The 243,793-nt window shown below is 30.5% G+C and overlaps 2 protein-coding genes across 9 annotated transcripts; one reads left to right on the forward strand and one right to left on the reverse strand.

Annotated features, from left to right (window-relative positions):
- Positions 1 to 66,384: 66,384 nt before the first annotated feature.
- Naus (cortactin binding protein N-terminal like nausicaa) lies at positions 66,385 to 178,967 on the reverse strand. 6 transcript variants are annotated; one of them, XR_012756052.1, is made up of 12 exons: positions 178,635 to 178,967; positions 171,300 to 171,401; positions 165,948 to 166,187; positions 160,891 to 160,995; positions 154,448 to 154,627; positions 148,319 to 148,479; positions 144,629 to 144,843; positions 125,975 to 126,094; positions 119,130 to 119,254; positions 111,327 to 111,801; positions 76,872 to 77,047; positions 66,385 to 67,040 (listed from the first exon to the last, which is right to left on the reverse strand). XR_012756052.1 is itself a non-coding variant. In XM_075362576.1 (11 exons), exons 1-11 carry the CDS (start codon positions 178,761 to 178,763, stop codon positions 66,991 to 66,993), a joined length of 1,902 nt encoding a protein of 633 aa, XP_075218691.1. In that variant the 5' UTR covers positions 178,764 to 178,967; the 3' UTR covers positions 66,388 to 66,990. The 6 variants fall into 6 exon arrangements, 2 of the variants coding, with proteins under 2 accessions (XP_075218691.1, XP_075218693.1); XR_012756054.1 differs by having other exon boundaries at positions 66,386 to 67,040; positions 76,872 to 77,044; positions 111,415 to 111,801; XR_012756055.1 differs by having other exon boundaries at positions 66,387 to 67,040; positions 111,415 to 111,801.
- A 348-nt stretch (positions 178,968 to 179,315) lies between these two features.
- Positions 179,316 to 236,699, forward strand: LOC142323222 (N-acetylglucosamine-6-sulfatase-like). 3 transcript variants are annotated; one of them, XM_075362579.1, is made up of 11 exons: positions 179,316 to 179,476; positions 179,560 to 179,669; positions 188,038 to 188,311; positions 198,055 to 198,114; positions 201,387 to 201,590; positions 202,865 to 203,017; positions 204,706 to 204,879; positions 214,269 to 214,470; positions 222,896 to 223,221; positions 226,298 to 226,417; positions 233,161 to 236,699. In XM_075362579.1, the coding sequence occupies exons 3-11, from the start codon at positions 188,195 to 188,197 to the stop codon at positions 233,305 to 233,307; spliced, it is 1,503 nt and encodes a 500-aa protein (XP_075218694.1). In that variant the 5' UTR covers positions 179,316 to 179,476; positions 179,560 to 179,669; positions 188,038 to 188,194; the 3' UTR covers positions 233,308 to 236,699. The 3 variants fall into 3 exon arrangements, with proteins under 3 accessions (XP_075218694.1, XP_075218696.1, XP_075218695.1); XM_075362581.1 differs by lacking the exon at positions 202,865 to 203,017; XM_075362580.1 differs by lacking the exon at positions 179,560 to 179,669.
- Positions 236,700 to 243,793: the final 7,094 nt, after the last annotated feature.

Here is a 243,793-nt window from a genome sequence, read left to right on the forward strand (position 1 = left end):
GCCGGATCTCACGGGATCACCCTGGGGCTTAGAGGCCATGGCACCCGCTAAGGTTGCGCAGTGCTCCTGCGCAGGACCAGCCTCGGTGGTAAGAATAGGGAAAAAAAGAAAAAAAAAGTTTGAGAAACGCTACCCACCGGATTGGTCTAGTGGTTAATTCGTCATCGCTAATCAACCGATTTCGATGTCGAGAGTTCTAAAGTTTAAATCCTAGTAAAGGCAGTTACTTTTATGCGGATTTGAATACTAGATTGTGAATAACGGTGTTGTTTGGCGGTTGGGTTTCAATTAACTACACATCTCAGGAACGGTCGACCTGAGACTGTACAAGACTACACTTTACTTAAACTCATACATATCATCCTCTGAATTAATACCTTACGGCAGTTCCGGAGGCTAAACAGATAAACAAAGAAAAGTTGCAAAACGCTGTTATAGACTGATCAATCAGAGAGTATTCTTCTACGCCCGTAAATTGGGCTTTGCGTTTACAGGGTTTACTCTATACTCCTTTTTTAAAGGCATTTTTCCATGTAAAAATAGTAGTCTGACTCTACAATGCCCCTCTGAAAAATCTCACATTATTGATAATTTGATAATTTTTCGTTTATCAGGAAATAATCGATAATTGATTTTATATCCCCTATCGGTCTACATAAATTTATGCATATCTTTGTTTAAAATATGTGATTGTAATTTTTCTAAACTTCATTGTTTTTAAATTAAAAATGTACATAACACACCGCATAGAAAAATAACATCTTAGGATTACTTGTAGAGTTTAAAGATTAATTACTTTTAAAAATAAATTATATTCATTTGTTACGGGAGACGAAATGTTTTTTATCCATATTCATTCAACATAATCGGCGATCACCATTTTGTATATAACGTTATTAATATTTACCAAATTTATTGCACTCTATTTTGAAAATTCTTTATAATTTTCGTTTATCCAGTGAAATGTGAACGAAAAACGTGAAAGGAGTTTCCTGTATGCATTTGAATACACGAAATTTGTACGTATTCATACGTTAGAATGAGAATTTCCTCGTACGAGAAAATAACGTGTGTGTGTGTGTGTGTGTGTGTGTGTGTGTGCGCACACACACACACACACACACACACAAAAATACACAGAGCTTAGCAATAAAATTTTCCAATATTCTAATAAAACTATTTATTTATTTTTTTTGTAATAAATAAAAATGTAGTTTTGGTAAATATTGGTAAATATTAAAACTACTATTAATCTGTGTATGTCACAATATGGAAGATGTTAGAAAACATGTTCATAATTTAATTATTTGGTCCCTTTTTATGCAGGAAAAAATTGAATTTAATATGCAAATTATAAAACAGTTGTTGAATAAGAATGTTAATTTCCACGAATTGACTAATTGGATGTAAGGTTTTAAGTAAAAAAGAAATATATTAGGTTGTTTCCTTTTAAATATTTATCCTCTACAACTGTATACGTAGACTATTTTATTCAGAAAAAGACTGGTTATTTCAAACTTGTAACGATATTCTTATAATTAGAGCTATTATGTACTCGTATAAATAACTACTATCCTTAGAATACCACAGACTCCTATTACAAAAAAAAAGTTAACTCTAAATTAAGACTAATCTCTAAGTATAATGAATTTTCTTAAAATGCAAACAGCATATCCTTCTATTTGTGTCAAGCGATTAATTTATATCTCTTGTTTCAGATTTGGCTTCCATCCGGTCAGTAAGAATTATTATTGTACTCGTTACACTTATCATCTCCGTACGATTACTGCACCTTTTAGATTGTAAAAAGGAAGTAAGACTGAAAAATTTAATTATTTTTAAGTATATATATTTATTTAATTTTTCCTTTAACTTTTTAATGTTACCGATTAAAGTAGATGACAGTATAGTAAAACGGTGATATTATCAATGAAACGTACAAGCATCCTTTCGCAAATAGATTACCGACCGATAGATTCGATTTAAATATTTTCATAAAGGTACGTTTTTAATTAACCACATCCAGCCCTTGCGTCCTTTTGATGCTAAAATTAATTTCATCATGCATTCGTATACGAGTACTTCATTCTTGTTCGAAATTTAATTAGTTATACGTGAGTTCGTTCAAGCGACTGCGCTTTTTCGTAAATCCCAGTTTTCAAAGATACATCGATTGAAGAATTGTTTTTCACAGGAAAATAAAGCTAGAAGAAGTCGTCCGAAAAAGAAAGAATAATCATCAAAACGCACTTAAGGCATCCGTACAATTGAGAACACTACGATCCATCTGCAAAGGAAGGGGCTATACGTGGATCCACTCTTTACCGTTCAACGAATTAAGCCTGTTTCTATGTCGCATATGGAAGAAGGCTCATCACAGAACAATCTAAGTCGTTTGGAGGGACTGTATAGCAGAAAAACATTTTTTTTTTCAACGCTAATATTTATTTAACAGAAATATGACATTTTCTTGTTCATAATCGGAACGATTTGAAAGATTCTTGACTACGTTCACCAAACTTGAAGTAAAATGTACTTATTTGACATATAGGAGTGCGCGCATGCACAACATACTTGTGCACACACCCGTTCATATAGAGTTCGTTATTTTTTTAAAAATATTACCCCTTGTGTTTTACCGTTAATCTTCAAATAATCACACTCATAGACGTTCCCGCCCACAAAATTATTTGTACAATATATATATTAAACTTTTACTTCCTCATACATAACCTCCTATTTTATGTTGATTCATACCACTCATACTCTGAACTCCTCACTATTTTACGATCGATTATAGGTTTACCGGCGTTACTTCTACTATTTTAAATGGATCTATTTGTAGCGAAATAGGAACAAATCTATTCCTAGGAACTCCTACTAATATTTAATTAATGAATGGTCATTATTTATATAAAGACAAAAACGGAAAACTAAGTTACAATACAAAAGATTAAAGAATGGATACATCCTATTAAACTATAGTCGAGTATGTACCCCCATGACGTAAATAAAGGTATTACATATTAAAATTAGATTTGGCCTGAATTAAAGTAACTCGGGAAAATATTCCCTTTTTCCCGAGTCGCACCTATCCGAGTCGTTATTTAGCCGTATGATCGTTATGCCAAGAAGTACCCGTAAGTTATTATAGTCATCCCGGTAAATTTAGGTGATTAGCGGATCGACCTCCCAAAAGGGCCGAGGCTTCTCGACTTCAGCGGTGATAATTGAACTCGGTGAACTTATCGAGGAACATTTCGGCTCGCGTCACACATTAATAGGTCATTTTTCTTCCTTATCTTGAAGTTCGTGGATGATACCGTATCGAGCACTTTCCGAGAGTTGGGCAGTGAAACATAAAAACTTCTTTTGATCGGTTCATTCCTCCACAAGAACAATATTCATCAGTAATAGAACAAACCAGTTCATATATCAGACAAAATTACCACGGTTAGAAAGAGGGTTAGAGGTTGTTACTCTTACACAAATACCAGACACTACCGTCACTGAAGTCTGATACAAATCTATGTAAGAACCTTCCCTTAGGTGAACCATTTTATCGGTCCAACGGTGTTTTCAAAAAGAATGTTTCAACCCTCTTTTTAAAGGCAGTGTAAGACAACAGTAAAATTTGGAACTGCAGAATCACAGGCTACGCTTTTGCGGGGCAGAGTTTCATTGACTGGGAGTCTCTTACCGAATACAGTTCTGTCTTCTGGCCTCTTTGCAATTTCCACATACAGCCCGCATCTTCATAATGTAATCTGCTCGGAAGGTCTTCTCCAGAACGTTAGTAGCTTCCATGGATCACGTTTTAACAAATCAATATATACGATTAGGACTCTGCGTAGAGCATTCAATAAATGTTAAATAAAGCTTTTGTTTAAAAGCGCACACCACGATCGCGTTGGTCTCTAACGCAAGACAACAATGGACCTCACACTATTGTTTAAAATACCGCCGGATTTACTGCACCCTGATCGTTTAAAATCAAATTTTCGGTTTTGCCACTATCGCACCGCCTTTAGTCACGAGACTTAACCCTGCATTCCAAGCGGCTCCTATTGCCGTATGTACATTTCTCTGGTAGTATTCTAATGTATTTTGATCATTATGATTCAGTGAAACGCCTTAGGAACGATACATCAGCATCTGGAAAACACGTCTCCTCTTTTTTTAATTATCCTAGCTAAAAAAATGTCGTGAGACAAAATATCTAGTAATAGAAAACCGGGTAATCCTAAAACTAATCTTTATAAGTAACCTGTTAAACTAATGTAAGAAATGAACTTTACTTAGAATAAAACAATAAATAAAATATTAAAATTAGATTTTACTGACCGAGCGAGAATGTTTTGACACCTTGCCAATTTCTATTAGCCATCCGGTGCTTGGATACATGTTTCACTTATCAGATCGTTTATCACGTCCGATGATAACCAGTGGCGGCTCGTAGCTAAAATTAGTAGGGATGCTGCTCCAGAAAATGTTTTTCCGGGCCTTCTCAGGGCCATGGTTAAAGTTTTCTGTAAAATAAAAGAACCGAAAAAATGAATCAAATAGAGTAGCTGGAAGCAGGATAATAATCTAATTCTACACTTTATCATACTCAAGAATATGGTACACGGTTTAACCTAATAAATAACAAAATGTCAATACAGATTATATTTTTTAGTATTATTCGATAATAAAATGTTATTATTATTATAATAACTTAATAAAATGTCCGCTTAAAAACACTATAGTAAAATTGGTGCTTAATTTAAATTTCTATGTACACAGAAAGAAATACATAATTAGTTTTTACTAATTACCTTCTCTTTCGCCCTTTCAGCGTTTTTTAGACAGATTTCGCAATGAAAGCGATCTTGCTTTCCATCATTTTCTGAGCACCACTGAAAAAACAATTAAATCACTTTCATATTCCTTCCACCGATTAAACTAGAAAAGGGAACGAACAAGGAAAGTTCCATACACACGCAGAGTAAAAAAAAACTACCTTCCACCAGCACGCCAGGTTCGGCACTGCGGGAGCGACAGTTCTTTCTCTCCTTCGCAGCCTCGCGTGCAGCTTCCTACGTGCTCATGCGCACACCAGCCAAACGCCACGCACAGTTCCATACAAAGATTTTTGTGTATTTTTTCATAAACTGGGGGATGGCTACTGACATTAAGCTTAAGGATTATTATATATTGTACAAGTATAAAGAAAGAATTAAAGAAAAAAGGATTCGTTATATTAAATGTTATCGATAATATCAAGTGGAAATAGTGGGTGCTGCAGTTCCACTCTGCCTGTACGCGAGCCGCGACTGAATGTATGGTTTTTTTTATAATTGGTTTGCTTGGCATTTCTCCCGCCACTACCCCACTCGGTCGCCCTAAAGCATAAGACCAAATGTCTGTCGCAATCTCCACATGGCTGCCCGAACATTCACCACTAAATCGATTGGGAGAACGTTTCCCAATACGGTGGTAGACTCGTAGGAGGTTGTTTTAAAAACACCAGTGCGTACAATTAAGGCTCTGTGCTCTAAATGTTGAACAAGTGCTCTATTCATATCCAATCTATGCGCCCAAACCGGCGTCGCGTATGAGCTCATGCTTTCGAAGACGCCTCGGTACACCGTGTATATTTGACGGCCTGACAACCCATGGTCTTTTCGAGTAATCCTCCTAAGTTTGTGCACTACTGAGACGGCGTCCGCCGCTATTTGCCTAATGTGGTTGCTAAACAGTAACTTTTCATCAAACAAAACATCTAGGCACTTATTAACTCTAACTCGGTTGATTACACAGGCTTTATATTTAATGTAAAGGTTCGACTGTAAGATAATTTGTCTGCACTCTTGAGAAGCATAAACTTCGTCTTGGGCACAGAAATCTTTAAATTTTGAATCTCCATCCAGCCCTCTGCGGTTGACAAGGCCGCCTGCGCCCGGTCTTCTAGCTGTGGTCGTGAATTACTATGAACTAAAAGGAGACAGTCATCGGCGAAAGCCTGGGCCATGACCCCTTCTGGAAATGTCAATCCCAGAAATCCGTCGAATACCAGGTTCCACAACAGTGGACCGAGAACGGAGACCTGCGGGCTTCCCCTGACAACGGAGTTTTACACAACTAGGTGCGCATCCTTAAATAGAGCCGTACGGTTAGACAAATAGTCACTACCACGGCCTGCAGGGCTACGGGACCATTGCGGCGTTCCAACTCATAGAGGTCAGAACTCCAACAGAAGGAAGGAAATGCTGCCTGTGTCTATAAAAATTGCCAAAACATATTTACAGTCGGCGCTTTCCACCTCGGCAAGAGCATTTAAGATGCAATCCTCGGTGCCAAACCCTTTCGTGAAGAAATACTGACCTCGATGTAGAAAACAGTTCACCTCAATGCTTTCCCAGAGCCGTTCCACAACTAACCTTTCAAGCAACTTGCCAATTAACGGCAAGAGGCTGATGGGTCGATTACTGTCGACCTCACTAGATCCTTTCCTGGTTTTAAGACCACTCTCACCAAAGCCACTTTCCAACAAGTCGGGAAGCAGTCCCAGCTTAGGCACCCCGAGAACAACCTATCAAGCGGTTCTCTTATGGCAGGCAGTAAATGGTAGAATATATCCGGGTCAATTTGGTCAACCTCCAGTACCTTTTTCAGTGCCATTCGAGAAACCACTTGTTCTATATCAACGGGATCCACAGTCCTTACGCCAGGGAAGGGTATAGCTTTGCCCTAACGCCGACCTCTGCTTCACCTTCCGGAGCATTTGAAAACAGAGTATCGAACGCCTGGTAAGTCGCCACAGATGTGAAAGTTATCATTTAAGAAGCCAGTCTCTTTCGTCTCAGTTGTTGCCGCGCCTGCGCCTAAGTGGGTTGGCCCACCGCCGCCAGTTCAGGCGTCGGCAGCCAAAATTAAACGGGCCACTGTGAAGGTGGTCCCGCTTAAACTTGGTCCGGGGGCTTCGTCGGTAGCGACGGAGCTAACCCTTAAAATGGTTTTGGATCCGAGGAGAGAAAGGATCCAAGTCTCCTGGGTCACAAAAACAAGGGACCATGGCGTAATCTTGGAAGTCTTTAGTGAGCGGCAGGCGAAGCAGCTGCTGAAGGCAGACGTTCTGCAAAAGAACGGGCTGAAGGCTCAGTTGCTGGCCGAGCGGAGGCCGCAGATATTGGTATATGACTTGCCAAGGGCGACAACGGTAGAAGAGCCCGAAATCCCCAGGGCCGTGCACGGTCAAAATCCTATCTTGGATATGGTCATCGAGAACTTCCTTAGGGAAACCAAGTTGGTTCGGCAGCTGGGGAGGAAGGAAGCTCGAAAGAGTCGCTGGGTTTTAGAGACCTTGCCTAATATCCGGCAGGTCTTGGTGGCCGGTGGATGTCTGTTTTTCGGGTGGACCTCATGTAGGATTTTCGATCATATAGAAGTCGCTCGATGCTTCAAGTGTCAAGGCTTTGATCACACCTCTCTCCGCTGCAGAGCGCAGTCGGAGATGTGTGGATACTGTGCTCTTCCGGGGCACAGGACAGCCAATTGCCTGCCAAATCTGCGCCTGCCAAGTGTGCCGCCTGTACCTTGGTGAAAGGCAGCGATGCTGGACTCCGGGTCGGGGGTAGGCAGTATAGGGCGTATGAGATTGCTCGGGCGAGAGCAGTAAAGAATACAGCTGATGGCGACGCCTGAATTGGGGGAAGCCTTTGAGGGCGGAATTTACCATGTCGAACGCTTGCGCCTGAGGCAGTTAAACCTGCATCTTCCCGGGCAGCCACCAGTGAACCCATGAGGCTCCTTGAGGAGTACAACCTCGAGGTCCTCTTGGTCTAGCAGCCGTATGCGGTCGGTGGTAGGGTGGTCGGTTTCCACGGGGTGATGTTATTCATTCTCGTGGGGACGGCCGCTCTTCGCGGTCGTGGTTGGCTCAGATTCGTTGGGTATTGTCTGGATGCTCCATTGGTCTGATGAGCAATTCACCGTCGTGCGAATCACGAGGGGTACGCTCGATGTCGTACTAGTATCAGGATACTTCCAGCTTGGATGGAGTATCGATGACTTGCTGGCAAAGTTGGGCACGATTCTAGACGGTCTCCCGAGTATCAGAGTGCTGGTTGCTCTGGACACTAACGCTAAGTCTCCCGCCTGGGGTTCACCACTCACTGACCGCAGAGGCGCTGGTCTCGAACAGTTCGTGGAAGCCAGGACCTCTACTTGATTAACGACGTGGTCGTGTAAAGAGCCACTAATTGATAACTAACGTTTAATTCAGTGGATTTCAGAGTAATATCTAAAAGTCGTTCCTGAAACTAAACTAATCTATCAAAGAAAGAGTTCGAGCATCTATGTTAGAGGATAGTAGCCCAAATCTTTTCTGAATTTAGATTTCAGTAAACCCACATACATAAAAAAAAGCCGGCCAGAGTTGAATAATTATCACGACTTTGCACTCGATAGATCTTTATTTCCAATGCTCCATCATACGTTAATTACACTGGGGAGCAAAAAAGAATATTTTTGTCTCGGGAAGAAAAGTGTGTGATTCTGAGAGTATTTTTCCTCCTGAATTCAAATATGATATCGGTTTTTCCCCATCATGCAAGATTTCTGAGAGACAGGCTTTTATAGTTTCAAACATTTTAATCTTTCTGCATTCTTAACTACACAATATTCAAACATTTGTCTCGCCTAGAAATTAAGAAATGACGATCTGCTATATTTCGCTTGTGGAGCATCCCTCTTGATGGTCCAACAATAATCAGCGAGTATATTGGGATCCCATTTACCTTGATACATCTTTTCCATAGCTGAAATCTCCTGATGAAAGTGTTCCCCGTGATCATCGCTCACTGTACCAAGATTTTCCGGGAATAAATCTAGGTGCGAGTGCAGGAAGTGTACATTTAAGGACATATTACAGCCCAAACTTTTATAAGATGTTATAAGATCGTTGACAATATCACGGTAATTTTCCGCCTTTCGATTTCCCCATAAACTCTAAGTAACATTTTTGAATTCTTGCCAAGCTGCTTTCTCCAGTGAATTCAATAGTTCCTCAAACTTTTCATCATGCATTAGCGATCGCATTTGTGGACCCACAAATATTCCTTCTTTAATTTTTGCATCACTAATTTTAGGAAACTTCTGTTTAAAGTACATGCAACCAACAGTAATGTCCATGGCCTAGACGAAATTCTTCATTAATCCTAGTTTGATATGTAATGGAGGTAGATACACATTTTTAGGACTACACAATGGGTCATGTTTCACATTTTTCTGTTCAGGAATGAGCGATTCGCGTTTAGGTCATTCTTTTCTAATGAATGGTTTTGTCTGTCTCTACTATCCCATTCACACAAAAAACAACAGTACTTTATGTAACCAAGCTGCAGACCAAGAATAAGTTCAGTTATCTTCAAATCACCACAAATATTTCATTCATACACTGCATATTGAAGCTTTTCCCTAAATTAAAAGTTTTGATATGTTTAAAGTTAAAGTTTTGATATGTTTCTTTCATACTAGCAGAGTGAGCCACAGATACTGATAGGAATTTATTGCCATTATGCGGAAGCACAATTTTAAAGCGTTTCAGACTTTTTTTTGGATAACTTTAAATCTCGTATGAGATCGTTAAGATTTTCTTGAGTCTGTAAATGAGACTCAGATGAACAGCTTTGTTTAAAAGTTGTATCACCAGAACATGTTTCTTTTTCTTCTTTACTTCCATCAGACTCTGAGCTCTCTTCATCTAATGTCAGATGTTCTGGAGGCTTTGATACGGACAATTCTTCGCAGTGTGGAACTGCTCTCATTGCAGATTGCCAGTTAGGGTACACAACTGTATGTTTTGATTTTGACGTAATCCCTTTAATGTTTGTTAAGCAAAAATAACAGTCAGAAGAGTGATCTTTGGGTCCCCTCCAAATCATAGGGATAGCAAATGGCATGTGCTGTGTACCATTTTTCTATACAGTGAAAAGCCTAGAACACAATAAACAACAGATATTTGGGACCCAGGCCCTTATTTGGTCCTCGTCTTTACACCCAAAATAAAGTTCATAACACATTTTCATTAATGGAGTAAGGTTTCGCCTTTGGGATTTGAGCGTCACTTCACCACATACATAAGAATAATTGTTAGGATGATTTAAACAAACTCTAGGCATTTTGTAACTAACGACTAATTAAAAGAAATGAAGTTTTAAATATGTAATACACAAATTCAGACACACAAAGCAGTCTCAATGACGTTTACTCGTTCACTACTATCTCACAACTGACATCATTCTGATGAATGTTTGTTATACTAGAACATGTTTGTACATGTCTATACGCGTCTGAACCTCACAACAGTAGCAATGCTACCCTTTGAGTTAGCTCATTTGGCTCCATCATATTTACAGTGTTCTAGGAGCTTTTACTTGATAAGGGACAAATGGACGAAAAACGTTTTAAAATATTCAAAAAAATAAAAATATTCAAAAAATTTAAAATAACAAAAAAACTGTGGGTGATGGACAAATTCCTAATACATATTTGAAAACAGATAAAAAACTGCATTAGGTACACCTATTGGTACTCGTGAGATAAAAATCACGTTGACCAGTGTTATTAATGACTCAATTATGCAGTATTTAGTATTATAAGTTCGATAGCAACATAGATTTAAAAATTCAGTAAAAAAATTGGGTTCGTTTTGACCCCTCTTGACTAAAATAGCGGCACTCTATTTCTTCACTTTATATTTAAACTGGCCTATCGAAAAAGAAAAAATAATTTAATTCTCTTTAAAAGATTTTTTTTCTTAATTATTTTTCGAAGTAAAGACTAAGTGTTAAGTAAAATGATGTTACAGAGAACAAAACCAAAAATAACTCTGATATGTTTAGCCTTTTCTTCAAAGAATACCAGGGAAAATGAATGTTACGCTTCATTCAATAAGCATCCTTAACAAGCATGTTATGTTTATTAAGCGCGTTATGATTATTTCATTAAGAAAATGTAAAGACAAATACCGTAACAAAGTTATATAAAACTAGCTTTTACGATGAACGAGTTGCCTTGACCGCGAAAGGAGATTGAAGTCGTGCTCTCGAAGCATCATGTGATACGCATAAAAATCCATGCAGGAAACTTTTTTATTGGGAACTGGCTGTCTTGTTGGATTAATGACTGGAATATTGAAATGATATCCTGGCTCACCTTTACTGAAAATTAACGGGTACTGCAAAGCATCATAAAATTTAGTATCGGCTACGCGTTTCAGCGTATTATCATGTGCCCGTAACACTATGTCTCGTGGAGAGCATGGGTCACCAGTAAGCAAAACACCAACTTCATTGATCATCGGCGCATTATAACGCCTCTCATGTTCGCCACGTGGAGTCCGATCAGCATGAATGACCACTATGTAATTATCTGGAGGCCAGTTTTCTATTGCACTTTTAAAGGTATTTACCAACAAATTTTGGCTGTGTAACATTCGTTGAATTTTCAATACTGTATCTCTTTCGACTCCTTCAATATACTGACAACGACGGTTTACTTCATTTTCTTCATCACCCATAAAATACACCTGCAAACATTTATGCTATTCATTATCTGCTGGAAAAAGTGATCCAATTTGATGATGTATCTGTCCTTGTACAGTAAAAGTTGGTGAAAATCCGGGCATTCTTATCACTTTATCTACTCCAAAGGATCTCATTTGGAAGCAAGCGTTATACTTTCTGATTTTACTTAAAAATTGCTTCGACTCATCTGTAACGCTTAAATATAGAGTTTTCAAAGGCTCCTCTAGTTGACCAAGTAAGGTAGCGAAACTTTACCACTGGAACAGCACATTCCAGCAGTTTCATCTTTCCATTTCAAAGCATCGCAATGCTGACATTTTCTATTCATTAAGCCAATACCAATTAAAGGATGCTTATGGTATTGAAGTGAAGGATCATATTGAAGTCCAGAATTATTAAATACAGACCGATTTTTACGCATGAAATTTCGACGGCGCGCGATTTGCATTTCTGCATGAACGATTCTTCTCGCCTGCGATTGTTCTGGAGTTTCTCTCGCTGTTATAGCTGCCTGCTGTTCAGCTTGCCTTTCTGAACGAATTTGTGTTTGAATTGACGTTTCAGCTGCTCTTAAGGTAGCTTGGCGTTCAGCTTGCTCATCTAACCTTTCTTGTCTCTGAGAAGTTGTTTCACCAGCCCTCAAAGCACACTGTCGCCTCGCTTGTTGTTGTCGTCTTAGTTCTGCGTAAACGGAAGATTCTTGAGTTCGAGCAACGTTTGCCGCCCGGGCCCGTGATGAATCCCTGGACAGGTTAGATTTGCGCTTCCGAGGCATTTTAGGAAAAAAAACAGAGTAAAAACTGAAAATAGCGTTAGAAGTAAAACAATAAACAGGCACCTAACTCAAAAACTGGAAAAGTTTTAGTATTGCTTAGAAGTGACAGAAGAATAACAATAAATATAGAAGGATTCGAAACAGCAGAAGCACTATACTCAATTGAATAGTGACTTGACCGTCGGTATTACAATGTTGGATTGGCACTTTATTTCATTTACTTACTGGAACGCCAGATGGCGTTGAATTTGGTCAAATTTTTTGTCAGGCGATCATACCTACCGATATAAATTTTTTTACCCTCCCGAAAAAATATTGTTTTTTTTTTTACTAAAAAGTGTCCTATGTTCTTCGCAATACCTTTGAAAATATGTGTACGAAGTTTCATGATGATCGGTTGAGTAGTTTCTGCGTGAAAGCGTAACATACAAACAAACTCACATTCACATTTATAATATTAGTAAGGATTAACCATAAAATATCGCGATTAGATGACTGAATTAAATGGACTGGACCAAAATATAAAACAATTTACTGGAAGGCATAAATCTGTATAAAAAGGAAAATAATAATACGTAAGCTGGCATCGACATTTCTGAATTTTTCCGATTTTTCATACAGCTTAATATTTAATCCAACCAGTATCATCTATATAAATAAAAATGTAAATGTTCGTTTGTTCAAAATCTTAAATCTCCGAAAGTTCTTCACCGATTGCTTTGAATTTTTTACAAAACGTTGCATTCGAATGAGCGCGTGTTTTTATATACCTAAGATATCACACCTATGGCAGGTAAAAACATGCTTTTTTGAAACAAAAGCGCTATCTGTTGGATGTAAAAGCAACACACGCTATACTAAATATTTTACGATTCGATTTCAATGTTTCCGATATGTGTATCTGCTATAAACTAAAAAACTACCGGATCGATTTACGCGCGGGGAAAAAGGGAAAAATCGAAAAAGGTAAAAGAAAAGAAGGGGAAAATTAAAAAAAGGAAAAAGGGGAGAACGGGGAAAAGAAAAACCGAAAAAGGAAATGGAAAGGGGGAAAAGAGGAAAGGGACGAGAAATAAGGGAAGGAAAGGGAAACTAGGAGAAAGGGGGAAATAGGACGTGGGAACAGGGAAAGGGAATAGGAAAAATGGGGAAAGGGAAAATGGGAAAAGGATGAAAGGGTAAAAGGGAATGGTTAAATTTTGTGAAGTTTCGTAATGCTCATTTTGTTAATGTTTTATCAAACTTTCAATTTTCATTTAATCTACATACGATTATATACTCTGATCTACCAATAGCGAAGCATTGCCGGGTCTGCTAGTAAATAATAAAGTTCAAAATCATGTACTATACCCGTTATATACCGATTAAGATCTTACTTAATCCTTTATCCAGATAATAATAACTAGATTGATTTGTCATAGCGGTAAAAATTACAAAATGTAGGAAAAATTCAATTCTCTACTAAGATATACTTAACGAATTGAAAAATTATATGCAGTTAAAGCATCTCAAATGGCAGTATTTTGGGTTATTTGAAAAAAATAAATAAATAAACAACAGTATTTTTAGATTACATTCTATAAACACACACACACACACACACACACATATATATATATATATACGTATTTATATAGCCTATGACACTCCCAGAAACGTAAGGATTCATATACACTCCTGGAAACGCGGGGTCATATTCATCTAAATCGGTTCGGCCGTTGAGCTGCTACGGTGGAACATACATACACCCTAAAAACATTACACTCCTTTTTGGGCAGTTTTGTAAAAATAGAGAGATTGAAAAAATAAAAATTGCAAAAAGGGAGAAAAATCACATTTTTAGAAGTGGAATTAAAACGTTTTCAAAGAGTTTAACAAATTTCATTTTTATTATATTTAATCCGTCTCTATTGATTTTATTTATTGACAAGCTAAAAAATACGAGTAATTTTTTTAAAATTCCAATCACTAGAGTCACAGCGCCACCCCTAAGTCACTTAGTTCCTCACCCCTAAGCCAATTTTTTAAGAAATACCTGTATTTCATACACCCAATCTTCCTACAACACAAGCTACTATTTGATATATATTAAACAGTTCCTAACTTATAGAGGAACACAGAGAAACACGTGTAAATACATTCAAAATTTTGGAAGCTACGTTTTTTACTTTTGACTCGGGTACCGTAAAACGATAAGAAATACAACGATTACTTATCACTTTTTATAAATAAAATACTTACCAGGAGGTGATCCAGGATATAGATTAATTAATAATCAAAATTCTGTACAAAGTGTACACAAATATGTGCTCAAAATAATTTTCATTATCACCTTTTGGAATGTGAATTATTTTGTAATTTTTTTATATTTCATGTTAATGAAATATACACCTTAATATTATTTCATGTGCTTGTATTTAAATAATTAATATCTACTTTAATCATATTTTTTTCGTCTCTATAATTTGTTTTTATACCTATAATTTATCTTACAATAATTAATCTATACAGTGTATTATTATGTACTGATCAGCCTGACCGGGTTCGAACCCAGAATCTTCTTGATGAAATGCAAAGATGCTACCACTCCACTGCTGACTGGAAATATGCCAATATGTATATATGTCAATATATATATATATATATAAATATACAATTTTGTATGTGTGTGTGTGTGCGCGCGCGCGCTCGCTTAAATTAAGGCAGCTGCGTCCATATAAAAAAATTATTAATATACTGGTAGCTAACTACGCAACTCCTCTCTGATGGCAGAGATTACCTCTTTGTTATACGTATTTTAATAATCTGTCTAGACAAAAGATGTTAAGGAAACGCCCAGTCTCAGACATTCTGTTTGTTGTATAGTTGTCACCTCGGACACGATAACCGCCTCATAACTTATATTGGAATCATTGGCCTACAGTTTGGTGGTCGACCGGAATTACTTCACAGTCTTGAAATAATCATTCCTAAGGATTTTGAGCGTTAATTGATTAGAGCGTAAGATTTTGTTTATTCTTGTTTCCGATACGATGTGTTTTCTTCGATTAATTCCATAATTAACCTACGAACAAAATTTTTTTTTTATCGGTCTACTTTAATCCTAGATGTTTTTTAAAATAATCTCTCTGTAACAGGGACTGTGCTCTTCTTTTTTATAATAAGTTACTTTAATTAATCTTCAATCATTCGTTTTTCTCAATAGCCCCTCTTTCAATGAATTCGTGACTGCTGTTTCTCATTAAAAAAGAAGTAGTTGTACATTTTTTCTCATAAGTTATAGATTTTAGAATAAATAAGTAAATTATAGGTAATTAAATTTATAATTTAAAAGACTGTAGAGCATTTCTCTATCGAAATAAAAGTATAATTTGATACTACGGTAAATAAAAACTTTCATACAATACACTTTGATTTTTAATAATGTGTATGTAAAAATTCATTTTTAAGTATATTAAAATTCATTTTCGGAGGAGTAACAAGCTTAAACTGACGTTCCTCGATAAATTACATTAAATTGACTTCATGTTGGTCTAAAATTCCAAGGATAAAAATTTTTTAAATAATAATAGGAGGATAATTTAAAATTAATAAACATAAAATATATTTGATAATGACCTTGAATTTGCTACAACAGAAAGAAACAAAACATTGCGGTTATGCCAAGGGCTGCAAGCCTTAAAAAGAGCCATTGGTACTCCCAAGGTTATCGCTTAATACGTATGTACTACTCTGACAGGACTTTCACTTCCTCTTTAATAAATAGTACTACGCTCATACGAACCGATTGAGTCAGATAAAATTATTATAATATAAATATTCATTTAGATCTTTCTTCCTTTGATATCTCATTACTTCGTAAAACTTCCTTTCTCTTTTCTAGAAATCGGTATAAATAAAATAAATGTTACTCCTTTAAGTAATTAATGTATCCCGTAAGTGCTAGCAAATCTCTTTAACAATTATACTGTTATACTATCGCCCAGTACACCGTGCGGTTTTGTCAAGACTGTATAGCAGCATTAATTCGAACCGGCATCGTAGCCGATAACCGTCTACCCGTGATAATTTAGTAGTAATATCGGTATATTATTTTTAACGGAGAAATCATCTGTTTTTTTTAATTTATCGATACCATCTTTCCGGTAACCTACTCCATTAGAAAAATACGGTTTAAACATTTCATTTGATTCTATATCCGGAACAAAGAATATTTTGAACGTTTCAAGTATACATCAAAGATCAACTTTTACCGCAAACAATTAAATACTTTTTAATTGTAATTGTTGAAAAAAAGGTCCGAACATTCATATGTATTTGAGCGAATAGAATTCCTCACTTTCGTAATTAATACTTTATCTTCGTACGATTATCTGCCCTGCGTCAGGTCTCAAGCACTGTGACCGTCTTCATTTTCTCATACTTCCTGTACAAACGTCTGTCGGCTGTAGACAAACGGATCAAACAATCTTCAACTAGAGAAATGATTTTTTTCCGATAAGAACCAGAAAAGAAGTTTGTTTTTAAGAAAAACGTATGTCGTTTCACAATAACCTGACGTGAAAAATTTGTTTCGACACGAAAGCTTTTTCAATATTTTCGGGCTTTATTCGATTCTGAGATCGATTTTTTTGCGGTCGCAAGGTTTCCATATTAACTATCCGCAGTATCTATTTCGTAAAAGAGATGTGCCTCTCTTTGTTCTGGCCCGGGACGTACTACTTTACGTACGGTAGTTCCACGGTGTAGCGATTTTGTCTGTACTAATAACCCGGAATCACTCGTTTCCAGTTACGGTTAGATCTGTCCGTTTGGCGCAAGGGTAAAACTTTCCGCTGAGACGACGACGGGACGATGCCGTGCGCATTGAAATTAATTAAAAATTTTACGGCTAGCCGAAAAAAGCCATTATACAGAATTGTTTGCAAATAGATCCGATTCCGTGACTCTCGCCGATCCGTCAACAGAACACGATGTTCCACTTTGTTTTGAATTACACAGTAAAAATTATCATCCGGTCGGCCGGCATCTGTCTATAGACTTCATGTCTGAAGCACTTTGCATCGTGTATTAGCAGTTGAAATGGCGATTTTAACGGTTTAAAAATCACGCAGATTAGATACTCTTAAGAGTCGGACTTAGATCTTTGGCGACCCCGTTATACCGGCGGGTAAAGATGGTCGTTTCAATGAGAGGTTGAACACCAGAAATCCAGCTTCTGCCACCGCTTACCCGTAAAGAATAAAAAAATATCTAGAAGTCCTTAAGGTGACGGACTCGAAGGGGTGTAAAGGATGATTAATCTGTATGCGGCTGTACGAGCGGTATCAGCTTAAATGCTTTAAATAAAATATATCCTAACTTATTCGTTCTAAGTATCTTAGCTATTAATTATTTAACGACCATACTATAACTGAAACTACACACGCTCAAAAAAGCAGGTGCAATTAAATATTAAACTACGATAAAAACAAATCGTCCGAAAAATCTTCTTTCGTACCCGTGTAAACACGTAGTGTATAAATTTTATAACCTGTTATAATATACCGATACGGTTTTCCCGTATTTAAACTTATACCTATAGTTTCCTCATTTACGTTTTATCGTAACACTTCAGATCGTAGTTCTCTTAAGTACGAGTAACACACCCCTCGTAATTATTGACACCGTAAAAGAATTTTTTTAACGGATATCCATCGGCAAACTAGTAAACCTTAAATAAAGTTAGACGCGATAATAAAGAGAAGGTCAAAGTACGTTAAAATCAATGATTTTACTTTAGGCTTCTCATACGATTAAATCTTATCGCAGGAATTTATGTCAACAAAAATGTAAGCTCATCCACGGTCCAGTGATGCCATTGTATATCCTGCAGACGAATGATGATTTGCGTTTGTTGTAATTAAGAATCTACGGTGTCAAGGTGCATTTCGATCGGGAAGTACGAGTCTTTCCGATACTCAGCGATAAATACTAATTATAATTACATTATAACAACGATAATAAATGAATTTGTAAGACATCGTAAAATTAAACACGGTTATCGGTGTGACGATAGATAATTAATTATATTACTTCTATATGTATATGAGATTATCAGTCAGATGGCAATTACAACCTCAGCGTTGACAGCTATTATTCAAAGCCGGTACTGCACGGAGGTGTTTTTGGACTTACTTTATGAGGTTCAAAGATTGGAAGTTTCTTTCCAAAGACATTAAGATCGAATAACGTTACGATAATCTGACTTTAGCAGAATAACAGCGTATACTACAAAATTAAACTAAAACTATTTAATTAATTATTCAAAAATGAAAATCCACCTTACCAACAAATTAAGTGCGACTCGAAATCATTCGGTTTGTTTCAAAACCATTATCAAGAGTTAAAATGTTTTAATTAAGTTAAAAAATTTAAATAATGCAAAGGTTAAAATACTTATGTGGTCATGACTGTTTGCATTCTAACAGTATACTGAAAGCACATAAAGATACTCTTGTGGATTGAAATGTAATTGAAAGGAAAACCATGTTATCAGGAATGATATTTTATTTGATTAAATTATTATTTCTTTATATCTTTATTTAGGGCGTGTTTAAAAAATGTATCATGTTTAAAAAATTTTGCACAATTTTATTACTGTAAATGTGATATTTTTCTGAATTAGATGTACAGAGTGATTCAAAGAAACGGGAAATTTAAAACAATAAATAACGTTAATGAAAAATTTTTTTAAGAAAATTAATTTTATTTCATGTAATTGTACAAATGTTGCCATTTTAGGAACATACATTTTAGTTTATTTTTTAAAGATGACATCTTCCAGGTGACCTCCTCTTCTACGTAAACACTCACGAAGTCTCTTCGTTAAATTGTTCATGGTTTGACGTAACATTCAACTGGAATTTCCGCAATTGCTTCTCGGATTTTTGCCTTCAGGTCTTCCGTTGTAGCAGGTCTACTGTGGAACACTTTGCTTTTAAGGTGACCCCACAAAAAGTAATCGCAAGCTGAGAGATCAGGCGATCTGGGAGGCCATCTAATGTCACCATTTCGTGAAATGACACGTAGTCCAAACAGTCGGCGTACAGCTGCCATCGATATTCGTGCAGTATGTGACGTTGCTCCGTCTTGTTGAAACCAGGCTGTGTTAAGAATCGGTGGAAATCTCTTTTGTTGTTCCACAACAAAGGTTTCAAGCACGGCTACGTAACGAGCTGACGTCACTGTAATCGCAAGACCGTTGTCATCCTCAAAAAAATAAGGGCCTATAACACTGTAAGATGACATAGCACACCACACGGTCACTTTCTGGCTGTGCAACGGACGCTGGTGTAGCTGCGTAGGATTTTCTTGTGCCCAGTATCTGAAATTTTGCTTGTTAACAAATCCACTGAGGTGGAAATGCGCTTCGTCTGACATCCACAGTTCATGAACAAACTCTTCGTTATCGTTTATCTTCTGAAGCATTACATTACAGAATTGTGCTCGCATAACTGCATCGTTCGGTTTCAGTTCCTGGACGATCTGCAACTTGTATGGATGGAATTGCAAGTCCTTCCCTAACATTCTTCGAACGCTTGAACTATGCAATTGTAAAGATGCTGAGAGACGACGGATTGACCGATGTGGACTTCGTGTGACAGCATCTTGTAAAGCTTGAACATTCTGTGGTGTATGGACGGTTCGCTCACGGCCTGGAGGTTTATATTTCATTGCCGAACCGGTTTCCTCAAAATTAGATATCCATGTTTTAATTGCATGTGCTGATAGAACACGGTCGTGCCGTCCCAGATTAAAATGACGGTGAAATTCTCTACGCGCTCCCTCCACACTGTCATTGTTTTTGTAAAACGCTTTGATAGCAAATGCACGTTGCGCACCACTCCAAGGATCCATGAAAACTAAATGGCAGGTTAGGTTAGAGAGGCTGGTGCCACTTATCAAGTAGTACCAATCGCCCACGGCTACCAACACAACTTTCAAAATTTCCCGTTTCTTTGAATCACTCTGTATTATAATAATTGTAAGAAATGTCTAAGATTTTCATAAAATTTTTAGGAATGTATGTATGACCATTAGCAAAGTGGGAATTTTCTGGTTTATTGTTTTCAATACGGTCCATGTGTTCTTTTGCACATATAGAGAATTTACGATTGATCATACCGACATATATCATACCGCAATCCTTACAACCCAGATTATATACCCCTTGTTTATCAAACTTAGCATCAATATTATATGATATTTTATTATAATTATTATTAATAGGTTTAATTAATTTATTATTTGTAGTATATACAGGTGTTATGCTAATTTTTTGACTAAAGGAAGTGTATTAATTTTTTATGTATAATAGGTAGATTTTATAAGAAAGCAACCTGTTGTAATGGGTACCATGATTCCACTTCCGGAAAATTTCTCACAATTTTTTTTCTCTTAAAATTATTATAATTTATCTAATTTGGAAAAATATCACATTTACAGTAATTATAAAATTCTATCTAATGAGCAGAATTTTTTTAAAGATGATAAATTGTTTAAACATGCCCTAAATATAGATATATCTTTTACAATAATTTGGCTTACAAGAAAGGACCTTATTGTGCTTCTGTAGCATTTTTAATAAATTACAGAACAATTTTTTTTTTAATTTTCCTACCAATTTATTTAAAATACTAAGAAAAGATTATGTTTTACAGAAACAATATTACTCTGTCAATGAATTAATAAATAATACCGATTAAAAATACTTTTTAAAAATGCCTTTTATTTTCTGCATGCTGTTTTCAATGTATACATAACACCTTTTAAATTGTAAATATTTTGTGGTTATTTTTTACATTTAATATCTTCATGTATTAATTTCAATTACCTTAACATTATTTCATGTGGTTATATTTTAAATAATTAATGTGGACATTACACACATCTATTTTTTATCTCTATTATTATATGTATTCCTGATGTGATCTACATAATATATTATGTATTGATCAGAATAAAAGATTTATTTATTTACAGGTGTATAAAAAGGCTACATTAGTGTTATTTATATGAAGAATTATTAACTTTAACTCGGTCTAGTAATATATAATTCAAGGTTAGGATATTCAGGGTCAGACATGGTCTTATGTATTTTATTCTATATAATTTACAACTAAAACAGAGAAAATTCACTATTTAACTTATTAATAACAATAATTTTATCTCATTTAGAACATTTGTAACTTATTAGCAAAGCACAATAAGATTAAATGAAACCGACTTACCTTTCTGATTTTAATTAAGAAAAAAAAAGACGAGATTAATTTTTTTTTTCTATTAAATCTATGAAATTATTTATCTACATCTTTTATTTATATGCTAATTAAACATCGGTACAAGACAACCACTTTTTAAGAGTCATTTTTGTTATTTATAAAGTACTGAAGGAGAAACAATAATTTATCATCAGTCAAATAAAATAATTGGCCTTTTTTTAATGAATCTTGAGAATCTGGTTATATTTCAGAAATTTCTCCTGCTACGAATATACAGAACTGATGTTCTCGGCAGGAATTAATTTATTAATGTTTAATTACAGAGTAAAAATTTTAGTGTTGTAAAAAAAAATTATTACAGTGTTTCTCCTAATTTTGAAATAAATCATTCATTTACCCCACCAAGTTTCAGAAAGTTCCTTAGTCACTCTTATATCATAAGGTGTTGAGATTGAAAGAGCCCTCCGACTTTTTCTTTCTTGTATCATTTGTTTCATACTTTGCTCATCACTTCTTCTGTCTCTCTTTCTCCACAAATTTCTGAAAACCGACTTTTGATCTTCTTCATTATATCCTATCCTCTCTCATTTTCACCTAATTTAATGCACATTGTTCTTTGTTTTTGTTACAGCCAAGTATCATATTCAGTTAATTAACTGAGTAAACCAATAAAATGTCAACGTTGTCGTCGATGTTGGTGCATTGGTGATTTGCATCTATTGAAACAGACAGTTGGTAAATGCTGACTGTACTTTGCCACAGAAAGCTTTGAATTCTATATATACACAAAATTTGACTGAATCTTAACAATATGAAATAAGTAAACACCAAACAAACATTTACTAAATGAACAAATAATCGATGTCCAACAAAATTTTTCACCAACTAAAAACCATCAACAATGAAACATGTGCTCCTGTTTTCACCAGGTGAAAACAGGAGCTTCCTCACCTGCACTGCGCAGTAATTCTGCAGGTATTCTGTCTATTCCAGGAGCCTTTTTGCCATTCAAATCTTTTAATGCTCTCTTAAACTCGGATCTCAGTATTGTTTCTCCCCTTTCATCCTCTTCAACTCCCTCTTCTTCCTCTATAACACCATTTTCTAATTCATTTCTCCCGTATAACTCTTCAAAATACTCCACCCAACTACCGACCTTTCCTTTTGTATTATAAATCGGTGTACCACCTTTATTTAACACATTATTCGATTTTAATGTATGTACCACAAAATTCTCCTTAACTTTCCTGTATGCTCCGTTTATTTTACCAATGATCATTTCTCTTTCCACTTCTGAACACTCTTCTTTAATCCACACTTCCTTTGGCAAATTTGCACTTCCTGTTTACAGTATTTCTAATTATTTATAGTTTTTTTTTAATTGTCGATAGTTCTTTTTACCTTCTTCATCAATAGCATTCTTATACTTTCTACATTCATCCATCAGCTGCAATATATCCTCTGATATCCAAGGTTTTCTACCAGTTCTCTTTGTTCTGCCTAAGTTCGCTTCTGCTGATTTAAGAATTTCCTTTTTAAGATTCTCCCATTCTTCTTCTATATTTTCTTCCTTACCTTTTTTACTCAGACCTCTTGCAACATCCTCAAAAATCTTCTTTACCTCCTCTTCCTCAAGCTTCCCTAAATTCCACCAAGTCATCTGACACCTTTTATTCAGGTTTTTAAACCCTAATCTACATTTCATTATCACTAAATTATGGTAGCTATCAATCTCTGCTCCTGGACATGCTTTGCAGTCGACAAGTTGATTTCTAAATCTTTGCTTAATCATGATATAATCTATCTGATACCTTGCAGTATCGCCCGGCTTTTTCCATGCATATATCTTCTATTATGATTTGTAAACTGGGTGTCGGCAATTATTAAACTATGCTTTGTGCAAAATTCAATAAGTTGGTCCCCTCTTTCAGTCCTTTTGCTCAGTCTGTATTCAACCACAATATTTCCTTCCGTGCCTTTTCTGATGCTTGCATTCCAATCTCCAACTATTATTAAATTTTCATCCTCTTTTATGTGTTTAATTGCTTTATCAGTTTCTTCGTATACATATTCTACTTCATCATCATCATCATCATGAGCACTTGTAGGCATATAACTAATTAATTCCACAAGTAAGGATGTGTAACTATAGAGTTACAGGTTTCAGTGAATGTCAGCTATAACAACGTTGTATTGCAAAACTTTCCTAGTGCCCTTTGTATATACTGTACATAGGTATATAGTATATAATACCAATAGTAGTATAACCAGTTTTTTGTTATAAGAAAATTCAACTTATCAACCTGTCAAGAGTTTAGAGTAAATATAGCTTTAAACAATCTATGAAAGCATGCCAATGCTCTTTAATCAAAAGGGTTACTTTTAATTATTGGTTTAAGGGTTAACTAGGTTTATTCGTTGATGAATTACCAATTTTCAAAATTTAATTATTTTCGTAATTATATACAGAATGCTTCAAAGAAAAGGGAAATTTAAAAAATTAAATAACATTAATGAAAAATTTTTTTTAGAAAATGAATTTTATTTCATGTAATTGTACAAATGTTGCCATTTTAGGAACATACATTTTAGTTTATTTTTTAAAGATGACATCTTCCAGGTGACCTCCTCTTCTACGTAAACACTCACGAAGTCTCTTCGTTAAATTGTTCATGGTTTGACGTAACATTCAACTGGAATTTCCGCAATTGCTTCTCGGATTTTTGCCTTCAGGTCTTCCGTTGTAGCAGGTCTACTGTGGAACACTTTGCTTTTAAGGTGACCCCACAAAAAGTAATCGCAAGCTGAGAGATCAGGCGATCTGGGAGGCCATCTAATGTCACCATTTCGTGAAATGACACGTAGTCCAAACAGTCGGCGTACAGCTGCCATCGATATTCGTGCAGTATGTGACGTTACTCCGTCTTGTTGAAACCAGGCTGTGTTAAGAATCGGTGGAAATCTCTTTTGTTGTTCCACAACAAAGGTTTCAAGCACGGCTACGTAACGAGCTGACGTCACTGTAATCGCAAGACCGTTGTCATCCTCAGAAAAATAAGGGCCTATAACACTGTAAGATGACATAGCACACCACACGGTCACTTTCTGGCTGTGCAACGGACGCTGGTGTAGCTGCGTAGGATTTTCTTGTGCCCAGTATCTGAAATTTTGCTTGTTAACAAATCCACTGAGGTGGAAATGCGCTTCGTCTGACATCCACAGTTCATGAACAAACTCTTCGTTATCGTTTATCTTCTGAAGCATTACATTACAGAATTGTGCTCGCATAACTGCATCGTTCGGTTTCAGTTCCTGGACGATCTGCAACTTGTATGGATGGAATTGCAAGTCCTTCCCTAACATTCTTCGAACGCTTGAACTATGCAATTGTAAAGATGCTGAGAGACGACGGATTGACCGATGTGGACTTCGTGTGACAGCATCTTGTAAAGCTTGAACATTCTGTGGTGTATGGACGGTTCGCTCACGGCCTGGAGGTTTATATTTCATTGCCGAACCGGTTTCCTCAAAATTAGATATCCATGTTTTAATTGCATGTGCTGATAGAACACGGTCGTGCCGTCCCAGATTAAAATGACGGTGAAATTCTCTACGCGCTCCCTCCACACTGTCATTGTTTTTGTAAAACGCTTTGATAGCAAATGCACGTTGCGCACCACTCCAAGGATCCATGAAAACTAAATGGCAGGTTAGGTTAGAGAGGCTGGTGCCACTTATCAAGTAGTACCAATCGCCCACGGCTACCAACACAACTTTCAAAATTTCCCGTTTCTTTGAATCACTCTGTATTATAATAATTGTAAGAAATGTCTAAGATTTTCATAAAATTTTTAGGAATGTATGTATGACCATTAGCAAAGTGGGAATTTTCTGGTTTATTGTTTTCAATACGGTCCATGTGTTCTTTTGCACATATAGAGAATTTACGATTGATCATACCGACATATATCATACCGCAATCCTTACAACCCAGATTATATACCCCTTGTTTATCAAACTTAGCATCAATATTATATGATATTTTATTATAATTATTATTAATAGGTTTAATTAATTTATTATTTGTAGTATATACAGGTGTTATGCTAATTTTTTGATACCAATCGCCCACGGCTACGAACACAACTTTCAAAATTTCCTGTTTCTTTGAATCACCCTACTAACAAGTTATAAGTTAATAAGTAATTAAACAAATTTTCCCTAAGAAAAATATATTTATACTTTTTTAATATTTTAAAAAATAGACCTGTTTATTCATATGATACAATTAATAGAGTTACTGGAGCACTGTTGTAGCAAAAATTGTGTTTTAGACACTAAATTTCAACTGCCTGGGATAACTATTACACAACTAGACACAATTTCTATTGTTTTTTTTTTTTGTCATTTAACATTAAAATGGAAATTTTCTACTGACATTTAGAATTGGGAAAAATTGCTTTTGTGAATCATATGATCAAAGTATGTTAACAAAGAATGCATATCATATTCTACAAATACACACACACACACACACACACACACACACACACACACACACACACACACACACACACACACACACACACACACACACACACACACACACACACACACACACATCATATAAGACATATTTTCATGTTCACATAACACAGTCATCATAAAGCATTGTTTCATAACAGTTAAAAATATACATTGATATGTGATCTGTAAAAAATGCTTCATTCATTATAAAGGTTTGAATTGGGTGAAGAATTGCAAAAAGTATTAATTAAATACTATATTCATCAGTATCATCATACATTTTCATAAGTAATATTACACTTTATACCTTAATAAAAACAATAAAAATGCCAAAGATTACGATTATTAAAACTAAACATGATTTTGAGAAATTATTTGAATTAAAATAAAACATACTGTACTTTCAAATTTATTTTCTAATAAAATTTTCTTAAAAAAAATTAAGGTTTCATTCTTTCTTGAAACTTAACTTTCTTGAAACAATAGTAAATTATCTTCACTATTAATGCTAATATTTTAAGAATTTTATAGTACAATGTTTAAATACTGTACAAGATTGCTACATGTTAAAAATATACAACATACACAGGCTTCATGAGTTCAGTCTCTTTTTAAAATTAAAAAAATGTCACAATATAAAATTCATTTACAGAAAAAATGGTGTTTTGACAAGTATTTATTTAGAGGCATATTTCAACTTAACAATATTAATCTACAAAACAAAATAATAAAGTTATGTTTTACTGATTTATTTTTCTCAATATAATATTTAAATAATTGTGAAAATCTATAACTGGCTCTTAAAGAGAAAAAAGTTCATATTAAGCAATTGGATTCATGAATGAAAATTATACATTTTCCCAGTTTAATGAAGTGGAATGTACTTTGATAATCCAAATATTCATATAATAAAGAACAATTTTTAAAACTGTGCATATTTTATTACTTTTTTTTTTATTATATTGTTTCCACAGTTTATATCTTACCTAATCTTTCTATTTGATGTAAGAAAAAATCATACACAGAGATAATATGCACAATGTTTTTTTTTTATTTTCAGGAAATTTAAGGCATACTTATACTCAATAAATTACTGAAAAAACACAATTCCTAAAAAGGGCATAAACCCATCTTTAAAATAACTAAGTGATTTTATTGTTTTAAAGAAAAATAAGTAAATCAGAGTTACTGAGAGGTTGATAATGTAAATGTAACTTTACAGCTCTAATGATTTGACACAATCAAAGGCTACTTAAAAATATCTAATAATAATGACGTGCAAAACATAATTATTAAATAAACTACATAATTTTATTCACACAGATATCTGCACGTACAAACATATTCAACAAAACGATGATGTGTTCCAAAATTTCCTTTGGTGATCATATCTTTAATAAATATTAGTTCACACTGGTGTTTTGTGATAGAAGTAAATAATCATTTACTTCTACTGCTAGATGTCATAATTCAAAATGACCAGATGATCAAATGATAATTATAGTACATGTCATGCCAGATGCACATTTAATTTACAACAAATTGGTCTTCTATAACCATACATTCCACAAATCAGTTCTTAACCAAGTAAATTGTTCAGTATTTTTCTAATTTTTGTTGAATATTTATCAGATAAATATATATAATTCTATTAAACATGTTAGCCAGTGTATTGCAATTAATAGTTATTAACCAATATATGGAGCTTAATATAAAAATTATCCATTCGTACAAAATAGTTCTTTGAATCCATGGATTCATCAACATTATAAAATGTCAGGTAATGCGTTACCATCATTGCACGTAAAAGCTGATAGGTATTGTGTCAATTCAAAAGTTAATGGGAATGCATTATCTGATATAATATTTTATAATAGATGATGATTTATGTATATATATATATATATATTTTTTTTTTTTGATACTTCAGTTACATATTCACCACTGTGTTAAAATAATTTAATATTAAATGTAATATAATATTCAGGATTATTATAATATTCTGTTTTGAATATTACATACTCTAAAACAAATACTACTCATACTTAAATGTATGCATACTTTAAAACAATATATCGTTTTAAATATTACATCATTTCAGTAATGAACAGCAGAATCTGCATATTCATTCATAATAAATTACAAAATTTTTAAAAAAGAAAAATATTTGAACAAATTTGACAAATTATAAAATAAATATATTTTAATGTAATTATAGAATTTAATAACTGAAGATGCAGGATCCCACAGAAATAGATTCTTGGAGTTAATATGGTAAGTTTAACTTATCTGTTTACTGTGTTTTGGTGGTTTAAATCTCATTTAATATATATATATATACATATATATATTTATTTATATAAATAAACATGTTACATACTCTGTAAATTAGAAATGATTGTACTGTAACTTTTTTTAATGACTTTAGAATATCTCAAGAATCTAATAACATGTTTTAGTTAATAACAACACAGTTATAAAATCAGAACCCATAATCAAATAATCAAATAATAATCAAATAATCCCTCCTCTATGAATCATGAGACCTTGCCGTTGGTGAGGGGGCTTGAGTGCTCAGGGATACAGAGTAGCTGGACCGAAGGTGCAACCATATCGGAGAGGTATCTGTTGAGAGCCAGACTAAGGAATGATTCCTGAAAGAGGGCAGCAGCTCTTTCAGTAGTTGTTAGGGGCGTGAGTCAGGACGACTTAAACGGCCGTATCAACATCACTCAGTCCTCTGAGTATGCGCAGCTGAAAGCAATGGAAAACTACGGCTGCTTTTTTTCCAAGAAAATGTGGCTCTCTGCATTTTCACATAGCAATAATGGAGGCGCCTTCCTTGGTAAAATATTCCGGAGGTAAAATAGTCCCCCGTTCGGATCTCCGGGTGGGGACTACTAAGGAAGGGGTCACCAGAAAATTAAAAAATAACAATCTACGAGTCGGAGCGTGGAATGTTAGAAGCTTAAAAAAGGTTGGTAGGCTAGAAAATTTAAAAAAGGAAATGGGTAGGACAAATGTGGATATAGTAGGAATTAGTGAGGTTCGGTGGGAAGAGGAAGGCGACTTTTGGTCAGGTGATTTTAGAGTAATTAACTCAGCGTCAAATAATGGGCAGGCAGGAGTAGGTTTCGTGATGAACAAGAAGATAGGGAGGAGAGTGGAGTATTTCAAAATGCATAGCGATAGAATCATTGTAATAAGGATAAAATCAAAACCTAAACCGACAACGATTGTTAACGTCTATATGCCTACAAGCGCCCATGATGATGATGAGGTAGAGTGTGTATACGAAGAGATTGATGAAGCAATTAAACACGTAAAAGGAGATGAAAATTTAATAATAGTTGGAGATTGGAATGCAAGCATTGGAGAAGGCAAGAAAGGAAATATAGTGGGTGAATACGGGCTGGGCAAAAGGAATGAAAGAGGGGACCGACTTATAGAGTTTTGCAAGAAGTATAATTTAGTAATTGCCAACACCCAATTTAAAAATCATAATAGAAGAATATACACTTGGAAAAAGCCAGGCGATACTGCAAGGTATCAGATAGATTATATCATGGTTAAGCAAAGATTTAGAAATCAACTCGTTGACTGCAAAACTTACCCTGGAGCAGACATTGATAGCGACCATAATTTGGTGATAATGAAATGTAGATTGGGGTTTAAAAACCTGAAGAAAAGGTGTCAGATGAATCGGTGGAATTTAGAGAAGCTTGAGGAAGAGGAGGTAAAGAAGATTTTTCAGGAGGACATCGCAAGAGGTCTGAGTAAAAAAGATAAGGTAGAAAATGTAGAAGAAGAATGGGAGAATGTTAAAAAGGAAATTCTTAAATCAGCAGAAGCAAACTTAGGCGGAATAAAGAGAACTGGTAGAAAACCTTGGGTTTCAGACGATATATTGCAGCTGATGGATGAACGTAGAAAATATAAGAATGCTAGTGATGAAGAAAGTAAAAGGAACTATCGGCAATTAAGAAATGCTATAAACAGGAAGTGCAAACTGGTGAAAGAAGAGTGGATTAAAGAAAAGTGTTCAGAAGTGGAAAGAGAAATGAACATTGGTAAAATAGACGGAGCATACAGGAAAGTTAAGGAAAATTTTGGGGTACATAAATTAAAATGTAATAATGTGTTACACAAAGATAGTACACCAATATATAATAAGAAAGGTAAAGTCGATAGATGGGTGGAATATATTGAAGAGTTATACGGAGGAAATGAATTAGAAAATGGTGTTATAGAGGAAGTTGAGGAGGATGAAATGGGAGAAACAATACTGAGATCTGAATTTAAGAGAGCATTAAAAGATTTAAATGGCAGAAAGGCTCCTGGAATAGACGGAATACCTGTAGAATTACTGCGCAGTGCAGGTGAGGAAGCGATTGATAGATTATACAAACTGGTGTGTAATATTTATGAAAATGGGGAATTTCCATCAGACTTCAAAAAAAGTGTTATAGTTATGATACCAAAGAAAGCAGGGGCAGATAAATGTGAAGAATACAGAACAATTAGTTTAACTAGTCATGCATCAAAAATCTTAACTAGAATTTTATACAGAAGAATTGAGAGGAGAGTGGAAGAAGTGTTAGGAGAAGACCAATTTGGTTTCAGGAAAAGTATAGGGACAAGGGAAGCAATTTTAGGCCTCAGATTAATAGTAGAAGGAAGATTAAGGAAAAACAAACCCACATACTTGGCGTTTATAGACCTAGAAAAGGCTTTCGATAACGTAGACTGGAATAAAATGTTCAGCATTTTAAAAAAATTAGGGTTCAAATACAGAGATAGAAGAACAATTGCTAACATGTACAGGAACCAAACAGCAACAATAACAATTGAAGAACATAAGAAAGAAGCCGTAATAAGAAAGGGAGTCCGACAAGGATGTTCCCTATCTCCGTTACTTTTTAATCTTTACATGGAACTAGCAGTTAATGATGTTAAAGAACAATTTAGATTCGGAGTAACAATACAAGGTGAAAAGATAAAGATGCTACGATTTGCTGATGATATAGTAATTCTAGCCGAGAGTAAAAAGGATTTAGAAGAAACAATGAACGGCATAGATGAAGTCCTACGCAAGAACTATCGCATGAAAATAAACAAGAACAAAACAAAAGTAATGAAATGTAGTAGAAATAACAAAGATGGACCACTGAATGTGAAAATAGCAGGAGAAAAGATTATGGAGGTAGAAGAATTTTGTTATTTGGGAAGTAGAATTACTAAAGATGGATGAAGCAGAAGCGATATAAAATGCCGTATAGCACAAGCTAAACGAGCCTTTAGTAAGAAATATACTTTGTTTACATAAAAAATTAATTAAAATGTCAGGAAAAGATTTTTGAAAGTATATGTTTGGAGTGTCGCTTTATATGGAAGTGAAACTTGGACAATCGTAGTATCTGAGAAGAAAAGATTAGAAGCTTTTGAAATGTGGTGCTATAGGAGAATGTTAAAAATCAGATGGGTGGATAAAGTGACAAATGAAGAGGTATTGCGGCAAATAGATGAAGAAAGTAGCATTTGGAAAAATATAGTTAAAAGAAGAGACAGACTTATAGGCCACATACTAAGGCATCCTGGAATAGTCGCTTTAATATTGGAAGGACAGGTAGAAGGGAAAAATTGTGTAGGCAGGCCACGTTTGGAGTATGTAAAACAAATTGTTGGGGATGTAGGATGTAGAGGGTATACTGAAATGAAACGACTAGCACTAGATAGGGAATCTTGGAGAGCTGCATCAAACCAGTCAAATGACTGAAGACAAAAAAAAAAAAATCAAATATTCAAAGACTGACAGATTCCAGAAAATTGAAAGAAAATTAGAAGAACTTACATTAACAAAAAGTACCAGAAAAACGGGCAGTGGTGGATTATGCCCAATAAATTTATATATGAAGAGTTAGAAAGCATCACTGATACCATGCGTAAGAAGAGATTAGGAATCTTTGGACACATCATGAGTATGCAAGATTGTAGACATCTGAAACAGGTGTTACAGTACAATCTAGACTTGAAAAACACCAACACAGGATGCAGATGGGTCAGAGAAATTACAAAGGATTTGAAGGAAATTGGCCTTACACCAGAAGACACCACAGACAACATAAAATTAAACTAAAAAATTCAGGAAAAAAACACTCACAAGAAAGAAACTCACAATATGAACATTTTCAACACGAGAAAGGGCATGGAGATCAGAACTTATGAAAAATTACAGGAAGGACCACAAAGCAAGAACAGTCCCTTTGAAGAGACTTTGATAATGGACTGTCTAAAGTGATCCTATGCAGTCATAAAAGATGAAAAAAAAAATGTTTTAGTTGGTCTCAGGTTAGATTAATGATCGAGATCAATTATTTTTCATGTATAATTTCATTTACTTACGTTGCTTGCTAAAATAACACATAAACTCATGTTTCAGCTTGAAAGAGACATATAAATCAATAATCTGAATGTAGGTGCTCTTTTACAAGTGGAAGTATGCCAAATAATTAAAACATTACCATTTTGGTCAATCACAATCTTGAGAAAACTATTAACAAATGATTTTCTTGTTAAATATTTATTTTTTTTACGACCAAAACAAAAAAAGTAATGTATGCATTAAAGTAACAAGTTAAATATATTCATGGACTAAAATATTGTTAGTTTCGGCAGGAAAAACAAAGAGATTGAATATAATATCAATTGTAAACCACAGTAAAGGATAAAGCATGCTCAGTGATGTCTGTTGCCACTTTAGCCTAATGTAAAGAGTGGCCTAGCCTGCATAGATTCCAAAATTATTTTAATAATTTATAATGTACTTTACAAGTAAACTGCTTTAATTATACAGAAATAGTTGATTCTGGTCATCATGCTGATGAGGTTTAATCATGCTATGTCGTTAACAAAAGACATTTTTTTCTAACAAAAAATGTTGCACATAATTAACAATGATAAATTATGCTTTTGTTACTTGTTTAATTTCAAGAGATCTTTTTGCTATCAGTCTTTTTTATTTAGTTTTAAGGAGAGTAACAACACTGAACTGACCAAAGCTACAAACAGATATGCTACACAAAACATCTCTACTCAATAAATGTCTTGCTCACAGCAATCTGCACAATAGTTTTTAGCAAAAGATTTAATACCTACCTTTATACTACCATAATTTGTATTGACTTTTAAGTCTTATGTGATTATGGAATTCAATAAAAATGGAGATAAAATTAATTCAAAATATTAGAAAAATAATGTAATTCATGGAAAAATAATAAAAGCTTCACTTACTTGTACAGAAAAAAAATTATAATTTTCATTTTCTTATCTGTCTACAAATAATTATAATGCAATAACCTGGAGAATGAATTAATCACCACTAATGAATTAAACCTATACAGATGGATATTTAGAAAGCAAATTATTAAAGTAATGACTAAGACAACAAGGCACCGTAATACAAGGCTACAGTACCTTATTTTTTCATTAGTAAACAAACTTTAATCTCTTCAAATTATTTTAATTAAAAAACACATAGTAAAATCTGTAACTTATAATTCTTTTAGAGCTCTAGCAGCTTTTTGAGGATATCTTTTATTATGATAAAAGAAAATCAATGGATTTCTAAATGATTACATGAATATTGATAAATCAAATGGTTGTATTAACTTTTACATCAAAATTAAATTTGCACAGAAGACTAATAATTTGGTCTGGGGGATTTTTTTTAGAAGAGTTTTGATTTTAATATGAATTTTTGATTCTAACAGATTAATCTTTACTTTTATTTCTAAAAAAAAGAAGATTTTTTGTTAATTCTATTTTAAATAATTTTTACTTGTAACATAAGAGGTTTAAAATTATAATAGAATTATTCTCTTTCTTAAAAAATACAAAAACTCTGATAATAATATATAAAAAAAATTCTCCAGAATACTTTTATCTTGCCAATTTAAATTCACTAATAAGATTCAATTTTTTTTTGGTTGTATAGTAAGTAAACAATTAGCAGAATTATAGCAAACCCTTAGAGCCCTAGAAACTCCTAAAGGTAGAACCCTATTAGATAAAAGAAAAATTATTTATTAACCCTCATTCAGTTATATATACACAAAACTAAGAGTTCAGTGTTACCAGATTGAGGGCTTCAGGTACCACAGAATTGTTTTGACTATCTCCTAGATACCAACACTAAACACAGGAATGTATCCTTGTGATAAAAATTGCAACCAAACCTATGTAACAATAAAGTAATAAAAATGTGCAACTTAAAAAACTTTACAATGTCAGGGGTTTGCATACACGAAAATTTTAACTTTAAAAATGATTGCATCATTGATGAACTTGATAATTATGACCTGATTAATTATGAACTTGATTAAAAGATTACATCATTGATCCATAGCATAGGCTTACTGCTTCATGACAAAAATTAATTTTACTTCAAAAAGAGTATAGCACTTTAATAGTTCTGTCATACTTTTTTTTTTAGACAGATCAGTAAGTCAAAATATTTATTTTTTTTTTCATTTCTGTCAGCTAACAAATATGTTACTTCTCATTAACAGGTTACCCAAAATCAAGTAGTATAATTAATGCAAATGATAACAGTTCCATATAAACTTCCCTTTAATGTATTTAATTATCATTAGCACAGCTTCTAGATTATGAAAAAAACAGTTTTATAAAAAGACATACAACATATAAGTAATATTTTAGAATTAATAAACTTCTGATACTACTAAAGTAGAAATCAAACAGTAATTTATGTTACTCAACATTACCTAGAATAGTTGACATCTGGCATAAACTAAATACTGCTTTCAATGCACCTTACAAATTTTTAAATAATCTTACATTTAAACAGAACTATATTCAGTAATATCAATTACTCTAACATGTTTTAATCTTATGAGAAACTAAACATTAAAAGAGGCACTGAATAAATTAAGAAAACACCAGATCTTTGCTTTAAAATACTTGTAATATTAAAATAACAACAGTTACCATTATTTTTAAAATTACAATACTAATTTATATAATTATACTTCAACATTAAATTTTGTAAGTACAATTCAAGTGAAAAGCTCAGTAAAACTGCTGATAGTAGTTATAACCAAAATAGTTATCTAGAGTTATATTTTAATGATTTACAATTTATTTTTTACACTGAAGTGAATGGATCTGAGCCTACCTTCAAATCATATGCACATGTTCCCTCTCTGACAAATCATTTGCAGTTATTATAAATAATTAACATAAAAAATAAAATACACAGAAAAACTGGTTATGGTACTAGCCATACCAGCCTTTCCCTACTTGCTAAGTCATAAGATGACTTTTAAGATGAATCTTTTAAGTGGTATTTGTAACATGAAAACAGTAACTTGAATACAAACTGATCTGGTGACAGATTTCAATGAATTAAGGTACAATAATAAAAATATAAAAATACAGTCAACCAAACAGTTTATATAAAACTTTTCAAGTGTAGAATGCATTAAGAAGGGATTATCTTGAAGTTCCTCCACTACGAAAGGTGAAATATAAAAAAAAAATTATAAAGAATAAAATTAATAAAGGAATTAAATTGAATATATATAATTAATGAATAATTTATTAATAAATTAATTTACTCAACAACACATTCACTCATTTACACTTACTTATTTTACTTATTGTTTTACTGCGACTTCATTATTAAAAGTGGGAAATGTGTACTTTCATGGCAAATTAATATCATAAAAAGTACTGTACTTAGACAATAAACTGAAAAATTGTATTCAAAGAAACAGAAAAAAATAGGGAACAAATATGAACATTTACATAAAAGTTGTAAGTTATTCTGCAACAGGTTTAGTACACATTTAAGTCACTTTTGATCCACAACTACTTATTTTTGTTTTTGTTGATAATTTTTATCCACACATAACACTAGAAGCATAACAGTTATTGAAACCATAGTATATGAGTTTTTTTTCTAGTTATTTTAGGAAACTCTTACAATTGTTGGCCAATACTAAGAGCATCCTCATAGTTTTAATTTTAATTTCTACATAGGCTTGTACTATTATTAAAATAGAAGAAAGTACATATAAGACAAGTTAGGTCTGACAAACATTTTTCTTAAAAAATAAAAGGATCATTTGGTATATTAACCAATACCATATTAAACTGAATTAGCTATTATCTAATTGATTTTTAAACCTGAAATACTATGATAAAAATATCCAAATTATTGTTAAAGCATTTTATAGTAATGAAAACAAAAATCTGTTCTGATGAAACTAATGATAGTAGTAAGAAAGAAATAGTCAAAAATGTAACCGTTAAAACCTACAAAGAATCAACACCAAAAAGATGTATATATAAATTTGGCTGAAATTACAATTTTATATGAAAAAAATAAAAAGATTATGACAATAAATACACTCTTAAAATTGTAAATTAAAATCCACACAAGATACTTCCTTAAATTAAATATATATTATGAATATTTTAACATTAAGGTATTTTCTAATGTTTTATTTTATTTTTTTAATCCTGCAAAAGATTTTTTTCCTTCAAACATTTTTTGATGTAGTATAATAACAAATATTTATTAGGAAATAGTTTCTTAAATATTACCTTACCATCAACTTCAATGAAAAACTAATTAATTTTACTGTCACCATTTGTTTGATTTTTAATTTTACCAAATCATTCAATCTCATAACTTAACAGAAATTTATGTTTTTATAAAAAAAAATCTTCATAGTATTTATTATTATATCACATCTACTCGTAAATCAAAAAAAGTAATTTTCATTTACCTAAAATTTAGTCATAAAATTTATGCAGCACACTGGGCATGCCTGAATTGAGATTATAAATTTGCAAATATTACAAATTTTGAAAATTAGAGAGATAGTACAAAAATGTTTAATCCCCTGAATAAGTTATAAAAGTCAGCAAAATTAATATATGTGAATGGGTTGTAACTATTTTTACATTCATGGTTGGCTCAGATCAAAAAACAAGAAAATGTGAATAAACAATAATTAATTGTAAAAGGTCAATCGACCATATTTTTTTACAAAACTTGAACTTTCTTTTTTTTTCCTGTTTAGCCTCCGGTAACTACCGTTTAGATAATACTTCAGAGGATGAATGAGGATGATATGTATGAGTGTAGTAAATGAAGTGTAGTCTTGTACATTCTCAGTTCGACCATTTCTGAGATGTGTGGTTAATTAAAACCCAACCACCAAAGAACACCGGTATCCATGATCTAGTATTCAAATCCATGTAAAAATAGCTGGCTTTACTAGGACTTGAACGCTGTAACTCTCGACTTCCAAATCAGCTGATTTGGGAAGACGCGTTAACCACTAGACCAACCCGGTGGGTTACAAAACTTGAACTGACTACTATCACACCATAATTTAAAAAAAAATACACTACACTATAAATTTAATGTCGCAATGAAGCAGTCAAATAAATATCAAGTTGTTGCAGATAATGAATTGATTCTAAGACACTAAGCGGTACATCCAACCAATTACAACTGCAAACTATCAATATTATCAGTACTAATAAGTAATGGTAACTATTAACAAGCAGTTTTTATAGAGTTTTTTTTATTTAATGAAATGTTTGATTTCAGTAAAGCTCTTGAATCACTTAAGGGTCATTTATTTTATTTCCAAAAAAAGCAAATGAAATAAAATTACTGATTTCTAATAAGTACTAAACATCAACAGAGTATATAAAAACACTATGTATTAATTTTATGACATATTTTACAAATGATTACAATGTAGGTGATTGAAATCTGTAAATATGAATCAAAAGCTGTAAGTTCATTTTAAAAAAAATTTGTCATAACACAAAAATGTAATAAATAAATCAATCATAGTATTCATTTAATAAGATAAATACAAAAAATTATGAATACTTATAGTAACCTAGCAAAATTTATCAGGAGTATATCTAGAGACCACCTTAAAGAGAATAAGAAAATAAACATCAACTACAACGAGAGTACAATGCCCTCTGTTCTACAAGCCTTAGCAGACAAATAGTTACTGATGTGGTCTTCAATTGCATCCCCAACTGTATCTGAACTAGATCTGGGTTTATCAAGTCATCTCTGTATTTAGTGAAATTATTTTTCTCAAAAAACACAGCTTCTCCTACTACTCCTTCCCAAGATTTACCCCTACAATTGCTATTAAATTAGCACTTACTCATTTTTGCTCCATGCTCAGGATGTATCAGTGTAACATCTTACAACATTTTCTTGTAAGAAAATAAGGAAGTGAATAGCAAAATTAGTGATAACAAGTGCAGAATTAAAGTATCCTGGTTTATCTTAACAGTTTGTCGGGGTTTTAGTTTCCTGAACGCAGAAGCAAGTTTCTTGTTAGGGTACTACACAAATGTTAATGATACTTATTCTCATTCCAAAAATCTCAAAAACTAAGCAACATTACAGCACAGTCAAATACCTGTTTTAATTCAGTGACTGGCAAATAACAAAAAAACTGTTTTACTGAAAACAAGATTTTAAGCCAGAATACAAAATAATATAATAAATAGTTGATGTTAGATAAATTAAAGTGAAAAATGTTCAAACCTAATGAAGAAAAAATCGCATAAAACAGTTGATGTAAATAAAAACCTATAAATATAGTTCTCAAAATCTCACATATGTTTTAGATTCACTCTCCCTGCACTTTCAGCTAAGGTATACCTGTATTTTAGTTATTTCCACCCACGTTCTGAAGAATATTTTCTATCCTTATCGTTTCAAAATTCCTCTCTCTAAATTACCCAGTCGTCGCCCTTCTACAACTTTTTTTATTTCTAAACTGCCTTAAAATTTGCTCTTTTACCAATTTTATTTTTTATTAATAATTTTCTTCAAGAAATCAAACATTAAAAGAATGATTGGAATTTAGAACTCCAGATAAACTGTTCAAAAAAATTTCAAACACAAACTATTCATACATAATTCATAGAATACCATGAATTGAAAATTAATTATTTAGGAAGAAACTTGCATTCTCAAGATGGAACACTAATGATAGCACATGTTCATAGTTCGTAGAAAACTAATTAACAGATAATATATTTATAGTCTGTAAATCTATTCAATCTTACATCAATTACTCTCCCACAAAAATATTTTTTAATATGTAATACACTCATAGTCTAAATTGTTTTCATTATGGTAACTAATCACATGACAACTTAACTAAATCCATTTAAAAATTTACTTTTTAATACAACACAATTCACCTAAACAAATTACACAGTCAGTTTCCACTTACAGTAATCATGGCGAAAAAATTCTGATGTACTGTATGTAAAATGAACAGTATATTGTAATAATGAAAAATTACTCTAAACTTGTATGTTTAATTTACCAACACATTAGAAAAATTCATACACATATCTTATCTATTAAAATTCATTCATATATACATATTATCTGCTATATTACAGTAAATATCATTAAAATAAAATTTTTAATATTTTAAAATAAATTATAAACGTATACATAAACTTTTAAATGCAAAGTAAAACTTTTACAAGTTTATCATCAGAACAATTTCCAGTCAAATTATAACAAATGTCTTACATTGTTCAAAACAAATATACTCATAAAATATTTTAATAAGACTTTCCAATAGCAGTTATTCAGAACTATTATCCATTCACTAAATAAAATATTTGAATTCAAAACGCTTATTAAATTCTAACACTTATGACTTGACAATAGCAGTCATAACTAAATTGTATTAGTACTTATATATTGAAGACAGATGAAAACAACAATATCTAAATTCAATGATCATCAAACACTATCACCTTAATATGCCAATTGTGTTATATATTTTAGACTTTTTAAATTCATTATGGATAAAACCAAATTAAATTGTTTTATAAACTTATGTTATTCTTAATAATGTATATTTAAATTTCCTACAACACTAAAGAACAATAAATACCAAAAATCATGTTCATTTTCTCATCAACCGTATATCCTAATCAATGAATATAATTCTTGTGTTCCTAGCCTTACATACACACGTATTAAGAGGCCTGGTGATATTCTTGTATGACTACCACATGTGAAACAGAATCTCCAGATAGCGCCATAGATTGCACAACCCACAGTGGGACCACCATAAAGATACTAACAACCCCTCCCATCAAAACAGTGAAGTGAATCCACAATCTCTCAAGGCAGTTGCCATTTCTTCATCTGCCCCACAATCCCTTTGAAGTAGAGTATCTTTACCTATGATGGATGCACATTGATACCAAACAATAATTCTGTATTGACAGGCTCAAATATATAGTGTAAAAAATTCCTATTTTTGAAGATAGTAAAGAGCCAACTAAGACCAAGCTAAATCTTCTATAAGAAAAACTTTGCTGATCACTGAAACTGTCTGACATGAAGGTATCTAATTCACTTATAAAGCTTATTCAGCCAAACCCCCATCAGTGGATTCACTGCCCATAAATATGAAAGAAAGTTGCTCTATATTATATTTTTAATTTATTTTAATAAAAAAGGTAGCTTACACCTGCTGTAAAATCAACAGGTGAATTAAATTTTTAAATAAAAAAAGGTAATGCCTAAAGCAGTTTACTTTCCTGATCGATTACTATTGATTAATGATTGTACTAATCGTTAAAGTATACTGCCATCAGTACATAATGATGTTATATTTTTTCATATGAATTTAACTGGAAACTGCATCAATCATTATGTTGCAGTGTTTACTGATGTAAAAGAAAGATTGTCTTACTTCACAAGTCTAGACCTAGAACATCTTGCCAGTACCACCTAAGCTTGAATAACAGTTGACATAGCACTGATGATGATCAATTAATATAATTACTAATTGAATGTTAGAAATCTATAATGAATTTACAATGTTTTTCCACCAGAGACAACACCATTTTATGATAACAAATTAAAAAACGAAGACTGAATCATACCTATAATAAACATTCTTTGTAAATATTAATGCAAAAACTTTTCAGTTTGTATTACAGAAATGATTATAATACAAAATATTTATCCTATTATGAAACATTTGTGCTAATGCTAGTGATTCAAAATACTCTACATTAATCCTTCAACAACATATTTACCTTCCATATATGTTATTTACACAAATAAAATGAGTTTACATGTAGAACATCTGTCTGTATATTCCTATTAACTCATAAACATTTAAAGTCTAATAAAAATTTTGCATATGTACTTTCTACTAGAATTATATACTCCCATGAAATCTAGAAACTACATCTCTCCAATTCTTTTGGCCCTTGACTCTTTGCACAACACTTTGTGAAGTAGTGCACTGGCTTGAGACTTCCATCATTATAGCAGTAATGGAATACATAAATGCAAGGGGGAGATAACCAAAGCGAGGGGGGGGGAAGTAGAGGTTGAACTCTTACTTGGACAGAAAGGCCTTACCAAGTCAGCCAGTAACACATGAATTTGACACTGTGAATGGTAATCAGTTAATAATAAGAGGTGCCATAGCAAAACAACAAGGAGTAGAAGGAAATATCCTACTCTATAATAGCCTATAGTAGCCATGTCAAACTGTTCATGTGATCATGTGAGCAAACTGTTATCGTCTGCTACAAAAATACACAGAATCAAGTGCAGAACACTATAGACCATAAATACTACTTATACATCATAAGGACTATTAATAATCATTAATTATTTGATTATTATTAATAAAAACACATGAGAATAAATGTTTGTATGTTTTAAGTATTTCATTATTTCTTGAAAAAATTAGTAAAAAAAACTTACCTGACCTGCTATTATATTCATCTAGTCAAGAATGTCTTTTATAAATATGAGGGATATCTCTAAAATAAAGACCGCTGGGAAATTTGTCTCCTTAAGGTTGGCAAACTTGTGTCGTTTATGGCCACGTTAGTAATGTACACACTCCATTCTTATCTGTAAGTTGTCGCGTTGTGGTATCTTTGATACGTTTAAGTTATTATGTTATAAAATGAATAGGAAAATCAATTTTGCCGCCAACTATGAAATACATGGAGTCACGTTTTTTAAACCATCAAAATGTTAAGCCAGCTGAAATTCATAGGCAGTTGGTTGCTGTGTACGATGATAATGTAATGAATGAAAGAGACATCCGAAAACAATGTGAAAGGTTTAGAAATAACAGAATTAATGTGCATGATGAAGAACGTTCGGGAAAGTCCTTGATAATCACCGAGGACTTGTTAAAACGCATCGGTGATGAAATCAGAAAAGATCATCGTTCAATGATTTCTGATCTGGCCCTTCTTTTTCCTGATGTTTCAAGAGTTGTTATTGGTTGCATTGTTCATGACCATTTAGGCTTCAGAAAGGCTAGTGCATGTGGGTGTCACACGTCTTAACGGAACATCACAAAAGAATCCGAATGGGATCTGCTTTGGAATTTTTGATGCGCTCACAGAAAAAGGTGATGGGTTCCTTAATTCAATTGTTAATGGTGATGAAACATAGATTTCATAATACCTGCCAGAACGAAAACATTAGTCAAGCGAATGACGTCATCCTCAATCACCAACCAGACCAACAAAAGTCAAGCCACAGCCATTTGGACACAAACTGATGGCCACAGTTTTTTGGGATCGGTTTGGCATACTGCTAATTAATTGATTTCATGGCACATAGAACGACTATAAATGCAGAAATCTACTGTGAAACTCTACGTAAGTTACAGCCGCCATTCAAAATTGGCAAAGTGGGTGGCTGACCAACGGTGTTGTCCTGCTGCATGATAATGCATGTCTACATGTTGCAGATCTGACATGGGATTTACTGAGAACATTTGAATGGGAAATTTATATTCATCCACCATATAGTCCAGACTTAGCTCCTTCTGATTACCATTTATTTGGGAAATTGAAAGAATTTTTGAATGGTAAACAATTCGCGGGATGAACTTAAAAATGCTGTTAATCAGTGGCTAAATGGAGTGATAGCAGAAGAATACAACAAGGGTATATTGAAGCTGGTGTATTGCTACAATAAATGTCTTAATCCATGTGGCGATTATATAGAGAAGTAGTATAAGGTATGTAGTTTAAGAGAAATAAAAAATATTTATAAAGTTTTCAAAATAAATTTTTTTACAATGAAACGGTCTTTACTTTAGAGATAAACTCTTGTAAAATATAAGGATTCATAAAAAAAGAAGGTACAGTCATATATGTTCAAACTAACAACACCAAGCCAAAAAATACATCTATTTATAATAAAATAGTAATTATTAAAACATGCAAACCAAGCTGTCTAATTAATAAGTAATTAATCTTTGATACTGCATTTAAACAAAGGTCATATCAAAATGTAAAATAACACATAACTTTTACAAATACATATCTTTTAGAGTGTTACACATATATATCCTTACACTTCAAACTGTAAACTTGGCCATTACAGATATGCAGTTGTCAAGTAGTAAAAAACAGATTATATTAAAAACTAAATCACCATCTCCTTCTAATCTAAAATGAAATGATATTACTTCTCCAGTACTGCATACAGGTTATATAGAAACTAGTAATGCATATAGTAATGTAATTATCTAACCATAAACAACCAAAAAATTGAATGTATTCAGAGGATGTGAACAGATAACTGGGAAGATCTAACTAAAAACTGTATTTTAAAAACTGCTAAATTGATATAACATGTAATCAATTCAACAACTTTTTTTTACTAAAATGTTATAAATACCCTCTTAAAATCATAAATAATCCTCTAATTTAAATTGTAAATGTAAGTGTAGTAGAAAAATATCATAGCGATACATAGTATTAAATAAAAACACCATTGTATTAATCACAAAAAAGGGTTTTTACATAAAATCATAAAAAAAGAAGAATGAAGATTAATACATTAATACACAAAAAATGAAGTATAAACTAAAGTGTAGAAAATTTATAATTTTTCATCAAACACTTATGCGGTAGGTTTTTTTCATGTAAAATCATTTGACACAAACCATTAAATATCATCATTGATATCCCTATACTCAATGATCAGCAACACTTTTGGATAAGAATTCAGTTTTATACATCTAGATTCCATATTAATACAGAGTATATTTATTCAGTATGAAACAGTCATCAATAATTAAATAAATTTACAAATAGCAACAACCATCCTGATATCAGTGATTTATCTAAGTAACAAAAACTAACTTTCTCTTCTAGAAATTAATTATTTGAGGCTAAAAACATTAAACTTGTATAACTATAAAAAAAACTAACCATAACAACAAACTAAGAACTATAATCATGAACTAAAATGAATTACATTTTTAAATACTAGTTTTTTACTTGAGATCCATCGTAAATACAAGTAAATAATTTAAGTTGTGCAAATAAATAATCATATATTGGAGCATAAAGATAAAATAATAATTAAAATAAATAAATTACATTAAAATGAGATTTGCTTATTTTAAGCTACATTAACTCCAGTGGTTATTAGTCATTCCCAAATCCCAAATGTAAATACTTGCATACCTAGAAACCTACACAGAGCATTCTCTACTTATAGGTCATCTTAAGCTAAGTTGGGAATCTCAATCTGGCTAGTAGAAAATTGATAACGTACCTCATGTGTGAATCTAAATTAGTCACAACTCACTGCTTGAGCTAATCAAAATAAAAAACATAACAATTATGATATTTATAAAAATAGTGTAGACAGTGATAATCTAATAAGTTAGATGAGCAAAACAGTGATTATCTCATATCAGTTGCTCAATTTTTTATCTTTCAGCAGTTATTTGTAAAGTTGTGTAGTTTCTTTCTTATTTTATCATTACATTTTTAAAAATGTTGCACAATGTAATTACTGTAAAGAATACCTTCTTACTTATTTTTAAATCGACTAATTGTCACCATTCAGATACAATGGGACTGAAATATTCATCAGGAACTTTCTTTAGGAGGAGCTCCAGGAATATATTTTTATGATTTAGGACACAAATGTATTTTTTCAATAATGCTAGAATAATGACTAGTGGATTGCATAAGTGATCTACTGACTTAGTAGCAAGTAATCACTAAAAAAACTTGAAAGTACTGTAATGACGATATCCACTGCACACTTATTTAAACTTGAAGTTATGGTCTATTCATTTCCATCTGCACATTAGTTCAGACATGCTAGCAAAGATGTCACACTTGCTCAGAAATACATCACCATTCACAATTATGGAACTGTGCTCAGTAATAAGGAAAAACAATAGTGACCATTTTTGGGAAATATTTTGATAAAATTTATTATACATCAGTGAGGGGATTTTCAACCATGGACAGACATTCTTTAAGAAACTAGAAAAACAAGAGTGGATTAGATCAACAAGGAAGCCAATCAAGGAAAAATTACAATACCAGGCAAAGAATGACTAATAGTGGTAAGGATCAAAAGATTAAAAAGATGTGATGGCTTCACTGAGATCTCATCAGGCACAACTTTCATGTTTAAAGAAAGTCAACCTCCAACTTTATCAGCTGTTATTGAGCAGATTAATTCAGATGAAACCCTACCAGAGATACAATCCATCAATACTGTCATAATTTAAGTTTTGTTTATGAACACAAAAGGAGCAATAACTGTTCACTGAAAGAAATAATCTCATGATTTGGGGAAGGCACTATCTGAAAGTTCTTTGACAACTATGGATTGTAAAAATAGATTAATCTTCTATTTGGATTAAATCAGCTCAGTATGCTTTCCTGGAATGAGAAAGAACTGGACCAAAAATTTACCATGGAAAATGCTAAATTATTATTCTAGTGGGAAATATGAATTCTTGAAGGGTCACAACAAAAGATGGAAGACTCATTACCAAGCAAAGAAAAAACATAGCTTATGTGTGTTTAATGCAACAAAATGACTGATGCCAGCTTCAATCAGTTTGAAAGGAGAAGAATCATCAGAATTATTTTTGTGAGAATCAGTTCTATTATTTTAATCCTGTATTGAAAAATTATTACAATCTTTCCAATTTTTTTTTTATTATCTTAAACTTGGACGGAATTAATTGGACAAAACATTGGTGAAAGATTTATTCAAACATGTGGAATTCCAAAAGGGATAGTGATGAAAAGATACCATTAGTAGATCATCCAAATAAAGAAAACCTCTATTTGTTTAACCTCTTATTTTTATTCTTTAAGTGCTGTTGTTACTAGCCGCTAAAAAATTTCAATGCATTTAGTGAACATTATAACCAACATTCCTAACTTTGTTGATCTACAGTGGCTCTGAACATTAACATTTTAATCAATGGATGAAGCCTTTACTTGGAGTATTCTGTACATAACATCTGAGAAAGATACTACATATTGAAATAACTGTCATTTTATAAATGTATTTTGTGAAAATCAAAAAACTAATTTGTTTTTATTTTCCAATTTTGTTATTAACATTTTACTTTAGTTCAAATCCTTCAACTTTCAGGCTGGTATTGCCTGAAATATTCCAAGTGTTGCAGAATCATCAGTTGTAAGGAGATGTATTTTCCATCTCACCTAGGATCAAAAATGTTAATTAAAAAATCTTGCCTGTTTGTTGCTTTCACATTATGGATATGCTTTTATAAAACAGTCATACACAGCAGCTGATCAATAAACAACACCAACATGTAAAAAATAATAAATCAAAGTTTTGTGCAATATACCTTCATAGAAATTGAGATGTAACCTATATCTTTAACTACTCACATCTAATCGATTTAAAAAAAAAAAAAAATAGTTTATTTTTTCATTCTGTATGTATGTTGTTTATTTGCCTATGCACAAGTAGAAACTGAAATAAGAAATTTTTTTGGATCATGAAAATTCTGGCAAAAATGGTTTTGTGTGGCTACAAGACCTGAACTTCTTGGATAAATAAAGTTATATATATGATTTGTACTATTACTACCTGAATAAAATCAATCCACATAGTTATCTTGTTACATTATTAATAGTTAGCTACATTATTACCTATTATCTACAGTAATGTAAAAATAGCAATTAAAAAGTAATAATAAAACTAATAACATTTTTTTTTTAAATTTAAATTAAAAATACATACAATTTAACTTTAATTTAACAATAAATAAAATAATAATAAACAAACAAAAGAGGTAAAATAAAAATCTGTTGATAACCAAATGATCTCCTAAATAAAAGTAACATAATAATGCAACTTTTATCCATAATAATAAAACCACTGGAGCAAATCATATGGTATTCTGATAAGAAATAATCAGAATTTAACATCATAAAAATTACAATACTGCAAAATGCTGAAGTATAACATTATTAGTTGTGATTATAAGTTGTAAAAACAAAATGGAATACGTAAGCTCTTGGGTAGGAATATAAAAATCTAGAATTAAAATTACTTCCATGGTAAAGCAGTAACAGAGCCTTTGATCTGGGGGGGGTCCCCTGGGTTTCAATCCTAGTCATTCATGGCTTAAGTGTGTTAAGCTTATGTGAAGTTCATACAAAAGGCATTCCAGATCTGAGTAATGAATAAGATTAAGACCAAATACCTTCAAATTATAAAAAAAATTCAGATCTTGCACCTAGTTGATATGTTCCCCAAAGTTAAAAAATGTTACAGATGATCGGTTAGTATGTGTTCAGTTGTAGTCATCATTTTTAGGGCGGTCTCCCTTGGGACTACTCCCTCAAGTTCTATTTAGAACGAGGTGGTGATCATTGGCATTTGTGAGGGGGCTTAGGTATACAATTGAGAATGAGTTTAAGAGGCTTTTTGTCTTTGAATTGTGTTACATTCAATATAATTGTATACTGTACTAATCATCCTGATACCTACCTACTTGGTAACTTTAACACCTGATGATGATTGCTTTTATTTCTCTAAAAAGGAATATAAAAAAAATTTGATTAAAAAAATTAAACATCTTATTCAAATCTTTTATCAATGTGGTATTCTTCACATGTCTTAAGATTCCATTATCAGTCCTTTCATAAAAAAGTTCTGCAGTTGATTTAAAAAATTATAGACCTAATTTTGTTAGTATCCATATTTTCTACTCCAGAAAAATTTATAGACTGTTTTTTTGAAAATATATTACCAATTTTTTTATTAAATATATTACCAATCTTCAGCATGGTTTTAGGAAACATTTTACTACAGACTATTTCCGAGTATTCAGAAAATATTTAAATAATTCTATTTTTTAATATTTACCATCTCATTAAAGCTTTTGATTTAGTTCTACACTTAAGAAAACCCCATTTTTTACAAATTTTCTTTAAAAAGTAGTCTTCCACACTCTTGAGAAAAGTTAGTAATAATGGAATCACATAAGCACTTTACAACTGATTAGCCAAATAAAAAAAAAAGTAGAATGTTGTGTAACCCATGAAGTAGCTTAAGTCCATCACTAAAATTTATGTTTAATAAATAAAAATGTTTATAAATATATTTATTTATTTTTATTTATTCAATGTCATTAGATTTCTGGCCTTCCATTCCATCAGACATGTTTTTATAATCAATCAGTTCTTTACATATTCTTAAATGTCTGCAATTCATTAAAGAACCTTCACTTCTACAGATAATACACACAGGAGATGTGAGGATTTTCATCTTGAAAAGATGTACTGCAAGGCAGTGATGACCCATAATAATCCTGAAGACTGCCACAGATTCCCTTTGAGGGTTGTCAGGAATTATATTCACACCATTAATTAGAGCTATATACTGCTTACCTTCCATCTGAGATGCTAGATAATTCAGGAACTTTCATTTAAACCTTCGGTTTATAAAATTTTTAATGGAGTGGTAAGACAAATTACATGTGTTAGTCATTATTCGGGTTCCTCAGTTTGCCAACAAGCCAGCCTTCTCATTTCCTTCAATTCCAGTGTGAGATGGTATCCACTGAAAAATAACTGAAATGTTAACTTCACCTAATCAATCACAGACCATCTCATTTCAGATATTCTTGGCATTATTGGGAGAAAATATGATAAAATCTCTTGGAGAACACATTTAAGATCTCAAAACAAAACAGCTTTCTGGGGAATTCCAGATCTGGTCAGCAGCTGTTGTAAAGTGATCAGAAACAACAATCAGTACCAAATCTTACTGAAAAACTAAAAAAATTATATAAAGCCATTAGAGATCGAAGACTCAGAAGATTGAGTGATGGGGTCATTTTTCTTCACGACAATGAGCTCATGTGATAAAGCTTTTGATTTTCTTCATTCAGCTCATGTGATAAAGGAGTTACTGCAAAAATTCAAGTGGGAAGTGTGGTCTCAGCCACCTTACAGCCCTGACCTAGCACCCTGCGACTACTACCTGTTTGGTCCTCTGAAGCGAGACCTGGAAGGGTAGTGTTTTACTTATGATGATAAGCTGAAGGAAGTGGTCCTTAAATGGTTGAAGGAAATTGGACAAAATTTTTATGAGAGTGAAATTGAAAAATTTGTCACAAAGTATGAAAAGTGTTTAGAAAAACTTGGTGATTATGTCGAAAAATAGATAAAAATATGTAGTTTTTTATTCAATTAAAAAAAAATTGTCTTATAAATATGTGTTTGTTTTGTAGAGGGGGTGTAACTTATTTTCTGATCATTCCTTGTATATTAAATTCAAACATCAAAACTAGCAACTCTTATAGATCTGTTTACACTTTATCAAAACACAAAAAAAAATTATAAAGGATTTAATGAATACCTATCAGGTAGATAAACTGTACCATTCTAGTTCAAACCTCCACAAAAGCCATTCTACTCTATCCAAAGTATTACCACAGTATTCCTAGAAAACCCTTAAGAAAGATATGAAGACATTTCCTTTCTATAATGTTAATGACAGTCAGTGATGAAGATTATAAAAATTAATAATAATAATAATACACACCAAATGTATTTTATTTGAAATTATTTTAACAGTCAGTCACAAGAGTAACTGAAAATGTTATAATGAAAGTACAAAGATTATTTGAAGTAAATTTGGTTTGAATTGTTACCAAAAATTAATAGTTTTATACAACTTTTTACTTTTTTTTAGACAAAACTATAAATTTCTCCACTCAAACATATTTAAATAGTGAACTATATCTTTACAACATTAATATCTATTGATTTATCATTAATACACCCCCATTCTGAAGACAAACCAACTTGATCTGAGTGTATGCTTATCATATATTTTTGTCAGGCTAGTCAAAATAGTCAGTAAAATATTGTAAGTTTTATGATTTAAGTCAATGAATTGTGAAATACAATTAACTAGATAAGATAACATTAAACAACACTTAAGCCCATTTCTAGTTTCACTAGTTCATGCAGTATCCAAACTGCAAAGTTATCAAATATTGCAAACATATTTCCTAAAGTTTTTGACAGTGTAATAAGTATTAAATAAGAATAAATAAATAAAAAAAAATATATAGATTACAAGAAACTTATTTTCTAGTTTAAATAAAACTTTTTACTAATTAAATTTCTAAGAAAGGTCACAAGAACAATTGAAATTTTTAATGCAAATATAAAAAAAATTACACATAAGTTTTGTTCTGTTAATATCTGAAAATGTAAAAAGGTTTGTATAAGTTTAACCACCTTACAAATTAATAAAAATCAGGATTCTTGCAAGTTTTTTCTAATTTTACTGACATTTTTTCATACCATAAATTACTAAAGACCATTATAAATGTGTCTCAGACAAGAGCAGAAGCAAAATTGACTACTGATAAAACTACTCCATTAATCTACAAAAATGAGATCTCTTCACATGATTTTTGTACTTAACACCATTTACACAACGAATTAAGCAGAATCACAACCTAAAAATACCAAACAGGTAATGACAATAACAATGGTTCCATGACACTATTTTGAATAATTTATTTTCTTTATTTAAAAATAATTAAAATAAATTAAAGAAAAACAAACAATCTTTTACCAAAAGTATAAGTAAAATTAGTATAAGTATAATTATACCAAAAGTATAAGTATAATTTACCAAAAGGTAGAAGTATATAGAAGCGGATAGATACCATTCTGTACTTTTTTACATATCTTCAGAGAGTTAATAGCAATATTTTGTAAGCTCTACATGAAAATTACACAAGCATTTCAGGAAAGACAGTAAGAACAAAAAAATAAAAGTTAATCCTGTAGTTACAATAGATATTTTAAATACTGCATTGTTTACTGAAGAAAGTGCATAAAATATTACACAAAATGACCATGTTAAACATAACTAACAGCAAGTTACACTCAAAGCAAGTTACTCTTATAACAATTTAATCATTAAAAGTTCATAAAATAGAGAACACTAGTAATGAAAATTAACTGTTTCATTGGCATAATACTAATTATAGTTATAAGCATTATCTTGATAAATTCACAGATAATATTTGTAAAAATTATCAATTACTATGTCACTGAATAAAATATGATAACTTTATCATATCACTAGATCAATTCTAGAACAATCACTAGATCAATTCAAAAAATAAAAATGTAATTTTCAGCTCTCCATAAACAAATTTAATCTGAAAAAACAACTAAATTATTATGACCCACATACAGTTTTTTGAAACTTATTTAAATTTTACTCCTTCTTCAAGGCAAGACTAGCAGGACTGAAAAACAAAAAGCAGAACTACTCAAAGATCAACCTCTCCAGAACAGAAGTTAGTGGTTGTGATTTAATCAAGTATTTTCAAAAAGTAATTCTTTTCTTTAATTTAGTAGGCGCAGGTTCTGATCACATTCTTACAAACACATTCCTCTGAATTTTATTTCTGGTTTCCAGTTTGTTTAAATCAAGTGCTAAATCAGTTCTGTGGACATTAGTCAACTATATTTCAGTTACATCGATCCAGCAGCAAATTATAATAAATTGGAAAACAAGAATACAAATCAAAATCACAAACCATTTACACAAATTTTAATGAAAATTTTAATCTTTTATAAAAATTTTTATAAACAATTTTAAACAGCAATATTATTTCCAGTTTATTTCAATTACAGTTTAGCATAGCTCTTTATTTATATTATGCTAAAGTATAGAAAAATTGTTGTATTCTGTTTAAGAAGTAGTTATTTTGATTAGTCATAGAACATATCAGCTGTCCTACTGAGAGAAATCATTTTTTCACAGATTAGCTGGGCTGTGAATCAGAGTTACATACAATCTAGAAAAATTTTGTCAAACAGCAAGACAAAACAAGATTACACTTTAAAATGATTAAATATTTAACACCTCACTTTCAAATACTGGTACTTTTTTATCCATAGAATCTTTCAGAGCAAATTAACTCCTTAAATAAAGTTACTGGAAGTGCTGTTAATGATACTGAAGACGATGCTACTAATACCTACAAAATCTAATGAAGAAAAAACCAATAATTTGAAAGTAAATCATCTAGCATTTAATAATTCTAGATTTTTTATTACAAGTTGTTATATTTTATCAATAAACTATGCAGAATATATGGAAAAAACTTACAACCTGAAAACAAAAATTTGATAAAAACTATCACGTGGTTGACACCTACCTACTTACTCCAAGCAATACTCATTATAAATAAAATGCAGGATCACAGTCAGGTGAAAAAAGCAATGCTGATATAATTAAAGTAGACACAACAAATAAAAAATAAAGAATAGAAGATTATGAGGGTGGTATTAATACATGACTAATTCTGACTCCAGTACAACATTAAGCAACTTTGTTTACCACTATTTTAATTTCTAACGGGCTTTATAATAGTTTCATACATATTGGAAATAATATAAAAACTTTAACTTTCAACTCGAAAAATATAATACCAAAAATGTTATATTATAAAAATATTAAGAAACATTTTCTCACAATCAATATAGTTTAAAAAGACCTGTTTTCACAATAATCAAAATGTGATTATATAATAAATATTTATACCTAAAGCATTCATACACAAATGCGTACGCATGTGTTCACACATGCACACACACACACACACAATCACAAATAACTACTTATGTGAGTGTATGTTATGTAATTAATTAGGTATGTACATATGCATATAAATATATATGAAGTTTATACTTCATATATATTATGACTCGCTAAACATGAAATGTAAATGCAGTTTGAGTTTATACTACCATTTGTTACAATAATTATAATTACAAATAAAATATCATATTTTTAAATTGCTTATGTTAACACAGTGTAAATGTTTTTTGCTAAACTTTAAATAAATAACATATGTACAATGGATTTAATATTTACAATTATTAATGGTTTTCCAGTAAAACTAATGCATAATATGTTTATACAATAAATCTATTATAATTTGTATTGTCAAATACTAATTAAGAATAGCTTGTACTAATTAAATAACTAATAAATACACAATAAGACAAATTTACATTAATTTACACGGCAAAGTTGTTCTTTAACAATTCATTCTTACATAAGTATATAAAGTTATATCATTTGGTGCCTTACTAGTATAACACTGTACAGAGTAATAACAGACACAAAGTTTTTCACGTCTTAGCAAAGAGGAACTTAATAATGTTAATGTACAACTGAACAACAGCAGAATGTAGCAATAATTTGCAGTTTTACAAAACTGCTTTTACAATGCAGAATGCAGTACAAGTCATACATTTAATTTACACAATTGTCAATGAAAAATAAAATAAATAAAAAAATATTATGTGGTTTACACATTAGATATATTATCAAGAATACAATGGTAGAATAATTTGTAGTAATTAAATATTTGAGAAGGAATAGTCAGTAATTTTAGATTTTAGTTTTCATAAAAAATAATTACACATGACTTAGAACTACAGGCAGAACTACATTCTAGATTCTATAGTAAATTTATGAAACTTAAAATGACCACTAAATACCTAAGTGCTGAGAACCTAAAACAACTTTTAGTTTTTAGGGCACTAAAAACTTTACTTTAATGATACAGTACAACCCTGTTAGCTCAAATTAATAGTGACTTAAGCCTGAATAATTTTTTTTTTTAATTATTCTAATTGTTAAAAATTTGGATTATATAGATGTATGTATATCAGGTATAAAGATGTACAGTGTGGGATCCCTTACCAGATAATATATGTGAGTTGCTGAAATTGTCAGTAATCCCTCTACTAAAAGTGCCGCAATAATGCTTGATGGCTATGTTTCAATTTTTCTGATAATTGGTCACTCACTGTATTTACTTCATAAGTGTCAGGAAATTAACAATGTTATTTGATTGAAGGGGATAAAATTTTGTAAAGAATAGTAACTTGCAATGAAAGCTGAATCCATCATCCAAGTGTCAAATCCTGGAGTAGGAAGAAACATCTCAATTCTCTGATCAGGAAAAATAAAATCCTGCAATCAGCTTGTAAAGTGATGCTAATAATCCTTTGAGATGGAAAAAGTGTAATTTTCTGTGAATTTCAAGGACAGCATTTCAAAGAAATGTAGAAGCCAGTACTACAAAAATACAGTTGAAAGTAAAGTGATACAAAAAAAGATGTGGTTTGCAGAGAAAGAAGTACTTCTAATTTAGCACAGTGCTTGTCTGCAAAGTACGTGATCCAACATTTGAAACCATTGAAAAATTATACTTGCAATCCTGCTTTAAAGACCAAATCTCTTTTTATTTAGTCATACAAGTGTCATTATATGGACTCAAGGTTTCATTAATGAAGAAGCAAAAACAAATGTATAAAACTGGAAACGTTAAGACAAACAATTTTTTACTGCTAACTTAAGAAAAGTGAAAGATCAATCAAAACAGTATAAAATAATAGACAGGAGTTATACTGAAAAGTAGTTAAATTGTTGAATTTATTTAATGAATCATATTAGAATAAAATTCAGTCATCTACTTACTGAAAAACACTTAAAAATAGATATTTAAAAAAACCAGTAATTATCTGATAACTTCCACTGATTTTTAAATGATTTGAGCTTATAACTACATGCAATATACCATTTCACCAAGACATTAAGTGAGTAAGGAACTGTAAATAAAAGAAGAAAAGAAAAAGTGATGTCAATCCATCAATATTTATATTTAATCTTATAGTATCAAGGTCTATAGACTTTAAAGTGCCACACATAAAACTGACTTAATGAAAAAAAAGAAAAAAACCACAAATAATTTCTGTACAGACCACTGATGTACAGATTACCATGTTTGATTCAATTTCCAGTCCAGATCAAAAATTAAAAAAAAAAAGTAATGTAAAAATTCAATCAGTCTATCTTCTAATCAACCTTCCATAATGATAAATTCCCCAGATAGATTAAGTCTTTGTTCTGATTATAAGTCTTGAATACCTTTTTCTTTTTCTGCTTAGCCTCCGAAACCACCGTAAGGTATTACTTCAGAGGATGAATGAGGATGATATGTATGACTCATAAATGAAGTGTAGTCTTGTACAGTCTGAGGTCAACCATTCTCAAGATGTGTTGTTAATTGAAATCCAACCACCAAAGAACACCAGTAACCACAATCTAGTATTATTCAAAACTATATAAAAGTAACTGCCTTTATTAGAATTTGAACTTTATAAGTCTTGACTTTGAAATTAACTGATTTGTGATGATGAGTTTACCACTAGACCAACCCAGTGGGTTAAGTCTGAAATACCTAGCATATCAGATGGAAGAGTTTACAATTTTTTTTAATTAATCAATCGATTGGTTAATTGAACATTGGATCAATTAATTAATTTTTTCCTTTACCTATATTAAGATTAAACCATTAACCAATGTATAATTTAATTTAAAACATATATGCCTTTCTAAAATCTTAAATGGAACATCCAGACTGCCAAACTACCAGTGTTGTACTGTAATGATTAATAAATAAATTAGTAGTAAATCCACTTTACAATTAATTGGAATAAACGGGGAATGACTACTTCTGTTAAAATTATTTACAATAAAAATTTATCACAAATAGCCAGAGTAAACAAAACATAAATATATTTTGAGTTTATATTTTGTTAAATAATATTTAAAGCCTTTTTTTTAAATACTTGGTGAAAGCATTCATTTTTAATCCGTAACAAGTTCATAAAACACAAATTATATAAATAAAGTTTCACACATTATTTAACAACCAAATGCAGTTTCGCTACAATATAAATGGAGGTATGTGTATAAATAGTCCATCGACCACTGAAGTCCACATATAATATTTAAAAGCAGCAAGTTTATCACATCTTTAAAGCCTATATGCTCCATTCCCTGAGTTATACATTTAATTATTGCTGATGTTATCATGAAGGTGAACACTCATTTATAATAAGTTACAAAGATAAGTAAAAGAACAGATAATTAGGAATGTAAGGCTCTAAAGGTATGATAATTTCATTGTATGTAACAGGAGAACATAAAATATATCCTCCAACATCCATCATAAAGTGCATGGTTACAACTAAATTTTTCACTCTATAGATATATTTACGGTTGCTATTTTTCCCTACATTGATTTTAACAGTTAACATCAAAATCATGCAACAGAGAACATTTTATATATATATATGGATGGCATGGGCATTGGTTCTGATAATAAAAATATAATTAAATAAAGAAACATACACCATACATATATATATAAAATCATGAAAAGACCCGTTTGCTACATAACTGCAACTAATATGATGCAGTTATTACTAAACTCAAGTAAGGCATATTCAAGTACCTATATATAAGCAAAAATGATATATATTATTTTTCAGAATCATCAACTTTTTCTCATTCCTAATAAAAAGAAAAAAAACAATCTGAATTTTTCTTTTTGAATTATTTCTTCCTATAAGCTATGTACATTTATTAATTTAGTAAGAATAAACAATTATAGGAAAACTGTAATCTTTCTTATTGCACTTCTTTATACTTACTGCAGTTGCAACAAAGTGTAAGAAAAAATGCAGTCATTGTAAGAAAAACTCATTAAAAATGAATAAAATCACATCAATAATAAGAATCAATAAATATATGTAGAAAAGTTTGGTAAAATAATCTAAATAAAAGACTTTCTTTTATTGTCAAAGTAAAAATAAATTTTATTAAAAGTTACAGTAATGTGGAAATTACACTGCTATAGACATTTAATACAGAAACATTTTAGTAGGAAGGCAGTATTTGTTTTGCAAAAATTAATGTATAAAATTTACACCATTAATTTCAAAATAGGTATTTTTTGAGACTGTTCTATTGTCTCCTTGGTCTGATCCCCTTTCTGTCCCTGAGTCAAAAGTAGTAAGGAATTTGTATAAGGGGAGATGGGAGGTTGTCAAAAAAAAATCTTATTTTCTTTACATGGTGATGCTTCCATAAAGATTCCTCATTACATACAAGCTGTATTCACATCAATGCAGTTAGTATTCTGCACTTAGTAGCTGGGTGTCAGCATACATCTCTACACAAGTAATAAGCACAATTGTGCAATCCAGTTGCTTCATCTTACATGAAAAAGAGAATCTCTAATCCAAGTTAAATGGATCAGTACTAAAGTCATATATATATATATACTCATTTTAAATCAATTGTACATCTTGGTAACATAAACAAAAGAATTGAAAATCTTTCATTTTGACCTCTTTCACTATTATTAAGCCTTTTCATAAAAAATGTCCAAGTTTAGTTATGCAAATGCATACATCTGCAATGCAACAGCACACGAACATAAAATGATATATTACTATTAGTTTATATACAATAATATAAAACAATATTATACATATATATATATATATATATATATATATATATATATATATATATATATATATAATAATAATATTATATATTATAATACCAATGAATAAAATCTTATTTTTAATTTTATTAATTTGTGCTTGAACATTTTGTAGAACCTCATACGTTATTTCTTATAAACAAGCATTACAAAGTAATATAATTATCCTACATTAATTAACTACAAAATTTATAGGTACAAAATAATCTTAATCAGCGAGACAGTTCTAAAGAAAACTTTTAACACTGACTACTTAAATGGGCAAGTATTACTAAATCTTTTCCTGAACATCAAACCAGATTTAGCCCTGATAGAGGTTGCAATGATCTTTCTTTTATATTCTATCTTTAAACTACATTTATTGATCTGAAGCAAGCATTCAAATCTGTGCAGCATTTTTTATTATGGCAACAGCTGATACAGTTTAATGTAAGTCTTATGTTTGTTAGAATACTTATAGATTTATACTCAAAAACTAAATGTTCTGTGCTAACTCTTGATGGACAGATGACTCATCAACTTAACAATTGGAGTATTACAAGGAGACTCTTTGATCTCTACTGTTTTTGCACTTTTCATTAGTGTGATATTGAGGAGTATTTTACAATGAATAATGCGGCAGGTGTCTATGGGTAGCAACAAATGAAATGATTTTGCTTGTCAATGCTGATGATCTGATTTTATTAGCTGATACACCTCAGGATCTACAAAATAAGATAAAAATACTACAGTCTTATTGTCAAATGATCATGTTAAAAAGACTACGACTGTAATTTTTTCCTCATTACAAAAAAAACCACTCATAATTTTATTATCCTAATCAGATGTTAGAGATCATAAAATCTGTCAATCATTTGGGTGTTATATTCTCTAACAGAGGTTCATTTAAACAAAATGCAGATATCCAAAGGTTATAAGATATTCAGTGTGCTAAGAAAATTGCTTCATAAAAACTCGCTCTAAATTGTGAAAGACAAAGGAAAGACTTTTACATACTATTACATTTTCTGTGTCACTCTTCTCGACCGAAATATGATTCCTGACTTACTTAAATAAATCTGAAACTATCCCTGCTGTCTTTTATTAACTATGAAGCTATCTTTCAGCAGCCATTGTGCAGAGCAGGTTATTTCAATAGATTATAATCCCAGGATAATACCCTTCATTGACAACTGTTATATAAGATGATATCAAATTGTTAGACATGCCAATAAACTGATATCTGAAGATGTGTAATAGAAGATTATATCTGCTGGATATGACCAACTTAATCAAGTGATCAAATTTAACTGAATCTCTCAAATGAGACAGCTCTTTCTTCTGTCAGTAAGGTGGAGTTGTTAAGTTCTCAAGATCCTTGATTAATACATAATTGTAAACCTGAGCTTACGAGGCCCTGATCACAAGGAAGAAGCAAAAATAAGAGAGAACAATAAACTCTTTATAAAATCCAAATTACCTGTTTTTACCTTCTATTTATTCATATCTATACTATAATAATATTGAAAAAATTTGTCTTACCAGCTAGCTGCAGCTTCCCAGTGTAAGGTACAAGTTAAAAATAAAAATAATTGTGTTGAGAAACTAGACCTAGAAGAAGACCATATCTATGATGGCAAGACAGAGGAACCCCTCAGCATGTCTTTTGGTAATGTTCAACTTACTACCAGATTTGTGAGAGATAATTAGCTGATATTCCTATGCCCATTACTCTCATCATGTCAACACACTTTATTACTGTATATAAAAGCTTTGAAGTCATATAATCAATATCTAGTCTATAAAGTCATATAGTCAACAGCTATGAAGTCATTCTAACAGTCTTGCAGTAATAAGCTCATATTCATATTTAAATTCAATGTGTTTAATTCAAACATCTTTATTCTTTAACTTTTTAAATTATTGATTGATTTGATAATTAAATTTTGAATGAATTATAAACAAAATTCATAAACCTGATATTTTACTGAATAAATATTGTTAGTTTATAATATATGGCTTGTTCATGCCATGTTTAAGCTTCACTTAGAAGGTTGACCTAAATAGTTTAAACTATATATTATATTTTGGATTTGTTCAATAAGGGGTCTAAAAAGGTGATTATTAATTTCTTGAACATGGTACCGCTGATATGTTAATTAATAAAATAATATTAATAATTAATAAAATAATATTAATAATTAATAAAATCCACCTTGCCAGCTCATGAAATAATCTCTAGATCTTAATTAAATAATATTAACAATTAATAAAATCCACCTTACCAGCACATTGAGATAATCTCTAGATCTTTTAGTTTACTTGAAAGCCATCATCAGGAGTTAAAAACATTGTTTGAATTTTTTAGATATAAAAATACATAATAATAGAATAGATAACAAAATAAAATTAGAAATATATCGTAAAGATTCATTAAATAACATAATTAATTACCACCATTCATTACATTGTTTTATAAATAAAACATAAAATACCTCAATCATGATAACATTTCCTTAAATAAAGAAATATAAATAATTAAAAGCATTGCTGTTGCTAACAGTTATAAAGTTGGCACTATAAACAAATTATATAATAAAATAATTATTAAAATTAATTTAAACAACAATACCAAAATAATAATATAAAATTATTTCCAGATAAAAAGGATAAAATATATGTAAAAAATGAATATACACTTTTACTCAAAAAATTGAAAAAATATAAAAAATGGCATAACACCTGCATATTCTACTAATAATAATTATAATAAAAAAAAAAAACATAAAAATGATACAAAATTTGATAAACAAGGAATAAACAGTCTTGTTTGTGAGGACTGCGACATGATATACGTGGGTACGACCAAACACAAATTTTCCATATGTGCAAAAGAGAACATAAACAGCATTAGAAAAAACAAACCAGAAAACTCCAGCTTTGCCAAACATATACATACAACCATAATAATTTAATGAAAATCTTAGATATTTCTTATAAATATTATAATACTTCTAATTTAGAAAAATATATTTATTGTAATAATAAAAATGTAATTAATGAACAACATTTTTTTAAAGAATATATATTATTTAAAATCATACTAAATAAAAATACAAAGAAATAATAATTTAATCAAATAATTACCTCATTGATAACATATTCCCATTTAATTTCATTTTAATCCACATATATTTCTTCAGTATACTAGTAGAACCGGACGATCATGACTTTATAAATTTTAACCTATGATTTTTTAATTTGATGTAAACTTCTGATGATGGCTTTCAAGTAAACTAAAAGATCTAGAGATTATCTCAATGTGCTGGTAAGGTGGATTTTATTAATTGTTAATATTATTTAATTAAGATGATTATTTTTAATTAACTTGTGATGATAAAAAGGACTGAGTTTATTTTAGGAACCATTTTAGTTATTTTGTATTGTTTAAAGCAAATCAAGGTATCTGAATTTGTTTAGTTCTTTAACTCATTATAAATAGCTGTGTGAAAAATCAGCTTTTTTTACTTTGAATTTTAATGTTGATATCTTACTCCCAGTAAAAAAGATTTTTCTTTTGCACAATAAAATTAATAGCATTCAGTTTCAGATGGGAATTTATTTATAAATTTGTTTATAAGCAATATGCTTATCTATTATTATCAGTTTTACAGTGAATCTACAGTTGACATAATGTGTTGTTTAATTGAGACAATTTTGACATGGAAAGCAGAAGAAAAATAATATACCTTCATGCAAAGCGATCACAACCACAACCCTTCCTTAAAACAAGTAGTAACTCAATCAGTAAAACCGAAATACTTACATAATTTTCAGAACTCATGGTGCACAAGTTATTCTTGGTTATGAGATGGCAGGTATTAAAAGAGGACTCAATTTAGAAAAAAACTACATAAACATTTGGTTCATAATAGTTGATTAGAAATTAAATAGCATTACAGTTGATAAAGTCTTTATTAGTAACTCAAAATACTGGTGAAAATGAAATTCTTGAATGCATTGTGGAATACAATGAAGATTTCTATTAATACACAAATACTAAAAATAAATTATTTTCTGAGCAAGTGATATGATATAACTGATATCACTAAAACATCACGGCGCACCATACCGTTAAGACACACTTGGAAAAAAGGTTTTGAGTGATTACTTGGAATATTTATCATGTCAGTTCTGACCATATAGCTTATGTTATATTTGATTTACTACACCTTATTTTAACAACAGTAACAGATTAATATTGCAATGCTATGGTGGAAGAAGTGTAATGTCTGGTCATTTGAAAAGTTAAGAACAAAAATCCTCAGCTTCAGGAGGTCAGTTAAGACCAAACTTCACAAGCACTATTTTTAAAGGTCAACTTTTTTTCAATCTAAATGGAATTCCTACATTCTTCTGATTAGCTACAAAAACACACACAGCTGATTCAGGAATAGATAGATGTATTTATTAATTTACTCATTTTAATTTAGCAACATATGTAATTACGAAGGTAAGTCAATTATCATCCGCAATTTAGTTATATTTTTGTTTATGTTGGTAGTACTGTCGTGTTGTGTAGATGAGGCATGCGTGGTTTAATTGTTGTTACGTCTGTGCAGGTTTGATGTTGCTAGGTTGGTTCCATCAATGCTGCCCTGCCGTTAACCATGGCTGCTCCGCTTTCTGTTTGCACCAAAGAAGAGCAACGTTCAATGATCCGTTTTTTGTGGTCGGAAGGTGTATCTGGGGCCAAAATTCATTGAAGACTTACAGTACAGTACGGGAACAGTGTGTTGCCGCAACAGAGCATCTACAAATGGATTGAAAAATTCAAAAATGGTCGCACAAGTGTTATGCACGACAAAGGAGCCAGACGACCGTTTACCGCCACAAATGAGGAAAACATTGAGCGTGCACATGACATGGTTTTCTTAGACAGACGAGTAACGATTGATGAAGTGGCACTTCATCTGCAAATTAGTCACGGCTCTGCTTACAAAATCATCCACAACAGACTTGGGTTTCATAAAGTCTGTGCAAGATGGGTCCCGAAACAACTCACACAGTTGCATAAACAAACGCGCTTGGACATCTGCCAAAAACATTTGGATTGCTATGGTAACGAACAGGACATCTTCTTAGACAGAATAATCACTGGTGACGAAACATGGATCCATCATTACGAGCCGGAGAGTAAACAGTAGAGTATGGAATGGAAACATCCAAATTCACCCTGCAAAAAAAAGTTCAAGATCCAACCATCTGCAGGAAAACTGATGCTTATGGTTTTTTGGGACTCACAAGGTCTAGTACTGGAACATTATGAGGAAAGGGGCACAACAATAAATAGTGCGCATTACAGTGAGATGCTTACTGCCAAGCTAAAGCCTGCAATTCGAAGCAAACGCCGAGGACTGCTGTCGAAAGGTGTTGTGTTGTTGCACAACAATGCCCGTCCACATACTGCTGCCCACACTGCTGAAACGCTCCTGAAACTCAACTTTGAAGTACTGGCTCATCCTCGGTATAGTCCTGATCTTGCCCCTTCTGACTACCACTTGTTTGGTCCACTAAAAGAGGCATTAAGGGGCAGTCGATTTACCTTGAATGAAACAGTGAAAGAAGCGGTGCATTCCTGGCTCGCAGCTCAACCGAAAACCTTCTTTTATGAGAGGATCAGGAAGCTTGTGCAATAGACCAAGTGCGTTGAAATGCAAGGGGACTATGTTGAAAAATGATGTACATGTACGTTTCCTATTTGTATTGCAATAAAATTTATAACTACATTGCGGATAATAATTGACTTACCCTCATATAAAAAAAAAATAACCAACTAGTTAAATGTAAACAAGTATTTCTGATAGCTCTTGAATTTCTGCATAACTAAATTAAAGTTGAGGTTAGCAGTTTTTTTATTTTTTGTACTCATCAGTCACTTGACTGATTTAATGCTATTTTTCATTCCTTTCTGCATTAATTTTTTAACTTCAACAAATTTACTACTTCCTAAATCCTCAATTATCTGTTTTATATATTCCAATTTTTTCTTCCTCTACAGATTTTACCCTCTGCAAGTCCATCTATACCAAACTAATCTAGTGACTCTTTAGAGATTTATGCAACAAACTTCTCTCCTCTCTTATTCATATTAAGTCCTCTTCATTTTAAATTTTATCAACTTGCCTAAATTTCAACAACCTACTGCAACACCACATTTCAAAGGACTCCAATCTTTTCTTATCTGTTTTTTTCTACTGTCCATATTTCACTACTTTAAAACATTCCAAACTAATATTGTTAAAAATTCCTTTCTAATTCTAAGATCTATATTTAATAATAGCATATTTCTTTTCTTCATGAAAGCTCTCTGCTTATACCAATCCACTTTTGATGTCCACATTATTTCATCCATCCTTTGTAATTTTATTACCTAAATAATAAAATTCTTCCACTTCTGGTGTATGATATGTTCACCTACCTTAATATTTAAAGGCCAAAATTGAAAATTTCTATCCTTCAAATATGAACTAATAATAATATACTCTTCAAGATGTATGAATACTGTTCTGTTTTCATATTTCTGGTTTGAAAATATTCATTTTACTGATATCCTTTATTCTGTATGTTACACCATTATATATAATGATACCCCTATAAAACAATGAATATAAACCTTTTTTCTTTTTTAGGCTTTACAAACATATTACGTTTTGCTCTAGTATTGTAGTTATGATGGTCCTTATTCAATTTAGTAATCATGGGATACTCCTTTTAAAATTTTATAAATTAACAGAATTACACTATAATTAATCCACTGTTCCACATATAATCAATTTAACCTAGTCAGTGAGCATTAATACCAGTTTTAATCCTACATTTAAAATCATTCTCAAACAATAATTTTCCAGAGTTGCAAATCTTGAATTCGAGATTTACTGCCTTAAAATACTACAATACAACAGTAATTTAGATGAAAAGATATGATAGTTTGTAGACTATCATCTTTTCAAAATTTAAGTCAGTATTATCTCTTCCTTCTAATTTCTGATAAGCAAGGCAGTACTAAATTTATAACCACAAACTGCCATAGCCCACTGAACAGTGAAACAGTGACTGCCTGTCAAATACTAGAAGATGCAGTATGACACCAGAGATGGAACTGAGGCAATAGCTGACTCAATTCACATCATATTCATCCAAGGAAAGATTAATAAAGGAAAGAGAGAAAGGGGAAGATCAACACAACAAAGAGACTGCATCAGAAGCGTTAAATTGGAGTACTATACTGTCTTCTCTAGGATCCACAAGTAATATACTCATATCCCCTGATTTGAGTATGTAGGTAAATAAGAACAAGTAAGTACAATGAGTAGTTTGGTTTTTAAAAGTTTGCATACAATTCTCAGAAAACCTTTGAAATACATACACGTACAAGGTATTGAACAGATATTATTAAATTCTACAAATTAAAGGATTTCTAAGACAAAAAGTTAATTCACAGTGCAGCTCCAGGTTTGCCAAAGAAAAATATCAGATTATGAATAAAATTTAATATCTCAACAAGCAACATCATCTTTGAGGCTTTTAATTCTGGAAAATCATTGGTACAAAAATCACATTTCAATAGGTACTTATTGTGTGGTCACTGGAGATATGATAAGACGCTTTTTTTGTTCAGAAGAGCTTTTTCTGTTTTTAGATTTTATTTTATTTTGATGTACTAAAACAATCACTCTGTTTCATTCAGCTGCTGAATAGCTATCCGCAAAAATGAAATGACAGACTTCTCACATTCTGCATATTTTTGTTTTTCTACAATATTAATACTGTTTATGAAAAGTAAAAATGAGCTTTTTCAATAAGATGAATTCAATATAGATAAATAAATTACATAACACAAAAAACCGATAGAACTAACTATTTATGTGTGAATTAAGCAATTTCCACACTCCAAATGTCTACACGTGTTGTAGATTCTGCTCACATTAGAAGAATATCTCTAATTAAATCTTGATAAAACAAATGCATACCTCTTAAGTATATATAAGACTGTACAGGCCTGCAAATGTGTAAATATAAGCAGTAAAATAAACGAGTCAGATAATCTTAGTATAGAACTTCCTGAAGAAATGTAGTTAATTTTGAAGATATGGTATTAATCAAAGCAAAAGAAGAAACTTTTTAATGCAGTTCTTATATTTTTGCAACTGCACAGTTCATATGTAACAATAATTCTGACATGCAAGATATTCACATTCTGGAAACATAAATATTTTTGTAAATTAGTTTTAAAGATACTGAATAAATATTACTTGAGAAATTTTCCTTCGTTATTTGTTACGATAATCTATTATCTAAAATTACCATAAACTAAATGAAATTCAAAATTATTGTTCAAACTGTTAAAATATGGGTAAACATAAAGTCAGACAATAAATAATAATTTTATCCTTAACAAAATTAAGCATCTTATTTTACAATATATTTTACGAAGGATGTAAAAATTTACAGTTATTAAATGTTGTGTACCATAAAACAGGAATTTTAATACAATGAAAATTACTTCATTTCACAACATGAGAAAAAGTAAATGCTTCTTAAAATCCTAACATCATAACATCATAATATACAGCATGTTCCAAGACGTCTGTACAAAGCTTGTTAATAACCCACTTACTGCACCTTTATTAACTGCTACCCTAATATCACCTTCAACAATTAAACTACTATCTCAGTTTAACAGTAAGCACTTAAATAAGAAGTAATCATTACAGTTGCAACTAATGCGGATGTGATAAGTGGATTATAACAATTTACCTTTATTTTTATATCCTGTCAATGAAAATTGATATTAAGTTCTGTCAAAGTTCTATCTTTATTATAAGTTCTATCAAATTATGCAATTATACATGCTGAACTGCGATTAATTACTTCTCCACTTAGTTTGTTGCTTTTATATATATATATATAAAGAAAATAAAACCTGACTCAAATTATCTTCTTCTGATAATTATGTGATTTTATTCTACCATAAAATAGGATGGCTTCGATTAGAACTCGAACGACCATCCGAAGTTCCACCCACCATGCCACTTTTTACCTATAATAAAAAAAACAAAGAAATCACTTTACGTATAAAACTGAAGGTTGTAACAAAATGTTCATTTACATTTTATAACAAGAAAAAATTACAAAAATCAAGTTCAAAATTGTAGATGTTAAATAATGGCAAAGCAAGACATATAACATTAAAAAGCAGACATCCTTTAGTAAAAGCACAGAATGTTAACAGGTATTTTCACAAGTTAAATCAAACCATCACACAAAGATAAGTAAAAAACCAAGAATATCAATTACTGTCTTATATTCAGAGTTAGAATTAACAGCAAACTATATACTGCAGAAAAGTCAAATAATGGCTGCCTAAATACTGCAAAATCCAAAAAGTGCTTACTGCTTACTGAGTGTGTATTGATATTTGTGGTTATTTAAAAAATTATTCAATAGTTTTAAGATGAAAGAGGTGAAGAGACAGAATAATATCATAGAAATTATTTATAATTGAGTGAATAAAAGCTGCACACAATCTATTTTAAAATGAAAATTACATTGATATATGAAATAAATAAATCTATAGACTATGTAAACAGCAGCAAATCTTTTAAAATTTTCAGATTAAAAAATTGTATATTTATTTCCCAAACCTGTAATGTATATACATCCAAAAACTGAAGAGTGCAGAATTAAATTAGCTCTAACAATATTATGTGTATTGAGCTGTAAAAATGTTTGAGTACATAAAAGTGGCTAACATTTTAAATGGTAATATTTCTAAGCATTTAAAAGATTTGCTAGATATCCCATAAATGTTAGCAAACTAAAAGTTTGATGTGTAACTTTTGTTTTCTACAATAACTGAAAATATAACTGGTTAGCTCCATATCCGTCATAGAGCAGGTAACTGCTCATACTATTAAATAATTTTACAATTAGATATTTACTGCACAAACTTCTTGGTAAAATTAATATGCTTCATGTAGTGATTCATTTTTCTTTTTCTGAATGTTTTCAAGTTTACCTTCCCTATAATTAAATAAAAAATTTCTGATACTAGTAAAATAATTTTACATTAATAAGAAATAAAACATCACATGATATGATATATCTGATTGCATTAACAGTTATTTATCCGGTTTATTAAGTGATATGGCTCGGTGTTGTATTTTTAAGTAACATTGGCAGAACAAGAGAGAGTTACGAGTTTAAAAGTGTATTTGTTCTCACCTACCACCAAAAAATTAATTTTTTTTTGTAAAAAAAGTGGAACTTTATGTATTTCCATCTTCTAGTGCTGATACTTTAGATCAGAAGCATGCTGAGATATAGAAAAACGGCATACATATTATGCATTACACCGACTAAAACTTAGTAAAAAGTATCCACTGAAGTTTAATTGTTACAAAAGTGATATTTTTTGTGATTTTATAAACCAGTATTTTTTAGCATTTCAGAAAAGTTTAAGCTAACTGATAAGGTTGAAGGATCAGTAATTTCAAAGTACAATCAATCCATTAGGTCAGAGGTCGGCAACCTTTTGCTAATAGTGTGCCAACTAAGGGTTTAAAATCATTCAGTATGCCAACATTCATATTTTTATACAAGTTAAGGTCAATATATCTGTTCTACAATATCTTTTACACAGTAATATAATACAATAATATTTAAACTACAATGATAGAAATAAACTGTTTTTAAAAGGTTTTTAAGTTTTTATTATTAATGGGAGCCTTGCCCTTGCATGGTCTTAGCCAGTTGTTCAATATCGACAACATGCTTTGTTACTTTGAGTTTTACACAATTTTCTAAATGTTCAGGTGTTAGGCAACTTTGTTGTGGACTTAACAATGATTTCATGTGTGAGAAAATTTGCTTACAGGAATCAGTTGAACCAAAAGCCAAAAGAAGAGCAAAAGCAATTTTCTTCAAACAGATGAAAGATTTTGGGAGGGATGTCCAACAGTTGAGAATAGCAGCAGACTTTTCTAAATTTTCATCTTCCAGAGACTTCCTTAGTTCAACAAATTTTGGTTTCCATTATTCTGAAGACCAAAATTCAACCTGTTGTATTTCAAAATCATTAATAGCCATCCAACTAAAAGTTCCAATTGGGTAGTTGTCAAATCAAGTATGTCAAGCTTAATGAGGTATCCAAATAAGAGTCAATTGATCTTGCAGAAACTAGTATTTCTCGAATTTGAGATAGTATAATCTCATTATTTGGTAAATCACCAAACAAAATTTCAGCACTGCTCAAAAAAGTTTTTTTAATGTATTCTCCATCTGTAAAAGGTTTACCTTTTAAAGCCACACATTGAGATATTTTGTAACTACATTCGTCATTTATTCAGATTTATTCTTCACTCCAACTGCTTGGCTTAAAATACCAGTTTGTTTTTTGAAACCAGAAATAGCTTTTTGATAGCTTCACTTTTCTCTTCTGAGGTTTTAAACTTATATTGATGTTTTATTTATGTTTAGTTTGAAAGTATCTTTGTACACTAAATGTGCGACACACAAGACTTGCACTACAGAAAACACACAATAGCATGATCATTTAGTTCTACAAATCCATATTCTTTTGTACAGTTTTCTTGAAATGGATGATGATCAAGTTTCCTTTTCTTTTCGGCCATATTTAACACAAACAGTATTCTGAAAATATAAATAAATTAACAAATATCAATGTTGATATTTATATATAAAATTTAACTGCATTAAAATAATAATAAAAATATTTTTAATTTGTTTAAATATTTATTATTTAAGTAGGACTTATTGTATTTACAATTCAAATATATTTATTTTAAAACTCACCAATTAATATCACTTATAAAAAAAATAACCTATAAAAATGTAAACTTTTTGTGAAACCTATTTTCGTCCACAGAGTGATGAGCGATCTTCAATTGTGATATGTGTTATGGAATTTGGGTAATGTTTTGAGTCACCATACTCCCGAGTATACTTTTCAGACAATACCAACTTAGCTTGGTTGATACAAAGTAGAAAGAATCAAAGAAATGACACTGTTAAATTCTGAGAACTGACTCATGATGCAGCTCTTTTATAGTTCTGAATTCTGGGTCAATCATAAACAAATTATTGATATGCAAAACTTACAGCTTCTGCAAGCCATTAGAAATTGCTTGGAATGCCAAGTGTGGCACAGGTGTTGCCGACCCCTGCACTAGGTAATGCTCATTATAGTATACACAGTCTTACATACCATAAAATACTAAATTTTTTTTTTTTAATCAAAAACCAACAATAGTCTGTGAAATCAGCTTCAAAATATTTGATCCAAGATATTGCAGTTAGCTTTAATTAATTAATTACACTATCTGACCAGTAGACAGCTTTAATTACAATTTTCCAAAATAAATACAGCAGCTATATCATTTTATTTAAACAACTGTAAAGATATACACACCAAACTTCCTGTGGAACATAAATATGAAAAGAATTTTTGATCAAAGGTCTACGGACTAGCTAACAAATAATTGTTATGATTTAAAAAAAAGTAATATAAAATAAAGGATGAAAAAAAGTTATTGTTTATGAAAAAAATGCTTTTGCATAAGTATGTTTCATCACCAGTTAAAACATTTGAAACTAAAGACATTATGATATGAGAATAAAACATTTGTTAAATTAAAAATTTGGTTTGTCTTAAACATTATCAGCATCAAAATAAATGAGTATACATTTTAAAATATATAATACATATACAAAATTAAAACATAAATGATTAGGATTTCTTAAAACAATAGAATCTCAAACTTAATACATTACCTTTTCCAATATTTTTTGCTAATCTGTACACACATTTTTCAAATACAAAATACTAATAAATTTGTTGAAAATGATTTGTAAATTTTCACTTTATATTTTCATGTAAAAAAGAGATTACAATTTCACTTTAAATCCTTTGAGATGATATAATAAAATTACGATAGCTTTGATTAATAATAAATAGATTTTAATGCACTATGATTTTACAAAATCTAACTTCTGTATTAATGAACTAATAAATAATATACAAGTACTGTTAAGATTTAATCCTTTACAAATTTCACTCACCATAAATGTTACAGTTACAACTTCATTTGTTTAAAACTTTACAATTTAATCTTGGCATTAGTAAAATATACAATTTACATATTTATGATGTATATCCACTAAATATGTTATTGATCACAAGAATGTTTATGTCAGTTTGCTTACTTCTGATGACCAACAACTATCCATTCACAAATCCACGATCAGATTATTTTTTTGCAATCTTACAATTAAATTGATAAAAATTCCATACAGCTCCTTGACAAGTATAATTTAAGAATTTTCATAGGAATAATTTTGCTTTTAAATAAAAAGTATTACAACTTAAGTGCAACACTGTATATATATATATATATATATATATATATATATTAATCTATTGATCTTGAACTTCAGTAATTCACTGAAAAATTCATTCCACTAATCTATTAAGTAATAAATTCAACTTGAGAAGCTGATATCACATCCCTATATACTAATTTTCTATGTAATAATCTGTGAGAATTGACCCAATGAAATGGAACCTTACAGAGTAAAATACCTTTCTCATGTATTTCCTATCAGGGGAAATATATATGGAAAGGTATAATCCCCCCATACAGGGGTCATAATACACCCGTAATAGAACTGTATAACTTTATGAGGAATATATCATTAACATAAGGTCATAACACTAATGTATCATTACTACGGAGACACGCCTGAATCTTTTGTAATCCAGCCCTATTGAGCTCAGTCTGTTTCATGATATATAGCCCAACTGGATTCCAGGCTAATTCAGAGGGCAGATCCAGTATAATATATAGTTAATTTTTCCTGTAAAACTGCTTCACTAGTAGATAAGAAAATAGTTTAATAGCCCATAAGAGTGCACACATTTTATTGGACTAACACAGCTTGTACAGATACAAAGACTTCTTTGTAACTTATCAGTTACAACTACTCAGAGGTGATAAAATCCTCGGAACTGAACACCTGTGGACATTTTGATCCATTTCCTAATTTGACTTCAGCAGTGGATCCTAGCAGAAGCCTGAACTTTTAACAATGGCCTAATCTGCCACTTCATGTGCCTCGACTCAAGTTGTCATTCAAATATATATTTATTTATTTCATTCTGTTTTCTTTAGAATTCTACTAAATGAAGTATTTTATATGAAGAACAAATGATTGCATTTAAATTATTTGGAAAAGAATTACAAATTAGACACAACACAAAGGAAAAAACTGCCACAACATAAAAACCTAATTTTATTACATTTAGTTTTTTTAAAAAATTGATATTGAATGTTAAAAGAATTAAAATTTTTTCCATTGCATTGTAGATCAACAAGTAGTAAAATCTTAGCAGAGAGTAACAATTTGCAAACAGGTGAACAAATAAAACATTTATTTAATACAAAAATTCTACTTCATTATAATGATAAATATCACAGCAGTAAAATGGGCCAAGGAAAAAACACAAGCTATTTTCACAGACATCATCTAATTGTGGTAAAAATGCTTTCATAGTACAATGAATCATCAAATTTATATAGTATGGTACACAGAGGTGGAACTCAGAAATAAAATTCATCCTCAACTAAACTACCCTGATTAAAGGGAAACTACATCTGGGTTGATCATCTCCTTCCTCTAATCTTCTCCTTCATCCCTTCTATCCAATATTTTACCACATGAATAATGTCAGCTGCCACTCAGGCACCATCTTAACATCTTCTGTTAACCAGGGGATCAGCTACTTCTTTACTGGACCTAACAGAATGATTCTGCTTGTGGGACTGCCTAGACACTAATTTTTTATCTAGGAATTGGATAAATTACCAACTAGTGGCTAAAATGTCTTATCAGGTAAAATCAGACTTCCTATAATAAAATCCCTAGTTTTGAGGGCCAGTGAGTTTCCTGCATTTTATTGAATATTTACTTCAATAATTATAATTGTTGCAAAAAACAGCATTTTATTACGTGCCTAAAAAAAAGGTAATCTACTATTTTATTAATTTAAAACAATGTTAATGTTTAGTAAGATGCTTTTACAACATCCTCCTGAAATTTCTACCAAATTCCTGAATGTCTACTACTGTCAGAAAAAATCATTATTATATTTTGGAACCAGCAAGTTTGTTTTAAGTAATAAAAATTACACATGCGATATATGAGGTGTGGCAGTTAAATGACAAGACTAATGCTGTAAAATTTTATTTTAAATTTTTACATATTTAGTTATTATCCACTTCAATATTCACTCCTCCTCTATTCCTACAATGCTCCATGTGTATTTTCCATTGTTCGAAACAATGCTGGAAGTGTTCTTCTGTGAGGTCTTTCATGACGCATGCCACTTTTTGTTCACAGCTGCAACGGTCTGAAATCGTGTTCCTTTTAACACAGATTTGACCTTGGGAACAGATAAAAGTCACATGGTGCCAGGTCAGGTGAATAAGGAGGATGTTCTAACACTGGGATGTTATACTTGGCTAGAAATGTCTGACAGACAATGCAGTATGAGCCGGTGTATTGTCCTGATGAAAAACCTAATTTTTGCATGTTAAAATTGTTATGTAAAATTTGCTTTAGGTATTCTTTGTCAATTCCTATAGTTTCAGCAATCGCACGAATAGTTAACCGATGGTCAGATCAGATCAGATTACCAATTTTTTCAATATTTTTATCCATTTTTGACATCGAAGGGCAACCCGAGCAAACATCATCTTCAACGTCTTCTCGACCATCTTGGAAAAGCTTAAACCACTCAAAGACACACGCACCAGATAAAAATCCATTGCCATATACCTTTTATAATAAAAGAAAAGTGTCAGTAGTGGTTTTTCCAAGTTTCATATGAAATTTCATGACAATTCTTTGCTCTAATAAAACACTTATCATTTTTTCGGCAAAACAAAAAAAACAAATGTTATCCAAATGAAGGCCACGGCTAGACTAATATGTCTACAGAAACTGGAGTGGCAACAATCAAAAGAGAAGGCTTCACGCTACACAGCTGTTGGTCATATGAATTAGGTGCACGTGCATTTCTTCTGTAGCAGCATTAGTCTCGCTATTTAATAGCCACTCTTCATATAAGCAAAGGAAAAAATTAAAAAAACATTTTACGTATGATTTTACATGTATTTAACAACACTTGCTGCAGAATTCTGAAAGAATATAACTGTAATGACACTAAAAGGTTTCAGTATCCACGTTGGTTATTTATTTTAACTACTATTTCTCATAACATATGCTATAATTGGATTATTACATTACAAAAATTCTTTCACGTTATAATTTCCCCTCATAACATTCTTTAACGTGCATTAAAACTGATACATGGGATCAATTATTAAGGTTTAACTCACCAACAAGATAAATAGACTGTATTATTTTTTTTTTTTAAAAGGGCAATTCTAATTAATTAAATAAAAATGTTATGAATACTAAATGGATAATCTAATGTATATTTATTTTTTCTGTAAAAGTATTTTTTTCATTTCTGCCCATTAATAGAGTGCGTTTTAATCATTTTGTGAAGTAACTGATTATCTTAGTAAATGAGTTTTTATCATTTAACAGGTTTCTATAGAATGACTTCACGATCAAACTTTACTTTGACTTAATCTTTAAAAGCTAATAAGTGATGTTAAGAACATTGAGATTTCAAATTTATTTAAATTAAAGTTGTGTAAAGTGATAGTTTCCTCCCTGAAAATAAGGAAAAATAATATTAATAGTAAACCATTATTTACTTCTATATACTTATATTTTGTTTAATCTCTTCTTCAGTCCAATTTGCATAGCTAAACTGATTCACCCAAAAGCCTGCTGGTGTGAACATGTATTTGCACATTTGTTTGTGTGTCGTAAGACATTCCTACTTTCTAGGTGAAAAGGACAAATCATACATACTCCTGCACTTCTAATTTAATTTATTTTATAACTTATCTTCTGTTGTCAGCATTTTATATTTTATTCAAAATTTATACTATATTTTCTGGAGATAAGTCAAGTTTTATTTTTAATTATTTTGTAACAATATTCTTATTCTAAAACTTAAAGGATGGTGCAGTAATAAACAAACATGGTGCTAAACAGTAGCACCAGTTTTTAAGCTTGTGTTTGGCGCTGTAGTATATATTGCAGTCACTTACATCATTGGAATATGTACATATAGTCCAGTCCTCAAAGAAAAAGTTTTGACAAAAATTATTTTAATACAAATTTTACAGACCATATTAAATTCACATAATTTTATAAAAATTAAAAGCAAAATAGGCAGAATTGGTGCTTGTTTATTGTTGTACAGGAAAACTTCTAAAAATTAAGAACAAAAAATTTGGCAAATAACAAGAATATAAAATCTGTATTTTACTTAACATTTTCATCTGTCTGCTGCCTTTATCATACATATAACAAATTAAAAAAATATGACTGATAATTTTCATTGATTTGTTTTACATATTTACTACAGTCATTTTTTCACTACTGCGTTAGTACAAAACATAATATTGTTAAATAAAATCATCAAAAAAAGTAAATGCTCTATATATTTTTTTAAATCTATATTTTTTTTAAAAATCAAGTTTTTTTACATAAATTAAACAAGTGATAAGTAAAATTTTGATAGTTTACTCTATGGATAAATTACACAAATGAAATCAGGTGCTCTGAACTGACAAACAAGAAACCTGTAAGTGATGATTTGTATTTATAATGAAATGTAGTCCATTGTGAATTCTTGCACTTCAAAAAAGGGCCTCAAATTAAAGAAAAGCAATGAAAATATCAACACTATCCTAAAATATGGTTTTGGTTTATTCAGCAAACTATTTTTAATAATGTATTACACATATTTTTTAAAAATTAAGTCCATGTTATTCAATGAATTTTAAAATTATTTTTATATTAAAATACTGGGTTTCTTTCAAATAATATTGTTTCAGTCTGCATAAGCAACAACAAAGCAGTGCCAGGTATACATTGAAATCCAAGCACTATATAGTAGCAGTATGAAAGAAAACATATTAAGTATATAACTGCTCGACATAGTTCTCATGTTACAAAATTAGTCAACTTTTAATGTATAGTATATACAGTGATGTATTTCAATCGGTTTCCCAACTAACATATTCGCTCTGGTTAGTAACAGTCACCTCATAATAAAGAGAGCTCTAGTAAAACATTACTAATACAAAGGCACTACACCACTATTGTAATGGATCACTGCAGTTCTTCCAATTATTAGAACTCCAAATAGACCACTCCCCATGAATAAAATAAAAATGGTTTCAATCCTGTACAAAATTATTTTATAGAAATTTAACACCAGCTTATTAAATTTCTAGAGAAATCTATAAAAAAATTAAGCATGAACATTCAATTTTTCATTCTTTAAAAGCTGTTTTTCATTCTTTGGAGAGCTGCATCAAACCAGTCAAATGACTGAAGACAAAAAAAAAAAAAAAAAAAAAAAAGCTGTTATCATTTAAAATAACTATAAAAAAATTGCAATCTATTTTTTAAAGGAGTACAGATTTTGGTAATTTTTTTAAATTTCCTTATACAAAAAAGTGAACTTTTTCCAAAAATTTAACAATGCTATTTCATAATAACCTTCAAACACATGTATATGATTTTGTTCGGGTTAAAACCTTTGGGGACTGTAAATATAAATCACTCTATTAACAAAAAACACCATTACCAAGTAAATAATAATACATTTAAGCTGAATAAGATTAAGTCAAAAAAGATCTATACTTACCTTATTTTATTAAGATTTCAATCAATAAAAAGTAAATATAATACAGAAACTTACCAATAAATTAAGATTATACATTCTCTGTGTAGCCTAAATGAAGAATGCTGATATGCTGATGGTCCCAATTTTAGCAAAGCAGTGAAAAAATAATGATATATGTTAAACATCTATTACTGGGCACGCACTCCTACAACATTCCTTCAATCTCTCACACTTCGACTACTGAGGATCTACTGGAAAATATATAACAAAACAACTTTTTAACCAACTACGATTAACTAATACAGCTTGAACCGATACGGATTAAGCACTATTTCATTAGCATAAGTGCAAATCAAGTAAACAATTCATTAAAAAAATATTCACTAATTTACATATAGACTGCAGAACTACAATTTTTCTAATTAAGCACTTCTTGTTAAATGTTAATTTGATACAAAAAACAGCTAGCTCTGTGATGTACCATCACATATTTAGTTGCACAAATTGCATAAAATCTTAAAGATGCAAAATATTCTGCTACTGCTACAGATATCCCCAAAACTGCATTTTCCATTTTATCAGTAGTTAAACTAATTGATTCATAACTTTTTATTAAGTTAAAATAATGCTGAACAACAAAATGGCATAAGTTTTCCACTAATATGGTATAAAATGCCAGAAACATATTTGCATTGCATAGGTACATCTTATTCTAAAAGAAGGTTTTGATTCCATACATTTTTTAACCAAGATTGATAATGTTAATTCAGATAAATGATAAAATCTGCCAAAAGGATACAAAAATATGATTCAGAAGGGGAGTGCCTCATAAACCAAAAAGGATTATCATTGAGCAACATTATACCAATTACAAATTATTATCAACATTTTTTAAATTAAGGAAAAATAACTACGCTTATAAATTACATATAAATTATTTTTTTATTCATTAACACCATAAATTTAACAATTTAACACCATTTAATTGAACAATTTAAATTTACAAGGGTTGTCTGAAACGTTTTGAGCCTCAACATGAAGATGGCAGCACTCATCAACAAAAGTTAGGGAATGTATTCGCACATGCGTTGAAAGGTACTCACTAAAGTTTCAGCCATTTTGGCTCAGTTGTTGTTTGATAATCATTTGAGTAAATCATTGTGAGTGTTTTTGTGAAAGTGGAAAAAAATGAATTTAAACATGGTTGTACCAGCTTGGTTGATGATGAGCATTCGGGACAGCCAAAATCTGCAATCACCACTGATATCATCGAAAAAGTTCACCAAATGGTACTGGAAGACTAACGAATTAAGGTTAGAGAGATAGCAGAGGCTATGGGCGTATTAAAAAAAACGTGTCTGTCATATATTAAATGAAAAATTGGATGTAACCTATCCATGAGTTGGGTGCCATGTTTGCTCACTCTGGACCAAAATCGCATTCAAATGAACATTTCAAAGGTCCTGCTTGGACCAAAATCGCATTCGAATGAATATTTCCAAGGTCCTGCTTGGACCAGTTTAAGCAAAGCGATTCAGATTTTTTGCATCGATTCATAACTGTAGATGAAACGTGAATCCACCGCTACACTCCTGAGATGAAACAACAGTCAAAACGATGGACTGCAAAAGGTGAACCTGCTTTGAAAAAGGCAAAGACGGTTCCATCGACTGTTTTTTTGGGATAGCAACAATATTTTATTGATTATCTTCAAAAAGGTAAAACAACAACAGGACAGTATTACACATCATTACTTGACAAGCTGAAGGCAGAAACTGCAAAAAATCGACCATATTTGAAGAAGAAAGTGCTTTCCAACAGGAAATTGCACCTGCTCACACTTCAACAGTCGCCATGGCTAAAATTCAGGAATTGCACTTTGAATTGGTTGGCCACACACCATAATCACCAGTGACTTTTTCTTGTTTCCTAACCTTAAAATTTCACTTTGAGGAAAGACATTTTCATCGGACAAGGAGATTATCGCATACATAAACGCCTATTTTGGGGAGAAGACACCAGCTACTATTTAGAAGGGTTAAGAGGTTAGAGCATCACTGGAAAAAAATGTATTGACTTGAAAGGAGACTTTGTTGAAAAATAAAACTATATTTGACACAAAAAACAAATCTTTCTATGTTAGGCTCAAAACTTTTCAGACAACCCTCATATATTACTCAAATTCATAAGTAATTATAACTTTCATTATAAAATTCAATAAAGCACACAATAGCCTCAAATCCTTAGAACATTCCAAATGAAATAATACTACAGGTTCTTGCAGCATTCAAGGTATCTCAACAGCAAGGAAAGAGATTCTATTAAAAAATAAAAAATGTTGTGAATTTAATCAGCAGGTAATGCAGAGGAATGAAGTCAGACATCTAATTTAATGCTCAAATTAGACTAATAATCACTAAACGGCATTGTTTTTGTCTGACTAAAGGTATTTCTATAAGAGTAGTGTTAAAAAATATAACTACTTAGTTCCATAATGAACAATTTATAATTGTTTATGACATATATTTTTTTACACTAAACAAAGGCAAGGTCAGAAAATAAAAAGTAATATTGAAACTATCCCTTCCCTTTCCATCAGAATACCTAACTTAATCAGATATTGACAGCAGCAATCAGTACTGATTAAACATACAGACAAAATTCAGCATACAACACAGCAGTGGCTCTCATTTTTCTGGATAACAAAAAATCATGATACTTACTAAATAATGGAAATATGACTTAAGATCTTTTCAGGACTACAGCTACTATGGTTTAGTATCGCTTGATATGAAAATCAGCTACTAAAAAATGCCAAGAGCAAGCAATAAACTGCACCCAGTAATCTTAATACTGATCAGTATGGACCAGTTCCATTAAATACTGCTTTGGCCATTTGGATTTTTTCTTGCTTATTCATTTCCTGGATTCTAATCCCTCGAATATTCAAGGTTATGGGGAACAGTTAGATTTTACCATCTCATCCAGGATCCAGTGTTGTAAATGATACTTGTCTTTAAGTGATTACAAAACTTGTTTAGTATGTAACCAAACTGATCTTAATGCATGTTGTGTTTGTTCATTAATTATGTGATTTTTTGTTAAGTTTAATGTGTGAAATTAAAAAATAATGTATTCAGTAATCACCACCTTCAAAAATGAAATGCAGAAAATTTGTTAAATCACTTTTTTAGTTTATTTATATAAACCGTTAGGATCTGAAATCCATTTAATTTTTTCTAAGTGAATTGCTCTCACTAGGTTTTGTTGAACCATTCTGATGATAATCACATGACCAGTTAAGGCAGAAAATGCAGAACCTAATCTGCCAAAGTAAGCAGTTTAAGTCTGCTACAAGAGATTAACTATCTGGTAACCATATAAAAAGAATATTCCGATTACAAAATTTTCAGGTTTTCCAAAAATTGATAATATAAAATTACAAAAAAAAAAGAAGACTGAAACCCTAATTAACCTTGAAACTAAGGAGTGTAATAAAAAAGAAATAGATTAATAAAACACTCTGCAGAATACCATTATTTTCAAAATACTTCTCGTTTCACAAAAAGAAAGACCTAAGTCTTTACAGTAAATATGTATTACACATAATGAAGTTAGATATAATTAAAAGGTTTTCAGATCCAAAAATATGTCTTAAAACCTTGTGTCATGCCAGCTTTGTCTGTAATTATCAGCCCTAAAAATTCAAGTTGCTTTCTCTTATCACCAATAGCAAGAAAACAAGGATTTTGAGAGAGATTAAGTGTAGTTTTTGAAATGTAACAGCTATTCAAGAGATAAGCAGAATGACCCAAGTAAAATTCACATTGCAATTTTTTTTTAAATGCATATGATTGTTTTACGGTTATTACAAAATCCATGTAATGGTGGGTAATTTGCAATTACTATGACACCATCTGATTATGGTTCAGGCATACTATGCATATTGTATTAAATTTTATTTTCTGTACAACTTTTATGACCAAAATACACTCATCAGATACAAGTACATATGCATGTAAAAGCAATAAGAAAGCCAATGCTTCCCTTGATGCTAGAAACTTTATTATTAATTTTCTACATACTCAGATCAATAGGTTTTTAAAAAATATATTTTAAAATTAACTTATTTTAATATTAATAAACGGATGTGTTATGAATTCACAGCAAATCTAAAAATTCAATTTCATATCCGAGAGCTCTCTGTTAAAGATGACAATACTCAGTAAAATGCAATATGAGAAAAAACTATAAATATAACAAAATTGAACAACCTTACTTCTATTAAGGTAGGTCAAAATTGGATAACCCCATTCACCAACTTCAGAGGCAATCAAAGTTGTCTTTTACATAAAAACTAAAAATTGTCTTAATTTATGTTCATACCAAAAGGTAAAGTTTTTGAAATTCTTTACTATGATCAAAATAGTTCCTTAAACCTTACATAGTCAAGGTAAATCTACTTTATATAATGATCACAAAACATTCTTTTTAGTATGTAATAAAATTCTGTACATAACAAACTAATATGCAATAGTATACATAATATTATTACAATAGTACACCTGCAGCAACTTGAATACAGTGTAGTGAGTTATGATAGAGATATCTTGTCATATAGTCTAAGCTTAGCACACTGTAAAGCTTTTATGAGAACTGGTAAATACTTTTCACATCAGTTGGTAATAAAGTCTTCTGTCTCAATGCTAAAAAAAAGTTGTTCATCAGATTAATATTAATTTGTTATCTTTTAGTGCAGTTAATAACCAGTTCATTTACATGGTTTAATTTAATTTTTTATTGAAGTAAAACTTTAATTTTTTTCTGATTAACCCATCATTTAATAAATGTGAAGTCTCAAATAGACTTTTCTTTTATGCAATTTTTTTATGTTCTATTGTTTTTAGTTACACTATGAAACTGTTGCAAAAAAGTGCAAGATAGTTGCTTTATAATAATTGTTACAAGTTATTCAACAACTCAACAAGATGAAGCCGATACATAACTATCAGCTGAATTTAATACTGGCAAGTTAGCATTTAGTTAATAAAAAAATTATAAAGAAAATACTGTAACGTTAAAAACATTTCAAAATAATACACAGTAGTTACTACTGTAACTACTTAAGACAATGACATAAACAAACAATACAAAATCCAGGCGACCTAAGGGGTATATTTGTTTTTGTAGATGTCCAAATAGCTCATATATGTGTATATTATGCACTCCCAAAATCCTATTAAATCTGCAATAGTATTTCTGTTCAAATACAAACTTTTAAATCACCTTAAAATAATGAAAAAGTGAGTGATGTAAACAGATAATTTGACTCAATGAATATTTATCTTAGATGCTAAAATTTTTCGGTGCATCCGATGCTCAAGTCAAACAGAAGTCTAAAGAAGCAGGAGAAAAGGTGTGGGAAGATGATGAAGAAGTTCTAAGAAAAAGAAAATCCAGGTGTGAAACAGAATTACCTTTATTTATTCTTAATGATCTTTTTATGATCACAGAAGTAAAATTTTAAATGTCACTCCTGAAACTGATAACACTGCAATGATTTTCATAGCAATTATAGACTTATTTGTAACTAGCTGACCCGGCAATGCTTCGCTATTGCTATATTTGATTATATATGATTAAATTAGCACAATTGAAAGTTCAATAAAACATTAAAATACTGAACATTACAGAACTTCACAAAATTTAACCTTTCACTTTTACCCTATTCCCTATTTCTTTCCAAACTCCCCCTTTCCATTTATCATCTTTCCCCTCCCCATTTTCTCTTTCCCTATTTTCCCGCACATAAATCGGTCCAGTAGTTTTTCAGTCTACAGTGGACACACATACGAACAATGCCTTTTACATATATAGAAGAAGAAAGTCTGTATGTATATTTGTTTGTTTCGTAAATATCTTGACACCGGCACCACCTAGAGGGTATAGTTTTTGCAAAAGTTTTTTTCACGTAACTAATATATATTCTGAATATGAGCCAAATCAGACTATAAATACAATATATATATAGATTACATGAACACAATTAAAAGTTTGATAAAACATTAAAAACTAGACATTATGGAATTCACAAATTTAACCTTTCGCTCTAATCCTTTTCTAGATTTCCATTTTCCTTTTCCAAGGATTCGTAAATCGATCCAGTAGTTTTTTTTAGTCTATAGCAGACACACATACGAACATTACCTTTTATATATATATAGAAGTATAAAGTCTGTTTGTATATTTGTTTGTTTCGTAAATATCTCATCACCAGCGCCAGTCACGTGGTGGATATACTTTTAGCAAAAATTTTTTTTTCACATAACTAATATATATTCTGAATATGAACCAAATCGGTCTATAAATACAATTTTCCGAAATATCTCGACCCCAGCACCACCTAGCGGGTCCAAACTAATTTAGAAACCTTCACAGGCATGTGCACAACTCACCAAAGTTTCATCGGAACCGAATGAATGGTATAGAAACGCATACAGGACAAAAATTCATTTATATATATATATAAGATTGAATATAAATTTGAAAAGAGTGATTTTATTACAAAAAAAAAACAAACAGTTTACTATCTACTGTAGGGAGACGAGATCTAACTTGTCTTTTTTTTTTGTAAATACTACTCAATAACATAACAATGGCGAATTGTATCATGGTAGGAAGTATAGCCTCTTTTGACCAACCCACTCTCTCAAGCATTAATAATAATAAATGCCAAAATAATAAAGATATCAATTATGAAATGATGAAAGTGGAGTAACTTTTTGAATGTTGAAAAAAAAATTAATATCCGTATACAAATGGCCAAGATACAATGAAACTTTGTCTGCGGAACAAGTAATAGTCTTTTTTTCCCCAACAGATAAGTATCACAATCACAAAGTTAACAAAATTTGTTTTACAAAAAAAAATTAAAGGTCAAATAAAACAGTATTTTAAAACATCTTTATCTATGAAGATTCTATTCACACATGAATTGTGCAAATCAGTTGGTTAAAACAGAAATCATGCTGACAATTAGATTCTGAACATTAATCCTGAACTCAAATTACTGACTATGAATATTACAGTAAATAATTACTGAAATAATTAACTTTTTGAAAAGTTCTACTACTTTCACCCACATCCTAAAAACGTAGGCTTTAGAAGTTATTCAATAAGACTGGTTCCATGAATTTCTAGAAAAAGTTTCTAAATTTTATTTCTAGTTTTTAATTTTTTATTTGCCAAAATGTAAGGCAAGAGTATTTTAATGTACTTAACCCATGTTTTTACAACGGGCAGAAAAGATTCTTGATTTTAGGGGTCTCATTTTTAAATAATTTACTATGGTTACAACAGTCGTTAGCACAATATTCATACCAGGACTCATTTCTTTGGAAGCCAGAGCTTCTCTGTGGATCATGCAATGTGTCCAGACACAATGTTGAGATTTTTGTTTCACTAATGCTTGTGTACTTTGGAATCTTCCAGATATTGAACGGGCATCATCAGTGCATATTCCAACCTAATTGTTCCACTCTATGTCTGCCTCATTTATAAAATCATTTAAGATAGCAAATAATCTGAGTTTTATTGGTTTGCAGAAAATTAGTTCTTCTACTGCTGACACGCCATCACAAAATCGAACATAAGCAATGAAATGAGAATCTTTATTGCTATCTGTTGCCTCATTAAACAGAGTTGAAAACAATTTGTCACACAACTTCCTGAAAAGCTGATGCTGTACATCTTCAGCTATATCAATTCAACAGGCAACAGTATCAGGAGCTGCACACGACCTTGTGCGACAGATGGCTAACAAATGTGACGGGGATTTCCTCATCATCACAAAGCCGAATTGGGCTCAGGTGTCCACTGATCCATGGTGGACAGATAACGACTCAGATGTGGCAATTGTGAATGTCTTGGGGCAGTTTGCTGTGAAGTAAGTCACCTCTTGTGGTAACCTCATCGTGGATGAACTCACTCACTCTGTTGTAGTGAGTAGATACGCCTTCCTGAACTGGGAACAGTCAGTTTTCAATAAATTCCTTAATGATGTGGAGGGTGTCAGGAGACAGAAAATCCCGAGGGGGGGCTCCGAGATGGTTGCATATGCCAATGATTTGACTCTGTTGGTGGCTGCAAATACAGAGACTGGGGTTGAAGAGCTGGCCAGCAAAGCTATAAGGAGAGTCAGTGGCTGGCTCAGAGAAAGGGGGATGGAGTTGGCTCCCAATAAGATGGCAGTGTTGCCGATGGTTGGTTGACAGATAATGAAGAATATGACTGTTGTAGTAGATGGACAAATAATAAAGGAGGATAAGGTATTAAAGTACTTAGGGGTATACTTGGAGAGATCCAGGAAATTTACTACCCATGCCAGGGAGGCTGTTGCAAAACCTGAGAGGATCATTATTGCTCTAACGAAACTGATTCCAACAAAGTCTGGACCCAGAGCTGGTATAAGGAAGTTTATTTTATCAGTAGCAACATCTGTACTGTTATATGCGCCCCCATTCTTAGATCAGTCCGAGAAATTAAGAGGAGCTACGGGGGCTTTTACAGCCATTCCAGCATAGACTGACGATTGCATCACCGAACAGCATCCGGGAAAGCAATCAGAGTAATAGCTGATGTGCCACTGATTAGCCTCAGAATTAATTTGATTTCCAGAATTCATGATGGGGTTCCCAAGAAACAGGCAAACCAAATACTGCTGGAAGCAGAATGGCCAGGCGTCCTGGGAAGCCTAAACTAAAGAAGCATGAACCAGGTGTCTGATTCCCAGACTTGAACCCTGAGTCCAAGGAGGTGTGGGGGTGTCATACTTCTTCATGCAGTTCCTGTCGGGCCACAGGGGATTTGGGGCATACCTAAACAGATTCAAAAGAAGATCCTCACCTGACTGTATATATTGTGGAGCGGAAAATACTCCTGAACATGTGTTCTTTGTTTGTGACAGATGGGTCTACCTGAACTAGCCAGTGACAATGGAAAATGTGATAGAATTTATGTTGAAAGAAACTAGACAATAATAACTGGTATCAAGTATGGTAGCAAATATTCTCAGTTCAAAGGAAATAGAAGAGAGAACTGGAATGCTGATTGACTGAGCTGGGTACTCAGTAGGATTTCTACAATGCCACCAGTAGAATTATAGTTTCTGGGAAAAGTCCTCTGAGAGAGGCAGAAGAGCACGACTAAAGGACAAAGGGGTGAAGTACAGCTCCCTGCTGAGCTGTCACTAGGCCGCGCTTGCATGGATCGGGGACTGTTGATGCATGGGGACTCTGAATCCCGAGTCCAAAAGCTCCCGCCGGGCCGTGGTAATGCTTGAATGCCGGTCTGGCCCTGGATGGACAAAGTTGGTGAGGGGTTTAGGTTTAGTCAGTAGAGTGCACAGGAACACATACGCACTTTAATTACTACCTTGCAGAACGTGTGGCTGACACTGCCCGTTATAGGGCATACGTAAAAAAAAAAAAAAACCGTATCATTGGACTGCAATTTTTTGGCAAAATTATCTCTAAACATAATCTCTACAATCTCACCTACAGCTGGCAAAGTAAGCTCTTCACCACTGGTGTGGGGCTTTTTACATCTGGCTATATGAAACTTTGTACGAGGCAAGTAAATATGTTTCATTTACAAATTTATTTTTAAAAATGATGTTTGCTTTTCATATGATTTTAATTTGAAGAATTTTCATGGTTTGTTAACGAACTCGCTATGAAGCGTTTCCAAACGTCATTTAAGTTTATTAGGTTTCACGGTGTCTGCTGCCAAATATTTTGAGCAAATGACACACTGGTCTTTCTTCCTTCTTTACTTCAGTACTGGTAAACCCAAAATTGAAGTCTTCTTGAGATTATTTTCTTGATTTATTTTTGGAACCACACTTGTCTGTGCACATGTTGATGCTTCATTATCATTTAATGCTTGCTCACGCCCACATAAAAATTTATCCATGATTCTGTATAAATCTGCTGCTGTGAACTTTTATACCGTGAATTGAAATTAACATGCAAATTACAACACACACATTCACGATAGATTCCATGGCAATAGAAGGATTGAGTTGACTGAGACTGGCTGGAATTGAATGCAGCATTTATACACGTTTGTGCAGGCGGTTGCGCAGACGTTCCTTAATGTTTGAGACAAATCGGAACTTGAACTATCAGACATTTTCGCAGCTTTTTGCAAACTGCGAAAATGTCTGATATGGTGGACATAAGTCAGAGAGCAATAGAGAGGCATCGATTGTGGTTTTGTCAATGCACTGGATTGGTGTTACCAAATATCAATAACTTTACTTATTCTTGGTAATTTGTAAGGCTTGTAATTAAGGTGGTAGTGTAGCTTTAGCATCAAAATACATTATTATTGTATACACTGTTATAGTATGAAAGGGGGGGTGCGATGAAAATTATGATTGAAAATTGGGTCGCAAATACTGAAGGTTGAGAAACAATGTATACCGTGTATAATGTCAAAAAACATTAATGTATAAAAAGTACCCTTTATTCCAGTTAATACTGATTTTATACCACTTAAAGAATGTTTAAGTAACTCATTTCGTTAAAACGTTTTAAATTAAATGTCATTTAGTTACATGAATCTTTCTAAGCAAGGTAGTTTTTGACTCTAAATGTTGATCATGTAATTTTAATAAACAATTTAGTTTAATCTGTGATCAAATTTAATTAGATACTGATTAAATCATACAAATAATTTCAAAGTAAAAAGAAACTCCAAGATTGATTTGCAATGGAATATATACGGTTTTATTATCTAGATTACCTTACTTTTTATGATAATCTGTAAGTGAATTTTTATATTCAGTAAAAAAATGGAAAATTTATTCAGTCCAATAAAATTCCATTAAATCAGGTTTTACTGAACCTTAAAATAAATTAAAATGGAATTAATTTGATCATATATTAATAAAACTGTCAAGAAAAAATATGATTCTTAGAAAATTAATGTAAAACATTATGCTAAAAACACATAATTAAATACGTTATGTTCTACTGCCTGACAACCACGAAAAAACCAATTAAACATACAACACAACTACAAATAAACATACACAGGAAAAAACAACAGAGGAAAGCAGGAAAAATATTTTAAATTAAAAAAAAAACTTTTTTTTAAATAAAATCTTATTACAAAATTAACTGGTAAATATTAATGACAATTACAAAACAATAATATAAATTAAGTATTAAACAGCACAGTACTGAGACAGACAGTAAATTTAAACAAAATACACATACGTGTATACATAATGCAAAAAACCTATGTTGTAAATAAATTTATTATAATACATCTGTGTTTCAATATTTAAATAAATAATAATATAAATACATTAACCAATATCACAGTACATTACAGAATGTTAAAATACTGATGTAAAGAAAAGATATTCCAAGACCATACTAGTAACATATTTAATACTTTACAATCCATTATATATACACAATTGTACATAAATTTATTATCATACTCTACAAAAAAATAAAAAATTGCTATATATTTCATGATATTGCTGATGAATACAACTTGGAGATTCATAAGTATTGTTTTCTTTTAACTTAAAACTTTACTAAGAAATTAAATTTATAACCAATATGGTAACGAGAAAATCATTCTATTTATACATCCAAAATTGAATAATGTGACAACTTTCATTTAGCATTTTCATCACTGAAGGCTTGTACAGATTCCTTTTTAGCAGAAAATACAAAACATTTCAGCAGCATATATAAAATCTAACTTTTTTATACTTTTAATCTAAAATCACTTTTTATAAGCAACTTAAAACCGGAACAAAGAAAACATATCAAACACTTACTTAATTGATATGATTTTAAATATTCTGTTAAAGCTCCATCAAACAATTAGCATCATATGTTTTAAGAAAGGATGATTTTCATTCTGTTGGTTTATTTACAAAAAAAGGAAATTCCAGACTGCATTGAAGCTATTTTAACATTTTCAGGTTTCCTTTCTATATAAAAATGTAAATAAGAAATTCAGGTTTATTTACATTATATCAGCGTACTAACGCAAAAGTTTTTTATTTATAAATTAATAAATTTAAAGGCTTTTCTCCTTGCTTAATATTGTGAATGAAATTCTAGGTGTACATATATTGCAAGTCACTTGCTAGTTAATATTTTCCAAAAAAAATCTAGACACTTCATGAACAGCAGATGACACAAAAATGAAATTACATTACCAGTACGTGCTTTTACAGAACACCAAATCTAATGGTATAAGTAAAGTTCTTGTTTTTTGTTTTTTTTACACACCGAATGCAACATTTTTCACTAAAGACATTTTTAAAATAAAACATGAACAACAAAACTCCAATAGAATACTGCAGTGTACAAGAATTACACAAATAGAAAAATATTTATCTAGACTTCTGTTTCAACTAAAAGCGAATGCTTAAACCAGAAAAGCAGGTTGGTTTCAATAATAAGGAACAGAACTTTCACTTTCATAATAAAAATTATGAAAATGTATTTATAAATATTACAATTTTAGTACAAATCAATTTAAATTTAGCTTTGTAATTCCCTGCAGATAAAAATTGGAAAAAATTATTAAGTAAAATATTTAGAAGAGTACAGCATTTTCCAAAACCAGTAAGACCATTTTTATTGCTCAGTAAAATGCCATAGAATAGCACTTTCTGTTTTAAGTGTATCATAATCATCATGTTCAAAGTGAAAATTTAATGAAAATATATAGTAAAAAATACAATTAGATTCATGCATGTACAATAAGAGTTACAGCTACAAAATATTTTATTTCACCTCTGTTCAAACAGGTTTCTGAAAAAAATAAAATCAAATACTTTTTCTGCAGCTGTAGTAAAAGCAGGTGTTAGAAACCCTCACACCTGCTTTACTTCTTTTGTTTTAACATTACTAAGACATTTATTAATATGTTATAAGAATTAGGTTCTTTTCCACTCATTACACAACTTTTACTTGCATTTAAAACTTTCTTGTTATGCTGGAAAAGTTCTACAATAATATGTATGCAAAGTGAGCAGTAAGGTCATAATGTAGTAACAAGTGCCCTCACACCTGTTTTATCAATTTTTGTTTTAACATTACTAAGGCGTCCTTGTTAATACTATTCAAGTGCCAGATTTTTTCCACCCACTACAAATATAATATAAGGAACATAACATCCACATCAGTTACTTTCAGACAAATTATATGCCAATGCCACTGCCAGAATTCTTTGTTGAAGAGTTTTTTCTAATCCACACCTGTTGTAAATGTTCTAATCCATATAATATTTCAGTACCTTCACTACTGCAATTTGCATTGACTTACCAGTGTCATAAAATGAAATCAGACAGTCCTGATTTTCTGATGTAAACTAAACTCACTAAAAAGAAAACTAAATACTTCTGCAAGGATGATTATCATTGTATCATATCAACTTTTCAAAATTGAACTGAAAAGGTTACTGACTGCTCACAAAATCAGAAGAAAGAGAATGTCACATATCTGTAGATCAGATAATTGGAACAAGTGTAATAAATTTATTGTTTTAGCTACAATTCTTATTATGCATGAAGAATCCATATGAATCAAGCAGTACACAAAGTTCAACTCAATGAACTTAAATTTCAGAATGTATTTGCTTCTCTGTTGTTCTTTTTGAATGGTACAGGTACTCTTCAAATTCAAAACCTAAAGAAAAGATTAATATACTTACAAAAAAAGACTCTTAGTTTTGAATAAGATTAATAAATCCCGGTCTTTTTTTGACTATAAAGAACATTCAAACCTCTGATAGACAATTTTAACATCAGATAAGCAGTACAAAATGAAAAAAATTCTTGAATAACAAGCAAAGACATATCTACAAACAGCTTTTTATGTTATTTGCAGAACCTAATTTTCATAGAGAGCAGGGAGCCTCCTAATAGGCATTCAATTTACTCTTGATACCAAACTTTCATTGAAACAGGTTCTGTTAAACATACAAAATCACCAGGATGCCCACGCATCCCTGAGGCAGTTGTGGAACAACTCAGAGAAAGAAATACTCAAAGTCTGAAGAAATCAACTCCACATGCATAATGTGAGACTGGCATTACATAAACAACTGTTTGGTGTATATTACATAAACGACTGCACTTGAAGCCATACAAACTCATTGTGGTTGAACACATTACAGATGAAGACAAAGTTACTCGGCTGCAATTTTGTGTGGAAATGATGGATAGAACTGCAGACAATGTAATTTTTAGTGATGAGACAATGTTTCAAATCAGCGGCAAGGTCAGCACCAATAACTGCCAATAACCCTCATGAAACTTTGCAGCACATTCGTGATAGCCTTAAGGTCAATGTTTTTCATGTCCTAAGCAAACAAAGACAATACAGCCCATTCTTCTTCCAGGAGGCAACCATAAATGATATTGTTTATCTGGACATGCTTCAAAATTTTAATTCCTCAGTTAAACGATGATGACCCAGATGGACTCCATTACTATCAGTAAGACGGGGCACCACCTCATTACTGCCTAGAAGTTTGAGATTTTCTTGATACTTGATTCCAAGGTCAAAAAATCAGTTGTGAAGATCCAATTGCATGGCCATCTCACGCCTCAGATTTAACCCCGCTAGATTTTTTCTTGGGGTTTCATTAGAGATCAGGTTTATGGGCCTTTTGTGCCTGTTGTTCTTGTTAAGCTAAGACTTTGAATTAATGCTGCAGTTGCAGAGGTAATGCCCGACCTGCTGGCTACAGTCTGGAATGAAACAGACTTCAGGTGGGGTGCATGTCGCATTACAAATGGAAGCCATATCAAACCAAAGTGAATGTCGGGTGACAAACTTGATGCGTTTTTCTATGAAATGAGACCTCAACCGAATCTGTAAGTTATATCAATAAATTTTTATGTTTTATATATTTATGAAGTCCTTTTTGAATCACCAAGTACAGTGTTACCTTTGAACACTGCAGATATGTGTAGGTAAGCCAATAAAAACAAATATTAATAGGACTAAGTGATTTTACTTTTCCTAAACTTAAATTCATGGAAAGTAAAAAAGTCTACAAAAGCTTTATTGGAGTAAAAATATTAAAGGTTTTTAACAATGCTCATAATATTCAATTTAAATTTAAAAAAAAAATCACTAACATACTTGTTATCATGGTTCTCTCAGATTTTAAAATTCTTTAATAAAAAAAATTCTCAAAAATAAAATTGCTGTAGAAACACTGGGTGACAATTGAGCTCTATTGCCAACAAAATAGAATATGTTTCTAGAAAACTTTTGATAGTTGTTTGACGTTATTTTGTAAAGAATTTTGTGTACCTACAAGAATGTGCATCTAATATATATTTTTCTAATGGGCAATCTCAGCTGCATGGAAAACCTTTTGGATCAAATTTTTGGAATATTCAGTATTTTAGAAATTGATAAGTTCTAAAATACAAATAATTTTAGCATCATGAATACTTTTTTCTACTGTATTAAATACCCCAAAAAACAAGAGATATCCTTTATTACTTTATTTAAGCCAATAAAGTATTTTTAGTACTGTCTTATTCATTCATTATTACAAATAAAAAACAACTTCACGCATTGGTAAGTTTTCTTAAAACCTGGCTTACAGCAACTGTAACAAGGAAAACCCTCTTCCACTTCAATAGTGTTTGGAGTTACACTCTATTAAACATTTGTTAACTCTATTTCAGTTATTATTTTGTACCATTTTTGAATTTAAGAAGTATAATTTATGCAGGAAGAAATTACTAATAATATGCATCGCACCGGTACATCAACTAATTGAAACCTTGAACTTAATCAGATCGTAATAAACTACATTAAACTTTCTGTTATTTAGTTACTGATTAAACCAAAATCGATGTTTATATATTTCAACAGAAAATTCTCATTGATTATGTTTTAATTGATACATGCTTTTATAAATTTAAATATAAAAATTTCATTCACATTAAGATTTAAGAAAAATTTTTTCTTAGGACATACTGCTGTTCTCTTAAATAACAATTACAACAAATTTTAAATAAACGTAAATATCATAAATAATAGATAATATTTCTGCTACCACATTAAAAAGAAATATAAAATAAATATACTACTGACTACTGATTAAATTGAACGCAATCAATCAGTTTTTCAGAAATGATGTTCAAAATATCATTATAATTTTCCTTTTATCAGAATCCATTAAAAAAAAAAACAAAAAAAACCAGCAAACGTTGTATTAATATTCTTTCACCCTTACAAAAAAATTACAATATGACAAACAAGACTAAAGTGCTACACTATATTTAGCTAATTTTTACTATATTTTCTTGGAAAATTTTCTTTACTATAAATAAAACACATTTTATTACACAAAAATTTCTTGTTAGATAAGTACTGTGTATTTGGTAAACACAAATCATACTTTGGAAAAAGTAATTAAAATAAAAATACATGCTCTCCATAAATCTGACTACAACTAATAAACGCAAACAAAACACAATAAATTTGACAGTGCCTTAACTAGTAACAGCTTACAAGCAAAGCGACAGCAAACAATAAAATACATTTATCACATTAAATATTAATAAGCATAAAATAATTAGATTACAATAATGACAATGAACAGTCAGAATTTTACAATCTAGGGTGCCTCACCAGTCCATAAATGAAACAAAACTATATAAATAATAATTAGTCATTAAAATTTAGCATATGACACAAACTTCTTTCTTTCAAAATAATGTAAATTTTATAAAACAAAAGCCTGTGCACTCAATGTAAATAAAATAAAAAATTTAATTCAATTACTAATATTTTTGAATGAATGCTTGTAGACACATATGCAGAGAGAAAGTAGAAACTGAAAAGAGAAATAAAACCGTGAAGTTGAAATCAGATATGTAGAATTTTGGATAATGTATAAATGTATTTTTTTAAAAAAAAGAAGGTTAAGAAAAGGATAACTTAAAAACATAAATAATTCATGTAACTCGCACAAAATATCAGATTTTTAAAAATATAAAGGATGTATATTATTAGACATATTGATTTATATATATATATATATATCTATATACACTAGAAGACCCGGCAATGCTTTGCTATTGCTAGATTTGAGTATATATATATATATATATAGATTAAATGAACACAACTGAAAGTTTGATAAAACATTAATAAAATGAACATTACAGAACTTCACAAAATTTAACCTTCCCTTTTCGCCTTTCTCCCCTTCCTTTTGTGTTTCCTTTTTACCATATTCCCTTATCCATTTTTTCTTTCCCTTATTTCCCTTTTCCCCTTTAATTTCCTTTTCCCGTTTACTCCCTTTTTCTTTTTTCCATTTTCCCATTCTTCCCTTTTACTTTTTCAACTTTTCCCTATTTCCCTTTTCCAATTTTTCTCTTTCTCTCTTTTTCCCCATGCATAAATCGGTCCAGTAGTTTTTTTAGTTTATAGCAGACCCACGTATCGGAAACACTGAAATGGAATCGTAAAATATTTAGTATAGCGTGTGTTGCTTTCATGTTCAACAGATAGCGCTGTTTTACAAAAAAAAGCATGTTTTTACCTCTCACAGGTGTGTCATCTTAGGTATATAAAAACATGCGCATATTCGAATGCAACATTGTGTCAAAATTTCAAAGCAATCGGTGAAAAACTTTTGGAGATTTAAGATTTTGAACAAACGAACATTTACATTTTTATTTATAAATATATACTCAAAGAAAAACAAATTTTTTCACATTTAAATATTCATGTTTTATACTTTTATGTACAATAACAATCTCACTTGGACAAAGAAAAATGTGTGAAGTATGTTTTTGTGGTTATTTTTTTAGTTAAAAACCATTATTTTTTATTATTTCACAAAAAATTTTCACATCTTTGGGTTTAAATATCTAGCGATCACTTATGTCTTAACCACAATGAGGACAGCTCATAAAAATTCATGGCATCATTTTACAAAATGCTTATATATTACTTTTTTAAACATGTTGTCCTGTGTGTTGAATTAAAATTAGTATTTATAAACCACCAGATGCACATATATAAAGCAAGATTGATCTTATCTTCAATCTAATAAGGGCTTTTCAAATCCTTTAGATTCATCATCAGTTATTAAAAATAATACAATTAATTGAAATACCTCATCAATCATGTCAACCATGATTAAAATTATTAGTTGGATATTAAAATTCTATTACAGGCCTACCAATTTGAACAGATTATCCTGCTCAAAATTTACCTGGTGGTTTATTAAATTAAAATTTTTATATTTATTAATATAATATTTCTCTAAATGCTCCAGTTTGTTTTTAACGTTACAAATTTCTAATATTTTAAGATAATTTTATGTCCATTTGAAATCAAGCGACCTGCTATATTTGAAAAACTTTTATTTTTATTTTTAAATGCTCTTAGATGTTCCAAGAATTTTGCTTTAAATGATCTATCAGTTTTATCCATAAATGGCATCACAGTCTGTGCATTTAATTTTATATATACCACTTAAGTTAAATTTGTCAAAATTAATAATTAGTGTTATAATAAAATATTTTTTTTGAAAATTTTTTACTGGTTTATATGCAATTGTATATTTTCTTTATTATAAACATTCACTATTTTATTTGTGTTTTTGTTTATATAATTGTATAAAATACATTTTCTATCATAATTTTTAGAACCATTCACTGGAATAAGGGTAGTGTTTTTGTTATTATATTTCTTCTTTAAATATCCCCTGAAAAGTTGTAAAATTCCTAACTTGTTTATTAATGTTTTTACAATTTTTAAATAGTTATTCATAGGGTCTTTCATTTCCCTGAATCCATTTTCTTTAATGTAATTATTAATTTTGTTAATAAAAGTTTCTATATATATTTTTAATGGAGTATTATTTTTATCCGACTTTATAATTATGGCATTAAATTTTAGTAACCTTTGTTTCAATTTAATTATATTTTTTATTTTAATGAAATCACGGTTTTTATTCAATTGTTTATGTTTCTTGTTCAATGGTTGATGAGGTATCTCAATGCTAATGTTAATTGTATTTTTTATAATTGATGATGAATCTAAAGGATTTGAAAAGGCCTTATTAGATTGAAGATTGAAGGTAAGATCAATCTTGCTTTACATGTGTGGTGGTTTATAAATACTAAATATACATATATATATATATATATATATATATATATGTATATATATATATATACATATATATATATATATATCTCAAACAAATTAACCACCAAACACAATATCAGTAGGCATTGAAATTGGGTTGTTCATGTTTTATGGTTGTTAGGGTTAATGTTTTCTAAATTTTTAAGTTTTTATTTCTTTTCTGTTTTTGTTTTTTGATGTAAGTATAGAATTATGTACTGAATGATGATGTGGGATCACATGAAAGTTGTTAATATTTGGTATTAGGTATTTTAGGTTTTTCTGTTTGTTGAATAATTTGTTCTTGTTTGAGGTTAATTGGCACAGTGGTCAGTATGTTGATGAATTATTAGAATTTTGAGAAAGTTTTATATATATATAATATATAAATTTACTTAGATGCTAATTTGTTATCAGCTAAGTTACATTTACTTTCTAAATATATTTTAAGTGTTGGCCAACTAGCATAAACACATTGAGATGGAATAATAGACTGTGTATAAAATAGCCCCCGCTCTGAAAAATTCACATGTAAACAATAAAAATATCATTATAACAGTTAATGAATGAATATCTATACTGATATAAAGGTTTTGGGAAGAGAAAATAATTTCTAATAAAGTGCTAATAATGTTATTTTTGAATATAAGGCAAGAATCTTTCAGGAAAAATAATGCTTTGTGATTATATCTTTTTTAAATGAATAATCATTAAGGGTCCATGTTCCATGACTGAGATGATATGAAATATAAATGACATGCAGTCTGTTAACAGAAAACTGTTCTCTTCAATACAGCATTTTCAAAAACTATACAAAATATGGTGATATATTTGGGCAAAACAGAATTTTTAATTAACAGATTTAATAAAAATAAATACAAATAAATTAATTGAAATTTAAACAATTAAATTTAAATTAATCAATTAAAGACTTTTATAATATTAAGTAATTTTAAAAATTAGTACCTTTATGCAAAAAACTGAGTAGGGGAGAATGGAAGAACTGTGCGCATCATTACAACAAAATTTCTAACAGCCATAGATGTCTCCAGTTGGTGCTGAAACCTAGTGGTAGACAAATAAACTACACCACCACACCGGCTTCCCACCAAACATACTGTTGTGACCATTAGTGCTTTATTATTGTTATTTGTGTATATTGTTGTTATGTGACTTACTTGGAAAATTAGAAGGTATGCCTTCCACAATGTTTTTATTCACTTTAGCTATTCATATTTATAATGCATAACTCTTTATTAACATCTACATGTATAATAATTTAGATATTAGCCAATAATTTTGACAGGGTAGAGCAATACATTCCTTTGTACATGATTGGGTAACTGTGCATTGTAGTGCACATGATTCAGCGCTAAGTACTGAGTAATACAACTCTTATTCACTTGAAACCCTGTATAAAGCACTTCATGACATTCATGAGAACCATAAAAATTAGAGAAGTGGAGAGAAGTTATGGAATTCTGGAGTCAACTCTGTGAAAGCAACTGTTATTAAACAAACCCTATGTAGAACCACTTGGGTAATAGAGCTCTGTTTTCAGTGAAAACTGAATTAGAGCTTAAAGATTATATTTAAAATTTTTGTAACTTATTTTATGGATTAACACCTAAAGAGTTGAGACGCCTAGTTTTTAAGTAGAGAGGTAAAACAAATTAAAAATAGTTTTAACAAGGAACTATGTTTAGCTGGCAAGGACTGGCTGTACTGCTTCTTAGACACCCAGAGATTAAGCTGCAACAGCCTGAGGGCACAAGCATCAATAGGATAGTAACCTTTAAAAAAGAAGAGGTGGGGCTTTTTTTTTATCAAAACATTGAAGAGATTTTTAAAAGGCATCCTTTCTCCCCTCACAAAATATACAACCAGTACAAGACTGGCATCAGTCCTGTTCAAAAGAAATGTCCAAACGTTTATGGACCAAAAGGGGCTAAGAAAGTAGGAGCCGCTTCAGCGAAAAGAAGTAGGAATATTATGGCCTTGTTTACTGTTAATGCAGTGGGAAGCATTACCTCTGATGGTCTATCCTCACAAAAGGATGTCAACTCAGTTGCAAAGGAATGGTCCAGTTGGAGCTGTCTCTACTTGCTCATCAAATGGATGGAGCAATAAGGAAATTTTTTTAGGGATTGGCTCATTTTAAAATGCATGCTCACCCTACTGAAAGTGATCCTGTCCTACTTATTTTTGATAATCACAGCAGCCATGTCTCCCTTGACATTTATAACTTCTGCAGGGCAAACTTCATCCACATGGTTTCTTTCCCTCCCCATACTTCCCATCGGCCACAGCCTTTATTTTATAGATTTAACATTTTTTAGTCCCTTAAATAACACCTTGTACCATGAGTATGATTGCCATTTGACAACAACAGGCCATCAAAAAATAACTGAATACTATATAGCTGAGCTGTTAAATAAAGCTTTTATGAAGAGAGCAACAAGGAAAAACGCTATTTCCGGGTTTAATGCAGCTGGAATCTTTCCTTTTGATTCAAATAAGTTCTAAGAAAATGAGTTTGTCTCAGTAAGCATACCAAATGATCAAGAAATCATTGCGACTAGCTGTGAAACTCCACAGAATGGTAAAAATCTAATGGAACTAACATAAATTTCTAATGAAGATGGTTTGGATAATTCATCCTCGTGTGATGTTTCCAAAAGTGGAGGGCTCATACTCCAGAATATCATCTATGACAACCCTAAGCTGTCTACCTCAAAGGACAACTCTTTCCTAGACTTTAGCCACATGCCAGTAAAGATGAAGCCTATGCCCATTGAAAAAAAAAAAAAAAAAACAGATTCGTTGTGAGAACAACTTACCTCTACACCAATAAAAGTAAAACTACAAGAAACCGAAAGAAAAAGAAATGTGTTCAAGCAAGAAAAAAGAATGAGAGATTAGAAAAGCTGCACAACTATTAAATTTAGAAGGAGAAAATAAATCTAAGATTTCAAAAGGCAAGAGACCTACGGCTAAAAAATACGGGGAAAAATCAGAGAAAATCATTGTGGAGGACACAAATTTTGATGAGTCTGAGGTTGATATTAAATTTTTATGTAAAGATCATGATATAGACATTGACATGACCGATATTGTAGACCCAAATACAGTTGAGAAGACTTCAGCAGAACATATTCTGTATGTAATCATGTAGCGAAAGAAGGGAAATTGTGGTACCAATGTGTATATTGATCTTCCTGGAGTCATGCTGTATGCACTGAATGGGACTCTCCAGAGAATTACATTTGTGATTTTTGTAAAACTAGCCAAATTTGTTAAATTAAAATAATAACAATGTATCAATATATTTTATGGTGACTGTAAAATATTATTAAACCTGTATATGTATAATTATAACTACATGTAACTTTGTAGAAATAAAACATCAGTTTAAAAGAGTAGCATCTCCTCATTTACCCAGAATTGTACTTTCTGCACACGGTTACCCGAGGGTCGGGAAACCATGTGCAAATACATACTTGTAAATTTGTGATTATGTAAAAATAACAACTACTATGATTGAAATGATTTTTTACCCTAAGAAACTAAACTAAATAAGGAAAGGTTTGATAGGTTTAGTATTAGTTTTTATATGAAGATTTTGGTGTTATTATATATTTTTCTTAGGTGCGCACAGTTCCCCCACTTTCCCCTACCTCAAAAAAGATGTTTTTCAAGGTAAAATAAGAATGAATCATTAAGGTGAAGAATATTTGTTAAAATTTTATTTCTTAGATAAGCTCACTAATTTTGATAGAAAATATTATTAAACAAAAAGTAGCAGTATTCATTATAAAATGTTTGACAAAATCACACACACGCATGCACACAAATAATTCTGAAGTTTATTAGTATAAAAAAAAAATGTAAATATTTCAGTGTAATTGGAATTCATTCTACCATGTAATGTGATGTACAAAGGTGCTGATATGTTACAATATTACAAATGATGTTACAGATTTAATTAATTTGTAAAATTTCTTCAGCATAAATAATAATTTTTTTTAAAAATTTAAACAAAACAGTTTCTAACACTGACTTAAGAAATAAGTATCTAATGATATAATACTGAAATTATTATGGTAAATATACATTATAATATTTGGTATAATTTCACCAGTTTAGAGTGAACTGAAATTCTATAAACAAAAATCAGTAGTAATAGAAAGCGATTAGTAAAATACTTTGATGTACTATCTGTCAAAATTAATAGAAGTTTTATTACTTATGAACTAATGAAAACCTCTTTTTAAATAATACAAAAACAACACATAATCAAAGGAAAATCTGAAAGTACAAAAAAAAAAAATGGATAAGATAAAATAATAAAAATTATTAATCTTATGTAATGAGAACCTCGCGGTTCTCATGCAGGGCAAGTCTATTGTGGAAGTGCAGAATAAGTCAGACAAGACTATGAAAATAATCGGACAATGGCTGGTCTCTAATGCATTAGAACTATCAATAGATAAATCCTAAATACAATAACATTCACCGGCAGAAGACACTTGGACCCATTGAATATTAAAATAAACGGCAGTACTATACAAGGAGTGACATCATTGAAATACTTAGGTGTAATATTACAAAAAAACTGCAAATTTACGGAACTCATAGACAGGGTTTGCGAAAGAGCTGAAGGTACGATTAAACGACTGAATCTGATAATGTCCACGCAAAGAGCACCGAAAATGTCTAAACGTAAGCTGATGGCCACCTCTGTGGCATCCTCTCTAATGTACGCAGCACCAGTCTGGTGGCCAGCGTTAAACATACAAAGAAATAGAAACAAATTAATAAAGGTGCATAGAAGGGTGCTTCTGGGGGTGGTCTCAGCGTATCGTACGGTCTCGTACGATGCGCTGTGCATGGTGGCAGGAGTACTCCCCATAGACTTGACCGCGAGGAAACACGCGGAGAGGGCGAACGGGGGATGAACAAGGGACTAAAAACACGATCTCATGAAAGACTGGCAAGACAGGTGGATGGAGGCGGGAGTAGCACGCTGGACGAAGGGCCTCATCCCGGACATAAAGTCTTGGATTGAAAGGAAACACGGCGAAGTGGACTTTTTCATCGCACAGTTCCTCACAGGACACGGTAATTTCAATCATTACCTACACAAGGTGGGAAGAAGAGTAGATTCTAACTGTATGTACTGTGAGGAATGTGACGATGTTGAACACACGTTTTTTGAGTGTAACAAATGGGCAAACTATAGAATTACAGATAATATACAGGGAATGAGTCCCTTCAACACAGTAAAATATATGTTGGAGAATGAAAACAATTGGAGAGAAATATGCGATCTTATAAGGAAGATTATAATACAAAAAAATGAGGACGAGCGGCGCTTGGGGTTTTAGTGTTAGGGATGGGTGGACAGCCTCAACAGGGAGAGTTGGCATGCCGAGGTGTGCCGGTCTCGAAGAACCGTTGGGGACTCCAAAGGGCTGAGATGTAGGTGATGTAAAAGACCCGGCACCAAACTGCGACACTTAAGGTATAGTGTGGTGTCAGAAAAAGGGCAACATTGTCTCAAAAGATCGGAACCGGTAAGCCGACCTGCCATGCCGGTATATAGTTGGTAGGCAGGGAGGCTTATTAGAGTCTTAAGACACTAATGAGCAGACAAAAAAAAAATTTTGTTTTTTGGAAAGAATTTTATTTATTCGTCTACATTAGTGTTATCCCCTTCAAAATAGTCCCCATTAGATATTATACACTTATGCCAGTGCTTTATCCAATCTCCAAAACACTTCTCGAACTCGAACTTTAGAACAGTGTTTAGCTCTTTCAGCTATTTGCTTTTAATCTCATCTATGCTTGTAAAACAATGGCCCTTTAAGGTTCTCTTTATTTTTGGTAATAGAAAAAAGTCACACGGGGCCATGTCTGGTGACTATGGTGGCTGAAGTATCATTACAGTGGTTTTTGGGTAAAAATTGATGAACAAGCAATGAAGTGTGAGCAGGCGCATTATCGTGGTGCAAAAGCCATGAATTGTTTCGCCACACATCCGGACATTTTTTTGGATTGCTTCATGCAAACAGCATTGAACTTGCAAGTAATACTCCTTATTGATCGTTTGACCTTAAGGCAAGAACTCATGATGCACTATGCCGTAAAAATCGAAGAACACAGTGAGCATAATCTTCACATTCAACCATACTTGTAGCTTCTTTCAGTCTTAGTGATTCAGAATGCCTCCAATGGGACGATTGAGCCTTTGTTTCGACATCACATCTATAAACCATGTTTCATCATCTGTTATGACACGTTCGGTAGTTCTGCATCGTTATTGACTTCATTTAGCGACTCCTGAGCAATTTCCATTCGCCACTTCCATTTCTACGCAATTTCCATTGTTTTTGTTCGAAATTCAACAATTTTGGAACAAATTTCGCTGTCACACATCTCATACCCAAAACATCTGAAAAAAATTTCATGGCATGAGCCAATTGATATCCCAAAATCATCAGCGACTTCTCTGATTGTGATTTGGCGATCATTCATAATCATTATTTTCACTTTTTCCATGTTTTCATCGGTTGTTGATGTGCTGAGGCATCCAGGGCACTCAACATCTTCATGACCTTCTTGGTAATGTTTATACCACTCATAGCAGACAGACTCACCAAAAGCAATATTTAACATTTTTAAAACATTGCTATACTTTACTCCATTCTTATAGCAAAATTTAATACAAATTCTCTGATCCATTATTTATACAAATAAAAAATCGTAGAACGTACCAAAACACGTGTGTTTTCCTTTTGACAGCTGACAATAGACTAAACACACAATATGGCTAAAAATGTACAAATACTTTTCAGACATGTTTACCAATACAAAAATGAAAAAATCCCAAGAATCGGACTAATACAACCTGCTAAATTTCAATATTCTCGTTACCTTTTGAACACACCTCATACATGACTATTTTTAACCACATGACTAATTATCCACAATGTACTCAGTTTATACTTTTTGTTGAAAATAACTGCCCCTATGAACAATAATATGTCGTATTGAACATAATTCAAAGGTCACTCATCCCGATGTATTGTGCAATTAAAATAACAAATATTTATCTTTTCCCCATTCCCTTAACTTGTTTTTTTTACCAAGAGGTCTTCAAAATTCTCCCTCACTCTACCAAATGAATAATCCCCATCACTTAGATATTGTCTTCAAGTTCAAGTTATCACTTGAGTTATGTATAAATCTAATTCATGATTCAGTGGTTTAATATGTAATTTTTATTTTAAATCGCCCTTATTTATTTTTATATTTTTTCAATATTTTAAATTCAAAAAATTAAATTGAGATTTTCATGTAGATTTCTTTTATAACCTATATTTTTATTTTCATAATTTAGATTCTTAAATTATTTAAAACAAAGATTTACCTAAAAATAGTACACTTTTATACAAATTTATGATACGTATAATTTTTTAAAATAAAATATGTGATCAAGTGAATAAAAAGTAGTATTCATTAAAATTATTTTTTTTAAGCTTTTGTACGAGTAAATATATTGTATAAATTATTAGGCCTAGTAAGAGCCAGAGATTTTTCAGATACCTAGTTATTACTTAACTCTATAATGTGTTTATTACTTTTATTATTTTTTACTATTTATTAGTGTGATTATTTTTTAACAAACTGACCATAAACTGTGATTATCTATCATTAAAAACTTGCAAAAATTTTTTTTTCAGTTTATACTGAACATGTAATATAATTATATAATACAAAAGAAACATATTTATTTATATTATTTATATAATGTGTTATATATGAGATGCCATAATGATACTGCATCTTTGATTAGTGTTTATATAAAAAAAATTATTACTTCAAAATTAATGAAAAACATAACACAAAGCTAACTAAAAATTTATGTAACCTTTTAAACAAAAATAATTTTGTAAAAAAAAATAATATTAGAAAACTGAAGAGACATGTTCGTAATAAACAAAAAAAAACACAGTTTAATTGGCCAGAAGTTTCAAATCAGCCATTTATAGTCAGAATACCTTATTATAAAATTGTAGATACGAAAAAAAAACATTCTTTATAATCCTGCTCCAGCCAAGTTCATTTTGGTCAAAATTATGGTAGTAAGAGAACAGCATATAATGGCATGTCAAAAACTAAGGATCTGGTTCATGTAAGAGGTAATCAGTATAACACGACGAGTGAAAGAGTTAAGACTGTGACAACTAAAAAATAGTAGTAACTTATAGGGTATTTCTGAGTGTGGCTGAGAGAGCAGCTTATTTACCAGTTAGTTGCAGCTGTGGCTGTGGTTAGTTTATGGGAAAATTTATCCTGAATTAGGAGAAATAAACTTAACTACAAAAGCTCATGATATGAAAGTTTAATTGTTATCAGCCGCCAATATTTGTTCAGAAAACAATGAAATATATTGTAAAGTTCTTATCTCAAGAAAGGAGAATTTTCTCAGTTTTCTTACAATCCTAGCTATCAGACTGGGATAACAAAGGATATCAGTAATCACTGATCAACTGTATGTAAAACTTGATTTTCTGATAAATTGGATCGTAAAAAAAATCACAAGATTGAATTTGCTTCCCTCTACATAAGCAGAAATAGACAACACCAAAACTTTATGGCAGAGGTGCTTTTGTTTGTAAACAAAAACAAGGGCTTTAGACTGCACACATCTGAAAATCTTAAAACCATAATTATTTAAAGACATGTACATTAACTGAAAGGGTTATTCAAGTATAAACATAAAAGTTACTTGTGATTCCGATGATAAATTTACAAGCATCAGCACTGAGTGACCAGGCGATGTCCTTGACACAAGAATCTGTAGAGGAGAAACCTTCTAAGAAATACTAATACTACACATTATACTACTATTTCATGAGATGATGGATAAGCATGTTTGCTTGGTGACTCAGGCAATGGAATTTCACCCCAGTTAATTACTCTCTTTAAAGCACCCTGCAACAGGGTAGAAAGGCATTTCAATTTAATATAATCGGAAAAGATCATCATCAAATTATGTTACCGACAACTAAAAGCACACTTTAAAGTTTTTAGAAATTATGTTAGTTTACCTTAATAGAATAAGGTATCAAAAGAAGTTGTTTGTCGTACTGTTCTGTACAATGTTTTAAAGGAGTTAAATTAAATATTAGAAAATAAGGATAATGAAGTATTAAATAAGTTGAAGGTGATCCAAATAAAAAGGAAACTGGTGACCACTAGAATGAAAAGTTAGCAACCAAAATCCAAAATGAATAAAAGCATAAAGAAATTTTATAAATCAATTGAAAATCCCAATAAAAATCACAAGATGAATAAATAAAAAAATTTTTTTTTATATCTGTAAAATAAAAAAAGCAATAATAAAATGTTGTTTATTTCATTACTTTAACATGTATTATATGAGAGTATACAAGTAAGATTGTTCTTACACACACACACACACACACACACACACACACAATCACTTACAGCCACATACAAGCATATTCTAGATTTATTATATCTCTTATTTTTTTTTACTTTATTTTTGACTAGTTATTTTATGAAGAAGAATTATGGGAAGAAGAATATTTTTTTCCAACTATTCCAAAAATATAAATTAGTCACACACCAATTTGAGTGGAGTTATTACAAAGAATTTCGTTAATGGTTCAAATTCTTTCTTTTTCTCATTCCAAGGGAAGAGGTTTAATGACAGGGTCTGCACCATGTTTGCAAATGCTTAAAATTTTGCAAATGACAGTACTATACCTAACTAATACTACAGTTTTCCCGAATACATTTATTACTACTCTATTAGTAATATTAATACTGCAGAAGCTTTATATAACAATAAATTAGAGTCAAAAAGTAAAATTTAAAATAAATGAAAACATTTACATGGATATGACACTTACAAAAGAAACTCTAAACAGATTCATACTGAATTAAAACATAAGCATTATTGTCCTAGAATCTTTTATGTGAATTATGGCTATAAAAGAAAACATTGATGAAAATGTAACAAAAGGCCAATCAAAATAAGGAATATTTTATTGCTTATGGAGTTTTAGAAAAACAATTTATGAAATTTTTTCTTGAAATCACGAGATGAGTCAATTTGTCTAGATACTGTAGTCCACATAGTATAAGTTTAAACAGTTCAGCAAAGTTTTCCATCTCTATATTACTCACAAACTAACACACCAAAGAGTGAACATCAGCAAAATGTTAATAACTTTATCATCTATGACATTGTGCAAAGTGCTGATGCTCAATTTTTATAAATAAAAAAGCAGATTAAAATTTGAACTTAATTCTAAATTTCTTTTGCAGATTGCAACTCTTATAATATTATATCTCTTACACATGATGACTTTGGCACTAAATATTTTATTGTACATAAAGAAAAATGTAATTGTCAGAGACTGATTTGAGTGTTATTTTCTGCCCTCCCTGACATTGCCACAAACATTCGTAGTTGATGTGTTTTAGAGTACCTCCATTCTCAAAACTACTTTTAGCAATGGCTAAAATTTAAAGTTCAGGAGATAACTAATGAACAAATATAAACATCAATCTGATGTAATATTATTAAACATTGTTAAAATAAAGAATCAGAAGGATTAGTTTCAAGAAACTGTATAACGTTTCATTTGAAGTTTTAACATACATCATAAGAAGTTTTAATAAGTTTCATAAAAAGGAGGTACAAAGCAGAAGAGGCCATGACAGTAGGGATGGGGAATGGAAGGAGCTTAACATCACTATTCGACAATCCCAACTCAGGAAGACCGAGTGCTAAAAGCAGTTTTAAGAATGGAGGTACTCTGAAACACATCAAAAACAAATGTTAGAGTGACAATGCTAGATAGGAAGGGCAGAAAATAATACTCAAATCAATTATAATATTCCTAGCGGTAGTAAGCTTAAAATTACACAAAATCAAAAGCCTCTCAACAATTAATTAAGCTGCTACAAGGGCTGTTCAAAATGTAATGATGATAGTGATCCTGAGGGAAAATGTGTTGCGAAGGATGGTAATACTACATACCGACATGTAGCCCATTCTTTTAGCCATCTAAAACGATCTTTCAAGTCAATCGGTGCAGTGAGTGGACAGATGTGACGATTCACATAACATGTGTTAGATATTTGCCTACCATGTCCAGCATGGATAAAAAAGTAATGCTGTAATGAGAAATTTTTAGTCAAACTCGGAAAAACCGAAAAGACACATATGAATTATTAACTACAGTGTATGGCGAAGATGTTATGAACCAGGTGACCTTCTACAAGGAGTATAAAGCGTTTGAGGATGGTAGAGAGAGCATCGCTGATGAGTCATGTGAGGGGTGTCCTTCAACGTCTCGCACAGAGGTTGTTAAGAATACAGGTGCCTCTATTGTCCAAGAGGAACAATGAATTACCGTTAGGAAGCTCACCACATGTCTAGACATTTCAGTTGGTAGCGCATTTTTGATATTGTAGAATAATTTGCCATGCGACACGTGTCTTGCAGATGGGTGCTGCGCCTGCTTACACCGGAGCAAATGCAACATCGTGTCTCCATATACTCAAGACCTGTTATTGCGGTTTGGTGGAAAAGCAAACGAAGAAGTGAATCGAATCATAATCGTAGCTGGATCTTGGATGTATCACTACAATCCAGAATTGAAACAATAACGTTCTCAATGGAAAAGGGCACAGTCACTACCTCCGGAAAAAGCAAAGATGATTCATAGTGCTGGTAAGGTTATGATGATAATCTTCTTTGACTTCAAGGGTTTTTTGTACCAACATGCTGTCCCTAAAGGCCAGACAATCATGGCAGATTACTATAAATCGGATTTGATCACGATGTTGTGCCATTTTAAAAAAACAGTCACACAACAACATTAACGCAATTTTACTGCATCATGACAATGGCATCACTCTCACTGCAGTTGATTTCTTGAACACTTGTGGCATTGCAACTGTACCTCACCCACCATACAGTCTAGATTTGGCCCCTTGCGACTTCTGGCTGTTCCCAGAAGTCACATTTCCGCTCAGAGGGCGGAAATTCAAGACCAATCACAAGGTCATCAAAGCTGTGGAGGTCGAGGTCATCAAAGCTCGAGAAAGATGGTCTGGCATTCATGTTTAAAAAGTAGCAGGAATGGTGGAAAAATTTATTAGAACTGAGGGGAGTTACTTAGTAAAAGAGCATTTTTATCATTACTTTTTGAACAGCCTCCATATAACAGAGATTGTAAGAACTAAACATCACAGGAATATTTCACTATATTGTTTATAAGTGATTGATAAATGACAAATTATGTTCTAAAACTCAGAATACTAGCAACTAACAATGTCTAGCCCAGTCGATACAATTTTACTACAACTACAAATGAAGAAGGTAAAAACTAACAAATTTACAAAAAGATACTCTTGTGAGATTTTATCAAAGTAAATTAATTTGTTTTAAATGAGTAATTCTCATAATTCTTACAAGAATTATAAGTAAAAAAAAGTACATAATGTTAAAATCATTTATATTTTATACCTGTTTTTTTAAACGTTAAAAAAAATTACAAAAGTTTTTAGGCATGTACTTGACTTGTGTTCATCACTCTTTGCTAACATGACAAAGAAGTACTGCAGGAAACAACAGAACTTCACCTCAGTTCATGATAATCTTGATGGTGTTAGTATATAGATTACATTAAATCAGAGCTCTTCACTTAACTTTGCAAACTGAGCATTGCTGTTATAGTTACTTCTGTAAAATAGGTCTTATTGCCAACATACATTATTCTATCAGTTATAACAGTTTTTAACTGAAAAACAGTTTGCATTTCACATGAGTATCTTGTAGCAAAATTTTCAACTGAACAATGGCTATAATTCATTCTCCATTAACAAAGTACATTGAAAAAGAAGAATTTATCAGTTAACATATAATTATAGAGCGTGCATATTTATAATAAAAAAGTAGGCACTGCTAACAAAATTTGTAACAGAATTCATAATAGAATTTTTTTCAACATTATAATTTGAATTGGCAGGAATATCATCAGGAAATTTCAACAAAACTATTATTTGTTTTAGCTGAAAATGTCATTGATTTTGACAATAAAAATTCATGCAGTACAAGATACCAATTACTTTTTCAATAATAGGCAAATAAATTCCTATTTCATAAACTGTACTAAATTTAGAACAATTACCTAATTAATTACATTTAGTACAATTACCTAAAATTACAAGATAAGAAAAAATCAAAGGAAAATAATTTTTTTGTTTCTGTTTCTTTCACTTAAACATCCAGCTTTACATACTAACATTCAGTTTTCTGATATTGATAGTTCAATTATATAATTGAGTTTTTGATATATAATTATATCAATAATTATATATATATATATATATATATATAACGATGCCTACAGCAATATAAAATAAAATTACAAAAAAAACTGGAAACGTAATTTTTTTTACAGTGAAAATGAACATACACATTAGAGACTATTCAATACACACACATTCGCATTTGTGCACAAACACAATTCCATTCCCAAAGACATTCAAAGTGTAATGGAACTACACAGCGGTAAGAGAAGGCAGATACTGTCTTGCCTAACATACCAAAATAAATTTGACTTGCGTAGCTTACTCTAGCTGGCATTTGTAAGATTAAATAATTACACTTTTTACTAGTATTTCTGTTACACTGAGACTTCCATGACAATGTATGTTTTTTAAGTCAATAAAGGTTGTTTTGGAGTAAACGCCTAAAATGATTTATAAACAAGTAGTAAACTAATATTTACATGACTATGGACCAAGAGAAAGAAAATAACAGAAAGATAAGCAACAACAACCTCCTTTTATAGATTTAAAATCAGTTTTAGTTCATAAAAATTTCAAGATTAAAGTGAAATAAAATGCATGCCATGAATGTGAATTTGAAATCAATAAAGAAATTTTTTATCACTGGTGTCACAAAGTCAACACAGAGTTAGAATAAAAATATATTAACAGGAGTTACACTGAATTTACTTATAAATTATGTGTTGTTTATTCTGAACTAAGCCATTATTCAAAAATAAATACTTTTTCAAATAAGAAGAAAATGCTAATGATGATTAATCATAATTTTGAAACAGTTTCACAGTTTTACATCATCAATCTATTTGTTCAAAAATAGTCATTCTTTTAATACCTATGTGAACTTTGTAAAATTATTTAAGCAATATCAAACAACCAACTGATTATAACCAGTAAATACACAATTCTGATGAAACAATTTATCAAATAAAAAGTTGATATAGTTCAGATCACTTAAGAAAAATTATTTAACTTATACAAAAAAACAGACTGATGATGAAAAAATGTCAAACTGGTAAGTAATAAATTACTACCATTAATATTGTATTTATACAATAATAAATACATAAAAAAAGTATTATTTGGATATGACAGTGGAACTGTTTAATGTTTGGTATATATATAAAAAATATATATAAACCACCAGAACAAGTAAATAAGTTAAGTTAAACTTACCATATTAATTCCAAGAATAAATTTTAGCAGGATCCTGCATCTTCAGTTGTTATTAAATTGTATAATTATATTAAAACATATTTGATAGAATTTAACAATCGATGATGCTAAAATCAATTCTTGGAATTAATATGGTAAGTTTAACTTATCTATTTACTGTGTTTTTGGTGGTTTATATTTCATTTATTATTAAACTTTATTAGCACAGTGATCAATATGTGATGAAAAAAAAAAAAAAAAAAATATATATATATATATATATATATATATATGCACGCGTGCACACACACACACACACACACACACACACACACACACACACACACCTTCATTTTAGTTTTTTCTCAATTCTCAATTTTTTTTATAAAATCTGATAAAATAAAAAAAAGTTTTTACAAAACCTATGCTACATACATCATATACACTACACACACTGAAATTTAATTTTTTTTTTTTTAAATCATTTTAAAGAAATATTGTCCGGAGAAGTAAGGTTTAATCTTAATTTAATCAATAAACTTAATAACTTAGAAAGCTGATTTAAAATTTTCACTCTAATTTTTCCAAATCAACTAAAATAGTAATTTAAAATTAAATATCAGGAAATAAATATATTTAAACATAATTTAAAAGAAAAAGTATACAATATAAATGTCAGTGAATAATAAAAACTGATCGATACAATACAAGGACTGATAACCACCCTAGAATGAGTGCTAAGAGGCAAAGTGTGATGGAGTACCTGTGGTCAACAAGTGCTGGAACGTGTCTAGATCGTTTTCTGGTTCATGCAACCGTGCAACAGCACATCCAGGTTCAGAATCACCCACCTGTACATCTCTCCTGCTTCCTTCCTCTTCCTCATTCCCAGAAGCAGATCCTACTTTTCCGGCCTCCTTTGAAACATTTATTCCAAACTTAAGGCCTTGTGTTGTAGCTGCTGCTGCTGCAGGCTTCTGTTCATTTTGATCCGATGCAATCCCACCATGTTCAGTTCTACGTCCAAGTATCGCCTCTTTCTTTGGAGGAACAACTGGTTTGTTTGGAGGTACCGGAGGAGGGACGCCTCTTCCCACCCCTGTCTGCTTTTTGGTTCCATCAGCCGTGCCTGGATTCACAACTGTGCCAGACTGAACATGAAACATCACCTTACCACCCTGACCAGGATAATGCTTCACTGCTGGTCCAGCCACTCTAGGTACAGTTCTCTTTTCAGTCTAAACACAAAATAAAAAATAATTAAAAGAAATTAATATTGATTAAACTGGGCACGTCATGAATAATAGTTGTTCTTTCCATTTTAATAAGTACAAAACCAATAAGCATGTCAGAGATAAAGTAATAAGTATTGTCAGTATACAAGGGTTGTCTGAAAAATTTTGAGCTTCAACATGAAGATGGCAGCACTCGTCAACAAAAGTTACAGAATGTATTCGCGCATGCGTTGAAAGGTACCCACTAAAGTTTGAGCCATTTTGGATGCCCAGCTGTTGTTTGATAACACTGATAAACATAATTTTTGTTTCCTAACATGCGATACAAGATTTCATTCTGTTTTTTGATGGTGAAAACAAATATGAACTCAGAATCATTCTACAACCCACTATTTTTTAAAAATCGTTTAATTTTAATTAAAGGATTTTTTAATTATTCAACGTACAGTTAGCATTTTAAGCTCCTATATTGTATTTTGTTAGTTCATTTTTTATTGTCTAACGTTATTAACATAATTTGTAAGCTACAAATAAACAATAATAGAAAAAGAATTAAATCATACCATAGTCATGTATTATGACATCATACCTTATACTGAACAGTGGGCCTTCATGGAAAAGATTAATCATGTCTGTACAGGTAAAAACATGTAGCTGAAAACAAAGCTGTGTTGTTTGTATTAAGCACTGGATTTAGGAATGAATTAATTTTGTTCAGTCTTATTGCTGTTGTAAGTTTGTTAACAGTGCAGTGTCATAATGCCTTGAAATTGTGGAAATGGTGTGAATGCCTTTTGTTATGCATGTGGTAATTTTACCGTAAAATCAAATAGAAAAACAATTACATCTTTAATTAAAAGAAGCATATCATTTGTACTTTCAGTGTAAAATTGGTGATCAGGATTGGTAAAACGTGGGCTCCTCATATAGTATGCACTAATTGTTCTGTATATTTAAGAGGATGGCTGAAAGGTACACAGAAGGCTTTGCCATTTGGTGTACCTATAGTTTGGCTTGAACCAAAGGATCATGTTACTTTTGTTTAACAAGTATCTCTGGAATTTCTAAAAAAAATCTTAACATACTGTAAAATATCTTTCATTGCAATCTGCAATCAGACCTGTACCTCACAGTGAAATTATTTCAGTTCCTGAGCCACCTGTGAATGTATGTTTCAAAAGCAGTAATGAAGAATCTGGCAGTACTGAAGAAGACAACAATGTTTTGATTTTGAATTATCTTCCAATAAGCCACATCTTATATCACAAGGTGAATTAAATGACTTGGTTAGGGATTTAAATTTATCAAAAAATCAAGCTGAATTGTTAGGATCAAGACTGGATGGTTGGAATTTACTTAAAACAAAATACAAAAATTTTGGGCTTTCGAAGCTGTCAAAAAGAACTTTCTCAGTACTTTACTGATGAAAATAATTTGGTTTATTGCAGAAATATTGATGAGCTTATGTTGCACTTCGGATAAGTTCATAAACCTGAGGACTGGCGCTTTTTCATAGATTCATCCAAGTGTAGTTTAAAAGTGGTTCTTCTACACAACAGCAATAAATATCCTTCAATACCAGTCGCTTACGGTATTAATTTGAGTCATACAATGTGATGAAAGATGTTCTTGGAAAAATAAATTATAAAAAACATAGCTGTAACATATGTGGTTATTTGAAAGTTATAGCTATTTTGTTAGGCATGCAGTTGGGCTATACTAAGTATATGTGTTTTCTTTGCGAATGAGACAGCCGAGTTAGGGATAAACATTATGTTACCAAAGAGTGGAAGAAACGAGACAACTTAACTCCAAATGGGAAAAATATTATTCATGAACCCTTAGTTGAACCCAAAAATATATTTTTATCCCTTTCCATATCTAGCTAGGACTAATGAAAAATTTTGTAAAACCAATGAAGAAGGATAGTCCCGGATTTTTGTACGTCAGGCAGAAATTTCCGTGTGCAAGTGAACGAAAAATTAGAGAAGGAATATTTGTTGGTCCTCAAATAAGAGAGTTGATCAAAGATGATGTATTTAACTCAATGTTAAATAATATAGAAAGTGCAGCTTGGGTTTCATTTAAAGACATCTGCAAAACTTTTTTTTTCTCGGTAAACAAAAATCCAACAACTACCATGATATTGTTAATCAACTTCTTACTTCATACAGAGCATGTCTTTGAAAATACATTTCCTCCACTCACATCTGAATTTTTTCCCAGACAACCTCAGAGACATGACAAACATGGTGAATGTTTCCACCAAGATGGAAAGCCGTTATAAAGGGAAATGGAATACTAACTTGCTAGCCGATTAATGTTGGATATTAATTCAGGATGTGCCTGAGGCTATTAATAAAAGAAAATCATCAGCGAAATCATTGTAACACAGGTATGGCCTATATTTTCCTTTAATTTTTTTTTAAGTATAATTTATTTAAAATAAGGGTGATAGAAAAATTGTATTTACAGATCTCTAATGTAAAAAAAATGCAAAAAAACCAATTGAAGAAATGATATCACACTAAGTGAAACATTGAAAAAAATTTTTTGTGTATCAGTGTAATCATTTGAGTAAGTCGTTGTGAGTGTTTTTGTGAAAATGTAAAAAATAGAATGCCATACCATGATTAAATATTTACATTTGAAAGGCAATACGCCTACACAAATTAAAACTGAGTTGGACACTGTTTACAGGGACTCTGTCCCATCATTTTCCAACATGAAAAGATGGGCAGCTGAATTTAAATATGGTTGTACCAGCTAGGTTCATGATGAGCGTTAAGGATGGCCAAAGTCTGCAACCACCACCGATATCATTGAATAAGTTCACCAAATGGTACTGGATGACCAACAAATTAAGGTTAGAGAGATAGCAGAGGCTATGGGTGTAATGAAAAAACGCATTTGTCATACATTAACTGAAGAATTGGAAATGCTTAAGCTATCCGCATGTTGGGTGCCACATTTGCTCACTTTGGACCAAAAACGCATTTGAATGAACATTTCCAAGGCCCTGCTGGAGTAGTTTAAGCAAAACAAGTCAGATTTTCTGCATCGATTCATAACTGTAGATGAAACATGGATCCACCACTACACTCCTGAGATGAAACAACAATCAAAACAGTGGACTGCAAAGGGTGAACTTGCTCCGAAAAAGGCAAAGATGGTTCCATCATTTGGGAAGATGATGGCAACTGTTTTTTTTGGAATAGTAACAGAATTTTGTTTATTGATTATTTTCAAAAAGGTAAAACAATAATGGGACAGTATTACGCATCATTGCAAAAAACGACCACATTTGAAGAAGCGCTTTTCCATCAGGACAATGTGCCTGCTCATACCTCTGATGGTCACCATGGCTAAAATTCACAAATTGCACTTAGAATTGGTTGACCACTCACCGTATTCACCATATCTAGCCCCAAGCAACTTTTTCTTGTTTCCTAACCTTAAAGTTTCGCTTGGAGGAAATAGATTTTCATCGGACAAGGAGGTTATCACATACATTAACACCTATTTTGCGGAGAAAGACACCAGCTACTATTTGGAAGGGTTAAAAAAGTGAGCTGGAAAAAGCTATCGACTTGAAAGGAGATTTTGTTGGAAAATAAAACAATATTTGACAGAAAAAATATGTCTTTCTATGTTAGGCTCAAAACTTTTCAGACAACCCTCGTAATTCAGTAATCCTACTAAAAGATTATTTTATTTTAAAAATCTAATTAGTCACGATACATATTTCAAAGCTAGATGCTTCATTATTGATTGACAAGCAAGTTTAAATTTAATAGATAGATAACAATTACAAAATATCATGTTACAATATCAGATATGTATTGAATCAATTTTTAATTAACTAATGTTCAATAGATGTAGAATTTAATAAAATGCTATACAATTTAATAAATATAACACACACACATTCATATGTATTTTTAAAATAACATTCACATGTATTTTATGTAAAGAATTAATATAATTAATTTTATGAATTATATCAGCATGTTTTGTTTTATAAGTGAAACACCACCTTAACAGAAAAACATGCATCTAAATAAGCATGAATCAATCTGTGAAGAAGCAAAAATATTTATCGTAAATAACATAAATTAAAATTAACAATGTTTATATCTTCACTTAAAAACCATTTATTAACTTTACACAGCCTCTGTTTACTTGAGAAAAAAGTTTCACCAGATAACCAGAAATTAAATAAAAAAAAAACAAAAAAAAAAAACAGCGATTACAGTCTTAAAATAACATAAACTGTACACAATATGTACTATTTATAAAAAATTATTTTCGAGTGTTTTATTAACATTATAAGAAACTTTATTGTACTGCATTGTATTCTATGTATTGTAATTTGTTTCATTACTACATGCTATGGTATTCTTGTACATCCAAATCTTTATGCATCCATAAAAATCAACATTGATGTTTCTATCATTTATATTAGTATTTTGAATGACCAACTTAAATTTTCCTTCGGTCACTGTACTGCTCTAAATATGCTACTCCTCACTAACTTATAGCAAATGCTGAAAAATTAACATTTTTATCAGAATAACATACAGTGTTTCTAAGATGGTGGGCTGGATATACTTTTTCGGATTCTACTTGTAAAATTAAACAAAAAATATCCTTGGGAAAAATGGCAATTTCTCCTTCGTTCGCCATTTTGTTACTTCTATAAAAAAATTTATATTTCAAGTTCGGATATAGAAATCACATTAATATTTTATAAGCATCTTTATAATAAAGTTTTAAAATTAGCAAAAAATCAGGACCTTTGCAAATACAAAATGGCAGACATTTTTATTTTTCAATCTGTAATATCTCCATAAGTATAAGTTTTATCAAAATGTGTGTTTCTGTTAAAATATTAAGCCTTTTATTTTGAGCAAAATGACATTTTATGTTTTAAAATCGGTTAACAAATAGCCGAGTGATGGCAGAAAATTGATGTAACTTTGTGACTGTTTTCATGTCCTCCACTTTAAGTTCAATTTGATTAAATATTAATTGTTTTTATTTATTGTTAATTCTGATATTGTAAGTTAGTATCAAATTAAATAATAATTTTCTCACAATAAAATTTAACATTACATAATAATAAAACAATCGATATTAATTTTTCACTTTTGACTGATTTTACACAGCAACTATTACTGCTGATCATGTTAACAATGTAAAAATTAAAAATGAAGCTTCTTTCAACAGGAATGGTGTTCAAAACTATCACAACCAGTGTATCTGGAGCGATGAGAATCCTCAGTGTACCCTTTCCAAAGTAGCCATCAACAAAGATTTTCCCTGAAACATATGGGCAAGTATTTTTAATGACTATCATTTGGGTTTTTTCATTCTACCAAATCATTTAAATGGAGAAAATTATCTTGCTCATTAGCCAAAAATCTTTCCCCATTTTTTGGAACCTCTACAATTAAGAGGAATTATGTGGTTTCATCATGATAGAGCTCCAGCACATTTCAGTCAGTTGGTGTCAGATTTCCAGCAAGAAACTTTCTATGAAAAACTGGATAGGCTGTGGAGGGCCAGTACCCTGGCCTGCCCAATCACCTGACTTAACCCCTCTTGATTACTACCTGTGAAGCCATTTGAAACATACTGCTTATTCAACTCCAATACTCAACATTGAGGATCATCAACAAAGGATCCAAAATGGATTTCAAGAAATTAAGAATACTCCTGGAATTTTTAACGGTTAAGACAATCTCTCAGAAAAAGACTGGAGACTTGTGTAATCTCTAATGGTGGAAACTTTGAACATCTCTTATAACTTTGAACAATTGTTAACTGTTTATTTTTTTTTAAAAATGTTTCCCTAATATTCTACAACAATTAATGTAAGATTATCACAGGTAGTTGTTTATTTTTTTAATTATTAGGTCTATTATTGTGAGAAAATTATTACTTAATTTGATACTAACTTACAATATCAGAATTAACAATAAATAAAAACAATTAATATTTAATCAAATTGAACTTAAAGTTTGTGGTACTGAAGTCACTCACTCACAATGGTGTAGAGCTGACCTTGAAATTTCAGGAAACGAATCACTCAATACAGAAATTGTGAACAGACAATTTTTTTGAATTACCTCATCCACTCGCTCAACGAGATTATCGGTTGACACTGGCTTCCTTCCCTTACCGCCTGCATCATGAACATCTGTACGTCCTGCTTTAAAGTTCCTGCACCATTGTCGCACTTTGCTGTCACTCATTGAAGTTTCACCGTACACATTACTTATTTGTCAATGAATTTCAGCTGCATTACACCTCTCAGCCTGAAGAAATTGAATTACCACATGCACTTCACACTTGGCAGGAGATGCTATTGTTGTAGACATCTTTACACGCTAGCTGTATGTTCAGAACTAAACGAAGTGACGTGGCGTGATTGAAGGCCATACTAGAGACGCTGCACAACACATATGCGCAAAGGTTCATCCGATTTTTGCGTGGGTTTTTATTTCACGACCGATCGGACCTTGAAAAAAAATAACCCTCGTAGTTTTACAAGTAGAATCCAAAAAAGTATAGCCAGCCCACCATTTTAAAAACACTCTGCATATAAATTAAAATCACTTACAATATTTAGTAACTAACTTAATAACTTTATACTTTTCCCCTTTTTCTTTCCTTTCTTCACTCTTTTTTAGAATTTGTATTAAAAATCATAATACTATTTCCAAATAGTTCTCAACTAACATAATTTACATCAACATTAACGAAGTCTAAAGTCTACCTAGTCGATTAGGGGTATGTGTGTGTGTGTGTGTGTGGGTGGGGGGTGTGGGCATATGCGTGCTCATATGCTTTGTGTCTATGATAAAACAATGCAATACTCAGAAAACTTGAAAGCAATTACAAGACAAAATTTATTACAGTTGTAATTTTAGAAAATGAATTCAACAATGATTTCTACATTGGCCCCCAAATGTCACAAACCAAGTACGCTCTGAAAAACCCCTATGAAATATTGTAAAAAATAAAAAGCCAAAAAATGTTCATATTTTTGCGGTGAAAAATCACAAAAACAAAAAAATGTTCAGTAATTACTACTTCAGTAATGGATTATTTTACCATAGAGGTGATATAATGCCAATTAGCAGATTTATTCAACAAAATCTTACAATGAGAAAATGAAATCTCATCTGTAACTTGTCAAATTGAAATGTATTCATATTGTTGCTGAAAAATCTGAATAGTCTATGTAAAAATTTAATTTTGTGAACAGATGCACATACAAATTAGATATTAATGTTTTTTATTTTTTTATTTTAGCAATCATGTACCTCTGCAGTTGTGCTAGGCGTAGGTGGTGTTGTAGAAGCAATAGTTGTTGAAGATGATGGAGGACAATATGTGGCAACACCTCGAAGACCTTGACCCGGAGATACAGATCGGGCTACTCCTGTTGCTGTTAACAAATAAACTGATTACATCTTAAGATTGTAAACAAAACAGTAAAGTTATCTAGTTATTTTGCCCAAAACACGTTACATCACACAAGTGATTTTCATAATGATATCAAATATATGTCATAATGGTTCTACAGGAATTAGTTTCTTTACTTCAGTAAAACAGTTACAGTATTTTTTATATTGAACTTATTTAACCATCTTCACACAATCCTGATGGATCAGCTAATCAGGAAACACATGTGAGAAACATGGCCAACAATCGTATACAAAAAACACACACTTCTGTCACACTATAGCCATTGTTTGAAATTTTTTGCCTGATTTGGACAGTTTTAACATAAATGTATAATTTGCTTCAAGTTTTAATATAAATGTTTTAATAGAACATTTAAAACATTTATATTTGCATTAAAATATAAACATTTCTATTCACATTAAAACATTTATTATCATATTTCCTTCATAGTGATTATTACTTAACAATATAATTTTTGTCCATATGCAATTCTAACTGACAACTCTACAGTTATAGATATTTTTTTATTATTATGACCTGAAGTTAAAGAATGAACAATATATATATATATATATAAAATTTAAAAAAATTACATTAACAAAACAACAATTTCAATAATATTTTCAGTATAATGAGTGTTCAAAGATATATATATATATATATATATATATATATAGGGTAAATAAGAGAAAGATCATCCAATATATTCATTTGTATCCCTAATACAAAAAACACACTATAGAAGAAAAAGGTTCCTCTCTATACACCCACAGATTAGAAATACCCTTTTATCCAACTGGCCACCACTTACGTTTTTTAAATAAGAATTTTTATAACCAGAATGATTTAACTATTTTACTGAAACTCAGAATAGCTTTTTAATCTAATATTATTCATAAAATAGATATGAAGATTTTATGTTTGTAAATTTTTAATTAATCTACCTATCTTTTTTTTCACTCAGCATACCTCAAAAACACTATTTTTTCCAGACACCAAGTTATAAGTTAGTGCGAGTATTCTCAAATAACAAAAAATAATTTTGTGCGAGTTTTCATCTTAATCACTACTCAATAATATTTGTCAGTATCACTCAAATAGTTGATAATCCTCAAACACCACATATAAACACATAAACAATAAGGTATGCCACTTTTAAGCTATTAAAGCAGAATATTTCTAATCTGTCAGTTTTCTCAATAAATATGAGGAAACAAGTACTCATACATTATGACACTGACGTACCAATAAAATGAACAAAATTACAAGACTTATAAAATGCTGCAGGGTACAGGAAATATAGTGAAGAAAGTTGCTAAAAGGCAAGATTCTACTCTGATATAAGTTAATTAAAACTAAAGAAATAGACATATTAAAAAAAAAATTGGTTATAGTTTATTTATTTATAAATAACTAAGTACATTTAATTCACAGCCAAAAACATTCAAGCTGCTTATAGAAGCTCTTTCAAGCTTGCTCGTAACTGTTCTTGATTACATTGATTCTCATTAAATATTATAACTTCCTTATTAACAATAAAGAAAAGGAAAACAACAATTATTTCATTAATTAGAATCGCACACTTCTATTATTATTAATAAAAGTCATAATTCATTTTACTCAATCCTTAGAAAAAATTCTAATTTAGGCACAATTTGATGCTCAAATTATTTTCAATGTACCATTTGTTTAATTTCTTCTTTAATAATCTCTTCATACTGTGATATTTCTTATATCTTCTGGTAACAAGTTGTAAGCCACAGACCCAATATATTTGAATATGTCCCATTGTAGTGCTGAATTTCAAAACCACAACATCTCTATTGGTTTGTCTCCTAGTCCTGACATCATAAGATTTACTTATAAGCTGGCTCTGATTTATTTATACATTTCAAAATAGAAGCAATTACACATCAATTTCATATATTTGGTATTTCACTTTCATTGTATAATGCTTGCGCTATATCCAATATCTTTACAGAAAATTATTTTCAGGACCTTATTTTGCAATGTCTGAAATTGTATTAATGCATTATTACATGCTGATCCCAAATTATTAGTCCATAATTTAAAACTGAATGTAAAAATGCAAAATAGATCTTAAGTATACTGCTTACATTCATAATAGAACAGAACTTTTAATTAAATACACCATCCTCCTTAGTCTTTGCAATATTGAGCTAATGTGCTTCTTCCACTTCAGGTAACTATCAATATACAATCATAAGAATTTCAAAGAATCTGTTGCAACTCTCAGTTGCATTTTCATCTACACGCATTCTGTTTCTAATGCTATCATATACCAGTAGACTATCCATATACGTTCCAAATGGAATAAAATAGGTCTTAATGAAATTAATCATGCAAGTCATTGGCAAACTAGAAAATGACTTCTTGATATCAGCTCGCACTAGCTCCAACAGTTCTTCCCACGTAGTAGAAAAATACAATAGAGTTGTATCATTTCTACCATCCACATACACACAAGTTCCCCTACAGCTCACTTCCTTTAGGTAATTAATATATAACAAAAATAGGAATGGTCCAAGAACGGTACATTGTGGAACTCCATACTTCAATAGTCTTTGTCACCTCAAGTATTATTAAATCTACAATTTGGGTTCTTTGGTTCTAATAACTATTTATAAATTTATGATCATTCCCTAAGAAGATATATCTTTCCAATTTGTTCAACAAGTGTTTTTTTGTTTTTTTTTTTAATGATTAATTAACCATATAAGCAGGAGCTTGTGTATGGGAATATGAAATGGAAATTTTGTGGAAAAATGCCATAGCTGATCGGGATTCGAACCCAGGACCTCCAGATGAAAAGCCATGACACTCCACCATAGAGATTTGAAGACAAATTGTGTCAAAAGCCTAGTTAGATTGAGAACAACTGCTAATACTTTGCCTCCTGATTCATCTTCTTATAAATTTGATCTACTACTAAAATCATAGCATTTGAAAAAATCATTTTCCTAAAACCACACAGCTTATTTGATAATATTTTGTGCTTATCTATAAATGACTCCATCAAGATACCAGATATTTCTCGAAGATCTTATTTTGACACAATGTGATTGCAATTGGTCTATATTTGCAGCAATTCCTGCAATCACCATCCTTGTACATAGGACTAATGTACCTTGAATGCTACTGGAAATGTACACCACTCAAGATTTTTATTAATATTTGTGGAGCCAGGTTCTGCAAGTATGTTTGCTGCCTGTTTGAATACTATTACTGATACCATCAGGACCTGTAGCTTTCTTTTGATCTAGATTCCCCAATATTTCATTTATTTCAGCAGTTGTTGGTTTAAGAAAACTATAGCTGCTTCAACATGTTTTATTATTTTACCCGATAAATTGTTAGTGCCTGGGTCACCATTGGCTACTGGAGCTCTAATCATAATTTCACAAGATTAGCTTCATTATTCTTTTAGGTTCCGGATTAGGTAAATCTTTAGTTGCCTTCATAAAGGAATCTGCTATTACTGGCAAGTGATCAGTGAATTCATTTTTCAAGATTATTTCAGTTATTTTATTTGTAATCATAGAGCTCTTGATAAATGTATGACCTATACAAGTTTTAATGTCACCATCCACTCTTGTTGGTTTACTGATCATTGGCAGATACTTTCAATACCGAGTGTTCATATATTCATCGACATTATTATTATCATCATCTGCCAAAATAACAATATTCAAGTCCCCCACAAGCATAGATATTCCATCATTACTACTCTTAGCAATTAGTAAGCTTATGAATCATTATTAAATAGGTCAACATCAGAGCTCAGAGGTCTATGCATATCTAACGATTGTATTTTTAGTTTTACTTGATTAAATTCTACCTTAACAGCTTGAAAATCAACAATCTGCAACAACCTTTTCTGGAATATAATATTTTTCTTAATATAGACAATACGTCCATCGTTTTGATTGAACTTACTTTCACTGTATATTAGATTATAATCTTGACAACTATATACATGGGCATGGGCATTATCAATTTCCCATGTCTTGGAGTAAACAATAATATCAAATCTGTTTTTATACATCTTAATATAGGTTAAGAGCACGTCAAAAATTTATTTAAAAATTTCACACAGAAATGAGCAACATTATTTTATTGCTACCCTGATCCAAGATGAATTAATATTTTTGCAAGCCATCTTTGGTATACCTATATTTTGAATTAAATCAATTATAACCTATTTCTTACACAGTTTTTATTAATAATCAATTCCAGATCTTAAAATTTCAAAGTTCTGATCCGAACGATTCACATGCTTTTGTATCACACGCCTTGTGATTTATATTCCTCTTCAGTATAAAACTTATATTTGCATCAATACAATTTATACATTTTGCTAGATCTGTGTGCTCACACTCATTAGAGTCATGTTCACCAGCACAGTGTTTACAGATGCCACCCGATGACAGACTTCAGCATTGTGACCATAAACGACATTTACAGAATATTGTCAAGGTCTTCATATATCTTGCATACTCCCCATCCAATGAATATTTTTTGAGTTACCATAACCTGCTTATAGATAAAATGGCCCACCTCCAAATAAGCTGTCTATTTCTCCATTGAGCTGGTTTCTTTTGATTGATTTACATTCTACCTTATGAATGTACATTACTTTACAGCATTTATCCACATTACGCGTGAAATTCTGATTCATTATCAATGTTTCTAGCTCTTTGTTTGTATACTTAGTCAAAACGCCTACAGTTTCAACTTTTAGAATCACAGACAATTACTGCATTACCATCCTTATTAAACTTTAATCTTGCTTTGGCTCTTGTTCCAACAAGATTAATACCCTAAGCACATCCCTATTTATTACTTCACTTGTTTTATTAGTTATCATGTGCCTTTCTCCTCTCCTTTTTAAACAACTTATGTGGTTAAGTGAATAATCTATACAGATAACACTAACTGGTGACTTATTTTTGCAATATGAGAAAAATCGTATGACGAGTTTGGCATCTATTACAATGCTGCCCACAATTATAATGACCAAAAACAAAAAACAATTCAGTAATCAATTAATTTTAACAATAATCAATTTTTAAATATTTTCATTTAACAATTATTTTCATTAAAATAGTAATAATATTAGTTACACAATTAAGGCCAAGTCAAGAGAAATAACATTATCATTGAACCTAAATCATACATTCAAACATTAAAAAGACACCAAAATATGAGTTATTTTTATATTCATTTTTTTTTTTTTAAATTCAATCAGGTTTTAAAAACAATATTTTTGAAAAATTATAGAAAATAATGACTGCAATAAGTAATAGTTATCTCTACTATAGTAATAGTTGCATATAGACTTATTTTACCTTATTTTGAAATACTGTACTGTATTTTTTTGACTTTATAAATGGATTAGACTGTATTTCTAGTCAGAATTACTATGCTGTGTGGGAAAATTTGGAATGAATAAGTTTTATGCAATAAGTAAAATTTACAAAACTGGAGAAATAACCTGATTTAAAAAATTGTTACTGCACCAAGAAAGCAGGAGCAGACTACACCACACCATCAGTTTAATATTAATAAGTCATGCACCAAAATACTTACTAGAATAATTTACAAGACAACAGACAGTGTGAGAGAAGATGTAACAGATGAACACCAACAATTCAGTTTCATAAAAAAAACATAGGTATAAGAAAGGGCATTCTGGGTGTCAGAATATTTTTTTAAGAAAAGCTTAAAAAGAATAAAGTTACCTACTTGGCATTTACAGATCTGGATAAAACACCTAATAATAAACAATGAAATAAAATGTTTAATTTTTTTTAAAAAGACAAGTAGAGAAAGGTTATTTACTTAAAATCTGTATAAGAATCAGGTAGCAGTTATAAGAGTAGAAAATGAAGAAAGGTGTGTGTGTGTGTGTGTGTGTGTGTGTGTGCATATATTGCGTGGTCTTTAACCAATATTTTAATCAACAATTAGGAAAAAATTATAAAAGTAATTCTATAAAACATAAAAACTTAAGAATTAAACTGAGCACTCAATACATGATTCAAAAGATAAATGACTGATCCAATTTGATACGTATCAACTTCTTTAAAAAGTGAAAAATATTATGTGTACAAGTTTGGCAGCAAAATTAAAAATCTGGGTTTTATCAGTATTTTAATGCTACCAAAATACTTCATAGATTAATTAAATAAATAACTTGTAAGTGTTAAATAAGATAAATTAAAAACAAAACAAAAAAAAATTTAGATTTCAACTTTACTTTAAACGAACAAAATTGCGTTATTTATTACTTTAACTTATGTTGTTCAAAACTGTTTTCAATGTTCTAAAAGAATAGTAAAATCTCTTCCTTTTTCACTCTATTTTCTACACACTGTAGAAAATGGAGTTTGATAAAGATCAGCGATGTCACTAATTCACTTTCAAAAGAGAAAAAAATTCCACTATAACAGATATGACAAATTTTATCAAAATTCTTAAAATTTAATTTTGTGAAAAATAGAAAAATAAATGATAAACATTTCAACAAAAACGTCGGTGACTATTAACACAAAACTTAATTTTCTTCTGAAGGTAGTAATTAAGTAGTAAACCTACTTCACATATAATAAAATGAAAGAAAAAAAGATGACCAAAAACAGCTCCAAATGTAACTAATTAAATTATATCGCATACTTACTAGGGCCGCAAACAGGAACACTAGAAACCGTTGCAGTAGGCTGAACCACCTTTGCAACACTGCTCATCATAGCTTGTGCTTGAACCTGATCTTCTACCCAACCGCTATTAAGCGGTTTACCTGACAACACAGAGCAGAGTGAAGCGATATAGCATTTCATAAAAATCAATTTTTGAACCGGACAAAAATTATTTTTAGCAGTAGTAAATTTAACTTTGCACTACTGAAATACTACGCAAGTCAACCTCAACTGGCATCTATCTCCTGTGACAAACTGCAGTGCAGTGATGTGCACTGACCTTGTTCTAATTATATTAATTTCAAACAAAGATGCCAGGTATGATGTTTTACAGGGAAAGTTTATATATTTAACTTATTACAGTGTCAAAAAAATTGTTTATAATGCATGTAGTTTACTTAATTTTTTTTTTTAGAAATTATAAACAGTTTTTCTAATTTTTCTCATGAATCATTTAATTTGAATTATAAATTAAAAATAACAAACTATCCAAACAGAAAAAGTAAATGGTTTACCTACCTAATGTCTACCTAAAATGTTTATAGCTAATTTCATAATAATCAGAGAATTAGCAAAACATTTTCTAATTTTCGTTAAAAATACAACATAAATATAGTCTATACCAGACATTTTATCACACTAAGAAATTTAAACAAAAATCATTATTATCAATATAATTTGGTGGTTAATTAACTTATAGTTATATTTTAAATGTATAATTTTTTTTTAAATGTTCTAATTTGTAGCTATTATTATTATTAATTTCTAAAATTTAAAGATATTTTCTATAATGATGAAGTATGTTTTTTAACTGCTCTGCTGCAAAAAATAATTTATATTTGCCATTTTAAAATGCACCCTTAGTTTACTAACATAATTTTAGATCTGTTTATTTTTTGTATACAGACTGTTGCATTGGTCACATGTGATTTCTAAATACCGCATTAACCATAAATATTTATAGTTTGTTTTATTATAGTTTTTCTATTTATGTGATTCTTATGCGATTATTAGATTATTTTTATTGAAAGGTTTTTTTCTATTTTTCCAGTTATCATAAGGATGTTAGAATAAAAAAAATTTACAAAACATTCTATTGCGAATTAAAAATGAGTTATTGACTTTATGTGAAGCCTAATATATTTCTTACACATTATATTATAAAATTAATATTATAAGCATTTTAAATGGCTATTTTTCATATGAATTCATTGTTTTTAATTAATTTTTGTTTATTTCTAGAGTAATTGTGACAGCTCTGTGTACCATTTAGAATAAATATTAATTTTATGCATTAACGAACAGCGAAAATTATTATTTACTGTAGTTTTAGTGTTAAAGGTTTAAAATAAATATAAATTTCACTACTATTATTTATACTTATGTTAATGTCTAAAAAACTGTTTTACTTTTACTCGTTTCAACAGTAAAACATAAATATTTAAAATACAAGTTTTATTAATTCTATGTTGGTTTGTATAGATGGATCAAAGATAAATGAAATATCATCTATATGAAACCCAAAACAGTAGTTTGTGTTCAAACACTATACAATATTACATTACCTCATCCTGGTAGTAAATTCTGACATGATTTCTAATAAGGAAGAAACATTGACAGACCACCAGATTATAAATAGAATTTAATATTAAGTTAAAAATAGTTTGACTGTAAATATTGTGAATTAAAGCTAAAATGATGATGTTGTTTATATCTATATATCAGAATGTTTGCGACAACCTACTCGTGTATTGCCAAAAACAAAAATATGTTGTTTTTTCTTAGCTGATTTATACCTTCAAATCCATTTATTTAGATTCAATTTAGTTCTTACTATCTCATTAAAAATTCTTTAAGTAAAAGGGTACAGTAGCAAATCTATTTAACTATGTATTGGGATGTCACCTGTAATCTGGTAAGGTATGAAAGACTATTAAAAGTTCTGTAACTTTTTGTTATTAGATTCATTATTTTTCTTAAAAAAATTCACGCTTTTTTAAGATTCATATAGTTTTCTGACAAATCTGATTTTTTTCATAACTACAGGGATACTGTGCTGTTTTATCCAAACCAATAGCAAATAAATTCTTCATTTAGTTTTTTGCAATCATAAATTTTGTTAATGTCATTTGTCATCGCATTCTAAAATAAGTTTATTAATGTTATAATTTATGTTATCACGCATTTTGCTACTGTCTTTTTCATATTTATTTCAATATATAAGACAAACTTTATAATGCGGATTTTGTTATTATTAATCCAATGATGTCATATTTAAATGCCTACACAGCTGACTTAGAAATCCTATTTAAATCCGCTGACAGTATGTTGGGGAACACAGTAATAAATCAACCAATCAAGATTTTTCACTGAAAATTTGTATGCATATTACTGAAACAATAAACTCACCTCCAATGATGTCTTAGTATGTTTGTTGAGTGTGGTGCACCTCAAAACAAATATGGGTTGTATGACATGATCAAATATGGGTGTGTCAATGCATCTATTTTTACTCCAATACAATTGGATATGCGATTTTCACACCTGCGACATCAAAATTACTAAAGCAAAATAAGCCCTAATTTCATCTGCAGTAGTTTGAAATCATTTATTGTCATCTTTCAACTTTTTCCTAATGGGATTGTTCATTTGCTTCGTAACATATGCATTAATTTCATCACAAATCTTATCAACCAAAAGTTCCATGTATTCCGAAAAAAATTTGAAGTTCTGAAGATGGATCTGATTTAAACTTATTCAATATACCTTCACAAATGCCACTATGTTCGGTAAAAGAATATATAATTGGGTTATTTTAAGTTTTTGTCCAATTCCAATCGCTTTGTTTTTTCTGCATCACAGTACATATGCGCTTAGAAGGGCCTGGTGTGTCATCATTATTATTACTATCGCTTTCCTCACTAGGTTCATTAGAACTATCACTACAACTTTCTTCAGACTTTGATTCATCATCAGAAAAATTACTACATTCATTATCATTGTTTAGAACGCTTTCTAAACGCTTTGTCAATTCTTCCTCATCACCACAAAACCCTTTCTCCACCATAATGACTACTGAGGTCATCAAAAAAATACAATCAAAGAGATTATTTTATTTCAATAAGAAGCAGTGAATGAGGCTAAAAAGGGGATTTACGAAAAGTACATGTCAACACTTCACTTTAGAATACATTACTACAATGTCATCTATGCATATATATGGAGCACTGCACCATTGCAACCTGAGGTCGTCATATGACTTATGTGCCAAAAAATCGCGCGACAATCTCTGGGCATCATATGATTCAAATAGGTTAAGCAAATTAAATTTAAAAGCATCAGCAATCAATCAATTTCCACTGTCGTCATCATCATAACTATTATATTTTCAAAATATCACTCTTACTTAAGATTGTAATTTCACTACTTACTAGCTCCCTGTCACAGCTTCACCGCGCTATATAATTACTTGTGTTTCCTGTAGCAGTCAATCTTTTTATTTTATGTTTTTTAGTCACGTAACCGGAGGCAGGTGCAGCCAGTCACACTTACAGTAACAGTGGTAGTGACTGTGTTGGTTTAGCAACAGCACTGTATACCTTCGCACCTGCTAAAAAAATTGGAATTGAAAAAACTCAAAAGTAGTTTTTAAATATTTAGCTGAAGAGTATTTGCAAGCCCAAATCTACAGAATATCTCATTTATTATACGCAGGACTGGGAAAAGTTATAATCATTGTTAAATTTTTTTTTGCATTTCTTCATCCTTCTTCAAGGTCGAATTTAATAAATCTAATAATTGGTTTAGTGATGTGAAGATTACATTCACCAAAAATCAGGTTGAATTCTTCATTTGTTACTGAGAAAATAAAAAATAAGTGTTTAAAAAAAAATACAAAAATCCATTTAATCCTTGAAACTTGGAATTTCAAAAAATCTAGAAATTGATTTTAAGGTATTTATAATCATTCAGTTCAGATCCAGTTAACACAGTGATAGACACTCACAATTCATTAAAGTTCATGCTTCAACCGGCAAATCTCCACTATGACATATGTATATACTTATTTTTTTGAGATTATATATATCTAAAAACCTTCTCAGTTATGCCAAGAAACGTGGGTAAAAATTTGGTTGCAACAGATCAGGTAGTATTTTTGTTTATCCCGAACAAACAAAAACCCTCTTCCCCTTTATATAATAGTATAGAAACACAAACACAATCTGATTTTTTCACAACTATTATAATGTAACATTATAATAATATTTATTTAAACCCCACTATTCAAAAATAAATACATATTTGATTTTTTTCAATATATTAAAAAAAAATTAATGGAAAAAGTTATTATAGAAAATACTGAAAATGGTAACACTTAATAACCACACCTCAGAAAATTATACATTAAAGATATGTTACTAATCACCAAATTATTATGAAATGATGATATACTTAGATTGGTAGCACTGACAAACAAAATTTTTGTTTTCTAACAGACGATACATGATTTTAATCTGTTTTTGATGCTGAAAACGAATATGAACTCAGAATCTTTTTATAACCCACCATTTTTGAAAAAATTTTTAATTTTAATTAAAGGATTGTTTTTAATTTTTCAATGTACAGTTAGCATTTTAAGCTCCTATATTATATTTTGTTAGCTCATTTTTTATTGTTTAACTTTGTTAACATAATTAGTAAGCTATAAATAAACAATACTAGACAAAGAATTAAATCATATCATACTCACATATTATGACATCATATCTAATACTAAACAGTGAGCGTTCATGGAAAATATTAATCATGTCTGTGCAGGTAAAAACATACAGCTGAAAATACAGTTGTGTTGTAAGCACTAATCCAGTGCTTACTGTTAACAGAAAGACAGCAATCCGCTGTCTTTCTGTTAACAGTGCAGTGTCATAATGCCTTGAAATTGTGTAAATGATGTGAATGCCTTTTGTTATGTATGTGGCAAGTTTACCGTAAAATCAAATAGAAAAACAATTACACCTTTAATTAAAAGAAGCATATCATTTGTACTTTCAGTGTAAAATTGGTGATCAGGATTGGTAAAACGTGGGCTCCTCATATAGTATGCACTAATTGTTCTGTATATTTAAGAGGATGGCTGAAAGGTACACAGAAGGCTTTGCCATTTGGTGTACCTATAGTTTGGCTTGAACCAAAGGATCATGTTACTTTTGTTTAACAAGTATCTCTGGAATTTCTAAAAAAAATCTTAACATACTGTAAAATATCTTTCATTGCAATCTGCAATCAGACCTGTACCTCACAGTGAAATTATTTCAGTTCCTGAGCCACCTGTGAATGTATGTTTCAAAAGCAGTAATGAAGAATCTGGCAGTACTGAAGAAGACAACAATGATTTTGATTTTGAATTATCTTCCAATAAGCCACATCTTATATCACAAGGTGAATTAAATGACTTGGTTAGGGATTTAAATTTATCAAAAAATCAGGCTGAATTGTTAGGATCAAGACTGGAAGGTTGGAATTTACTTAAAACAAAATACAAAAATTTTGGGCTTTCGAAGCTGACAAAAAGAACTTTCTCAGTACTTTATTGATGAAAATAATTTGGTTTATTGCAGAAATGTTTATGAGCTTATGTTGCACTTCGGATAAGTTCATAAACCTGAGGACTGGCGCTTTTTCATAGATTCATCCAAGTGTAGTTTAAACACACCTCTACACAACAGCAATAAATATCCTTCGATACTAGTCACTTATGGTATTAATTTGAGAGTCGTACAATGTGATGAAAGACGTTCTTGGAAAAATAATTTATAAAAACATAGCTGTAACATATGTGGTTATTTGAAAGTTATAGCTATTTTGTTAGGCATGCAGTTAGGCTATACTAAGTATATGTGTTTTCTTTGCGAATGGGACAGCCGAGCTAGGGATAAACATTATGTTACCAAAGAGTGGAAGAAACGAGACAACTTAACTCCAAATGGGAAAAATATTATTCATGAACCCTTAGTTGAACCCAAAAATATATTTTTATCCCTTTCCATATCTAGCTAGGACTAATGAAAAATTTTGTAAAACCAATGAAGAAGGATAGTCCCGGATTTTTGTACGTCAGGCAGAAATTTCCGTGTGCAAGTGAACGAAAAATTAGAGAAGGAATATTTGTTGGTCCTCAAATAAGAGAGTTGATCAAAGATGATGTATTTAACTCAATGTTAAATAATATAGAAAGTGCAGCTTGGGTTTCATTTAAAGACATCTGCAAAACTTTTTTTTTCTCGGTAAACAAAAATCCAACAACTACCATGATATTGTTAATCAACTTCTTACTTCATACAGAGCATGTCTTTGAAAATACATTTCCTCCACTCACATCTGAATTTTTTCCCAGACAACCTCAGAGACATGACAAACATGGTGAATGTTTCCACCAAGATGGAAAGCCGTTATAAAGGGAAATGGAATACTAACTTGCTAGCCGATTACTGTTGGACATTAATTCAGGATGTGCCTGAGGCTATTTATATAAGAAATGAATCAGCGAAATCATTCTAACACAGGTATGGCCATGCAAAATTATAAATTTTACAGATTTTAACTATATTTTCCCTTAATTATTTTTGAAGTGTAATTTATTTAAAACTAAGGGCGATGGAAATATTGTATTTACTGATCTGTAATGTACGCAGAAAAGAAATTCAAGAAATGGTATCACACTTAGAGAAACAGTAAAAAATTTTTTTTTGTCTATCAGTGTAATTGCTAAGTAACTTTCTTTTTAATTTTTTTAAAATTACAATGTGTGAATAATTACTTGTTTGATGACATGTTGAAAAATAGTTCAGATATATAATTAGTATGTAAACCATTAACAACTTCTGTTCTGATGGTTCATTTTCTCAATAATTTTATATTTCATCAGTGAAGATATGTTTAATAAAATTAATTTTATTTTGGTTAGCAGTCAAAATGTAATTTCTCTCTTTTTCAATCCTGTATTTAAACATGTTTTTATTATATAATTTTTATAATATTTTTACTTAAATATAGTCAGCTGTTCTGTAAACAACTAATACCTATGTTTTCATGATTTAATTAAGTACTATTTCTATTCATTAAAATTAGTTTTTCAATTAGTTCTAACTAATATTACAGGTGAATGAAATTTTTTTAATATTTACATAAAGTAACTCATATTTTTGACTGAATAAATTGCAGAAAAAAATTCTTTTACGTTAATTTCTTGAATTTAAATTAAAACACAAGCTGAAAATTGTTTTAATCATCTTAAATTTTGAATAATAACAATTACACATAATTTCATACATGTTGACCTATCTGGTGCCCTTCTGGCTACTAAATCTTATTTATTACCTAGAAGCAAACACTTAGTCAAAATTAAAAAAAAAATGTAGTTTGTAATGAATTTTTTTTCAACTTTATTAGCTTTAATCCATCTAAACCACACAAATAAAAAATTATCTGTCCCAGCAAAACCATGCAAGGAGACTCTATTTGAAGTTTCAAAAAAATTACCACGTAAAGCAATAAAAATTGTACTTCCTTTCATTTTCATTGCCTGAATGTAAAATAAGAAAATTTTATCATAAGAGAAGCAGGTTTAATTTTTTATTATATTACTTTTCTTTTTTTTTTGATCCCTAGCTGGCGTTTGGATTGGATTGACTATGCTGCTGTGGGTGCCAATGGTTGTCTGATTCTTTAACAAGAAGCTTCCATGTATGACGATCCATGGTTGGTGACCTGGCCTCATTAAGGTTTGGCCTGCAGTTTTTTTATATCATCATCGACCTACTTGATCCACATTTTCTTTGGAGCTGTTCATTGGACTCTCCTCCAATGAACAGGTCGTTCATGCCAGAGGAGTTTGTATGGTAGTCGGTTTCCACTCATTCTGCAGACGTAGTCAAACCACTGCAGTCTTCGTTTTTGAATATGTTCCTCGATTGTTGGCTGTTGTTCACAGCAATGGTAGATATCTTCATTTTGGATGTGATCATGAAGTGAGACTGATGATCTGGTGTAGGCATTGCATTCGGAACACTCATTGCATCTTAACACATTATATTACTTGTTGAACTTCAAACAGGTAGCAACACAGTCTGACTAAGGTTTGGATATCGACATTCTTTCAAAGAGGTTGATTGAGCAAATTCAAAATTTACATTTTTATAGGTTGGTGCTTCTTGTATAACCATCCAATTGCAACTGTTGATCTAGTCAACAGATGATCATGCTTGCTTTTTGAGTGATCAGTCAACTAATCTATACAAATTTTACATCAGTCCCTAGACAAAAATTTAACAGTGCTAGCGCTATGATTATCATTTATTTTTTTATTGATAGAGTACTATCAGAATTAGCCACTAATAAATACCTACAGTATGCAGTGAAAATACACCCAGTGCCATTTATGTAAGTGATATACAGGAACCAGTTTATAAAATGTGCTTTTTGCTGTTGGTATTTTACCTACTTCATGTGATTTGATCTCCAACATGTTACTCCCTCAGACATTCCAGATGTTGCAGAACAATCAAGTTATAAGGAGATGAAGTTTATGTTCTTATCCTGGACCGAAGTGTTGTTACAGTTCTATTTAGTTTTTAACCATAATTTTGTGCTTATGTTTATTATTGCTTATGTTTTATATATATTTAATAACTAATGAGTAAAATGAGTTTAAATTATTATAATGTTTACTGCATATGCATTACTTGGTAAAGACTGTATTACACTTGGTAAAGACTGTACGCAATGCATGATTTACCTACCAATGAATTACCTATTTTTACCAAAAGCTGAAATAGTAATTTTTGTTAAAATGGCCATCATATTGAAACCAACAATCAGAAAATTTTCAAATAACACTTTCTGTTATTTAACAGGTAAAACTCTCTTCATTAATACAGCTACACACCAATAATTATTTTTACATGATATAAAAATTAAAATACGGAAAATTAAAATTCCATAACCAGAAAACAGGTGAAAAAGTAATTTTTCTACATAATATGCTATAATTTTAACAAGTTTTCTTCAGATAAACTGAAAACTTTATACCAAATTAAAATAAAAAAGAAGGTAATATTGAATTATTTGGTACACCAGCATCCCTTTCGCGGCTTCGCCCATGCTATATGCATACAGAATTTTAAAAATTAAAAACAGATTTTTATTAACTAGGTGTGGGCTATTGGTCTCCGAGTTATCACTAATCACAACTTACTGGATAAAACAGACTGTAACTTTTCAATAAAATAGAATTACATAAAACTGATCACTGAGAGAACTATAAAAAATCTGGGAAAATTATATTCTTATTTTATTGCCTGTTGGTATCAAGATTATCTGGTTGTTTGAATTTCCATTTCTGGAAAATTCTAAATTTAATTAGCCATGGGAGAAACACTCTAAATGTTGATCCACTTAAACGTGATTGAAAGTTTGACCTTGCGACTTGTTAAAAGTAATGGCAAAAGAAACCCTGACAGGGAATTGTAAACATTTAAAGTGAAATGGTAGATCTGTAGGGATCATAAGGATTCAAAAAATAAATGCAATCTCTCTTGTCACTAGCCTAGTAAAAATTACAGCTTCAATGATACTGTTATGCACAACTCTGATCTGTAGTCTGGTACAATTACACTAACTGGGAGGTTGAAGGTTACATAACATGATTGGAGAACTAACTTTTAATTCAGCGTATGAGGTGGAAATCCTGATGGATTGAGAGTATTAAGAAACTCATTCAGATAATGAACTACACCATCGGTGATTAAAACTGTATCAATAGACAGATATTCACGGAAATTACTGTCTAATTTTTCAAGAATGATATTTATTTCTTCTGCCGTTATATTCCTCGTGAAATTATGGATTTTTCACACAACAAAAAATACAAATTATTCAATAAATCTGAAATATCAAGAAAAAACTTCAGAAATCAAATCAATTACTAACAATCTTACCTATCTTTTGATTGACAGTTATATAACCGTTATCATTTTCAATAGTTCCACCACAAATTTTCAATAATGCCATCAGAAATTCAGGGTCACTTCCCCCAAGATGAGCTCACAAGTTTGTGTGTAAACTGAGTTTTTCGATATTTTTCCAAATATTCCAGTCAATTTATTCAGGTACTCAAATGTAACATGGTACACCTCCATAAATAGAGTGAATCATTTTCAATAGTTCCACCACAAATTTTCAATAATGCCATCAGAAATTCAGGGTCACTTCCCCCAAGATGAGCTCACAAGTTTGTGTGTAAACTGAGTTTTTCGATATTTTTCCAAATATTCCATTCAATTTATTCAGGTACTCAAATGTAACATGGTACACCTCCGTAAATAGAGTGAATCAGTTCTGCTGAGGGTTAGACCCTGTGCGCAGATCTGGATATAAAATTTACAAACCATACAATATTGTACAAAAAAAAAAACAAAAAAACTAAAAAAACATACATATATATATATGTATATATTAACTTAAAAAAAACAATTCTTTTGTTATTGTGTTTGTCCATATTTCCCTCTGTACTAATATCTCAAAGACAAAAGTATAAAAATCGTTTAAACCAAGAAATACAGAATAAAATAATGCTTCTTATCTTACTTACGCTTATTATTTTTTTAATAGAGGTTTCAAGGTTTTTCCTCAACTTAATTACTTAATTGAGTGCAGTATTATATGTGTGGCTAGCCACATGATAAAAAATTTTTAATTTTATATATCTTTTAATATATTATAATTTTAATGTTTGAATTTAATGTGCGATTTGAAAAAAAAATGATGATGATGAGAAAACCTCAAAACCGCTATTAAAAAAAGAAGCATAAAGTAAGAAGCATTATTGAATTCTATACTCTTGGTGGTAAACGGTTTTTATACTTTTGTCTTTTTTATATATAAAACAAAATTTAAAAAAATTATTTACTAACTTCTAACTACTAAGAACTTTTCTTTTTTTATTATTTACTTAAAATATATCATTTTCGATTTATTGCATTAAAACCAAATTTTTTATTTTATTTCTCACTAATGTGGATTTGACTGATAATGCTTTGTACGTACTGGACAGTCTATTGAAATCTAATATAGCAAGCAACATATACATGATTTTTTCCTAATGTTCAATCTAATAATTGGCAAGTTCGGAGATTTGTTTCTAATAGTGCTATTTGATGTCAGAAATTTATTTTTTAATTTTTCATAGTGAATGCTTAACATAAATATAATATAGATTTGTTTTATTGACAGAGGTTCTTTAACAGTATTTCTTCCATTATCTGTTATTTTTTTCAAAATTTTGTTTTGAAGTTTGATAGTAAGTTTAATGCATCATCATACGCTGATCCCCAAGCTATTATACCATAGCTACTTTTAAACAGTCTGTAGTATAAGGAAAGCAGCATCTTTTGAGTTCAAAAGCCTTGAAAGCTTTGCAAAAATAAACAGCAAGTATTTTGTCTTTTTGGTTAAGTTTTCTATATGTTCATTCCATTTTAAATGTGAATCTATAATTATTCCTAAATGCTTGGTATACTAACCTCCTTTTATTTCATGATCTTGAATTTTTACAGAAACATTTGTGTAACTTGTAGAATAGTTTGACTACAGTCTAAAGACTGCCTATTCAATATTTATTGTTAATTGGTTTTCAATTAACCATTCATTTACAAGAGCAACATACGTATTAACTTTCCCAAAAGTCTCTTGCCAGGTTTTTTCTGAGCTTAATGCTAATGTATCATCAACATAAGCGAAACTACATACTTAGGTAAAATTTTGAAGATGTCATTCATCAATATCAGAAACAGAAGTGGCCCTAGTATTGCTCTGAAGAACACCTATGTTTACATTTTTTATATCACTTTTTGTTTTATTTTTTACAGTTTTGCACTGTCACTTAGCAATAATTTGTGTGCTATATCTCTTACTACATATTTGTATAGTTTCTTTAGCAAACTTTTATGACTGATCATGTTAAAGGTTTTGGTAAGATCAATGAAAGCAGAAATGATTGGAACACTAACAAATTTAACTATTACAGATTTTTTTCTGTTAAATTTGCCAAATCTTCGTTAGTACCTACACCTTTTTTCAAACCATAATAGGCTTAATGATATTACATTACGTTTCACAAAGAATTCTATTTATTATCTGATAAAAAGTACTTTTTCAGAAACTTTAGATAAATTTGAAACCAGTGCAATAAGATGATAATTTGAGATATCACTTTTCTTTTCTGATGGGAATTAATTCCGCTGTTTTGAATTGCATAGGAGTGATGGCATTGATTTATTTATATAGCAAAGATTCATTATATGTGATATTGTTATACATATTAATTAATTAATTTATTTATTTTTTTTTTTAAATATCTGTATGTATTCCATCGACCCCCCCTTTTTTTATTATGTTGTATATTTCATTTCTGTCTGTTAGATTCAAAAAGATTTGAGTCAGAGACTGTTTAAATATTATCAATGTATTGCTGCTTATCTGATTTTGTAACTTTTCTGCTAACTTTACTATGATTTTGCTAAAGAATTTATTATTAAACTGATTTGCAATTTCCAGCTGATTCAATAGTACTGCTCTCAATCACTATATTATTTATAAAATTTTTTTCTTACCTATTTTATTATTCACATAGATCTATATTATTTTTTTATTACTGTCACTTGCAGAATGGAAGCTAGTTTTGATCGCACAACTCTTTGGCCTTGTTTACTAAAATATTCAGTTTGTTTGCATATTGCCTACATGCATTTTTCAAGTTTAAGTTAGTAATATTTTCTTGCCATTTTCTGTACAGATTTTTAATTTTACAAAACTTTATTAAACCTTTAGTTATCCAAGGTATTCTAGCTTATCTTTTTTTGCTTGTTTTACAATTCTGTTTGTTTGTTAAAGAGTCTAAAGCCAATAAGGATCTGTTTTGTGCTAGTTGTCCCAATTTTCCAGACAAAAGAATGACATTAATTTATTATAATCAACAAAGTAATAATATTGTGTTGCTCTAGAGACTTGAGATTCATAATCAAGATGGATTAACATTCTGTAAGATTGTAATTCAATATATAAGACTGATATTCAGTATTTTTTGTTTTTAAAAATATATTGTCTATACAAGATCTGGAACCAATGGTTAGAAGATATTCTCTTGCTAGGTAGTTGTGTATAATTTTCTGTACCAGTGTCTAATTTTAAAATGTCTGCATCGAAATTTCCAATAACAGCATGATTACAATAATTTTTGTTTGAATCAAGAAAAGATTTTAAAAGTTCAATCAATTCTTGCTTTTTGATATCTTGGCATCTGTAAATAGCACTTATTTTAATTATTTTTTCTTGATTGTTTTTAATAATAGCACGTAAGATTTTTAATGTACCTATTGACTCGGCTTTGGTTTTGTATATAAGCGATTTTTTTTTTACATAAAAAACTGCTCCATTGGCCTGGTTTACTTTGATTTCATTATAATGTAAATTAGAATTATTTAGTTGACAGAATGATGGGCATTTAAGATACTATGTTTCAAAACAAAGAATTTAACTGGTTTGATGGAAAAACTGTTGATTAGTATTTCTAATTTTTCTAGGTTTTTATTTAAGCTAAGAATATTCTTGAGTAAAACAATTAATCCATGTACGTTATTTATCTAAGCATTAAAATGTTGAACGTTTTAACAAATTTCTAAGATATTCTTATGTCATAAAATTTACTGTAAAGATCGCTATAACTCATAACAAAAAATATGTAAATTAAAATTAAGTCTAGAAATTTAAATTACAAATCTAATTTTGATAACTAATCGCAGAGAGTAACTAATCAAAATAAAGTTTATTTTTTGTACTACTCCTAGTAAATAGTTTTACATATCTTTTCAATAATTGATTAACAACCTGCTAAGTAATTAAAGGGTTTCTATTAGATGTTGTTTTACCAACTGCAAGATTTCCAATATTGGTTTCTGTATTTAATTCATTCTGTAGAGTATCTCCATCATCACCTTCTTTATAATCAGTTACTTCTGTTGATTTTACCATGCCTAGGTAACGTGAGTAGTAGATTTCACTGGATAGCCAGTGTTTGCAATAACATTGTTAGTTTTGGATTTGAAACTTTCACACTGCTGAGTATCACATGTTATGTGTGATGTTATGATTTTTTTTTTAAATCTTTAACATACAGTTTGCACAATTAGACTGCTTGGCACGATCATAATCATTAGCTTGATGATTTTGTGCACAGTATAAGCACTTTGGTGGATTTCTACACTTTTTGGGGCTGTGATTACAACAGGAAAAAATATTACAAGGCATGAGATTGATATCATTGAACACTCTGTAACTTGGGTGTTCTATGTATAACCTACATTTATTATTGCTCACATGTTCATATAGATCAACTGAGACTTCTAGTATTGCAGTGTGTTGTTCGGACAATCAAAAATGTGTAAAACTTGACATTTATTTTAATAATTAACATTCCTCTCATTGATATCAAACTCAATAATTCTTTAGTCATATTACTTTTAATTCTAGTAATTGCTTTAAATTGTAATTTGTTTTAATTATAATCTTGTTTTTTTTTTCTTCTTGTAACATAACCTCTAAATTTTTCCCAATTTTTCTTCTAGATTTTCAGTTCTTAGTACGTCTTCATTTTTTTTAACATTTTACAATCGTAGATAAGTTTTTCAATTGGACTACCTTTTAATAGGTAGTATAATTTCATTGAATAATCTGAATGTTTGTGTATATACTGTACGTTTTCACTATCAGTGTTTAAATCAAACACAATGTCAGTTGTATGTATCTGAATGAGTGTTTTGGTTCTTACCACATCAGCATACGTAGAGTTATTTAATTCCAGAAATTCTATTTTTTTCAATTAGCAAAGCATTTTTGTCTTTGAGTTCAATTGTAAGTTGCTTGTAAAGACTTTAAAGATGCTTTTATAATATCAGCTTAGTTACCTTTTGGAATTACTGATAAGTCCATCTAAAATTTCCAGAAAAAATGAAGGTTACGCCACCCATAAGTTTATTATTCGATCCAAGAACTCAAACTGTTTGATCAATGGCTTCAATGTGAACCCTTTGACTCATTGTACTCAAACACCATATTATGAACGATGTTTCTAGATTTTTCCAAGGGAACCATTTTTGTGAATTGGACTAACAGATTGGCCTTCCCAAGATATATTCAATGATAATTTTAAAGTCAAGTAAGCAGTCCTACTTCCACTGAGAAGGGTCATTGCAATACCTGTTGATGCTAGAGCCAATACCATACCCCCTGCAGATCTTACTTGAGCCAGCAATAAATTGATTTAAAAAGTTTCCCAGTTCCACTAGAAGCAGCTACAAAAAAAACTACCTCAATTGTCAGTCACAATATTAATCACATTAAATGAGTATCTTGTCATCGACTAATTTACTTGTACAGTATTTTTTTAATTCATTAGTACCATGAGGATGCCTAAAGAAGTAATTATAAAGATTATCAGAGGTTTGTTCATCCTGAATCTGTGAATGTATTTCAAATTCAGTGAAATATTTTTCAGAAAGACAGACGACTATTTCAATCAAACCCTAATTAAAAATTTCTTCAAAATACATTAATTCCATGTTATTAAATTGATTGCATTCTTGATGTTGTACATTTTCTCAAGAATCTGTTTGAAACGTTTCCCATAAAATTATAGGTTCAGATGGTTGACAGAAAACTAAAATCATTGCAAATAAATCTCTAAACTTTGAGGCAGTTTGTGATATGCCGGAATCAGCAAGAGTACCTTTCCAATAATCATCATTTTCCAACAGACTGAGTGCATGTTAGACAGCTTTGAAAGTAGGATGATGATACCATTAATGGTCTTCAAGCTCTCAAATAAAGTCTGGCCTTGAATGTGATGTAATAATATCGTCAGGTGAAAATATTTAATTTGATTAGGATGAATAGTGTAAACTCTATCAAGTGCTGTATCCTTTTTGATTCCAGGATGGCCTTCAAGATCCTGTCCGTGCTTTCTTCTAGAAAATTTATTGTTAGACCATAATATCATGAAACTTCATAATTTAAAAGTGCAAAGTCAATAGCAAAATTGACTGATGAATACTATTAAAAAAATGCAGTCAGGGTTGTTTTCTATGGATTGCCAATAACTTATTGAATATTATTTTCAGTGAAGTAGACTCACCGATTATTTTCAAGATGTATGACTAAATAGATAACAGCTGGATATCTTTTGTGAATAGAAAAATTGCCAAAATGCTTCTGATGTACCTATGTAACAACCATTGAGAAAGTTGTTCACCTCATCTTTTTCATTCTGAACAGAAGACAAAGCTTGATCAGATCCTTTATTCACATACTTGCAGATATATTTAATTGCTTGGACTGAGTGACCATACTCAACGTTTATGTAAGCACCAAAACATCTTGATAGTGTAGGGCAATACGATAAAACCCAATGATTATCTATTCATACCACATTACCACGAATATTTACAGTAGCCGTATACCTTCAGGAAATCTGCGTCGATGAGAACATCGATACTAACTGCACCTCACAGATGTATATAATCTTCTGCGTGTAATTTCATCTCACTACGGCGTATGAAATTCACTTTGAGAAATCATTTTGACCACCACATCAGCACTACATTGATTAAATAATTTCCTGTAATAATGTGGGTAATTCAGATTGTGTTGTCTAACCATAAAATGCTAGGAATAAAATTGCCTGCAAGATACTGTTTTCGCCTGGTTAGTATTATTCTATTGTTGATACTGACACAATATCCTTCTTCTCCTTTTATTAACACCAGAAGGTACTGTAACAGATTATATGAATGATGAAGCCCAGAAACATATTGCAACTGACCATCATGACCATGTAACACAATATCTCTAGGACCTTTGCCTTCATCCACTAATAATGGAGCTATTTCATCAACTGTACGGGCTTTACATCGGCCTCTAGGTTTACTTACCAGAATCTGGTCAGCATGAATAATCAATTTCAGATTGTTTAATTCATTATAGATCTCGAATCAAGATTATAATTCAAACTCTGAATAAGACCATTACAATCTTGCAAAACATTTTGCTATGATTCAATGAGTTCACTTTTCAATGATAGACTTATATTTGATAGAGTTCAGATAAAATAAATCTTCAACAAATTTGGGAATATTTTCAGATTCAGGGAGTATACAAATCAAATGATAAACCCAGCCCTGTACTTTAAGAGCAGACATAAAATTCCCTTCTTGTATCTCTTTTGCTCAAATAATGTCATTTGAAATAGGATATTATTTTTTTTTTCTGGTGAGTAAACTGATAAAAAATGCCATTTACACACGCCTGGGCAGGCCCAGGCAGTATCAGACTCGCACAGGTTCAGCTGGATGACGTTAAGAACATGTGTATTCTTGAAAGCTGAACTTGATTTTGAACCCAGCATATACGTTGTTTTTCAAGTCTTTGAGAACACAAAGGCATAGATTCACACTGTCTACAATCATAAATTCTAACAGCCCCAAATGTCTTTCTTATTTATGACCTCACCAATCTAGGCATTATGAAAATATTAATATCATATTGAAAGTTGAACCTACTCCACCTATGTGTATGGCTTACCCTGATGAAACTTCTTAGTGTGATAAACTTGAACTGTGGTAATCATTCTGGGGGGTCATAAAAAAGATACAGTTAAATTTTATAATGATTAGTTCAGTAGTTTTTGCGGTTATTGGAAATAAACAAAAAAGATGTTACAGAAGTAAGCCAATTTTCTTTTCAAGTAGTTAGTTCATAGGATGGATGTAACCCTTCTAGACAAACGTTTTTCTTTAGTGCACAATATTTTATTTACTTATTTCAACAAATTCATTACAGATATTTCTGACCCAATTGCTTATATCATGTTAGTTACTCCAGTAATAGTAATAGTATCATTAATTTATTTACAAGTAAAGTTATTATTGAAATTGTAATTTTAATTGTTCAAGTAATAATAAATATTAATTTGGAACTATTTTATCCCTGAGCAAGGTGCTACTCTATAATTCCTAAACTTTAAATTTACTGCTAAAAAGAAGTGTGGTAGAAAACTGTGCTAGGAGTATCCTCCAATATCATTAATGAATGTGTCGTGCATGAAAGCTACATTAGTTTACATTGTGCTAATTTGAGATATTGTGGTCTTTTCATGACTGACCTGAAAGAGAAGATTTTATGATAAATTTTGTTTCAAGCTCAGGAAGACAACAGCGAAAGACACACCAAATGTTGAAACAAGCTTTTTCATGATGAAGTTATAGATCAAGACACAAACCTACAAGAGTTTTAAGAGTTTCAAACACGAAAAAATATATATAAAAATAATTTTTAAACAGGCATCACCACATTTTATCTTGTGAAAACAGTCATCATGTGACGGGCAACCACCGTTAGAAGAGAAAAATATTTACATTATTCCAATAAGTTCTGACTAATTTATAAAGACACATTATTACAGTTTACATGCAGGTTTAACTATACAAAAAGAAAATCTTTATATAATTATGAATCCATCAATAGGCTACCTGGTGTAGGTGTTGCAACTCGTGGAGAAGTTTGCGGAGGAATAATTGCAGGTTTAGTGGGAGGTTGGGGAGGTCGGGTATGTTGATGTACCATTGGTGGGCCAAGTGTGGTATTTGCTTGAAACATTGCTACCTGATGTGCTTCAACCAACTGCTTTTCAAGATTAGCAACCTCTCCTTTTGCTTTTTCTAACTCTAGTTCCAATTCTTTAACTCTGTAAAATAAAAAGAAAAACAATTATTTTACAAATAAGTTAAAAAATAATATTCCATTCATAGAAGAAATCTCATCATTTTACCTGATGGAGATGCACTTGGCTTTCACGAGTAAAGTATAGATTAACCATTAATTTCTTAGTTTACATTAACTGGGACAAATAAAACTGGTCAACATGATTTTTGTCTCACGAGTACCAATAGGTGTACTTAATGCAGTTTTTTATCCAGTTTTCAAATATGTATTTGGAATTTCTGCATCCCCACAGTTTTTTATTATTTTAATTTTTTTTAAATATTTTAAAACGTTTTTTGTTCATTGTTAGGTAAAAGCATCCAGAACATCTGACATTAGATATAGAGAACTCAGAATCTAATGGAAGTAAAGAAGAAAAAGAAACAGATTCTGATGATACAACTTTTGAACAAAGCAGTTCATCTGAGCCTCATTTGCTGACTCAAGAAAATCTTAATGATCTCATACGAGATTTAAAGTTATCCAAAAAACAGTCTGAAATGCTTGCTTCCCGGCTAAAAGAATGGAATCTTTTTCATAAAATACAAAGATATGTACTTATCGTAATCGTCATTCTGAATTTAGACTATTTTTCTGAATAAAATGGCTTAGTGTTTTATAATGACATTTCTTCTCTTATGGAGACACTTTGTAATGAACATAACCCAACAGAATGGCGCTTGTTCATCAATTTCTCTAAAGTTTAAAAGCTGTGCAGAAGCACAGCTTTTGGGATAGTAGGGACAGAAAAAACCATTTCATTAGAAAAGAATGGCCTAAACACAAATATCACTCATTCCTGAACAGAAAAATGTGAAACACGACCCATTGTGTAATCCTAAAAATGTGTATCTACCTCATTATATATCAAACTAGGATTAATGAAGAATTTTGTCAAGGCCACGGACAATACTCCTGGTTTCAAGTACTTAAAACAGAAGTTTCCTAAAATTAGTGATGCAAAAATTAAAGGAATATTTGTGGGTCCACAAATACGATCAGTAATAAATGAAAAATTTGAGGAACTATTGAGTCCACTGGAGAAAGCAGCTTGGCAAGCATTCAAAAATGTTACTCAAGAGTTTTTTTGGAAAATCGAAAGGCAGAAAATTACTGTGATATTGTCAGTGATCTTATAACATCTTATAAAAATTTTGGTTGTAATATGTCCTTAAATGTACACTTCCTGCACTTGCTTCTACATTTCTTCCTGGAAAAACTTGGCGCAGTGAGTGATAAGCATGGGGAACACTTTCATCAGAAGATTTCAGCTATAGAAAAGAGATATCAAGGCAAATGGAATCCTAATATGCTGGCCAATTATTGTTGGACCTTGGACCATCAAGAGCGATGCTCCACGTACAAAATACAGCAGAAAATTGTCATTTCTTACCACCTAGGTGAGTCAAATGTTTGAATATTATATAGTCAAGAATGCAGAAAGTATTAAAATGTTCAAAATTTTAAATGCCTCTCTCGAAAACCTTGCATGATGGTGAAAAACCAATATCATATTTGAATTCAGGAGAAAAAAATATTATCAGAATCACATATTTTTCTTCCTGAGATAAAAACTTCTTTTTTTCCCAAGTGTAATGTAAAATGATTAGGAGCTATTAATAAAATTTTTTTACATAAAACTTATAATCTGCTTATGCTCACTCTAGCTTAATCTGGCTCCAAACATAACAGAGGAATGTTTAAAAAAAGGAATTAATTATTAGAAAATACATTGTCACTCACCATTCAGTGTATGCTGCTTTAAAACTTTAGCTTTTAATAATTAATTGGGTGTATAGTACTCAAGAATTATTTACTTTTATGACTAAATTTATTTTCCGGTCTAGATTGTTATTAGTAGTGTTCAAAACACTAATTCAAACCAGTCTAGATGAACTGGTCCATGCTAAATTCAAATGTAAATTAAATTAAATCTACCAACAATATCAGATAATGCTTACCAGTAACAGTTGGATAACTTCCATAAAATCTTTCTTTTTCATAATGAAGTTGATGAGCAAACCTTCACACACCAATGCCAAGCATGGATACAAATAATGGCTCCATTACAACTTGGAGAGTTGAGCTGTGCACATCAATCTCCAGATAAACCCATTTTCAAAAAATTAATAACAAGATAATTAGAATAATAAATACCATTTTGTTTTCTACTTATTCTTCAATGTTCTGGTTTTCAATCCTTAATATATTATTTTCCTTTTAATCATAGGATGGCATAGGTTAATTTCAATAGTTTTTTTTTTTTAATATGAAGTATTCTTCCTTCAAATGTACTATCAGATAAAATCAGCACTTAATAAACAACAGATAAATGAAACATTGAAGGGAAAAGCAACTAAGGGATAACAAAGCCACTAAAATTTATGAAAAATCAGAAAAGAACTATTTCAACATTCTAATACAAAAAGTAAACAAATGTGTATCAGTAGTTTCTTGGACACAATAAAGATGAAATATTGTTTTAATTCTCAGAATAAAAACAAAAATCACTCTCAACCACATTCTGAGCTGGACAATTTTCCACTACATAAGAGAGAAAAATGCTGGCAATTAAAGAAATTATGTCAAAACAGTAAAAACTATTCAATGTAGAGTATCTTCTTTAATTCATGGAAAATACTTAAAGCATCAAGATTTCATTTTAAGCATAAAAAAGCTTCATAAACATGTGATATTATGCAATGCTCTAATCAGTTTACAGAATTTCTATCTCTTTTAGAACAAATAATACTAGAAAGAAACTTTCTTTCTCTTCAGTTCAGATGGTGAACAGTATGATTACACTAAATGATCTATGATCCTTCATGGGTGGCAGGTCAACATGATATCATACACTGCGCTAGCACTTCACTTCACAAAAAACACAACAGCTGGTGAATAACAATGAAAACTACAAATTATACTGTTTTGCAATTAACAAACAGGCATTATCAACATATGTCAGACATACACAAGTTATTTTTCTTAAATTTACAGGGAATCATAAAGCAGTAATTAGATCCACCATAAAAAAATCTATTATGCAGAATAAAAAATGTTCCATCATGGAAGAAGTTATAATTGGTCCAGTAGTCCAGTTCATATATGTCACCTAAGGATTAAAACCATTAGCCCACTGTTTGAAAATATAAGGTCATATAATAACACTAAGCAGGATTTTAAGTTGCATCAATTGCTATGACTACTGACACCAAAAAAAAAGTAGCATAGCATGCACTGAAACTGAACCCAGCATTATTTTAGTTTGGTAATTTACAAGAAACAGTTTATTAAACAGGACTTTATCTTATGACACTTAATGTTAACTTCAAAACATTTAATTTCCAACAAGCTACTCCCTGAAATGTTCCATAGCAATATTACAGAACCATAAGATTCTTAAGTAATCTAGTTTAAAATCTTACCCAGGACCCAAAAACAGATAATGATAAAATTACCTCTTTTCTTCTTTCAAAAGACTGGCTTTCAATTGTTGACTTTCAGTGTCAAACTGAGCAAGCTGTTTCTCCAGCTCAGCTTCCATCTGTAGCGATTTTTTACTTTCCTCTTCTAAGCCCTCAGCCATAGAATCCGTTCTTCCTTTTTCTTCAGTTAACATCTAAAAAAATTAGTTAAAAATTATCAACTCTATAAGCAATTTAATAAATATGAATGAAATATCATAATAAATTAAGTTGTATTATTTATTAATACACAAAAGCTTTTATCAAAATATTTTATTATAATAAAAACAAAATAATACCGATTTTCCCCCCTACAGTTTGTTGTAAAACATATTTTAATAAACTAAATTCATTCATATTTAAAATGACTGAAAACTTTTAAGATGAATGATAATCTTGCAAAACAAAAGCACACAGACTTGATACACAGTACTATAATCACAAGTAATAATTTAACTACTAAACCAACTAATGGCAACTTAAAAGGAACTAATACTTATTTAACTTAAAAACATAACATTTCAACACTGAGCTTTATCTGGTTCAACTTGTAGATGTGCTTTCAACCTGGTGAATTCCCAACACTGAAACAACCTAGGATGCTCTGTGACCATCAGAATTTATTGTTTAGAGCTACTGCAATCTACTTTACAGACAAGTTTAAAACAGAACCATATTATATAATTAAAATTCTGTATACATATTGTTCTGTAGTAGTAAACCAAATAATGCATTAATGCCACTTTTTGTATAAGTAATGAGTTTGAAAACTGTGACTGCATACAACAAACATTGATTCTAGAACATTCTGAAAAACAACTATTATAATAAAATTACTAGAGACAATGGTCACCCACCATCACTGAAATAATCACCTAAATTACCTGAAATTTGATGAGGGTAGAGACATAAGCCCACACTTTATATTTAGTCAAACTCTGTTTACTGAATTGCACAGCAGCAAGTGGATTTTTTCATTTGTTAAATTCATGCCATAAAAGGTATCCACACAATAAATGAGATGTATGAAAATTTTAAAGATAAGGTACTGTATTTATTAATAGACAACAGAAAATAAAAAAAATAAAATATATATATATATTTATATATTTTTTTTAAACTAATTTTCTACAGAATACGAAATAGTAATGAACAAATTTAACTGACTTACACACTACTGTACATTAGCCTACACTTGACTCACATTACAAAAAAATATAATAATATATTAAATAAATAAATTATTATTTTAATATAATCTGAATCTTGCACATTGTATAAATCTGTGATTAAAAAGACACTTATATATATCAGTTTAATAAAAGTCACCTCAATCTAGAAAAAATATATGGCACTATAATGTTCTTGGAAATTTATAAGTTTACATGTAAATTAAACGACAAAATGGGTTTATTTTCCATTTTAGAAAAAAAGAACAAAAAATAGTAAAAACTTACAAACAATAAAAAATGAAAATCAATAAGCTATGTTTTGAAAAAATTGTCAACTGTCTGAGTTGTTTCCTAATGTATTTCATTTCTATTAAATCTCTTATATCATTGTAAGCTTCTTCTATACTAACCAAATTAAAATTTTTTACAAAAATAAAAATTTAATTTTTGAGCTTTTAAAAATAAAAAATAAAATGAAAGTTAGGATTTGCAAAACAATGTACTAAGACTATGCTAATTGATAAGTTTACTTCCTAAGATTGCTCTCTCGAGTTTTACAAAAAAAAGTACAGTAACTCAGCCCATCAAAAAATGTTATTAACAACAATAAATAATTATACATTATTTATTCATTATGAAACAAACTATATATATATATATAAAATTTAAAAAAATAACAAATAATAAATAATGAACACATTTGACTTAGAACACCCATTATTAGTATACTTGAAATTCATAGAAACCTTATTATTTATCTACTTGAACATATCAGAATTTCACAAATCATCTTATTAATATGGAATTGGCCAATCTGAAATTAATTCTAGTTATAATTTTGAATTTAATTTATCATTATAACAAGTAACACTTTTAATATTTATTTATAAAATATCGACGGATTAGTAATTTTGTAATGGATCCATGAAGAATATTTACAGAGAGGCCTTTAATAATAGTTTCTCATACCTGTATACAGAATAAAACATAAATTGCAAACCTCCCGAACAGTTTTTGAACAAAGTCACCACACTCAAAACTAACACCAACGAATCCCAACACAAACTGCATCTTTTCGATGGTCTTCCAGTCCAACCCCCACCACAATTTCTGAGAATTACTCAGTCTGTGTGAGTGCGTGTATGCACACTAACATAACGCTTTCTGTGAGAATAGCTTATTCCCATTGCAAGCATGTCATACTACAATAAAATTTTATTTTTAGAAAGAATGTGCGATAAGAAATTAATCATGCCATGATTATCCACAATCAATCTTCTCTGAATAAATCCATTTAACCTTGCGTTTTAAAATTGTCCATCGACATAATATAAAATTTATAAAATAAAAAGTATAAAATACTAAAGTAACCAACTTAATTAAGCCCTATGAGCCTAATTTAGACAAAATTTATTATGGTTACATCATCTACCCAATGGAATGATTCTTCAGTAGTGTCACATCTATATTCTAAATGTCCAGACTAAAGATCTGAAGCAATGTCCACATATTTCCACATGAAGGTTCTCCTGATGGCTGTATTTTCATCTGATTCAGAACAGCTGCTATCTTATACGATAATGAAAATGTTCTGTAAGACTTCATCACTCATTTGAATTACTAGCCCACCGGACTGGTCTAGTGGTTAACTCGTCATCGCAAAGCAGCTGATTTTGAAGTCAAGAGTTCTAAGGTTCAAATCCTAGTAAAGGCAGTTACTTTTAAATGGATCTGAATACTAAATCATGGATACCGGTGTTCTTTAGTGGTCGGGTGTCAATTAACCACAAATCTCAGGAATGGTCGACTGTACAAGACTACACTTCATTACCAGTCATAAATATCATCCTCTGAAGTAATACCTTACAGTGTTTCCAGAGGCTAAACAGAAAAGAGAGAGTCAGTCACTACTTCACTGCCTATACTCCGAATCTGTCTAGGTGAGCTTTTTTAAATGTACAGACATTTTGGAGGTTCCTTGAATGTAACCTTTGTAATAAAGACAAGTTTTCTTCAGGATCATCACTACCAGCTGGAAATTCTGCAATTTTTTAAAAAATAAGTTGCATACTATCAATTGTTACCTTTTTCCATGCATCACTAAAAAGATGAACTGCACTGAGTGAAGGAATATTGATGTCATGAACATTTTTAGCAGAATTTTTTCTTTGCTCAATTCAATTTAAAACTAAGTCAGCAGAAATAAGAATTGCAAATTCTAATTACTAGGGTAATAATCAGCAAACCTAAATAAAAGTGTTTTTCTAATCAAATTGTTCTGGAATTTGCAACAATTTTCTTGAAAACTACAAAGAATACAGTTCTAGGACCTGTTTTATTCAATTTTATTTAGATAAAAAACATATAAAACCACCAAATTGCCCCTTAGGTCCCAAGAATTTCAGTACAGTTTCATTTTACCTTTGGAACAGAAATCGGAATGAAATATTTTGCTAGGCATAACCACATAACATTATGTTTATAGGAACTTTTTTTTGGCTTATATTAATGTCAACAATCAGCTCATAAAGTATGTTTTGAAATTTTTAATCACTTGTAAATATTACTCTAATTGTTTGGTTTATGTTAAGGAACTTACAACAAAGAAAATGGATTCTTAATAAAATAAGATAAAACAGCTTCAATTTAATGAATTTTTCCTAACAGTAAATTAAAAAAATTATAACAGTTCAAACTCAATGTCCTTTTTAAAATCAGCATTCACTACTTTTTCAAATCAGCTGGTATTCACTACTCCTTTTTGTTCAGCGCTAATTTTTTTTAACCTCAATATATTTACTACATCCTCAATTATCTGTTTCACATATTCAAATCTTCCTCTATAGTTCTTACCTTCTACATGTCCCTTCATCACAAAATCAACTAAACCTGTATGACTTAGCACATGATTCATACACCCAATTTAGCTCTTTACAAAGTTTTAACAGAAATCTCTTTCGTCTATTATTCTTCTGAAGACTTCATTTTAAATCTCATTGACCTACCTATTTTTTAAAACTTGTAATTCCCTATATCAAAGATCTCTAATCTTTTCCTTCCTGTTTTTTCTTCATGTCCATGTTTCACTCACATTCAGTGTTACACAGCACACAAATATTTTCAAGAATTTCTGTAAGTCTTAAATCTATACTTGAAACCAGCAGACTTCTTTATTGGATGAAAGTGTGGCTTGTTTATGCCAGTCCACTTTTGATCTCTGAATTACTATATCTATGTAACCTTGTTACCTTACCCTAAATTTAATTTCTCATAACCTATTTTTTGCCTTTGTTTTACAATTGTTTATTTTTAAACAGAGATTCTCCACTAGCAATAAATCCACATCATTAAGTATTTTTTTAGCTAATCTTTTGTTTCAGACAAAATAACGTCATTCAGAAATTTTAACATCTTTATTTCTTCTCCTTGGATAGTTATTGTATAACTATACTCAACTTAAGTATAGCTATACATAAGTTGAGAAGCAAAAGTTTAAAAGATTACATCCTTTTTTCACTCCTTTCTGAATTAGAGCTAGTTTCTCCACTTTCTACTCTTAATTGTACAGATCCTTGTGCAGATTTTAACTATTCTCTTCGTGTTTAAATCAGAATTTTCTTAAAATTTTAATCAATCCTACATAATTAAATGCTTACTCCAGATCTATAAATGTAAGTAGGTAGGTTTATTAGTTTTAAGCCTGCCTTACAAAATGTGTTATTACTACCATCCTGTACCTTCTGCATTAGCCTACACCTACCTTGTTTTACGCCTTTAAAAAAATATATAAGCAATTACTAGTTTACACTTTGTAGAATAATTTAAAAGTCAAGTTCCTCTTTTATTATTTTTGACCTATTCTGTTGTTCTCTCTACATGCCTTCCTTTCTTGTCTTGTTCCTCTTACACATACAACTCCCACTAGTATCAAATTATTATCTTTTACATATTTAATCAATCCTATAATCTTATTTATAATCCAGCATATTTTTTTTTTATTTTAATGTTATTTAACCTATAATTTCCTGATCAAAATCTAAAAATGTTTACCTAAACATTTCATTACACTGATACCTAATATTCAAACTTTAACTTACCCATATAAGCTTCATTCTCCAACTTAAACAATATCAAAAATCTTATACTTTCTGATGACCTCCTTTTGAATAGAATAGTCCCCACCTGATGTTCTGACCAGGGGACTATTTTATCTCTGGAATATTTTACCCAAGTAGAAGCCATCATAAAAATTTAAAGCAAGAAAATAAATAAATAAGAGAAAGCATTTCACAGCTGTAGTTTTCCATTGTTTTCAACTATGCAATATTCAAAACCAATTACAGATAAGCAAGTTTTTCAATCTTTATCAAGCGGTTAGCTGAGAACTACTGCAAAGGTTACGCCACCTTTTCCTGTATTATTTTGTACATATCCACCTTTATGGTAGCACCTACTGTGTCTGCTTCTCAAAAGACAAAGGATATGTTAGCTTATTTACAGGCAGCTGATGCCCACCTATGGAACTGTAGCCTGGACAGTTTTGTGGAATTTTTTAGATTACTGTACCTATCCCTCCCATTAGACGTCGTACCCCACCATACTTCACCATTGCCTGTTCGCAACTACTTATACAGGTTGCTCCTTATTAATAAATAACCATTATAAAAATAATAATCATCTCTCTTTTGCCCACAACCTCAGATGCACACGTCCTGCGGCCAAGCTATACAGAAAATATTATTTAAAAAAACAAAATCTAACCCAGATATCCTAGAAACCAGAAACCACTTTCATTAAACACAAAATTAAAAATTCATAAACCCAATGTGAAAAATAATGGCATGTGAAGAATAAACATACAATATTAAAATCATTCAGACAAATAAAACTCTATAACATGATTTTAAATTAACAAATTGAATAAGTACTTTTAAAATAATCATGAAATTACTTGCGCTAAATCTTCAGACCGCTTCCTCTCTTCAACATATTTCATTACGATCTTTTTTCTTTCTGCAAGCAATAATAGAACTATCTGCTTTTGCCGATTTTTTTCTTCCTCTGCAAATTCATTTAACTTTTTTAATTCTTTTTCTAATCTTTTCTTTGCTTGTCTTTCCATTTCTAATTCCTGAAAAAATAAACAAGCAATAATAAATAAGTAAATACATCTTCCAAGAATTCAAAATTCAAAAACATTTAATACTTTCTTGAGAGAAAGAAAGGAATCAAGCCAGATAATTAAAAAAATTACTATCTTTTAAACAGAGATTACAAAGTATGATTTAAATGAAACACAATATGATTCTTGGTAATCTAGATTAACTGTTAACAATGGTTACCACAATTCCATGAACAAAAAAATCAATCAAATTGGATATATTAAAAGACAATATATATAATTTAAGACTTCTATAAATGTTCTAGCAATAGTGGGTTGAATCATTGCCATCAAAAAGATTAGCCTCAGAGGTGGTGCAAGTATTGAAACCAAACTGAAATTTATATTAATTGATAAGCCTAAAGATGTTACCGCCTCATCCTTCAAGGGTGAGGTAATGAAGAACTTCAAGGCTAGAAAAAAGAATTTGAGAAGTCAGCATGCGCGATAACATAAGGGTGTGAGGATCATAGCCAACAATAGCGAGGCGGAGCATGGTATATGAGGAAACGAGGCTGTTGACAAGTTTAGTTTACAGTTTTCTATTTATTGTTAGTTTTGTGTTTTTAGTTTTCTTATTAGTTAGTGCCTGTTTTGCAGTTGGGCTCGCCCTCACTTGGTTAGGATTGTAGATCAGTTCAATCGGACGGTCCCATTTGGAACCTGTTAAGTACATTGATGGTAGGATCCGAGTTAACGTACGGATGCTAGCCTCCCTTACCAGAAGAGCGGCGATTCGCATAACATCGGCGTACCGCACCGTATCTGGATGCGCAGTGGCAGTCATCGCAGGGGTGCCTCCCATCGAGCTGCGGGCCACGCAGCTGGTCTCCACATACGAAGGAACGCCGAAGGCGGAAGCCGGGAGGCAGCTGATGGTCAACTGGCAGGAGATGTGGAGAACGGCTACGGCTGGGGCATGGACCAGGAGACTGATCCCGGACTTGGGACCGTGGGTCAGGCGGAGGCATGGGGAGGTAGATTACTTCCTCACGCAGTTCCTGTCTGGACACGGGGAGTTCGGGGTCTACCTACATCGGTTCAAGAGAAGACGGACACCGAGGTGCTTCTACTGCGGTCAGGATGACACGCCGGAGCACACCTTTTACGAGTGCGAAAGGTGGGCTGTGGTCCGGCAGAGGCATGGCACAGATGGCCTCACTCCAGAAACAACTGTAGCTCACATGCTGAAAGGGAAGAGAGAATGGGATGCGGTACAGAGCATGGTGGCTAGCATCCTGAAGACGAAGGAGGTACATGGAAGAGAGTGGGGAGAAGACTTCTAGGCGCGGGTAAGCAGCAATGTCCCTAGCAAGTATACTGTGTGTTTCTTCTACTATATATATTATTTTTGTGTTGTATGGTATTGTGAATTCATTGTCTCCATTGTCACTGTGGTTGGTACTCTACGGCCGGCTCGAGATGACAAGCACGATCGCTTCGACCGTGTGCAGGAGGACCACGGCTAGAGGTGACATCGCCGAAGAGACAACATGAAGTGGGTTTCATTTATTATGTATTTTCCTTGTATTGTATGATTGTGGTATTATTTTATTTTATTGATTGTGTTCCTTCTAACGGTTACGAGGGCACTCACAGCGAACGTGCCCGCGGATTGCGGAAGGAGGAATAAGTTCAGACGCCAACGTGATGGGCTGCAACTGAAGGGAGGAAAAATAAATAAATAAATAAAATACAGGGGGCGAATCGTGGTCGCCGTGCAGGGCCAGGGAGGCAGCCTGGATGCAGAGGACGCTTTGGCTCCTTCATATGCAAGAATGAAGGTCAGTTGGGGTGCTCCGATGATGCATTTGGGACCCTCAGGTGTGAGAGGGGGACGCGGCGGTTTGCCGGCTTCGCGCAATGCGTAGCCGGCAACCTAGTGTAGGGACGGGAAGGGTAGCCTCTAAGTGGAGGGATGTAGTGGTTGTCCAGAAGGGAGGGCTGCTGCATCCTGATGAAACTGAGAGGACCCCGATGGGACGCCAAAGAAAAGGCAAGACAGGGGGGCAGTCGACTGCCACGACACTCCGACATTCCTGCGCATAGCCTAACGGCGGAGGCCGGGGATGTTGGGGGTGTTTAAGAAAAAAAAAAAAAAAAAAAAAAAAAAAAAGGATCCGAGTTAAGACACGTTACACCAATGTGAATGTCACTAGTGGCACTCACATCTTAACAGTGGCCAGACTGGGATATGTCTTGGGGCCTTTGAAGATGACCTCCAATAAAGCCCCTAAGGGCTAGGAACAGAGGGGGTGACGTGATGGTCAGACTCATCACACGGTGGGTGTCTTCCCCTCAAGGTCAAGATGTATCTACACAAAATTACATCAGTAAGTAGATGTAAAACCACACATCAGACCTAATGATGTATGGTATAATGAGTAGAATCTGAAAGACTCGCACTGTTTATATTTTTTCTAGAACAAGATTTTTTATTCTTATTCTATAGTAATTATTAACTGTTTAATAACTGCTTTACTTCAACAAGACAGTGTCCTTAAAATTTAAATATGTCTGTCACATTCAGAGAAATTGGACCCTTACTGAACTTTAAGTTTGGTAAATAAATGCAAATATTTATCGATCATAAATTTTTGTTTTCACTGTCTCACAATAAACTGCAAGTCAGGATACACTTTATAAATTCGTCTTGGTCCAATAGTAATATTAATAGTAGGTCCAAGTAATATTCCACACAAGACTACTATATAAACCATAAACTAGCCCATAAATAACAACTATTCCATAAACCTCACTCAAAAGTTAATTGAGATTCTTGCCTGAACTGTAACTAAGGTATGAAAAAAAATTTATTTTTTTTATTTTTTGGTAGAAAAGCTGCCTAGTACTTACTTGATTGTTATATTATTATACAGTATGTTATATTACAATATGTAGTTTTTCCCACCGTGGATGAGGTGAAATGGGGATATGTGGTTTTGTGTGTACAGTATAATGTCCCTGTTTGCTTGGAAATTTGACATTTACATGAACTTGCATATATTGTATCATCATCAACAATTATGAAGCACTATTCAAATGAAACAAATGATTAATAAGAAAAGAAAACAAGCATTATGTAACTGAATATATACAAATTTTATATGACCATTTGTACTTACGTAAATCTCAACATGAATTTTTGTCAGGTCTGGACATGTCACTTACAAACAAAATAGGCAAGTTATTATAAATATAGCTGCAAGTAATTCAGTCTATTTAGTCTAATTTTATTGTTTTATGTAATACAATATGAGTGGCAAATCAAATAGAACAGAGCAAAGTTTAAGAAACATAGCAGTTTCCAACAGTGAAGAAGTATCAGAGATTGAAAATCATACGGAGTGGGCAGGAAGTCCCTTTACAGTGTAATAAATCCAGCTTAATCAGGCTCTACTGCTGTAATTCTCACCACGAATATCGGTCACTGCTGCTGGAAATGGTGGAGAGGATAAACCGTGGTGGGGATCATCCAGTGTGTTCATTCGTCGTGCAATGACCTTAGTTGCAGTCGAGTGTGAAACGATACCAGATAAAATATGTTCACTGTCGAAGAGCATTTGTTAGCTTGCGTGTGGGTCCATGAACATCCACACACTGATAAAACATTGGAGAACATTCTCAATGACTTCTTTGTGCATTTTGGGAAATCATCACCATCACGCCAAACATTACTGACATGGAAGAAGGCTTTTGCAACAGGAAGTGTTCCTGATGCGCCACACAGTGGGAGGCTGAGCACTCGAGCCAAGTCATGTGCTGCTGTGGAGGTACCAATTCAACTATCACCGATGAAATCAATGCGCAAACATTCTGCAGAGTTAGGCATTCCAAGATCAACAATATGAGACCATATGCAGAAGGACTTAAAGGTTAAATATTTTTGTCCAGCCACAGTTGTTGTCACTCAACTTATTGAGTTGAGTGACAACAACTGAGCAATTATGTCCATTGAAATGTATTCAATATCTCGACTTTACATTTCAATAGTAGATGAACAGGTCAAGAATGAAGAAGTATAGATAATTTTTTTTGTTGCTTGATATTACAACATAAGCTTGAAGCTTGTGCATGGGAAATGGAATTATGTAGTGTATGAAATATGCCATGCCAGACCAGGATTCAAACCAGAGACCTCCAGATGAAAGGCCGAGATGCTTCCACTCCAAATAGAGATCAGCAATTAGCTCCTGTGTGTGAAATCTGGGAAAAGTGGGTAGAAGTTCTATCAAAATTATAATATCCTGATAAAAACATAACGACTGATGAAGAATTTTGCGGACATTGCCATAAAAACCTGAAAGTAACACAAGGACAGGTAAAATGTTTTCTCTCCCAGGACTTCTGATGGGGAAGTTACAGGGACATGATACAAGTTTTGTCCTTCAAAATATGACAATAAAATGAACATTATTTGTTCTATGTAGTAAACATACAAGCCACGTGTCTTAACTGTAAACAGAAATATTTCTGCAAGTTTGCATTATATTTATGTACTGGAGTAATTTCAAGTGAAATTTTCATATTAACGTCTATTTTTCATTCAATTAAGTGCATTTAATGTTTAGTGTTTACATATATTATATTTAGTGTTTCAATTCTATTTTTTTAACATTTATTTAATTTTATAACTATAAAAAACATTTTGCTTCAAAATCTGTAAAATGTAGAACAGTAGGCTATTCAAGTAAATGTATTTGTAATGTAATTGATTTCATAATCCAATTTATTGATATTACGTTTCATAAATAAATAAGCATTATTTTTTTTACTGAACTATATAGTATAATAAATAAATTTAACCAGAAAGTTGTTATTTTTAAACACAATACAAATAACTTCACAAAAAATATTACAGGTCATATTGACCCAAAAAGTACAATGATACAGTAAATGCAAACAAAACAACAGGGTTAAAGGGGATGACCAGTTTTATAACACGTATTTTAAATTTGTCATAGGATCAGAGGTTTTCATCCTGTTGAGTAACTACTGTCGTCGATCTACTGTTATTAAATATCTAGTAATAATGAACACAATTTATTACATCTAATGTGTGACAAAGACAATTCTCAAATATAGAAATATTAATGCGTCAATAGAAAAAAACGTGACCACAAAATTTTTAACAATACTTTACATTTATGTGCAATCGAAAGATTTTAGTTTTCCTCAAAAAATCTTTATTTATTTATTAATAATGACTTTGTCATCTTCACGGTACTCCCCTTCAGATATAATACATTTGTGCCAACACTTTTTCCAATCTCTGAAGCACCTCTGGAAACAATTTTCGGTATGGTGTTTAGCTACTTCAGCGATTCTGTATTTACATCAATGTTGACAAAGCATCCTTTCATAGTTCTTTTCAGCTTGGGGAATAGGAAGAAATCACAGCGGGCCATGTCTGGCAAATACAAAGGCTAAAGCATCATAACAGTGCTGTTTTTGGCCAAAAATTCACAAACAAGCAGTGAAGTGTGAACAGGTACATTATTATGGTGCAATTGCCATGAAGTGGTTCACCACAAATCCAGGCGTTTTCTTCAGACTGCTTCATGCAAACTGGATAGAACTTCCAGGTAGTACTCTTTATTTTATGCAAATTCTTTGTTTCATTTTTTCTACAAGTTAAAAATCACTGACCATACCAAAACACCTATAGCATTTTCAAAATCCAACAATAAACTAACCAACCAATATGGCTGTCAATGTAAATATATGTTAGGGACAAGTGTACAAACATAACAAAAAAAATTGTAAAATTGTGATGACTTACACAGCATGGAAAATGTTAAAATCCTGCATATTTTTTTATCTAGTAATTTCTAAACAAAAAAGATAAACAGTAGAAAATTTTTATTTTGTAAAACTTTTAATTCAATGCACAAAATCTTTCATCATAAATTTTTTATCTCCCAAGTAAGATACTATTCAAAAATAATTTTAACTGATTAAACAATTTTATTTAACAAATATGCTCACAAAAACTGATCCCCCTTACCTCAAAATTAAAAAAAAAGTCAAAATGAATCAGTATACAAAGTACAGCTGATTCTATATATGGCATTTATTTAAATAGAATAAAGGAATTTAATTTTAAACTATATAGATATAACACGGTTTTATTACTTTAACTAAGCTCATTCCATATTTACTAAGGGTATATAAAGTACTAATTTTTTAAACAACTATAATATACACAAAAATCATCTTGGAGAAAACCGCACCTGTTTCAATCGTGTTCTTTCTTTCTCTAAACCGTACGTGATATCATCTCCCTGAGCGGTGTCATGTTCATGCTTTCTTTTTTCTTCTATTAGTTCTTGCACAACCTAAAACATATACTTTTATATAAGTATAAAATATTATTTAACATAATAAAATAATTTTTCTTATGCCATAGTACCTGACAGTTTTGAACAAAGCTATAATATTGAAAAAAACATTATCTAATAATAAGACTGCACTTCTACTCATCAAAGGCAACACTATCAGCTAACTGCAAACAGAAACCTGCATGCCCCAATCATTACATCAAGCTCAAACATGCGCGCGCGCACCATTATATTATATTCTTGAAATTATAGAAATTATTTTTGTAATTTCTATAATGTTTAGAGAAATTTAGTTTTAAAGGATCTATTTGTTTTTCCTACATAAATAGCATCACAATCATTACAATTAATATTATAAGTTCTATACAGATTGTTTACGTTATTATTATTTTTGTTTTTTAAATATTTTATTATGTAGTTATTAGGTTTCTTTGCTAGTTTAAATATTTCTTTATTGTAAGTTTTAAATGTTTTCAATGATATTATTAATGTATAAATACTTTTATGTACATTTTTTCACTTTTTTGTCAGAAATGAGAATAAATTAGTACATGGTATTACTCACATATATAGAGCATAAATATGGACACAGTAGGTTGATATTCTCATATATAACCACGTAATAAACAATGAACATCTAATAATATTAAGCAAATTAAATTCTTATAATGAAAATTTTGTCATGAGTGAAATATTTAATTAAACTGCAAATTAAAAATACCAAAATAATGAAAATTACATATTGTTTAATAAACCGTCACACACTGTTTGAGGGAGACAATCATATAAAAACTCACCACATAAGTTAAGAAGACATTTATTATAGCGATACACCAGCTTCAATACACCCTCGTTGTATTCTTCTGCCACCAGTCCATTTAGCCACTCATTAACAGCATTTTTATGTTCATCATCGTTTGCGAATTGCTTATCACTCAAAAGTTCTTTCAATTTCCCAAACAAATGGTAATCAGAAGAAGCTAAGTCTGAACTATATAGTGGATGATTGTAAATTTCTCACCCAAATGTTCTCAGTAAATCAGATGTTGGACCCGCAACATGTGAATGTGCATTATCATGCAGCAGGAAGACACCGTCACTCAGCTGCCCACATCGCCGATTTTGAATGGCGTGCCATAACTTACGTAGAGCTTCACAGTAGGCTTCTGCATTTATAGTCATTCCATGTGGCATGAACTCAATCAGCAGTATGCCAAACTGATCCCAAAAGACTGAACATCAGTTTGCGTCAAAATGGGTGTGGCTTGACCTTTGTTGGTCTGGTTGGTGATTGAGGATGACGCCATTCACTTGACTGCCGTTTTCTCTCTGGTGTGTAATACGAAATCCATGTTTCATCACTAGTAACAACTGAATTAAGGACCATCACCTTTTTCTGTGTAGCACATAAAAAATTCCAAAGCAGATACCATTCAGATTTTTTTGTGATGGTCCATTAAGATGTGCAGCACCCAATGTGCACAAACCTTTCTGAAGCCTAAATGATAATGAACAATGCGACCGACAACAGCTCTTGAAACATCAGGAAACTGAAGGGCCAGGTCGGAAATCACTGAGCTATGATCTTTTCAGATTTCATCATCGACGTGTTTCAACAAGTCCTCTGTGATTATCAAGTGCCTCCCCAAATGTTCTTCATCATGCAGATTAATTCTGTTATTTCTAAACCTTTCACACTATTTTCGGATGTTTTCTTCATTCATTACATTATCACCAAACACAGCAACCAACTAACTGCCTATGAATTTCAGCCGGCTTAAGGTTTTGATGGGTTAAAAAACAGTATGAGTCTCCACACATTTCACTATCAGCCGCATTTTCTTATTCATTTTATAACATAATAACTCAGACATAATCAAAGATACTACAATGCAACAACTTACAGACAACAATGCAGTGTGTACATTATTAGTGTAGCCATGAACGACACAGGTTCACTAACCTTAAAGAGAGAAATTTCCCACCGGTCTTTACTTTAGAGATATCTGTCGTAGTATTTTTAATTTTTAATATGCAGTTTAATTAATTATTTCAATCATGAGGAGGATGCAGGATCCCACAAAAGAACTTTCATGGTAAAATCAAGTAAGACATGTCTTATTTCAATATTCTGTACTAGGTGATTTAATAGAATTTAAATAAATAAATATGTATATGAATACAAATTCATAAACATATATATCTGTGTATGATCCACATAGATAAATCAAAATAATAGTCGGTAAACAAATTAAATGTGTTTTAACCACTACATTAAATATATTACATGCAATGGCTTTAGATTTTAAAACTAATAAATTAACATAAGACTTTTTTTACTAATACAAATCCCAGCAAAACTTCCATCTCTTTGGCGAAAAGTACAGCAAAACTTGTGTTATGAGACAGACCTTCCAAAATTTATAGACAATGGACAAAAAATACTGAAATCTGTTCAGAAATATTGTAATCTAAGAAACTAGTTAAAAGTAGGAGCTGATAATCAATAAAATCATACATATAAAACAGACTCTGAAAAAAGAATGAATGATTAATTGCACATGTTAAAGCATCTGTAATGTAGAACTGCTTTTGTAACTGCTTCTAGGTGTATGCAAGTTTTTTGAGACAAATAAGCATAAACAGTTTTTATTAACTCTAATGAATCAGTGGATGTAGGGAAATGAACTTTTGTACATAAATCTTGTAATAAACATAAACCAAAATCATAATTAATTACCTAATACAGGTAATTATATCATTTTAACACAGTATTTATGCCTATTTTATTGATTATTAACATCAATATTAATATAAATTAAACAAAGTAATAAAAAAGAACCCAGCAAATGAGAGATGTCTTTAGATCCTTAGATCATGGTCAGTCTTGTTTTTTAACCTCCACTGTATTACTTAAAATATTATTTGCTATGAATAATGTGAAATTACGAATATTTGTTAAGATCTAATTAATGCAATAATCAAAAGAAACCCCTTGACTGCTAAGTTCTGTTTATTTACTGTTTTTGATTACATACATATTACTACTAAACACTTAATAGTTGGTTTGATAGTTAACAACTTATCTTAAATAGAGTTTTATTTAATACTTTAATATCTAAAGTTTTAATTTATTATTTTTCATTTGAGTGTCAATAACATGTACCTTTTATTTTATTCTGGATACAGCAAATAAAACACAGAAAGAAGCTTCAAATATGGAGAAAGAAAGGTAAAAATGACTTAAAATTCTACATATAAAAAGAACTACACTTGACTATTCATTTAACTGAACCACTATAATTCATGTTTATGTGGTTAAACGGTACTTAAGTATTAACGCCACCGCAGCTACAGCTTTATTTAAAAACAAAGTAGTCAATCTGATTTCGGTGGAAAATGGGCCGATATAGAGTTTAACATAGATTCAAAACAGTCTCTTTATTAATTTTAATAAATGGTTTTTTTATAAATATAATTTAACCAAACTTCACCTATGCTCGCTTCGCTCGTTAACCTTGAAATTAACAGGAGTGTTTTGATTATTTAAATAACAAATAATTGTAATAATTACTGAGTTTATTAAATAAATACTCAAAAAATTACGGTGTTAATTAGTCAAGGTTAGCGAGCGTAGGTTAAGTTTGGTTAAATTATATTTATAAAATAAATAAATATAAATAACCATTTATTAAATTTAATAAAGAGACTGTTCATTTTCCACCGAAATCCGATTGACTACATTGTTTTTAAATAAAGCTGTAGCTGTGGTGGCGTTAATACATAAGTACCGGTTAAACAACAACAAATATTTTACATTAAAAAAAAACATGGCATTTAAAAATTTGAGGAAACAGTTTAGAATTATTAACTGAATAAATAGTTCAGTTCTAAACAAGTTTACTACAAACAGCAGCTAAGGAAATGTAATTCCCTCACACTTAGAGAGGCATGTACATCAATCAGCACGCTAGCCTTCGTAAGTATGGATTATTAATTCATGAAATCATGCCCTAAATTCACAATTTGCTTCTCCATAAAATAAAAGAGCACTAACTGTAAAAAAGAAAAAAAACTGCAGCTTAAAAAGCACAGATATGGAACCTGGATTTTACAGCAAACTTCTGAAACTGAAAGATGATCATTGGTAGCCTAAAAATTTAAAAAAAAATCAGAACTTCTTATCGCACTAATTTATTTTTCTTAACTTGAGAAAATGAACTCAACAGTTAACAACAAAACTGATAATTTGATTAAAACTAGTAAAATACAAGTAATTACAGGGAAGAAACTGAAATAAATAAAAAAAGTTTTAATTCTACATTAAGGCAACATGCTGGTACAAACAACTTCATCTGTTGCATACTTTTTAAAGGAAGGAGAGCAGTTAGTAAAGGAAACAAAATGTCATAATATCAAACATCTACAAAATTTATTGGATATAACTCTACACACTTCTTTTATCATACAAAATAAAATTATAAAAAAATACCACTTTGATACAGCTGATAAACTAAGTGATCTAGGCTAGATATAACTGATCCTATAACAAGGCTAACAGAGCATCTGTAACTTAGGCTGGTACAGAAGACACAGATTAAGTAATGGAAAGATTTATAAATGCACTTCATTAATTGGTAATGGAAAATTATACTTAAATATAAAGCACAATAACAACATTAGTTTATGCTTTATATCAACTCGTATATAATTTAGTATATATGTTATTTACAGCATATATAATTTATATCATAAATTATATATAATATAATTATATTATACAATATAATTATTATTATTATCATAATCATATTATATATACTTATATATTTAGTATATATAATTTATATCATTAGTAATAATTTAATATATTAAGAACTCAATCCTTAATAATCGTATTATAAAATATAATACACTGGAAAACAGCTCAAATAAATTAATATACAAACCTTCCTATGTCTAAGTTCAGCATCTTTTAATACTTTGGCTATTCGGATCTGTGCACGTCTCTGCTGAATAACGAGATTTTCTAAAGAATTAAGCTGATGATCAGCAAGACTACATATCTGAGCTTCATCTAATCGTGGACCAGCAGCAGCAAAACTGTCTCTTTGAAGTGCGGCTACAGGTTCATTTAATGAGACTGGCCTATAACGTCCTTGATTTAACATCTGCTTCACTTTTTCACACTAAAATTTAAGATGCATAAAATAGTAGATTAATATAAACAGCAGCTTAGCAACCGATGAGACCAAGAGACCAATTTCTATCTCCCTCCCTCCTCATTATATTCTCTAGGTGTTATAAGTGACAATAAAATACACACCAATTCATCTTGGCATCTTCACATGGTAAGGTGTACGTGGCTGTGAGGCAGATACTTTATGACAGCATGGGGAAATATCTGTAGCATGATAGGGCTAGAAGATTTTAAGGTGAGAAAAATAGATGGAGATGAAATAATGATAATTAAAATGTTGGAGATAGCGGCATTGCATGGTGAAATTACTATTTACAGATCACCATTGAATGGTGATGCATAAGCACTAACATTTATTATCAGTTTTTACTACAACATTCATCATTTTTAGCAATAAATAGCCTCAATTTAATGAAATTTCACATTTAACAAATATTCATTGGGCACATTACTATGTATTTATTAGTTTTTATACATGAGCACAAGGACTGCACTGAATTCAATTTAAACTCGCTCTTATACTTTCACACACCTCTAAAGTAGGCAACCTATATGAGGAGGTTACCTTTAGAAGGTAGGCACATCTTTTTAACTACTGTACCCTTTGTACTCATAACCAGTATCTTTTCTTTTGTCAACCAGTTGTCCACATACAGTTTATTTATAAACTATGTTTCCCATTCAGTTTTAATTGTCTCATCGTCTTTCAAGAATGCATAGTAATGCATAGTACTATTCCTTTTTTATCTTATTATTGATATAATATGGTTTGATCTGCATCATTATGCATAAATTTTTACTGTACTTTTTAACATAAATCTTACTACATCACGATTATGTTGCGTTTTGTTGTAATAAAATACTGCATTAAACTTAAATATAATTTTAATATATTCAATAACCAAGAAATTAATTAGTCAAATATTGACAGCTGGCATTAAACTGCACCAAAATATTTTTTTAACAAAATTTAATTTGAATACCTATGACCTTATTTTGGTTATTTATTAAAAATTTATCTTGAACCAGACCAAACTAACAACAATAATAAAATTTTATGAACACTGAAAATTATTTAATGCAAAGATTTAAAATTTTAACAACCCTAACAATATTTTATCGGTCAACTGTTTCCTTAGACCAGATTCTAATTATATGTTCAAAACTATATAGTAAGGGATTCAGATCTTTCAAAATTATATATAATTTTATTTTAGTAATGAAAGTATAAAAACAGTCTTAAAATAATCAAAATATATAAACAGAATTTTTTTTTAATCAATCAGTAAGTTAGTTTCTTTTAATTAAATCAGTTAAAGCACGAAAAACTGTCTAATTATGTAATTTATTATTAAAAATTAGAAATTCAAAATAAAATAACATGTAAGTTTGGCACAAGATATTTATATTTAAATAAGCCTTACAAAATGAAGGTTTGAATAATTCTTTTCTTTGCTAGAGTAAATCATTACTATATAAAAAACTTCTTTTATTGCCAGGTTTCATAGCAATTATTTGAAAATATAAATATAAATATTATGAAATTTTTTTCATGCTTAATACCAAACAACAAATATTGTTAAAAATGATACAGCAGAGGGAGCTTAAAGTTACACCCAATATTTTTGAGGTAGTTAAAAGAACCTTACAAAAGCCGACTTCAAAAATCACCATTTAAAAACGTATTATTTCTTTTCGGTTTTTAATGTGAATTTTAAATGTTTTATTTATAAATATTTATTTCTGATATAAGATTTTTATTTAATTCTTATTTTAAACATGGAAAGGCCTGCAGAAAAATTATCTTAATGAAAAAATGTGTTCACAAGAAACATAAAGGTGAGAAACCTGTACACTGACAAAAGTAAGAAAAACTTAAAAAACTGCTAATGAACATAAGTTTACACTCTCTGGAATATAGGAATGTAATATTTTTTACATAGTTTCCCACTGATTTTCTTGACTTTTTCATCAAAATTATTTGAATAGCAAAATAATGTCACACTACATGCCAATTACACGTAACATCATGATAACTAAGCAATTACTACACTAGTTACTAAACATCTAAATATTAGATAATAAATAACAGCAGCAATGATAAAAAATAAAATTAAAAACTTTCAAATTTTCTGAAAATGATCAATTTTTAATTTTAAAATCTTCTATTTTACTTAAGTTACCATTAAAAAAATAATATCTTGAGGAACTTCCCCTACAAAAAAAAAACTATCAAATTTGATGGTCACTTGGTAAAAAATAAAACTATAAATGCTTATATAATAAAAACTAAATAAAGCTTGGTGAAAAAAATAAAGCTCCATTTACTTTAAAAGAGTGTTTTCTACATTTCATTTTCTATTTTTCACTGTTTTTTTCTATTAATATGTCTCTCCATAATATGAAACCTTTCCGTAAAGCCTATCTAGTATAGAGTGAATCCTATCTAGTATGAATAAAATCAGTGGTTTTTATTTTATAGTTTTTTATTTTATTTTATTTGGTGATAATGAAATGTAGATTGGGGTTTAAAAACCTGAAGAAAAGGTGTCAGATGAATCGGTGGAATTTAGAGAAGCTTGAGGAAGAGGAGGTAAAGAAGATTTTTGAGGAGGACATCGCAAGAGGTCTGAGTAAAAAAGATAAGGTAGAAAATGTAGAAGAAGAATGGGAGAATGTTAAAAAGGAAATTCTTAAATCAGCAGAAGCAAACTTAGGCGGAATAAAGAGAACTGGTAGAAAACCTTGGGTTTCAGACGATATATTGCAGCTGATGGATGAACGTAGAAAATATAAGAATGCTAGTGATGAAGAAAGTAAAAGGAACTATCGGCAATTAAGAAATGCTATAAACAGGAAGTGCAAACTGGCGAAAGAAGAGTGGATTAAAGAAAAGTGTTCAGAAGTGGAAAGAGAAATGAACATTGGTAAAATAGACGGAGCATACAGGAAAGTTAAGGAAAATTTTGGGGTACATAAATTAAAATGTAATAATGTGTTAAACAAAGATGGTACACCAATATATAATACGAAAGGTAAAGTCGATAGATGGGTGGAATATATTGAAGAGTTATATGGAGGAAATGAATTAGAAAATGGTGTTATAGAGGAAGAAGAGGAAGTTGAGGAGGATGAAATGGGAGAAACAATACTGAGATCTGAATTTAAGAGAGCATTAAAAGATTTAAATGGCAGAAAGGCTCCTGGAATAGACGGAATACCTGTAGAATTACTGCGCAGTGCAGGTGAGGAAGCGATTGATAGATTATACAAACTGGTGTGTAATATTTATGAAAATGGGGAATTTCCATCAGACTTCAAAAAAAGTGTTATAGTTATGATACCAAAGAAAGCAGGGGCAGATAAATGTGAAGAATACAGAACAATTAGTTTAACTAGTCATGCATCAAAAATCTTAACTAGAATTTTATACAGAAGAATTGAGAGGAGAGTGGAAGAAGTGTTAGGAGAAGACCAATTTGGTTTCAGGAAAAGTATAGGGACAAGGGAAGCAATTTTAGGCCTCAGATTAATAGTAGAAGGAAGATTAAAGAAAAACAAACCAACATACTTGGCGTTTATAGACCTAGAAAAGGCTTTCGATAACGTAGACTGGAATAAAATGTTCAGCATTTTAAAAAAATTAGGGTTCAAATACAGAGATAGAAGAACAATTGCTAACATGTACAGGAACCAAACAGCAACAATAACAATTGAAGAACATAAGAAAGAAGCCCTAATAAGAAAGGGAGTCCGACAAGGATGTTCCCTATCGCCGTTACTTTTTAATCTTTACATGGAACTAGCAGTTAATGATGTTAAAGAACAATTTAGATTCGGAGTAACAGTACAAGGTGAAAAGATAAAGATGCTACGATTTGCTGATGATATAGTAATTCTAGCCGAGAGTAAAAAGGATTTAGAAGAAACAATGAACGGCATAGATGAAGTCCTACGCAAAAACTATTGCATGAAAATAAACAAGAACAAAACAAAAGTAATGAAATGTAGTAGAAATAACAATGATGGACCACTGAATGTGAAAATAGGAGGAGAAAAGATTATGGAGGTAGAAGAATTTTGTTATTTGGGAAGTAAAATTACTAAAGATGGACGAAGCAGGAGCGATATAAAATGCCGAATAGCACAAGCTAAACGAGCCTTCAGTAAGAAATATAATTTGTTTACATCAAAAATGAATTTAAATGTCAGGAAAAGATTTTTGAAAGTGTATGTTTGGAGTGTCGCTTTATATGGAAGTGAAACTTGGACAATCGGAGTATCTGAGAAGAAAAGATTAGAAGCTTTTGAAATGTGGTGCTATAGGAGAATGTTAAAAATCAGATGGGTGGATAAAGTGACAAATGAAGAGGTATTGCGGCAAATAGATGAAGAAAGTAGCATTTGGAAAAATATAGTTAAAAGAAGAAACAGACTTATAGGCCACATACTAAGGCATCCTGGAATAGTCGCTTTAATATTGGAAGGACAGGTAGAAGGGAAAAATTGTGTAGGCAGGCCACGTTTGGAGTATGTAAAACAAATTGTTGGGGATGTAGGATGTAGAGGGTATACTGAAATGAAACGACTAGCACTAGATAGGGAATCTTGGAGAGCTGCATCAAACCAGTCAAATGACTGAAGACAAAAAAAAAAAAAATTTTATTTACTTAATTAAATCACACTTAAGTCAGAAGCATGTGCATGAAAATAAGGTATGGGGATTTTGTTCCTGTAGCAAATAACAAATGCCAAGCCCAACTAGGATTCAACCTAGATCTACCTGATGAATAACTGACAGACTACTACTCCACCTCACTTGGAGTAATAATACAAGGTTGTTATAATATTAACTAATAACACTAACTATGATAGGCATTAATTTACAAGTCTTCAGGAGGCTGAGCATTAAAACTTGCAAACTTCAGCAATCACTTGGTTTAAGTGCGATCCAAAATACTTATTCAAAAATGCTGTATCACAGGATGAAATCATTTTCCACCTGGTACTGAGAAGATTAAATAAACATACTTATAAGAAAAAAATTAACATATAAAAACACACATAGAATTATATATAAATATCAAACAAAAAAACTTACTTTCAAAGTAGCTATTACAATATCACGTGCTTGAAGTTCCCCTTCCAAATAGCTAAGTAGTTTAAGTAAGTCTGCTTTACACAGTTCCATTTTTGGATTTCGCTGCAAAAGGAAGAAATCTTATCAGGAAAAATACTGAATCAAATAGGTTCGTTATTTTTATATTTTCTAATTTTTCATGATATATGTTAATGCCTTTTATACAAAATGAAAATTCAAACCATAACTTTCATTTAATTTTATTATTAAAATAGAAGTACTAGTTATTATCAACTTTAACTACTAACAATACTTACTATATTTTAAAATACTCTTTCTTATTTTAGAATTATCCTCAGACATATTTGGGATGTTTAACATTTTTACAAATTAACTAAGTAAAACCAAAACTTAACTAAGTTAAATTAACTATTAAAATGGTTTAATTAAGTAAAACCTAATATTAAGTAAGAAATACCAAATATTTAAAAACTCATCAGCAAAATAATATTTTTTCTAATTTAATAACAAACAAATTAACCTTAGGATCTTCTAGATAGTACGATAATTTTAGATAAAATACAAACTGAAGTACATTAACATCCTTTTTGTAAGGCTGAAATGTTGTGCAATACAAAAATAACAATCGTATCATCTAATTTGATAAAAATGAATATTCATATTTGTTTAGTAATAAAATAGCTTTCTTATAAGCAAACATTGCATATTTATAAAGAAATGCACAAAAATACCTGTATCTTTAATTTACTAAAAATCAGTCTAGTCAAATATTTACTGGCAACAAGGTGGCAGTACATTTTTGTACCCAGACGAATTGTTCTGACTTCAACTAAGACAATTCAAAGTGTGACAGAATGAGCTGACCTGACAAAAGAATTTGATCTTATGATCTCATGAATATTTATTACCAAACAAAATGCCTAAAACTTTACCTGACGGGAATACTATCCATATGATTAGCAACAGAAGATGGTTATAATCCATCCAGTAAATGATTTTCTCAATTGCTAATATAAAATTCTCTAATACTGCAAATTAATTTGTTACAGATACAGCTGAATCATATGCAAAAATGGCAACAATGAATTGTGCCATATCTTGCGGAAGATCATTTATAAATATTAAAGACAAAGGACCGGAGAGAGGTCCCTGCATCCAACATTTTAAAGCAAGGGCCTACATTCTTTATGGGTTTCATTAATGAAAGATGTAATTATAACAGTTTGTTTATGGCTGCTGATATGACTAACCAGTTTTAAGCCACTTTAAAATGAACCATAATCCAAACAATATCCTCTTTTGTGCAACATTTTATAATGCCACAAACACAAAGAGAAAAGAGACAATTTTCTCTCTGTACCTATGGTACATGCTGAATGTGTTAAAACTACCCTCTAGGTTATAATCTCTTCCCACTACTATTTAGAGCACTTAACAATACATGTTGTTCAAAACAGGTATAGAAAATCTTTTTCATTTTTTAATCATGATATATTTGGACAAGAAACACCTGGGGAGAAAAACAATACAAAATAATTAACAAAGCAACTATACAATAATAAATTATTTAAATATATTCATACATGACTTTATATGAAATTATGCAAAATCTTAGGTTCATGGACCTATGAAGAAACTAAGTTTTTTTCTCTAATGTACCATTTAAACTTTAAAATCTTTCAGGTTCACCCCAAAAAATGTTAAGATGTTACATAATATCCTGGTATTAACAGAAAATTCCTGACCCAAAAACTTACATTAACATTTTTTCAGCCATTTTATACAGCATTTTCGGTATTCAATTTATTTTATTTTTTTTTGTTTATTAACATCAAATAATAGGAAGGAAATGAAGCACACATATCTCTAATATTTAAAAATTTAATCAAAAATACCAAAGTATATATCATTATCATTATTCCTCTTTCTCTGGCTTTTTCTCTTTCATTTTTGCAGCAACAGCTGCAGATTCACCAACACTAACAGGAAATGAAAAATGAAGATTTTCTTACCCTTTGCCATAAGTTTATCAGCTAATTTGCACTCAAAATCCATTCATCAGATTGTTCCTAATGACACATCTGTGTTGTATGAAATGGCATTCATTTCAGCAAGAAGAAAGTGTATCATTTTTATATCACTACGATTAATGTGACCACTTATTTACTTGTTGTAGGTGGAAAAGATTGCGTCAATGTCACTGATGCAACTACCATCAGTGACACTGAAAATATCCTTAGTTCATTTTTTATCCAATCCAATAAAGAAAAGTTGAAATTGTCAGATATTAGAGGAAAATCACTTTGTAAATTAATTCTACATGTTACGGAAAAACTGCTTCACTGACTATTGGTGGAAGTAGTGCAACTATAACAGCTGCAGCTGCTGGAGGTTGTGCTGCTCTGGCTTTAGAAAAGAAAAATGAAAAAACAGAGAAAAAATTATTTTATTGCGATATGGGCTTTGGCCTTGCGTTTTTAGTACTACAGATTTATTATAAGTTCTTTCTTACAATTAGATGTTTAAAATTAACAAAAAATGTATTCTTAATTTTGTTTTAAATTTCATTTGTTGCATTTAATAATTACATTGACTAAATAAACAGAAATAGCCAGCTTTTATTCTTATAAAATAAATTAGGGCAGATTCCTGAATAAGTTGGTGGGTGCTACGTAATTATTCTTTGTTATTTTGTAAATACAGCAGCAAGCATAGAATGAATTTATTCTGAATTCTATTCCCTGGAATTACAGTCTGTCTGCTCACAACATAAAAAAAAATAGTAAATAACAGACTAGTAGACAGTAAATTCGTGTTTCAATAAAGATCTGCTGACATATTATTTGATGGGATGTGCAATATCAAACAGACTAAAATTCTCATCTCCAATCAAATTAATAATATATAGATTCAGCATTTTTAATAGAATAAAAAATTATAAAGCATATCTACAATCCACACAGATTAAATTCTGTATGTTTATAAAATGAAAGCATACAAAGTAATGCAAATTCAAAGTCTAACAGAAAAATGAAAATGAGGATAGTGGTTGCAAAAGTGCTTACCAGAAACTACAGCAGAAAGTATAAATTTCAATTAAATCAAGAAAAATGCAGAACAATTAATTTACAGGAGACAAAAGGTAAAAGTAATATTCAAAGTGTAAATATCATTGGTATTAAGGATTAAGTAAAATATATGAATTATCATAGATAACATTACTCAGAATCACAGAAAAAAAAAAAAAAACTGAACCAAAACATACACTTTAATTTCATTAAAATATATACTACATCCTAGATAAGTAAACAGTAAGTTAAACAATAAAACTGATCAATTTAATGTGACATGAGGTGGAAAAAAATTAACATACAACATACAAGTACAACATGCCCTCCATTGCTAAAACGTATTATATCAATAATAAAATACGGATTAATGATTTTTTTCAGATGTTTCTTTAAAAAAAAATTTATATATATATAAATATATCATTGTATCATACCTCATTATATAAGAATTATAATTAGATTTAATTAGTAATTAATAAAAGTAGCATGTAGAGATAGTAATGTTTAGAAGCTACTTGTAAAATTTCCATGTCATGATGTCTTTATGCATGTATTCATCCTGTTTCTATGAGACAGTTTACAAAAGTTGGTTTGTTGTATGTAGTGCTTGTATGTATTCTTTCTACACATGAGTGAATGTGTGTTTAATCTAAAAGTTTTTTTTAAGTGCATTACAGCATTTTTTTAAGTTCAACTGTATTTAACAATTCATGTTGTTGTTTTGTCTATAATCTGCGATATTTCATTCAGCAATTAATCAAATTTTGTCTGCAACGATTGGTGAGCATTCACTGAAAGAAAATGTAACTCTGACTCAATAAATAGCGATTCAATAGTAGCATAGTTATAATGCTCAATTTCTAGAAAAAACTTCTTAAGCTTTTTCTAACACACGCTAACAATTAAAGGGTTACCCAGAGCATTCACACATCTCTGGTATATTTGCTGTATGGCAAAGTAAAATACAAATCATCGTGCTGTAAATAACATTTTCTGTAAAATGCCTTTACTTCAAGATCTAAGTTCCAGGTGAAGACCATTTCCAATTAAATCTACAGAAAATCTATATGAGTTTTATTAATTGATTAAAGGCCATTACAGAGTGTAAGAATTGACTATCACAAAAAGATTTCTTTTTAATAAAGAATAGCAGGAAAACAAAGTGATTCACCAAATTCATTATTCTGTTGCCATCTGCAGTGCTTATGTTATTTGGATCTTTGGATGAATATATATGCAGCTTGCAAGAGTATTTGTTTTGAGGAACAGTATTGTTTTGAGAATGGGAACTGTGAATGCCATCAAAAGTGTACCTGTTCTGGTTTGTATCATACCCACAACTAAATGCAAAGGACAGCACAAAATAAAAGAAAACAAAAATTTCATTAAGGCTAAAATAAATTAAACACAACAGAGATATGACAATGCCTATAGAGATCAACACATTCAGATAACTCCATAACCATTGTTGTAAATATAATAAAGCCGAGATAAATTTAAAAGATGTAGACAAATTAGATCAATATTAGCTGTTAGTTCACTGCATTTGCATGTTATTAACAAAAAATTAATACTGCAAAACATTTTATTTATTACACTGAGATAATTTATATACATATAATAATTTTGCTAAAAATGTTAAAAGTACTATTACCCAAAATTAACAATGGCATGAATTATCAGTTATTATACTAAATCACAAATTTTTACTATTACTGCTCTAGATAAGAAATTGACAATAAAGCAGATTTTAATATGAATTAAAATAACATAAAATAAAAATATTAATCAAGAATACCTTAACATTTTATAGGACTACTTTAATGCTATAAAAAGTAGAACATGTTGAACTTAAGAGATCTAAATAGGTTTATTTTAATGCAACTTTTACTTGGACAGTAGTTTACAACACCACTACTGCATTTTTGTAATAAAATAAAGAATTTACATTATATTTGAAATAATGAAGCAAACAAAACATACATCAATTATTTTTTTCCAAAATTCTAGACATGATCAGCTGGAGATCTGCTTGCAGGGACAAAGATCACTGCATTTTAATGTAATTATATAGTTCTTATTAGTACTTCAAAATTAATGCATATAATAATTGCAAAATGAGCTATTGTTACACAAAAAGAATCTTGTATCAGATAGTATACAAAACTAATTATCACCTTTTCTTTCTTATATATTAGTCAAATGGTCACCTCTAAAAAAACCTGCATTTTTTAATAATTTAGGAAATTCACTTTAAAGAAAAATTTGCAATACTGACATAGGTTAAAATTTTCATTGATAAAAAATAGGTTAAGGAAAACCATTCATATCTGTCTCCTAAATATCTCTATATATACATATAAATATTATATTAATAGCAACATATCACAAATGTGTAAACATTACTGAAAAATTCATCAGAATTGAATTTTTTGTTTACTATCACCATCTTTTACATATTCTCAGTTTTTAGATTGGGGGAAACATGTATTTCTTCAAACAGCTCATAAAATTTCACAAAAAATTAGATCTGGGAATTTTGGTAACTAGACCAAAGTCCACTACTCATAACACCCAGCATCCATGCAATTCATCATTAGTTTTTTAATTTTGGAATAATGAGCTGACATACCTTGTTGAAGAATAAGTCATCTGTAAAACAGTAGGATTAAAAACAAAGTGATCATTTAATATATCTAAATATCTGTTGAGTCACATCATAAGACAGAATAACATCAGTTCAAGTTGTAATCTCTAGATTTAAGCATTTTCCGCTCCATTACACGAGTATTTAAGGTTTTATAATAATAAAATTAGTGCTAACTCCATAAAATTGTTCTAAACGGAAGAATCATCCACAATCACACTATGAAAGTGGCATTCAGGACAAGCTTCATAACTTGAAAACCAAACAGATTTAAAAAATCAATGGATGAAGCCATTACTTGATGAAAATCCATCATAACAAAAAGAAAATAAATAAAATATGTTATTTGATTTTCACAAAATTTATTTTAAAAAACCATGACAGCTGTTTTGTTATAATACCTTCCTTTTTATTTACTTTTAAGCTTTAGTATTCTGTTCATAACATCTGAGGAAGGAACTGTTACTGAAACAACTGTTTTTTTTTTTTAATTTTGTAAAAATTAAATAACAGTTTGTTTATTTTCTTTTTGTTAAAACTGATTTATTTGAATCATCTATAAACATAACAAATTTCAGATGTTGATTTTTGTATTTTTTTTAATTCTTTGAGCATTAGATTTTGGTATATCAATATCAAAGGATACTTTTCTACACAAATTTGATTTAATAAATAAATACAATCCTTTAATAATAACTTCTTTTTCTTTAACACTGATATTTTAAGATAAATATCTGTTTTTTGTGACTTCTTTGGGTGTTCTAATAAGTTTGCCAAATAAGGTTATAAATTAAACATTTGCAGTTAATCTAAGATATAAATTTCTTGATGAAAAATGTACCAAAAAAAAAGTAACATATAATTAAAATAAGACGGCAATTTATTTACATTTACATAAGTCATATTAAAGCAAGTTCATTAATAAAGCATGTAGTTTAACTTATATTAATTACAAAAACATAAATACAAAACTGGGATAGTGAATTATAAAAGTGAAAACAGAACAGACATTATTCAATTTTTATTATAAGACAGCATAGTAAAATAAAAAGTTAGACTAACAGAAGAGAAACATAACATACATGTTATTATAAATTCATAGTCATGAAATTCATTTTCAATTTTTTATGCAGAATATAGTTCTAGATTATATAAAACTAAATTTAATCTTAATGCGTTTGCCATATCTTCAGTTCATTAATAACCTCACTACCTTATGATTACTTGTGAACAAAAGGTGAACAAAAGACGATAAAAATCTAAAGAATACAACTACAACAAAATCTAGCAAATGTTAAATTAAAAAAATAATAAACCGAACAATCACCAAACACAACACTAAACTTCGTTAACGAAATGTCAATTTTTTTTTAAATCTCCTGGAACAAGGTTAGGTAGTAATTAACAGTCTGATTAACAAATGTAATAACTTCTAAGACAATATTGATATTTTTTAAACTGAAGAAACATTACAGATTTCAATAAAAAAAATGACAATAATGCAATATAATATGATTAAACCGAAACTGAAAGATGCAACAATATTCCTTATATAAAACTGGTACAAAATTTGTCTAACCTAATAAATCTTAAACAAACAAAATAAATAATACAGACCTTTAATGTATTACTGGAAGACTTGTCCAACGGTTCATAGTTTAAAGCCTGATTCTGCTTTTGTAACTGGCCAGACTTCGTTGGCGAACCTTGGCACTGTACCATTGAATTGTTCAAGTTTGAGGCCATTTTGACTAGGCCTATTTGCAAAAGGCCCAAGTATAAGACCTGGGCCTAATATCGTTAAAGGCATACAACTACATAAGACTGCATTAATAAATTCCATAAATTTTAAATACTAAGTTCATAAACAAAAACCTAGCGAAATTTCTGTTCACACCTAATCATTAACACAATCTGCACGCGCCCCATACATACTATCACAAACATAATACAAACATTATTACCACACCAATGAAAACTGTTATATCGTAAACACAACAATGAACATTTAAATTTACCCAAAATTTGACACATTTTACCAATAAACGTCAATAATTATATTATTTTATTAAATAGAATTCAAACCTAGCTATATAAATAGATTTATCGACAAGGCGAATTATATTGTATTGTTACTTTAATTTACGAATTTGTGGATTAAAATTATTATATGGATAATAATTTATATTATAATTAATAGGTAATTTTAATTATCAAATAGGGGTCTCTTGTGATTTTTTTAATTCCATGGGAAATTCGTACAGGGAATTTTAATTGTCAATTCTGTTGTAGGGAAATTCCAAAATAACCTAACTTTTTGCTGGATTGAAAGAGTACGCTGTCTTTGGAGTAAGTAGTTACGTCTTTGATGCGTGTTGATTAATTTTTAAAATTCGTTCAGTATCACAATTCTCTTTCTATCTGCTGGGTACTGTAAAACTGATTTCTACACTTTCCCTGTAAGTATGTTTATTTATTCGATTTGATTAAATGATATTTTTCTGTCCTATTTACGTTACCACGTGATTTTATTGTATTCCAGATTTATTGTACTTTCTAAAATATGATACACGTTCAAGATTCTTCTTCTTCTTCTCCTCCGAACAGAGTTACACATTTCTTTAAGTCGCTGTACTATGATCCTTTTAGATGGTAAGTAAATTATAAGTTATAAAACGTTTGATGTTTCACAAGTACCCAAACTTTTTCTAGTGTATTATTTTATTTTCTTTATAAGATATATAGTGCAGTTTATTGGTAGAATTACTTTTAATTGTAGCATTTTTTTCTGATTGCCTCTAAACAGACTGCGCTTTAATTTATTAGTTTGTTCATATATTTTGATATATATATATATATATATATATATATATATATATATATATATATATATATATATATATATATATATATATGGTGATTTTACTATCATAATCTGTTACAACAAAAAGTCTATGTTATCATGTAGTAGCTCTAATTAATTGTTTTGTTTCTTTTAATTACATACTATCGGTGAATGGTGTAGTATGGCTGTTTGCTTACCTATGGTGATATCATGCATACAGACTTTAATGTGCTAATTTCTGCACATTATGTTGATCACTGCTTTATTTATGGCTGATATTAGTTGTTTTCTTGACTGGCTGTTTCATGAAGTTTATGTCTTGAAATGTTAAAACATATTCTAAACCATTTTACTGAAAAGTTTCTACATCAAAGATTTATTTATTTATATTGCCTAACTTTCTTATTGGGATTAACAGCATTCCTTATTTATAAACCCACCACTCCAAACTGATAAACGTAAGTGAGGTCCTATTTTAACTCTATTTTTTGGAACTTTGTTGGCGTTTAAGACCAAACGTGTATTTGATTTTTTGAAATTTTACATTAAGTGTAAACATTTCATTATAATGTTGGGAGGTCTGAACAATTTATTACGTTCACTTTTTTCATATTTTAATATGCCCTAGTCAATAAAACACAAGATTTAAATGTCAGAAAGTAGTTTTGGACAGTGGTTGACACATTCAAGGTTAAAGACCACATTGCGTGCGTTATCAGTACTCTAGTCAATTAGTCGTCAGTTTTGTGAGTTATGGTGACCTGTTCTCCATAACTATCTACTGTGGTATATTAAAGTATGAACAAAATTGATCAAGTAATTTATCAGAATATACATCGGCAGTCCAAAACAGGTCTTTTTTATCCCAGTCTGCTTGTGAGTGGCAGCCATTTTTATTTAGCAATATAAGCTCATTTTTTACTTTGCAGACATTACCATAAACTTTAATATCTTCAGACTGGATTATGCTAAAACGTTGCAATAAACACAATTTTCTGGTGCAATTCTCTTTAAATTGGATCCTTTACGTTAAAAGCCTTAATATGCCTAAGACAAAAGTTCCTCAAAAATTTGCTATCAAAATTTAACAAATTCCAAATTAAGAATAAGTACAGAGCTGAAGGTTCATGTCTGTGCAAGCTTATACAGCTCTATAGAGACAGTTGGCTACTTATTTTCACTATAGGTTACAGAAATAGATTAGTCAGTGCTATAGTCTTTTACAGTCTGGAAGTATTACTGTTTCCAGTGACGTATAACCTTGTGATGTGATAAATTAATTTATTTTATTATTTTGTCTCCCGCTCTTATTATTATGTATTTTTTTTATTTTTATTATTATTATTATTATTTAAAATGAATTAAAGTTCTACTGGACAAATAGTAAGTGAAGCTTGCCATAAAACTTGTTATGTTCCAATTTCAGAAAACTTGAAACAGTTTAGTGATCTTCATGAAAATGTACAAAAACTATTTAAATTAAAAGTGAGTAGTGAAGTTCTTCAGTCTGTGTAGAAAATGTACCAGATGATCATTTGAAAAGTTGCCACATTTATTATTCAACAGCTATCAGTCCCACCTTATTTTTGTTCGCAGGCATGTAAACCATTCGCATGGGGAACCTTTTTAAAATTATTTTCAAAAGTTTGAAACTTACCTTCTCTGCTACACTTACCCCAACTCAAAAATCATAAATGGCAATGTTAACATTTAATTATGTTAATTGACAATCTCAATAAACTAATGAATTTTGATGAAAAGAAAATTAAAATCCACCCACCCCTTCCCTCGATAGGTGCAAAAAACCATTACCGGTAGTACTTTTTTTAAATTTCAGTCCAACTAAAGTAACTGTAAAATTGCATGATATTACTTCATAAACCATTTGAAATAATCATAATCTGTGGATTAGAACTGAAAATTATATTTTAAATTACCAACACAAAATTTCACCCTTAAATGTTTTCTGAATTCTCAAGGGTTGGAATTTTTTTTTTTAATGAGACGATGTAGCTTGTGACACTTATTGGAAGTCCCTTTGAGTAACAAATAATTTAGTACAAGTAAAATAAAAATTGGTTAACTGGTATTGAAGTTATGATTAAAAATGTGGTTATTTTAGGTTATGTTGGGATACAGTATTACTGACCCAAAGCATTAGGTCTGAAATTGTCTGTTCTTGCTAAAAAATATGGGTGTATAGGCTTCTCCAGCATTAAAAAAACGTACCAGTATACACAGCATTATAACATCAGTTAAACATATGAAAAACCAATAATAAGGTGCCTACTTCTTTGCTGGTAATATGTTGAAAAATCGATTACCTTGTTATAACAGATTATAATTTTCTGTCAATTACTGAGATCTTAGTTTATATGATACATTTTTGCGAATTGATTGCTATATGTTACAATTTTCCAAAACAATGAAGATTCATTGTTTTAGTAAAATTGTATTCTTAAGTTTGGAGGTAAATGAAATGGTGGCATGCCTATATGATCGACAGTGGTGATTAGCAGATAATGAGCAAAACATTTTTTGAAGACCAGTGATTTGCTGCAAGTAATTTATCATCCTGCAGAATGTAAAACCTCTTTCAGGAAGTCTGTTAGTGATTGAGTTTGGAGTCAGTTGAAAATATTTTAAGGAAATTATCAAATATTTGAACTTACCCCAGTAACATGAGTGATCTCATTCTATTTCACATAAACTGTTAGAAGAAATAAGCTTACTCCTGAAGTCATTCAGATTAGGAAAAAATAAGTTCATCTTAATTTTGTAACTTGTATATAATTTCATTAAAATAAATTTCTGGTACTAGTTATGATAGTTCTATTTGAACATCACATTTTTAAGACTATACCTTTAATTTTTGTTCAAAGTAAATAACCACCATAAAAACTAGTCCTGCCTTAAATTTCTTCTTGTTTAATATCCAAATAATAAATTTAATTTTTAAGAGAAAATTCTGTTTATATACAAAATGTTTTTATGAATGATAAATAATTGTATTATATTTTTTTACAATTTAAAGAAGTTTTTCTTGAAAACTTGTGGAATTATATGATTAGGCCTATTAAAATGAGTATATTGGGTGAGTTAAAGATTTATTATGGCATAGATATGATTATTTGTGCAACTTTTAAAAATTTGTAACTTGATTCAGTCAAATATCAAAGTTGACATTTTTACTTTAGTTTGCAATAATATAGTTACGTAAAAAAATTAAATTTTTACCCCAAGCCTCAAACTTTAAAAAATTTAAAAACTTTATTTTTTCCAAAATTCATTAAAAAATGAGGACACACTTATCAGTGTTCTTACTCTAGCTATGGTGAATAAGGTAGCATATGTAATAATAATAATAATCAAAAAATCAACTTTTGTATTTCATCCCTTCATTGCAAATTTAAGCTGTAAAAAGTGGAATTTGTTAAATTTTTATATCAAATTTTAGAGGTAATTTTCATTTATTAGGCTTATTAAGACTAATGTAAATTATGTGAATTAAAGAGAAGAATTGGATGAAAAAAACTGTGTTTCATTGCTTTAGTATAATCTAATCCAAGTTAAAGTTTATGGTAATGTCTGCAAAGTCAAAAATTAGCTTGCACTGCTAAACAAAAATGGTTGTCACTTACAAGCAGGCTGAGTGAATAACGGACTTGAACCTCTAAGATTACATTTTTTACTGATTATGTTTTCCTTACTGCACATTATGTTTCCCTTACCTAGTGCACATTCAATAAACAGTTTTATTGCAATCATTCTTTATAGTTTGTTGATATACCAGGTCTGTTCAAAAATTATCTGACTATTGACTGTGAAAAAAAATTGCTTACCTAGTTGCTTTCAATCTACGTTTTCTTCAAAGGTACCCCCTTGTGACCCCATACACTTACCTGGTGGTTCTTAGATTACTATAAGGCCATCAGGGCCATGAACGGGGGGGGGGGGGACCAGAAGCGTCACAAGGCAGCTGTCTTATCCTATATGGGGTTGGGATGGTTCTTCGATTACTGGAAACATTTTTCATAGTCCTGTTTTGGAATAATTACCAGCTGTGCTGTTGCATTCATTATTATGTCAGCTGTCAAATCAGGACCTTTCAATGGCATCTTCAACTTGGGGAAATGTAAAAATCACAAGGAGCTCAATAAGCCTTGAATTATTGGCTTGATCAAGAAATCCTGCATTAGACATGAGAATGGACAGGTGCATTATAGTGATGCACCTGTTACTTTTGTGATTCTCACAGGACTGATTTTTTGTGCTGAACTACATCACGAAAACAATGCAAATTTTCCAGATAATGTTTGTTGACAGTTTAGCCTGCTGGTGCATATTTGTGGTAATTGAAAAAAAAATAATCACTTTCATTTTGTTCTTCACATGTTTTGCTTTCTCTGTCCTTGGGCAATATTGTGACTTCCATTGTGATGTCTTAGATTTGGCTTCTGGTTTGCACCTGTACACCCAAGGTTCATAACCAGCTATCACAATCTTAAGGAGGTTAGAATCAGATTTGGCTTACTTCATGTCCTGTGCAGTGTCAAAAGAAATCTTTCTATTCAAGCAGAAGCTTGGAATTCATTTTCAGCTACTGTGCATGCCCAAATTGTGTATCGAACCATCACTAATCCCAATGTCATTTGAATTCAGCTTGTTGATTGCCCACTTCACTCAGTTGAAGTTTGGTAATTTTGAGTATGGTTGTACCATTCTTTAATTCATTTGGTTCTCATAGTTTCATTCCGAGAAGCCCGTTTAATCTTACAAATTGTTCACCTTGCCAATCTCCAAGCTTTTGGCAGAATTTGATATGGTAATTTTGTTCAATGGATTCCATCATTATGACAAAATAAAAATCCAACAAGCAACTGAAAATTTCCAGAACCAGCAACTACAGTGAACATAAGGTCATATCATTCTACAAATGACTCATTCCTGTAATACACAATAGATGACTATTCACATTTGTTTATGCTACAACCATTTGTTCAATGAATTTAACAATACGAGCTCTAGTCCCAGAATGCGAGTGTACTGCACTCTCAACATACTTATTCATTCACCAATTAGAAAACGTTTCATACCGTCAGACCATCAGATGAAGAATAAATAAGGTATCCTTTAATTTAATAATGTGCTCTATTAAGTTAGAATGTTGGTTTTAAAAGTTTTAAAAGACACAGTCATTTACAATTGTATCCTTAAAATGTTTTGATAAAATTTAAGAGTGCATTTAATTCTTAACACAGAAAACAACAATAAATGCACTAAAATTATTTCTTATGAGTAATTTACTACCAGTGTATTTTACTTGCATCACGTATGTGGTATTTAATGACAAACCACTTACAGAAACAGTAAATATTAAACGCACAAAAATACTTGTAACACCAAATTAGTTCAAAGTATAATTCACTTTCATTATATGCAGCAGAGATCTGTGATGAAAATAAAAACGTAACTCTCATAAAAGTTATTCCAAATTTCATTCCCTCAATTTTTTAACTGACATTTTTTTAAAAAATCCTGTGTGACTTGAAAAAATGTTTAATTAATATTACTGAAAATGTTAGGTGCTTTATTTCCATTTAATATTCTGTTAAATGATTCCTAATTGATAAAATTGAAAATAAAGTTGGTAAGTGGTGGAGTACTCCCACCCAGTAAATATTTTTTTGTTAATTAATATAGTTCAATCACAGTTAGATTAACTCACAGTTCAACAGGCTTCATTAAAATTTGTTTTAGTACAATGAGAGAAAAATTAACTAATACAGATGGAAATTATGAGAACCAGTTAAAAGTTGTGAGTGTGTGTGTATATACACACATACATACATAAGAGTTTATCACAAAGTTCTCCTAGGACATTCATAATCTATTCTACTCTTGAAAATAGTGGAAAAAATTCATATAAACATTTGTCCTAAAAATTTTCGTTTGTGCAAGTTACAGCTAGTGAAAGATTTTATTCAGATTTCAGCTACCCAGGTGAAATGAGGTCATACTGAAATTTTTCGGATGTTAAATTAATTGGCAGAATTAGTCAATTCTTATGGATTTTGACCTGAAAAATCTAATGAAATAGGTCACAGAACTGTATCTGTAGTAGTTTTTAAGAAATCTTGTGTAAAATCCAATAAATTGGGTTAAAATCCCCTGTTTTTTTTACATGTGAAGTACAGTAATTTTGTTAAATAAGTAATAAACATATAAAATTTTTAAACAAAACTTGTTGAGAATTTAACTCTGAACAAAATTGTGTAAGATAAGTTTAATAAAGCAAAGAAAATTAGAAAATTTTGAATTTTATTTAGAAACAGTACACTACATTAAAGTGTTTTATATGTACCAGTTTGTAATAAATGAGCCTGCCATTTTCAACACATCTTTTGGCATGCGTCTATATTGCTTTTGTTGCTGTTTTTAGTTCTTCAGGGCTGTCCTTAAGTTGTTCAGCTGCATCCATAATGTGGACAATTAATTTCTCATAAGAATGTATTTTTGTTTTGTATGCAATATTTTTCATCCATCTCCAGATGCAAAAATCTAAAGGTGTTAGATCAGGCGATCTTGGTGGCCAGGTGTGTGGACCTCCATGACCGATTCATTTCTCAGGGACATGATGATTTAAGTGAGTGGAAATTGCACAAGAGAAGTGGGGAGGCGTGCCATTGTGCTGGAAGTAACTTTTCTTCTGAGTGCTAGAGAATCTTAAAGCAGTTGCAGCAACTCTTCTTGAAGAAAGTGCAAGAAGACCCCAGCATTTAAGTGGCCAGGTAATATGAACAGTCCAAACAGGTAATTGTGAAGAAGGCCACTCCATACATTGACGCTAAACCAGTATTGAAAATTACCTTCCACTGTTTCATGAAGATTTACTTTTGCCCATGTATGCTCATTGTATTAGTTGTTGATACCATTTTGAGTGAAATTTGCCTCTTCGGTAAACAAAACATACTTGTAGAGGTGTCGATTGTATTCTACCAGTTGCAGAACTCCAAGCAAAGCGAAATGTCTCCTGGGTGTAGCTGTCTGTTAAAGTGGTTGTTTATTATAAGTCTTAAAAAACTTGTTTTGTTAAGTGTCCTCCAAACCATCAAATGCGAAATTCCAATCCACGTAGAAAGATGTGTACTGATACCTGAACTGCATCAACAATAATTTCATCAATAACAGCATCATGTTGGACAGATCATTTGTAGCTGGTACGAATACTAAGTAGTGAACCTGTTTTCCGAAGATTGCGAAAAGTCGTGTTAATTGTTTTTGAGATCTGCAACCCTGCGATTCAGAAAACTTATTTTATATTCTACTGCAGCAGCTGTAGTATTACCATTACAACACCCAAATTGAATACCCATATCAGTGTATTCCTCTATTGTAAATAAGTACGGCATTAATTCAATGGCAAACCGATCACGATCAAACTAAAATTTACAGAAAAATTCTAATGTCAGCACAGTTCACAGTACCCAATATACTTAATGTAACTTATAGAATGATATAAACACTAATACAGTATTGTGCATTGTTGATCAGCTGTTGTTATTTTATTGCAAACTTTGAAATAAAAATTTTTCAAATAATTTATTGAATTTATGTATCTCTGTCATTAATAAAAAAAATTTTATCTAATTATGTTTAATAAGAAATCACTAATTCTGCTCGTTAATTAATGTCCTAAAAATTTCAGTACGAACTCATTTCACCAGGGTAACAGAAATCTGAGTGAAATCTTTCACTAGCTGTAACTCACAAATGAAGAATTTTAGGATATATGTTAATATGAACTTTTTCCATTATTTTCACAAGTAGAAGTTCTTCTGGGACTTTCATAACTTAGTGATACACTCAGTATGTGCTTGAATAATGTTATCTAAATTACAATGCTGTATTAAAATAAGTGATTTAATTACATTGTGATGTAGATATGTAATATAAAGCTTGTGACATAACAAATATGTTGTGTTGCTTTTACAGTATTTCCTCTTGATTGGAAATTATTGATTTTGATTAATTTCTTGAAATTTTGAGTTAATCATTTACATTCTAGTTCAAATATTTAAAGTTAAGATTATTCAAATCTAAATAAAGATTAGATATCTTTTGTTCTTTATAATTTTTTATCATTAATTACTATTATTTTTTTATGTTTTTCAGGAATCTAGTGAAAAGTGTTGCTGTTCTTATAATTGGAATTCGTGTTGCCAGAGAATGTAAAGGTTTTGAACTTATGCCTTCACAAGGAACACCTGCACAGTAAAGTAGATATTGAACAAAATTTGTTGTTTGGTTTTTTAGAAGAAAAATAAATATTATGTTTAAATTATATTTTTTTGTTTTTATCAGTACTATTGTTTGTATTTTTGCCAAGAAACAACCAAATATTGTTGTTATTCTTACTGATGATCAGGATGAACTTCTTGGTGGAATTGTAAGATGAAACCTTTATTTTTCTCATAATGTGTAGTTGTATGTTTATTTGTACAGTTTGTTGAAAGCATGTGTAAAAACTTAAGTTTTTTCATTACACTAATTAATTACATTAATTTAAAAATAAAAATGTAAATCATAACACTTTAAAAGAAAGAAATATACATAAAAATCTGACTTTCTGAGACCAAATGCAATTCACTTATAATTAACCAAAAAGAGAAAAAAAGATTGTAATCAAAGAAAGAAGAATGAGACACATAAATCATTATTCTTTTTTATAATCATTGCCACAATTAAATCATATTCAAAATTTTATTAAGCTGATTATATACATGTAGTACTCTTATTTTCAGAAACATCTGGGATATTCATATTTATCTTACATTCTAGAGTAATTTATCAGCAATCACTAAGTTAATAAATGTGCTACTTTTAGCTAGAAATTATGTAAACCTTTAATAGTAGATTACATTTCTTTTGCTTTTGCTGTTTTATGTTGTTATTTTTTAAATAATAAATCTTACCGACCCATTCCGGAGCATAAATAATAAATCACGTCTTTGGACTGTGTTGAATATAAACTTTGTTTATCGCTTATTAATTTAAAATAAGTTATCTTATAAATTCAAATGTTAATATACTTACTACTTTGTATATATTTATACTTTCCTTTCAGTTAAGACTTTGCCATTTTAATGAGTAAATATTTAACTTATTTCAGTTATTATTTTTGTTGTGAAGTGTTATTGTGAAATTTATAATTTAAATTAGAAGTATAATACCCATTAAAGTGATATAATTTATTGTAATGACGAGTAACATTAAAGGCTAATAATTTAATGCTATAACATTTGTTTTTCTTTTTTAACTGTCCTTCCCTTTCCTCTTTCTATTACTTTAGATAAAAAAACATTGATCTTATGAATAAGTGGATTTTTTTTTTATGTGCACAAAGTGTAGTTATGATTATATATATATGAAGTGATGGGAAAATAGAAAACATAATTACACTCCAAAACTAATTACTTAGAATGAAAAACTAGCTGCCCATTTCAATTGTTAAATAATCACCTTCATTAGATACTGAGGAAAAAGTGTACATAAGAAAATAAGTGAAAAGAATATAATAAATATTAACTAATAAATAAAAATTATTTATGAAACCCACATTTGTGAAATGATTTATGAGTATTTTAAAAATACATAACACTTAAATGTAATATTTTTGTAATTCAAATTTACCAGTTTTTTTTTTTAGAATAAGAATAGAAAAAATATGATTAAACATTTTCATGAATTTAGCTTAAACAGGTGTAAACCACTGAAACCTCTAATTCACATTGCCCACCATGACTTGATACCTGTCTGTTATATAAGTTGCACTGATAAAAATTTATCTCTAGAAATATGAAGATTGGCTTAAACTTTAAACCAGTCAGATATTCCCTCCCATGAACAAAATTTATGGGGAGACAACTGTATGTTCTTAGAATTGTCTTTTCACAAAAAGTCTTTTTTAATAAATTTATTTAAAATTCAAAAATACTTGAATTTTGGTCATCTTTCATTGTTCAATAATTAATTTTCCTTATTTCTATTAATAAACTAATTTTCCTGACAATCCAAATCCTGTTTATCGAGTACATTTAGTTTAATAAAGTAATTTTGTGACCACTTTCCAGGCAACAGGGGGCTACAGTCAATTTCTTTGGTGTTTTGTATTTATACAAAGCCAAATACTTTCATATTATAGTTTTAATTTTTCCCATCAATCTAAATTGCAATTATTGTAAATAAAATATATTTATAAATGTCTAAAAATCTATTATAAATTAGATTTGTAAATCCATAAATGCCTGCTCTTTCATAAAGTTTAATTTAGCATTTAACATGTTACTATGATAAAATTAAAGCCATGCCTTCTGAAGATAGTTTTACCTTGTTGCTATATGTAATTTTTATTCATGTTTTCTCTGACCCTTCTTCTCTATTATTCTTTAGTAAGGTATTTTACTGTGTTTGTAAAATTTTTTAATAGATTAATTTTTATATTTATCATCAGTAGTCTTTTTAGTGAAGCCATTGAACTCAACTGTATCTTCAAAAATTTAATTTCTCTGCAACAAGCTTTGAAATGCATTATGCCAACATTATATTGCCTTTTAAAAATATATAAACCAGGTTATCAAATGTTACCACTTATTTCAAGCTCCAATTTGTTGTTTAACAAAATGGTTATTAAAAGAATTTTGCACATTACCATCTTTTTCCATTAAAAATAATTTTATATAAATTAATCATCCAGAAGATCAGTTTTATAGATTGGTGAAATGTTAATTCTTTTGATTTGACTGCAGTTTGTCCCAGCATTATCATCAAGAAACAATAGAGATTTTGAAGAATTGATTGATGATTACTCAATTTGTTGATTCTTATGAAATTTAAGATGGTACTTACATATTAACGCCATCGCAGCTACAGCTTTATTTAAAAACAAAGTAGTCAATCGGATTTCGGTGGAAAATGAACAGTCTCGCTGAAGAACTCGCTTCGCTCGCTAACCTTGACTAATTAACAGGAGTGTTTTGATTATTTAAATAATAAATAATTACTGAATTTATTAAATAAATACTCAAAAAATTACGGTTTTAATTAGTCAAGGTTAGCGAGCGTAGGTTAAGTTTGGTTAAATTATATTTATAAAATAAATGAATATAAATAACCATTTATTAAAATTAATAAAGAGACTGTTCATTTTCCACCGAAATCCGATTGACTACTTTGTTTTTAAATAAAGCTGTAGCTGCGGTGGCGTTAATACGTAAGTACCTTTAAGATTAACAGGTTTATACAGGGTTATCATAAAAGAATGGTGCGGTTTTGAACATGGTTTAAATTAAAACAGAATTACTTACAGTTTATGTTTTTTATTTTTCAAATTTGTCGTCTCAAACATTTTTTTACATAATTAATAAATTTCAATATGTGCGCCCTTAAACACTCGACAAATGTCCAAACGATACTCAACTTCTCTCCAAACATCAGTTAACATTTCTTCGTTAATGGTTGTCATTGCTTCATTAATCCTGTTTTTTAAGCGGTTTAGGTCGTGAAATTTTTGTGTATAAACAACACTTTTGATGAACCCCCACAAGAAAAAATCGCAAGGTGTCAGGTCTGGACTCCTTGGAGGCCAAAGTACAGTTCCTTGCCGGCCTATCCATCGATCTTCAAATTTTTCGTTCAAAGCGTCTGTGACCGATGCATTGAAGTGCGGGGGGAACACCATCTTGTGGAAATGAAGTTGATGAATGTTTTCAAGTTCATCCGGCTGAGAAAAGCAATAATCGGTTAACATGTCAAGATACGCGACTCCATTAATTGTTTTTTCAGCAAAGAAGAAAGGCCCTATTACAAGATTTTTCATCACATCACACCAAACATTAACTTTAGGCGAATCGCGTTGTTTCTCAATAATTGTGTGTGGGTTTTCAGAGCCCCATATTCGTGAATTGTGTCTATTAATGCATCCATCCACATGGAATGTAGCTTCGTCTGTAAAAATGATATCGTCTAAAAATGATTCATTTTCACTTATTCTGTCCGACATTTCAACAGCGAAATTGTAACGTTTTACACCATCATCGAGTTTCAATTCCTGCAGTATCTGGATTTTATAAGCGTGTAATTTCAGTTTTTTACGTAAAACTTTGTGAACTGTTGATTTTCGAATACCTAATTTGACGCTTCGACGGGGGATGGACTTCGCAGGAATTCTAATTGCGGATTGTCTAATTAGTTCAACCGTTTCGTCTGGTACACTTGGTCTGCCGGTTGATTTCTGTTTCTTAACCGATCCGGTTTATTCTAATCATTTGAACCGACGTGTTATGTTATTTTTGTGTGGTGGATCTCTTCCGAATTCACGTCGAAATGCGCGTTGAACTAAAATTAAGGATTTTAATTCAGCCATCAATAAAACACTCTTTGCTTTGTCTTTATCCGAGAACATAGTAACTCGCTAAACTCACCGCAACAACAATACAAGAACTGACGTTGTGGTCTGCTGATAAACAAACTTTTGGGTTGGAGGCTTTCAGCAATACCAATATAACATCTAGAAATTTCCCTACAATCTTCCTATGAATTACTGAAATCGCACCATTCTTTTATGATAACCCTGTATATAAAACAAAAGTTTTTCAATTTCCAACAATTTTTATAAGCAAATAATCAGAACACCAATAGGTAACTAACTCCCTCTCTGGTTTTTTTAAATTTTGTTCAAGGGAGGAGATATTTGTTTGATCAGTTTAAGGATCTTTATCTTTTGTAAGATAAATTTTTATATATCTAATTTGAATAAGAAATGTGTTGCATTAAGTCACGAGTGGAGGTTTCAGTAGTCTACATGTTTAAAAACTATGCACATACTCTATTAGGATTGTCTAAATGACAAGATTTGTTTGTATTTTTTACTCTTTTTTAAAACAATGCTAAAAATATTCCTTCTACAGTGTTTCATAAATACTATTTGCTTGTCAATTGACACTTATTATTTTTTTTAATTTATTTATTAACTTATTTTCTTGAATAGTATTTTCCCTCAGTATGTACTGTTAGTGGTAGTTTATTAATAACCAAAATGCCCGTCTATTTTTAGATTTTAAATTAAATATTTTTAGATGGTTTTTGCGTATAATCTTGATTTAAAGTTTATTTCAATAACCAATAACTATTTAGCATGGCTCTTTATTTGTGTAAACTAATATTTTCATTAAATTTATGTAATTTTATTTTTAATATCATAAAATAAAGTGGAATTTTGTATTTTTAAAAAAATATGCCATTATAAACAGAATAAAATGTGTAGGTAAAAATATTTTAAGACAATTTTTGGCCATCATTATTGTCTTTTCCTCTCAGAAAATTTTATAATACCTCAGAATTGAGTTGAATTACTACAATAACCATATATCATTATAGATTTGTATATAATATAAAATGAAAAATTGATAGAAGTAAATTGTTTAAAGTGGTATAATTGTAAATGACTGTTAGTTTATATTGTGCTTTTAAATGAGGTAAAAATATATGAAAAAGTAATACTTTAAAAAGGTCATTTCTGACAATGTTGTAACGGGCAGAGAAGCTTCCAGAAAGAGAAAGAAAATAAAGAAAGAAGAACCTAGAAGGAATGACAAAGGGATTCTTTCTAGAAAAGGAGTTATGGAAAAACATAGAAGGCACAGACAATAAAAATTATTACTCTTAAACAATCAGAAGGATGGGTTGGGTATTGGTTCTGCAGGCCAGGAGGTAAAAATACTACCGGGGACCAGTGGAGAGACAGTTAGTAGTTATTCAAGTTTGAGTTCATTGCAGTGTGCAGTAAAAATGATAAATTAAGTGTTTGGTAAAAATGAGTGAAGTCACAGGTATTCCATTTTTAACAGTGGTTAAAAACAAGAAGCTGTTCGGGGAGTTATTTGTGAACAGGAGTGAAAGTGTAAGTATTCTATTCATAATGTGTAGGCTAGTTCTTTTGTAAACAGTAAAAGTAAAAATACTTGCAGAAAGTGAATTGTAGATTTTCCTATTCTTATCTTATTGTTAATTCAGTATTAGTTTCTGTTACTCATTATGAAGTTTTTAATAAATCAGACTGTGTTTTGGTATTTATAATTTAATTGTTATTAAATCAATTTTGTTTTTAATTTGAATTACTATTTTATATATTACACATTTATCATTATTATAATTTATTTTATTTTATTTTATATATTTGAGAGTAATAAATTGTATTTATAAGAAATTTTAAGAGTGTAATTTCTCAGCATCCTCATCAAACCAAAAACACATAACAATGTGTAATATTTTATTATTTATTAACCATTAACTTTTATAAATGGCATTAAACATCTTTTAAATAAAAATGTACGTTGAAATAGTTTATCATTTACATACTACTTCTTAATACTTTACTGGGCATGTGCTAAATTATTTACTGAAGATTTGGTATTCACTTAATTGAAGAAATTCACTGGCTCCACATCGTTAAATCTGAATTACTGGAAAGTTTTCAAGTTATTTTTCAGTATCATTCTCACAAACCTTACAACATTCCATTTTTTATTTGTATTAAGTAAAAGTAGCTCGATAATCAAAACGAACTGTTATAAAAATCAATACTTGTAATATTAGAACGTCTTGTAAACAGAAAAATATAAATAGATTATAAGAGCCCAGGTGAACTCAAAAATAGATTTTAAATGCAGTAATAAATGGAAAAATTTGCAATATAAAAGTATATATGAATGGAAAATAACGTGTATATGAAAAGTTGAGTGAGATAGTAAAATTCTTAAATATATTTTAATTGTATCTAAGCTTTTAATGGCAATAAAAAAAAATTTATATCAAAAGAGGCATAGATAAGTGTTACGTCTGAACAGTGCTCGTTCAAGGTATACTAACAAATTATTTATATTTCCAGCAAATGACTAATGATGATGAAGCAAAAGTAGCATTAGATAATTTCACAACTGTGTTCAGTGTTATTGGCAAATATCAGAGAAGTTGCTACATGAACTGAAAAATACTTTTTTTGATGTAAAAAAGAATTAAAATTTTTTAATGAATTTTCAAGTTTTATTGGATAATCTAATGCTTAAAGTAAAGCTATTCAACTTATTTTTACAACTACATCAATAAATTGATAGCAAGTTACTATTGGATTTTGTTGAATTAAGCCTCTGTAGCTTAAAATAAAGGTAGAGGGTACCCATAACAGTATATTCTTATGACACAGTGGCTCGCAGCAAAACATACTTTGTATTTTCTTTCTCTATGTAAATAGTTCCATTAAGTTCATGTCAAGAATAAATACACATCGATTATATTATACAAAAATGTCCATAAGTGATGGAATTTAGAGAAAAAATGGATCTAAGTTAAATTATTTATTTATTTTAGATCAAGAAACTACCTATCCATCAAAAAGGTTATAGATTGTTTAATGAGTAAAAAATTTAAACAATGAGATGCTGACAATGTTAAAAAAAGGAAAAGTTATCAATAATCAAATGAGTAGTCGTAAATTTCATTAAACAATTTTACATCATAATTAAATTATACATATTATGATGAGAATATTAAAATCCGTTTTACTTTTCAAACTAAAGTAAATAACTGTTGGGATTTGATCAATAGGACAAAGAGATAAATACAAGTTTAAAACCCTGATTTTTATCATTTTTAGTCTGTAAATTGATAAACAGTACATTAATCTTCTGGTAAGTATGGCAAAATATAAAAAAATTAACTTCCTATATTGGGAAACATAATTCCAAAAGACCTTTTCTTTGGTAGTGTTACAAATCGTAATATTCAAATTAATGACTGTAATCATCTGTAGCAATAATGATGTGAAACTTCACTGAAGTTCTGGTAAACATTTCACATTTAAAAACTGAGCCGTTTTTGAACTATTTCATTTAATAAAAAAATATATTTGTTAAATTGTTTCTTACAGTCCAGTTAATCATTCTCAAATTTCCAGTAAGTATAATGCTGAACATGCATATTTAAATAATGAGATAAATTGTAGTCACTCTGTTGAAATATTAGTATTTTACTGGTAATTTTCATAAAAGGACTTTAATATTTAATGAAAACCAGATTAAAATTGGTCTTGATCTTCGATTAAAACCCTAAACTCATAGTCCCAGCCAGAATATTAAAAGCTCACACTATTCACTACTGATCAACCCCCTGAAGTTTTAGCATAATTAAATTTTATGAACATTTAAAAAAAAAAAATATTTCTAATACTTAAAAAAACCTCAGAACCGATTCATTCGTACTGAACTTAGAATTACATAAATCTATACACACATACACATCAAACAAGTAACATCCTTCTTTTTCTTGAGAGGTAAAATATAAATTTTACATAAAAATAATTAAACAAGAATATAAATACAAATGTGAATAAATTTACTTATGAAATATTACCCTAATAAAGCAGAAAGCCACATAGAAAAACATTTATGTTTGTATTGTTAGGAACTGAGAATTTTTCACTACACGCAGGAGATAGTTTAACAAAAATATTTTACAAATTTTGTATATGGAGGTCATAAAACTTATATAATTAGAGAGCTGTGTAGTACAGAACATTCAGAAGTATCTTTGCACATATTACTCAGAATATACTTTTAATACATGATTAATAATTTAAATTTATCTTCTATTTACATTAAATTTTTAAAATATCTGTCAGACAACTTGTGAGTGTTTTTTTTCTCTTGTTTTTATGGAGTGTTCTGTCAAAATTCATATTGCATTTTTAAGTTTCAGCAGGGTATGTGAGTGTTTCCTTCATAATCTTATTTTTTTGTAGCACCCAAAAATTAAGTCTGCTTAATTCCAGAAACTGAGGTGACCAGATGTCTTTGGAAATAATTTTATCTCCAAATACTTCTGACTACAGGTACATCAATTATTTGTGCCACAGCACAGTCTTGTTGAAACAACACATAGTTAATTTCATCTTCTGTTAACTCACTGTGAAGAAGTACAGAATAAGTGTACAATAGCGATTAGTATTAACTATTTCTTTGAAGAATGAGGGCTGATTATTCTACATAATGCTGTCCATACCCTTATGTATTAGTCATGCAGAAATTTTTCATTTGTGGTATATGCTTTTTTGGAAGTCCATAAACAAGTGACGATACACTGATAAAAACACATAAATTGATAAAGAAACAATATCTTGTCTGTAAAAAGTAAATACTCAAGACATGTTCATTAATGTTTACTAAAATATTTGGAACAGTCGCTGAATAAAAATTGAGTTTTTACTGAATCACTTCATGTGCAGTGGGTTGCAAACCCAATTTTTTTTCTGCTGGCCCAATCTTTATTCAAAATTTTAACTTTAACATAGTATGAATTGATAAGGACAACAGTGACAAAATATATTGCTAAAATGTTTATTCAGGAAAAGGTTAAACATTTGGCTTGAAAAAAGGTTTTGCTTCTTATAAGTGTAAACATTGAAATGAATGTGTATTTTTCTTAACATTGTCATGTAGCTAGCCACCTGTGCTGTGGACTGTATTCTTTCTTGGTTTACTATACAAAATCAAACATTCTGGTACTGGAAAATTTACAAGTGCATCCCTGATGTATAGTAACTTTTCTTTTCACCTGCAACAATGAAATTGTATGCATAGCCATGGTTGTGATTGCTGACCCATACTGTAAGAAAAATAAAATTATTACTGTTTATACCAAAAAAAGAAAATCATTGAAATACTTTTAATCGTAATAAAGAAAATTAAGAAATTTCCCTTTTCAGTATTTTTACTTTTTTTCCTTTTCTATTATCTGAATACATTTCATAGTAACCATTCTGTATTCACTTCTGAAACGGTGAACAAATTCTTCTGTAATTGCAGTAAAAAAGGTCTATAATTTTGGCAATTTATTTGAATCATAATACTTTATTTATGACTGCTTTACTGTACGTAGTAAAGGAACAGCTTACATTACAATATTCTGTTCACTATTTATTTTGTTGAAGATATGTTGTATCTTCAACAAATTACTAACGCTTCGCATAGCATAGTAGACAAATATATTTAATTCAAATGTATGTTTATAGAGTATTCTGGTTTTTTTTTGTAAGTATTAGACTTCAGCCAATTAAAATTTGGAAAAAAATATTTTCAGGCACCGATGTTAAAAACTCGAGAACTAATTGCAAACAACGGCGTTACATTTATTAATTCAGTAAGTATATAATATGTTACCTTTTTTATTGCTATGTAATTGAATTGTGTAAATATTATTTTAATGGAATATTAAAAGAGAAAAATATTAACATGAAACATTAGTTTTCATACAAACCAATGTTTTTAATTTTAGAATTCGGTTGTTAAAAAGAAAATTTATTAGAGCTTAGTTGGAGACTTGGCTGTATTCATTAGTGTTTTTAGACATAAAGCAATAAAATAACTGTTTAGTGTAATTTTTTGTCGTTTCTATCTCAAGTATGCTACTGTAGGAAAATGGATGTTCTATAATTATAAAAACTTGTCACTTTACTATTGGATGACTAAACCAGAATCTGTTCAAAGATCATGTAAAAAGACTTGAATCAAATGTCTTCCTGGTCACTATGAGATAACTTGGTATCTGCATTTAGTACTATTTGTACATTAGGTTGCTGTAGTCACTGTATTGTTAATATTTACAAAATAACATTAAAATCATACATAGCCTATCATTAATGTTAGCCACTAACAGATGTTCTGTTGTGCTCCTATCCAGCTCTTTTATGTTCTATTAAGCATATTACATAAACAAAGATTTTTTTCCCAATTTCTGCAAGGGTGATTTGCTTATGGATACAGGCATTTTCTTCAGATCAAGAGCCTTAAACTCATTCCAGGAAGATATTTCACTATCTTTTCTTTCTATGTTTTACAACACACAATTTTACGGTAAAAGTTTATGGTTGATTTTGGATTTAAATTTTACATCTTTGTCAAAAAAACAGTAGTCCATTATTCTTAATAAAAAGTAATAAAATTTCAGTATCCACCTTCACAAACAAGAAAACAAAACTGTTTTTATGTAATTCAACGCAATATTTTGTTTATGATAAAGGGTCTAATTATGCTTTCATTTCCGTTTACAATAAATTACCCAGCCGTTTAAAAGCTTTTTTTTACAGACTATATTATTCTATCAATTAATTTAGAAATAGTAATTCTCAAATAATTTTCATTCAACACTGAATTGTGATTTATTTTGTATTTTATTTTGATATTTAGTATCTTCACATATTTCATTTTAATATTACATGTGTTTAAAATTATTTGAACACAAATTTATTTACAAAATAGAGATGCAAAAAATTCCTTTTTTTTAATAGTATTAAATATTTATTGACTAATATTGATAATATAATAGAAAATCTTTTAATTATATTTTAAATAAGTTGGGAAGATCTTTTAAACAGTTGGATATAGAAAAACATTAGTAATGCTAACCAAAATTGAGTTAATAGTCAATTGGTCAGAAAAGTAGAATTGTCTAAAAAATTAAAATTGCCACACACTATTTCATAGAATTTATTAGTGATGTTTAAAAACATATCCAGGAATTTATGCAGAAAGGTTTCAAAAACCCAGAAGGAGATTGATAAATTACCATAATATCAACTTCAGGAGGGTATTGAATCGCATATCATTGAAAATTAATTCCTTCCGTGAATACACGGTAACATTCATCTTCATCAAAAAGTAGTCTCTAATGAAAATTGTGACTGCTCAGAATTTGCCTGGAAGCTTCGCTTCTAGGGGTAATATGGAAAAAAGAGTACCATAATAAGTAAAATAAAGAGGAAAATGGTTGTAGTTCATATTAATGCTTAAAATAATTATTTTATAGAATAATATTGCAACTATGAGAAGATAATAAATATCTAAAATTTATACAGAATAAAAACAAACTCGGTCAAATAAAATCTTAAAGGCGTTAATTACAAACTATTAAAATGTACATTAAGCAAAGTGTGCAGAAAATTTATGTTTATGTAGTAAGTAGCTACTATTTAAAAATTCATTTGGAGAAGAATATTTTGCTGTAAAAGGAAATCTTTTAATTAATTTTAAATAGATTGATCAGAAGATGTTTTAAAGCATTAGGAAGTTCATTTTTAAAAAAATTAAATTGAATCTTAATAAGATCATTTGTCGTAGACTGAGTTGTTAAGTTTAAAATGTTAAAATAGTTATGTTCTCTGGTTTGATACAAGAGAATATTGTTATTTTTCAGAAGTAAATTACTTCTTTCTTTGAAAATGTTGTATATTTGTAAATATTAATAATTTTTAATTTCTAATAACTGGTCTGCATGAATCATGTTTACTAGTATCAAACAAAGACACTTCATTTATGTATCCTGAAAACCCATTCGACTTTTTCAAGTAATTGAAAATATATTTTAGACAAAGATACTTCATCATATAATATATATTTAAATTCTATTAATAAAACACCTAGTTCAGAATATTGAGAGGTAAGACATATTTTACTTTAAATTTTCATTGAAGTACTTTCATGGGATTCTACATCCTCAATCATGAAAAATGAAGGTAAGATATCTCAATATTCTGTACTAGGTGGTTTATTTAAGAGAATTTAAGTAAATATATTTCCTGAAAAATATTTCCCACTTTTGTGGGATCTCGCATCCTTAATCATGACTGTATTTAACAGTACAGAGGAATATTATGAATCTTCAGATTAATTTCAGTAAAGTAATGTATATGTATATAAAAGTTGTATATAAAAAAAAATATATTAATTAATTGCAAGATAAACAATATTAAAATATTCAGTTTATTGTATTTTTTAGTGTTTATTCATTTATACTACTGTTTATTTTTTAATTAATATTTATTTTTTTACCTTTTTCCATATTTTATTTCCTTGTTGTCTACTGATGATGATGATGATTTTAACTAATGAAATGAATCACATTTTAGACTTAAAGTTTTTTTTTTATGAACTGTTTTTGAGCAGTCTTGTTTCAAATTTATTTCAATAACTGTTATAGACATATGTGTTCTAGCCCCTGTTTTTGTTAGTCTATCATTAGGTATATTTTTCCTATGCCAGTTTTTTCTTTTGGTAATAAAAAAGAATATATTTTTTTATCATTAAACTGATTTTGCTTTTAAGTCAGTTTTTATACTAAAGATAGAAAGAAATTACAAAAGTATATACATAAATTAATGTAACAGTGCTGTGAATAATAAAAAAATTAAGTTAATGAAGAAAACTAAAGTAGAAATTAAAATGAATTATAGCTAGTGATGAATAATTTTTCAAATTAACTCAAAATGAGCTAATTGTTCACACATATTCTGAAATCATTTGGTTACATGCATTGAGTAGCAAATTATCTAAAACTCACTACCATATAACATATCAAATACAAATTACTTTAGCTAAAAAGATTAGCTCAGTAATATGATTTTTTTTATCACACAGTTTGTATCAACTCCAATATGCTGTCCAAGCAGAGCGTCTATTCTTACAGGAGTTTTCCAACATAATCATAAAACAATGAATAATTCTATAGATGGTGGTTGTAGTAGTAAGGACTGGCAAAATACAAGTGAAAAAAGATCATTTGCTACTTATTTACAGTCATCTGGTTACAACACATTTTATGCTGGAAAATACCTTAATCAGGTAAGAAAATTTTACTTTCTAAATGTCAGGACATTCATAGGAATTAACCTGAACCTGTTACATTTTAATAATACACTGGTTAACAACAGAGTGAAATGTTTCTCATTGCAAGTGAAAACCATCATATTCAGAGAGAATAAGGAACTGCAGCATATTTCTGAATGTATTCTATCCTATCCATAATTAAATCAGAAGGTATTTGGTTAGTTTTCAAACTTACTATTTTTTTTATCAATAATGTTATAGAGAATTAATGCTTTGTTTGTGTACATGAAATTTATATCTGTCAGTAAAAACAGACACTACAGATTTTTAGTTTTATAATCATTGTAATTAAATTAATAATGCAGTATTATTGAATGATGGATTAATATTGGTATAATTTTAAAAAAAAAACATGGTATAATTGAAGGTAAATAATTTTTTAACATATTCATATTGCATTTATCGACAGAGAAAACTTGAAAAAAAAAGTTCTATCTCACTTTAAACATTCAGTTGTTTGCGAGGAATTGAACCATCAACCTTCAGTCAATAATTCTTCTGACAGCTTCAATAAGCTGCTGAACCAGTAAAAAATAATAATTATAAAAAGTAAATAAGTGTTTATTTTAAAATAAAAACCATAATATCATTGTTTAAATGGCAATTGTAATTTTGTTATTCTATAATAAATTATTTATTTTGTATTCTATAGTAAATATATATAGTTCCTTGATTTATGCATGAGATTTCAAGAACATATGTATTATATTAAATTTAAATGGTGGATTTATTCATCTGCTAATAAATATATAAAGAAAATATATATGTGCTGATTTTTTTAAAAATGCTTGCATCTTACTAAAAAAAAGTGTCTTTTTATTCATTTTAATGTTTATTTTTAATTGTTTTGCTTGCTACTTATTTGTTTGGAAAAATAAACTGATATCAGAGTACTACTTGGGAGCATGAATTGTTTACTTGCTGTCTTTTTTTCTTTAGTTCATATTTTTATAGGAATTTGTAAAAACAGTGGTTTTATGTGCAATTTTGTGATTCTTCAGTCATTCATGGAAAGAATTCTTGTACTGACTGAATCTGTGATTAAACAGGACCTGTCACTATAAAGTTGTTTCCAGTATATCCATAACTTTAACAGGTTACTATTCAATACAATTGAATTCAAAGCTTGGTGATTTTTTAATCTTCTTTGGAAGTTGTAGCATTACATCACATATTTTCAGAAACATTTATTATCTGAATGAAATAGTGCATGTGGTACTTTTTTGCAGTATGGTGAAAAGAAAGTCGGTGGAGCACAGCATGTGCCTCCTGGTTGGAATTGGTGGTTAGGACTGATGGGGAATTCTCGATATTACAACTACAGTCTATCAATTAATGGAACAAGAAAACATTTTTCTAACTTATATCTGACTAATGTTATTGTAAGTTATTTTTTTGTTTTATAAGTAAGAACTATTACTTTATTTAAATTACTGCCGACAAAGTTTTTAATGTTTAATTTAACTTCAAAAATTTGACACACATGTTTTTAATCTTTTTAATAATAGTATGATGCATAACAATATAATATAATATTTATTTACATTACAATCAATGTTAACATTTTAACAAAAATGAGGTTCCTTATAAAATTTCTTATTAATGAATAATTTTATGACTGATTAACTATCAGTTACAATTTTACAACTGATTCAAAATAATTAAATAGTTAAAACAAAAACAAAATCTATGAGCTAAATAATGAGTTGCCTTGTAAAATGTTTGGCGACTCAGGAATCAGAGTTCCAAATTCAGGAATCAGTTTATAAAGAAAATTGATTATGAATTAATAAACCTTTTATTTTGATTGGAGCATAACCATGATATGAACTGAATCAAACTGTGAAAAGGTTATACGTATTCCATGGAAGTGAAAAAGGAATACGCTGAAGTTTGCCGGGTAAGCTAAAAGGAAATGTAGGAGACTTTTGTCAATCAGCTTGCAGTATTTTGAACAAACAAAGAAATAGTTTGTCTGGGCCTTCTTTGCTAAACCAAATATTATTTTGCTTATTGGCACATTAATCCCATTGAACTCGGCATATTAACCCCTACAAGTGACATTTCATTCTATTGACCGCAGGAATTTACTTTATATCAAACAATATTTTACTCAGACACAGTAACTGATTAGTGACACAGCAGATGTTTTGGATGCATCACCATCATAAGAAATACTGCCACAAATAATGTAAAGCAACAAATTAATATTCTTTCTGGGAAATCATATACTGTACAGACTATCACCAATCAGTAGAAAAGCCACTCTAAAGACAGCCAAAAAAATTATTTCCAGGATTCTTATAAAAATTATAATTTACGGTTCAAGTAATTCACAGATATGTTATCATTGAAATTATTCAGTCATAACTTGATATTGATAAAAAAGTAATAAATATTAAAAATAATATCAATAAAATTAGTCAAATAAAAAATTTAACAGATTAATCTGTTTGTGTATGATGATGGAGAAAGAAAAATGTTGATGATTGAGTCTGATGTGTATGTCTATCATTATATGTATGTATCTGTTTATTATTATGTGCAAATTTATTTTTTTATTTATTAATCAGAATTTATTTCGACACCTTTACTACTATTTGTATAATCACTTATATTTTTAAATTACCCAAAATTTTACACTAGTAATATTTTTAAATAGTTTACTTAATGAATACATTAAAATTATTATTTATACAATAATAAATTTATTATATATAAATCTATGCTTTGAATAATTGCACAGATTAAACAAACTACTATATGAAGAAGCAGTTCTACAGAATATATAACTAAAATTTGTTTTTTTGTGACTCCCAACCTACCGTGAACAATGTAATATAGTAACTAGTTAGTAATCATATTAATTTTATTATATGGTATAATTTAGTTATTCAGTTTGGTCAGACTGGGTGAGATTTGTAAAACCTGTAACAAACATTGATACTGTGTAAATAAATAAGACATGTTTTAAACTTTTTACAATAAAAGTTCACACTGATAGGAGTTCTGCATTCTAAAATTTATGATTCTTTGCTTGATCTCTTACTTATGTTATTGTGTGTTTCAGAGGCATTACAGTGTGGAATTTTTGAAATTCCAAGTAAACTCAGATAAAAGTTTTTTAATGGTCTTAGCTCCTCCAGCTCCTCATGCTCCATTTATACCAGAAGAAAAATATAAAGGGTTATTCAATGGAACAATTGCACCTCGAACACCAAACTTCAACAAATTCAGTGGGAAGGTAGGCATTTTAGGATCCCCAAAGTTGTTTACATAAGTTTGATAGAGCTAGTAAAGGTAAATAAAACAAATATATTTTATGGTTATCTTGAAAGTAACAACTGTTCAGTAATTTCTCGTGTGGAGGTTGAAGCACCTGCAAGACTCAAGTTTAACCAGTTTGTTGACATTGATCACTAGCACATTAATACAGTAAAGATTTTATATCACAAAAACTTTTTTATCAGATTTAGTTTGTTTTTAGATGGCAGAATGTTAAGGGTGATGAATTTAATTTTTTGATGACAGAAAGGCAACTAGTTTTAAATATAGTAACCTAGGTTTTAGTTAGTTTCATATATAGTGATTGCCATTAGTAAACAAAAAATATTACCATGTAAAAGTCCATGAGTTTTTTGTATGTTCCATTGCGGTTGTGTTGATGTTAAGGATGATGAATTTGAGTTAGATGTAGTAAAAATGGAACTACCAATTATATCTACGTGACATTTACCGATTTGCTGGAGGGAGATAGTACTCGGATAGCTTCTGATAATAAGAATTGCCTAGTTCTGCTACCAATATGAACTTCCGCAATAATTTAAAACAAGTTACTTCTAGTAAGAGTGGGATTAATACGGTAACAAGAACTACTTTTGTATATGTATATATGTATGCAACCTTGATTCCAGGCTTTTTAGTAGTTCAGATATACATTTCCAATTTTTAAAACATTACCATCGGTAGTAATTTTAATGAAAACTCTAATTTTTTATACGTTATAAGCTTTATATATATATATATATATATAAAATGAAAATTCAAATAATTCATCAACATATTGACCACTGTGCTAATTAAATTCAATATTAACTAAAAACTTAACCATCAAAACACAGTAACAGATCAGTAAACTTAGAAAACTGACACCAGTATTTAACTTTTATGGGATCCCACATCATCAATTGGGAAACAATTCTACAATTACATCAATCAATTATTAGAAGAAAAAAAAACCAAAAAACTTGGAATTTAGAAAAACTTAAATTACCACTATTATAACCCTAAAATTTTGTTATGGTGAACACACAACCCCACTTCCATTCCAGTTATGGCAACTCATGAAAGTTGATTATTGGTTAAATATTATTGAAAATATTAAAGATTTCAGCCTGTATAAACTGTTATATTTAAAAACTTCTTATATACATATTAGTACATCACATACCATCATGGTATATCCACCATGGTAATACAGATTCTGTATTCATTCATTCATTTTGGTCTTCTTTGGACCGTGAGGAACTTGCTGCTTGATGTTCAGCTTGGTCTAGTTTGCTTCCTAGATGTTTTTCATCTTTTCGCTATGATTCCTCTTCTGCTCATCAGTCCACTTCTTGGCTGTCCTTGATTTGTGACCTTTGTCTTTCAAGTTCTTAAATCTGTTGATTAGATTATTTTCCTGAATTCATCTCTATCTTGTATGATATCTTCTGTAATCTTCATTCCTCCAGGTCCTTTTGGGTGTTTTACCCAGTTGGTCATTGCTTTCATCTGTGTAAGGTGGTTGAAGATCCTTTTGGTCAGTCTGTCATTGTCCATTCTTTCAAGATGTTGGTAGAATTTTGCACCTCTCTTCCGCATGTGTCTGTGAGTCTCTTGTGTGTTTGTAGAGGCTCTCATTCATCCGTATTTTCCAGGTGCCATCTTCTGTTTTCCTTGGTACTTATATTTTCCTGAGTATTCGCCTTTCTTTTTTCTCAATTTCTTGTTTTTCTCTTTCTTGTTGAGTTTTAGGTATTCCAATACATATAGCCCTTCCGGTTGATGACCATGTTCTAAAGTCTGATTTTGGTTTTGTAGGATATGCTGCATTTGTTGTATCTGTTTTGTGTAATTCCATTTGCTCATTCCAATTTTTGTAATGTGCTCTGTGTTTGCTGTTTTATCCAGTCCACTGGGTTGCATCCATTCTCCTAAATACTTAAATTTGTCTATTCTTTTGATGTTACTATATTTCGTCTTCATGTACTTTCCTTTTGGTGTTTAGTTTCCATGATTCAGTTTTTTCGTTAGAGATTTTTAGGCTGGTTTTTCTAGTGATTTCTTGTATTTTTTTGATCATTACCTGCGCTTCCTCGCTGTTCTGCGCTAGTAAGGCGATATCATTTGCAAACACTAAACAATCTATTACCAGATTGTTTAATTGTAGCCTGTTGATGTCTTCTTTTTCTAGTTCTTGTTTTCGTGTTATTATTTTTCCCAGAATTAGGTTGAATATAATGGGTGATAGCCCATCACCTTGTATCATTCCTGTTTTTATTTCAAGCAATTCTGAAATTTCTCCAAGGAATTTAACTTTGGAGGTAATTTAGGGTTTGTTTGAATAGAGTTCTTGTTTTCCTGTCGATGCTGAATTCTTTTAGTGTTTTAAAGAGCGATTTTCTGTCAATGGAATCATGTGCTTTTTTGAAGTCTACAAATGTGACTACGGTGTTGTGGTGCATCTTAGTGCTTGGTCCTTCAAGATGTTATTGAGGCTGAAGATTTGTTCAGCGCAGGATCTGCCCTTTCTGAATTCTTGATATTCTCCTATTAGATGGTCTGCTTGTTCGTTAACTCTGTGTAGTAGACCTTTGGATAGGATTTTGTAGATTACAAGAAGTGATATTCCTCTATATTTGTTGGTGTCTGTTCAATTTTCTTTCTTGTGCAGTGGGGGGATGAGCTCTCATTTCCAGTAATCTGGTATCTTCTCTTTCTTCCATACCTCCTCACGGATCGATGTATTTTCTTCACAACGGTTTTTTCTGTTTTAGTATTTCTGATATGATACCATCTTCTGGTGTTTTGTTGTATTTTGTGTCTTTAGTATTTTTATGATGAATTGAATTTCTTCTTCTGTAGGTGGTTCTGATTCCATATTAGGGTTTTTATTTGTTCTGAATCTAAGTTGTTTCTTGGGTTCATCATAGTAGAGTAGTGTCTGAAAATAGTCTGCAAGTATTTGGCCGTTTTCCTTGTTGAGTGCCAGTTTTCCATCCCTTTTCCTAAAGCATAAGCTTGCTGGCTGGTATCCTCATAGTTCTTCTTTGAAGGTTTTGTAGAAACTAGTGTTATGCATCTTGAAGTCTTTCTCTGTTTTTCCCAGTCGTGTCTTGTCGTATTTTCTCTTGGTGTATCTTTTGTTTTCATTGTTTCCTAAATTTGTTCCATTTGTTCTCTATTTTGTTGAAGTACCAGACTTTCCATGCTTTTGCTCTTTTCTCCAGAACCTTATTGCATTCTCCATTTCACCATCTCTGCCTCTGTTTCCTTTTTGGTTCTGCTATTCTTTTCGTTGTCTTGGTAAGGTTTCTTTAATCTTGTTCCAATCTTTGCCTAAATTTTCTGTTCAAAATACATTTCTTGATAATATCCTAATGTTTCCATATCTATTCTGGGTTTTCTTGGTATTCGCAGTTTGGGTCTATTTGGTTGGAATCTAACTTTTATTACAAAAAAGAATTTTTTTATTTACAAAAGTAATCTGAATTAATGTTGATTCTTCTTTTTCTTTTGACGTTTATAAGTTCCTTTCAATTTCTAGTTGTTATTGTTACATGGTCTATTTGGAATTCTTCCATTTTAGAGTTTGGGGAGGCCCTTGTTTTTTTCTCCCTTGTGAGGACTTTGAAGTACATTGATATTAGTTTTAGGTTAAACATTCTGCAGAAGGAAATTAGTCTTTCTCCATTTCTATTTGTTGTCTTGTGGGCAGGGTATTCTCCCACAGTTTTTCTGTTTCTTTTCCTTGCTGATTTGGATGTTGAAATTGCCAACTAGTATTTTGACATAGTGTTGGTAGTGTAAACTTTATTTCCTAATTTGAACAACATGGTTGATATTCTTTCCGAAGACAATGAGAAGTCGATGATAGCTTCTGTGATGTTCTTTACTATGAATGCTGTTGCTAAGACATTTGCTCCATTGCTGTTCTTAGCTGGTTTTCCTTTGTAGATTCTATAGTTCCCAGTATTTATGGGTAATTCATCTCTGAATCTTTTTTCTTTGAGTGCGAGGATGTTGATGTTACATTCGTCTAGAGTATCTGTTAATTGTTTAAATTTGCCTGTTTGTACAAGTGTATTTACATTGTGTTCCAAGTAGATGTTTTTTCATGGAGCAGAATTTGTAGTGAAAGATCCAGAAAGCTCCAATACTTCCATAAATGTGGTTCTGGATTCTCCAGAATCCGATGACCCAGTTGCACTGCTCATTTTAGGTGATGCAGTGAGGGATTTTCGTTGTTGATTACCCCCTGGAATAGTTATTAGATTTAGTTTGTCCATCATGCATAAGTTAAAGTTAGGTTGTGGAGGATAGGTCTCTTTATTCTTCATGATTAAAATTGGGGTTGTAAGCCCCAGTGCTTCTTCCGCTTTAGTTCAATGAGGTCCTATGACCCTCATTTATCCTACAGCACCATATGGAGGCTCAAATATTGGAAAACTCCTTCCAGAATTGCTTTACACCTTTGTAGGAATTTGGAGTTTATTTCTGTGGAAACTGCAAAAACAGCACACAAAATATTGGCTTTTGCAAAGGTTGAAAAATATGCTTTCTTAACACTTTCCCTACTGAATGCCATATGTGTGAAGCATGGTGTATCCAATGGACTAACCTACACTTAGACTCTCATTGCATACCAATGTACGAGACATGCTTCAAAAGTAAAGGCCAATTGGTAACAAAATGATAACAGTTGAAAAAATGAAAAATTTATTAGTGGTTTCAAATACTTACAATTTACTGTATTTTTCTACATAATCACCATTTTGTTCCAAACACTTTTAATATTTTGAACAACCTTCTTCAAATCCACTGTAAAAATTCCGCTGCCTGGGATTGTAACCACTCTTGCACCATTATTTTCAACTCTTCATTTTCCTAATCATTGAAATGCAAACCAGTTTTTAAGAAGTAGGAAGTGCTGGTAGTCACTGGGCATGATATCAGGGATGTTAATGGAGATGATAAAAAATCTCCCATCTGAATTTTTTAATTATTTCTTTTGTTCATGCAGCCATATGTGATGTGTGTTATTGTGAAGAAGAACAATTCCTGATCTCAGCATTCCCCGTAATTGGTTTTGAATGGCACGACATAGTTTAGAAAGTGTTTCACAATAGACTTGTGATGTGGTGGATGTTTCAAGGTTCCATGAAATCAGTCAAAATCCACCCTTTTGATCCCAAATACAGTTGCCGTGATTTTCGTTCAAGACTGGGTTTGTTTGAATTTTCTTCATTTTAGTTCAACTGGAATGACGCATAGATTGTTGTGTCATCTCTGTGTTAAACAACCTCTAAATCCATATTTTGTCAAAAGTGACAATATGGGAAAAGAATTTGTCTCCCTCGCAGCTAAAATAGTCAAGAAAAGCATGTGCAGATGTCATTCTGTGATCTTTGTGAGCACTTGTCAACATTTTCAACATCCATCGTGCACACCATTCACAATAGCCTAGACTGTCAGTCACAATTCTGAACAATATTGCCTTTGAAACTTTTGGAAATTCTAGAGAAAGATTGCTAATTATAAAGCAATGATTTTCTCTCACTTTTGCATCCACCCAACAAGATCATCAGCCCGAACACTTTGCTTGTCACTTCTCTGTTCGTCATGAACATTTGAATGGCCTTCTTTATACTCACAACAATCATTGCCTGACTTTTCCTTCACTCATTGCAGTAGGCCCACATGTTTCACACAATTGACAGTGAATTTCAGTAGCATTATGTCCCCTTGCATTTAGAAATCAAATCACTGATTGATCTTCATAACTGGCAGGATTTATTATTACCACACTCATTTTAACTCACTGTCTCACAAAGGAGAATAACTATGAATTGATGGCAATGTGGCAGTTGCATGCCCAACAGATCACTTAAAGCTATTGTGCATGCGTGAACCAATCAGTGTTGCCAATCATTATTTTTAACTCATCAGCCTTGACAGAGAGTTTGGACCACTCCTCATATAATGGATTACCTTGCCACAAGCCAAAAATTATTTTTTTTGTTTTTCATCGATTAAGACTTAAAACCACTATAAACAAGGCCTAAACCTTTTATTAATGTTATTTACTTTTAAATCTGATCATTTTGTATGTTACCTGTTTGACATTCTATAGGGGTTTTCTACTATGGATAAATATATAGATAATATGTTATAGAGATTGACCATCACAAATATTGACGGTCAAAATAAATATATTTTGTAAATACAGTAAGTATCGTTTATAGTGACATCGGATATAATGAAATATCGGATAGTGACCAAAAACTTGTCTCTTGGTTGGTTGGGTATGCTGTTAATACATAAATACTGTATGTATATTGTTTATAAACGGTTGTAGTGACATATCGGTTATTATGACTTATTTCATGACAGTGTGCGACTGCACTGTGCCAACATGATGCAAGACCTTCTCAAGCAATTCAAGTGGGAAGTTTTCGACTATCCACCATATAGTCCAGACATAGCACCTAGTGATTTTCACCTCTTTCAAGAACTGAAGGCATGGTTGGGCGGACAGCACTTCGCCACAAACACAGAACTTCAGGAAGTTGTCAAGATATACCTTATCTCACTGGCAACAAACTTCTTTGAAGGGGGCATAAGAAAGTTGGTGTCATGATACAACAAATGCCTCAATTATTTTGGCAATTATGTAGAAAAATAAGTTAAATACTACTTAACTTTTAGTAATAAAATCATTTTGTTATGTCAATGTGTTTTTTTTTATAGCCCATTGGGTGTTGAAAAAAAAACAGCCTTATATAATCAAAGTGGCTTTCTATGTGTGGAATAGTAAGAAATCGTTTGATCTTTATGATGTATTCCACTTATTTTTTTGTTATGAGCAATAACCATGAAGAGCTTAGTTACAACTTAGCCTCTTTTCTTAATTACTTCTGTTCCAGGTCTTGCGGAAATTGTGAGAACATTTCTCTTATCTTTCCACTTTCTTATCTTTCCAATGACAGTTACAAAGTCTTTCTGGCGGCTTCTGCATTCACATTTCTTTATCTTTGCACTAATAACCACTTCTTGGTTTCCAGCTTGATTTGTCTGTAAGGTCCCACACAAATTCGTCTGGTTTTGCATGAGGTTCTCTGATAGGTCTACACTATTACAGAAGTTATCTAAAAAAAGTGAGTGTTCCTTCCTGATGTAATCTTGCATCAAGCAAGTCACAACTTCAAAGCAGTGAACTTTTTATATTTACAATTATCTACCTTTCTTACCATTCAAAACTTGCTGTACAGCGAGTTTTGAAAATGAATTATATCTGAAACATGACAACATGTGATGTAATTACGACAAAGTTAATAAAGGTAGGTAATATTGCACTTAGTATAAAAATTTTGATAAAATACCTTTACCTGTATATATGAGAATATTTAAAACGTTACTATCTGGACTGCAAAGCTTGTAGAACGTAATTCCATACTTGTGTCATTTATTTTGAATATATTGTCAAAATAATTTACCACAAAAAAAATTACCCAACAAATGCTTCAGAATATTATTTATTTTATGTAACTTATCATCTGTAGGATCTATCTCATCATCATAAAAACAGACACCTGAGTATTACCTCAAACCTACTAAGACATTCTTTTTCTGAAAATCGGATGTTCATAAAGTTCTGAAGTAGACCAACAGCTTATCATGCTAGGGAAATATAAGTTGTCCATGAGCATGCAAAGACCTAAGAACTTTTTGATCTCATCTGATGTAACAGGCTACCACCATTGCATAATCAAATGCACTGGACACATCCAGGCTACAGTTAAGTTAAAAAGGGCTTCGTCAAAAAATTGTAAAAATTTTCAATAAGATCTGTGGATTGAAAATGTACCTCTTCTTCAACAAAGTTGTGGATGAGAGGAGCTTCATTTGTATTAATCCAGATGGCTTTTTGGATGTGGCAGTTATCATGGATATGTTCCACAACAAACAGAGCATTTGGATCATTAGCAATGTTTTCGATATTCACTGTGTTATTGTTTTCTACTTCAGACTCAAAATCTAAATCATCTTGCATGGGGATATTTGGCTTTAGGGCTACACCAAAATCTATATTTATCAGTTCAAAAAGCCCATTCTCACCTTCATCACTTCCATTGTCTGATTCTGAGTCAGGAATATACTCATTAGTACCATTAGAACTAAATAAGGAACTTTCATTGCTACAGTCACAGCCAATCCAATGATCAATTTCACTGTCCGTACATTTTCTTTTTGTACCACGCTCCATCACTCAGTAAATGCATAAAACAGTTAGAACATTAAAAATAACAAAGTAACACAAGAAGCAGGAATTTTTAGGTTAGTTACTAAGCAAAACAACAGGTCCGTCAACTTTCAATTTGCAATAAAAAAATAAAATAAAAATTCCCACACTGGTACCAGTCAACCCATATTTGTGACAGACAATCCAATAGACTGACATGCAACAATATAGACAATAAAGTAACCATCTGGCTATGAAAGTTCATTTAATAAAGGAAAGTCTTTGTTACAAATGTGACATCAGGCTGTGGGTTACTCCTCGAGTACCACGTAAATGTGATGTTGGTCTAGGGGTAAATTCTGCGTCACACATATGTGACATCGGTCTATTTTTAATGTTGATTTTTAGGTTCAGTAACGAATGTGTTAAAACAATTCTTCTTGGTCTACTTTCAACCACATTAAACAATACACATCTAACATTAAGAAGAGGTTTTGTGAAATTTAAATCTGTACGCTGGTGATTTTTTCTCAGTAAAATCAATAGTTTTCAAGATGTTTAAAAAAATACTTTTTCATCCATTTAGGGCAAGTCCCAAATGTGTTTTGGCAATATACAAGTATTATAGTGTCTTACAGACACCACTTTGAGTCAATCAAATAATAAAATCATAATTTGGTTAAATTTATAATCTTAACCCTAATTTTATTAGGCTACATGTACATAATTTGCACCAATTTCTAAAAGAAGTTATAATTACACATATGTCCCCACATTCAATTATATATATTAAATGTTTATGATAATTTTTATTTGTATATATTTTAATTTAACTAACCAAAAAAACATTAAAAACATTTGAAAAAAAAATTATGATGAAAATGTTGATTTTTCTTATGATGAAGTTGTTTACTTCCCAATATTTGTAATTATAGTAGAAAGTTACTTATTAAAAAAAGGAAGAACATTATATGCAATGGTTAGTATATGTTTTTGAAATATAATGTTTGTGGTTTAGCTACTACTTAAATACTTCAAAAAATATATATCTATATGGTAAAATAATAATTGTAATTAAATATAAATATAAATTGCAATTAAATATTCAATTGTAATTAAATTTTCAGACAAAACACTGGCTAACAAGAATGCCTCCCAATCCACTTACTGCTAAAACTGTGAAAACTTTAGATCAGATACAGCAGTTGCGTTGGGAAACACTTCTTTCAGTCGATGACCTTGTGGAGTCTGTGGTGACTGAACTTCAAGCAAAATCAATCCTGAATGATACATACATTTTATTTACATCTGATAATGGATTTCATCTTGGTAATTATTTTACTTTAGTTAATTTATTCTCAATTTTTTCCCTGTACAGAGTCAGCAACATGGCAGTTATTCCTTCATCTTTTTTTTTATAAATCCTCTGGACTTAATTAAACATATTCCATATCATTGAGTATCATGTTTCTCATTGTTAGCTTGGGTTTATCTCTCTTTATCTTGACATTGATTTCAAAATAAAATAGTTCTTGTACTATTCAGCAATGCTTCTCCTCCCTTGTCTCCATCATCATCCAAAACGTTGCTTCCTCATCTTGTTTAACATACTTGTAATTTTCATGTTGTCTCTTATACCATTGTTTTACTTACTGTCCCTCATTGATATCTGCAATAACATTCTTTCTTCCTTCACATTAACAGTCCAATATTCACAGCCTTATAACAAACTCTGTCATGTGGCTTGCTTGTACATTCTTCCTTTAAATTCTTTAAGTAATTTGTCCTTTAAAATGTATGACATGTCTGGCTATTTTGACCATCCTAATTTTTTCTTGCCATATGAGATCTACCATGTATCTTTGATTTTACTGAGGCATTGCTTCAAAATATCTGGATATTTAATTATATTTAGGTATAAGGATGTAGCAATGCCACTGCCTAGTAACATATCACAGCAGTGACCCTGCATGGACATGATGACCTCCTTCCCCCCCTCAGACATGATACTCAAGTTCCTTCCACTGAGGTACAACTGCATCATCCTCAACAAGTAAGGTGAAATGGCTCGCTCCTCCAACTGCCGCAATATGGCCTCCCACCTCACCACATTGAATGCATTAGTAACATCCAGGAAAACAACCAGGGGAATCTTCCTCACGTTCCTAGACCCCCCGGGCTGCCACCTCCACCACCTCTGTCACTTTTTAACAGCATCCACTGTGCTTCTTCCTTTCCGGAAGCCATATTGCTTGTCCAAGAATCCTCCAGTTCTCTCTAACTCCTCTTGCAGCCTGTTTGTCAGAATAACTTCAAAAAGTTTCCCCAGGCTACCAGTTACTCAAATCAGCCTGTAACTCATTAGACCACCTCCCTTAAGGAAGAGAACCACTCTCACCATCTTCCATGGTGTTGGGAATCTCTCCTTAAACAGGCATTCATTAAATACTTTCAAAAAAGTGATTGGGGAGGCCTCCACCTTTGCCATCCTCATTGCCTCCAGAGGCACTCCATCCACCCCTGGGCTCTTACTAGGACAGAGTTGAGAGACCATGTACCACAGCTCCTCCGAAACACAGAATCTCTGTGGCTGCCAACTCACTCCATCTTGGCATCTCATCTCTCGGTAACAGGTTTCCCACAGTTGCACCTCAGCAAGCCTGGGGAGTGATCTTCCCAGCCTCTTTGTTACCAATTCGTATGCTATGCCCCAGGGTTCTCCTCCAGCTGGGTACAGATCTCCCTCCATCTATTCTGCTTGGCTTTGTTGATGGCTTTCAGAGGCTCCTTGCAGAATTTTTCCATTCTGCCATAGCTCTCTCTATCGCCTAGGATCAGTGATCTGGAGCATGCCCAACTGCTTCTCTGCCTGCACCTTGTGACATATGACTGGTGTCTCTTTCATAGAATTTTCAACTTTCACACTTTCTTTGGCAGAGGGACCACATAAAAATCTCATCCAAGGGAACCTTTGTCTTCAAAAAACAAAGCAAAGAAAGAGTTTCGAGTCTAGCAAAAAAGAAAAGTCTGATCGAATCAAGTTTCAACTGAAAATTAGTGCAGTGATACTAAAATACTTGGTTATAAAAAGTAAAGAATGGAGTCTAGAAAGATTAGTCCTTTCGTGATGGTTTGATGCATCATGGAAACTGCAGGAGGACCAGTAAAAGAAGTTAGAAAGACTGCTGTAGGATTGTTCATTGAAACCATTAATAATTTACAATCATCACAGTTACTCAAGGTGAAGAAGATTTAAGTATTGGACATTGAGGTTACACTGCATAGTACATTAAATATGTCAAAGGGTGTAGTCGTGTGCAGGGACTTCTTGTACTGTACAGAGGAGAAGATTGTCGAGGAACTGAATGAACAGGGAGTTGTAGTGTGTCGATGATTGAAAACATGACACAATATACAAGTTTTACCCTTCGTGTTGCATGTTTTGTCATCTAATAAACTAAAGTGTCCAGAAAAAATTAAAACTGGCTTCCACAGATCAGACGTCTGTCCGTTCATCCCAACTCCATCATGATGCTTTGGATGACAGAGATTTGAAAATACTGCAGCATGTTATAAAGGAAAGAGATCTTTTGCTTGTGTAAATGGTCTTGATCATCACCTAGCTAGATCATGAAACTTTCCATTGTACGAGGAAGAAGTAGCAATCCAAGAGGTAAAAACCATTCAAAAGGTAAATTACTTTGAAGCAAAGAAAATTGTTCAAAATAGATTCACGAAGGTAATGTCATATGTACAGATTGCTGCAGCTCCTGCAGCTTTTTTCAAACTGAAAGATGTAATTGCAGAGTTAGCACTGGCATTAGCTAGTATGGTTTAACATATTAATAAAAAATTTAATAAACGACCAACCAGAGTAGACAGCCCAAAACCAGTAAAGAAGACAGCAGATGTGATCAAACAAAAGAAGTTCTTCTCCACCAAGGAACAAGGTGAAGGAAAGTGAAGCCAAAGTAGTCAAAGTACAGATTGTAGAAATCCCCATTTCAGAAATTGAAAAAGAAGAGATAATAATGTTAAAAAAAGAGTGTTGTACAAGCAACAATGGAGTCCCTGAAAGCACAGAGGCCTCTAAAAGAAATAGTGAGCACTTAAGCCACGCCAAACATTTTAGCAGGGAGTGCATCAAGTCTAGACTCTGATGCAATGCTCATTGTTCCATCTAGTTTAGTATCATCTTATACCAGCTGAAAAACATCCTCTGAGATTTATTGCGGAGATGGATCAGAAGATTCCTTGTCTGAGGCTTCAGGCATCCTGGAATCAGAGGTGGAGGCCGCCAGGAGGATGGAGAAAAAAGCAAAAAAGAATGCTCTAAGAGTAAAGCTAGGCAATAGATCATGTGCATATAGTCAGTTTTATAAGTTTTTTGACTTTGAGTTCTTTTAGTTATAAGTCTTTTGAGCATAGGATGAGTTTTTAATAATTGCAGGACTTCAAAGCCATTTTTATAGATTTAACAACATTTCTTTAGAAATGGAATGTATGTTTTTAAATGACATAAGCCCTACACACCCTTGTCATCTTGTGTTCGTCTGGGGTTTTAATATGCTATGACAAGTCTATTTCTTGATGATATGACTGACAAGACTAGTCATTCGATTAGGTTGCTAGTTATTGTATCAGGTAGGAAAAGAATTTTTTTCTTTTTTGTTTAAAAAAATGGCTAATGACCATAGCAGTTGATGCCCACAATGCCTATAACCCCCTAAAAAAGAAAAAAAAGATTAAATCCAGATTTCAGCTAAATAAACTTGAATGTTTAAATTCAGGGTAGGTTGAAAATACAGTTTCTTTTTGTTATCTTTTGAAACTTTTCTCCTGTATAAACCATCTGGCAGACAACTTTTATAAAAATTTGGCCACCAACGTTTAAAACTAATATATCCTCTTACTGGACTTATTTTACAGAAAACTTTGCAAGACAACCTGACAGACAACTTCTTTTATAAAAATTTGATCAACAACTTTTAAAAGTTTGCTAGACTTATTTTACAGAAAACTTTGCCAATGAATTTGTAATAATTTCAATATACTATAAAATGCTATAAATTCTATCAATCATATGAAGTTTAAGTTTAATTTTTCCAAAATCTCTTTCCCAAAGCAAGAAAGGCCCTGTTATCATGTAGTATTGTGAAATTTTGTTTTTATCACCCAGTTACTAGAACATTGCAATAATATTACAATATTGTCCTTGCATTGCTCTTTAAAATTATGATTGAACAATATAAGGTTTTTATATGAGAGGAAATTTCACTTTTGATGCAATGATGTAAAAATGATGATTCTTTATCAAGGTTCCTACTAGTTAAACTATCATGATAAATATAAAACATAGTTGTATTTTTTATTCTCAAATTACAGAAAACACAGACTATCAGTTGCCTCATATAAAAATGTCTTGAACAGGAGTTTTGGGTAAATTTAGTCATCATGAAATCAAAATATAATCCAACAGTTCAATTATCTTTCTTGCATGTACCCGTTACCTCTAATTTTTTTAATAGAATTTCTTACTTTGTTTTTTGTATAACTTTGCTGCTGCAGCTCTCTTTATAACATCATTCAAGTGAGAGTTTTTAATTCTTTATCAAACACTTCACGTACGATGCGTACAGCTGCCTGGGGACACCCAATCTTAAGTTGAAATGACAATTAAAAATTTTGTTATAATATTTATATAATTTTTCATATTATTTTAGGGAATAATGCTATTTGGCTTCCAACATAAAAAGATCAAACTTTTTTTTCTACATTTAAGTCAGCATTTAAATATATAATCTCTTTGGAACTATAACGCAGAACTTAATAAGAAAATGATTTTATGAGATTAAGGACTGATAAAATCACATTACCAGGAATAGCCATTTGTTGAAGGGGCTTTCCTTCTTTCATAAGATTCTTCATTTCTGATGCCAATTTTTTTTTTTGTAGAAGCATCAACGCTTACTTCAGAGCTCAACACTGTAATACACTGCACATTGTTCAAGATAATTTATAACCAAATTACATTAAAGTCAGCTGATTCTAAATGTTGATTACAAGAACAACATATGTCGTGATAGTATGAAGTTTTTGAAATCATTGACTATTTTGTAGACTTGCTACTGCATTTCTGTTCATAAAACTTATGGTTTTTTGTATTCAATAGTGTATTTCAACAGAAAAATTAAAAAAAGACCAAAATAGTTTTAAATGAATGTAATGTATGGTGTTTTTGAAATCACAGATTTAAGTATGATTAAGTCATTCTCACCTTCTCAGAAGGTGAGAATGAAGTGAAAACATCAGAATACCAGTTCTGATGTTTTATATTAACCTGTTAAAATACTGAGCAGTGCCTTACAGATCCCTAGAGTTCTTATCCTGCATTATTAAGGTCCGAAATAAATATCATGTGGTACAGAACACCAAGAACATGTAGGTGTTTACTCTATTTACACTTTAAAAGGCAAACATTTACACTTTAAAAGGCAATAATTAAACCTAAAATTGCACTAATTATATTTAAGAATGTATATTAAATCTTCATCCTACAAATATGAGTACATGTGCTGTACTATAGGTGAGTTCAAGTCAAGATACCCAGCACCACAATAATACCCTTACAGTGCTCTGCACTGAACTATAGTCAATGTGTTAAATGATCTTATATCCCAAAGGTTATTCTGAAGCCAAACTTAAGTGCAGACATGGCCAAAAGTGTTAATGAAATATTTTGTTGAATTCAGCTGTTGCTTTAGAATACAATTTAGAGTAATTAACTGACTAAACCTGTAAATTTTCCTCAGAAGTTCTTGATTATTAAAGTTCCTAACATTAACAAGATGTTATCAAAATTAACACATTATCAGAATCTTTTATAGACACAGAAGTCACATCCAAGTTGTAATACGTACTAGAATGCTACAGATTGGGGCCAATCAAGTTGACAGTTGCAGTTGGTGCTGTGCTTCTTGTGAACTCTGTAGACACCAAATGTTAAAAAATAACAACAAAGCAACAAATAACCAAATCTGCGCTTTGGTTATTTGTTGCTTTGTTGGAACTCCTTTAACTTACAGGTCCTTACAGCTCCTTTGATTACTTCTTTCATTTCCTACTTCCCTCCAACTATTTTCTACTCATATATTTGGACATTATGAAGTTTAATTTCTCTTTAAAAAAAAAAATTACGATTTATATGATATTAAACTTGAATTTAATTTACCATACAATCTGCTAGAGCATTTAATTTGACACATTTTAACACTAATTGTTCTTCTATATCACTTTTACTTCAGAATCGGTGTACCAGAAGAAATCCATATAATTAAAATTCAAGAAGGGCTTCATATCGTACTATTTTAAAAATGTATTCACCTGCATAGAAAATAAAACCCTTTCTTAGAAACATTGATTTTTTTCTCTTTACAGTGTTATACAGTTCATTTTTATAATCTACATATTCTAAAAACAATGGTACTTAATAATCTGTCATTTTTTTGGTGTACCTGCTATCAGCTAATTATTCCTCTGTTGACCTCTATTATTCCTCTGTTGATCGCTCTATCAGCGATAAAGTCTGTTGACCTACAGTAGCGTGCAAATTAATCCGAAGACAGGGAATTTTTTGTTTATTTCTATGTTGTGGCTACACTGCTTGCCATTGATTCTTTAAGTTGTTTGTGTAATGTGAGGCTATTTTTCTTTGGTTATTTAGCAGTTTTCATGTTATAAAGAGTGTTTTGTGAAAGTTTATTTCATTTTTTATTACAAAATCATATTTTTTGTTTTGTGTGTCTTGAATACATATTAATGGACGTAACTCCAAGAAGCATTTGAATTGCTTCTCTTTCTGAGTATACCAATATGACACAACAACAAATAGCTTTTGAGTGTGGTGTTGGACTAGGGACAGTGGATGCTATTTTAAAACAATTCAAAGAAACTGGTTCCTTTTCACTTCAAAAGAAAAGAAAATGTGACCAAGAAAGAAAAACTACTCTAACGCAGGATCAGTAAGAAAAAGTAAATGTGATCCAAAATTATTTGATGTGCACTTAAATTGAGAATTAGCAGCCAATGGAAGAGATTTACATGTGATACTGTTAGACACCTACTTCTTGCAGCTGGACTGAAAGCTTGTAGGCCAGATTTAACACCATCAATGTATAAAAAAAGGTTCGCGTGGGCCAAAGCACATGCTAACTGGACCAAAGTAGACTGGAAACATGTTTTCCAATGAGTCAAATTTTATGCTCAGGGGCAAAGGGTTCCATATGTTAGAAAAGAATCAGATGAAAATACATCACTGGCTCATACCCAACAATCAGTTATAAATCCCCAGAAAAGAATGTTTTTGGGTCGTTTCACATTTGAATGGCTTTGTTCATTACTTCCCGTAGATGGTATATTGAAAACTGATAGATATATCAAGATTTTGAAGGAAATGGTTATGATACAACTTCAAAACAGATTTCCACAAGGCGACAGAGAGTTCCAACAAGATTTGGTACCATGCCATACTGCCAAAAAATTGAAAAAATTTTGAAAGAATGAAGTGCTCCTATGGCCAGGCAACTTGCAACTTCCCAAACTTAAACCTAATTGGAAGTCTTTGGGTAGTAGTCAAAAAATGACTTAAAAATAAATTGTATAACAACAGTTGATCTTGTTAAAGCAATAAATTGGTAGGTTTCATGATGAAAAAATGAAAAAAATGTGTAGTACACTTGTTGAATCAATGCCAAATTGTGTACGTGAAGTGTATAAGAATAAAGGAGATATTAGTTATTAGACATATTCATAAATTGTACAGGTGTAATTTTTTCCTAAATAAAGTTACTTTTTATTAAATAACATCTGTGTTCGGATTAATTTACGCACTACTGTATATCAAAAGTTAAAAATTTATGGTAAGAAAATGGGTCCCAATTTGGATAATATCATATATTTCTTGATCCTATCTCAAGAAATATATTAAAAACAGAAGAAAGGAGGAGAAATTACATTGAAAAAAGAAATTCTTTTGTTTTAAAGAATGGGACATTGATAAAAAAAAATAATAATAAAACAGTTATGATATTGGTATCTGGTAGGTTGCTTTTAGTTCTTTATTTACAGCTAAATTCCATTCAATTAAATTTCATTAGTTTTTAGTCAGTTAATTTAATGGTTTGGCAGTGGTAATATTTTGTCTGATTTGTAATATTAGAAAGATGTCTTTTTCATACTAACTGCTTCACACTCTCCACAGTGCTTCATATCTTTCAAATGAACTTGAGTTTTCTTGTTTCAGCAATTTTTCTTCTATTATACTAGTCAAAGTTTGTTATGCACACATGGAACACACTTGCCAAACAAACACAATGTCTCTAGAATACATATATAATTAATTAGTCTAACAAAAATTATCTAAATAGCTTATAAATTTAAAGTGCGTGATACAATATACTCTTCATGTAGGAGTGGCCCAGTTTACAGACAACTAGTGCAGATCAGCTTTACAAGTTCTGATTAATTAATTAATTGTCATTGAATGTGTATGACTAATTTTAATTAGATGATTTACAAAATTTTAAAACAATTTAAATTTATTTTAAAAAAAGTTTAAACCATGTTTTGCCATGCTGACATAGCAAAATTTTATTACTGGAAATTTTATTCAAGTTTAGATTTATTTTATAAAGAATGAAAAATATATTATAAGCTGTCATACTACCTTAAGTCTTAACTAATATTTTTTTTGTAGGACAATTTGGATTTGCTTGGGATAAAAGACAGATGTATGAATCTGATATCCGTGTTCCACTACTTTTACGAGGACCAAATATACCTAAGAAGAAAACAAGACTGACACCTGTGGTAAATATTGATATAGCCAGTACCATATTAGATATGGCTGGTATTTCAATTTCTCCAGTTGCTTTTGATGGAATATCTTTCTTAGGAGTAGCAAATGGATCAGATTCAGACAATAGGTCAAGATCATTTCTAATAGAATACCAAGGAGAAAGCAATGAAAATAAAAATTCAATTGACCCAAGATGTCCTTGGATTTATGATAATAATTTAACTGTAAGTATATTTACAAGTTTTTCCACAAATATGTGTTTTAATTTTCTTTAATAATGTAGGTCTTTTCAAATCTTTTACAGTAACTTAGAAATTGTTTTTTTTCCTTACAAGACAATTTTTTTTTATCTAATATGTTATTAAATAAAATAACAAATATGAACAGACAAGAATAACTAAATTAAATACAAAACAAGAAAATGAATTTAATATATGTATACAACAGTCTATTGAGTAAAAAGGTTATTATTAAATTTTTAGAGATAATCTGGAAAACCTTTCTTGTGGCAGTAATATAAATAACTTGTATGGTTACTCACTGTAAAATGCACATAAATACAGGCCTTGTTTATGAAAAATGTCTAGGATTTTAAAAAATGTAGAGAACCATAATTACAAATATAAAGAATAAGATTGTATTCAATTTAAACAAAATATTTCAAGTTGTTTCAAAGCAGAAGAACAGTAGCAGAAGAAATATAAAAGATTCTACGTTGAAAGTCTGTTTACAAGTTTAATGAAAAAGTATCTACAATAAAATTTCACTCTATTCGTGTAATGAATTATTTTTTCTGTGGAACTTAATTAACAAATAATAGCATTTTAAATAAGGCAAAAAATGTCCTTAAATAGAAGTTTTCAGCGTTTCTCTTATGGCTGCTTTTTTCTGATTTGCTGTAGTTATTCCCAGTTATTCGGCATCTGTCTTGAAACAGTTATGAACCTCTTTAATGTGTCATTTTTTAAATGATGAACAAAATTACAAGGCTATACCCTAAAACTGTCAATAGTGATAAACATAGTGACCTAGGAGCATTAAATTTAAACTGCAGTAGTCACAGTAAATACTTCATCAAACACACTGGATGCACACCTACAGATATGAGGAAAACATACTGACGTCACATAGAACAGAATCAACTTCTGCAAACACTTCAATGAAACAGAACACCCATACAAAGACAGTAACCACAAAATGCAATTTTATGCATAGCTCAGTCAAGATTTCAATTGGTTTAAATATATGAAATACATTCACATGCACTAAATGTAAGAAGAACAATGTAATTAATAAATATTTAAATACATTACAAATATATTAAAATATTGTCACTTGTTCGCGGTTTGACAAGGATATTGGGAGGTAGTATATGTAAACGTTTCTTACAAATACAATTTATTATTTCTAAATAACTTATACAAAATATCATTTCAAATTAAATACAAAATTAATTTAATAAAAATTAAATTATAAGTACCAAAATACAATTATGATTTACTATACATTTTATAATAACTAATTGAAACTAATAATGACTTAACAATAAGATAACAATCAAGAAGTCTACAATTCACTTTTACTGTTTACAAAAGAACTACTGTACAGACTTCATAAATGAATAGAATATTGTCACTTTCAGTCGTGTTTTACAAATAACTCGCCGAACAGCTTCTTTTTTTCAACTACTGTCCAAATAATACTCGTGATAGACTCTTCACTCATTTGTTATCAAACACTTACTCCAAATGCTCCTGCACACCGTAATCATTTTTGTCACTAACTGAATTGAATTTGAACTTGTAATTATCATTTTACTAGTCCCTGGCAGAATTTATATCACCTGGCCTGCAGAACCAGTACCCAATTTGTCCTTTTAATTGTTCAAGCATAACAATTTTCATTTTCTGCACGTTTTTATGAGTCCTTTTCTAGAAAGAATCTTCTTTCTTTCATTTTTGTTTCTTCTTTCATTTTCTCTCTCTTTTTTCTTTCTGTATAGAAATGATGTATCATTTGCATCATCCCGTTACACCATCATCAACAGTTACCAACCACTATTAGCATTGTTCAACTTAATTGATCTAGTGACATCTATTTATCAAATGCAGCTTTTTTCAGTAGTATTTATCTGTAATTTACATCACTGTCATTGTTTGTTAAGGGATGGATTTTACCTAACTCAGAACCCTTTTTAACTATACAGAAATTAAGATGAAATTTAAAAAAAATATTTTTTTAATATTTGCATTATAATTGAGAAATATATATAAAAGAAAAGCAAGAAAGGGACAGTAGTTTTAGGAGATAATAGAGTTAAATTAAGGAATTTTAAGTGTATATGAATAATGAAATAAAAAGTCTCTCAAAAGAACTCGAATATTGTTCTCACCTTAAAGTAAACGGATTTGTTAATTTGGCAGTTGGAGGTAAAAAATATTAGTGAAAACAAATACTATTAAAAAAATTATATTTAATGTATAACAGGCTTGCTGAAACTAGGAGATTAGTGTAGATTTTTAAGGACTGCAGTAATACAACAAACCAGTTGAATGACTGGGAAGAAAAAGTAATTACTATTTAAAAGTAGATACATTGACCTTATTACCGACAGGATACATACTGCATTATTACAAAATGGTAAGGAGTACATTAATTTTGTTGCTTTACATCATCTGTCCAAGATTTTTGTATGGCTTTAGTGCATATAAAGCTCCAAAGGTACAACATGCTTTGGTCAGAGTTACTTTCTCTGAGAGTAATAATACTCACTATATAATCAATTCTTATGATTGAATAAGGTGTTCACTTCTAGAGCTGAATATCACCTGCATTTTGTTGAATTTGGTGCAACAGAATATTCAGCTCTGTTAAAAAAGCAACAGAAGACCACTTACTTCATTTCTCTCTTCCCCTACTGAGTGATCTTTCCTGGTATTGGATCTTGTTATTCTTTCAAATTACTGCTTTTTTGGGAGTGACTTGTCAGTCACCTTAGTTGATTTTGTTGTTTTTTTTTGGCATTGGCTATTATGGTCATCAGCCAATAACAAATCCCAACACCATCCTGTGCATCTGGTGTTGCTTATCTTTGGTGATCTACAGGAACCAGATTAAATATGCCTTTGGCTGCTAGCATTTCACCTGACTTCATGCACTTCAATTCACAGGATGCAAATCCTTGAGTTGTTTCAGGCATTGTACCACTGTTAGATTATAAAGAGATGCTGTCCAGAATCAAAAAAAAAAATAAGAAAAAAAATTTCTATGGTTTTAAACTTATGTGGTTTATTGTTACAGCAATGTAGTATTGATGCAGACTGTAAATGTCAAGATTCTAAAAACAATTCATATACATGCCTTCGAAGAATTGACCTGCTGTCTAATAATTTTATATATTGTGAATTTACAGATTCAGAGGTAACATGATTTCTTTAATTTTTTTTAAATATTAATTATATCAGTGCTATTAATATTATGATTATAAATTTTATTATTGAATGAATGTAATTTTTAATTATTATGACTATTTTTTTTTTTTTACTTATTCGTAAAAACATATTAATGAAATGCTTTTTTGTATAATTACATTATTTTACTGTAACTGTTGTGTGTGATAAAAAAACACAGTAAAATTTATATATGTATGTATTAATAATTTAATATGTATGTATAGCATGAGAATCAAAGAATATGACCACAAAATAATATTATTACAGAAAATGTGTTTAAATATTACTCTAAAATAAATTTCTTAAACATGGTTTCAGCTGATAATTCTTTTAATAGAATAAAAAATAATTAAAAATTTTATATCTACCTTACCAGCAAAAAAGATGTGTTTTCTAGAGATTTTTTGGTTATTTCAAACCATCATCAGGAGATAAAAATAATATTATAATAATTTTTTACTTATATTATTTTTATCTCATGATGATGATTTGAAATAAACTGGAAGATCTCGAGAAGACACATATTTTTTACTGGTAAAGGTGGATATAAAATTTTTAATTATTTTTTATTTTCTACTCTTAAAAGTTGACTTCTGCTCATTAATTAATTTTCTTCTTGCTGATGGTAGATAAACAAATTTTCATGTCATCTAAATATTTTACAACAAAGCATTTAGTGAAAATTAAGTCAGCAACAATTTTACCTATTTCACATATAGCATGCACAAGATATATTATTGTTATATTCTAATAAATGGACAAAATTTTGTCAGAAAATATGCACAAAATCCCAATTTCCTTACATTAATTCTGGTTGCTGATAAATCATGGTTCTGAAGAAATGAAATTGTCAGTTTTCAAAACACCACTCGAGCAGAAGAAATCCCTAAATGCACTTGTAACATACCTTTTCATTTACTGTGGTTTGTTCTTGTTGGTAATCTCATAATTCCTTTTTCTAACCACAAAGGCTACAAAGGCAAGTACAGTAATTACATTTCTTGCAAATGAATCTAATTGAAATTTTAAATTGTAGATTTCAAATGGATTCAGTTGCAGATAGACTGGATGTATAGTTTATATATAATGGTGCACTGGCTCTCTTTTATGATACTGGAGATTAAATAATACATATAGCAACTGATAGATTGGTTAATTTTTTTTTTTTTGTCTTCAGTCATTTGACTGGTTTGATGCAGCTCTCCAAGATTCCCTATCTAGTGCTAGTCGTTTCATTTCAGTATACCCTCTACATCCTACATCCCCAACAATTTGTTTTACATACTCCAAACGTGGCCTGCCTACACAATTTTTCCCTTCTACCTGTCCTTCCAATATTAAAGCGACTATTCCAGGATGCCTTAGTATGTGGCCTATAAGTCTGTCTCTTCTTTTAACTATATTCCTCCAAATGCTTCTTTCTTCATCTATTTGCCGCAATACCTCTTCATTTGTCACTTTATCCACCCATCTGATTTTTAACATTCTCCTATAGCACCACATTTCAAAAGCTTCTAATCTTTTCTTCTCAGATACTCCGATTGTCCAAGTTTCACTTCCATATAAAGCGACACTCCAAACATACACTTTCAAAAATCTTTTCCTGACATTTAAATTAATTTTTGATGTAAACAAATTATATTTCTTACTGAAGGCTCGTTTAGCTTGTGCTATTCGGCATTTTATATCGCTCCTGCTTCGTCCATCTTTAGTAATTTTACTTCCCAAATAACAAAATTCTTCTACCTCCATAATCTTTTCTCCTCCTATTTTCACATTCAGTGGTCCATCTTTGTTATTTCTACTACATTTCATTACTTTTGTTTTGTTCTTGTTTATTTTCATGCGATAGTTCTTGCGTAGGACTTCATCTATGCCGTTCATTGTTTCTTCTAAATCCTTTTTACTCTCGGCTAGAATTACTATATCATCAGCAAATCGTAGCATCTTTATCTTTTCACCTTGTACTGTTACTCCGAATCTAAATTGTTCTTTAACATCATTAACTGCTAGTTCCATGTAAAGATTAAAAAGTAACGGAGATAGGGAACATCCTTGTCGGACTCCCTTTCTTATTAGGGCTTCTTTCTTATGTTCTTCAATTGTTATTGTTGCTGTTTGGTTCCTGTACATGTTAGCAATTGTTCTTCTATCTCTGTATTTGAACCCTAATTTTTTTAAAATGCTGAACATTTTATTCCAATCTACGTTATCAAAAGCCTTTTCTAGGTCTATAAACGCCAAGTATGTTGGTTTGTTTTTCTTTAATCTTCCTTCTACTATTAATCTGAGGCCTAAAATTGCTTCCCTTGTCCCTATACTTTTCCTGAAACCAAATTGGTCTTCTCCTAACACTTCTTCCACTCTCCTCTCAATTCTTCTGTATAAAATTCTAGTTAAGATTTTTGATGCATGACTAGTTAAACTAATTGTTCTGTATTCTTCACATTTATCTGCCCCTGCTTTCTTTGGTATCATAACTATAACACTTTTTTTGAAGTCTGACGGAAATTCCCCTTTTTCATAAATATTACACACCAGTTTGTATATTCTATCAATCGCTTCCTCACCTGCACTGCGCAGTAATTCTACAGGTATTCCGTCTATTCCAGGAGCCTTTCTGCCATTTAAATCTTTTAATGCTCTCTTAAATTCAGATCTCAGTATTGTTTCTCCCATTTCATCCTCCTCAACTTCCTCTTCTTCCTCTATAACACCATTTTCTAATTCATTTCCTCCGTATAACTCTTCAATATATTCCACCCATCTATCGACTTTACCTTTCGTATTATATATTGGTGTACCATCTTTGTTTAACACATTATTAGATTTTAATTTATGTACCCCAAAATTTTCCTTAACTTTCCTGTATGCTCCGTCAATTTTACCAATGTTCATTTCTCTTTCCACTTCTGAACACTTTTCTTTAATCCACTCTTCTTTCGCCAGTTTGCATTTCCTATTTATAGCATTTCTTAATTGCCGATAGTTCCTTTTACTTTCTTCATCATTAGCATTCTTATATTTTCTACGTTCATCCATCAGCTGCAATATATCGTCTGAAAACCAAGGTTTTCTACCAGTTCTCTTTCTTCCGCCTAAGTTTGCTTCAGCTGATTTAAGAATTTCCTTTTTAACATTCTCCCATTCTTCTTCTACATTTTCTACCATATCTTTTTTACTCAGACCTCTTGCGATGTCCTCCTCAAAAATCTTCTTTACCTCCTCTTCCTCAAGCTTCTCTAAATTCCACCGATTCATCTGACAACTTTTCTTCAGGTTTTTAAACCCCAATCTACATTTCATTATCACCAAATTATGGTCGCTATCAATGTCTGCTCCAGGGTAAGTTTTGCAGTCAACGAGTTGATTTCTAAATCTTTGCTTAACCATGATATAATCTATCTGATACCTTCCAGTATCGCCTGGCTTTTTCCAAGTGTATATTCTTCTATTATGATTTTTAAATTGGGTGTTGGCAATTACTAAATTATACTTCGTGCAAAACTCTATAAGTCGGTCCCCTCTTTCATTCCTTTTGCCCAGCCCGTATTCACCCACTATATTTCCTTCCTTGCCTTTTCCAATGCTTGCATTCCAATCTCCAACTATTATTAAATTTTCATCTCCCTTTACGTGTTTAATTGCTTCATCAATCTCTTCGTATACACACTCTACCTCATCATCATCATGGGCGCTTGTAGGCATATAAACGTTAACAATCGTTGTCGGTTTAGGTTTTGATTTTATCCTTATTACAATGATTCTATCGCTATGCGTTTTGAAATACTCCACTCTCCTCCCTATCTTCTTGTTCATCACGAAACCTACTCCTGCCTGCCCATTATTTGACGCTGAGTTAATTACTCTAAAATCACCTGACCAAAAGTCGCCTTCCTCTTCCCACCGAACCTCACTAATTCCTACTATATCCACATTCACCCTATCCATTTCCCTTTTTAAATTTTCTAGCCTACCAACCTTTTTTAAGCTTCTAACATTCCACGCTCCGACTCGTAGAATGTTATTTTTTAATTTTCTGGTGACCCCTTCCTTAGTAGTCCCCACCCGGAGATCCGAACGGGGGACTATTTTACTTCCGGAATATTTTACCAAGGAAGGCGCCTCCATTGTTGCTATGTGAAAATGCAGAGAGCCACATTTTCTTGGAAAAAAAGCAGCTGTAGTTTTCCATTGCTTTCAGCTGCGCAGTACTCAGAGGACTGAGTGATGTTGATACGGCCGTTTAAGTCATTGTGACTCACGCCCCTAACAACTACTGAAAGAGCTGCTGCCCTCTTTCAGGAATCATTCCTTAGTCTGGCTCTCAACAGATACCTCTCCGATATGGTTGCACCTTCGGTCCAGCTACTCTGTATCCCTGAGCACTCAAGCCCCCTCACCAACGGCAAGGTCTCATGATTCATAGAGGAGGCCTCATGATTCATAGAGGAGATTGGTTAAAACAAACCAGAAAGTGGCCTCCACAATCAGACTATTTCCTTTGAGGGTCAAATAAAATAATTGGTTTATTCTACACATATTGGCACACAAGAAAAACTAAGACATCATATCATTGAGGCTGCAACAACCATTACAAATAGTCCTGATGCTATAAGATTTGCTTGAGAACCATGGTTCATCGTGCTGAATACTGCATTCAACAAAATGAAGCTACATTGAACAACTTCTTTAAAAGTATATTAATATATTTTATTAATAAATTAGTATTCTGGTAATAAATAATTTAAAATAAAAGTTATATTGTTTTTCATTTTATGTGTTTAGAGATAAATAGCTAATATTTGTTTTGACAGATTTTTTAGAATCAAAGATTTTGTTTTGTTTAAAAATCTAACATTTTTCTCCCAAATTTTGTTTTGAATTATAGTAGAGTTTCTGAAACTTGTATTTATTTTCTACTGACTTTATTCATAAATTTTCTCAATATTAAATTTCCTATAAATTGTGTTAGAATTTTTTTTTATTGCTAATTAACAAAGTTAATTTAAGGCAAACCTTAAGTGTTTTTTACTCTAATTTTTAGGTCTTTGCAGCAGTTTTCTTGTAAACTACTATATTTACAGTTTTAAGATTGTTTTATTATATTTTTAGGTCATAAAACTACCATGTTTGCTCCCCCAAGAATTTCAGAATGGCTTTACTTCACCCTCGGTGAAGAAATTAGGGCAAAATGTTTTGCTAGCCATAATTAAAAAATTTGGCATTACCAGATACATATTTTGTTATATTAATGTCCAAAATGAATTGTCATTCAGTTTTGAATCTCCTGTTTTTGACATTTTATTTTAGAAATGTTCTTTTATTTATTGCAATCTGACAACCTAATAATTAAAAGTAATACTTGTATAAACCACTGACAGTACCAGATCTCAAAAAGTTTAAAATACTTGATAAATCAATTTTTAATAAAGATTATTGACTTGCATGTCCTTGTTTACTTCCAATCAATTGTTTACATTTCATTTAATGGAAATTGGATGTCCATTAAATTTCCATGTCTGTTTAAGCCCACATAATAGTATGCAAAAATCTATTTGCTAAAGGAAGGTTTATCCTCCCTACTCTTAATCATTTGTTTAATACAAACCTTAGGTGACATGGTTAGATTTGTTAGATTATATTATACGGTAAAGCTAGTTTCTTCTTGCTCAAATTCATAATTACCTGATGATGGTCTAATGAATTACCTGGTTTAACAAATTCACCCACATTGCTAACCCACATAATGAGAAATGATTTTAATCAGTTGAAGAAGAAAATCTTGAATGATGCTTATTATAAATAAATTAATGATTTGAATTTGGAAAAATAATTTAGAACAAGTCATAAAAAAGGTGGTTCATTGTGAGATTTAGTTATTTTTCTTAAAGTAAACTAAATGACTTTTATCATTAATGATATTAATCATTTTTATGTGAAACAATTAGTAATTTATTTATGGTATAAATTAAAAAAAAAACTAACTTTAATTTATTAAAAATAAACCCCTCTACCAAATTTAGTAAATACAAATGTTTTTAATAACTTAAATCAAAATATTTTTAGTTGCTCTGTTGGCTATCTTCAATAATTGGTTCTGGTTCTGCTGTTCTCACCCTGGTGTAAACAGTGGCAGTTTTTTTTTAATTAGGCAGACATGTATTTAGAATTTGGTCAAAAAGCATGCTGGATTTTAAGATATTGTTGTTATGCATATATATTTTTCATTACATTTAAGATACATCTATAATATAGGTGCTAACATTTACTACTGGTTACCTTGTAAATGCAAGCATATTTCCATAGACAATGAGAATAACCTAGACATTCTACACTTACACAAAAAAAAAATATATTATCACTTTAAAATCGTCAAATCTACAAATAAATAAAAACACACAATAGACTAAATTAATGAATATAATTCAAATTTAACTACTCTAAATACATGTTTTCGAAACTAAAAAAAAAACTTTTCTAAATACATGTTGCTGAACTCAAAAAAAACCAGTAGTAATGACATCAACTGACACCAGTATGTGAACAGTAACACCAGTCAGTGAAGAACAGACTGAAAACATTTGAAGATATTATAGAATGTATTATTCATAAGTCTGGTTCAGTTTATTGTTTCAAAAGTTAATATTTAAAAATAATAATTTTCATCACTGATCATAACGGCAAAATTTCTTATTTTTTTTGTTTCAGTATTTCAGAGAGTACTACAATTTAGTGCATGATCCATATGAACTGAATAATACAATAAATTATCTTAATGAAGAAACCAAAAAAGGATTACATTCAACTCTACAGCAGCTGAATAAATGTAAAGGGTCATTTTGTGTTATAAAATAAAAAATACATAGAATAGTTCATATAAGTACAGTAGTAGTTATCACTTATTATAGCAATTAAATAGAAGCTAGCTACTTAATGTGATTAACATGACTTCTGTTTCAATCGCTTCAGATTTAAAGAATAAATGACAGGTTGTTAATAAATTCTTTGTTACTGTAATTCAAATGTACAATTCATTATTACTAAAAACTAATATACCATCAATTTTATTTAAAAAACAAAAATCTGCCATTTAAATCAGTCATGCATATAGGTAGAAATTAGTCATACATATATAATTACAAATTTTTTAAAGTAAATTTATATTCTATCAAAACAATGAATTCTGATAACTCTATTTTTTTAATCATAAATAATTCGCTTTAAATGTATGGAAATTGTTCTTCAAGCACATCATTTCAGTGCTTTGTGCATCATTTTAGTGCTCATTATTTAGCTTCTTCAGTGCGAAGCGAGTTAATACCAGGTCCATGACCTTTGTGAACTGCCATTTGTATTATGTACCTACATTTACAAGGCCAGAATGTAATGTTAATTAAAATGTTACAGTTAATGTTTGCCATAAGAGAGGACCAAGAAATATGTATTTGTTGAAATTTAACTGGTATGATTAAGCTTCCATCTACTGATCTTTTACGTGAAAAAAATGTGAAATAAACAAAAACACTAGAATTATACTATTTTTTTAAAAAAGACTAACAGCTCTCAAAAAGTTCAGTTTGATAATAAAATAAAAGCAATATGAAAAATAAACTGATAATAATAGTCATGAATCTAACACTATGAACTTCTGGCACATGTATAAATCCAACTAAATTCCAAAAAATGAAGTATGGGATCTTTTATATTAGTTTTTCCTTTTCTGTATCATGACAATAATATTTTCCTGTACAAACCAGGCTGAACGTAGGAAAGTAACACAATTACATTTGACCATTTTATTTTTAATTATATCTACTAGTTGATATTTTTAAAAGTGATAAGCATATGAAATCTACTTTTTTTAACTTTGTGCTAGTACAAAAACTTATATGAAAAATTATAATTTCATTAAGTACTTAACATTTTCCTCTTGTACTGAGGGTATTTTAACTGAACATCGGGATTTTTAACAAAAAAAACTGTTTTGAAGATTGCAACAAACTTGTTATTAAAAGCAACCAATTTCTAAATCTGCTCTTTTAACTGTATTTTAACTAACTGTTTTAGGACAAAGTATGAAGTTTCAAGAAAAAAATAAAGATATCAAATTAAAAAAGTTAATATAAAAGACAGATGGCTTGAAAATTGAGTGTAAATCACAATTTATTTTAATTTTGGCTTAAGAAACCAAAAGGTAGAATCTTTCTGAGGTAACAGTCTCCTAGTGAGTTTTTCAATCGCTTCTTGTTAGTCATCTAAAATTTTGTGTATTTGTTCTAAGTTTAAAATAGAATTTGATACAGGTATGCTGTTCTCTCAAAATTGGTCACTGTGAAATTACAATCACAAACATGACAATGGAAAGCTGTCTGTTAACTGCTTTACCGTACATCTATATTTAAAGATGAAATTTTATATTACGTTCATCAAATATGAGAAATATTTTTCTCAAGTATATAAAAATGCCTGAGAAAAAAAAATATAAAAAGCATAAAAATTTTGTATATGCTTTACACCTGGGCATCTGATACATCCTGATGACACGATGTCATAATTTTCTGTAGAGAGGAAGAGAAATATAATAAAATACATAACTATTTAAATAAATAAAAGATTACTACCTAGTCGTTGGTTGAAATATAAAAAATAAGAAACAACTTCATAAAGTAGTAAATGCAGTGCCTGTGTTAGAAAAATGTAACTAATCCTGACCTTTGTCACTAGTTATCTCCCAAAGAACAATTCATGCCAAAGACCTAAAAAAGCTGTAAGACAAAATATAATTTCATACTATTGGAACATTTTTCAGAGGGAAATTTCTTAATACCTAAAGTTGTAAAGGAAACATAGGGTTATGGTCATCCAGTGTAGCTGTACCATGTATTCTACCAGTGCAAAAGGGAAATTTTGAAACTGACAGTTTATTTAATATAATTATAAAATGAATTTGTGTCTAAATACTGGCTATATTTTACCCTTAACAATATATGCAAAGGTTGAACGAATAACAATAGACTAAAATAACCTGTCTACCACACAATTTCTCCTTTGCCCCAGTAGAATATCTAGTACAGGCCCACCGCATGACCAACACCTTAAAGTATGTAAATCACAAAGATAGATAATGAACATATAATTATAAACATTCACATTTATTATTATTTTTTTATTATATAAAAAAAACATAATACAAAAACATAATTCAAATGAACTGAACAAAGTAGCTACGTTTCAATAGAAAATCACTTCATTGTATTCATGATGTTCAACAACAATTTAAAGAGGCATACTTTCTGTAAGGCACTGTGCCAATCTACTTCTTTAATTTTTTTTTTTTTTTTTTTATTTTAATAAATGGAAATAAATCATCAGATGATTGTTAAACCAGGATTTTTCAATTTACCAAAAGTCATTGCTTAAAAAGGAATACATATATGCAAATTCAAACTTCAAATTTTTTTTGTTTATTACAGACAAAAGATGAACAAAGTCAATTTCAATAATACAATAGAAGTTTTCACAATTTTTTAATACAGATATTTATTACAGTAAGAAAAATACTATTCATGATTAAAGATATTTAGGACACTTACAAAATATTTGGCACTTCTGGATAATTATACGACACAAGACCTTTAAATTTTACCTATCCATAAACAAAGTATACATACACTAAGAAATAAAACAATTATTATATTTTTTAACAATTCACATTCACTAACATCACACATGGTTAAATTTTATACATTTTATTAAAAAAAAACTTAACAATTATACTAATTATATGTAAGTTAACAAGTAATATTGAAAGAAGCAATAAATAATTATAAAATATGTATCACAATTTCATTGTTAAAAATTTATTTTTTCTGAAATAAAAAAGCCATTAAAAAAAAAATCATTCATTTATTAAAACACAAGTAAAAAGGATGTGTATGTTTAAACTAAGTACGTAAAGTTGCTGCACATAAGTGAAAACCAATCATCTAAGTAATCCACATGTATATAAAGCTCCTATATTTAAAAAAAAGAAAGAAAAAAAACAGTAAACTGTCTTAAGGCACAATATGCCACCAGGGTTAACTGCCATTATGTATTCCTACATAAATAATAAATATTAATATTAAAAAATTTGCTTAATTAATTAAGAAACAATAAATTTTGCAGTTGTTCTTTCTGATTTTTTTTTCTTTTCACATTTCAACACTTCTAGCATTTCTAGGCTAAATAATTTAAATGTGGCTAACCCTGTTGGTAACAAAACTGTTGTCAATAACAAAAAGAATATTAGCACCAAGAATTATATTATTCCGCAGCTCTACAGCTGAAAAGCAGAATAAGAAATTAGCTGAAATTTATCAAAGAAAATTTATGACAAAAAGTAGATAAAACAAACAAGTGTTTATTAACAAGTTAAACATAATAATGTAACAAAAACTTTATGAATAAAAAATGAACAAAAACACTACTATATTTTTTGTATTGTATTTAAATAATCTTAATTTAATCTTTTACTCTTCTTAGAAAATTGAAACAATAATTCATAAGAAAAAATGAAAGAGCACTGAGCCTCTTGGGAAAAATTGTTTTTTATTCTTTTCATAAGGTAGAACACAATTTAAAATAGTTAAAAAATCATAATACAGTGAAACCTCTTAAAAATGGAAATATTCTCAAAACATACGGTTTCCCAAGTCCTGATTTATTTTAATAGAAATTAATATCTTCAAGGCGGAAAACTCAGTAATATGAAAAGAAAAATGGATTTTACTTTAAATTTCACATGTTGAATTTATCCCATAAGATGGAAAGGAAAGAGAATAGCCTGTAATAAAATAAAGTGATTTAAAAAACAGTTTGTACACAAACCACAATTTATAAATAATAATTCCTGTAGATGACTGATTGTTGTTTAGGAAAAAATAAGCCCATTTATGGATCCAACTTCCGGCCTATAAGCTGACGGCAGCGGGCAACACCTTATGTAAACAATCCATGTACTGTAATTAACAAGTTAATAGTTTCTTAGATTTCTATACATATCAATTAAAATAATTTTTTCAGTGTTGTGAACACTGTGATTGGAAGCTCTAATAGTTTTTGTTTTGTCATGAGCATTTATTGTTGTTCACTTTCACATTTTGCTTGTTTGATAACTGCATAATTTTAATACAGTACTTGATTATTTAAAAAATTTTTAGAAAATAATTTTATTTTAGAATCAGTGTTAGTTCATGTTGTGTTTTAGACTAAGTGTATTTTTTATTTTTTGAGTGTAACTTTCAAGTGAAATATAAGTTGGAAGATAGAATAAGTGTCTTACATTTGTAAAATGCCTGTGAATGAAAACAGTTCTCAGTACCACTCTGGTAAGACAAAATTTATACATATAGTAAATAGTATAATAGTTATTCTCTAAAAATAACCTATTTCAGTTTTACAATTTTTAAAAACTAGCAAATTATGTAGTCTATATACAGTACATAAGTTTCCAGAGTATTCCTTACGTATATCGTCATTTAACTTCATTCTACAGGACCTCATTTTAAATTAGATCAATTTTTAATGAAACTCTGCAATACAGAAACCTCTTCAAAACGGATTTCTTACTCGGTCCTGTTTTGGGGAGGTTTTACTGTACTTAAATTCTGTAAACAGTTTTAAAATTAAAAAGGTTTCAAAAATGCAGTATTTTAATTTTTATTAATTAAGGAGTAGGAGGTATGAGTACATAAGCAAGAAGGGCTGAATTTTCTATTGTTTTTTTTTTCTGAAGGTAAAACACATTTATAAAAAAATTGTTAGTACGGCATGGACATGTTTATGCAAATGAATGCTTAATTTAGAGGGAAGCTAATGGTTTCAGTAGAAGCTAATGGAGAGCCAAGGGGGCTTGAACCTTTCAATCTCCTATATGGTTTTTCAATTTTTTTTAAAGGCACAATAGATTTTGAAAAATAAAAATTTGAATATCACAATATTTCAATTTTTTACAGGAGGCAAATCGAGGGTGTTTGTGGGAGTTTAAGATCTTTTCGGTCCTACTGATGGTATACTGCTAGTCCCATAGAATCAGATACCAAAGTTTGGTGGATATGTGAAACAGTTTTCTCACAACTGAACAAATTTCATTTTCTATCTAAATATAATGAAGGGGTACCAAATGGATGAAATTGGAGAGTAAATAAAAAGATACATAATTATTGTATATTCTTTGAAATCAGGAAAGATTAGACTGAAACATAGGAATTTTTCATATCGGTTCGTTTGTTTTTATGATTACCCCCGGACAAACGCATGTGTTTACTATAAGAGTATCTTTAGTATCAAATGATACTAAATGATTTTCTGACTAGAAAAATTCACTTCAGAAATCCAAGATTTTCTCAGTCACTGTCAATCTCACAGTACACTTCGTATTAAATAGTGTCAGATTAAGAAATAAATTAATCATTAGATCATTTAAGCAGTTTAAGTTCCACACTGTTGCAAATGATGAAGTATTACAACGTTATGAAAGTTAATAGACGATATATATAACAAAAATTGTTAGCGGTAAATTTTTCAGTTAAAATTTTTATTTAAGGTATTCCTGAATTTCTGAAACCGGTCTCATTATTAATCCAATATGGTAGCAGATTTTAATAGTTTGAAATGAGAAAAAAATTACCATAAATACAAATGATCAATCTCTAAATAAAAATAAACTGAAAAAGAAAGTAAAAAAAAAAAATTATTGTCACATAAACATGATGGGGAAAGTTCATTTAATTTATAAGAGAAAAAAATATATTTTTAAAGGTGTCTGACATTTTATTGTGCATTAAAAAAACATGACTCGCTCACTCACATTAACATTAAGCATTTCACATAAGTAACAAATTAATCTTTATATGTTCCTAAGTTACTTAATTTCACTATCTAGATTATTAAATAACTAGGATAATAAACATTCAAAACTAAAATAGTACAATATTCTAACATAAACTTGATTTCTGATTTAAACATAAAAAAAATTCAGAAATAACTTTTTGCACCAGTCTCAATTCACTTTTCTGTTTCTTTTCTTTTATAAAATAATGAAATCATAATTAACTAAGCAGAACTTTGTGATACTATTCAGGTATAAAATATCTATAACATCAACGAATACCTGAAATATGAAATGGTGGATAAATTTATTCTTTATGATCTTCAATTAATCAAATTTTGCAATAATTTTTTTTTTTTAATGAAGCATTATTATATAAAAATTTAACTTTCCAACAATTACTAGCATATTCAGGCTTCTTAGACAATCACCTAGGTGAAAAACATAGGGTGAAGAATAATAGTTAAAGTAATACAGTGGATAAAAAATAATTTAATCCTACAATTTTATTTCATAAAATTTCATGTGATTACTGATGAAATCAAAACAAAAAAAAACATTGTTCTATATAAATAATAAACAATCTATTTATGCTATAAACATACATAAAATACAATAAGTCAGCAGAAATTACAATTCTGATCTAACATTCAGATTTATAATCTCTACACAGAAAAGAAATCATCTGTAACTTAATATGGCACCAAAGAAGCATTGACAGTGGGTTTAAAACTGGACTCTCAATATTAACATTTATTCTTGGTAGTTAATATTTACTCGTAAATTTAATAAATAACAAAACTTCTGTGCATAATAAATCAATCTGAAATGACTAGGTTCATACTAATTTAAAATATATTCAATAAAACTACAATATCTTCATCACACTGAAAAAGCTCAAAATTAGTTATTATTTTAACTACAGTATTATAGATATAATACTGTAGATATATAATACTGGTTTTTTTTTTTTTTTTTTTTTTTTTTTTTTTTTTTTTTAACCGATAGCCAAACAGTATCTTATTCTAAAAAAAAATCCTTTTTCTTGAAGGAAATTCTTTAATCTAATTTCAAAACTGTGTCAATTTAAAATGTGGTATATCATTCATGTGGCATTTTAAAAAATGAAAGAATGTGAAGTTAGTAGTTGTTAGGAGTCAGAAATGTCTGCAGCAGCTTTTTCCACATATTCATTACAAATTTAGTGAGCTACAAGAATTCAAACCTTCAAAATTAATTTCTTACAGTATATTATTGGAAAGTTGAAGGAAAATACGAGAGAAGTAGTTGGCAGACGAGTTATAGGAATGACAATATGAATAGAGAATCATGCCAGGGATTTTTTGTGGATAAGAATCAGGAATGGAAGCTATGGCATTCACAAAAGGGGTTTTAAAGACAATTTAAAACCGCAACCAGGAAATTTTTATCTAGTACAAAAATGAAAGAATAAGCTTCAAGTATGTTCCATATGAAAAAGTTATACGGTAATGATCGCATTATTTTGTCACGCTTAATGATTATTTTTAAATTAAATTTATTCAACTTTTTTTAATTTTCTGACTAAAACTGACACATTGCTTCATAATGCAGCTAGCTATAATCCTTAGTTAAATTTTTTACTTGATTATAACATTAAGTTGATTTTTTATAAAAACAATTCTGTGGGTTTCACAGGGTGTGACTGGAAAGTTTCAAGACTTAGCTTGTATGATGGATCTCCTTCAAAGTAGTCCCCTTCTGACTAATCGCACAAGACTCCAATGTTTTTCCACTTTTGGAACCATTCCTGGAAACTTTCTTTCTTAAGAGTATTAAGAACCCTCCAACACTTGCCTCGAGTCAAATCAGTTCTCTTTCAGTGAAAATTTTAATTTAGGAAAAAGAACAAATTCAGCAGGGGTCAAATCAGGGGAATATGATAAGTGTCGAACTTGGACCCTTCTACTGCGATGATTGTGTGTTTGTTTCTGGGTCATACCCATAAACCCGTGATTCATCACCTGTAATTACCTTATTTGACAAATCTGAGTCAGTTTCGACTCTATTAATCAATTCTTGGAACACCTCAAGTTGGTACTATTTCTGTTGGTCTGATAACAATTTCGGAATCAATTTTGCAAACGCTCAAAACACGTTCAAATCTTGTTAAAACTGACTGAACTGCGTATAAATTTAAATTCAGTTCACAATGTTTATGTTAGTTTTTGAATTGGAAGGCCGGCTGGACTGGGGGGGTCATCTTCGACTGATTCATGGACATCTTTGAATCTGCTGAACCAGATAAAAACATTTGGCCACCTTAAACATTTATCACCAAAAGTTGCTTTTAAGAGTTTATAAATCTCCAAAGCTGATTTCCTGTTTTTCAAACAAAATTTGACACTAACACGTTCTGTTTTTTCATTCAATTTGCAAAATCAATAATCCCCCAAGATCTGAAAACATGTCTTCATTCACCAGGATGTCACTATCTACCGAACAAAGATATCACACGGTTATCTTTTCAGGGGCGTTCAAAGACAAAACAAGCCTCACCTTCCACACCCATGGGCACACCTACCCTCTCTTATTGAGCAAAGGCAGCACATGCCTTAAAGCATTCCAATCACACCTCATAAAAATGTAATGATACAAAGATAACAATAAAAAAAAATTTTCCTTAATTTGCAATGAAAAGATATCAACTTAATTTTATACATATAAATGTGGATCTTCACAAAACATTTCAAAAACAAAATTTTTTATTAAATCTTTACTACTACAATTAATAGACATATTTTAATAAGTGAAAAACTAATTAAAAATTCTAATTACCTTCAAAATTTCATCTGAAAGAACATTATATTCAACTCTTGCAATAACAGATTTATTCAGTGATCAAAAAATGTCAAACAAAAGAAATTTCTTAAAAGCAGGTAGTTATTTTACACATGATCAAACCACAAAAATGGGAACAAATTGAGGTAATGAGTTTTTAATTGTTTTTGTGCAAAGATATCATGAAATAGGTACTTTCTCAATAATTTACTGATGAAACTTCTATTGTTTTTATGTAGATAGGGATTGCTAAGACATATTACTAGTTATGTAATGAAATAAACATAATGGTCTTATTGAAACTGTTGCAGGAAAATCCCAATCTCAAACAACTTAGATTTCCAACTACAAAAAGGAATTAACTACTTTGAGATATCAGTGTTGTTCTTCCATGATCTTTCAACTTGAATTAGAATAATTTTAATTATTTCATTAAAAATTAAAAACCGATTCTTCTTTCTCATTAAATTGTTAGATTAAGATCTGAGCTTTTGAAATGTTGCTTTATCAGGGTTTTTATTTATTCTTCTTGGAAAATATTATTTTTAATTTAGTTTGTTTGTACTGGGTCAATCCATTTGAAGTATACCAAAAAAACATAAGCTGGTCGCTTGACCAATTAAAAAAAAAAAGAACTTACCCTACATGTTTCAGGGCCTTAAAACTATTTTTTTTTAATTTTTTTATTTTAGCAGTTTACCTATGGTGGCCGTTTTTGTTATGGTGCACACACCTATTTTTGTGATTGTAAGGATTTACAGAAAAAAATCATAACTAAAAAACTATTGGTCCTGGAAGGATGAAACAAAAAGTAATTTTATCCATATAAATACATGATGCAGAATAATATAACATTAATATTGGAAAGTCCAGTTATGTTCTATAATTTTATGTCATATGGTAAAATAAAATTTATCTAAAACAATATACAAACAAAATATATATAATAAAACTTTATTAATTGTAAAATAATGTTATGATGACTAGCAAACTAACATTATAACCACTGTATGGAACAGATTACAATTTTTTTTTATCAAGCCTTTATTAAACCTGAACCAGATGTCACATAATGAATTAAGATTTAGTAATACATATTGTACAATAAAAATTACTTTAACCTTCAATATTTCCTTCTTTGAAGTAATAAAATAATATTGTTTAATATTATGTTAACAATACCAAAATCAAAAATACTTTGGCCATATAATTTGATAACAAATTTATAAGTTTTCTTCATACACAAACACATGTGCATGCTTGTGCATACACACACACACACACATATATATATATATATATATACACACACACACTGACATTAATCTAGACTATCATATATACAAAATATAATATCACAGAAAGTTTTTAGAGATTAAAAATATTTCTCTACAGCAATGAAATATATCTGTATATCTGCATACATATCCATTAGCAAAAAATTTAAATGATTTAGTTTATAAATAATTATATTTTACATTACATAATTTACCATGTACCAATAAGCTAGTAAATCAATCCTACTCTATTTATATATATATATATATATATATATATATATATATATATATATATATATACAAACACAATTTAAGAACTTAGCAAAATTTTTAGAATAGAAATAAAAATAAAACAGTTACTACTTCAAAA

The sequence above is a fragment of the Lycorma delicatula genome, chromosome 4 (assembly GCF_047948215.1).
Source record: "Lycorma delicatula isolate Av1 chromosome 4, ASM4794821v1, whole genome shotgun sequence".
NCBI classification, from domain to species: Eukaryota; Metazoa; Arthropoda; class Insecta; order Hemiptera; family Fulgoridae; genus Lycorma; species Lycorma delicatula.

Coding starts and splice junctions, on each gene's coding strand:
- Naus (XM_075362576.1), bottom strand. CDS start 178,763: ATGGCCTCAAACTTGAACAATTCAATGGTACAGTGCCAAGGTTCGCCA. Junction 126,095..144,628: donor AGTTGCAACACCTACACCAG/GTAGCCTATTGA, acceptor CTGTGTTGTCAG/GTAAACCGCTTAATAGCGGT. Junction 67,041..111,326: donor CCAGCACTTGTTGACCACAG/GTACTCCATCAC, acceptor TTTTTATTATAG/GTAAAAAGTGGCATGGTGGG.
- LOC142323222 (XM_075362579.1), top strand. CDS start 188,195: ATGTTTAAATTATATTTTTTTGTTTTTATCAGTACTATTGTTTGTATT. Junction 188,312..198,054: donor ATGAACTTCTTGGTGGAATT/GTAAGATGAAAC, acceptor AAATATTTTCAG/GCACCGATGTTAAAAACTCG. Junction 203,018..204,705: donor TATATCTGACTAATGTTATT/GTAAGTTATTTT, acceptor TGTGTGTTTCAG/AGGCATTACAGTGTGGAATT.